The sequence below is a fragment of the Hyla sarda genome, chromosome 1, assembly GCF_029499605.1.
Source record: "Hyla sarda isolate aHylSar1 chromosome 1, aHylSar1.hap1, whole genome shotgun sequence".
In the NCBI taxonomy this organism is placed as follows: domain Eukaryota; kingdom Metazoa; phylum Chordata; class Amphibia; order Anura; family Hylidae; genus Hyla; species Hyla sarda.
Window position 1 is genome coordinate 16,330,352 of NC_079189.1, and position 288,358 is coordinate 16,618,709.

The 288,358-nt window shown below is 43.1% G+C and overlaps 1 protein-coding gene across 3 annotated transcripts; it reads left to right on the top strand.

Moving 5' to 3' along the window:
- The first annotated feature begins 6,958 nt into the window (after window positions 1–6,958).
- LOC130315155 (cytochrome P450 26B1) lies at window positions 6,959–138,557 on the top strand. Of its 3 annotated transcripts, none has more exons than XM_056552751.1 (7): window positions 6,959–7,086; window positions 58,240–58,465; window positions 122,697–122,921; window positions 130,347–130,622; window positions 131,753–131,908; window positions 133,650–133,931; window positions 135,022–138,557. In XM_056552751.1, the coding sequence occupies exons 2-7, from the start codon at window positions 58,277–58,279 to the stop codon at window positions 135,412–135,414; spliced, it is 1,521 nt and encodes a 506-aa protein (XP_056408726.1). In that variant the 5' UTR covers window positions 6,959–7,086; window positions 58,240–58,276; the 3' UTR covers window positions 135,415–138,557. The 3 variants fall into 3 exon arrangements, with proteins under 3 accessions (XP_056408726.1, XP_056408728.1, XP_056408734.1); XM_056552753.1 differs by lacking the exon at window positions 6,959–7,086 and adding an exon at window positions 12,598–12,721; XM_056552759.1 differs by lacking the exons at window positions 6,959–7,086; window positions 58,240–58,465 and adding an exon at window positions 101,037–101,168.
- Window positions 138,558–288,358: the final 149,801 nt, after the last annotated feature.

The following is a 288,358-nucleotide window of genomic DNA, read 5'->3' on the forward strand; positions in this document are numbered from 1 at the left end:
TCAGATATACATGACATATACATAGTCCTCAGATATACAGGAATAGTCCTCAGATATACATGACATATACATAGTCCTCAGATATACATGAATAGTCCTCAGATATACATGAATAGTCCTCAGATATACATAAATAGTCCTCAGATATACATGAATAGTCCTCAGACATACATGAATAGTCCTCAGATATACATAAATAGTCCTCAGATTCAGATATACATGAATAGTCCTCAGATATACATGAATAGTCCTCAGATATACATGACATATACATACTCCTCAGATATACATGACGTAGACATAGTCCTCAGATATACATGACATATACATAGTCCTCAGATATACACGAATAGTCCTCAGATATACAGGAATAGTCCTCAGATATACATGAATAGTCCTCAGATATAGATGAGTAGTCCTCAGATATACATGAATAGTCCTCAGATATACATGAATAGTCCTCAGATATACATGACATATACATAGTCCTCAGATATACATGACATATACATACTCCTCAGATATACACGAATAGTCCTCAGATATACGTGAATAGTCCTCAGATATACATGAATAGTCCTCAGATATACATGAGTTGTCCTCAGATATACATGAATAGTCCTCAGATATACATGAGTAGTCCTCAGATATACATGAATAGTCCTCAGATATGCATAAATAGTCCTCAGATATACATGACATATACATAGTCCTCAGATATACATGAATAATCCTCAGATATACATGAGTAGTCCTCAGATATACATGAATAGTCCTCAGATATACATGACATATACATAGTCCTCAGATATACAGGAATAGTCCTCAGATATACATGACATATACATAGTCCTCAGATATACATGAATAGTCCTCAGATATACATGAATAGTCCTCAGATATACATAAATAGTCCTCAGATATACATGAATAGTCCTCAGACATACATGAATAGTCCTCAGATATACATAAATAGTCCTCAGATTCAGATATACATGAATAGTCTTCAGATATACATGACATATACATAGTCCTCAGATATTCAGGATTAGTCCTCAGATATACATGACATATACATAGTCCTCAGATATACATGAATAGTCCTCAGATATACATGAATAGTCCTCAGATATACATAAATAGTCCTCAGATATACATGAATAGTCCTCAGATATACATGACATATACATAGTCCTCAGATATACAGGAATAGTCCTCAGATATACATGACATATACATAGTCCTCACATATACATGAATAGTCCTCAGATATACATGAATAGTCCTCAGATATACATAAATAGTCCTCAGATATACATGAATAGTCCTCAGATATACATGAATAGTCCTCAGATATACATGAATAGTCCTCAGATATACATGAATAGTCCTCAGATATACATGAATAGTCCTCAGATATACATAAATAGTCCTCAGTATTACATGAATAGTCCTCAGATATACATGAATAGTCCTCAGATATACATAGTCCTCAGATATACATGAATAGTCCTCAGATATACATGAATAGTCCTCAGATATACATGACATATACATAGTCCTCAGATATACATGAATAGTCCTCAGATATACATGAATAGTCCTCAGATATACATGAGTAGTCCTCAGATATACATGAGTAGTCCTCAGATATACAGTGCACATGGCATAGTCATATTGGGGGAGATTTATCAAAACCTGTCCAGAGGAGAAGTTGCTGAGTTGCCCATAGCAACCAATCAGATCGCTTCTTTCATTTTTCAGAAGTCTTTTAAAAAATGAAAGAAGCGATCTGATTGGTTGCTATGGGCAACTCAGCAACTTCTCCTCTGGACAGGTTTTGATACATTTCCCCCATAGTCCTGGATAGCACCATATAGATTCCTATGAGACTATTCTTATCGAAGGATGTATAAAACATGGGACTGATAATCCGGTCCTGGTAAGGGGGTTGTTCTTTTAGAGAGGGTTTCCTCTATTAAATAGAATAAATATTTGCAGGGGTGAGTGTAATGTAGGGTCCCTGCAAAATGACCATATAATGGAGGCAGAACACTCTCATCATCCGCACAGAACCCCCATCATCAATACATCTTGGATTGGCCACCAACAGGACCTACCTTGTAGCTGACGTCACATGTGGAGTCTTATGAAGAGTTAAATTGAGTGATGCCAGTGCTGGCATAAGAGATGTGCCACCCCTAGGACGGGCATGTGGTATCAGTCATGGTCATTGTGGTGAGGAGGAGGATGGTGCCAGCTCAGGGGCCATAGATATTGGATTTATGTAAGAAAACTTACCAATAATAAGACATGGTAAGTGCCCCCAGTCCCTGTGTAAGTCACCAATGCCCTCGGAAGTGAAGCAGTCCCTGCCATGGCCATACAGAGTGGTCCTGGGCACAGATACTTTATAAACACATTCCTGTAAAGTGTCACCTACTGCAAAATACCCTGGAGTCCTGTAATACTGGCACAATGAGCCCCCTGGCAGAAATAGGGAGACAGGGGGTATTAACCCTCCCGGGACTGTCAGCATACAGAGTCCCTGCCCGGCAGATCGTGCAGAAGCTTATAAACACCAGTAGTCATGAAAACAGCTGTAATAGTAAGTACACAGTGACTACATGCCAAGTCCTGACTACAGGCTCCAGAACTCCTCTGCCCCTGTACCCCCTGCCTCCAGCTCTCTTTACCCCTGTACCCCCTGCCTCCAGCTCTCTTTACCCCTGAACCCCCTGCCTCCAGCTCTCTTTACCCCTGAACCCTCTGCCTCCATCACCCCTGTGCCCCTGTACCAAGTGCCTCCATCACCCCTGTGCCCCTGTACCAAGTGCCTCCAGCACCCCTGTGCCCCTGAACCCCCTGCCTCCATCACCCCTGTGCATCTGTACCACCTGCCTCCATCACCCCTGTGCTCCTGAACCCCCTGCCTCCATCACCCCTGTGCTCATGAACCCCCTGCCTCCATCACCCCTGTGCATCTGTACCACCTGCCTCCATCACCCCTGTGCATCTGTACCACCTGCCTCCATCACCCATGTGCCCCTGAACACCCTGCCTCCATCACCCCTGTGCTCCTGAACCCCCTGCCTCCATCACCCCTGTGCTCATGAACCCCCTGCCTCCATCACCCCTGTGCATCTGTACCACCTGCCTCCATCACCCATGTGCCCCTGAACCCCCTGCCTCCATCACCCCTGTGCATCTGTACCACCTGCCTCCATCACCCCTGTGCCCCTGAACCACCTGCCTCCATCACCCCTGTGCTCCTGAACCACCTGCCTCCAGCACCCCTGTGCTCCTGAACCCCCTGCTTCCAGCACCCCTGTGCTTCTGAACCCCCTGCCTCCATCACCCCTGTGCCCCTGAACCCCCTGCCTCCATCACCCCTGTGCCCCTGAACCCCCTGCCTCCATCACCCCTGTGCTCCTAAACCCCCTGCCTCCAGCACCCCTGTGCTCATGAACCCCCTGCCTCCATCACCCCTGTGCATCTGTACCACCTGCCTCCATCACCCATGTGCCCCTGAACCCCCTGCCTCCATCACCCCTGTGCATCTGTACCACCTGCCTCCATCACCCCTGTGCCCCTGAACCACCTGCCTCCATCACCCCTGTGCTCCTGAACCACCTGCCTCCATCACCCCTGTGCTCCTAAACCCCCTGCCTCCAGCACCCCTGTGCTCCTGAACTCCCTGCCTCCATCATCCCTGTGCCCCTGAACCCCCTGCCTCCAGCACCCCTGTGCTCCTGAACCCCCTGCCTCCAGCACCCCTGTGCTCCTGAACTCCCTGCCTCCATCATCCCTGTGCCCCTGAACCCCCTGCCTCCAGCACCCCTGTGCTCCTGAACCCCCTGCCTCCAGCACCCCTGTGCTCCTGAACCCCCTGCCTCCAGCACCCCTGTGCTCCTGAACCCCCTGCCTCCATCACTCCTGTGCTCCTGAACCCCCTGCCTCCATCACCCCTGTGCCCCTGAACCCTCTGCCTCCATCACCCCTGTGCCCCTGAACCCTCTGCCTCCATCACCCCTGTGCCCCTGAACCCTCTGCCTCCATCACCCCTGTGCTCCTGAACCCCCTGCCTCCATCACCCCTGTGCCCCTTAACCCTCTGCCTCCATCACCCCTGTGCCCCTGAACCCTCTGCCTCCATCACCCCTGTGCCCCTGTACCAAGTGCCTCCAGCACCCCTGTGCCCCTGAACCCCCTGCCTCCAGCTCTCTTTACCCCTGAACCCCCTGCCTCCAGCACCCCTGTGCTCCTGAACCCCCTGCCTCCATCACTCCTGTGCTCCTGAACCCCCTGCCTCCATCACCCTGTGCCCCTAAACCCTCTGCCTTCATCACCCCTGTGCCCCTGAACCCTCTGCCTCCATCACCCCTGTGCCCCTGAACCCCCTGCCTCCATCACCCCTGTGCCCCTGAACCCCCTGCCTCCATCACCCCTGTGCATCTGTACCACCTGCCTCCATCACCCCTGTGCCCCTGAACCACCTGCCTCCATCACCCCTGTGCTCCTGAACCACCTGCCTCCAGCACCCCTGTGCCCCTGAACCCCCTGCCTCCATCACCCCTGTGCTCCTAAACCCCCTGCCTCCAGCACCCCTGTGCTCCTGAACTCCCTGCCTCCATCATCCCTGTGCCCCTGAACCCCCTGCCTCCAGCACCCCTGTGCTCCTGAACCCCCTGCCTCCAGCACCCCTGTGCTCCTGAACTCCCTGCCTCCATCATCCCTGTGCCCCTGAACCCCCTGCCTCCAGCACCCCTGTGCTCCTGAACCCCCTGCCTCCAGCACCCCTGTGCTCCTGAACCCCCTGCCTCCAGCACCCCTGTGCTCCTGAACCCCCTGCCTCCATCACTCCTGTGCTCCTGAACCCCCTGCCTCCATCACCCCTGTGCCCCTGAACCCTCTGCCTCCATCACCCCTGTGCCCCTGAACCCTCTGCCTCCATCACCCCTGTGCCCCTGAACCCTCTGCCTCCATCACCCCTGTGCTCCTGAACCCCCTGCCTCCATCACCCCTGTGCCCCTTAACCCTCTGCCTCCATCACCCCTGTGCCCCTGAACCCTCTGCCTCCATCACCCCTGTGCCCCTGTACCAAGTGCCTCCAGCACCCCTGTGCCCCTGAACCCCCTGCCTCCAGCTCTCTTTACCCCTGAACCCCCTGCCTCCAGCACCCCTGTGCTCCTGAACCCCCTGCCTCCATCACTCCTGTGCTCCTGAACCCCCTGCCTCCATCACCCTGTGCCCCTAAACCCTCTGCCTTCATCACCCCTGTGCCCCTGAACCCTCTGCCTCCATCACCCCTGTGCCCCTGAACCCTCTGCCTCCATCACCCCTGTGCTCCTGAACCCCCTGCCTCCATCACCCCTGTGCTCCTGAACCCCCTGCCTCCATCATCCCTGTGCCCCTGAACCCCCTGCCTCCATCACCCCTGTGCCCCTGAACCCCCTGCCTCCATCACCCCTGTGCTCCTGAACCCCCTGCCTCCATCACCCCTGTGCCCCTGAACCCTCTGCCTCCATCACCCCTGTGCCCCTGAACCCCCTGCCTCCATCACCCCTGTGCCCTAGGACCACCTGCCTCCATCACCCCTGTGCCCCAGGACCACCTGCCTCCATCACCCCTGTGCCCCTGTACCACCTGCCTCCATCACCCCTGTGTCCTAGGACCACCTGCCTCCATCACCCCTGTGCCCCAGGACCACCTGCCTCCATCACCCCTGTGCCCCTGTACCACCTGCCTCCATCACCCCTGTGTCCTAGGACCACCTGCCTCCATCACCCCTGTGCCCCTGTACCACCTGCCTCCATCACCCCTGTGCCCCTGTACCACCTGCCTCCATCACCCCTGTGTCCTAGGACCACCTGCCTCCATCACCCCTGTGCCCCAGGACCACCTGCCTCCATCACCCCTGTGCCCCAGGACCACCTGCCTCCATCACCCCTGTGCCCCAGGACCACCTGCCTCCATCACCCCTATGCCCCTGGACCACCTGTTTTCAGAACCCCTGTCCCCCTGTACCACCTGCCTCCAGCCCCCCTGTGCCCCAGGACCACCTGCCTCCATCACCCCTGTGCCCCAGGACCACCTGCCTCCATCACCCCTGTGCCCCAGGACCACCTGCCTCCAGCCCCCCTGTGCCCCAGGACCACCTGCCTCCATCACCCCTGTGCCCCTGTACCACCTGCTTCCAGTACTTTTCTGCACCTGAACCCCCTGCCTCCATCACATCTGCCCCTGCATCACCTATCTTCAGCACCCCTCTGTCCTTGTCCCCAGCACCCCTCTGTCCTTGTCCCCAGCACCACTCTGTCCTTGTCCCCAGCACCCCTCTGTCCTTGTCCCCAGCACCCCTCTGTCCTTGTCCCCAGCACCCCTCTGTCCTAGTCCCCAGCACCCCTCTGTCCTTGTCCCCAGCACCCCTCTGTCCTTGTCCCCAGCACCCCTCTGTCCTAGTCCCCAGCACCCCTCTGTCCTAGTCCCCAGCACCCCTCTGTCCTTGTCCCCAGCACCCCTCTGTCCTTGTCCCCAGCACCCCTCTGTCCTAGTCCCCAGCACCCCTCTTTGCCCCTGCACCACTTGCCCATCTACCAATGTATCCCTCCTCTCTTCTTGATACCCCCTTCCCAATTCTAAGGAGCCTGGAGAGGAGGCTCTGAGGATCTCCCGTAGTCGCAGGGTGTAACCTGATCAACCTTGTCTTCTCCTTACACTCAGCTCTGTCTCCCTATTCACAGTCCCTGCATGTCCTGGACCTGGGGGAGGGGGGGTATCTGAGAACTTACACTGGACTCTTCTGTAAAAAGAAAAAATGATAAGAAGCAGAAGAAGCAAAAAGTCCCTTATACACTGAGTGCAACCTCTTCATGGGGGAGGGGGCATTTTTTGTTGGAGGAGCCCCCCCCCCCCCCACCACCACCTTTTTTAAATAGTTCTGAATATTCATTAGGGACAGCTCACTGTGGGTGGGGACCAAGCCAAGTTTTCATTCTATAAAATGCAGGATTGTTTGCATTGTCAGGGACTGCTTTGAAAAATTGCCACAATTTGATTCCCTGCACAAGCCAAGTGCTGCTGTAAGGTAAGTGCCCGTCTACCGACTGCTACCTGCTGCTTTATGGCTGCCTACTGGCACTGCTGCATTGTATCTGTCTCTGTGGATCACAGTGGGGACGTCTGATTTCCAGTTGGTAGAATCTAATTTAGATTAATGGAGAAATAGTCCAAATATTTAGAAGGAAAAAAAGTAATTAATCATTTTTTTATTTTTTTTTAGAATAAAATTTTAAAAAAAAACTTAATATTTTGGTGGCAGTTAAATTTAAAATATAAATTTATAAAAAAGAAAAAAAACACACCAAGTGATACAATTTGCTCCTTTTCTGTTGTGTCTTGTGTGGGTGGCGTGCGTGCGATGGGGCGTCGCGTGATGTACGCAGCTCCAGTGTAAAGTCATTAGCTGTGATCCTATCATTACACCGGGGGGGCACAATGAGCAGATAATGGAATTACATCTGGGTGCAGCGCGGTCACTTGGCTGACGGTTTCTGCGCTCATTTACACAGAGCGATTGCCAATAAGCGATTTCCGGATCACATAAAAAAAAAACGTTCCGTTGGTTAAGGCTTCAATGAGCGGAACGAAACGCGGCCCCTGAGACTGCGCCGATCTTTTACGTGTGAACGATCGATTTCATCCACAAATCTGTCTTTATTTACCGTATATATGTTTGTGAATTGTCGCTTTTAAACCGTCGCAAAAAAGCGTAAAAAAAATTTAATATGTGCGCATTTTTTTAAATAGAACTTTTAAATTTAAACAAGAAATGTAAAAAAAAAATTCAAATATGTGCGCATTTTTTTCAATACAATTTTTTAAAATAAAAAGTGTAAATAAATTTAAATATGTACAATTTTTTTTAAATAGAATTAAAAAATTTGAACAAGAAATAAAAATAATTTTTTTTATATGGAAACGGAATTTTTCAAAAATATACTAAAAAGTAAATAAAAAAATTTGAACAAGAAATGTAAAAAAAAAATTTAATAAAATATGGAAACAGAATAAAAAAATTGAATTTAAAAATGTGAACAGGAATTTTGTTGTATTTTTTGTTTGCTTTGTTTTTTTTGTTTAAATGTTTTTTTGTTTAAATGTTTATTTTTGTTTAAATGTTTTTTTGTTTTTTTTAAATGTTTTGTTTGTTTTTTGTTTAAATGTTTTTTTTTGTTTAAATGTTTTTTTTTGTTTAAATGTTTTGTTTGTTTGTTTTTTGTTTAAATGTGATTTTAAATAGATTTATAATTATAAAGGGTTAGGTTTAAAGTTTAGGACACTTTTGTCTCGTCTCTGCTACGCTGACAGGCTCAGCTCTGCTACATCTGTATAAGGGGGTTCATGGCCTGTGTGTATATATATATATATATATCTCTGGGTAGGAAGTGATGGTGATACATTGTATCCGTGTCACATTCCTGAGAATAACTGTGCTGCTGCGGCTGCGGCTGGGGAGGGTGATGTCATTTATTTAGTTTTTATTATGAGATTTTTCTTAAATTTTTTTTAGAGGAGAATTTTTGGGTGAAAAGTGAAAAAGAAAAGTATAAATTGGATGATTTGTCTCGTGGTTTTGTAACGTGATCCCTGGATGGGTCGATCCGTACACGAAGCGTAATAACGGAATTAGTCACGGCGACGCCATCCGATGATTATTACGTATCGGATGTGACTGAGAAAAGGTTCTTACTTGTCTGTGTCGTGTAGCGGAGCTGAGTTTGTGATCTGATGTAGCAGAGCTGAATGTGCATTTTCTGTGCCATCGAATATTTTTTCTAAAATACATGGAATCAAAAGCAGTCCTATGTAAAACTAGACTTGTGTTACAGAAATGTTGTCGTAACAAGCGTCACACTCGGCTCTGCACATCCGTAGCAGAGCTGAGATTGTCATGTGGAAAGCAAAAGTGAAATCAGGATATGATATTAATGCTTTTATATTGAACTGCTGCTATCTTACATGATACAAGTAACAGATAAAGGACCAATTCAGCTCTGCTACATCGATATATATATATAAATATATATATGTGTGTGTGTGTGTATATATATATGTGTGTGTATATATGTGTGTGTATATATATGTATATATATATATACATATACTGTATTTATATATATACACACAAATATATATATATATATAAATATATATATATATATATATATATATATATATATATCGATGTAGCAGAGCTGAATTGGTCCTTTATCTGTTACTTGTATCATGTAACTATATATATATATATATATATATATATATATATATCGATGTAGCAGAGCTGAATTGGTCCTTTATCTGTTACTTGTATCATGTAACTATATATATATATATATATATATATATATATATATATATATATATATACTGTGCTTATAATATGCAAGCTCACCAGGTCATTTATATGTTGCCTCTAATTTTAAAGACATTACATGCAGTCCTATGTAAAATAACGTATGATATAACGTGATAACTTTCTAAGTGCAGGTAATTTAGTAGATGTTACCTGCAGTCCTATGTAACACCACAGATAACACAGTGATAACTCTCTGAGTACAGATAATGTAGGAGATGTTACCTGCAGTCCTATGTAACCCGACAGATAACACAGTGATAACTCTCTGAGTACAGATAATGTAGTAGATGTGACCTGCAGTCCTATGTAACCCGACAGATAACACAGTGATTACTTCCTGAGTACAGATAATATAGGAGATGTTACCTGCAGTCCTATGTAACACTACAGATAACACTGTGACAACTCACTAAGTACAGATTATAAGTAGATGCTTCCTGCAGTCCTATGTAACACCACAGATAACACTGTGACAACTCACTAAGTACAGATTATAAGTAGATGCTTCCTGCAGTCCTATGTAACACTACAGATAACACTGTGACAACTCACTAAGTACAGATTATAAGTAGATGCTTCCTGCAGTCCTATGTAACACTACAGATAACACTGTGACAACTCACTAAGTACAGATTATAAGTAGATGCTTCCTGCAGTCCTATGTAACACTACAGATAACACTGTGACAACTCACTAAGTACAGATTATAAGTAGATGCTTCCTGCAGTCCTATGTAACACTACAGATAACACTGTGACAACTCACTAAGTGCAGATTATAAGTAGATGCTTCATGCAGTCCTATGTAACTCCACAGATAACACACAGTGATAACTTTCTGCGTACAGATAATGTAGTAGATGTTCCCTGCAGTCCTATGTAACACCATAGATAACACACAGTGATAACTTTCTGCGTACAGATAATGTAGTAGATGTTCCCTGCAGTCCTATGTAACACCATAGATAACACACAGTGATGACTCTCTTAGTACAGGTGATGTAATAGATGTCCCCTGCAGTCCTATGTAACACCATAGATAACACACAGTGATAACTCTCTTAGTACAGGTAATGTAATAGATGTCCCCTGCAGTCCTATGTAACACCACAGATAACACACAGTGATAACTCTCTGAATTTCAGATAATGCGGTAAATATTGCCTGCAGTCCTATGTAACACCACAGACAACAGTGATAACCGATTATATACCTGTCACCTGCAGTCCTATGTAAAATGACAGTTAAAACAGTGCAATACCACAAATTTTGCCAATTGACAAATTCCTCACCGCTACACAGACACGCTGAGCTCTGCTACATCTGCACACTTCCCTTCCCTATAATTCACACCAGTATAGGCCAGTGTCCTAATGTGTACAAGCCAGTGTTTCCCAACCAGGGTGCCTCCAGCTGTTGCAAAACAACAACTCCCAGCATGCCCGGACAGCCGAAGGCTGTCCGGGCATGCTGGGAGTTGTTGATTTGCAACAGCTGGAGGCACACTGGTTGGAAAACACTGCCGTACAGTGACATATGGCACATATATATATATATATATAAAATAAAATAAACACTTAAATTGTATAAAAAATAAATAGATAAAAAATAAATAAATAAGTACATAAATAATGAATAAACATAAATTAATAAATGGATAAATAAATAAACAAATATACAAATAAACGTATCTGTTTATTGTAGACTATTGTACTAAATGACCACTACACTACAGTGTTCCATACCTAACGCTACGCACATGTTCATCTTATGCGCAAAACATACGGAAAAAACGTTTAGGAAAAAAACGTATACGGAGTCCCATTGAATTACTATAAATAAATAAATATATATATATAACATTCTTCTGTTGCTATATATATTAATATGAATTAATTAATTAATTAAACATTACACATATAAATTAATTTTATATTAATATATATATATATATATTTATATATACATACACACACTTAAATGGACTGTAATGTATACATTTATTTTGGCGTATACAAAAGCGCATTTGCATACATAAAAAATACGGAAAAAACGCGGTGTGAACACACCCTTACAGGTAGATGCCAATAAGTAAGTTAATGTTTCCAGTGATATTGAAAACGGCGAGGAATCAGAAACGATTGTTTTTAAAAGTCGCCATTTTCGTGGTACAGCGGTTCGCATTAAACCTCTATAGGACCTGTGTATCGCCAAGACGTCAGCGTTACCAGAAGTGACCCGTCCTATGTCTCCGCCATTATTTATGACCCGTCCTATGTCTCCGCCATTATGTAGACCCATCTATGGGATACGTATTTTATTTAATGGCGCCATAGGGTGAGTCTTCTGGCAGCCATCTTATCTGACACGTACACGGATGGCGGAATATAGACAATTCCGTTCTGCGCCGATCCTGGGGCGAGGGAGTCACAGAGGAGGATGATAATATTTTCACAATTGTTCCGAAACACGTACTCTGCGTTGATAAAAAAAAAAAACGGTAGAACGAAATATTCTAGAATATTATATATATTTTTTGTACACATAGACAATGTATGAATTGCGAACCAATATGGCGGAACAATATGGCGTCTATATAAAGAGCTGGGGGCTCGTGGCGTCCTATGGCGGTTTATAGCAGGAGGAGTCATGTGATTGATGATGATGATGGGATTAGGTGGATGTCCCTTTAAGGACCCCGGTGGCGGTGGCTCAGGTCGGGTGTTGGGCGGCATCCATGCAGACAGAGATGATTCGGAGGAGTCCTGGCCCTGGAGATGAATGCGCAGCAGACGGGAATTCTTGGCCGCGATACAAAGGAGCCGGTGATCAGGCAGATGTTTGCTTAGAAAGTTTGTTTTAATTTGTCCGTGCGGTTTAACCCTCGCCGGTCAGGTTACTTTTTATTTTTAGCGTAATATATCCGATTGCGGCGATCGGTACTAAGGCTGATAGGATGAGATCTTTGGGGGTAAAAATAATCTGAGCTGCTAAATAAATAAAAAATAAATCCCCATTATTACTGTGATGAGCCGCCGCCATCAGGACGGTAACCGCTGCCTCGGAAAATGGCTGCCGCTCCAGGACTGATCTCCTCGGTGACTCCCATGTAGATGGTCATCGCCAGGGAATTTATTTGGGGGGTCTCATCTGACTAAAACATTCGTCCACTTGGCTTGGGGGGTTGGGGGGGGGGGGGTTCACCTTCACAGCCCAGGAGCGGAGCCCAATACCATGTTCTGTAAAATATGTCCAACCTCTCTACTGGGGAAAAAGGACGAAACATGGACCCCAAAAATCATAGTGTAAGTGGTATGGAATACTCTCTGTTTACTATATATATGTCCTATATCGTCTCCTGATACACTCAATACTCTCTGTTTACTATATATATATATATATATATATATCCTATATAGTCTCCTGATACACTCAATACTCTCTGTTTACTATATATATATATATATATATATATCCTATATAGTCTCCTGATACACTCAATACTCTCTGTTTACTATATATATGTCCTATATCGTCTCCTGATACACTCAATACTCTCTGTTTACTATATATATATATATATATATATATATCCTATATAGTCTCCTGATATACTCAATACTCTCTGTTTACTATATATATATATATATATATATATATATATCCCCTATATAGTCTCCTGATACTCTCAATACTCTCTGTTTACTATATATATATATATATATATATCCCCTATATAGTCTCCTGATACTCTCAATACTCTCTGTTTACTATATATATATCCTATATGGTCTCCTGATATACTCAATACTCTCTGTTTACTATATATATATATATATATATATATATATATATATAGTCTCCTGATACACTCAATACTCTCTGTTTACTATATATATATATATATATATCCTATATAGTCTCCTGATACACTCAATACTCTCTGTTTACTCTCTATATATATATGTCCTATATAGTCTCCTGATACACTCAATACTCTGTTTACTATATATATATGTCCTATATAGTCTCCTGATACACTCAATACTCTCTGTTTACTCTCTCTCTCTCTCTCTCTCTATATATATATATATATATATATATATATATATATATATGTCCTATATAGTCTCCTGATACACTCAATACTCTCTGTTTACTCTCTCTCTCTCTCTCTCTCTCTCTCTATATATATATATATGTCCTATATAGTCTACTGATACACTCAATACTCTGTTTACTATATATATATATATATATATATATATATATATATAGTCTCCTGATACAGTCAATGCTCTCTGTTTACTATATATATATATGTCCTATATAGTCTTCTGATACACTCAATACTCTCTGTTTACTATATATATATATGTCCTATATAGTCTCCTGATACACTCAATACTCTCTGTTTACTATATATATGTCCTATATAGTCTACTGATACAATCAATACTCTGTTTACTATATATATATATAAATGTCCTATATAGTCTCCTGATACAGCCAATACTCTCTGTTTACTATATATATGTCCTATATAGTCTACTGATACAATCAATACTCTGTTTACTATATATATATATATATATATATATACATCCTATATAGTCTCCTGATACAGCCAATACTCTCTGTTTACTATATATATATATATGTCCTATATAGTCTACTGATACAATCAATACTCTGTTTACTATATATATATATATATATATGTCCTATATAGTCTCCTGATGCACTCAATACTCTCTGTTTACTATATATATATATATGTCCTATATAGTCTCCTGATACACTCAATGCTCTCTGTTTACTATATATATATGTCCTATATAGTCTCCTGATACACTCAATACTCTCTGTTTACTATATATATATGTCCTATATAGTCTCCTGATACACTCAATACTCTCTGTTTACTATATATATATATATATGTCCTATATAGTCTCCTGATACACTCAATACTCTCTGTTTACTATATATATGTCCTATATAGTCTACTGATACAATCAATACTCTGTTTACTATATATATATATAAATGTCCTATATAGTCTCCTGATACAGCCAATACTCTCTGTTTACTATATATATGTCCTATATAGTCTACTGATACAATCAATACTCTGTTTACTATATATATATATAAATGTCCTATATAGTCTCCTGATACAGCCAATACTCTCTGTTTACTATATATATGTCCTATATAGTCTACTGATACAATCAATACTCTGTTTACTATATATATATATATAAATGTCCTATATAGTTTCCTGATACAGCCAATACTCTCTGTTTACTATATATATGTCCTATATAGTCTACTGATACAATCAATACTCTGTTTACTATATATATATATATATATATATATATATATATATGTCCTATATAGTCTACTGATACAATCAATACTCTGTTTACTATATATATATATATATATATATATATATATATATATGTCCTATATAGTCTCCTGATAAAGCTAATACTCTCTGTTTACTATATATATATGTCCTATATAGTCTACTGATACAATCAATACTCTGTTTACTATATATATATATATATATATATATATATGTCCTATATAGTCTCCTGATGCACTCAATACTCTCTGTTTACTATATATATATATATGTCCTATATAGTCTCCTGATACACTCAATACTCTCTGTTTACTCTCTACTTACCATTTATGTAATGTGTATACTCTCTATAATCTCTATATACACATTTTGTATTTCATATAGACCCTATGTACTTTTTATTTACTGTCTATACTGTGTATATACTCTTGCTATACTCTTTATATATCTTTGTACGCTCTTTATGTTTTCTATACCCTCTATATACTTCTATACTCTTTATATACTTTCTATTCATCTCTCTATACTTTAGATACTTTGTACACTTTTTATATGCTCCCTTTATACTCTCTATACCTTCCATATACTCTTTATACTTTAGATACTATCTATACTTATATACACTTTATATGTTCTCCACATACTTTCTATACCTCCTATATAGTCTTTATACTTTAGATACTACGGTATCTATACTTATATACACTTTATATGTTCTCCACATACTTTCTATACCTCCTATATAGTCTTTATACTTTAGATACTCTCTATACTTCTATACTCTTTATTTACACTATTTGTACACTCTACAGCCTTAAAATTCTCTCTATTCTCTTTATATATATATATATTAAGATTTTTAAATAGAAGTAATTTACAAATCTGTTTAACTTTCTGGCACCAGTTGATTTTTTTTCCAGTGTAGTACCCCTTTAACAGTAAAATATATCAGATTTTTTTTCCTGTGTTTTTGAATTGTGAAAGGCAATTTTACGGTACAAAATACAGGAAAAACAAACATTTCAACATAATAAAGATGTGTGAAGACTTACAAGCCAAAACAGCTCTCACACCACCTTTCCCTTCAAGTCAGTGTTTAAATCCAATCAGGAGTCTTAGAACATGACTGGGAATCTATACCAAGTCAGAAATCTCTCCAGAAGGAAACAGTACTCATCTGTAAAAAGGGGTTTTGGGGTTATTGGTCCATTGTTCTCATAGGAGATAAGCTACTGCCAGAGACGTCTGTTAGGAAAATGAGGTTTCTGGCTTATTTTCCATTCAGAACACACATACACTTGGTGAAACTGATCACGTATGTGTATGAGGAAGACAAGAGGAAGAAGTACTGGCCAAACAGTGGGGTCAACAGTATGGCCATAGCAACGATCCCCCAGGTATCCTGAGCTGTCCGTCAGCCCATGGTTATTAGATTGTTAGTACTGGTGGCAACGTACACTCATGGTACTTGTAGTCTAAAGGTGCCCATTCACCTTTGAAAGTTGTTGGCCAAACTCTCGTTTAGCTGGCAGATATTATCAATATCCAACCATTAAATTTTTTAACAGAAGTAATTTACAAATCTGTTTAACTTACTGGAGCCAGTTGATCTAAAAAAAATAAAGTTTTTCCTGGAATACCCCTTTAAGTCTGGACCATTTGGTTGATGAAATAAGTCAGAGTTATCATGAGTGGTCAGGAAACACCATTCTGATGCATTGTATTTTTTATTGCTACATTGATGGCCAGTAAAGGCGTCTGTGTAGGGGTTAATTCCTCCTAATGGGCCTATGAGGATCTCTGCTCAATATATCAGATAGAACCCACCAGGTCTTCTTCCATACCACTGCTTCACTACAACAATGAGAGGTGATGAGGAACCTTACGGCTCTGCTCCATGGGAACGTCTAAACATAACCCTCTCTACAAGAGGACGAGAGCCTGTGGGATGATGGCTTCTTGAGTCATACCATTGACTTTCCTAAGTGAAACTTCTTTCTATGGGCGAATCTATGTCACATTTGCTTGGCTTGTTCCCCTCTTCAAACATTTTGGTATTCTGTCCCTGACTTTTTGCCCCTTGTGGTTGGCAGGTAAATTCATAGGACGACACCATCAGGCTCTGTTGTTGTCGCTGGATACAAGGAGACATGGGTTTCCATCTGGCAGCTTGTAAAAAAAGGAATCCAATGCAAGGCTCAACAGTAGTGCCAGTGTGATGGTTGCGTGCTGCACTATGGCATGGCTGCATAGGGAGGGACCACTGGGAGGCCATATAAGGTGGAGCTTGTAGGCGGCAGGATGAAGTGCAGCTGTGACCATATGTATTGTGGGGCATCAGGCTTGGGTACGACTACCACAAAACAAGTCAATGGGCTATTTGCAAGTGATAGACATTGGTAGCCACTCCCCGAGTAATGTGGGTTGAGAGAGAACCTGCCCGGAACTGGAGTGAATGGAGAACGGAGTGTCTGGCTGTCTTGATTCATACTGTAGGTCATATATAATTTCAAAGTTATAGTGGCACTATTGTTAGGGACGTTCAGACGAACGGATTTACAGCGTATTTTACGCTGCCGATCCGCCGCTGAAGGACCTCTGTATGGGGCCTTTACATGTGCCTGCTTGGAGCGGCAAAAGGCAGCTACTTGCAGACACACTGAAACGATGTGCGAGTCACCATGCGCATGTGCGGTGTACTCGCACGCATCGCGGCCGCTCCTCCTGCTCAATGAGCCAGGCCGAGAGCTGCCGCAATGTGCGAGTATACTGCGCATGCGCATGGCGAATCGCACATCTCAGTGTGTCTGCTCGTAGCAGCATATTGCCGCTCCGAGCAGGCGCATGTAAAGGCAGCAAATAGAGGTCCTTCAGCGGTGGATCTGCAGCGAAATACGCACGGAAAATCCGCTCGTCTGATTGTACCCTTATAAAGTAGTCAGGGTCACTGGGCCGCGGTACCTCTGGGCCACGAATTAAATCAAGTAAGCCACTGGATCCTCAACAGTGTAGAGTATTTCAGGAGAAGAGTGACTTAATCATGTGAGGGGTCACATATTAAGAATTACATAGTACAAAGATCAAAATAGCACAGAAAACTAATGAGGGGTTTCCATCTTATTCCCTATGGGAGGTTTTGATGTCAGACTATGAAGGTCATATGTCCAGTAAATATCAAGCTAAGGTCAGCAGCATTCCTTCTTGTTCCCTGCTACTTAAGTTAAGGAAAGCTTTTAAGAAGGCGTTAAAGGGGTACTCCACCGGCCGGCGTTTGTAAGTAAATGTTGCGAACGCTGATTTCGTGCTGTGGGGGTTGGCCACGCCCCTTGTGACATCATGGTCATGCCCCCTCAGTGCAAGTCTATGGGAGGGGGTGTGACGTAATATTGGGTATATAGGAGAGGGTATGAGTTATATTGGGTGTATAGGAGATGGTATGGGTAATATTGGGTGTATAGCACAGGGTATAAGTAATATTGGGTGTAGAGGAGAGGGTATGAGTAATATTGGGTGTATTGGAGAAGGTATGAGTAATATTGGGTGTATATGAGAGGGTATGAGTAATATTGGGTGTATAGTAGGGGGTTTGGGTAATATTGGGTGTAAAGGAGAGGGTATGAGTAAGATTGGGTGTATATGAGAAGGTATGGGTAATATTGGATTTATAGGAGAGGGTATGAGTAATATTGGGTGTATATGAGAGGGTAGGAGTAATATTGGGTGTACAGGAGAGGGTATGGGTAATATTGGGTGTATAGGAGAGGGTATGAGTAATATTGGGTGTAAAGGAGAGGGTATGAGTAATATTGGGTGTATATGAGAGGGTATGAGTAATATTGGGTGTATAGGAGAGGGCACGGGTAATATTGGGTGTATTTGAGAGGGTATGAGTAATATTGGGTGTATAGTAGGGGGTTTGGGTAATATTGGGTGTATAGGAGAGGGTATGAGTTATATTGGGTGTATAGGAGAGGGTATGAGTAATATTGGGTGTATATGAGAGGGTATGGGTAATATTGGGTGTATAGGTGAGGGTATGAGTAATATTGGGTGTATAGGAGAGGGTATGAGTAATATTGGGTGTATATGAGAGGGTATGGGTAATATTGGGTGTATAGGTGAGGGTATGAGTAATATTGGGTGTATATGAGAGGGTATGGGTAATATTGGGTGTATATGAGAGGGTATGAGTAATATTGGGTGTATAGGAGAGGGCACGGGTAATATTGGGTGTATTTGAGAGGGTATGAGTATTATTGGGTGTATAGTAGGGGGTTTGGGTAATATTGGGTGTATAGGAGAGGGTATGAGTTATATTGGGTGTATAGGAGAGGGTATGAGTAATATTGGGTGTATATGAGAGGGTATGAGTAATATTGGGTATATAGGAGAGGGTATGAGTAATATTGGGTGTATATGAGAGGTTATGAGTAATTTTGGGTGTATAGGAGAGAGTACAGGTAATATTGGGTGTATATGAGAGGGTATGAGTAATATTGGGTGTATATGAGAGGGTATGGATAATATTGGGTGTATATGAGAGGGTAGGAGTAAAATTGGGTGTATAGGAAAGGGTATGGGCAATATTGGGTGTATAGGAGAGGGTATAAGTAATATTGGGTGTATAGGAGAGAGTATGACTAATATTGGGTGTATAGGAAAGGGTATGAGTAATATTGGGTGCATATGAGAGGGTATGGGTAATATTGGGTGTATAGGAGAGGGTATGGGTAATATTGGGTGTATAGGAGAGGGTATGAGTAATACTGGGTGTATAGGAGAGGGTATGAATAATATTGGGTGTATAGGAGAGGGTATGAGTAATATTGGGTGTATAGGAGAGGGCATGAATAATATTGGGTGTATAGGAGAGGGTATGAGTAATATTGGGTGTATAGGAGAGGGTATGAGTAATATTGGGTGTATATTTGAGGGTATGAGTAATATTGGGTGTATAGGAGTGGGTATGATTAATATTGGGTGTATATTAGAGGGTATGAGCAATAGTGGGTGTATAGGAGAGGGTATGATTAATATTGGGTGTATATTAGAGGGTATGAGTAATATTGGGTGTATATGAGAGGGTATGAGTTATATTGGGTGTATAGGAGAGGGTATGGGTAATATTGGGTGTATAGGAGAGGGTATGAGTAATATTGGGTGTATATTTGAGGGTATGAGTAATATTGGATGTTTAGGAGAGGGTATGGGTAATATTGGGTGTATATGAGAGGGTATGGGTAATATTGGGTGTCTATGAGAGGGTATGAGTAATATTGGGTGTATTGGAGAGGGTATGAGTAATATTGGGTGTATTGGAGAGGGTATGAGTAATATTGGGTGTATAGGAGAGGGTATGGGTAATATTAGGTGTATATGAGAGGGTATGGGTAATATTGGGTAAATAGGATAGGGTATAAGTAATATTGGGTGTATATTAGAGGATAGGAGTATTATTGTGTGTATAGGAGAGGGTATGAGTAATATTGGGTGTATAGGAGAGGGTATGAGTAATATTGGGTGTATAGGAGAGGGTATGAGTAAGGTTGGGTGTATAGGAGAGGGTATGAGTAATACTGGGTGTATATGAGAGGGTATGGGTAATATTGGGTGTATAGGAGAGGGTATGAGTAATATTGGGTATATAGGAGAGGATTTGAGTAATAATGGGTATATATTAGAGGGTATGAGTATTATTGGGTGTATATGAGAGGGTTTGAGTAATATTGGGTGTATAGGAGAGGGTTTGAGTAATATTGGGTGTATAGGAGAGGGTATGAGTAATATTGGGTGTATAGGAGAGGGTATGGGTAATATCGGGTGTATAGTAAAGGATATGAGCGATATTGGGTGTATAGGAGAGGGTATGGGTAATATTTGGTGTATAGGAGAGGGTTTGAGTAATACTGGGTGTATAGGAGAGGGTATGAGTAATATTAGGTGTATAGGAGAGGGTATGAGTAATATTAGGTGTATAGGAGAGGGTATAATTAATATTGGGTGTACAGGAGAGGGTATGAGTAATATTGGGTGTATAGGAGAAGGTATGAGTAATATTGGGTGTATAGGAGAGGGTTTGGGTAATATTAGGTGTATAGGAGAGGGTTTGAGTAATATTGGGTGTATATGAGAGATTATGAGTAATATTGGGTGTATATGAGAGGATATGGGTAATATTGAGTGTATATGAGAGGGTAGGAGTATTATTGGGTGTATAGGAGAGGGTATGGGTAATATTGGGTCTATAGGAGAGGGTATAAGTAATATTGGGTGAATAGGAGAGAGTATGAGTAATATTGGGTGTATATGAGAGAGTATGAGTAATATTGGGTGTATAGAAGAGAGTATAAGTAATTTTGGGTGTTTAGGAGAGGTATGAGTAATATTGGGTGTATAGGAGAGGGTATGGGTAATATTGGGTGTATAGGAGAGGGTATACGTAACATTTGGTGTATATTAGAGGGTATGGGTAATATCGGGTGTCTAGAAGATGGTATGGGTAATATTGGGTGTATATGAGAGGATAGGAGTAATATTGGGTGTATAGGAGAGAGCATGAGTAATATTGGGTGTATAGGAGAGGGTATGAGTAAAATTGGGTGTATAGAATAGGGTATGAGTAATATTGGGTGTATAGGAGAGGGTATGAGTAATATTGGGTGTATAGGAGAGGGTATGAGTACTATTGGGTGTATAGGAGAGGGTATGATTAATATTGGGTGTATATTAGAGGGTATGAGTAATATTGGGTGTATATGAGAGATTATGAGTAATATTGGGTGTATATGAGAGGATATGGGTAATATTGAGTGTATATGAGAGGGTAGGAGTATTATTGGGTGTATAGGAGAGGGTATGGGTAATATTGGGTCTATAGGAGAGGGTATAAGTAATATTGGGTGAATAGGAGAGAGTATGAGTAATATTGGGTGTATATGAGAGAGTATGAGTAATATTGGGTGTATAGAAGAGAGTATAAGTAATTTTGGGTGTTTAGGAGAGGTATGAGTAATATTGGGTGTATAGGAGAGGGTATGGGTAATATTGGGTGTATAGGAGAGGGTATACGTAACATTTGGTGTATATTAGAGGGTATGGGTAATATCGGGTGTCTAGAAGATGGTATGGGTAATATTGGGTGTATATGAGAGGATAGGAGTAATATTGGGTGTATAGGAGAGAGCATGAGTAATATTGGGTGTATAGGAGAGGGTATGAGTAAAATTGGGTGTATAGAATAGGGTATGAGTAATATTGGGTGTATAGGAGAGGGTATGAGTAATATTGGGTGTATAGGAGAGGGTATGAGTACTATTGGGTGTATAGGAGAGGGTATGATTAATATTGGGTGTATATTAGAGGGTATGAGTAATATTGGGTGTATATGAGAGGGTATGAGCTATATTGGTTGTATAGGAGAGGGTATGAGTAATATTGGGTGTATAGGAGAGGGCCTGAGTAATATTGGGTGCATAGGAGAGGGTATGGGTAATATTGGGTGTATAGGAGAGGGTATGAGTAATATTGGGTGTATATTTGAGGGTATGAGTAATAATGGATGTATAGGAGAGGGTATGGGTAATATTGGGTGTATAGGAGAGGGTATGGGTAATATTGGGTGTATAGGAGAGGGTATGGATAATATTGGGTGTATATGAGAGGGTATGGGTAATATTGGGTATATAGGATAGGTTATAAGTAATATTGGGTGTATATTAGAGGGTATGAGTAATATTGGGTGTATAGGAGAGGTTATGAGTAATATTGGGTGTATAGGAGAGGGTATGAGTAATATTGGGTGTATAGGAGAGGGTATGAGTAATTTTGGGTGTATAGGAGAGGGTATGTGTAATATTGGGTGTATATGAGAGGGTATGAGTGATATTGGATGTATAGGAGAGAGGGAATGAGTAATATTGGGTGTATAGGAGAGGGTATGAGTAATATTGGGTGTATAGGAGAGGGTATGAGTAATATTGGGTGTATAGGAGAGGGTATGAGTAATATTGGGTGTATAGGAGAGGGTATGGGTAATATTGGGTGTATAGGAGAGGGTATGAGTAATATTGGGTGTATATTTGAGAGTATGAGTAATAATGGATGTATAGGAGAGGGTATGGGTAATATTGGGTGTATATGAGAGGGTATGGGTAATATTGGGTGTATATGAGAGGGTAGGAGTAATATTGGGTGTATTGGAGAGGGTATGAGTAATATTGGGTGTATAGGAGAGGGTATGGGTTATATTGGGTGTATATGAGAGGGTATGGGTAATATTGGGTGTATATGAGAGGGTATGAGTAATATTGGGTGTATAGGAGAGGGTATGGGTAGTATTGGGTGTATAGGAGAGGGTATGGGTAGTATTGGGTGTATAGGAGAGGGTATGGATAATAGTGGGTGTATATGAGAGGGTATGGGTAATATTAGGTATATAGGATAGGTTATAAGTAATATTGGGTGTATATTAGAGGGTATGAGTAATACTGGGTGTATAGGAGAGGTTATGAGTAATATTGGGTGTATAGGAGAGGGTATGAGTAATATTGGGTGTATAGGAGAGGGTATGAGTAATATTGGGTGTATAGGAGAGGGTATGAGTAATTTTGGGTGTATAGGAGAGGGTATGAGTAATATTGGGTGTATATGAGAGGGTATGAGTAATATTGGGTGTATAGGAGAGAGGGTATGAGTAATATTGGGTGTATAGGAGAGGGTATGAGTAATATTGGGTGTATAGGAGAGGGTATGAGTAATATTGAGTGTATAGGAGAGGGTATGAGTAATTTTGGGTGTATAGGAGAGGGTATGAGTAATATTGGGTGTATATGAGAGGGTATGAGTAATATTGGATGTATAGGAGAGGGTATGAGTAATATTGGGTGTATATTTGAGGGTATGAGTAATAATGGATGTATAGGAGAGGGTATGGGTAATATTGGGTGTATATGAGAGGGTATGGGTAATATTGGGTATATAGAATAGGGTATAAGTAATATTGGGTGTATATTAGAGGGTAGGAGTAATATTGGGTGTATAGGAGAGGGTATGAGTAATATTGGGTGTATATGAGAGGGTAGGAGTATTATTGGGTGTATTGGAGAGGGTATGAGTAATATTGGGTGTATAGGAGAGGGTATGGGTAGTATTGGGTGTACAGGAGAGGGTATGGATAATATTGGGTGTATATGAGAGGGTATGGGTAATATTGGGTATATAGGATAGGGTATAAGTAATATTGGGTGTATATTAGAGGGTAGGAGTAATATTGGGTGTATAGGAGAGGTTATGAGTAATATTGGGTGTATAGAAGAGGGTATGAGTAATATTGGGTGTATAGGAGAGGGTATGGGTAATATTGGGTGTATAGTAAAGGATATGAGCGATATTGGGTGTATATGAGAGGGCATGGGTAATATTGGGTGTATACGAGAGGGTTTGAGTAATACTGGGTGTATAGGAGAGGGTATGAGTAATATTAGGTGTATAAGAGAGGGTATGAGTATTAGGTGTATAGGATAGGGTATAATTAATATTGGGTGTACAGGAGAGGGTATGAGTAATATTAGGTGTATAGGAGAGGGTATGATTAATATTGTGTGTATATGAGAGGGTTTGAGTAATATTAGGTGTATAGGAGAGGGTATAATTAATATTGGGTGTATAGGAGAGGGTATGAGTAATATTAGGTGTATAGGAGAAGGTATGATTAATATTGGGTGTATAGGAGACGGTATGAGTAATATTAGGTGTATAGGAGAGGGTATGATTAATATTGGGTGTATATGAGAGGGTTTGAGTAATATTGGGTGTATATGAGAGGGTATGAGTAATATTAGGTGTATATTAGAGGGTATAATTAATATTGGGTGTACAGGAGAGGGTGTGAGTAATATTAGGTGTATAGGAGAGGGTATGATTAATATTGGGTGTATATGAGAGGGTTTGAGTAATATTAGGTGTATAGGAGAGGGTATAATTAATATTGGGTGTATAGGAGAGGGTATGAGTAATATTAGGTGTATAGGAGAAGGTATGATTAATATTGGGTGTATAGGAGACGGTATGAGTAATATTAGGTGTATAGGAGAGGGTATTATTAATATTGGGTGCATATGAGAGGGTAGGAGTAATATTGGGTGTATAGGAGAGGGTATGAGTAATATTTGGTGTATAGGAGAGGGTTTGAGTAATATTGGGTGTATATGAGAGGGTATGAGTAATATTGGGTGTATAGGAGAGGGTATGAGTAATATTTGGTGTATAGGAGAGGGTATGAGTAATATTGGGTGTATATGAGAGGGTATGAGTAATATTGGGTGTATAGGAGAGGGTATGAGTAATATTGGGTGTATAGGAGAGGGTATGAGTAATATTTGGTGTATAGGAGAGGGTTTGAGTAATATTGGGTGTATATGAGAGGGTATGAGTAATATTGGGTGTATAGGAGAGGGTATGAGTAATATTTGGTGTATAGGAGAGGGTATGAGTAATATTGGGTGTATATGAGAGGGTATGAGTAATATTGGGTGTATAGGAGAGGGTATGAGTAATATTGGGTGTATAGGAGAGGGTATGAGTAATATTTGGTCTATAGGAGAGGGTTTGAGTAATATTGGGTGTATAGGAGAGGGTATGAGTAATATTTGGTGTATAGGAGAGGGTTTGAGTAATATTGGGTGTATAGGAGAGGGTATGAGTAATATTGGGTGTACAGGAAAGGGTTTGAGTAATATTGGGTGTATATGAGAGGGTATGAGTAATATTTGGTGTAAAGGAGAGGGTTTGAGTAATATTGGGTGTATAGGAGAGGGTATGAGTAATATTTGGTGTATAGGAGAGGGTATGAGTAATATTGGGTGTATATGAGAGGGTAGGAGTAATATCCGATGTATGGTAAAACATGTGGGTAATATTTGGTGACACAGACTGGTATCTTCTATGTACGGACAGAGATAAATGGATGTAGTGAGGTCCTCCGACTTCATCCCTCCATCTTGGTCTGAGTGACAGAACCGGAGTTACATGGAGAAGGATCTCAGACCTGAGGGTTGGGCTCTTGTTTATATACATGTTCCTGGGCATCCACATCACCCCTCAATTCTGAACCCTCTTCCTTCTATTGTTGGGTATATGATGGCACATTAAGACATTGGAGAGGATGGTGCCCCTCACTCCTGTACTTCTCTGCCCTTTGATCAGGGATGTCCAGTCAATGACAGCTTATATATAAGAGGCAGGAAATAATTGTAAGCTGGTAAAGAAGAGAGAGGATTATTGGTCCCCAGCGCCAGCCTTCTCCTCTGATGGTGATTGACAATAAATAAGTGAACCCTGTGCTGTGACATCACCTCTGTCCACAGCCACCATACCTGGGGTTTTCTTTTTGTCTTAACATTGTAACATTAATATAAAATATTAAACATTGTGTGATTCTTAATTAGTGGCAGCTCCCTTCTATGCATGGTGGAATATTGGGCAGCTTGGTGGCACAGGGTGAGAGGAGTCCTGACTGGTAGCATCTCCTCTACTCATTGTGGGTGACAATTGGGCAGCTAGGTGGCACAGGAAGAGAGATTCCTGTGTAATGGCATAGTCTCTTCTCTTTGTGGGTATGAATTGGGAAGCTAGATGGCACAGGGCAGGAGAATTCTTTCTGTTGGCAACTCCTCTACTCTTTGTGGTGAGAATTGAGCAGTAAGGTGGCACAGGGTAAGCAATTCTGGGGACAGCTCCTCTCCTCTTTGTAGGTAAGAATTTGGCAGCTAGGTGGCACAAGAAGAGAGAATCCTGTGTAATGGCATTGTCTCTCTTTTTTGTGGGTAATAATTGGGCAGCTAGGTGTCACAGGGTGAAAGAATGCTCTCTAACAGCAGTTCCTCTCCTTGTGGGTGAGAATTGGGCAACTATGTGGTGGCAGCTCCTGGTGGCATCTGGTGGCAGCTCCTCTCCTCTTTGTGGGTAAATAATGAGTAGTAAGGTGGCACAGATTCTGGTCTAATGGCGGCTCCTCTCCTCTTTGTAGGTTAGAATTGAGGAGCTAGGTGGCACATGGGGAGAGATACCTGTCTAATGGTGGCTCCTCTCCTTTACTCATTTGGGGTGAGAATTGGGCAACTAGGTGGCACAGGCCGAGATATTTTAGTCTAATGGCAGCTTCTCTACTTTTTGTGGATCAGAATTGGGAAGCTAGGTGGCACAGGGTGGGGATTCCAATCTGGTGGCAGCTTTTTTACTCTTTGTGGGTAAAAACTGGGCAGCTATATGGCACAAGGTAAGAGATTCTGGTGGAAGCTCCTCTCCTTTTTGTGGGTGAGCATTGGGCAGCAAGGTGGCACAGGGTGAGAGATTCTTTTCTGGTAAGAGCTTTTCTCTTTGTGGGTAAGATTTGGGCAGCTAGGTTGTACAGGTTTAGAGAATCCTGTCTGGTGGCAGCTCCTCTCCTTTTTTTCGGGTGAGAATTGGTTAGTTAGGAGGCACATGGAGAGAGATTTCGATTCCTGTCTGTTGGCAGCTTCTCTTCTCTACTCTTTGTGGGTAAGAATTGGGCAGCTAAGTGTCACAGGACGAGATAAGCCCTGTCTGGTGGCAGCTCCTCTACTCTTTGTAGGTGAGACTTGGGCAGATAGGTGGCACAGGGCGAGGAATTCCTTTCTGATGGCATCTCCTCTTCTCTTTGATGGCGACAGATTCCTATCTGGTGGTAGATCCTCTCCTCTTTCTGGGTGAGAATTGGGCAGCTAGGTGGCACAAGAAGAGAGAATCCTGTGTGATGGCATTGTCTCTCTTTTTTGGGGGTAAAAATCTTTGAAGCTAGGTGGCACAGGGTGAAAGAATCCTCTCTATCAGCAGTTCCTCTCCTCCTTGTGGGTGAGAATTGGGCAACTATGTGGCACAGGGTAAGATATTCCCATCTGGTGGCAATTCCTCTCCTCTTTGTGGGTAAATAATGAGTAGTAAGGTGGCACAGGGTGAGAGATTCTGGTCTAATGGCGGCTCCTCTCCTCTTTGAAGGTTAGAATTGGGCAGCTAGGTGGCACATGGGGAGAGATTCCTGTCTAATGGCTCCTCTACTCTACTTTTTGTGGATCAGAATTGGGAAGCTAGGTGGCACAGGGTGGGAGATTCCGATCTGGTGGCAGCTTTTTTTTTTACACTTTGTGGGTAAAAACTGGGCAGCTATATGGCACAAGAGAAGAGATTCTGGTGGCAGCTCCTTTTTTGTGGGTGAGCATTGGGCAGCTAGATGGCACAGGGTGAGAGATTCTTTTCTGGTAAGAGCTTTTCTCTTTGTGGGTAAGATTTGGGCAGCTAGGTGGTACAGGATTAGAGAATCCTGTCTGGTGGCAGCTCCTGTCCTTTTTTTTGGATGAGAATTGGTTAGTTAGGTGGCACATGGCACTCTACTCTTTGTGGGTAAGAATTGGGCAGCTAAGTGTTACAGGACGAGATAAGCCGTGACACGAGATAAGCCCTGTCTGATGGCAGCTCCTCTACTCTTTGTAGGTGAGAATTGGGCAGATAGGTGGCACAGGGCGAGGGATTCCTTCCTGATGGCATCTCCTCTTCTCTTTGATGGTGACAGATTCCTATCTGGTGGCAGCTCCTCTCCTCTTTGTGGGTGAGATTTGGGCAGCTAGGTGGCACAGAGAGAGGGAATACCTTAACATTGCTAAGAATTGGGCGCCTATGGGGCAATCCATGTGCATTGGCGACTCCTACATCAGTAATCTCCAAACTACACACCTCCAGTTGTTGCAAAACTACAACTCCCAGCATGCCCGACAGCCGTTGGCTGTCCGGGCATGCTGGGAGTTGTAGTTTTGCAACAGCTGGAGGTCCACAGTTTGGAGACCACTGTCCTTCACAAAGCCATATTGCCTTTTAACCTCTAAGAGTCCAGACTGGAAGGCGAAGAATGGAATGCGGCTGTTCCACCTGTCACCACTAGGTGGAGATACAGGGCAAAAAGTGAGAATAAATGGAGTGTAGTTGACTTCTAGCAGCCAAGACCTGTGGTTCAACTTTGCAAAATAGTGGGACAGAAAGGGAGGAGGAAGAGGAGGAGGAGGAGGGGGTAGGGAAAGGCACACAGAGGTCTATTCTCACTCCAAGCTCTTCCATATAAGTGGTTTTTGGGGAGGGAAATTAGATCCAGTTCACCCAAACACATATTTTGCGCACACACACACAGAGCGCTCACATACACGCGGTGCGGTCCCCGCAGCAGAACAATGCGACAGGCACGAGAGATTCCCATTCCGCACTTACATCCCATAGACTTAAAACAGCTGGAGAAGGTGAAGCGGCGAATCAATGAACTTTTGTTTTGCCTGAAATATGGAAAAAAAAAAAGAAAAAACGAACGCGACGGTGAATCGGCTCTCTGTGGCACGCCGTCCGCCTTCCCAACAGGAACATAAGCAGGCGTGCACGGGGTTAATCCATACCTACACGGCCGGACGCCATCCGTCCAAAAAACGCCCTGGGTCGTCAAATAACTTGAAAGGCGGGCAAAAGGAGCGAGGCCGCGCTTTTGTTTCCATTTAGCGTCCATATTCCGTACATTAATACGAATGCGAAACACGGTCGTACAGCAGAATCTGTTTCCCATTGACTTGTATTATTATTATTTAAAAAAATTATATTTTTGTACACCATAGCGTAATTGACGACATTTTTAAATGCGAGTTAAACTTACTGTATATTATACTTTTTATATGTAAATACTATATATAATATAATAATAATAATAATATAATAGATAATAATGACATAAATGATAATAAAATTAATATAATAATAATATTAATAAAAAATTATAATAACAATAAAATAATAATATTAATATCATAATGATAAAAATAGTGTTTACACTAATTAAAAGTTATAATAATAATAAAAAATGATATTAAAATGATATTAATATAATAATAACAATAAAATAATAATAAAATAAATGATAATAAAATTAAAATAATAATAATATTAATAAAAATAGTAATAACAATAAAATAATAATATAAATATAATAATAATAAAAAATAGCGTTTACACTAATTAAAAGTTATAATAAAAAAAATGATATTAAAATAATATTAATATCATAATAACAATAAAATAATAATAAAATAAATGATAATAAAAAAATGATAATAAAATTTATATATTACTAATATTAATACAAATAATAATAACAATAAAATAATAATTTTAATATCATAATAATAAAAAATAGCGTTTACACTAATTAAAAGTTCCCGTTAAAGTCCACAGTTGTCATTTGTTATTCTTGCGTTTGTCATGGCCCGTCCCATTCTACTCGGATCACCAAACAGTAATGTGATCCTGGTCATCCCCGGCAGCTCAGGCATTCTTCTCTGCTCAGTTACTAGTGATAGCTGCAGAGCTGGAGTGTGGCCGCTGGCCATGGTACTGATGGTGACGGAGCCAATAGCCTCTCCTCACATGTGCGCAGGATCTTATGTACAAAAAGATGTATAACTTATACCAGCATGGTGCATATCACTATATACAGGAGATATATAACTTAAACCAGCTGTACATATATAATTATATACAGTATATACCCAGGTTATACCAGCATGGTGCATATCACTATATACAGGAGATATATAACTTATACCAGCTGTACATATATAATTATACACAGTATATACCAGGTTATACCAGCATGGTCCATATCACTATATACAGGAGATATATAACTTATACCAGCTGTACACATATAATTATATACAGTATATACCCAGGTTATACCAGCATGGTCCTTATCACTATATACAGGAGATATATAACTTATACCAGCTGTACATATATATTATATACAGTATATACCCAGGTTATACCAGCATGGTCCATATCACTATATACAGGAGATATATAACTTATACCAGCTGTACATATATAATTATATACAGTATATACCCAGGTTATACCAGCATGGTGCATATCACTATATACAGGAGATATATAACTTATACCAGCTGTACATATATCATTATATACAGTATATATACTCAGGTTATACCAGCATGGTCCATATCACTATATACAGGAGATATATAACTTATACCAGCTGTACATATATAATTATACACAGTATATACCCAGTTTATACCAGCATGGTCCATATCACTATATACAGGAGATATCTAACTTATACCAGCTGTACATATATAATTATACACAGTATATACCCAGGTTATACCAGCATGGTCCATATCACTATATACAGGAGATATATAACTTATACCAGCTGTACATATATAATTATACACAGTATATACCCAGGTTATGCCGGCATGGTCCATATCACTATATACAGGAGATATATAACTTATACCAGCTGTATATATATAACTATATACAGTATATACCCAGGTTATACCAGCATGGTCCATATCACTACATACAGGAGATATATAACTTATACCAGCTGTGCATATATATTACATACAGTACATACCCAGGTTATACCAGCATGGTGCATATCACTATATACAGGAGATATATAACTTATACCAGCTGTACATATATAATTATATACAGTATATACCCAGGTTATACCAGCATGGTCCATATCACTATACACAGGAGATATATAACTTATACCAGCTGTACATATATATTATATACAGTATATACCCAGGTTATACCAGCATGGTCCATATCACTAAATATAGGAGATATATAACTTATACCAGCTGTACATATATAATTATACACAGTATATATACCCAGGTTATACCAGCATGGTCCATATCACTATATACAGGAGATATATAACTTATACCAGCTGTACATATATAATTATATACACTATATACCCAGGTTATACCAGCATGGTCCATATCACTATATACAGGAGATATATAACTTATACCAGCTGTACATATATAATTATATACAGTATATACTCAGGTTATACCAGCATGGTCCATATCACTATATACAGTATATATAACTTATACCAGCTGTACATATATAATTATACACAGTATATATACTCAGGTTATACCAGCATGGTCCATATCACTATATACAGGAGATATATAACTTATACCAGCTGTACATATATAATTATACACAGTATATATACTCAGGTTATACAAGCATGGTCCATATCACTATATACAGGAGATATATAACATTTACCAGCTGTACATATATAACTATATACAGTATATATACCCAGGTTATACCAGCATAGTCCATATCACTATACACAGGAGATATATAACCTATACCAGCTGTTACATATATAACTATAACCCATGCATATACAGTATATACCCCCCCCCCTGTAACACAGACCACAGACTGTTCCCTAGGTCCCATTGTTTTACAGACCAACCTCACTCCTCGTACTCTCTCACAGACCTCTCTGCATAGTCTCCCTTTCACAATGATTTCCTCTCAGTCCCTCATCTGTCTCTAAGACTGATTCATTTGATCCCTCTTCCTATGCATACTGCTCCCCTTTGACACCACATTTTACACACACACTGCTCACCATTCCCCTAGATGTAGAGCTGATGCCCCCCTTGTAACACAGACTGCTCCACATGTCTGTGTGTCTCTCACATCACTGCTCCCCAGCCCCCCAACAGACTTCTCTCCATCCCCCTATTTCTCACATAGACTGCTCCCAATAAACCCCTCTCACATAGACTGTTTCCAATAGACCCCTCTCACATAGACTGCTTCCTATAAACCCTTCTCACATAGACTGCTTCCTATGAACCCTTCTCACATAGATTGCCCCAATAAACCCCTCTCACATAGATTGCCCCCAATAAACCCCTCTCACATAGATTGCCCCCAATAAACCCCTCTCATATATTCTGCTTCCTATAAACCCTTCTCTCATAGACTGCTCCCTATAAACCCCTCTCATATAGACAGCTTCCTATAAACCCTTCTCACATAGACTGCCCCCAATAAACACCTCTCACATAGACTGCTTCCTATAAACCCTTCTCACATAGACTGCTCCCAATGAACCCCTCTCACATAGACTGCTTCCTATAAACCCTTCTCACATAGACTGCCACCAATAACCCCTCTCACATAGACTGCTTCCTATAAACCCTTCTCACATAGACTGCTCCCTATAAACCCCTCTCACATAGACTGCTTCCTATAAACCCTTCTCACATAGACTGCTCCCTATAAACCCCTCTCACATAGACTGCTTCCTATAAACCCTTCTCACATACACTGCTCACTTTATTATAGTCTCCACACCCTGGTGTTCCTGTAGGATAGTCTCAACTCCCTGGTGTCCCTGTAGGATAGCCTCCACTCCCTGGAGTCCCTGTAGGATAATCTCTACTCCCTGGAGTCCCTGTAGGATAGTCCCCACTCCCTGGTGTCCCTTTAGGATAATCTCCACTCCCTGGTGTCCCTGTAGGATAGTCTCCACTCCCTGGTGTCCCTGTGGGATAGTCTCCACTCCCTGGTGTCCCTGTTGGATAGTCTCCACTCCCTGGTGTCCCTTTATGATAGTCTCCACTCTCTGATGTCCCTGTAGGATAGTCTCCACTCCTTGGTGTCCCTGTAGGATAGCCTCCACTCCCAGGTGTCCCTGTAGGATAGCCTCCACTCCCTGGAGTCCCTGAAGGATAATATCCACTCCCTGGAGTCCCTGTAGGATAGTCTCCACTCCCTGGTGTCCCTGTAGGATAGTCTCCACTCCCTGGTGTCCCTGTAAGATAGTACCACTCCCTGGTGTCCCTGTAGGATAGTCTCCACTCCCTGGTGTCCCTGTAGGATAGTCTCCACTCCCTGGTGTCCCTGTAGGATAGCCTCATCTCCCTGGTGTCCCTGTAGGATAGTCTCCACTCCCTGGTGTCCCTGTAGGATAGTCTCCACTCCCTGGTGTCCCTGTAAGATAGTACCACTCCCTGGTGTCCCTGTAGGATAGTCTACACTCCCTGGTGTCCCTGTAGGATAATCTCCACTCCCTGGAGTCCATGTAGGATAATCTCCACTACGGGGTGTCCCTGTAGGATAGTCTCCATTCCCTGGAGTCCCTGCGGGATAGTCTCCACTCCATGGAGTCCATTTAGGACAGTCTACACTCCCTTGAGTCCCTGCAGGATAGTCTCCACTCCCTGGTATCCCTGTGGGATAGTCTCTACTCCCTGGAGTCCCTGTAGGATATTCTCCAATCCCTGGAGTCCCTGTAGGATAGCCTCCACTCCCTGGAGTCCCTGTAGGATAATCTCTACTCCCTGGAGTCCCTGTAGGATAGTCCCCACTCCCTGGTGTCCCTTAAGGATAGTCTCCACTCCCTGGTGTCCCTGTAGGATAGTCTCCACTCACTGGTGTCCCTGTGGGATAGTCTCCACTCCCTGGTGTCCCTGTGGGATAGTCTCCACTCCCTGTTGTCCCTTTATGATAGTCTCCACTCCCTGGTGTCCCTGTAGGATAGTCTCCACTCCCTGGTGTCCCTGTGGGATAGTCTGCACTCCCTGGTGTCCCTGTGGGATAGTCTCTACTGCCTGGAGTTCCTGTAGGATAATCTCCACTCCCTGGAGTCCCTGTAGGATAGTCCCCACTCCCTGGTGTCCCTTTAGGATAGTCTCCACTCCCTGGTGTCCCTGTAAGATAGCATCCACTCCCTGGTGTCCCTGTAGAATAGTCTCCATTCCCTGGAGTCCCTGTGGGATAGTCTCCACTCCATGGAGTCCCTTTAGGATAATCTCCACTCCCTGGAGTCCCTGCAGGATAGTCTCCACTCCCTGGTATCCCTGTGGGATAGTCTCTACTCCCTGGAGTCCCTGTAGGATATTCTCCACTCCCTGGAGTACCTGTGGTATAGTCTCCACTCCCTGGTGTCCCTTTTTGATAGTCTCCACTCCCTGGTGTCCCTGTAGGATAGTCTCCACTCCTTTGTGTCCCTGTAGGATAGCCTCCACTCCCAGGTGTCCCTTTATGATAGTCTCCACTGCCTGGTGTCCCTGTAGGATAGTATCCACTTCCTGGTGTCCCTGTAGGATAGCCTCCACGCCCTGGTGTCCCTGTAGGATAGTCTCCACTCCCATGTGTCCCTGTAGGATAGTCTCCACTCCCTGGTGTCCCTGTAGGATAGTCTCCACTCCTTGGTGTCCCTGTGAGATAGTCTCCACTCCCTGGTGTCCCTGTGGGATAGTCTCCACTCCCTGGTGTCCCTGTGGGATAGTCTCCACTCCCTGGTGTCCCTGTGGGATAGTCTCCACTCCCTGGTGTCCCTTTATGATAGTCTCCACTCCCTGGTGTCCCTGTAGGATAGTCTCCACTCCCTGGTGTCCATGTGGGATAGTCCCCACTCCCTGGTGTCCCTTTATGATAGTCTCCACTCTCTGGTGTCCCTGTAGGATAGTCTCCACTCCCTGGTGTCCCTGTAGGATAGTCTCCACTCCCTGGTGTCCCTGTAGGATAGCCTCCACTCCCTGGAGTCCCTGTAGGATAATATCCACTCCCTGGAGTCCCTGTAGGATAGTCTCCACTCCCTGGTGTCCCTGTAAGATAGTACCACTCCCTGGTGTCCCTGTAGGATAGTCTACACTCCCTGGTGTCCCTGTAGGATAATCTCCACTCCCTGGAGTCCCTGTAGGATAGTCTCCACTCCCTGGTGTCCCTTTATGATAGTCTACACTCCCTGGAGTCCACGTAGGATAATCTCCACTACGGGGTGTCCCTGTAGGATAGTCTCCATTCCCTGGAGTCCCTGCGGGATAGTCTCCACTCCATGGAGTCCATTTAGGACAGTCTCCACTCCCTTGAGTCCCTGCAGGATAGTCTCCACTCCCTGGTATCCCTGTGGTATAGTCTCTACTTCCTGGAGTCCCTGTAGGATATTCTCCAATCCCTGGAGTCCCTGTAGGATAGCCTCCACTCCCTGGAGTCCCTGTAGGATAATCTCTACTCCCTGGAGTCCCTGTAGGATAATCCCCACTCCCTGGTGTCCCTTTAGGATAGTCTCCACTCCCTGGTGTCCCTGTAGGATAGTCTCCACTCACTGGTGTCCCTGTGGGATAGTCTCCACTCCGTGGTGTCCCTGTAGGATAGTCTCCATTCCCTGGAGTCCCTGTGGGATAGTCTCCACTCCATGGAGTCCCTTTAGGACAGTATACACTCCCTGGAGTCCCTGTAGGATAATCTCCACTCCCTGGTGTCCCTGTAGGATAGTCTCCACTCCCTGGTGTCCCTGTAGGATAGTCTCCTTTCCCTGGTGTCCCTTTATGATAGTCTCCACTCCCTGGTGTCCCTGTAGGATAGTCTCCACTCCCTGGTGTCCCAGTAGGATAGCCTCCACGCCCTGGAGTCCCTGTAGGATATTCTCCACTCCCTGGAGTCCCTGTAGGATAGTCTCTACTCCCTGGTGTCCCTTTATGATAGTCTCCACTCCCTGGTGTCCCTGTATGATAGTCTCCACTCCCTGGTGTCCCTGTAGGATAGTCTCCACTCCCAGGTGTCCCTTTATGATAGTCTCCACTAACTGGTGTCCCTGTAGGATAGTCTCCACTTCCTGGTGTCCCTGTAGGATAGCCTCCATGCCCTGGAGTCCCTGTAGGATAGTCTCCACTCCCTGGTGTCCCTTTATGATAGTCTCCACTCCCTGGTGTCCCTGAAGGATAGTCTCCACTCCCAGGTGTCCCTTTATGATAGTCTCCACTCCCTGGTGTCCCTGTAGGATAGTCTCCACTCCCTGGTGTCCCTGTAGGATAGCCTCCACGCCCTGGAGTCCCTGTAGGATATTCTCCACTCCCTGGAGTCCCTGTAGGATAGTCTCCACTCCCTGGTGTCCCTGTAGGATAGTCTCCACTCCCAGGTGTTACTTTATGATAGTCTCCATTCCCTGGTGTCCCTGTAGGATAGCCTCCACTCCCTGGAGTCCCTGTAGGATAATCTCTACTCCCTGGAGTCCCTTTAGGATAGTCCCCACTCCCTGGTGTCCCTTTAGGATTGTCTCCACTCCCTGGTGTCCCTGTGGGATAGTCTCCACTCCCTGGTGTCGCTGTGGGATTGTCTCCACTCGCTGGTGTCCCTTTATGAAAGTCTCCACTCCCTGGTGTCCCTGTAGGATAATCGTCACTGCCTGGTGTCCCTGTAGAATAGTCTCCACTCCCTGGTGTCCCTGTAGGATAATTGTCACTCCCTTGTGTCCCTGTAGGATAGTCTCCACTCCCGGGTGTCCCTGTAGGATAGCCTCCACTCCCTGGTGTCCCTGTGGGATAGTTTCCACTCCCTGGTGTCCCTGTAGGATAGTCTCCACTCCCTGGTGTCCCTGTGGGATATTCTCTACTCCCTGAAGTCCCTGTAGGATAATCTACACTCCCTGGAGTCCCTGTGGGATAGTCTCCACTCACTGGTGTCCCTTTATGATAGTCTACACTCCCTGGAGTCCATGTAGGATAATCTCCACTCCGTGGTGTCCCTGTAGGATAGTCTCCATTCCCTGGAGTCCCTGTGGGATAGTCTCCACTCCATGGAGTCCCTTTAGGACAGTATACACTCCCTGGAGTCCCTGTAGGATAATCTCCACTCCCTGGAGTCCCTGTAGGATAGTCTCCACTCCCTGGTGTCCCTGTAGGATAGTCTCCCTTCCCAGGTGTCCCTTTATGATAGTCTCCACTCCCTGGTGTCCCTGTAGGATAGTCTCCACTCCCTGGTGTCCCAGTAGGATAGCCTCCACGCCCTGGAGTCCCTGTAGGATATTCTCCACTCCCTGGAGTCCCTGTAGGATAGTCTCCACTCCCTGGTGTCCCTTTATGATAGTCTCCACTCCCTGGTGTCCCTGTATGATAGTCTCCACTTCCTGGTGTCCCTGTAGGATAGTCTCCACTCCCAGGTGTCCCTTTATGATAGTCTCCACTCCCTGGTGTCCCTGTAGGATAGTCTCCACTTCCTGGTGTCCCTTTAGGATAGCCTCCACGCCCTGGAGTTCCTGTAGGATAGTCTCCACTCCCTGGTGTCCCTTTATGATAGTCTCCACTCCCTGGTGTCCCTGTAGGATAGTCTCCACTCCCAGGTGTCCCTTTATGATAGTCTCCACTCCCTGGTGTCCCTGTAGGATAGTCTCCACTCCATGGTGTCCCTGTAGGACAGCCTCCACGCCCTGGAGTCCCTGTAGGATATTCTCCACTCCCTGGAGTCCCTGTAGGATAGTCTCCACTCCCTGGTGTCCCTGTAGGATAGTCTCCACTCCCTGGTGTCCCTGTAGGATAGTCTCCACTCCCTGGAGTCCCTGTAGGATAATCTCCACTCCCTGGAGTCCCTGTAGGATAGTCTCCAATCCCTGGTGTCCCTATATGATAGTCTCCACTCCCTGGTGTCCCTGTAGGATAGTCGCCACTCCCTGGTTTTCCAGTAGGATAGTCTCCACTCCCAGGTGTCACTTTATGATAGTCTCCACTCCCTGGTGCCCCTGTAGGATAGTCTCCACTCCCTGGTGTCCCTGTAGGATAGCCTTCACTCCCTGGAGTCCCTGTAGGATAATCTCTACTCCTTGGAGTCCCTGTAGGATAGTCACCATTCCCCGGTGTCCCTTTAGGATAGTATCCCCTCCCTGGTGTCCCTGTAGGATAGTCTCCACTCCCTGGTGTCCCTGAGGGATAGTCTCCACTCCTTGGTGTCCCTGTTGGATAGTCTCCACTCCCTGGTGTCCCTTTATGATAGTCTCCACTCCCTGGTGTCCCTGTAGGATAGCCTCCACGCCCTGGAGTCCCTGTAGGATAGTCTCCACTCCCTGGTGTCCCTTTATGATAGTCTCCACTCCCTGGTGTCCCTGTAGGATAGTCTCCACTCCCAGGTGTCCCTTTATGATAGTCTCCACTCCCTGGTGTCCCTGTAGGATAGTCTCCACTCCCTGGTGTCCCTGTAGGATAGCCTCCACGCCCTGGAGTCCCTGTAGGATATTCTCCACTCCCTGGAGTCCCTGTAGGATATTCTCCACTCCCTGGTGTCCCTGTAGGATAGTCTCCACTTCCTGGTGTCCCTGTAGGATAGTCTCCACTCCCTGGAGTCCCTGTAGGATAATCTCCACTCCCTGGAGTCCCTGTAGGATAGTCTCCACTCCCTGGTGTCCCTATATGATAGTCTCCACTCCCTGGTGTCCCTGTAGGATAGTCGCCACTCCCTGGTTTTCCAGTAGGATAGTCTCCACTCCCAGGTGTCACTTTATGATAGTCTCCACTCCCTGGTGTCCCTGTAGGATAGTCTCCACTCCCTGGTGTCCCTGTAGGATAGCCTTCACTCCCTGGAGTCCCTGTAGGATAATCTCTACTCCCTGGAGTCCCTGTAGGATAGTCACCATTCCCTGGTGTCCCTTTAGGATAGTATCCCCTCCCTGGTGTCCCTGTAGGGTAGTCTCCACTCCCTGGTGTCCCTGTGGGATAGTCTCCACTCCTTGGTGTCCCTGTTGGATAGTCTCCACTCCCTGGTGTCCCTTTATGATAGTCTCCACTCCCTGGTGTCCCTGTAGGATAGTCTCCACTCCCTGGTGTCCCTGTAGGATAATCTCCACTCCCTGGTGTCCCTGTAGGATAGTCCCCACTCCCTGGTGTCCCTGTAGGATAGTCTCCACTCCCAGGTGTCACTTTATGATAGTCTCCACTCCCTGGTGTCCCTGTAGGATAGTCTCCACTCCCTGGAGTCCCTGTAGGATAGCCTCCACTCCCAGGTTTCACTTTATGATAGTCTCCACTCTCTGGTGTCCCTGTAGGATAGTCTCCACTCCCTGGTGTCTCTGTAGGATAATCTCCACTCCCTGGAGTCCCTGTAGGATAGTTTCCACTCCCTGGTGTCTCTGTAGGATAGTATCCACTCCCTGGTGTCCCTGTAGGATAGTCTCCACTCCCTAATGTCCCTGTGGGATAGTCTCCACTCCCTGGTGTCCCTGTGGGATAGTCTCCACTCCCTGGTGTACCTGTGGGATAGTCTGTACTCCCTGGAGTCCCTGTAGGATAATCTCCACTCCCTGGAGTCCCTGTAGGATAGTCTCCACTCCCTGGTGTCACTTTATGATAGTCTCCACTCCCTGGTGTCCCTGTAGGATAGTCTCCACTCCCTGGAGTCCCTGTGGAATAGTCTCCACTCCCTGGTGTACCTGTGGGATAGTCTGTACTCCCTGGAGTCCCTGTAGGATAATCTCCACTCCCTGGAGTCCCTGTAGGATAGTCTCCACTCCCTGGTGTCCCTTTATGATAGTCTCCACTCTCTGGTGTCCCTGTAGGGTAGTCGCCACTCCCTGGTGTCCCTGTGGGATAGTCTCCACTCCTTGGTGTCCCTGTAGGATATTCTCCACTCCCTGGTGTCCCTGTAGTATAATCTCCACTCTCTGGTGTCCCTGTGGGATAGTCTCCACTCCCTGGTGTCCCTGTAGGATAGTATCCACTCCCTGGTGTCCCTGTAGGATAATCTCCACTCCCTGGTGTCCCTGTAGGACAGTCTCCACTCCCTGGTGTCCCTGTAGGACAGTCTCCACTCCCTGGTGTCCCTGTGGGATAGTCTCCACTCCCTGGTGTCCGTGTAGGATAGTCTCTAGTCCCTGGAGTCCCTGTGGGATAGTCCCCACTCCCTGGTGTCCCGGTAGGATAGTCTCCACTCCCAGGTGTCCCTTTATGATAGTCTCCACTCCCTGGAGTCCCTGTGGGATAGTCTCCACTTCCTGGTTTCCCTATAGGATAATCTCTACTCCCTGGTGTCCCTGTAGGATAGTCTCCACTCCCTGGTGTCCTTGTAGGATAGTCTCCACTCCCTGGTGTCCCTGTAGGATAGTCGCCACTCCCTGGTGTCCCTGTAGGATAGTCGCCACTCCCTGGTGTCCCTGTAGGGCAGTCTCCACTCCCTGGTGTCCCTGTAGGATAGTCGCCACTCCCTGGTGTCCCTGTAGGGCAGTCTCCACTCCCTGGTGTCCCTGTAGGATAGTCGCCACTCCCTGGTGTCCCTGTAGGACAGTCTCCACTCCCTGGTGTCCCTGTAGGATAGTCTCCACTCCCTGGTGTCCCTGTAGGATAGTCGCCACTCCCTGGTGTCCCTGTAGGACAGTCTCCACTCCCTGGTGTCCCTGTAGGATAGTCGCCACTCCCTGGTGTCCCTGTAGGACAGTCTCCACTCCCTGGTGTCCCTGTAGGATAGTCTCCACTCCCTGGTGTCCCTGTGGGATAGTCTCCACTTCCTGCTTTCCCTGTAGGATAGTCTCTAGTCCCTGGAGTCCCTGTGGGATAGACATATGTGTGCATACAGATAACTGTCAGGACATGGACCCTACATAGGTAGTATGCTGTAGGAACCCTGCAGGTGGTCCTCCGCACATCTCCCCTTTACTAAGCTTCTCCTCCCCTCCTGTCTGCAGCTCAAATGTTATGTGTGTGCGTGAGAGAGGGGTTACCTGTCTATTACCCCATTATTTAGCTATTAGGTACAGAATTAACCCTTTTTCTGCCTGTTGTGTGTCTGGTGAGATAGAGGATCCCACTAAACACACAACAGGCTTACGAAGAGTTAAGCAAATTCCTCTTGGGCAGAGGACCACAACAGGCAGATGAAGGGTTAAGACCGCTCGTGCCCATAAACCGAAGTCTTCCCATAAGAAATCGGTATCCAAGTCAGGAAGGCGAAAGACATTAATAAAAAGCTGTTTATGGGTTAATGTTTAATTTATTTATGACACAAATGTGTATTTGGAAATGTTGAGTTGATTGTTTAGTATTCGCACAAGTAAACCTGCCAGATGGGAAAAATATATCATCACTACAACACGTGTAAAGGAGGCTGCAGTATACAGTAGTAGAGGATCAGCCTCCATCCTGTATATAAGAGGCTGCAGTATACAGTAGTAGAGGATCAGCCTCCATCCTGTATATAAGAGGCTGCAGTATACAGTAGTAGAGGATCAGCCTCCACTCCTGTATATAAGAGGCTGCAGTATACAGTAGTAGAGGATCAGCCTCCACTCCTGTATATAAGAGGCTGCAGTGTACAGGAGGAGTAGGTGTAGTGGAGGATCAGCCTCCACTCCTGTATATAAGAGGCTGCAGTGTACAGGAGGAGTAGGTGTAGTAGTCTCCCCTCCTGTATACTCTCCTCCTGTAAACTGCAGCCTCTTATATACAGGAGTTGAGGCTGATCCTCCACCACACCTACTCCTTCTGTACACTGCAGCCTCTTATATACAGGATGGAGGCTGATCCTCCACTACACCTACTCCTCCTGTACACTGCAGCCTCTTATATACAGGAGGGGAGACTGATCCTCCACTACACCTACTCCTCCTGTACACTGCAGCCTCTTATATACAGGAGAGGAGACTGATCCTCCACTACACCTACTCCTCCTGTACACTGCAGCCTCTTATATACAGGAGAGGAGACTGATCCTCCACTACACCTACTCCTCCTGTACACTGCAGCCTCTTATATACAGGAGAGGAGACTGATCCTCCACTACACCTACTCCTCCTGTACACTGCAGCCTCTTATATACAGGAGTGGAGACTGATCCTCCACTACACCTACTCCTCCTGTACACTGCAGCCTCTTATATACAGGAGGGGAGACTGATCCTCCACTACACCTACTCCTCCTGTACACTGCAGCCTCTTATATACAGGAGAGGAGACTGATCCTCCACTACACCTACTCCTCCTGTACACTGCAGCCTCTTATATACAGGAGTGGAGACTGATCCTCCACTACACCTACTCCTCCTGTACACTGCAGCCTCTTATATACAGGAGAGGAGACTGATCCTCCACTACACCTACTCCTCCTGTACACTGCAGCCTCTTATATACAGGAGGGGAGACTGATCCTCCACTACACCTACTCCTCCTGTACACTGCAGCCTCTTATATACAGGAGAGGAGACTGATCCTCTACTACACCTACTCCTCCTGTACACTGCAGCCTCTTATATACAGGAGAGGAGACTGATCCTCCACTACACCTACTCCTCCTGTACACTGCAGCCTCTTATATACAGGAGGGGAGACTGATCCTCCACTACACCTACTCCTCCTGTACACTGCAGCCTCTTATATACAGGAGGGGAGACTGATCCTCCACTACACCTACTCCTCCTGTACACTGCAGCCTCTTATATACAGGAGAGGAGACTGATCCTCCACTACACCTACTCCTCCTGTACACTGCAGCCTCTTATATACAGGAGAGGAGACTGATCCTCCACTACACCTACTCCTCCTGTACACTGCAGCCTCTTATATACAGGAGAGGAGACTGATCCTCCACTACACCTACTCCTCCTGTACACTGCAGCCTCTTATATACAGGAGAGGAGACTGATCCTCCACTACACCTACTCCTCCTGTACACTGCAGCCTCTTATATACAGGAGTGGAGACTGATCCTCCACTACACCTACTCCTCCTGTACACTGCAGCCTCTTATATACAGGAGGGGAGACTGATCCTCCACTACACCTACTCCTCCTGTACACTGCAGCCTCTTATATACAGGAGTGGAGACTGATCCTCTACTACACCTACTCCTCCTGTACACTGCAGCTTCCAATATACAGGAGTGGAGGCTGATCCTCTACTACACCTACTCCTCCTGTACACTGCAGCCTCTTATATACAGGAGTGGAGGCTGATCCTCCACTACACCTACTCCTCCTGTACACTGCAGCCTCTTATATACAGGAGTGGAGACTGATCCTCCACTACACCTACTCCTCCTGTACACTGCAGCCTCTTATATACAGGAGTGGAGACTGATCCTCCACTACACCTACTCCTACTGTACACTGCAGCCTCTTATATACAGGAGTGGATACTGATCCTCCACTACACCTACTCCTCCTGTACACTGCAGCCTCTTATATACAGGAGGGGAGGCTGATCCTCCACTACACCTCCTCCTCCTGTACACTGCAGCCTCTTATATACAGGAGGGGAGACTGATCCTCTACTACACCTACTCCTCCTGTACACTGAAGCCTCTTATATACAGGAGTGGAGGCTGATCCTCCACTACACCTACTCCTCCTGTACACTGCAGCCTCTTATAAACAGGAGTGGAGACTGATCCTACAGTACACCTACTCCTCCTGTACACTGCAGCCTCTTATATACAGGAGTGGAGACTGATCCTCCACTACACCTACTCCTCCTGTACACTGCAGCCTCTTATATACAGGAGTGGAGGCTCCTGTACACTGCAGCCTCTTATATACAGGAGTGGAGACTGATCCTCCACTACACCTACTCCTCCTGTACACTGCAGCCTCTTATATACAGGAGTGGAGGCTGATCCTCCACTACACCTACTCCTCCTGTACACTGCAGCCTCTTATATACAGGAGTGGAGGCTGATCCTCTACTACACCTACTCCTCCTGTACACTGCAGCCTCTTATATACAGGAGTGGAGACTGATCCTCTACTACACCTACTCCTCCTGTACACTGCAGCCTCTTATATACAGGAGTGGAGACTGATCCTCTACTACACCTACTCCTCCTGTACACTGCAGCTTCCAATATACAGGAGTGCAGGCTGATCCTCTACTACACCTACTCCTCCTGTACACTGCAGCCTCTTATATACAGGAGAGGAGACTGATCCTCCACTACACCTACTCCTCCTGTACACTGCAGCCTCTTATATACAGGAGGGGAGGCTGATCCTCTACTACACCTACTCCTCCTGTACACTGCAGCCTCTTATATACAGGAGTGGAGGCTGATCCTCTACTACACCTACTCCTCCTGTACACTGCAGCCTCTTATATACAGGAGGGGAGACTGATCCTCTACTACACCTACTCCTCCTGTACACTGCAGCCTCTTATATACAGGAGTGGAGACTGATCCTCCACTACACCTACTCCTCCTGTACACTGCAGCCTCTTATATACAGGAGGGGAGACTGATCCTCCACTACACCTACTCCTTCTGTACACAGTCAGCCTCTTATATACAGGAGTGGAGACTGATCCTCTACTACACCTACTCCTCCTGTACACTGCAGCCTCTTATATACAGGAGAGGAGACTGATCCTCCACTACACCTACTCCTCCTGTACACTGCAGCCTCTTATATACAGGAGTGGAGACTGATCCTCCACTACACCTACTCCTCCTGTACACTGCAGCCTCTTATATACAGGAGGGGAGGCTGATCCTCTACTACACCTACTCCTCCTGTATACTGCATCCTCTTATATACAGGAGTGGAGACTGATCCTCTACTACACCTACTCCTCCTGTACACTGCAGCCTCTTATATACAGGAGTGGAGACTGATCCTCTACTACACCTATTCCTCCTGTACACTGCAGCCTCTTATATACAGGAGTGGAGACTGATCCTCCACTACACCTACTCCTCCTGTACACTGCAGCCTCTTATATACAGGAGGGGAGGCTGATCCTCCACTACACCTCCTCCTCCTGTACACTGCAGCCTCTTATATACATGAGTGGAGACTGATCCTCCACTACACCTACTCCTCCTGTACACTGCAGCCTCTTATATACAGGAGTGGAGACTGATCCTCCACTACACCTACTCCTCCTGTACACTGCAGCCTCTTATATACAGGAGTGGAGGCTGATCCTTCACTACACCTCCTCCTCCTGTACACTGCAGCCTCTTATATACAGGAGTGGAGACTGATCCTCTACTACACCTCCTCCTCCTGTACACTGCAGCCTCTTATATACAGGAGGGGAGACTGATCCTCTACTACACCTACTCCTCCTGTACACTGCAGCCTCTTATATACAGGAGTGGAGACTGATCCCCTACTACACCTACTCCTCCTGTACACTGCAGCCTCTTATATACAGGAGTGGAGACTGATCCACTACTACACCTACTCCTCCTGTACACTGCAGCCTCTTATATACAGGAGTGGAGACTGATCCTCCACTACACCTACTCCTCCTGTACACTGCAGCCTCTTATATACAGGAGTGGAGGCTGATCCTCTACTACACCTACTCCTCCTGCACACTGCAGCCTCTTATATACAGGAGTGGATGCTGATCCTCCACTACACCTACTCCTCCTGTACACTGCAGCCTCTTATATACAGGAGGGGAGGCTGATCCTCTACTACACCTACTCCTCCTGCACACTGCAGCCTCTTATATACAAGAGTGGAGACTGATCCTCTACTACACCTACTCCTCCTGTACACTGCAGCCTCTTATATACAGGAGTGGAGGCTGATCCTCTACTACACCTACTCCTCCTGTACACTGCAGCCTCTTATATACAGGAGTGGAGACTGATCCTCCACTACACCTACTCCTCCTGTACACTGCAGCCTCTTATATACAGGAGTGGAGACTGATCCTCTACTCCACCTACTCCTCCTGTACACTGCAGCCTCTTATATACAGGAGTGGATGCTGATCCTCTACTACACCTACTCCTCCTGTACACTGCAGCCTCTAACATACAGGAGTGGAGGCTGTTCCTCTACTACACCTACTCCTCCTGTACACTGCAGCCTCTTATATACAGGAGTGGAGACTGATCCTCCACTACACCTACTCCTCCTGTACACTGCAGCCTCTTATATACAGGAGAGGAGACTGATCCTCCACTACACCTACTCCTCCTGTACACTGCAGCCTCTTATATACAGGAGAGGAGGCTGATCCTCTTCTACACCTACTCCTCCTGTACACTGCAGCCTCTTATATACAGGAGGGGAGACTGATCCTCTACTACACCTACTCCTCCTGTAAACTGCAGCCTCTTATATACAGGAGTGGAGACTGATCCTCCACTACACCTACTCCTCCTGTACACTGCAGCCTCTTATATACAGGAGTGGAGGCTGATCCTCCACTACACCTACTCCTCCTGTACACTGCAGCCTCTTATATACAGGAGTGGAGGCTGATCCTCCACTACACCTACTTCTCCTGTACACTGCAGCCTCTTATATACAGGAGGGGAGACTGATCCTCTACTACACCTACTCCTCCTGTACACTGCAGCCTCTTATATACAGGAGAGGAGACTGATCCTCCACTACTCCTACTCCTCCTGTACACTGCAGCCTCTTATATACAGGAGAGGAGACTGATCCTCCACTACTCCTACTCCTCCTGTACACTGCAGCCTCTTATATACAGGAGTGGAGACTGATCCTCCACTACACCTACTCCTCCTGTACACTGCAGCCTCTTATATACAGGAGTGGAGGCTGATCCTCCACTACACCTACTCCTCCTGTACACTGCAGCCTCTTATATACAGGAGGGGAGGCTGATCCTCTACTACACCTACTCCTCCTGTACACTGCAGCCTCTTATATACAGGAGTGGAGACTGATCCTCTACTGCTGTACACTGAAGCCTCTTATATACAGGATGGAGGCTGATCCTCTACTACTGTATACTGCAGCCTCTTATATACTGGAGTGGAGGCTGATCCTCTACTACACCTACTCCTCCTGTACACTGCAGCCTCTTATATACAGGAGTGGAGACTGATCCTCCACTACACCTACTCCTCCTGTACACTGCAGCCTCTTATATACAGGAGTGGAGACTGACCCTCCACTACACCTACTCCTCCTGTACACTGCAGCCTCTTATATACAGGAGTGGAGGCTGATCCTCTACTACACCTACTCCTCCTGTACACTGCAGCCTCTTATATACAGGAGGGGAGACTGATCCTCTACTACACCTACTCCTCCTGTTCACTGCAGCCTCTTATATACAGGAGTGGAGGCTGATCCTCTACTACACCTACTCCTCCTGTACACTGCAGCCTCTTATATACAGGAGTGGAGACTGATCCTCTACTACACCTACTCCTCCTGTACACTGCAGCCTCTTATATCAGCCTCCACTCCTGTATATAAGAGGCTGCAGTGTACAGGAGAAGTAGGTGTAGTGGAGGATCAGTCTCCCCTCCTGTATATAAGAGGCTGCAGTGTACAGGAGGAGTAGGTGTAGTGGAGGATCAGTCTCCCCTCCTGTATATAAGAGGCTGCAGTGTACAGGAGGAGTAGGTGTAGTAGAGGATCAGTCTCCTCTCCTGTATATAAGAGGCTGCAGTGTACAGGAGGAGTAGGTGTAGTGGAGGATCAGTCTCCCCTCCTGTATATAAGAGGCTGCAGTGTACAGGAGGAGTAGGTGTAGTGGAGGATCAGTCTCCCCTCCTGTATATAAGAGGCTGCAGTGTACAGGAGGAGTAGGTGTAGTGGAGGATCAGTCTCCCCTCCTGTATATAAGAGGCTGCAGTGTACAGGAGGAGTAGGTGTAGTAGAGGATCAGTCTCCTCTCCTGTATATAAGAGGCTGCAGTGTACAGGAGGAGTAGGTGTAGTGGAGGATCAGTCTCCCCTCCTGTATATAAGAGGCTGCAGTGTACAGGAGGAGTAGGTGTAGTGGAGGATCAGTCTCCCCTCCTGTATATAAGAGGCTGCAGTGTAAAGTAGAAGTAGGTGTAGTGGAGGATCAGTCTCCCCTCCTGTATATAAGAGGCTGCAGTGTACAGGAGGAGTAGGTGTAGTGGAGGATCAGTCTCCCCTCCTGTATATAAGAGGCTGCAGTGTACAGGAGGAGTAGGTGTAGTAGAGGATCAGTCTCCCCTCCTGTATATAAGAGGCTGCAGTGTACAGGAGGAGTAGGTGTAGTGGAGGATCAGTCTCCACTCCTGTATATAAGAGGCTGCAGTGTACAGGAGGAGTAGGTGTAGTGGAGGATCAGTCTCCCCTCCTGTATATAAGAGGCTGCAGTGTACAGGAGGAGTAGGTGTAGTGGAGGATCAGTCTCCCCTCCTGTATATAAGAGGCTGCAGTGTACAGGAGGAGTAGGTGTAGTGGAGGATCAGTCTCCTCTCCTGTATATAAGAGGCTGCAGTGTACAGGAGGAGTAGGTGTAGTGGAGGATCAGTCTCCTCTCCTGTATATAAGAGGCTGCAGTGTACAGGAGGAGTAGGTGTAGTAGAGGATCAGTCTCCACTCCTGTATATAAGAGGCTGCAGTGTACAGGAGGAGTAGGTGTAGTGGAGGATCAGTCTCCCCTCCTGTATATAAGAGGCTGCAGTGTACAGGAGGAGTAGGTGTAGTGGAGGATCAGTCTCCTCTCCTGTATATAAGAGGCTGCAGTGTACAGGAGGAGTAGGTGTAGTAGAGGATCAGTCTCCTCTCCTGTATATAAGAGGCTGCAGTGTACAGGAGGAGTAGGTGTAGTAGAGGATCAGCCTCCACTCCTGTATATAAGAGGCTGCAGTGTACAGGAGGAGTAGGTGTAGTAGAGGATCAGCCTCCCCTCCTGTATATAAGAGGCTGCAGTGTACAGGAGGAGTAGGTGTAGTGGAGGATCAGTCTCCTCTCCTGTATATAAGAGGCTGCAGTGTACAGGAGGAGTAGGTGTAGTAGAGGATCAGTCTCCTCTCCTGTATATAAGAGGCTGCAGTGTACAGGAGGAGTAGGTGTAGTAGAGGATCAGTCTCCCCTCCTGTATATAAGAGGCTGCAGTGTACAGGAGGAAGGGGTGTAGTAGAGGATCAGTCTCCTCTCCTGTATATAAGAGGCTGCAGTGTACAGGAGGAGTAGGTGTAGTGGAGGATCAGTCTCCACTCCTGTATATAAGAGGCTGCAGTGTACAGGAGGAGTAGGTGTAGTGGAGGATCAGTCTCCACTCCTGTATATAAGAGGCTGCAGTGTACAGGAGGAGTAGGTGTAGTGGAGGATCAGTCTCCCCTCCTGTATATAAGAGGCTGCAGTGTACAGGAGGAGTAGGTGTAGTGGAGGATCAGTCTCCCCTCCTGTATATAAGAGGCTGCAGTGTACAGGAGGAGTAGGTGTAGTGGAGGATCAGTCTCCACTCCTGTATATAAGAGGCTGCAGTGTACAGGAGGAGTAGGTGTAGTAGAGGATCAGTCTCCCCTCCTGTATATAAGAGGCTGCAGTGTACAGGAGGAGTAGGTGTAGTAGAGGATCAGTCTCCCCTCCTGTATATAAGAGGCTGCAGTGTACAGGAGGAGTAGGTGTAGTGGAGGATCAGTCTCCACTCCTGTATATAAGAGGCTGCAGTGTACAGGAGGAGTAGGTGTAGTGGAGGATCAGTCTCCTCTCCTGTATATAAGAGGCTGCAGTGTACAGGAGGAGTATGTGTAGTGGAGGATCAGTCTCCCCTCCTGTATATAAGAGGCTGCAGTGTACAGGAGGAGTAGGTGTAGTGGAGGATCAGTCTCCACTCCTGTATATAAGAGGCTGCAGTGTACAGGAGGAGTAGGTGTAGTAGAGGATCAGTCTCCTCTCCTGTATATAAGAGGCTGCAGTGTACAGGAGGAGTAGGTGTAGTAGAGGATCAGTCTCCCCTCCTGTATATAAGAGGCTGCAGTGTTCAGGAGGAGTAGGTGTAGTAGAGGATCAGTCTCCACTCCTGTATATAAGAGGCTGCAGTGTACATGAGGAGTAGGTGTAGTGGAGGATCAGTCTCCTCTCCTGTATATAAGAGGCTGCAGTGTACAGGAGGAGTAGGTGTAGTAGAGGATCAGTCTCCTCTCCTGTATATAAGAGGCTGCAGTGTACAGGAGGAGTAGGTGTAGTGGAGGATCAGTCTCCTCTCCTGTATATAAGAGGCTGCAGTGTACAGGAGGAGTAGGTGTAGTGGAGGATCAGTCTCCTCTCCTGTATATAAGAGGCTGCAGTGTACAGGAGGAGTAGGTGTAGTGGAGGATCAGTCTCCTCTCCTGTATATAAGAGGCTGCAGTGTACAGGAGGAGTAGGTGTAGTGGAGGATCAGTCTCCCCTCCTGTATATAAGAGGCTGCAGTGTACAGGAGGAGTAGGTGTAGTTGAGGATCAGTCTCCCCTCCTGTATATAAGAGGCTGCAGTGTACAGGAGGAGTAGGTGTAGTGGAGGATCAGTCTCCTCTCCTGTATATAAGAGGCTGCAGTGTACAGGAGGAGTAGGTGTAGTGGAGGATCAGTCTCCCCTCCTGTATATAAGAGGCTGCAGTGTACAGGAGGAGTAGGTGTAGTGGAGGATCAGTCTCCCCTCCTGTATATAAGAGGCTGCAGTGTACAGGAGGAGTAGGTGTAGTGGAGGATCAGTCTCCCCTCCTGTATATAAGAGGCTGCAGTGTACAGGAGGAGTAGGTGTAGTGGAGGATCAGTCTCCTCTCCTGTATATAAGAGGCTGCAGTGTACAGGAGGAGTAGGTGTAGTGGAGGATCAGTCTCCTCTCCTGTATATAAGAGGCTGCAGTGTACAGGAGGAGTAGGTGTAGTAGAGGATCAGTCTCCACTCCTGTATATAAGAGGCTGCAGTGTACAGGAGGAGTAGGTGTAGTGGAGGATCAGTCTCCACTCCTGTATATAAGAGGCTGCAGTGTACAGGAGGAGTAGGTGTAGTGGAGGATCAGTCTCCCCTCCTGTATATAAGAGGCTGCAGTGTACAGGAGGAGTAGGTGTAGTGGAGGATCAGTCTCCTCTCCTGTATATAAGAGGCTGCAGTGTACAGGAGGAGTAGGTGTAGTAGAGGATCAGTCTCCTCTCCTGTATATAAGAGGCTGCAGTGTACAGGAGGAGTAGGTGTAGTAGAGGATCAGCCTCCACTCCTGTATATAAGAGGCTGCAGTGTACAGGAGGAGTAGGTGTAGTAGAGGATCAGCCTCCCCTCCTGTATATAAGAGGCTGCAGTGTACAGGAGGAGTAGGTGTAGTGGAGGATCAGTCTCCTCTCCTGTATATAAGAGGCTGCAGTGTACAGGAGGAGTAGGTGTAGTAGAGGATCAGTCTCCTCTCCTGTATATAAGAGGCTGCAGTGTACAGGAGGAGTAGGTGTAGTAGAGGATCAGTCTCCCCTCCTGTATATAAGAGGCTGCAGTGTACAGGAGGAAGGGGTGTAGTAGAGGATCAGTCTCCTCTCCTGTATATAAGAGGCTGCAGTGTACAGGAGGAGTAGGTGTAGTGGAGGATCAGTCTCCACTCCTGTATATAAGAGGCTGCAGTGTACAGGAGGAGTAGGTGTAGTGGAGGATCAGTCTCCACTCCTGTATATAAGAGGCTGCAGTGTACAGGAGGAGTAGGTGTAGTGGAGGATCAGTCTCCCCTCCTGTATATAAGAGGCTGCAGTGTACAGGAGGAGTAGGTGTAGTGGAGGATCAGTCTCCCCTCCTGTATATAAGAGGCTGCAGTGTACAGGAGGAGTAGGTGTAGTGGAGGATCAGTCTCCACTCCTGTATATAAGAGGCTGCAGTGTACAGGAGGAGTAGGTGTAGTAGAGGATCAGTCTCCCCTCCTGTATATAAGAGGCTGCAGTGTACAGGAGGAGTAGGTGTAGTAGAGGATCAGTCTCCCCTCCTGTATATAAGAGGCTGCAGTGTACAGGAGGAGTAGGTGTAGTGGAGGATCAGTCTCCACTCCTGTATATAAGAGGCTGCAGTGTACAGGAGGAGTAGGTGTAGTGGAGGATCAGTCTCCTCTCCTGTATATAAGAGGCTGCAGTGTACAGGAGGAGTATGTGTAGTGGAGGATCAGTCTCCCCTCCTGTATATAAGAGGCTGCAGTGTACAGGAGGAGTAGGTGTAGTGGAGGATCAGTCTCCACTCCTGTATATAAGAGGCTGCAGTGTACAGGAGGAGTAGGTGTAGTAGAGGATCAGTCTCCTCTCCTGTATATAAGAGGCTGCAGTGTACAGGAGGAGTAGGTGTAGTAGAGGATCAGTCTCCCCTCCTGTATATAAGAGGCTGCAGTGTTCAGGAGGAGTAGGTGTAGTAGAGGATCAGTCTCCTCTCCTGTATATAAGAGGCTGCAGTGTACAGGAGGAGTAGGTGTAGTGGAGGATCAGTCTCCACTCCTGTATATAAGAGGCTGCAGTGTACAGGAGGAGTAGGTGTAGTAGAGGATCAGTCTCCTCTCCTGTATATAAGAGGCTGCAGTGTACAGGAGGAGTAGGTGTAGTGGAGGATCAGTCTCCACTCCTGTATATAAGAGGCTGCAGTGTACAGGAGGAGTAGGTGTAGTGGAGGATCAGTCTCCCCTCCTGTATATAAGAGGCTGCAGTGTACAGGAGGAGGAGGTGTAGTGGAGGATCAGTCTCCCCTCCTGTATATAAGAGGCTGCAGTGTACAGGAGGAGTAGGTGTAGTGGAGGATCAGTCTCCACTCCTGTATATAAGAGGCTGCAGTGTACAGGAGGAGTAGGTGTAGTGGAGGATCAGTCTCCCCTCCTGTATATAAGAGGCTGCAGTGTACAGGAGGAGTAGGTGTAGTGGAGGATCAGTCTCCTCTCCTGTATATAAGAGGCTGCAGTGTACAGGAGGAGTAGGTGTAGTGGAGGATCAGTCTCCACTCCTGTATATAAGAGGCTGCAGTGTACAGGAGGAGTAGGTGTAGTGGAGGATCAGTCTCCACTCCTGTATATAAGAGGCTGCAGTGTACAGGAGGAGTAGGTGTAGTAGAGGATCAGTCTCCACTCCTGTATATAAGAGGCTGTAGTGTACATGAGGAGTAGGTGTAGTGGAGGATCAGTCTCCTCTCCTGTATATAAGAGGCTGCAGTGTACAGGAGGAGTAGGTGTAGTAGAGGATCAGTCTCCTCTCCTGTATATAAGAGGCTGCAGTGTACAGGAGGAGTAGGAGTAGTGGAGGATCAGTCTCCACTCCTGTATATAAGAGGCTGCAGTGTACAGGAGGAGTAGGTGTAGTGGAGGATCAGTCTCCTCTCCTGTATATAAGAGGCTGCAGTGTACAGGAGGAGTAGGTGTAGTAGAGGATCAGTCTCCACTCCTGTATATAAGAGGCTGCAGTGTACAGGAGGAGTAGGTGTAGTGGAGGATCAGTCTCCCCTCCTGTATATAAGAGGCTGCAGTGTACAGGAGGAGTAGGTGTAGTGGAGGATCAGTCTCCACTCCTGTATATAAGAGGCTGCAGTGTACAGGAGGAAGGGGTGTAGTAGAGGATCAGTCTCCTCTCCTGTATATAAGAGGCTGCAGTGTACAGGAGGAGTAGGTGTAGTGGAGGATCAGTCTCCTCTCCTGTATATAAGAGGCTGCAGTGTACAGGAGGAGTAGGTGTAGTGGAGGATCAGTCTCCCCTCCTGTATATAAGAGGCTGCAGTGTACAGGAGGAGTAGGTGTAGTAGAGGATCAGTCTCCCCTCCTGTATATAAGAGGCTGCAGTGTACAGGAGGAGTAGGTGTAGTGGAGGATCAGTCTCCACTCCTGTATATAAGAAGCTGCAGTGTACAGGAGGAGTAGGTGTAGTAGAGGATCAGTCTCCCCTCCTGTATATAAGAGGCTGCAGTGTACAGGAGGAGTAGGTGTAGTGGAGGATCAGTCTCCACTCCTGTATATAAGAGGCTGCAGTGTACAGGAGGAGTAGGTGTAGTGGAGGATCAGTCTCCTCTCCTGTATATAAGAGGCTGCAGTGTACAGGAGGAGTATGTGTAGTGGAGGATCAGTCTCCCCTCCTGTATATAAGAGGCTGCAGTGTACAGGAGGAGTAGGTGTAGTGGAGGATCAGTCTCCACTCCTGTATATAAGAGGCTGCAGTGTACAGGAGGAGTAGGTGTAGTAGAGGATCAGTCTCCTCTCCTGTATATAAGAGGCTGCAGTGTACAGGAGGAGTAGGTGTAGTAGAGGATCAGTCTCCCCTCCTGTATATAAGAGGCTGCAGTGTTCAGGAGGAGTAGGTGTAGTAGAGGATCAGTCTCCTCTCCTGTATATAAGAGGCTGCAGTGTACAGGAGGAGTAGGTGTAGTGGAGGATCAGTCTCCACTCCTGTATATAAGAGGCTGCAGTGTACAGGAGGAGTAGGTGTAGTAGAGGATCAGTCTCCTCTCCTGTATATAAGAGGCTGCAGTGTACAGGAGGAGTAGGTGTAGTGGAGGATCAGTCTCCACTCCTGTATATAAGAGGCTGCAGTGTACAGGAGGAGTAGGTGTAGTGGAGGATCAGTCTCCCCTCCTGTATATAAGAGGCTGCAGTGTACAGGAGGAGGAGGTGTAGTGGAGGATCAGTCTCCCCTCCTGTATATAAGAGGCTGCAGTGTACAGGAGGAGTAGGTGTAGTGGAGGATCAGTCTCCACTCCTGTATATAAGAGGCTGCAGTGTACAGGAGGAGTAGGTGTAGTGGAGGATCAGTCTCCCCTCCTGTATATAAGAGGCTGCAGTGTACAGGAGGAGTAGGTGTAGTGGAGGATCAGTCTCCTCTCCTGTATATAAGAGGCTGCAGTGTACAGGAGGAGTAGGTGTAGTGGAGGATCAGTCTCCACTCCTGTATATAAGAGGCTGCAGTGTACAGGAGGAGTAGGTGTAGTGGAGGATCAGTCTCCACTCCTGTATATAAGAGGCTGCAGTGTACAGGAGGAGTAGGTGTAGTAGAGGATCAGTCTCCACTCCTGTATATAAGAGGCTGTAGTGTACATGAGGAGTAGGTGTAGTGGAGGATCAGTCTCCTCTCCTGTATATAAGAGGCTGCAGTGTACAGGAGGAGTAGGTGTAGTAGAGGATCAGTCTCCTCTCCTGTATATAAGAGGCTGCAGTGTACAGGAGGAGTAGGAGTAGTGGAGGATCAGTCTCCACTCCTGTATATAAGAGGCTGCAGTGTACAGGAGGAGTAGGTGTAGTGGAGGATCAGTCTCCTCTCCTGTATATAAGAGGCTGCAGTGTACAGGAGGAGTAGGTGTAGTAGAGGATCAGTCTCCACTCCTGTATATAAGAGGCTGCAGTGTACAGGAGGAGTAGGTGTAGTGGAGGATCAGTCTCCCCTCCTGTATATAAGAGGCTGCAGTGTACAGGAGGAGTAGGTGTAGTGGAGGATCAGTCTCCACTCCTGTATATAAGAGGCTGCAGTGTACAGGAGGAAGGGGTGTAGTAGAGGATCAGTCTCCTCTCCTGTATATAAGAGGCTGCAGTGTACAGGAGGAGTAGGTGTAGTGGAGGATCAGTCTCCTCTCCTGTATATAAGAGGCTGCAGTGTACAGGAGGAGTAGGTGTAGTGGAGGATCAGTCTCCCCTCCTGTATATAAGAGGCTGCAGTGTACAGGAGGAGTAGGTGTAGTAGAGGATCAGTCTCCCCTCCTGTATATAAGAGGCTGCAGTGTACAGGAGGAGTAGGTGTAGTGGAGGATCAGTCTCCACTCCTGTATATAAGAAGCTGCAGTGTACAGGAGGAGTAGGTGTAGTAGAGGATCAGTCTCCCCTCCTGTATATAAGAGGCTGCAGTGTACAGGAGGAGTAGGTGTACTGGAGGATCAGCCTCCACTCCTGTATATAAGAGGCTGCAGTGTACAGGAGGAGTAGGTGTAGTGGAGGATCAGTCTCCCCTCCTGTATATAAGAGGCTGCAGTGTACAGGAGGAGTAGGTGTAGTGGAGGATCAGTCTCCTCTCCTGTATATAAGAGGCTGCAGTGTACAGGAGGAGTAGGTGTAGTGGAGGATCAGTCTCCTCTCCTGTATATAAGAGGCTGCAGTGTACAGGAGGAGTAGGTGTAGTGGAGGATCAGTCTCCTCTCCTGTATATAAGAGGCTGCAGTGTACAGGAGGAGTAGGTGTAGTGGAGGATCAGTCTCCTCTCCTGTATATAAGAGGCTGCAGTGTACAGGAGGAGTAGGTGTAGTGGAGGATCAGTCTCCCCTCCTGTATATAAGAGGCTGCAGTGTACAGGAGGAGTAGGTGTAGTGGAGGATCAGTCTCCACTCCTGTATATAAGAGGCTGCAGTGTACAGGAGGAGTAGGTGTAGTGGAGGATCAGTCTCCCCTCCTGTATATAAGAGGCTGCAGTGTACAGGAGGAGTAGGTGTAGTAGAGGATCAGTCTCCCCTCCTGTATATAAGAGGCTGCAGTGTACAGGAGGAGTAGGTGTAGTAGAGGATCAGTCTCCTCTCCTGTATATAAGAGGCTGCAGTGTACAGGAGGAGTAGGTGTAGTAGAGGATCAGTCTCCTCTCCTGTATATAAGAGGCTGCAGTGTACAGGAGGAGTAGGTGTAGTGGAGGATCAGTCTCCCCTCCTGTATATAAGAGGCTGCAGTGTACAGGAGGAGTAGGTGTAGTAGAGGATCAGTCTCCTCTCCTGTATATAAGAGGCTGCAGTGTACAGGAGGAGTAGGTGTAGTGGAGGATCAGTCTCCCCTCCTGTATATAAGAGGCTGCAGTGTACAGGAGGAGTAGGTGTAGTGGAGGATCAGTCTCCTCTCCTGTATATAAGAGGCTGCAGTGTACAGGAGGAGTAGGTGTAGTGGAGGATCAGTCTCCTCTCCTGTATATAAGAGGCTGCAGTGTACAGGAGGAGTAGGTGTAGTGGAGGATCAGTCTCCCCTCCTGTATATAAGAGGCTGCAGTGTACAGGAGGAGTAGGTGTAGTGGAGGATCAGTCTCCTCTCCTGTATATAAGAGGCTGCAGTGTACAGGAGGAGTAGGTGTAGTGGAGGATCAGTCTCCCCTCCTGTATATAAGAGGCTGCAGTGTACAGGAGGAGTAGGTGTAGTAGAGGATCAGTCTCCTCTCCTGTATATAAGAGGCTGCAGTGTACAGGAGGAGTAGGTGTAGTAGAGGATCAGTCTCCTCTCCTGTATATAAGAGGCTGCAGTGTACAGGAGGAGTAGGTGTAGTGGAGGATCAGTCTCCTCTCCTGTATATAAGAGGCTGCAGTGTACAGGAGGAGTAGGTGTAGTGGAGGATCAGTCTCCCCTCCTGTATATAAGAGGCTGCAGTGTACAGGAGGAGTAGGTGTACTGGAGGATCAGCCTCCACTCCTGTATATAAGAGGCTGCAGTGTACAGGAGGAGTAGGTGTAGTGGAGGATCAGTCTCCCCTCCTGTATATAAGAGGCTGCAGTGTACAGGAGGAGTAGGTGTAGTGGAGGATCAGTCTCCTCTCCTGTATATAAGAGGCTGCAGTGTACAGGAGGAGTAGGTGTAGTGGAGGATCAGTCTCCTCTCCTGTATATAAGAGGCTGCAGTGTACAGGAGGAGTAGGTGTAGTGGAGGATCAGTCTCCTCTCCTGTATATAAGAGGCTGCAGTGTACAGGAGGAGTAGGTGTAGTAGAGGATCAGTCTCCCCGCCCTTGTCAGTACATCAGCCAGCCGGCAGCCTCCCCTCCTGTATATAAGAGGCTGCAGTGTACAGGAGGAGTAGGTGTAGTGGAGGATCAGTCTCCCCTCCTGTATATAAGAGGCTGCAGTGTACAGGAGGAGTAGGTGTAGTAGAGGATCAGTCTCCTCTCCTGTATATAAGAGGCTGCAGTGTACAGGAGGAGTAGGTGTAGTAGAGGATCAGTCTCCTCTCCTGTATATAAGAGGCTGCAGTGTACAGGAGGAGTAGGTGTAGTAGAGGATCAGTCTCCCCGCCCTTGTCAGTACATCAGCCAGCCGGCAGCCTCCCCTCCTGTATATAAGAGGCTGCAGTGTACAGGAGCTGTAGTGTGTGCTGTGGCCGCCGGCTGTGGATTGCCTCCTGGTTATGAGTGTCGCTCTCTCCCTCCTCAGGTGCTGAGCTCTGTCCTGTCCCGGTTCCCCGGTTCCCATGATGGTTGTGTGGTGTTTGGCCGCTCTGGCCGCCTGTCTGGTCTCCCTGGCTCTGCTCCTCGCGGTGTCCCAGCAGCTTTGGCAATTGCGCTGGGCGGCCACCCGGGACAAGTCGTGCAAGCTGCCCATGCCCAGGGGCTCCATGGGATTTCCACTGGTGGGCGAAACTTTCCACTGGATCTTACAGGTAAGGAACCCTTCCGTGACTTGGCACTAGTGATGGCACCTGCGCTGTGTCACCTGTCTGGGACACGAGAAAGTTATGTTATCTGTTACTTGTGATGTTATGTTACCTGTGTCACTTGTGATGTTATGTTACCTATCTGTGACACTAGTGATATTATGTTATCTGTGACACTAGTGATATTATGTTATCTGTGACACTAGTGATGTTATGTTATCTGTGACACTTGTGATGTTATGTTATCTGTGACACTTGTGATGTTATGTTATCTGTCACTTGTGATGTTATGTTATCTGTGACACTTGTGATGTTATGTTACCTATCTGTGACACTTGTGATGTTATGTTATCTGTGACACTTGTGATGTTATGTTATCTGTCACTAGTGATATTATGTTATCTGTGACACTTGTGATATTATGTTATCTGTGACACTAGTGATGTTATGTTATCTGTCACTTGTGATGTTATGTTATCTGTGACACTTGTGATGTTATGTTATCTGTGACACTTGTGATGTTATGTTACCTATCTGTGACACTTGTGATGTTATGTTACCTATCTGTGACACTTGTGATGTTATGTTATCTGTCACTAGTGATATTATGTTATCTGTGACACTTGTGATATTATGTTATCTGTGACACTAGTGATGTTATGTTATCTGTCACTTGTGATGTTATGTTATCTGTGACACTTGTGATGTTATGTTATCTGTGACACTTGTGATGTTATGTTACCTATCTGTGACACTTGTGATGTTATGTTACCTATATGTGTCACTTGTGATATTATGTTATCTGTCACTAGTGATATTATGTTATCTGTGACACTTGTGATATTATGTTATCTGTGACACTAGTGATGTTATGTTATCTGTCACTTGTGATGTTATGTTACCTATATGTGTCACTTGTGATATTATGTTATCTGTCACTAGTGATATTATGTTATCTGTGACACTTGTGATATTATGTTATCTGTGACACTAGTGATGTTATGTTATCTGTCACTTGTGATGTTATGTTATCTGTGACACTTGTGATGTTATGTTATCTGTGACACTTGTGATGTTATGTTACCTAACTGTGACACTTGTGATGTTATGTTACCTATATGTGTCACTTGTGATATTATGTTATCTGTCACTAGTGATATTATGTTATCTGTGACACTTGTGATATTATGTTATCTGTGACACTAGTGATGTTATGTTATCTGTGACACTAGTGATGTTATGTTATCTGTGACACTAGTGATGTTATGTTATCTGTGACACACGTGTTATTATGTTACCTATCTGTGTCACTAGTGATATTATGTTATCTGTGACACTAGTGATGTTATGTTATCTGTGACACTTGTGATATTATGTTATCTGTGTCACTAGTGATATTATGTTATCTGTGACACTAGTGATGTTATGTTATCTGTGACACTTGTGATATTATGTTATCTGTGTCACTAGTGATATTATGTTATCTGTGTCACTAGTGATATTATGTTATCTGTGACACTAGTGATGTTATGTTATCTGTGACACACGTGTTATTATGTTACCTATCTGTGTCACTAGTGATATTATGTTATCTGTGACACTTGTGATGTTGTTACCTATAAGTGTCACTAGTGATTTAATGTTATCTGTGACACTTGTGATGTTATGTTATCTGTGACACTAGTGATGTTATGTTATCTGTGACACTAGTGATGTCAAGCTACCTGTATATGACCCTAGTGATGTTTTGTTATCTGTGATACAAGTAATGCTATGTTATTTGTCTGGGACACAAGTGATGTTACCTGTGTGTGACACTTGTGACATCATGTTACTTGCATGTGATTCTAGTAAACTTATATTACCTGCATGTTATACTAGTGATATTATGTTATCTGCCTGTTATACTAGTGATATTATGTTACCTGCCTGTTATACTAGTGATATTATGTTATCTGCCTGTTATACTAGTGATATTATGTTACCTGCCTGTTATACTAGTGATATTATGTTACCTGCCTGTTATACTAGTGATATTATGTTACCTGTCTGTGATACTAGTGATATTATGTTACCTGCCTGTTATACTAGTGATATTATGTTACCTGCCTGTTATACTAGTGATATTATGTTATCTGCCTGTGATACTAGTGATATTATGTTACCTGCCTGTTATACTAGTGATATTATGTTACCTGCCTGTTATACTAGTGATATTATGTTACCTGCCTGTTATACTAGTGATATTATGTTACCTGTCTGTGATACTAGTGATATTATGTTACCTGCCTGTTATACTAGTGATATTATGTTACCTGCCTGTTATACTAGTGATATTATGTTACCTGCCTGTGATACTAGTGATATTATGTTACCTGCCTGTTATACTAGTGATATTATGTTACCTGCCTGTTATACTAGTGATATTATGTTACCTGTCTGTGATACTAGTGATATTATGTTACCTGCCTGTGATACTAGTGATATTATGTTACCTGCCTGTTATACTAGTGATATTATGTTACCTGCCTGTGATACTAGTGATATTATGTTACCTGCCTGTTATACTAGTGATATTATGTTACCTGCCTGTGATACTAGTGATATTATGTTACCTGCCTGTTATACTAGTGATATTATGTTACCTGCCTGTTATACTAGTGATATTATGTTACCTGCCTGTTATACTAGTGATATTATGTTACCTGCCTGTGGTACTAGTGATATTATGTTACCTGCCTGTGATACTAGTGATATTATGTTACCTGCCTGTGATACTAGTGATATTATGTTACCTGCCTGTGATACTAGTGATATTATGTTATCTGCCTGTTATACTAGTGATATTATGTTACCTGCCTGTTATACTAGTGATATTATGTTACCTGCCTGTTATACTAGTGATATTATGTTACCTGCCTGTTATACTAGTGATATTATGTTACCTGCCTGTTATACTAGTGATATTATGTTACCTGCCTGTTATACTAGTGATATTGTTACCTGCCTGTTATACTAGTGATATTATGTTACCTGCCTGTTATACTAGTGATATTATGTTACCTGCCTGTTATACTAGTGATATTATGTTACCTGCCTGTGATACTAGTGATGTTATGTTACCTGCCTGTTATACTAGTGATATTATGTTACCTGTATGTGATTTAAGTGAAGCTATTCAACCTGTCAGTGACAATAGTGATGTTTTGTTATCTATATGTCACACTAGTGGATATGTTATCTGTGACACTAGTGGTTATGTTATCTGTGTCACTAGTGGTTATGTTATCTGTGTCACTAGTGGTTATGTTATCTGTGTCACTAGTGGTTATGTTATCTGTGGCACTAGTGGTTATGTTATCTGTGGCACTAGTGGTTATGTTATCCGTGTCACTAGTGGTTATGTTATCTGTGTCACTAGTGGTTATGTTATCTGTGTCACTAGTGGTTATGTTATCTGTGTCACTAGTGGTTATGTTATCTGTGTCACTAGTGGTTATGTTATCTGTGTCACTAGTGGTTATGTTATCTGTGTCACTAGTGGTTATGTTATCTGTGTCACTAGTGGTTGTGTTATCTGTGTCACTAGTGGTTATGTTATCTGTGTCACTAGTGGTTATGTTATCTGTGTTACTAGTGGTTATGTTATCTGTGTCACTAGTGGTTGTGTTATATGTGTCACTAGTGGTTATGTTATCTGTGTCACTAGTGGTTATGTTATCTGTGTCACTAGTGGTTATGTTATCTGTGTCACTAGTGGTTATGTTATCTGTGTCACTAGTGGTTATGTTATCTGTGTCACTAGTGGTTGTGTTATATGTGTCACTAGTGGTTATGTTATCTGTGTCACTAGTGGTTATGTTATCTGTGTCACTAGTGGTTATGTTATCTGTGTCACTAGTGGTTATGTTATCTGTGTCACTAGTGGTTATGTTATCTGTGTCACTCGTGGTTATGTTATCTGTGTCACTAGTGGTTGTGTTATATGTGTCACTAGTGGTATTATGTTATCTGTGTCACTCGTGGTTTTGTTATCTGTGACTCTTGCGATGTTGTTACCTATATGTAATCCTAGTGATGTTATGTTATTTTTTTGTGGCACTATTGATGTTAAGTTACTTGTGTGACACATCATAAAATGTTCTTACATATGTTACATATTCTAGTGAAGTTATATTACCTGCTTGTGATACTAGTGATACAATGTTACCTGCATGGGATTTAAGTGATGCTAATCTGTCAGTGACAATAGTGAAGTTTTGTTATCTATCTGTAACACTAGTGAAGTAATGTTATCTATCTGTGACACTAGTGGCATTATATTACCTGCCTTTGACTTTGGCAAAGTTGTGTTACCTTTCTGTGACACTAGTGACATTATGCATGTCATTTAAGTGATGTTATGCAAGCTGTCAGGGACAATTATAATCATATTATGTATCAAAGTATAATTGATGATAGTGATGTAATGTTACATGCCTTTTGTCACTAGTGGTGTTATGCTACCTGTCTATGTTACTAGTGCAGTTACATTACCTGTCTGACATAAGTGATGGCATATTGACAGTGATGTAATGTTACATGCCTTTTGTCACTAGTGAAGTTATGAGACCTGTCTATGACACTATTTATAGAATGTCACCTGTAATATACTTGAGTGTGACTCTAGTGATGTCACAGTACCTGTAGGTGATACTGGTGACATCGTGTTACCTGCCTGAGACACAAATGCCAGTATATGACAGGTGTAGTGATGCTATATTAGCTGCCTGTGGTAGTAGTGATAATATATTACTAGTCCGTCACACTAATGACATTGTATTATTACTTGTGTGTAACATGAGTTTCATTATATTACTAGCCTGTAAAACTATAGATATTAAATTATCTGCTTGTGATACTAGTGAAGTAATGTTACCTGTTCGTGCCTCTAATTACATAATATTATGTCAGTGATCCTAGTGACATTGTGTTGTCTGCATGTGGAAGTAGTGATATACATTTTTTGGTCACACTAATGGCATTATATTACCTGTTTGTAACACTAGTGTTGTTATATTACATGTTAGTGATAGTAGTGGAATTATGTCACCTGCTTCTGACACCAGGGACATTATATTAGCTGTCTGTAAGACTAGTGACATTATATTACTGCTTTTGACACTAGGCTGAATATTCTAACTTGCCTGCGGCACTAATGACATTATATTACCTGTGTGTGACACTTGTATGTTATGTTACCTGTCTATGACACTAAACCCATTACACTACCTGTTTGTGACACTAGAGACTTAATATTACCTGCTTGTGACACTAGTGACGTTATTTTACATACCTTAACACTATTGACGTACATGTAACACTAGAAACATTATTTTACAGACCTGTGACATTAGTGATGTACGTGACACCAGTAATGTTATTTTACAGACCTGTGACACTAGTGATGTACGTGACACCAGTGATGTTATTTTACAGACCTGTGACACTAGTGAAGTATGTGACACCAGTGATGTTACTTTACAGACCTGTGACACTAGTGAAGTATGTGACACCAGTGATGTTACCTTACAGACCTGTGACACTAGTGATGTACGTGACACCAGTGATGTTATTTTACAGACCTGTGACACTAGTGAAGTATGTGACACCAGTGATGTTACTTTACAGACCTGTGACACTAGTGAAGTATGTGACACCAGTGATGTTACCTTACAGACCTGTGACACTAGTGATGTACGTGACACCAGTGATGTTATTTTACAGACCTGTGACACTAGTGAAGTATGTGACACCAGTGATGTTATTTTACAGACCTGTGACACTAGTGATGTACGTGACACCGGTGATGTTACTTTACAGACCTGTGACACTAGTGATGTACGTGACACCAGTGATGTTATTTTACAGACCTGTGACACTAGTGATGTACGTTACACCAGTGATGTTATTTTACAGACCTGTGACACTAGTGATGTACGTGACACTGGTGATGTTATTTTACAGACCTGTGACACTAGTGATGTACGTGACACCAGTGATGTTACCTTACAGACCTGTGACACTAGTGAAGTATGTGACACCAGTGATGTTATTTTACAGACCTGTGACACTAGTGATGTACGTGACACTGGTGATGTTATTTTACAGACCTGTGACACTAGTGATGTACGTGACACCAGTGATGTTACCTTACAGACCTGTGACACTAGTGAAGTATGTGACACCAGTGATGTTATTTTACAGACCTGTGACACTAGTGATGTACGTGACACCAGTGATGTTATTTTACAGACCTGTGACACTAGTGATGTACGTGACACCAGTGATGTTACCTTACAGACCTGTGACACTAGTGATGTATGTGACACCAGTGATGTTATTTTACAGACCTGTGACACTAGTGATGTACGTGACACCAGTGATGTTACCTTACAGACCTGTGACACTAGTGATGTATGTGACACCGGTGATGTTATTTCACAGACCTGTGACACTAGTGAAGTACGTGACATCAGTGATGTTATTTTACAGACCTGTGACACTAGTGATGTACGTGACACCAGTGATGTTATTTTACAGACCTGTGACACTAGTGATGTATGTGACACCAGTGATGTTATTTTACAGACCTGTGACACTAGTGATGTACGTGACACCAGTGATGTTATTTTACAGACCTGTGACACTAGTGATGTACGTGACACCAGTGATGTTATTTTACAGACCTGTGACACTAGTGATGTACGTGACACCAGTGATGTTATTTTACAGACCTGTGACACTAGTGATGTACGTGACATCAGTGATGTTATTTTACAGACCTGTGACACTAGTGATGTATGTGACACCAGTAATGTTATTTTACAGACCTGTGACACTAGTGATGTACGTGACACCAGTGATGTTATTTTACAGACCTGTGACACTAGTGATGTACGTGACACCAGTGATGTTATTTTACAGACCTGTGACACTAGTGAAGTATGTGACACCAGTGATGTTACCTTACAGACCTGTGACACTAGTGATGTACGTGACACCAGTGATGTTATTTTACAGACCTGTGACACTAGTGAAGTATGTGACACCAGTGATGTTACTTTACAGACCTGTGACACTAGTGAAGTATGTGACACCAGTGATGTTACCTTACAGACCTGTGACACTAGTGATGTACGTGACACCAGTGATGTTATTTTACAGACCTGTGACACTAGTGAAGTATGTGACACCAGTGATGTTACTTTACAGACCTGTTACACTAGTGATGTACGTGACACCAGTGATGTTATTTTACAGACCTGTGACACTAGTGATGTATGTGACACCAGTGATGTTATTTTACAGACCTGTGACACTAGTGATGTACGTGAGACCAGTGATGTTATTTTACAGACCTGTGACACTAGTGATGTACGTGACACCAGTGATGTTATTTTACAGACCTGTGACACTAGTGAAGTATGTGACACCAGTGATGTTATTTTACAGACCTGTGACACTAGTGATGTACGTGACACCAGTGATGTTACCTTACAGACCTGTGACACTAGTGAAGTATGTGACACCAGTGATGTTATTTTACAGACCTGTGACACTAGTGATGTACGTGACACCAGTGATGTTATTTTACAGACCTGTGACACTAGTGATGTACGTGACACCAGTGATGTTACCTTACAGACCTGTGACACTAGTGATGTATGTGACACCAGTGATGTTATTTTACAGACCTGTGACACTAGTGATGTACGTGACACCAGTGATGTTACCTTACAGACCTGTGACACTAGTGATGTATGTGACACCGGTGATGTTATTTCACAGACCTGTGACACTAGTGAAGTACGTGACATCAGTGATGTTATTTTACAGACCTGTGACACTAGTGATGTACGTGACACCAGTGATGTTATTTTACAGACCTGTGACACTAGTGATGTATGTGACACCAGTGATGTTATTTTACAGACCTGTGACACTAGTGATGTACGTGACACCAGTGATGTTATTTTACAGACCTGTGACACTAGTGATGTACGTGACACCAGTGATGTTATTTTACAGACCTGTGACACTAGTGATGTACGTGACACCAGTGATGTTATTTTACAGACCTGTGACACTAGTGATGTACGTGACATCAGTGATGTTATTTTACAGACCTGTGACACTAGTGATGTATGTGACACCAGTAATGTTATTTTACAGACCTGTGACACTAGTGATGTACGTGACACCAGTGATGTTATTTTACAGACCTGTGACACTAGTGATGTACGTGACACCAGTGATGTTATTTTACAGACCTGTGACACTAGTGAAGTATGTGACACCAGTGATGTTACCTTACAGACCTGTGACACTAGTGATGTACGTGACACCAGTGATGTTATTTTACAGACCTGTGACACTAGTGAAGTATGTGACACCAGTGATGTTACTTTACAGACCTGTGACACTAGTGAAGTATGTGACACCAGTGATGTTACCTTACAGACCTGTGACACTAGTGATGTACGTGACACCAGTGATGTTATTTTACAGACCTGTGACACTAGTGAAGTATGTGACACCAGTGATGTTACTTTACAGACCTGTTACACTAGTGATGTACGTGACACCAGTGATGTTATTTTACAGACCTGTGACACTAGTGATGTATGTGACACCAGTGATGTTATTTTACAGACCTGTGACACTAGTGATGTACGTGAGACCAGTGATGTTATTTTACAGACCTGTGACACTAGTGATGTACGTGACACCAGTGATGTTATTTTACAGACCTGTGACACTAGTGATGTACGTGACACCAGTGATGTTATTTTACAGACCTGTGACACTAGTGATGTACGTGACACCAGTGATGTTACCTTATAGACCTGTGACACTAGTGATGTACGTGACACCAGTGATGTTATTTTACAGACCTGTGACACTAGTGATGTATGTGACACCAGTGATGTTATTTTACAGACCTGTGACACTAGTGATGTACGTGACACCAGTGATGTTATTTTACAGACCAGTGACACTAGTGATGTACGTGACACCAGTGATGTTACCTTACAGACCTGTGACACTAGTGAAGTATGTGACACCAGTGATGTTACTTTACAGACCTGTTACACTAGTGATGTACGTGACACCAGTGATGTTATTTTACAGACCTGTGACACTAGTGATGTACGTGACACCAGTGATGTTATTTTACAGACCTGTGACACTAGTGATGTACGTGACACCAGTGATGTTATTTTACAGACCTGTGACACTAGTGATGTACGTGACACCAGTGATGTTATTTTTCAGACCTGTGACACTAGTGAAGTACGTGACATCAGTGATGTTATTTTACAGACCTGTGACACTAGTGATGTACGTGACACCAGTGATGTTATTTTACAGACCTGTGACACTAGTGATGTACGTGACACCAGTGATGTTATTTTACAGACCTGTGACACTAGTGATGTTATTTTACAGACCTGTGACACTAGTGATGTACGTGACACCAGTGATGTTATTTTACAGACCTGTGACACTAGTGATGTACGTGACACCAGTGATGTTATTTTACAGACCTGTGACACTAGTGATGTATGTGACACCAGTGATGTTATTTTACAGACATGTGACACTAGTGATGTACGTGACACCAGTGATGTTACCTTACAGACCTGTTACACTAGTGATGTACGTGACACCAGTGATGTTATTTTACAGACCTGTGACACTAGTGAAGTACGTGACATCAGTGATGTTACCTTACAGACCTGTGACACTAGTGATGTATGTGACACCAGTAATGTTATTTTACAGACCTGTGACACTAGTGATGTATGTGACACCAGTAATGTTATTTTACAGACCTGTGACACTAGTGAAGTACGTGACACCAGTGATGTTATTTTACAGACCTGTGACACTAGTGATGTACGTGACACCAGTGATGTTATTTTACAGACCTGTGACACTAGTGATGTACGTGACACCAGTGACGTTTGACACTAGTCCTGTTATTTTATTTACCAGTTTTGGTATTCTGTCACCTGCCTTTTACACTAGTGACAATGATTTACTTGGCAGTGACACAACTGGTGGTTTGCATGTGCCTGTGACACCAGTGACTGTTTGTCTTCTGAAAAACTCAAAATTAATGATCACAAGGATCAATGACCCTAGTGAGGGGTGGACTAAACATATGTTTATTTAATACCTCAACTCAGCCCAAAAATGACTGATCAAAAAGTCCACTTTTTATCCCTCACTTAATTAAAACTTAACTTTTAATTAAACAAACAATAAGGTGAATATTCAGAGCTATAGGTGATTTTAAAAGATCCAGCATTTTAGCACCACATGTATTATTGTACTTGTTGTCCCTAGGGACCAACTGGATTTAGGAATCTACTCAGCGCATCTGCAGAATGCTAGCCATTGTTCCCTAACCTCTGAAGACGTCACTTTGGATGCGAAACATGTTAGGAGGGACAGTGTATTAGCATTTTAAATATCAGCATAAGCACCCTCAAATCAGCTCATTCTGCAGATGCGCTGAGTAGATTCCTAAATCCAGTTGGTCCCTAGGGACAACAAGTACAATAATACATGTGGTGCTAAAATGCTGGATCTTTTAAAATCACCTAGAGCTCTGAATATTCACCTTATTGTTTGTTTAATTAAAAGTTAAGTTTTAATTAAGTGAGGGATAAAAAGTGGACTTTTTGCTCAGTCCTTTTTGGGCTGAGTTGAGGTATTAAATAAATGTTTGTCTTCTGAGACACTAGTAGCATTCCTTATGGTGACATCATCACCAGATCTCACTGTCCTGTCCAAAACTTCTATGACTTTGGGCTCCTGACAGCGTTTCTCTTCCCTTACTTCCCAAATGGCATAGTGCTCCCCGCCTTCTGGCGTTCTCCCTGTTCCCATGGAATGTTGACACTTTGTCACCTTTGTGGAGTCACCAGTCTCTGTTGGTGATCTGTGTGTTTGTCATCTTTATATGACTTTAGGTGATGTCTATATGCCTCTGCTGTTAGTGTTGGCGGTGGCATAGGTCACCCCCTCCATACACTCAGGGCACGAGCTGACATTGCACACTTGTGCCACTCTCACCCCTTGAACTGTCTGTGACCTTCTATGAGTTTGTGTGGATCAGCCGTGTACACCGCTCCTGTCACTATCACCTTACCGCCATCTTGTCTTATAGTCACCCTCTGTCACCCCTCCATGCTTTTATTATTCAGGGCTAAAGTTTCCTTTTAGTTACATCATCGTCTTTTCACCTGTTGCTATCAGTGACATCACCAGCGTTGTACCTGTGCCTGGTGCGAAACACGTTATTGCTGTCACCTGTCACTGATCTGTAATACCTGTCACCGATCTGATCTGTAATGCCTGTCACCGATCTGTAATAGCTGTCACTGATCTCTAATGCCTGTCACTGATCTGTAATACCTGTCACTGATCTGCAATGCCTGTCACTTGTCTGTAATGCCTGTCACTTGTCTGTAATACCTGTCACTGATCTGCAATACCTGTCACTTGTCTGTAATGCCTGTCACTTGTCTGTAATGCCTGTCACTTGTCTGTAATGCCTGTCACTGGTCTGTAATGCCTGTCACTGGTCTGATATTTAATACCTGTCACCGATCTGTAATAGCTGTCACTGATCTCTAATAAAGTTCACTGATCTGTAATACCTGTCACCGATCTGTAATGCCTGTCACTTGTCTGTAATGCCTGTCACTTGTCTGTAATGCCTGTCACTGGTCTGTAATATCTGTCACTGATCTGCAATACCTGTCACTTGGCTGTAATGCCTGTCACTTGTCTGTAATGCCTGTCACTTGTCTGTAATGCATATCACTGGTCTGTAATGCCTGTCACTGGTCTGTAATGCCTGTCACTGGTCTGTAATGCCTGTCACTGGTCTGTAATAGCTGTCACTGGTCTGTAATACCTGTCACTGATCTGCAATAGCTGTCACTGATCTGCAATAGCTGTCACTGATCTGCAATAGCTGTCACTGATCTGTAATACCTGTCACTTGTCTGTAATAGCTGTCACTGGTCTGTAATACCTGTCACTTGTCCATAATACCTGTCACTGATCTGTAATACCTGTCACTTGTCCGTAATACCTGTCACTGATCTGTAATACCTGTCACTGATCTGTAATACCTGTCACTGGTCTGTAATGCCTGTCACTGGTCTGTAATAGCTGTCACTGGTCTGTAATACCTGTCACTTGTCCGTAATTCCTGTGACTGATCTGTAATACCTGTCACTGATCTGTACTGCCTGTCACTGGTCTGTACTGCCTGTCACTGGTCTGTAATGCCTGTCACTGGTCTGAAATGCCTGTCACTTGTCTGTAATGCCTGTCACTGATCTGCAATAACTGTCACTTGTCTGTAATGCCTGTCACTGGTTTGTAATACCTGTCACTTGTCTGTAATGCCTGTCACTGGTCTGAAATGCCTGTCACTGGTCTGTAATAGCTGTCACTGGTCTGTAATAGCTGTCACTGGTCTGTAATAGCTGTCACTGATCTGTAATACCTGTCCCTTGTCTCTAATACCTATCACTGATCACCTGTCACTTTTCTGTAATGCCTGTCACTGATCTCTAATACCTGTCACTGATTTGTAATGCTTGTCATTTGTCTGTAATGCCTGTCACTGGTCTGTAATGCCTGTCACTGGTCTGTAATACCTGTCACTGATCTGTAATACCTGTCACTGGTCTGTAATACCTGTCACTGGTCTGTAATGCCTGTCACTGGTCTGTAATACCTGTCACTGGTCTGTAATGCCTGTCACTGGTCTGTAATATCTATAATACTTGTCACTGGTTCATAATACGTCTGTACTGACTGTGACTGGTTCTTTAATACATGTGCATTGTCCCTGACTGATTTATAATACCTGTGACTGTCTTAAATAATCAGTCACTGATCTATTATACTTGTGACTGATCTGTAATATCTATAATATTTGTTACTGATCTGTAATATCTATAATACCTGTTACTGGTCTGTAATAGTCACTGATCTATAATACTCATCTGGTCTGTAATAGTCACTGATCTATAATACTCATCTGGTCTGTAATAGTCACTGATCTATAATACTTGTCTGGTCTGTAATAGTCACTGATCTATAATACTCATCTGGTCTGTAATAGTCACTGATCTATAATACTTGTCTGGTCTGTAATAGTCACTGATCTATAATACTCATCTGGTCTGAAATAGTCACTGATCTATAATACTTGGCTGGTCTGTAATAGTCACTGATCTATAAAACTCATCTGGTCTGTAATAGTCACTGATCTATAATACTTGTCTGGTCTGTAATAGTCACTGATCTATAATACTTGTCTCAGGTCTGTAATTGTCACTGATCTATAATACTCATCTGGTCTGTAATAGTCACTGATCTAAAATACTTGTCTGGTCTGTAATAGTCACTGATCTATAATACTCATCTGGTCTGTAATAGTCATTGATCTATAATACTTGTCTCAGGTCTGTAATTGTCACTGATCTATAATACTCATCTGGTCTGTAATAGTCACTGATCTATAATACTCATCTGTTCTGTAATAGTCACTGGTCTATAATACTCATCTGGTCTGTTATTGTCACTGATCTATAATACTTGTCTCTGGTCTGTAATTGTCACTGATCTATAATACTTGTCTCTGGTCTGTAATAGTCACTGATTTATAATACTCATCTGGTCTGTAATAGTCACTGATCTATAATACTTGTCTCAGGTCTGTAATTGTCACTGATCTATAATACTCATCTGGTCTGTAATAGTCTCTGATCTATAATACTCATCTGGTCTGTAATAGTCACTGGTCTATAATACTCATCTGGTCTGTTATAGTCACTGATCTATAATACTTGTCTCTGGTCTGTAATAGTCACTGATCTATAATACTCATCTGGTCTGTAATAGTCACTGATCTATAATACTTGTCTGGTCTGTAATAGTCACTGATCTATAATACTTGTCTCAGGTCTGTAATTGTCACTGATCTATAATACTCATCTGGTCTGTAATAGTCACTGATCTAAAATACTTGTCTGGTCTGTAATAGTCACTGATCTATAATACTCATCTGGTCTGTAATAGTCATTGATCTATAATACTTGTCTCAGGTCTGTAATTGTCACTGATCTATAATACTCATCTGGTCTGTAATAGTCACTGATCTATAATACTCATCTGTTCTGTAATAGTCATTGGTCTATAATACTCATCTGGTCTGTTATAGTCACTGATCTATAATACTTGTCTCAGGTCTGTAATTGTCACTGATCTATAATACTTGTCTCTGGTCTGTAATAGTCACTGATTTATAATACTCATCTGGTCTGTAATAGTCACTGCTCTATAATACTTGTCTGGTCTGTAATTGTCACTGATCTATAATACTTGTCTCAGATCTGTAATTGTCACTGATCTATAATACTCATCTGGTCTGTAATAGTCACTGGTCTATAATACTCATCTGGTCTGTTATAGTCACTGATCTATAATACTTGTCTCAGGTCTGTAATTGTCACTGATCTATAATACTTGTCTCTGGTCTGTAATTGTCACTGATCTATAATACTCATCTGGTCTGTAATAGTCACTGCTCTATAATACTTGTCTGGTCTGTAATTGTCACTGATCTATAATACTTGTCTCAGGTCTGTAATTGTCACTGATCTATAATACTCATCTGGTCTGTAATAGTCACTGATCTATAATACTCATCTGGTCTGTAATAGTCACTGATCTATAATACTTGTCTGGTCTGCAATTGTCACTGATCTATAATACTCATCTGGTCTGTAATAGTCACTGATCTATAATACTTGTCTTATGACCTATAAGACCTTGTCTTATAGTCTGTCATACCAGTCTATAATGGATGATGTACAGTATATATATATATATATATATATATATATATATATATATATATTCTATAATACTGTACCTGTCACTAGTCTATAATACTGTACCTGTCACTAGTCTATAATACTGTACCTGTCACTAGTCTATAATACTGTATCTGTCACTAGCCTATAATACTGTACCTGTCACTAGTCTATAATACTGTACCTGTCACTAGTATATAATACTGTACCTGTCACTAGTCTATAATACTGTATCTGTCACTAGCCTATAATACTGTACCTGTCACTAGTATATAATACTGTACCTGTCACTAGTCTATAATACTGTACCTGTCACTAGTATATAATACTGTATCTGTCACTAGTCTATAATACTGTACCTGTCACTAGTATATAATACTGTACCTGTCACTAGTCTATAATACTGTACCTGTCACTAGTCTATAATACTGTACCTGTCACTAGTCTATAATACTGTACCTGTCACTAGTCTATAATACTGTACCTGTCACTAGTCTATAATACTGTACCTGTCACTAGTCTATAATACTGTACCTGTCACTAGTCTATAATACTGTACCTGTCACTAGTCTATAATACTGTACCTGTCACTAGTCTATAATACTGTACCTGTCACTAGTATATAATACCGTACCTGTCACTAGCCTATAATAATGTACCTGTCACTAGTATATAATACCGTACCTGTCACTAGCCTATAATACTGTACCTGTCACTAGTCTATAATACCGTACCTGTCACTAGCCTATAATACTGTACCTGTCACTAGTCTATAATACTGTACCTGTCACTAGTATATAATACTGTACCTGTCACTAGTCTATAATACTGTACCTGTCACTAGTCTATAATACTGTACCTGTCACTAGTCTATAATACTGTACCTGTCACTAGTCTATAATACTGTACCTGTCACTAGTCTATAATACTGTACCTGTCACTAGTATATAATACCGTACCTGTCACTAGCCTATAATAATGTACCTGTCACTAGTATATAATACCGTACCTGTCACTAGCCTATAATACCGTACCTGTCACTAGTATATAATACCGTACCTGTCACTAGCCTATAATACCGTACCTGTCACTAGCCTATAATAATGTACCTGTCACTAGTATATAATACCGTACCTGTCACTAGCCTATAATACTGTACCTGTCACTAGTCTATAATATTGTACCTGTCACTAGTATATAATACTGTACCTGTCACTAGTCTATAATACTGTACCTGTCACTAGTCTATAATACTGTACCTGTCACTAGTCTATAATACTGTACCTGTCACTAGTCTATAATACTGTACCTGTCACTAGTCTATAATACTGTACCTGTCACTAGTCTATAATACTGTACCTGTCACTAGTATATAATACCGTACCTGTCACTAGCCTATAATAATGTACCTGTCACTAGTATATAATACCGTACCTGTCACTAGCCTATAATACCGTACCTGTCACTAGTATATAATACCGTACCTGTCACTAGCCTATAATACCGTACCTGTCACTAGCCTATAATACTGTACCTGTCACTAGTATATAATACCGTACCTGTCACTAGTATATAATACCGTACCTGTCACTAGTATATAATACCGTACCTGTCACTAGTATATAATACTGTACCTGTCACTAGTATATAATACCGTACCTGTCACTAGCCTATAATACAGCTCACTTCTCTATAAGGACACATTTCAGACTGGTAAATTTGTGGCAGAAATTCCGGAATGAAGTTAACATAAATACACGTGTTTGCTCCTAAAATAACCCCATTCAGAGGAATGAAATAGAGTTTCAGTCTCCTGAGTGTGAATGCACCCTTTCACTACCATAGCAGTTTCTGGTCTCTAATCCCTGTCTGGTCTATGGTACCTGTGCAGACATGACAGGGGTCACCTGTCCTCATGGTATATCCAATGTTCTATTATGGAGACTATTATCACTATTACCCTGGTGATCTGACACTTTGCTCTGTCATCCTTATCACTATCTATCATCCCAGTCACCTTTACTCCAGTCAGTGCAGTCATCTAAGTCCTCACCGTTCCCCTTGTACTGTGACCCCAACCTGTCTTACCTGTGTGACCAAGTGACTGAGGGGACGTCCATAGACTGACACTATATCACACTGACACTACTGACAAGGCTGAAATATTAGAGCAGCAAGTACTTACATAGAGTGTAATATCACTAGCAGTGCTCTATTGTATGATACAGTGTAATATCACTAGCAGTGCTCTACTGTATTATACAATGTAATATCACTAGCAGTGCTCTACTGTATTATATAATGTAATATCACTAGCAGTGCTCTACTGTATTATACAATGTAATATCACTAGCAGTGCTCTACTGTATTATACAATGTAATATCACTAGCAGTGCTCTACTGTATTATACAGTGTAATATCACTAGCAGTGCTCTACTGTATTATATAATGTAATATCACTAGCAGTGCTCTACTGTATTATATAATGTAATATCACTAGCAGTGCTCTATTGTATTATACAATGTAATATCACTAGCAGTGCTCTACTTTATTATACAATATAATATCACTAGCAGTTGCTCTACTGTATTATATAATGTAATATCACTAGCAGTGCTCTACTGTATTATACAGTGTAATATCACTAGCAGTGCTCTACTGTATTATACAATGTAATATCACTAGCAGTGCCTCTACTGTATTAGACAGTGTAATATCACTAGCAGTTCTCTACTGTATTATATAATGTAATATCACTAGCAGTTGCTCTACTGTATTATATAATGTAATATCACTAGCAGTGCTCTGTTGTATTATACTGTGTAATATCACTAGCAGTGCTCTATTGTATTATATAATGTAATATCACTAGCAGTGCTCTACTGTATTATACAGTGTAATATCACTAGCAGTGCTCTACTGTATTATATAATGTAATATCACTAGCAGTGCTCTATTGTATTATACAGTGTAATATCACTAGCAGTGCTCTACTGTATTATATAATGTAATATCACTAGCAGTGCTCTACTATATTATATAATGTAATATCACTAGCAGTGTTCTACTATATTATATAATGTAATATCACTAGCAGTGCTCTACTGTATTATATAATGTAATATCACTAGCAGTGCTCTACTGTATTATATAATGTAATATCACTAGCAGTGCTCTACTGTATTATATAATGTAATATCACTAGCAGTGGTCTACTGTATTATACTGTGTAATATTACTAGCAGTGCTCTACTGTATTATACAGTGTAATATAACTAGCAGTGCTCTACTGTATTATACAATGTAATATCACTAGCAGTGCTCTACTGTATTATACAATGTAATATCACTAGCAGTGCTCTACTGTATTATATAATGTAATATCACTAGCAGTGCTCTACTGTATTATATAATGTAATATCACTAGCAGTGCTCTACTGTATTATACTGTGTAATATCACTAGCAGTGCTCTATTGTATTATATAATGTAATATCACTAGCAGTGCTCTACTGTATTATACAGTGTAATATCACTAGCAGTTCTCTACTGTATTATATAATGTAATATCACTAGCAGTGCTCTATTGTATTATACAGTGTAATATCACTAGCAGTGCTCTACTGTATTATATAATGTAATATCACTAGCAGTGCTCTACTGTATTATATAATGTAATATCACTAGCAGTGCTCTACTGTATTATACTGTGTAATATCACTAGCAGTGCTCTACTGTATTATACAGTGTAATATCACTAGCAGTGCTCTACTATATTATATAATGTAATATCACTAGCAGTGCTCTACTGTATTATACAATGTAATATCACTAGCAGTGTTCTATTGTATTATACAATGTAATATCACTAGCAGTGCTCTACTGTATTATACAGTGTAATATCACTAGCAGTGCTCTACTGTATTATACAGTGTAATATCACTAGCAGTGCTCTACTGTATTATACAATGTAATATCACTAGCAGTGCTCTACTGTATTATATAATGTAATATCACTAGCAGTGCTCTACTATATTATATAATGTAATATCACTAGCAGTGCTCTACTGTATTATATAATGTAATATCACTAGCAGTGCTCTACTGTATTATACTGTGTAATATCACTAGCAGTGCTCTATTGTATTATATAATGTAATATCACTAGCAGTGCTCTACTGTATTATACTGTGTAATATCACTAGCAGTGCTCTACTGTATTATACAGTGTAATATCACTAGCAGTGCTCTACTGTATTATACAATGTAATATCACTAGCAGTGCTCTACTGTATTATATAATGTAATATCACTGGCAGTGCTCTACTGTATTATACTGTGTAATATCACTAGCAGTGCTCTATTGTATTATATAATGTAATATCACTAGCAGTGCTCTACTGTATTATACAATGTAATATCACTAGCAGTGCTCTACTGTATTATATAATGTAATATCACTAGCAGTGCTCTATTGTATTATACAGTGTAATATCACTAGCAGTGCTCTACTGTATTATATGATGTAATATCACTAGCAGTACTCTATTGTATTATATAATGTAATATCACTAGCAGTGCTCTACTGTATTATACAGTGTAATATCACTAGCAGTGCTCTATTGTATTATACAGTGTAATATCACTAGCAGTGCTCTACTGTATTATATAATGTAATATCACTAGCAGTGCTCTACTGTATTATACTGTGTAATATCACTAGCAGTGCTCTACTGTATTATACAATGTAATATCACTAGCAGTGCTCTACTGTATTATATAATGTAATATCACTAGCAGTGCTCTACTGTATTATACTGTGTAATATCACTAGCAGTGCTCTACTGTATTATATAATGTAATATCACTAGCAGTGCTCTATTGTATTATACAATGTAATATCACTAGCAGTGCTCTACTATATTATATAATGTAATATCACTAGCAGTGCTCTACTGTATTATACAGTGTAATATCACTAGCAGTGCTCTATTGTATTATATAATGTAATATCACTAGCAGTGCTCTACTGTATTATACAATGTAATATCACTAGCAGTGTTCTATTGTATTATACAATGTAATATCACTAGCAGTGCTCTACTGTATTATACAGTGTAATATCACTAGCAGTGCTCTACTGTATTATACAGTGTAATATCACTAGCAGTGCTCTACTGTATTATACAATGTAATATCACTAGCAGTGCTCTACTGTATTATATAATGTAATATCACTAGCAGTGCTCTACTATATTATATAATGTAATATCACTAGCAGTGCTCTACTGTATTATACAATGTAATATCACTAGCAGTGCTCTACTGTATTATATAATGTACTATCACTAGCAGTGCTCTACTGTATTATATAATGTAATATCACTAGCAGTGCTCTACTGTATTATACTGTGTAATATCACTAGCAGTGCTCTATTGTATTATATAATGTAATATCACTAGCAGTGCTCTACTGTATTATACAGTGTAATATCACTAGCAGTTCTCTATTGTATTATATAATGTAATATCACTAGCAGTGCTCTATTGTATTATACAGTGTAATATCACTAGCAGTGCTCTACTGTATTATATAATGTAATATCACTAGCAGTGCTCTACTGTATTATAAAATGTAATATCACTAGCAGTGCTCTACTGTATTATATGATGTAATATCACTAGCAGTACTCTATTGTATTATATAATGTAATATCACTAGCAGTGCTCTACTGTATTATACAGTGTAATATCACTAGCAGTGCTCTATTGTATTATACAGTGTAATATCACTAGCAGTGCTCTACTGTATTATATAATGTAATATCACTAGCAGTGCTCTACTGTATTATACTGTGTAATATCACTAGCAGTGCTCTACTGTATTATACAGTGTAATATCACTAGCAGTGCTCTACTGTATTATACAATGTAATATCACTAGCAGTGCTCTACTGTATTATATAATGTAATATCACTAGCAGTGCTCTACTGTATTATACTGTGTAATATCACTAGCAGTGCTCTACTGTATTATATAATGCAATATCACAAGCAGTGCTCTATTGTATTATACAATGTAATATCACTAGCAGTGCTCTACTGTATTATACAATGTAATATCACTAGCAGTGCTCTACTGTATTATATAATGTAATATCACTAGCAGGGCTCTATTGTATTATACTGTGTAATATCACTAGCAGTGCTCTACTGTATTATATAATGTAATATCACTAGCAGTGCTCTACTGTATTATATAATGTAATATCACTAGCAGTGTTCTATTGTATTATATAATGTAATATCACTAGCAGTGCTCTATTGTATTATACAGTGTAATATCACTAGCAGTGCTCTACTGTATTATATAATGTAATATCACTAGCAGTGCTCTACTGTATTATATAATGTAATATCACTAGCAGTGCTCTACTGTATTATATAATGTAATATCACTAGCAGTGCTCTACTGTATTATATAATGTAATATCACTAGCAGTGCTCTACTGTATTATATAATGTAATATCACTAGCAGTACTCTATTGTATTATATAATGTAATATCACTAGCAGTGCTCTATTGTATTATACAATGTAATATCACTAGCAGTGCTCTACTGTATTATACAATGTAATATCACTAGCAGTGCTCTACTGTATTATATAATGTAATATCACTAGCAGTGTTCTACTATATTATACAATGTAATATCACTAGCAGTGCTCTATTGTATTATACTGTGTAATATCACTAGCAGTGCTCTACTGTATTATATAATGTAATATCACTAGCAGTGCTCTACTGTATTATATAATGTAATATCACTAGCAGTGCTCTACTGTATTATATAATGTAATATCACTAGCAGTGCTCTACTGTATTATATAATGTAATATCACTAGCAGTGCTCTACTGTATTAGACAGTGTAATATCACTAGCAGTTCTCTACTGTATTATATAATGTAATATCACTAGCAGTGCTCTACTGTATTATATAATGTAATATCACTAGCAGTGCTCTGTAGTATTATACTGTGTAATATCACTAGCAGTGCTCTATTGTATTATATAATGTAATATCACTAGCAGTGCTCTACTGTATTATACAGTGTAATATCACTAGCAGTTCTCTACTGTATTATATAATGTAATATCACTAGCAGTGCTCTACTGTATTATATAATGTAATATCACTAGCAGTGCTCTGTAGTATTATACTGTGTAATATCACTAGCAGTGCTCTACTGTATTATATAATGTAATATCACTAGCAGTGCTCTATTGTATTATTCAGTGTAATATCACTAGCAGTGCTCTACTGTATTATATAATGTAATATCACTAGCAGTGCTCTATTGTATTATATAATGTAATATCACTAGCAGTGCTCTACTGTATTATATAATGTAATATCACTAGCAGTGCTCTACTGTATTATACAATGTAATATCACTAGCAGTGCTCTACTGTATTATATAATGTAATATCACTAGCAGTGCTCTACTATATTATATAATGTAATATCACTAGCAGTGTTCTACTATATTATATAATGTAATATCACTAGCAGTGCTCTACTGTATTATATAATGTAATATCACTAGCAGTGCTCTACTGTATTATATAATGTAATATCACTAGCAGTGCTCTACTGTATTATACAGTGTAATATTACTAGCAGTGCTCTACTGTATTATACAGTGTAATATAACTAGCAGTGCTCTACTGTATTATACAATGTAATATCACTAGCAGTGCTCTACTGTATTATATAATGTAATATCACTAGCAGTGCTCTACTGTATTATATAATGTAATATCACTAGCAGTGCTCTACTGTATTATACTGTGTAATATCACTAGCAGTGCTCTATTGTATTATATAATGTAATATCACTAGCAGTGCTCTACTGTATTATATAATGTAATATCACTAGCAGTGCTCTATTGTATTATACAGTGTAATATCACTAGCAGTGCTCTACTGTATTATATAATGTAATATCACTAGCAGTGCTCTACTGTATTATATAATGTAATATCACTAGCAGTGCTCTACTGTATTATACAATGTAATATCACTAGCAGTGCTCTACTGTATGATATAATGTAATATCACTAACAGTGCTCTACTATATTATATAATGTAACATCACTAGCAGTGTTCTACTATATTATATAATGTAATATCACTAGCAGTGCTCTACTGTATTATATAATGTAATATCACTAGCAGTGCTCTACTGTATTATATAATGTAATATCACTAGCAGTGCTCTACTGTATTATACTGTGTAATATCACTAGCAGTGCTCTACTGTATTATATAGTGTAATATAACTAGCAGTGCTCTACTGTATTATACAATGTAATATCACTAGCAGTGCTCTACTGTATTATATAATGTAATATTACTAGCAGTGCTCTACTGTATTATATAATGTAATATCACTAGCAGTGCTCTACTGTATTATACTATGTAATATCACTAGCAGTGCTCTATTGTATTATATAATGTAATATCACTAGCAGTGCTCTACTGTATTATACTGTGTAATATCACTAGCAGTGCTCTACTGTATTATACAGTGTAATATCACTAGCAGTGCTCTACTGTATTATACAATGTAATATCACTAGCAGTGCTCTACTGTATTATATAATGTAATATCACTAGCAGTGCTCTACTGTATTATACTGTGTAATATCACTAGCAGTGCTCTATTGTATTATATAATGTAATATCACTAGCAGTGCTCTACTGTATTATACAATGTAATATCACTAGCAGTGCTCTACTGTATTATATAATGTAATATCACTAGCAGTGCTCTATTGTATTATACAGTGTAATATCACTAGCAGTGCTCTACTGTATCATATGATGTAATATCACTAGCAGTACTCTATTGTATTATATAATGTAATATCACTAGCAGTGCTCTACTGTATTATACAGTGTAATATCACTAGCAGTGCTCTATTGTATTATACAGTGTAATATCACTAGCAGTGCTCTACTGTATTATATAATGCAATATCACTAGCAGTGCTCTACTGTATTATACTGTGTAATATCACTAGCAGTGCTCTACTGTATTATACAATGTAATATCACTAGCAGTGCTCTACTGTATTATATAATGTAATATCACTAGCAGTGCTCTACTGTATTATATAATGTAATATCACTAGCAGTGCTCTACTGTATTATACTGTGTAATATCACTAGCAGTGCTCTACTGTATTATACAATGTAATATCACTAGCAGTGCTCTACTGTATTATATAATGTAATATCACTAGCAGTGCTCTACTGTATTATACTGTGTAATATCACTAGCAGTGCTCTACTGTATTATATAATGTAATATCACTAGCAGTGCTCTATTGTATTATACAATGTAATATCACTAGCAGTGCTCTACTATATTATATAATGTAATATCACTAGCAGTGCTCTACTGTATTATACAGTGTAATATCACTAGCAGTGCTCTATTGTATTATATAATGTAATATCACTAGCAGTGCTCTACTGTATTATACAATGTAATATCACTAGCAGTGTTCTATTGTATTATACAATGTAATATCACTAGCAGTGCTCTACTGTATTATACAGTGTAATATCACTAGCAGTACTCTACTGTATTATACAGTGTAATATCACTAGCAGTGCTCTACTGTATTATACAATGTAATATCACTAGCAGTGCTCTACTGTATTATATAATGTAATATCACTAGCAGTGCTCTACTGTATGATATAATGTAATATCACTAGCAGTGCTCTACTGTATTATACAATGTAATATCACTAGCAGTGGTCTACTGTATTATATAATGTAATATCACTAGCAGTGCTCTACTGTATTATACTGTGTAATATCACTAGCAGTGCTCTATTGTATTATATAATGTAATATCACTAGCAGTGCTCTACTGTATTATACAGTGTAATATCACTAGCAGTGCTCTACTGTATTATACAATGTAATATCACTAGCAGTGCTCTACTGTATTATATAATGTACTATCACTAGCAGTGCTCTACTGTATTATATAATGTAATATCACTAGCAGTGCTCTACTGTATTATACTGTGTAATATCACTAGCAGTGCTCTATTGTATTATATAATGTAATATCACTAGCAGTGCTCTACTGTATTATACAGTGTAATATCACTAGCAGTTCTCTACTGTATTATATAATGTAATATCACTAGCAGTGCTCTATTGTATTATACAGTGTAATATCACTAGCAGTGCTCTACTGTATTATATAATGTAATATCACTAGCAGTGCTCCACTGTATTATAAAATGTAATATCACTAGCAGTGCTCTACTGTATTATATGATGTAATATCACTAGCAGTACTCTATTGTATTATATAATGTAATATCACTAGCAGTGCTCTACTGTATTATACAGTGTAATATCACTAGCAGTGCTCTATTGTATTATACAGTGTAATATCACTAGCAGTGCTCTACTGTATTATATAATGTAATATCACTAGCAGTGCTCTACTGTATTATACAGTGTAATATCACTAGCAGTGCTCTACTGTATTATACAATGTAATATCACTAGCAGTGCTCTACTGTATTATATAATGTAATATCACTAGCAGTGCTCTACTGTATTATACTGTGTAATATCACTAGCAGTGCTCTACTGTATTATATAATGTAATATCACAAGCAGTGCTCTATTGTATTATACAATGTAATATCACTAGCAGTGCTCTACTGTATTATACAATGTAATATCACTAGCAGTGCTCTACTGTATTATATAATGTAATATCACTAGCAGTGCTCTATTGTATTATACTGTGTAATATCACTAGCAGTGCTCTACTGTATTATATAATGTAATATCACTAGCAGTGCTCTACTGTATTATACTGTGTAATATCACTAGCAGTGCTCTATTGTATTATACAATGTAATATCACTAGCAGTGCTCTACTGTATTATACAATGTAATATCACTAGCAGTGCTCTACTGTATTATATAATGTAATATCACTAGCAGTGTTCTACTATATTATACAATGTAATATCACTAGCAGTGCTCTATTGTATTATATTGTGTAATATCACTAGCAGTGCTCTACTGTATTATATAGTGTAATATCACTAGCAGTGCTCTACTGTATTATATAATGTAATATCACTAGCAGTGCTCTACTGTATTATACAATGTAATATCACTAGCAGTGCTCTACTGTATTATATAATGTAATATCACTAGCAGTGTTCTATTGTATTATATAATGTAATATCACTAGCAGTGCTCTACTGTATTATATAATGTAATATCACTAGCAGTGCTCTATTGTATTATATAATGTAATATCACTAGCAGTGCTCTACTGTATTATATAATGTAATATCACTAGCAGTGCTCTATTGTATTATATAATGTAATATCACTAGCAGTGCTCTACTGTATTATATAATGTAATATCACTAGCAGTGTTCTACTATATTATATAATGTAATATCACTAGCAGTGCTCCACTGTATTATACTGTGTAATATCACTAGCAGTGCTCTACTGTATTATACAGTGTAATATCACTAGCAGTGCTCTACTGTACTATACAATGTAATATCACTAGCAGTGCTCTACTGTATTATACAGTGTAATATCACTAGCAGTGCTCTACTGTATTATACAATGTAATATCACTAGCAGTGCTCTACTGTATTATATAATGTGCTATCACTAGCAGTGCTCTATTGTATTATACAGTGTAATATCACTAGCAGTGCTCTATTGTATTATATAATGTAATATCACTAGCAGTGCTCTACTGTATTATATAATGTAATATCACTAGCAGTGCTCTACTGTATTATATAATGTAATATCACTAGCAGTGCTCTATTGTATTATACTGTGTAATATCACTAGCAGTGCTCTACTGTATTATATAATGTAATATCACTAGCAGTGCTCTACTGTATTATATAATGTAATATCACTAGCAGTGCTCTACTGTATTATACAATGTAATATCACTAGCAGTGCTCTACTGTATTATATAATGTAATATCACTAGCAGTGTTCTATTGTATTATATAATGTAATATCACTAGCAGTGCTCTACTGTATTATATAATGTAATATCACTAGCAGTGCTCTATTGTATTATATAATGTAATATCACTAGCAGTGCTCTACTGTATTATATAATGTAATATCACTAGCAGTGCTCTATTGTATTATATAATGTAATATCACTAGCAGTGCTCTACTGTATTATATAATGTAATATCACTAGCAGTGTTCTACTATATTATATAATGTAATATCACTAGCAGTGCTCCACTGTATTATACTGTGTAATATCACTAGCAGTGCTCTACTGTATTATACAGTGTAATATCACTAGCAGTGCTCTACTGTACTATACAATGTAATATCACTAGCAGTGCTCTACTGTATTATACAGTGTAATATCACTAGCAGTGCTCTACTGTATTATACAATGTAATATCACTAGCAGTGCTCTACTGTATTATATAATGTGCTATCACTAGCAGTGCTCTATTGTATTATACAGTGTAATATCACTAGCAGTGCTCTATTGTATTATATAATGTAATATCACTAGCAGTGCTCTACTGTATTATATAATGTAATATCACTAGCAGTGCTCTACTGTATTATATAATGTAATATCACTAGCAGTGCTCTATTGTATTATACTGTGTAATATCACTAGCAGTGCTCTACTGTATTATATAATGTAATATCACTAGCAGTGCTCTACTGTATTATATAATGTAATATCACTAGCAGTGCTCTACTGTATTATATAATGTAATATCACTAGCAGTGCTCTACTGTATTATATAATGTAATATCACTAGCAGTGCTCTATTGTATTATATAATGTAATATCACTAGCAGTGCTCTATTGTATTATACAATGTAATATCACTAGCAGTGCTCTACTGTATTATACAATGTAATATCACTAGCAGTGCTCTACTGTATTATATAATGTAATATCACTAGCAGTGTTCTACTATATTATACAATGTAATATCACTAGCAGTGCTCTATTGTATTATACTGTGTAATATCACTAGCAGTGCTCTACTGTATTATATAATGTAATATCACTAGCAGTGCTCTACTGTATTATATAATGTAATATCACTAGCAGTGCTCTACTGTATTATACAATGTAATATCACTAGCAGTGCTCTACTGTATTATATAATGTAATATCACTAGCAGTGTTCTATTGTATTATATAATGTAATATCACTAGCAGTGCTCTACTGTATTATATAATGTAATATCACTAGCAGTGCTCTATTGTATTATATAATGTAATATCACTAGCAGTGCTCTACTGTATTATATAATGTAATATCACTAGCAGTGCTCTATTGTATTATATAATGTAATATCACTAGCAGTGCTCTACTGTATTATACAGTGTAATATCACTAGCAGTGCTCTATTGTATTATACAATGTAATATCACTAGCAGTGCTCTACTGTATTATATAATGTACTATCACTAGCAGTGCTCTATTGTATTATACAGTGTAATATCACTAGCAGTGCTCTACTGTATTATATAATGTAATATCACTAGCAGTGCTCTATTGTATTATACAGTGTAATATCACTAGCAGTGCTCTATTGTATTATACAATGTAATATCACTAGCAGTGTTCTACTATATTATATAATGTAATATCACTAGCAGTGCTCCACTGTATTATACTGTGTAATATCACTAGCAGTGCTCTACTGTATTATACAGTGTAATATCACTAGCAGTGCTCTACTGTATTATATAATGTACTATCACTAGCAGTGCTCTATTGTATTATACAGTGTAATATCACTAGCAGTGCTCTACTGTATTATACAATGTAATATCACTAGCAGTGCTCTATTGTATTATACAGTGTAATATCACTAGCAGTGCTCTACTGTATTATACAATGTAATATCACTAGCAGTGCTCTATTGTATTATACAGTGTAATATCACTAGCAGTGCTCTACTGTAATATACAGTGTAATATCACTAGCAGTGCTCTACTGTATTATACAATGTAATATCACTAGCAGTGCTCTACTGTATTATATAATGTAATATCACTAGCAGTGCTCTACTGTATTATATAATGTAATATCACTAGCAGTGCTCTACTGTATTATACAATGTAATATCACTAGCAGTGCTCTATTGTATTATACAGTGTAATATCACTAGCAGTGCTCTACTGTATTATATAATGTAATATCACTAGCAGTGCTCTACTGTATTATATAATGTAATATCACTAGCAGTGCTCTACTGTATTATACTGTGTAATATCACTAGCAGTGCTCTACTGTATTATACTGTGTAATATCACTAGCAGTGCTCTATTGTATTATACAATGTAATATCACTAGCAGTGTTCTATTGTATTATATAATGTAATATCACTAGCAGTACTCTATTGTATTATATAATGTAATATCACTAGCAGTGCTCTACTGTATTATACAGTGTAATATCACTAGCAGTGCTCTACTGTATTATACTGTGTAATATCACTAGCAGTGCTCTATTGTATTATACAATGTAATATCACTAGCAGTGTTCTATTGTATTATATAATGTAATATCACTAGCAGTACTCTATTGTATTATATAATGTAATATCACTAGCAGTGCTCTATTGTATTATACAATGTAATATCACTAGCAGTGCTCTATTGTATTATACTGTGTAATATCACTAGCAGTGCTCTACTGTATTATATAATGTAATATCACTAGCAGTGCTCTACTGTATTATATAATGTAATATCACTAGCAGTGCTCTACTGTATTATACAATGTAATATCACTAGCAGTGCTCTACTGTATTATATAATGTAATATCACTAGCAGTGTTCTATTGTATTATATAATGTAATATCACTAGCAGTGCTCTACTGTATTATATAATGTAATATCACTAGCAGTGCTCTATTGTATTATATAATGTAATATCACTAGCAGTGCTCTACTGTATTATATAATGTAATATCACTAGCAGTGCTCTATTGTATTATATAATGTAATATCACTAGCAGTGCTCTACTGTATTATATAATGTAATATCACTAGCAGTGTTCTACTATATTATATAATGTAATATCACTAGCAGTGCTCCACTGTATTATACTGTGTAATATCACTAGCAGTGCTCTACTGTATTATACAGTGTAATATCACTAGCAGTGCTCTACTGTACTATACAATGTAATATCACTAGCAGTGCTCTACTGTATTATACAGTGTAATATCACTAGCAGTGCTCTACTGTATTATACAATGTAATATCACTAGCAGTGCTCTACTGTATTATATAATGTACTATCACTAGCAGTGCTCTACTGTATTATATAATGTAATATCACTAGCAGTGCTCTACTGTATTATATAATGTAATATCACTAGCAGTGCTCTACTGTATTATACTGTGTAATATCACTAGCAGTGCTCTATTGTATTATATAATGTAATATCACTAGCAGTGCTCTACTGTATTATATAATGTAATATCACTAGCAGTGCTCTACTGTATTATATAATGTAATATCACTAGCAGTGCTCTACTGTATTATATAATGTAATATCACTAGCAGTGCTCTACTGTATTATATAATGTAATATCACTAGCAGTGCTCTACTGTATTATATAATGTAATATCACTAGCAGTGCTCTATTGTATTATATAATGTAATATCACTAGCAGTGCTCTATTGTATTATACAATGTAATATCACTAGCAGTGCTCTACTGTATTATACAATGTAATATCACTAGCAGTGCTCTACTGTATTATATAATGTAATATCACTAGCAGTGTTCTACTATATTATACAATGTATTATCACTAGCAGTGCTCTATTGTATTATACTGTGTAATATCACTAGCAGTGCTCTACTGTATTATATAATGTAATATCACTAGCAGTGCTCTACTGTATTATATAATGTAATATCACTAGCAGTGCTCTACTGTATTATATAATGTAATATCACTAGCAGTGCTCTACTGTATTATATAATGTAATATCACTAGCAGTGCTCTACTGTATTATACAATGTAATATCACTAGCAGTGCTCTACTGTATTATATAATGTGCTATCACTAGCAGTGCTCTATTGTATTATACAGTGTAATATCACTAGCAGTGCTCTATTGTATTATATAATGTAATATCACTAGCAGTGCTCTACTGTATTATATAATGTAATATCACTAGCAGTGCTCTACTGTATTATATAATGTAATATCACTAGCAGTGCTCTATTGTATTATACTGTGTAATATCACTAGCAGTGCTCTACTGTATTATATAATGTAATATCACTAGCAGTGCTCTACTGTATTATACTGTGTAATATCACTAGCAGTGCTCTATTGTATTATATAATGTAATATCACTAGCAGTGCTCTACTGTATTATATAATGTAATATCACTAGCAGTGCTCTACTGTATTATATAATGTAATATCACTAGCAGTGCTCTACTGTATTATATAATGTAATATCACTAGCAGTGCTCTACTGTATTATATAATGTAATATCACTAGCAGTGCTCTACTGTATTATATAATGTAATATCACTAGCAGTGCTCTACTGTATTATATAATGTAATATCACTAGCAGTGCTCTATTGTATTATATAATGTAATATCACTAGCAGTGCTCTATTGTATTATATAATGTAATATCACTAGCAGTGCTCTACTGTATTATACAATGTAATATCACTAGCAGTGCTCTACTGTATTATATAATGTAATATCACTAGCAGTGTTCTACTATATTATACAATGTAATATCACTAGCAGTGCTCTATTGTATTATACTGTGTAATATCACTAGCAGTGCTCTACTGTATTATATAATGTAATATCACTAGCAGTGCTCTACTGTATTATATAATGTAATATCACTAGCAGTGCTCTACTGTATTATACAATGTAATATCACTAGCAGTGCTCTACTGTATTATATAATGTAATATCACTAGCAGTGTTCTATTGTATTATATAATGTAATATCACTAGCAGTGCTCTACTGTATTATATAATGTAATATCACTAGCAGTGCTCTATTGTATTATATAATGTAATATCACTAGCAGTGCTCTACTGTATTGTATAATGTAATATCACTAGCAGTGCTCTATTGTATTATATAATGTAATATCACTAGCAGTGCTCTACTGTATTATACAGTGTAATATCACTAGCAGTGCTCTATTGTATTATACAATGTAATATCACTAGCAGTGCTCTACTGTATTATATAATGTACTATCACTAGCATTGCTCTATTGTATTATACAGTGTAATATCACTAGCAGTGCTCTACTGTATTATATAATGTAATATCACTAGCAGTGCTCTATTGTATTATATAATGTAATATCACTAGCAGTGCTCTATTGTATTATACAATGTAATATCACTAGCAGTGTTCTACTATATTATATAATGTAATATCACTAGCAGTGCTCCACTGTATTATACTGTGTAATATCACTAGCAGTGCTCTATTGTATTATACAATGTAATATCACTAGCAGTGCTCTATTGTATTATACAGTGTAATATCACTAGCAGTGCTCTATTGTATTATACAATGTAATATCACTAGCAGTGTTCTACTATATTATATAATGTAATATCACTAGCAGTGCTCCACTGTATTATACTGTGTAATATCACTAGCAGTGCTCTACTGTATTATACAGTGTAATATCACTAGCAGTGCTCTACTGTATTATACAATGTAATATCACTAGCAGTGCTCTACTGTATTATATAATGTACTATCACTAGCAGTGCTCTATTGTATTATACAGTGTAATATCACTAGCAGTGCTCTACTGTATTATACAATGTAATATCACTAGCAGTGCTCTATTGTATTATACAGTGTAATATCACTAGCAGTGCTCTACTGTATTATACAATGTAATATCACTAGCAGTGCTCTATTGTATTATACAGTGTAATATCACTAGCAGTGCTCTACTGTAATATACAGTGTAATATCACTAGCAGTGCTCTACTGTATTATACAATGTAATATCACTAGCAGTGCTCTACTGTATTATATAATGTAATATCACTAGCAGTGCTCTACTGTATTATATAATGTAATATCACTAGCAGTGCTCTACTGTATTATACAATGTAATATCACTAGCAGTGCTCTACTGTATTATACAGTGTAATATCACTAGCAGTGCTCTACTGTATTATATAATGTAATATCACTAGCAGTGCTCTATTGTATTATATAATGTAATATCACTAGCAGTGCTCTACTGTATTATACTGTGTAATATCACTAGCAGTGCTCTACTGTATTATACTGTGTAATATCACTAGCAGTGCTCTATTGTATTATACAATGTAATATCACTAGCAGTGCTCTATTGTATTATACAAAGTAATATCACTAGCAGTGCTCTATTGTATTATACAATGTAATATCACTAGCAGTGCTCTACTGTATTATACAGTGTAATATCACTAGCAGTGCTCTACTGTATTATACAGTGTAATATCACTAGCAGTGCTCTATTGTATTATACAATGTAATATCACTAGCAGTGCTCTATTGTATTATACAAAGTAATATCACTAGCAGTGCTCTACTGTATTATACAATGTAATATCACTAGCAGTGCTCTACTGTATTATATAATGTAATATCACTAGCAGTGCTCTATTGTATTATACAATGTAATATCACTAGCAGTGCTCTATTGTATTATATAATGTAATATCACTAGCAGTGCTCTACTGTATTATATAATGTAATATCACTAGCAGTGCTCTATTGTATTATACAATGTAATATCACTAGCAGTGCTCTACTGTATTATATAATGTAATATCACTAGCAGTGCTCTACTGTATTATATAATGTAATATCACTAGCAGTGCTCTATTGTATTATACTGTGTAATATCACTAGCAGTGCTCTATTGTATTATACAGTGTAATATCACTAGCAGTGCTCTACTGTATTATATAATGTAATATCACTAGCAGTGCTCTATTGTATTATACAGTGTAATATCACTAGCAGTGCTCTATTGTATTATACAATGTAATATCACTAGCAGTGCTCTACTGTATTATATAATGTAATATCACTAGCAGTGCTCTACTGTATTATACTGTGTAATATCACTAGCAGTGCTCTACTGTATTATATAATATAATATCAATAGCAGTGCTCTACTGTATTATACAATGTAATATCACTAGCAGTGCTCTACTGTATTATATAATGTAATATCACTAGCAGTGCTCTACTGTATTATACAGTGTAATATCACTAGCAGTGCTCTATTGTATTATACAATGTAATATCACTAGCAGTGCTCTACTGTATTATATGATGTAATATCACTAGCAGTACTCTACTGTATTATATAATGTAATATCACTAGCAGTGCTCTACTGTATTATATAATGTAATATCACTAGCAGTGCTCTACTGTATTATATAATGTAATATCACTAGCAGTGTTCTACTATATTATATAATGTAATATCACTAGGAGTGCTCTACTGTATTATACAGTGTAATATCACTAGCAGTGCTCTACTGTATTATACAATGTAATATCACTAGCAGTGCTCTACTGTATTATATAATGTAATATCACTAGCAGTGCTCTACTGTATTATATAATATATAATGTAATAATTATAGTGATATCAGTGACAGTGCTGTGTATTATAGTGATATCAGTGACAGTGCTGTGTATTATAGTGATATCAATGACAATGCTGTGTATTATAGTGATATCAGTGACAGTGCTGTGTATTATAGTGATATCAGTGACAGTGCTGTGTATTATAGTGATATCAGTGACAATGCTGTGTATTATAGTGATATCAGTGACAGTGCTGTGTATTATAGTGATATCAGTGACAATGCTGTGTATTATAGTGATATCAGTGACAGTGCTGTGTATTATAGTGATATCAGTGACAGTGCTGTGTATTATAGTGATATCAGTGACAGTGCTGTGTATTATAGTGATATCAGTGACAATGTTGTGTATTATAGTGATATCAGTGACAATGCTGTGTATTATAGTGATATCAGTGACAGTGCTGTGTATTATAGTGATATCAGTGACAATGCTGTGTATTATAGTGATATCAGTGACAGTGCTGTGTATTATGGTGATATTATTGACAATGCTGTGTATTATAGTGATATCAGTGACAGTGCTGTGTATTATAGTGATATCAGTGACAGTGCTGTGTATTATAGTGATATCAGTGACAGTGCTGTGTATTATAGTGATATCAGTGACAATGCTGTATATTATAGGGATATCAGTGACAGTGCTGTGTATTATAGTGATATCAGTGACAATGCTGTGTATTATAGTGATATCATTGACAATGCTGTGTATTATAGTGATATCCGTGACAATGCTGTGTATTATAGTGATATCAGTGACAATGCTGTGTATTATAGTGATATCAGTGACAGTGCTGTGTATTATAGTGATATCAGTGACAGTGCTGTGTATTATAGTGATACCAGTGACAATGCTGTGTATTATAGTGATATCCGTGACAATGCTGTGTATTATAGTGATATCAGTGACAATGCTGTGTATTATAGTGATATCATTGACAATGCTGTGTATTATAGTGATATCAGTGACAATGCTGTGTATTATAGTGATATCAGTGACAATGCTGTGTATTATAGTGATATCATTGACAATGCTGTGTATTATAGTGATATCCGTGACAATGCTGTGTATTATAGTGATATCAGTGACAATGCTGTGTATTATAGTGATATCAGTGACAGTGCTGTGTATTATAGTGATATCAGTGACAGTGCTGTGTATTATAGTGATACCAGTGACAATGCTGTGTATTATAGTGATATCAGTGACAATGCTGTGTATTATAGTGATATCATTGACAATGCTGTGTATTATAGTGATATCAGTGACAATGCTGTGTATTATAGTGATATCAGTGACAATGCTGTGTATTATAGTGATATCATTGACAATGCTGTGTATTATAGTGATATCAGTGACAGTGCTGTGTATTATAGTGATATCAGTGACAGTGCTGTGTATTATAGTGATATCAGTGACAGTGCTGTGTATTATAGTGATATCAGTGACAATGCTGTGTATTATAGTGATATCAGTGACAGTGCTGTGTATTATAGTGATATCAGTGACAGTGCTGTGTATTATAGTGATATCAGTGACAGTGCTGTGTATTACAGTGATATCAGTGACAATGCTGTGTATTATAGTGATATCAGTGACAATGCTGTGTATTATAGTGATATAAGTGACAATGCTGTGTATTATAGTGATATCAGTGACAATGCTGTGTATTATAGTGATATCAGTGACAGTGCTGTGTATTATAGTGATATCAGTGACATTGCTGTGTATTATAGTGATATCAGTGACAGTGCTGTGTACTATAGTGATATCAGTGACAATGCTGTGTATTATAGTGATATCAGTGACAATGCTGTGTATTATAGTGATATCAGTGGCAATGCTGTGTATTATAGTGATATCAGTGACAATGCTGTGTATTATAGTGATATCAGTGACAGTGCTGTGTATTATAGTGATATCAGTGACAGTGCTGTGTATTATAGTGATATCAGTGACAGTGCTGTGTATTATAGTGATATCAGTGACAGTGCTGTGTATTATAGTGATATCAGTGACAATGCTGTGTATTATAGTGATATCAGTGACAGTGCTGTGTATTATAGTGATATCAGTGACAATGCTCTGTATTATAGTGATATCAGTGACAGTGCTGTGTATTATAGTGATATCAGTGACAGTGCTGTGTATTATAGTGATATCAGTGACAGTGCTGTGCATTATAGTGATATCAGTGACAATGCTGTGTATTATAGTGATATCAGTGACAGTGCTGTGTATTATAGTGATATCAGTGACAGTGCTGTGTATTATAGTGATATCAATGACAATGCTGTGTATTATAGTGATATCAGTGACAATGCTGTGTATTATAGTGATATCAGTGACAATGCTGTGTATTATAGTGATATTAGTGACAATGCTGTGTATTATAGTGATATCAGTGACAATGCTGTGTATTATAGTGATATCAGTGACAATGCTGTGTATTATAGTGATATTAGTGACAGTGCTGTGTATTATAGTGATATCAGTGACAGTGCTGTGTATTATAGTGATATCAGTGACAGTGCTGTGTATTATAGTGATATCAGTGACAGTGCTGTGTATTATAGTGATATCAATGACAATGCTGTGTATTATAGTGATATCAGTGACAATGCTGTGTATTATAGTGATATCAGTGACAATGCTGTGTATTATAGTGATATTAGTGACAATGCTGTGTATTATAGTGATATCAGTGACAATGCTGTGTATTATAGTGATATCAGTGACAATGCTGTGTATTATAGTGATATTAGTGACAGTGCTGTGTATTATAGTGATATCAGTGACAGTGCTGTGTATTATAGTGATATCAGTGACAGTGCTGTGTATTATAGTGATATCAGTGACAATGCTGTGTATTATAGTGATATCAGTGACAATGCTGTGTATTATAGTGATATCAGTGACAGTGCTGTGTATTATAGTGATATCAGTGACAATGCTGTGTATTATAGTGATATCAGTGACAATGCTGTGTATTATAGTGATATCAGTGACAATGTTGTGTATTACAGTGATATCAGTGACAGTGCTGTGTATTACAGTGATATCAGTGACAATGCTGTGTATTATAGTGATATCAGTGACAATGCTGTGTATTATAGTGATATCAGTGACAGTGCTGTGTATTATAGTGATATCAGTGACAGTGCTGTGTATTATAGTGATATCAGTGACAGTACTGTGTATTATAGTGATATCAGTGACAATGCTGTGTATTATAGTGATATCAGTGACAATGCTGTGTATTATAGTGATATCAGTGACAGTGCTGTGTATTATAGTGATATCAGTGACAGTGCTGTGTATTATAGTGATATCAGTGACAGTGCTGTGTATTATAGTGATATCAGTGACAATGCTGTGTATTATAGTGATATCAGTGACAGTGCTGTGTATTATAGTGATATCAGTGACAATGTTGTGTATTACAGTGATATCAGTGACAGTGCTGTGTATTACAGTGATATCAGTGACAGTGCTGTGTATTATAGTGATATCAGTGACAATGCTGTGTATTATAGTGATATCAGTGACAGTGCTGTGTATTATAGTGATATCAGTGACAGTGCTGTGTATTATAGTGATATCAGTGACAATGCTGTGTATTATAGTGATATCAGTGACAGTGCTGTGTATTACAGTGATATCAGTGACAGTGCTGTGTATTATAGTGATATCAGTGACAATGCTGTGTATTATAGTGATATCAGTGACAGTGCTGTGTATTATAGTGATATCAGTGACAGTGCTGTGTATTATAGTGATGTCAGTGACAGTACTGTGTATTATAGTGATATCAGTGACACTGCTGTGTATTATAGTGATATCAGTGACAATGTTGTGTATTACAGTGATATCAGTGACAGTGCTGTGTATTATAGTGATATCAGTGACAATGCTGTGTATTATAGTGATATCAGTGACAATGTTGTGTATTACAGTGATATCAGTGACAGTGCTGTGTATCATAGTGATATCAGTGACAATGCTGTGTATTATAGTGATATCAGTGACAATGTTGTGTATTACAGTGATATCAGTGACAGTGCTGTGTATTACAGTGATATCAGTGACACTGCTGTGTATTATAGTGATATCAGTGACAATGTTGTGTATTACAGTGATATCAGTGACAGTACTGTGTATTATAGTGATATCAGTGACAATGCTGTGTATTATAGTGATATCAGTGACAATGTTGTGTATTACAGTGATATCAGTGACAGTGCTGTGTATTATAGTGATATCAGTGACAATGCTGTGTATTATAGTGATATCAGTGACAGTGCTGTGTATTATAGTGATATCAGTGACAGTGCTGTGTATTATAGTGATATCAGTGACAATGCTGTGTATTATAGTGATATCAGTGACAATGCTGTGTATTATAGTGATATCAGTGACAGTGCTGTGTATTATAGTGATATCAGTGACAATGCTGTGTATTATAGTGATATCAGTGACAGTGCTGTGTATTATAGTGATATCAGTGACAATGCTGTGTATTATAGTGATATCAGTGACAATGCTGTGTATTATAGTGATATCAGTGACAATGCTGTGTATTATAGTGATATCAGTGACAATGCTGTGTATTATAGTGATATCAGTGACAGTGCTGTGTATTATAGTGATATCAGTGACAGTGCTGTGTATTATAGTGATATCAGTGACAGTGCTGTGTATTATAGTGATATCAGTGACAATGCTGTGTATTATAGTGATATCAGTGACAGTGCTGTGTATTATAGTGATATCAGTGACAATGCTGTGTATTATAGTGATATCAGTGACAGTGCTGTGTATTATAGTGATATCAGTGACAGTGCTGTGTATTATAGTGATATCAGTGACAATGCTGTGTATTATAGTGATATCAGTGACAGTGCTGTGTATTATAGTGATATCAGTGACAATGCTGTGTATTACAGTGATATCAGTGACAGTGCTGTGTATTATAGTGATATCAGTGACAGTGCTGTGTATTATAGTGATATCAGTGACAGTGCTGTGTATTATAGTGATATCAGTGACAATGCTGTGTATTATAGTGATATCAGTGACAATGCTGTGTATTATAGTGATATCAGTGACAGTGCTGTGTATTATAGTGATATCAGTGACAATGCTGTGTATTATAGTGATATCAGTGACAATGCTGTGTATTATAGTGATATCAGTGACAGTGCTGTGTATTATAGTGATATCAGTGACAATGCTGTGTATTACAGTGATATCAGTGACAGTGCTGTGTATTATAGTGATATCAGTGACAGTGCTGTGTATTATAGTGATATCAGTGACAGTGCTGTGTATTATAGTGATATCAGTGACAATGCTGTGTATTATAGTGATATCAGTGACAATGCTGTGTATTATAGTGATATCAGTGACAGTGCTGTGTATTATAGTGATATCAGTGACAATGCTGTGTATTACAGTGATATCAGTGACAGTGCTGTGTATTATAGTGATATCAGTGACAGTGCTGTGTATTATAGTGATACCAGTGACAATGCTGTGTATTATAGTGATATCAGTGACAATGCTGTGTATTATAGTGATATCAGTGACAGTGCTGTGTATTATAGTGATATCAGTGACAATGCTGTGTATTATAGTGATATCAGTGACAGTGCTGTGTATTATAGTGATATCAGTGACAGTGCTGTGTATTATAGTGATATCAGTGACAGTGCTGTGTATTATAGTGATATCAGTGACAGTGCTGTGTATTATAGTGATATCAGTGACAGTGCTGTGTATTATAGTGATATCAGTGACAGTGCTGTGTATTATAGTGATATCAGTGACAGTGCTGTGTATTATAGTGATATCAGTGACAATGCTGTGTATTATAGTGATATCAGTGACAATGCTGTGTATTATAGTGATATCAGTGACAATAATGTGTCTATATATCTATCTATTTATCTCATATCTATCTATCTATCTCATATCTATCTATCTCATATATATCTATCTCTTATATATCTAATCTATCTATCTATCTATCTCCTATGTAATCTATCTATCTGCTATCTATCTCATTTCTATCTATCTATCTCCTATGTAATCTATCTATCTGTCTATCTATCTCATTTCTATCTATCTATCTCCTATGTAATCTATCTATCTATCTCTATGTAATCTATCTATCTCTATGTAATCTATCTATCTATCTCATATCTATCTGTCTATCTCCTATGTAATCTATCTATCTCATATATATATCTATCTCTTATATATCTAATCTATCTATATATCTATCTCCTAAGTAATCTATCTATATATCTCCTATGTAATCTATCTATCTGTCTATCTATCTCATATCTATCTATCTATCTCTATGTAATCTATCTATCTCTATGTATCCTTCCATCTTTATCCATGGTGCCGGCAGTGACGGGGTTACATACAGGGTGAGGTGTGGCTCATTATCGCCTCCTCCCGGTGGTCCCGCTCACCTCTCCTGACATCGCCGCTTTAAGGCGGAGGGAGCTGAGCGGAGGATCGCGAGCGCTTCATAGTCTCCGTTCACATTGTATCCGTTCGGCACCGCGCAGTACAGTAATGGATTACAATGGGTTATTACCGTCTTATAACACGGACGGCCCGGGATCTGTAGGGTTAATACCGTCTTATAACACGGACGGCCCGGGATCTGTAGGGTTAATACCGTCTTATAACACGGACGGCCCGGGATCTGTAGGGTTAATACCGTCTTATAACACGGACGGCCCGGGATCTGTAGGGTTAATACCGTCTTATAACACGGACGGCCCGGGATCTGTAGGGTTAATACCGTCTTATAACACGGACGGCCCGGGATCTGTAGGGTTAATACCGTCTTATAACACGGACGGCCCGGGATCTGTAGGGTTAATACCGTCTTATAACACGGACGGCCCGGGATCTGTAGGGTTAATACCGTCTTATAACACGGACGGCCCGGGATCTGTAGGGTTAATACCGTCTTATAACACGGACGGCCCGGGATCTGTAGGGTTAATACCGTCTTATAACACGGACGGCCCGGGATCTGTAGGGTTAATACCGTCTTATAACACGGACGGCCCGGGATCTGTAGGGTTAATACCGTCTTATAACACGGACGGCCCGGGATCTGTAGGGTTAATACCGTCTTATAACACGGACGGCCCGGGATCTCTAGGGTTAATACCGTCTTATAACACGGACGGCCCGGGATCTGTAGGGTTAATACCGTCTTATAACACGGACGGCCCGGGATCTGTAGGGTTAATACCGTCTTATAACACGGACGGCCCGGGATCTGTAGGGTTAATGCCGTCTTATAACACGGACGGCCCGGGATCTGTAGGGTTAATGCCGTCTTATAACACGGACGGCCCGGGATCTGTAGGGTTAATGCCGTCTTATAACACGGACGGCCCGGGATCTGTAGGGTTAATACCGTCTCATAACACGGACGGCCCGGGATCTGTAGGGTTAATACCGTCTTATAACACGGACGGCCCGGGATCTATAGGGTTAATACCGTCTCATAACACGGACGGCCCGGGATCTATAGGGTTATTTTGTGTCACTGTCGCTTTAAGAGGCGAATATTCTAGGAATGCGCTGTGCTACTGACATACATTATAGACGTGACGTCACGGCGGCTGCTCACGGAAGGGGTTAACAGAGAGCGGGACGGCCTCGAGTTTAACCCATTCCTCCCCAGGCCAGCTCTCCACACAACATACGGATTATCACAGTGTGCCCCCCTAGCCGCTGCAAAACTACAACTCCCAGCATGCCCGGACAGCCGAAGGCTGTCCGGGCATGCTGGGAGTTGTAGTTTTGTTACTTTATGCGGTCGGACTTTCAGAACATTAACTCTTTAGTGCAGTAAATGCCCCCAGTCTGCACCGCGGTGTGTGATGAAGAGCTCATTGTGGAGACGTGACGTCATCCTTCCCAGGGTACCTGTGACGTCATCAGACAGGATTGCATGCCGTTTTTTGTTTAGCCAACCCCCCCCCCCCTCCCCCAACACCCTTTCCATGCGGAATAATAATGGAAAAACCATAAGATATAGAATATATAGGGGAATGTCATCCAGACCTGTGCTGAGGAGAAGTTCTCCAGTTGCCTATGGCAACCAATCAGCTCGCTTCTTTCACTCTTCAGTGGGCTTTTTTAAAAATGAAAGCAGCGATCTGATTGGTTGCTATGGGCAACAGGGAAATGTTTTGATAAATCTCCCCGTATGAGATTACACCATATACCAGGGATATATAATATGATAATATAACAAGTCTCTATATTACAGTATATACCAGGGATATATAATATGATAATATAACAAGTCTCTATATTACAGTATATACCAGGGATATATAATATGATAATATAACAAGTCTCTATATTACAGTATATACCAGGTCTATATAATATGATAATATAACAAGTCTCTATATTACAGTATATACCAGGGATATATAATATGATGATATAACAAGTCTCTATATTACAGTATATACCAGGGATATATAATATGATAATATAACAAGTCTCTATATTACAGTATATACCAGTTTTATATAATATGATGATATAAAAAGTCTCTATATTACAGTATATACCAGTTCTATATAATATGATGATATAACAAGTCTCTATATTACAGTATATACCAGGGATATATGATATGATGATATAACAAGTTTCTATATTACAGTATATACCAGGGATATATAATATGATGATATACCAAGTCTCTATATTACAGTATATACCAGGTCTATATAATATGATGATATAACAAGTCTCTATATTACAGTATATACCAGTTCTATATAATATGATAATATAACAAGTCTCTATATTACAGTATATACCAGGGATATATAATATGAGGATATAACAAGTCTCTATATTACTGTATATACCAGGGATATATAATATGATAATATAACAAGTCTCTATATTACTGTATATACCAGTTCTATATAATATGATAATATAGCAAGTCTCTATATTACAGTATATACCAGGGATATATAATATGATGATATAACAAGTCTCTATATTACAGTATATACCAGGTCTATATAATATGATAATATAACAAGTCTCTATATTACAGTATATAACAGGGATATATAATATGATAATATAACAAGTCTCTATATTACAGTATATACCAGGGATATATAATATGATGATATAACAAGTCTCTATATTACAGTATATACCAGGTCTATATAATATGATGATATAACACGTCTATATATTACAGTATATACCAGGGATATATAATATGATAATATAACAAGTCTCTATATTACAGTTTATACCAGGGATATATAATAACAAGTCTCTATATTACAGTATCTACCAGGGATATATAATATGATGATATAACAAGTCTCTATATTACAGTATATACCAGGGCTATATAATATGATGATATAACAAGTCTCTATACTACAGTATATACCAGGTCTATATGATAATATAACAAGTCTCTATATTACAGTATATGCCAGGGATATATGATATGATGATATAACATCTCTATATTACAGTATATACCAGGGATATATAATATGATGATATAACAAGTCTCAATATTACAGTATATACCAGGGATATATAATATGAGGATATAACAAGTCTCTATTACAGTATATACCAGGGATATATAATATGAGGATATAACAAGTCTCTATATTACAGTATATACCAGGTCTATATGATAATATAACAAGTCTCTATATTACAGTATATACCAGGGATATATAATATGATGATATAACAAGTCTCTATATTACAGTATATACCAGGGATATATAATATGATGATATAACAAGTCTCTATATTACAGTATATACCAGGGATATATAATATGATGATATAACAAGTCTCTATATTACAGTATATACCAGGGATATATAATATGATGATATAACAAGTCTCTATATTACAGTATATAACAGGGATATATAATATGATGATATAACAAGTCTCTATATTACAGGATATACCAGGGATATATAATATGATAACATAACAAGTCTCTATATTACAGTATATACTAGGGTTATATAATATGATAATATAACAAGTCTCTATATTACAGTATATACCAGGGTTATATAATATGATAATATAACAAGTCTCTATATTACAGTATATACCAGGGATATATAATATGATGATATAACAAGTCTCTATATTACAGTATATACCAGGTCTATATAATATGATAATATAACAAGTCTCTATATTACAGTATATACCAGGGATATATAATATGATAATATAACAAGTCTCTATATTACAGTATATACCAGGGATATATAATATGATAATATAACAAGTCTGTATATTACAGTATATAAAAGTGATATATAATATGATGATATAACAAGTCTCTATATTACAGTATATACCAGGGTTATATAATATGATAATATAACAAGTCTCTATATTACAGTATATACCAGGGACATATAATATGATAATATAACAAGTCTCTATATTACAGTATATACCAGGGATATATAATATGATGATATAACAAGTCTCTATATTACAGTATATACCAGGGATATATAATATGATGATATAACAAGTCTCTATATTACAGTATATACCAGGGATATATAATATGATGATATAACAAGTCTATATTACAGTATATACCAGGGATATATAATATGAGGATATAACAAGTCTCTATATTACAGTATATAACAGGGATATATAATATGATGATATAACAAGTCTCTATATTACAGGATATACCAGGGATATATAATATGATAATATAACAAGTCTCTATATTACAGTATATACTAGGGTTATATAATATGATAATATAACAAGTCTCTATATTACAGTATATACCAGGGTTATATAATATGATAATATAACAAGTCTCTATATTACAGTATATACCAGGGATATATAATATGATGATATAACAAGTCTCTATATTACAGTATATACCAGGTCTATATAATATGATAATATAACAAGTCTCTATATTACAGTATATACCAGGGATATATAATATGATAATATAACAAGTCTCTATATTACAGTATATACCAGGGATATATAATATGATAATATAACAAGTCTGTATATTACAGTATATAAAAGGGATATATAATATGATGATATAACAAGTCTCTATATTACAGTATATACCAGGGTTATATAATATGATAATATAACAAGTCTCTATATTACAGTATATACCAGGGACATATAATATGATAATATAACAAGTCTCTATATTACAGTATATACCAGGGATATATAATATGATGATATAACAAGTCTCTATATTACAGTATATACCAGGGATATATAATATGATGATATAACAAGTCTCTATATTACAGTATATACCAGGGATATATAATATGATGATATAACAAGTCTATATTACAGTATATACCAGGGATATATAATATGAGGATATAACAAGTCTCTATATTACTGTATATACCAGGTCTATATAATATGATGATATAACACGTCTATATATTACAGTATATACCAGGGATATATAATATGATGATATAACAAGTCTCTATATTACAGTATATAAAAGGGATATATATATATATATATATATATATATATATATATATATTTATAACAAGTCTCTATATTACAGTATATACCAGGGATATATAATATGATGATATAACAAGTCTCTATATTACAGTATGTACCAGGTCTATATAATATGATGATATAACAAGTCTCTATATTACAGTATATACCAGGGATATATAATATGATAATATAACAAGTCTCTATATTACAGTATGTACCAGGGATATATAATATGATGATATAACAAGTCTCTATATTACAGTATATACCAGGGATATATAATATGATGATATAACAAGTCTATATTACAGTATATACCAGGGATATATAATATGAGGATATAACAAGTCTCTATATTACTGTATATACCAGGTCTATATAATATGATGATATAACACGTCTATATATTACAGTATATACCAGGGATATATAATATGATGATATAACAAGTCTCTATATTACAGTATATAAAAGGGATATATATATATATATATATATATATATATATATATATATATATTTATAACAAGTCTCTATATTACAGTATATACCAGGGATATATAATATGATGATATAACAAGTCTCTATATTACAGTATGTACCAGGTCTATATAATATGATGATATAACAAGTCTCTATATTACAGTATATACCAGGGATATATAATATGATAATATAACAAGTCTCTATATTACAGTATGTACCAGGGATATATAATATGATGATATAACAAGTCTCTATATTACAGTATATACCAGGTCTATATAATATGATAATATAACAAGTCTCTATATTACAGTATATACCAGGGATATATAATATGATGATATAACAAGTCTCTATATTACAGTATATACCAGGGATATATAATATGAGGATATAACAAGTCTATATATTACAGTATATACCAGGAATATATAATATGATGATATAACAAGTCTCTATATTACAGTATATACCAGGGATATATAATATGATGATATAACAAGTCTCTATATTACAGTATAAACCGGAGATATATAATATGATAATATAACACGTCTCTATATTACAGTATATACCAGGGATATATAATATGATAATATAACAAGTCTCTATATTACTGTATATACCAGGGATATATAATATGATAATATAACAAGTCTCTATATTACAGTATATACCAGGGATATATAATATGATAATATACCAATTCTCTATATTACAGTATATACCAGTTCTATATAATATGATAATATAACAAGTCTCTATATTACAGTATATACCAGGGATATATAATATGATAATATAACAAGTCTATATTACAGTATATAACAGGGATATATAATATGATGATATAACAAGTCTCTATATTACAGTATATACCAGGGATATATAATATGATAATATAACAAGTCTCTATATTACAGTATATACCAGGGATATATAATATGATAATATAACAAGTCTCTATATTACAGTATATACCAGGGATATATAATATGATAATATAACAAGTCTCTATATTACAGTATATACCAGGTCTATATAATATGATAATATAACAAGTCTCTATATTACAGTATATACCAGGGATATATAATATGATGATATAACAAGTCTCTATATTACAGTATATACCAGGGATATATAATATGATAATATAACAAGTCTCTATATTACAGTATATACCAGTTTTATATAATATGATGATATAAAAAGTCTCTATATTACAGTATATACCAGTTCTATATAATATGATGATATAACAAGTCTCTATATTACAGTATATACCAGGGATATATGATATGATGATATAACAAGTTTCTATATTACAGTATATACCAGGGATATATAATATGATGATATACCAAGTCTCTATATTACAGTATATACCAGGTCTATATAATATGATGATATAACAAGTCTCTATATTACAGTATATACCAGTTCTATATAATATGATAATATAACAAGTCTCTATATTACAGTATATACCAGGGATATATAATATGAGGATATAACAAGTCTCTATATTACTGTATATACCAGGGATATATAATATGATAATATAACAAGTCTCTATATTACTGTATATACCAGTTCTATATAATATGATAATATAGCAAGTCTCTATATTACAGTATATACCAGGGATATATAATATGATGATATAACAAGTCTCTATATTACAGTATATACCAGGTCTATATAATATGATAATATAACAAGTCTCTATATTACAGTATATAACAGGGATATATAATATGATAATATAACAAGTCTCTATATTACAGTATATACCAGGGATATATAATATGATGATATAACAAGTCTCTATATTACAGTATATACCAGGTCTATATAATATGATGATATAACACGTCTATATATTACAGTATATACCAGGGATATATAATATGATAATATAACAAGTCTCTATATTACAGTTTATACCAGGGATATATAATAACAAGTCTCTATATTACAGTATCTACCAGGGATATATAATATGATGATATAACAAGTCTCTATATTACAGTATATACCAGGGCTATATAATATGATGATATAACAAGTCTCTATACTACAGTATATACCAGGTCTATATGATAATATAACAAGTCTCTATATTACAGTATATGCCAGGGATATATGATATGATGATATAACATCTCTATATTACAGTATATACCAGGGATATATAATATGATGATATAACAAGTCTCAATATTACAGTATATACCAGGGATATATAATATGAGGATATAACAAGTCTCTATTACAGTATATACCAGGGATATATAATATGAGGATATAACAAGTCTCTATATTACAGTATATACCAGGTCTATATGATAATATAACAAGTCTCTATATTACAGTATATACCAGGGATATATAATATGATGATATAACAAGTCTCTATATTACAGTATATACCAGGGATATATAATATGATGATATAACAAGTCTCTATATTACAGTATATACCAGGGATATATAATATGATGATATAACAAGTCTCTATATTACAGTATATACCAGGGATATATAATATGATGATATAACAAGTCTCTATATTACAGTATATAACAGGGATATATAATATGATGATATAACAAGTCTCTATATTACAGGATATACCAGGGATATATAATATGATAATATAACAAGTCTCTATATTACAGTATATACTAGGGTTATATAATATGATAATATAACAAGTCTCTATATTACAGTATATACCAGGGTTATATAATATGATAATATAACAAGTCTCTATATTACAGTATATACCAGGGATATATAATATGATGATATAACAAGTCTCTATATTACAGTATATACCAGGTCTATATAATATGATAATATAACAAGTCTCTATATTACAGTATATACCAGGGATATATAATATGATAATATAACAAGTCTCTATATTACAGTATATACCAGGGATATATAATATGATAATATAACAAGTCTGTATATTACAGTATATAAAAGTGATATATAATATGATGATATAACAAGTCTCTATATTACAGTATATACCAGGGTTATATAATATGATAATATAACAAGTCTCTATATTACAGTATATACCAGGGACATATAATATGATAATATAACAAGTCTCTATATTACAGTATATACCAGGGATATATAATATGATGATATAACAAGTCTCTATATTACAGTATATACCAGGGATATATAATATGATGATATAACAAGTCTCTATATTACAGTATATACCAGGGATATATAATATGATGATATAACAAGTCTATATTACAGTATATACCAGGGATATATAATATGAGGATATAACAAGTCTCTATATTACAGTATATAACAGGGATATATAATATGATGATATAACAAGTCTCTATATTACAGGATATACCAGGGATATATAATATGATAATATAACAAGTCTCTATATTACAGTATATACTAGGGTTATATAATATGATAATATAACAAGTCTCTATATTACAGTATATACCAGGGTTATATAATATGATAATATAACAAGTCTCTATATTACAGTATATACCAGGGATATATAATATGATGATATAACAAGTCTCTATATTACAGTATATACCAGGTCTATATAATATGATAATATAACAAGTCTCTATATTACAGTATATACCAGGGATATATAATATGATAATATAACAAGTCTCTATATTACAGTATATACCAGGGATATATAATATGATAATATAACAAGTCTGTATATTACAGTATATAAAAGGGATATATAATATGATGATATAACAAGTCTCTATATTACAGTATATACCAGGGTTATATAATATGATAATATAACAAGTCTCTATATTACAGTATATACCAGGGACATATAATATGATAATATAACAAGTCTCTATATTACAGTATATACCAGGGATATATAATATGATGATATAACAAGTCTCTATATTACAGTATATACCAGGGATATATAATATGATGATATAACAAGTCTCTATATTACAGTATATACCAGGGATATATAATATGATGATATAACAAGTCTATATTACAGTATATACCAGGGATATATAATATGAGGATATAACAAGTCTCTATATTACTGTATATACCAGGTCTATATAATATGATGATATAACACGTCTATATATTACAGTATATACCAGGGATATATAATATGATGATATAACAAGTCTCTATATTACAGTATATAAAAGGGATATATATATATATATATATATATATATATATATATATTTATAACAAGTCTCTATATTACAGTATATACCAGGGATATATAATATGATGATATAACAAGTCTCTATATTACAGTATGTACCAGGTCTATATAATATGATGATATAACAAGTCTCTATATTACAGTATATACCAGGGATATATAATATGATAATATAACAAGTCTCTATATTACAGTATGTACCAGGGATATATAATATGATGATATAACAAGTCTCTATATTACAGTATATACCAGGGATATATAATATGATGATATAACAAGTCTATATTACAGTATATACCAGGGATATATAATATGAGGATATAACAAGTCTCTATATTACTGTATATACCAGGTCTATATAATATGATGATATAACACGTCTATATATTACAGTATATACCAGGGATATATAATATGATGATATAACAAGTCTCTATATTACAGTATATAAAAGGGATATATATATATATATATATATATATATATATATATATATATATATTTATAACAAGTCTCTATATTACAGTATATACCAGGGATATATAATATGATGATATAACAAGTCTCTATATTACAGTATGTACCAGGTCTATATAATATGATGATATAACAAGTCTCTATATTACAGTATATACCAGGGATATATAATATGATAATATAACAAGTCTCTATATTACAGTATGTACCAGGGATATATAATATGATGATATAACAAGTCTCTATATTACAGTATATACCAGGTCTATATAATATGATAATATAACAAGTCTCTATATTACAGTATATACCAGGGATATATAATATGATGATATAACAAGTCTCTATATTACAGTATATACCAGGGATATATAATATGAGGATATAACAAGTCTATATATTACAGTATATACCAGGAATATATAATATGATGATATAACAAGTCTCTATATTACAGTATATACCAGGGATATATAATATGATGATATAACAAGTCTCTATATTACAGTATAAACCGGAGATATATAATATGATAATATAACACGTCTCTATATTACAGTATATACCAGGGATATATAATATGATAATATAACAAGTCTCTATATTACTGTATATACCAGGGATATATAATATGATAATATAACAAGTCTCTATATTACAGTATATACCAGGGATATATAATATGATAATATACCAATTCTCTATATTACAGTATATACCAGTTCTATATAATATGATAATATAACAAGTCTCTATATTACAGTATATACCAGGGATATATAATATGATAATATAACAAGTCTATATTACAGTATATAACAGGGATATATAATATGATGATATAACAAGTCTCTATATTACAGTATATACCAGGGATATATAATATGATAATATAACAAGTCTCTATATTACAGTATATACCAGGGATATATAATATGATAATATAACAAGTCTCTATATTACAGTATAAACCGGAGATATATAATATGATAATATAACACGTCTCTATATTACAGTATATACCAGTTCTATATAATATGATAATATACCAATTCTCTATATTACAGTATATACCAGTTCTATATAATATGATAATATAACAAGTCTCTATATTACAGTATATACCAGGGATATATAATATGATAATATAACAAGTCTCTATATTACAGTATATACCAGGTCTATATAATATGATAATATAACAAGTCTCTATATTACAGTATATACCAGGGATATATAATATGATAATATAACAAGTCTCTATATTACAGTATATACCAGGGATATATAATATGATAATATAACAAGTCTCTATATTACAGTATATACCAGGTCTATATAATATGATGATATAACAAGTCTCTATATTACAGTATATACCAGGGATATATAATATGATAATATAACAAGTCTCTATATTACAGTATATACCAGGGATATATAATAACAAGTCTCTATATTACAGTATCTACCAGGGATATATAATATGATGATATAACAAGTCTCTATATTACAGTATATATCAGGTCTATATAATATGATGATATAACAAGTCTCTATATTACAGTATATACCAGGGATATATAATATGATAATATAACAAGTCTGTATATTACAGTATATAAAGGGGATATATAATATGATAATATAACAAGTCTCTATATTACAGTATATACCAGGTCTATATGATAATATCACAAGTCTCTATATTACAGTATATGCCAGGGATATATGATATGATGATATAACATCTCTATATTACAGTATATACCAGGGATATATAATATGATGATATAACAAGTCTCTATATTACAGTATATACCAGGGATATATAATATGATAATATAACAAGTCTCTATATTACAGTATATACCAGGGATATATAATATGATGATATAACAAGTCTCTATATTACAGTATATACCAGGTCTATATGATAATATAACAAGTCTCTATATTACAGTATATACCAGGTATATATAATATGATGATATAACAAGTCTCTATATTACAGTATATACCAGGGATATATAATATGATGATATAACAAGTCTCTATATTACAGTATATACCAGGGATATATAATATGATGATATAACAAGTCTCTATATTACAGTATATACCAGGGATATATAATATGATAGTATACCAAGTCTATATATTACAGTATATACTAGAGAAATGTTTCCCAACCAGTGTGCCTCCAGCTGTTGCTACATTACAACTCCCAGCATGCCCGGACAGCCAAAGGCTGTCCGGGCATGCTGGGAGTTGCAATGTAGCAACAGCTGGAGGCACACTAGTTGGGAAACACTGTTATTAGAGTATTTTAACATTATTGTATATAGCGCTAGCAGAGTACTCCTTTAAGTAAATGCAGAGTGACATCACATGACTTGTAAGTTGTTACTATCTCCTACAGGGCTGCAATACTTCATGTGACCAATAGGTGTCACCGATCATCTGTTTTCACAAGCAGCCAAAAACAAATTGTTCAGAACAGAAAGAGCGGAAGAGTAAAAATCCAACTCACATAAAAAAAATAATAATAATAATAATAATCATTTTTTAAATTTTTTTTTAATGGAATATCGGCCTTAACTTCTGACACGTTCCTTTAAGAAATGCAAATGAGCCATAGCCCCCTATTAAAAAAATGTGTTGCCTTGTTCGGATAGGGATGAATGGCCCTCCTGTCTATGACCCGACACATTCACTTAGTCCTGGGAGGGATTCTTTACACACTGTGACTATTGAGGAGACCATCGTCGTTCACATTCGGGACGTTGACCTTTCACACGGTGAAGGAAACCATCAGCAGGGCGACGGCGAAATTTTAAAAAAAAATAATAATGGTGCCAGCTTGTATGCTCTACGGTGATCGAAGCTTCACGTCAATCAAAGATGTTCTGCAGAAGTTGCTGACATGCTCAATGGCGGCGTTTTATTTTTTTTAATTTTTTTTTTGCAACCAACTGCTTGCCTCCAGCTGTTGCAAAACTACAACTCCCAGCATGCCCGGACAGCAAAACTACAACTCCCAGCATGCCTAGACAGCCATTGGCTGTCCGGGCATGCTGGGAGTTGTAGTTTTGCAACAGTTGGAGGTCCACACTTTGAAGACCTAGGCTACAGAGTGGTGGTTTGCAGCCAAAGGCTGTCTGGGCATGCTGGGAGTTGTAGTTTTGGAACAGTTGGAGGTCCACAGTTGGAAGAACTCAGTTATAGAGCAGTCTGGGCATGCTGTGAGTTGTAGTTTTGATGTCTGGGCATGCTGTGAGTTGTAGTTTTGCAACATCTGGAGGAACGCTGGTTGGGAAACACTGCTTTATAGCTTAGCTCTCCAAACTATGGACCTCTAGCTGTTGCAAAACTACAACTTCCAGCATGCCCGGACAGCAAAACTACAACTCCCAGCATGCCCGGACAGCAAAACTACAACTCCCAGCATGCCTGGACAGCCATCGGCTGTCCGGGCATGCTGGGAGTTGTAGTTTTGCATCAGTTGGAGGTCCACAGTTTGAAGACCTAAGCTACAGAGCGGTGGATTGCAGCCAAAGGCTGTCTGGACATGCTGGGAGTTGTAGTTTTGATGTTCAGGCATGCTGGGAGTTGTAGTTTTGCAACATCTGGCGGAACACTGGTTGGGAAACACTGCTCTATAGCTTAGCTCTCCCAACTATGGACCTGTAGCTGTTGCAAAACTACAACTCCCAGCATGCATGAACATCAAAACTACAACTCCCAGCATGCCCAGACAGCCTTTGGCTGCAAACCACCGCTCTGTAGCCTAGGTCTTCAAACTGTGGACCTCCAACTGTTGCAAAACTACATATCCCAGCATGCCTGGACAGCCGATGGCTGTCCAGGCATGCTGGGAGTTGTAGTTTTGCTGTCCGGGCATGCTAGGAGTTGTAGTTTTGCAACAGCTGGAAGTCCACAGTGTGGAGACCTAGGCTATAGAGCAGTGTTTCCCAATCACTGTGCCTCCAGCTGTTGCAAAACCACAACTCCCAGCATGCCCGGACAGCCAGTGGCTGTCCGGGCATGCTAGGAGTTGTAGTTTTGCAACAGCTGTACGGACGCTGGCTGGGAAGCACTGCTCTAGAGCCTAGGTACTTCTGGGGTACACATGACAATGCCGATCTTCTGCGCAGTATATAGTACACGGCCCATGCAGATCATCTATGGGACCCTTTACAGGGGGGGACGGCAGAGGGTATATTCCTTTTTCCACAGGCTCCATCCAAAAACAGTCGAAGGCTAAAAATACGAATTTTTTTTTTTTTTTGTATAAATTGGACTCCGGTCGAAGCTGCTACCACATAAAGGTGGTCTTTGTGCGGCTGTGGAAATGTTGTACAAATATCTCTTTATTAATGGCACAAAAACGACTTTAATTATATTTACGTAGATCAGAAACACGGTCACCTGAACTTTGAAAGCTTCACAACCGCACTTCTGTTTGCCTGCAGGACCCTGGAGGATTTCTTTCTCTCGTACAAGCAACAGAGGCGCTTAGATTACGGCCATATTTATATTATATTAACGCTTATTTGTTTTTAGGATGCCGTGCGTTAGAGCAAGGGGGAGGGGGGTTGAGGCGACATAATGGTATGGCCCACAGAGCTCGCAGTCATCCTCCTCCGTTATTTATCCTGGGCTAGCGTAAAATAACAAATAAAATACCGCTGGAACTGTATGGACCCCTGTATATAGGGTTCACAGAGTATATATATATTATTCGAAACGTGTTGAATAGTGTATTAACAGTCCATTGGGTTTTATTCAGCAGCCTGCAATGCTTCATTTCTCCTGTGGTGGCACTGCAGGGGAATCGAAGGCTTGTTCTCTGCATGGGTGATCGCTGTGATCACATTAAAGTGTACCTGTCGTCAACAAAAACTTTTTATATAATGTAGATGATATCATTATATGTATATTTGTTAGAAACATTGGTTAAAAATTGTGGATATTTTTGGGTGCATGTTTGTCTCTATGATGAGTCCAAATACAGGAAGTGAGGGTAGGACATGCAGGGCTCTGTGCAGGGTCCTGGCTTGTCAATCATCCTGATGTATGAGTTAGGAGCATGTTATAGAGTCTCAGTGCACACTGTACTTCTTTTTCTTACTGCACAGAGCCCTGCTTGTCCTCAGTGTACAGAGCCCTGCTTGTCCTCAGTGTACAGAGCCCTGCTTGTCCTCAGTGTACAGAGCCCTGCTTGTCCTCAGTGTAGAGAGCCCTGCTTGTCCTCAGTGTACAGAGCCCTGCTTGTCCTCAGTGTACAGAGCCCTGCTTGTCCTCAGTGTACAGAGCCCTGCTTGTCCTCAGTGTACGGAGCCCTGCTTGTCCTCAGTGTACAGAGCCCTGCTTGTCCTCAGTGTACAGAGCCCTGCTTGTCCTCAGTGTACAGAGCCCTGTTTGTCTTCAGTGTACAGAGCCCTGCTTGTCCTCAGTGTACAGAGCCCTGCTTGTCCTCAGTGTACAGAGCCCTGCTTGTCCTCAGTGTACAGAGCCCCGCTTGTCCTCAGTGTACAGAGCCCCGCTTGTCCTGGCCTCACTTCCTGTATTTGGACTCCTCATAGAGACACACAGGCAATAGCTGCAGGGACAAAAATATGCATATTTTTTAACCAATGTATATTACAAATATACATATAATGGTCCAAGCACTCGACAACAGATAATACCCAGCACAGCTGCTTCACTACGGTAAATCCTGCTAAGCTTTACTGGTACAATAACCTTTCCGGTGCTCACATATAACAGTCCATGACATGTTCCACAAAAGAAATCAAAAGAATGGAGCACTCACCAGGTTTCAAGGAACGGCAAGCTTCTTTATTTCATATTTGCTCGATAACGTTCCAACATGTGCGGGAGAGCGGACGGATGCAGAGGGGTGGGGCAGTGGGTTGGGCGACGATCCGTATTGTTACGCCTAGCGCTCCGGGTCCCCGCTCCTCCCCGGAGCGCTCACGGCGTCTCTCTCCCCGCAGCGCCCCGGTCAGTCCCGCTGACCGGGAGCGCTGCACTGTCATGGCCGTCGGGGATGCGATTCGCACAGCGGGACGCGCCCGCTCGCGAATCGCATCCCAGGTCACTTACCCGTCCCGGTCCCCTGCTGTCATCTGCTGGCGCGCGCGGCTCCGCTCTCTAGGGCGCGCGCGCGCCAGCTCTCTGCGACTTAAAGGGCCAGCGCACCAATGATTGGTGCCTGGCCCAATTAGCTTAATTGGCTCCCATCTGCTCCCTGCCTTTATCTGACCTCCTCCCATGCACTCCCTTGCCGGATCTTGTTGCCTTGTGCCAGTGAAAGCGTTTAGTGTGTCCAAAGCCTGTGTACCTGAACTTCTGCTACCCATCCTGACTACGAACCTTGCCGCCTGCCCCCGACCTTCTGCTACGTCTGACCCTGCCTCTGCCTAGTCCTTCTGTCCCACGCCTTCTCAGCAGTCAGCGAGGTAGAGCCGTTGCTAGTGGATACGACCTGGTTGCTACTGCCGCAGCAAGACCATCCCGCTTTGCGGCGGGCTCTGGTGAAAACCAGTAGCCTCTTAGAACCGGTCCACTAGCACGGTCCACGCCAATCCCTCGCTGACACAGAGGATCCACTACCTGGAAGCCGAATCGTGACAGTAGATCCGGCCATGGATCCCGCTGAGGTGCCGCTGCCAAGTCTCGCTGATCTTCCCACGGTGGTCGCTCAGCAATCGCAGCAGATTGCCCAACAAGGACAGCAGCTGTCGCAGTTGACCGCCATGTTACAGCAAATTCTGCCTCTGCTACAGCAGCAACCATCTCCTCCGCCAGCTCCTGCACCTCCTCCGCAGCGAGTGGCCGCTCCTAACCTCCGCTTGTCCCTGCCGGACAAATTTGATGGGGACTCCAGACTCTGCCGTGGATTTTTGTCTCAGTGTTCCCTGCATATGGAGATGTTGTCAGACTTGTTTCCTACAGAACGGTCTAAGGTGGCGTTCGTAGTGAGCCTTCTTTCAGGAAAGGCCTTGTCTTGGGCCACACCGCTCTGGGACCGCAATGATCCTGCCACAGCCACAGTCCAGTCCTTCTTTGCTGAAGTCCGAAGTGTCTTTGAGGAACCTGCCCGAGCCTCTTCTGCTGAGACTGCCTTGCTGAACCTGGTCCAGGGTAATTCTTCCGTTGGCGAGTACGCCATACAATTCCGTACTTTTGCTTCTGAACTATCCTGGAATAATGAGGCTCTCTGCGCGACCTTTAAAAAAGGCCTATCCAGTCGCATCAAGGATGTGCTGGCCGCACGAGAGATTCCTGCCAACCTCCAAGAACTCATCCATCTAGCTACCCGCATTGACATGCGTTTTTCTGAGCGACACCAAGAGCTCCGCCAGGAAAAAGACTTAGATCTCTGGGCACCTCTCCCACAGCATCCTTTGCAGTCTATGCCTGGGCCTCCCGCCGAGGAGGCCATGCAAGTGGATCGGTCTCGCCTGACCCAGGAAGAGAGGAATCGCCGTAGAGAAGAAAATCTCTGTCTGTACTGTGCCAGTACCGAGCATTTCTTGGTGGATTGCCCTATCCGTCCTCCACGCCTGGGAAACGCACGCACGCACCCAGCTCACGTGGGTGTGGCATCTCTTGGTTCTAAGTCTTCTTCTCCACGTCTCACGGTGCCCGTGCGGATTTCTCCTACAGCCAACTCCTCCCTCTCAGCCGTGGCCTGCTTGGACTCTGGTGCCTCCGGGAATTTTATTGTGGAGTCCTTTGTTAATAAATTCAGCATCCCGGTGACCCGTCTCGCCAAACCGCTCTACATTTCCGCGGTCAACGGAGCCAGATTGGACTGCACCGTGCGTTACCGCACAGAACCCCTCCTGATGTCTATCGGACCCCACCACGAAAGGATTGAGTTCTTCATTCTCCCCAGTTGTACCTCTGAGGTCCTCCTCGGTCTGCCATGGCTCCGGCTTCATTCCCCCACCCTTGATTGGACCACCGGGGAGATAAAGAACTGGGACTCTGCCTGCCATAGGAAGTGCCTCTCCCCCCCTCCCAGTCCCGTCAGGCAAACCTCTGTGCCTCCTCATGGCCCCCGTCCTGGTGTCACACTGCCCCGTGCCAGGCTTCGCCCTCTGCCCTCCCTCCCCATTCCCACTCCTGCTGTACTGCCTGCCGCTGAGGAAACCCTCCATTTTTTCCCGGTGTCCTCATCCCAGGGGAGGCAGTTGCCGGTCAAAGAAAAGGGGAGACCTAAGGGGGGGGGTACTGTTACGCCTAGCGCTCCGGGTCCCCGCTCCTCCCCGGAGCGCTCACGGCGTCTCTCTCCCCGCAGCGCCCCGGTCAGTCCCGCTGACCGGGAGCGCTGCACTGTCATGGCCGTCGGGGATGCGATTCGCACAGCGGGACGCGCCCGCTCGCGAATCGCATCCCAGGTCACTTACCCGTCCCGGTCCCCTGCTGTCATCTGCTGGCGCGCGCGGCTCTGCTCTCTAGGGCGCGCGCGCGCCAGCTCTCTGCGACTTAAAGGGCCAGCGCACCAATGATTGGTGCCTGGCCCAATTAGCTTAATTGGCTCCCATCTGCTCCCTGCCTTTATCTGACCTCCTCCCATGCACTCCCTTGCCGGATCTTGTTGCCTTGTGCCAGTGAAAGCGTTTAGTGTGTCCAAAGCCTGTGTACCTGAACTTCTGCTACCCATCCTGACTACGAACCTTGCCGCCTGCCCCCGACCTTCTGCTACGTCTGACCCTGCCTCTGCCTAGTCCTTCTGTCCCACGCCTTCTCAGCAGTCAGCGAGGTAGAGCCGTTGCTAGTGGATACGACCTGGTTGCTACTGCCGCAGCAAGACCATCCCGCTTTGCGGCGGGCTCTGGTGAAAACCAGTAGCCTCTTAGAACCGGTCCACTAGCACGGTCCACGCCAATCCCTCGCTGACACAGAGGATCCACTACCTGGAAGCCCAATCGTGACACGTATCGTGCAATCAGCGCTTCGTCAGGCCCCTGCCATGGTATTATCTACATTATATAAACTGTTTTTGTTGACAACAGGTACACTTTAAGATCAGTTCCCCAAAGCAGTGTTGTATATAGATGAAAGGGGGCCCCATAACAAAGATTCAAATGATCACCCCAATTATGGTGTCTTTTTTAGACATGACATGTCTAATATGATAGACATTGCCAGTATGTACACTCTGGTTCTTGGTTGAGTAGGTCGATACAATCAATGTGATAGACCTTAAGAGTATGTACATGCTATTTCTTGGTTAGGTAGGTCACTACAATCAATATATTAAGACATTGCCAGTAGGTAATAGCAATAGAAGGTAGAATCAGCTCACCCTGTTGCTGAGATATTGAGCACGGAGAAGGTGTGGACTGCACCTGAAGACAATATGAAAAGGCACGAACACTCCAGCTAGGTTACAGATCCATTGGTCAACTTTATTCACATATAGCTACATGAATCTCAGGTATGTGGCAGGATGTGACGTGTTTTGGCCAGGTGCTGGCCTTTCTCATACCTGAGTAAGGCCAGCACCTGGCCAAAACGCGTCACATCCTTCCATGTACCTGAGATTCATGTAGCTATATGTCAATAAAGTTGACCATTGGATCTGCAACCGAGCTGGAGTGTTCGTGCTTTTTCCTATTGCCAGTATGTACACTCTGGTTCTTGGTTGAGTAGGTAATTACTGTACAATCAATATGATAGACTTTTAGAGTATGTACATACTGGTTCTTGGTTGAGTAGGTCGATACAATCAATATGAGAGTTGTTTGATGTTTGTTTAGGATGGAAGGTCCTCTTGGACGGTCTCGTCCTCTCCTAGAAATTGGTTTCCATAAGTATGGCAAACGCATAAGGATTGGATTTTAAAGTCTGGCTCTAATATTCTCAAAGGACATGTAGTTGTTTAGAGTTGGCTGACCTATATCACCCGCAGTCCCATAGAATAGTGGAAGGAGCAGCCATCATGCAGTTGCACCATAACCCCATTCACGAAGGGGACTAAGGGAGCGATCAGACCCCCAGCGATCACACAATGATCACCAAACTTTTGTAGGTCACAACTGTCACTAGTGGGAAAATGTCTCAAGGCTAAGACCACACGTAGCAGAATCACCACTCGTCTACAAGTGATGGAGTGAGGGGAGAACACTTTTGATGCCCTCTAATCTTAGATGAAGAAGAGGACCAAGGGGGCTGTTGTGGCCCAGAATCCAGCTTCTATCCCTGTTTTCTCCAAGTTGGACATATTGTTTATGAGGTTGTGTTTTTCTGATGTGTTGACGTGGGCAGCTCGGGTCTGTTTGTGTATTTTGTCACATTACGAGCCATGTGCCGGGGCTGCCTAATAACCACAACCTCAAAGGAACACTTTCCATCATTCCAGTCTGAGCTCCCCTCACTGGAGCCCTCTGCAGAGCATCTCCACTAGAGTACAGAAAGATGTGTATCAGGGATGGAGACTAGAGGGACCTGGACAATAAGGGTTTAAGGGCCCTTGTTCTCAGATGTTCCATGTAGAGCCCCCCAGGTTTCCCAGGAACAGAATCCGGTTACTGTGCCCATTCTATTTAGGTTAGAATTACACATTGAGCTTTTCATACAGTTTTTGGTGTTTTTGAGCTGTTTTGATGTAGTTTTTTTTATGTAGGCTTAATGCATTTTTTACAGTTTTGATGCAGTTCTGTTGCAGCTTGTAATGCATTTCATGCAGCTTTTAGTTCAGTTTTTGACACATGTCAAATGTCACATTTTATGTAGTTTTTGATGCATGTTTTGGTTGCGTTCTTGATGCATGTTTTTAATTCATTTTGGGGGAGATTTATCAAAACCTGTCCAGAGGAAACATTTCTGAGTTGCCCATAGCAACCAATCAGATCGCTTCTTTCATTTTTCAGAGGCCTTTTCGAAAAAATGAAAGAAGCGATCCGATTGGTTAATATGGGCAACTGGTCAACTTCTCCTTTGGATGGGTTTTGATAAATCTCCCCTAAAGGCTTTGTTTTTACATCGTTTTTCGCTCAGTATTTTTAACCAAAATAAGGAGTGGATCCAGCACAGAGGAAATATTTGCACATTTTCCTGTGCCGGTTTTGGTTTAAAATACTAACATAAATACTGTGTGTAAACATAGTCTTATGAGGGAGATTTGTCAAAACCTGTGCAGAGGAAGAGCGGTGCAGTTGCCCATAGCAACCAATCAGATTGCTTCTTACATTTTTAAAGAGACCTGGGAAAAATGAAAGAAGCGATCTGATTGGTTGCTATGGGCAACTGCACCACTCTTCCTCTACACAGCTTTTCATAAATCTTCCCCTTGAGGTTCAGTTTTATTTTTTTTTGTACACAGTTTCTGATTCAAGTTTTTGATGCTTTTTAATGTAGGTTTTTGGTGCTTTCTTTTCTTTTTTTTTACTGAAAATTTCTCAAAAAGGGATCTATGGGGGGAGATGTAACAAAAGCCGTCCAGAGGAAAAGATACTGAGTTGCCCATAGCAACCAATCAGATGGCTTCTTTCCTTTTTATCAAGGCCTTTGCAAAACGAAACAAGTGATCTGATTGGTTGCTATGGGCAACTCAGTATCTTTTCCTCTGGACAGGTTTTAAAGGGGTAGTCCAGTGGTGAAAAACCGATATCTGCTTGACAGCAACAAAAACAAAACATTTTTTTATTTAAAGCGTTTAGTAAATGCTCTTCAAGGTAACCCCAGCCCTTAGTTTTCCTCATTCCTGTGCTCCTCGGGATGGTGACCGAGGCGAAGACTAACTCAGGGTTCAGAGGGAAAGCCTTGTAATCATGGAGATTGCTGCTCTGTAACCTTTCACACCCTGACTGCAGCTCCGTATGTGACCCCAGACAATGCACCTTTCACTATTCCGCCTGCCAGTCTGCAGAGCCAGACACATCTGTTTCTCGCAGTCCAGACCCTTTCGCAGCCAAACACCTCCAGTAATTACACCGCGCCGGCGCAACCCCACTTGGAGAGGCCAGCTGGCTGGTAGCACCATGCCCGGTCATCGTGGTTGGGCACAGTGCTGCCACTCTGGAAGGGCATTGTGGGATACAGTGATCCCTCAACTTACAATGGCCTCAACATACAATAATGTCAACATACAATGATCTTTTCTGGACCATTGTAACTTGAAACCAGACTCAACATACAATGTCCGGACAGTCCAGATCTGTGAAACGTGTCAATGGCCAGAAGAACCGACCAATCAGAATGGAGATTTACTGGTAAAACACCTGTACACTGACTGGTGTCTGGTTGCGCCCCATACAGTACAGGGAGGTATTACATGTTCTGTACTACACTTTGCCTGTATTACTGAAGTGTATGCACTGACTGGTGTCTGGTAGTGCTCCCTACAGTACAGGGAGGTATTACATGTTCTGTACTACACTTTGCCTCTATTACTGAAGTGTATGCACTGACTGGTGTCTGGTAGTGCTCCCTACAGTACAGGGAGATATTACTTGTTCTGTACTCTTTACCTGTATTACTGAAGTGCATGCACTGACTGGTAGCACCCCCTATAGTACAGGGAGTTGTAGTTTTGCAATAGCTGGTGACCACTGCTCTCTATAAACCCAGTAAAATATTGGGTATTTGACAATTTTCCCCAGCATTCTAATAAAGAAACACTTTCTCCTTCTCTCCTCCAAAGGGTTCAAATTTCCAGTCGTCCAGAAGAGAGAAATATGGCAGCGTCTACAAGACCCACATGCTGGGCCGTCCGCTCATCAGGGTGACCGGAGCTGACAACGTAAGAAAGATCCTGATGGGGGAGCACCACCTGGTGAGCGCGGAGTGGCCCCGCAGTACGCGGATGTTACTGGGGCCAAACAGCCTGACCAATTCGATTGGGGACATCCATCGACACAAGAGGAAGGTAGGTTGGCATAATGGATTCTCATTTGATCCTTAGTGTAACTGGAGGTGCCACTTGGCCATGGTACCAGGCTATGGCAGCGAAATGAACCATCGTTCTTGGTGATGGAAATCCTCTCTGGTGAAATGTACTGTAATATTCCATGGCCTCCATTTTAATGGGCATTGCATGGCAGTGCTCTCCAAACTACGGACCTCCAGCTGCTGGAAGTTCTAGTTTTACAACATCTTATGGGTCAACAGTTCAGAGACCACTGTTGTATGGGATGTGGTCTTTGTAGGGGACAGAGGTAAATGTACATCTCACGTAGGATGGGGTAGTGTCAGGCAGCAGCTGCAAAGCCCTACTTTTCTAAGTGCCGTCCTTACTGTCCACTGACATAGTAACATTCCCCATGGACTCTTTTAGCATTTCACTACATAAGCAGAGAGAAGTCTACGAAGATATAACTCTTCACACTCTTCAGCCGTGGCATCGCTGGTGACCATACCACCCATGGGCATACATACCATTGTGGCAGGCCATACTATAGGGCACTTGGAGAGCGGGGGGTGATTTTTACTTGGGGCTGCCCCTCATGCTACAGAACTCTGACTTGTTACCAAGCAAGAGCTCATGAAAGTCTCTTAAGGACCACAATGGGGGCCTCATTATGATTTTTGTCATGGGGGCCCTTTTTCTATGTATAAATCCCATCCAAGCATTGTCAATGGATAGACAACCAACACGTCGCAGGTTCTCAATAGTACTGAGGTCTTCTTGACTTTGTTAGGCCCCTTTCACACTGCCATTGTGCCCTGTTGAAGATCTTCCGTCAGACACTTTTTTTGTGTGAGCCTTTAACGGCTGTTAAGCTGGACGGGGCACAATGGGCAACTACGGCTCCCGACGCCTCCAATTTCTATTGTGGGGTTCCGTCGGGCGCCATTGTTTTTTGACAGGAGTAGCAGGAGAAAAAGACGTTGCATTATGCATTTTTCCTCCTGCTATTCTCCCCGGGTTTCCCAATGGACATCACACTAAAAATGGTAGGGAGGACTATTTTCTATTCCTGTGTGTGTCCCAACCATGCTTTATCCAGCACTGCTTTATCCAGATGCTGCTTAACCTCTTGTAGAACTATTCGTTTCGAACCTGCTGTGTGATTCCTGCATTGTTTACTAATAAGTGAGATCTAATAAACAAATACAATCCAGCTGCAGTAACAACACACTGTTCATATCTTTTATTGATCACATTGAGTAAACATCCACAGTGCAGGGAGAAAAGTTAGTAAAGCCAAAAATTGAAAGTGTACCTGTTATATGGAAAAAAATAATAATAATTTCATATACCTTAGTCCATGCTTAGCACGTTCCCTGTGTCTTGTGATCTGGACAGACTGGCCATCCGGGTCTCACAAACACAGAACGGAGGGAGGAGCGCTGCCCATCTGTCTCCCCATAAAAACCTTTCAACATACCAAAAGTTTTTGGGAATTGCTCTGTATGAATCATAACATTGGTGTGAATGGGCCTTCCGCCGACCCATTCACACTGCGAAATTTCAGCGGTGGAAAATTCTGCCAAAAGAAGAAATTCGGCAGCGGCTGCTCGGACGGAATCTCCGGGAAGAATTCTGCATGCAGATTAAGGGTGCATTCCCACACGGCGTATACGCAGCGTATTTCACGCTGCGCAAAATTTACGGCAGCAGCGGGAAATACGCTGCGTATTCCTTGCTCGCTATACACGCAGGGCTTTCCGGCGGCAGCCCTATGTGAGCAGTGAGTTTTGGAGGCGGAGCCGCGCGTCACAGTCACGCCGGCGCACGGCCCCGCCTCTAAAACTCACTGCACACACAGGGCTGCCGCCGGAAAGCCCTGCGTGTATAGCGAGCAAGGGATACGCAGCGTATTTCCCGCTGCTGCCGTAAATTTTGCGCAGCGTCAAATACGCTGCGTATACGCTGTGTGGGAACGCACCCTCATAGTGTGAACTTACCCTAAAGGCAAAGGCCTATTTGTTTTGTTTGTTTTTTGTTGTTTTTGTTTTACCTGCTGTGTACATGCGTCATATTTGTAAAAAACATAAAAAACAGAACATAAACATCTCATACATGTGAATAGGGTTGTTTTCTCCCCGTGAATGGGACAAGTCATTTAAACGTCTGCAACAAACCTCCCTCATGTGAACACGCCCTTTAAACATATAAACAAGCATATGAGTGAATGCAGGGAGAGGGGTGTGTGAGGGGTTAACAGTAAAGGTTCCCCACCCCCCTTTTGGTGGTCCCACCATTGACTTTTTCAGACTCTCAGCGCCCTCGCTGGAAGCAGCCAAACAATAGCAGCCCCTCTTAAGGGATCCCTGGCGGTGTCTGCTGCTGTGTGTATGCTACTTCTGGCACGTGCAGGATGAACTGCAATAACCCAGGAGCGGACCCCTCCTTTACCAGCCTCTTAAAGCGGCAACCCCTTCCTAGAGCCCGGGCTGCCTCTGAGGCTTCGAATAACTGTGTGAGCTCCTATTTATATCACAGCGTTATCCTCAGCCGTTCTGGGGGAAAAGAAGTGTCTCTCTATTTTTATGATGCAACTTTGGCGGAGATTTGTAATATGTGCGAGGATTTCTTCCTGTGGGGAGAGCGGGAATTTGCTACCTTTATAATAAAAGCTTTCTTAAAGGGGTATTCCAGGAAAAAACTTTATATATATATATATATATCAACTGGCTCCAGAAAATTAAACAGATTTGTAAATGACTTCTATTAAAAAATCTTAATCCTTTCAGTACTTATGAGCTTCTGAAGTTAAGGTTGTTCTTTTCTGTCTAAATCCTCTCTGATGACACCTGTCTCGGGAACCGCCCAGTTTAGAAGCAAATCCTCATAGCAAACCTCTTCTAAACTGGGCGTTTCCCGACACAGGTGTCATCGGAGAGGATTTAGACAGAAAAGAACAACCTTAACTTCAGAAGCTCATAAGTACTGAAAGGATTAAGGTTGTTCTTTTCTGTCTAAATCCTCTCCGATGACACCTGTCTCGGGAAACGCCCAGTTTAGAAGAGGTTTGCTATGGGGATTTGCTTCTAAACTGGGCGGTTCCCGAGAGACGTGTCATCAGAGAGGATTTAGACAGAAAAGAACAACCTTAACTTCAGAAGCTCATAAGTACTGAAAGGATTAAGATTTTTTAATAGAAGTCATTTACAAATCTGTTTAACTTTCTGGAGCGAGTTGATGTATAAAAAAAAGGTTTTTCCTGGAATACCCCTTTAATGCGGAGCAGAGGAGACACTTCACATTAGACTGCGATTAGCCGACGGGAATTTCGTCTAGACAAATGGGATGAGATCAGTGGTTGCAACTGTATACAGTGATCCCTCAACTTACAATGGCCTCAACATACAATAGTTTCAACATACAATGGTCTTTTCTGGACCATTGTAACTTGAAACCAGACTCAACATACAATGCTAATGGAATCTGCAAAACATGCCAATGGCTGGAAGAACTGACCAATCAGAATGGGCATTTCACTGGTAAAACCCCTGTATTCCTAAAGTGCATGCACTGACTGGTGTCTAGTAGCGCCCCCTACAGTACAGAGAGGTATTACATGTTCTGTACTACTTTTAACCTATACCATGGTTAGCTGCTTGGACACCAAGTAAGGGCGGCTCCATTTTACTTTTTTAGGACATTGCGTGTACTGTACAAGGACCCTGAAGAAGCTTCTTTCCTCTACATAGACCAGTGTTTCCCAACGAGAGTGCCTCCAGCTGTTGCAAAACTACAACTCCCAGCATGCCCGGACAGCCAAAGGCTGTCCGGGCATGCTGGGAGTTGTAGTTTTGCAACAGCTGAAGGTACTCTTTTTGGAAAACACTGAAATAGACAGTGATTACAGCTCCCAGCAGATCTTTCTTACTTTTATATGTAAGGATTTGCTTTATCTATATTAGTTATCTGCTTATTTTTCTTTAATCCTCACTTTTTCCTACTTTTGGACGACATTTTGGTGGCTTCAGAACCAATAACCAGATTTCCATAGAGTTATGGTCTCAACATACAATGGTTTCAACATACAATGGTCGTCCTGGAACCAATTCATATTGTAACTAGAGATGAGCGAACTTACAGTAACTTCGATTCGTCACGAACTTCTCGGCTCGGCAGTTGATGACTTATCCTGCATAAATTAGTTCAGCTTTCAGGTGCGCCGGTGGGCTGGAAAAGGTGGATACAGTCCTAGGAGACTCTTTCCTAGGACTGTATCCACCTTTTCCAGCCCACGGGAGCACCTGAAAGCTGAACTAACTTATGCAGGATAAGTGATCAACTGCCGAGCCGAGAAGTTTGTGATGAATCGAATTTACTGTAAGTTCGCTCATCTCTAATTGTAACTTGAGGAACCACTGTGCATATAAAGTACACACCACGCGTTTCAATGGAATACACGGTGCTATATTGGGTGTAAAAGTAGAGACGACTAAAGTACAGAATTCTATTATGGTCTCGTCCAGTGAGCGGATCCTGTTGGGGGTTGTAGTGCCCTATGTATAGGTTTGTAATATGGTCATGTTAGGGATTGTAGCGTTCTTTGTAAGGAGTATAATAGGATTGAATTCTGGTCGTCTCCAGAATATAGGGAGTTGTAGCCTTATATGTATAGAATATAATAAAATGATAACTGTGTCTCCATTCGCCTTGCGCCTATACAGTGAAAAATAAAAATTATTGGACCCCCTGCTGACTTTGTACATTTGCCCCCTGACAAAGAAATGATCAGTCTATAATTTTAATGGTCGGTTTATTCGAACAGTGAGAGACAAAATAACAACAAAATCCATAAAAGCACATTTCAAATTAGTTATGAATTTATTTGCAGTGAAATAGGTATTGGATCTCCTATCAATCAGCAAGATTTCGGGCTCCCAGGTGTCTTTTATACAGGTAACAAGCTGAGATTAGGAGCACTCTCAGATGTAGACACAATAGACACCTGTCCACAAAAGCAATCAATCAGATTCCAAACTGTCCACCATGGCCGAGAATAATGGCACCAACTGTTGTAGACTTCTCCCTAAGCTGCTTGGCGATGGTTTTATAGCCCATTCCGGCCTTGTGTAGATCTACAATCCTGTCTCGGACATCCTTGGACAGCTCTTTGGTTTTGGCCATGGTGGAGAGTTTGGAATCATATAGATTTCTGGCTCACAGAAGTCTTTTATACAGGTAAAAAGCTGAGATTAGTAATGTTCCCTTTAAGAGAGTGCTCCTAATCTCAGCTCGTTACCTGTTTAAAAGACACCTGGGAGCCAGAAATCTTACTGATTGATGTAAGTCAATTCATAACTTAAAGGGGTAATCCGGGAAAAAACATTTTATCCCCTATTCAAAGGATAGGGAATAAGATGTCCGATCGTGGGGGGGGGGCCCGCTGCTGGGACCCCCCGCGATATCCCTGCAGCACCCGCATTCTAAGCAGGGACTGTGTCTCTTGTTTTGGAAACCTCCGGGTTTCTGGGACTGGGGACGTGACGTCACACCACGTCCCCTCCATTCATGTCTATGGGAGGGGGCGTGACTACCGTCACGCCCCCTCCCATAGACATGAATAGAGGGGGCGTGGTGTAATCAGACATCTTATCCCCTATCCTTTGGATAGGGAATAAAATGTTTTTGCCCGGAATACCCCTTTAAATGAAATGCATTTTTTTCTGGATTTTTTTATTTTTATATTCTGTCTCTCGTACTGATCATTTCTTTGTCAATGGGCAAACGTACTAAATCAGCAGGTTGTACTAGTGAGTATAAGAAGCTTTTCAGTTCTTGTTCATGTGTTTGTCCCAGAAATATAAGTGACTCTGAGTTACTGTGGCATATAAATCACATGTCTCATAATCTGTCGGTTTAGAGAATTCTAGGTAATAATATGTATAGAAGATCTAATCTGCCTCCAGTCCTTCCATCAGTGAACCCTCTGAGATTGTAAGGGGGGTCAATTCCTGGGAAAAAAAGGGTGGGAACTCACCCTAGATTTCCACTTAAAGGGGCACTAGACATCTTATACCCTATCCAAAGGATAAGGGATAAGATGTCTGATCCCGGGGGTCCTGCCGCTGGGGACCCCCATGTTCTCCCGGCGTTCGTCTAGAGCGTTGAGTGCAGTGACAGAGACTCATGACTCACTGTCATAGCCCCTCAATGCAAGTCTATGGGAGGAGGCGTGACGGTCGTCACGCCCCCTCCCATAGACTTGCATTGAGGGGGCATTACTGTGATATCACGAGCCTCTGCCCTACGTCACCAGTCATCCGGCATGGAGCAAAGTTTGCTCCGTGCACCGGTTGTCTGAGGTGCCGTAGCCGAGACCCTCACGATCAGGCCTCTTATCCCCTATCCTTTGGATAGGGGATAACATTTCTAGGGGCGGAGTAACCTCCTAGACATAGGAACTGCGTTCCTGCTGTGAAAAAATTGCAGGAACTCCGTTCCCATGAGTTCCTGCAGGACTTGACCCCTGGGAAGACGTCTTACATAACAAGAGATTGCGGTTCACCCAATATTCCATGTAATTTGCCATAGTGTGCCGGGGGGCTCCAGCGGTTTCCTTGCGCCGTGTAAGAATTCCTTGTGAAGGGTGCAGGTTCTTTATATCAAAGCTGTAGACAAGGTGTTTACATGGAGAGCACATACTTCACATCTAAATGTCTTCTGTACTTCGTGGCAACGCATGCAAGGAAGGGAATCAGAGCATCACACACTGGAGAAAAAAACCAAGATAAGGTGTACTACTTTATTGGAGGAGTACACTAGGGGGAGCACAACCTGTATCTTACACCTTGCTGGACACAATCTCGTGGACATATAACATATATACTACTAATAGAAGGCTTTTTCTGACCTAAGTTTTATTGCACAGTTTTACCCGTAGTTTATTTTGCTACCTTTACGGTGTATGCAGAAGACACTCTTGGAAAGGTTTAGTCATTGACCACTGGGATGTCTCTATTATGGATGAAAAAGACAGGCATGATACCTTACCGAACGCAAACCTCGGTAAACAGGAGCATTGTAAAAATAGGATTGGAGCCAGGAAAGTATTACATTCACTGACTGCTGCTGACTTGTGGGGAAATTCTTCCCTTCATACATTGCTTGTGTTTCTTGAGTTCAGACTGACAAATATCCTGCCGTATTTTGGTCTTCTACTCTCGGCCAATCGTGTTTTAAGAAGCTGAACTTTACTTTGGCACGAGGACTTCCACGCTTATGTTAGATTCTAGCTCAGCGGTCGCCAAGCAACCGTGTAGGAACGCTACGCCCGTGTTAGAACTTGGCAGCCTCGCGGTGCAGTAGGCGTCGCAGGCCTCTTGTATCCTTTCTGTTGTAAAGCACATAAAATGTAACTAATTGTATCATTTATTTTCTATTTTAAAGGTGTTCTCAAAAATCTTCAGCCATGAGGCTTTGGAGACCTACCTTCCGAAAATACAGCTGGTGATCCAAGACACCTTGAGGGTGTGGAGTAGTCATCCTGGGTCTATCAATGTCTACTGTGAGGCACAAAAGTTGACCTTCCGGCTGGCAATCCGTGTCCTGCTAGGGTTCAGACTTTCCGATGAAGAACTCAACCATCTGTTTCGAGTGTTTCAGCAATTTGTTGAGAATGTGTTCTCTTTGCCGGTGGATCTTCCATTCAGTGGCTACCGAAGGGTAAGTGCTCCCTGTAGACCAATGACTTCTTTATAACTCATGCACCATGTCCATCATTTTATTTAGATCTCATCTCACCCATTTTGATGCAAAGTTCTAAAGGATATCAGTCTTTGGCAATGGAAGATTGATAGAAAATGGTGGAACTAGCTAAGACCTTGAGTAGTGATATTGACCTATTTTCAATGCATAACTTGGCTCTGATGCAGTGATAATCAACCTATGGCACATTGAGATGTTGTAGCCAAAGGTTGAGGACCACCGCTCTGTTGTCTCCTCGTCCTGGAAACTCATAATCTTTTACTGCTACACCCAAGTGACAGCGATCTCATTCCACACTCATGACTAACACGTGAGGCCCATTATTTTATTTATTTATTTAGGATTAACGTAAATACCTCATAAGTCATGAAATTTGGATGCATTTTTGTGCTTTATCCTTTGAAGTACCTGCATTTTAATAGGTTTTGGGGCAGTGCGAGACGTGCAAGGAATAGGCTGCATAATTTGTTATGCCTCGTAAATAGCTTCCCGAGACAATTCATAGGCATTGTGTCAGACGGTAGGTCACCCCCAGCCTGTTGCATCATGTTAGTTGGCACAAAGAAGTATCATGACATAGTTACCTAGTTGTTAAGGTAACATAATTGGTCCATAAAGTCCAACTTTTATGCTATGTTATTTATCCAGCGAAGGCAAAAATTCCTACAACTAATCTGGCCCATATTAGGGTAAAAACTCTTTCCTTGCTCCAAAATTAATCCCTGGACTCTCTAGAACCTGCTTTTCTCTAGCAAATGCCCTCTTGTCATGGTTAGAGGCTTAGTAGTTTGCCGTTTGACCATGGCAAAGTATCTAGTTGACATCCCACCCAGCCACCTACCCCAGCTACACCCCAGTGCACTCTTGGGTTGGTTTACTTGGCATTCTAATAACTTCCTATGTGTTTTTTGACATTTTGGAGCACAGAGGGAACATTCAAAATCCATACCTACAGCTGGTCATAATAATACATGGTGCCATTGTCAACCTGTGACACCTACTTCAATAGAAGAGAAATGGTAGTTCTGTGTTGTTTATATTTACCCTGATAGGTTGCATAGACTTTCATGTGGTTTTCTCTTCAACAGGGTATTCGAGCTCGAGAAACTCTGCTGAAGGGCCTGGAGAAAGCAATCCAGGAAAAGTTGCAAAACACGCAAGGAAAAGACTATACTGATGCTCTAGATGTATTGATCGAGAGTGGGAAGGAGCATGGCAATGAGTTGACTATGCAGGAACTAAAGGTGAGAAGCCGTCAATGAAAACGAGTGTCCTATTGGTCTTTTTGATTTAACCTAAGTAATTCTGAAGGGGTAATGTTTCTCCTTGTAGACCAGATAACGCTCCCTGTAGACTATGCAAATTAGTTCACCTTCAGAAGGAAGAAAGCTGGATGTCTAATACAACCTATTGGAAAACAGCTACCCTATATAGCCAGAATATCTTCCTAAAGGAAGAGTTACTAATCTATAGACAGCTTTTTCTTTTGGGCTTGCCCTTCCATGGTGGTACAGGGCAGTGTGCTGGTTGACTGAGTGAGAGGCCTTTCAAATGGGTTTAAGGTGTAATGTTTCTCCTTGCCGAGACTGCCAGCTGTAAATGGCATCTTATATGCCAGGCAATGCTCCCTGGGGAAAAAAGGTATTGAATTTAGCTTTACGAGTCTTCTAAGATATGAATGTAGAACATGGTATCATGAATCTGTATCGGATTACACATTAGAAACACCAAACAGAAGTTGTTCTAAATCTTTGATTTATCTTGTAAGATATCTTGTTAGAGGTCAAAATATCTCTTGATGTCTAAGGGGGGGGTTCAGAGATATTCCTAAATATTCCTTACATTAGTATATATTTCCATCATTGAATACTGCTGGATGGTGATATGTCTTTGTTATATTGACAGTAGCCTTTATTTTCCACCAGATAGTTATTCAGTACCCGGTGTTTATCCTGAATCTGGCACCAAGCATGGTACTATAGTAATATTCCGATAATTGTTGGTTCTAAAGAAGTTGGCATTATCGATGAATGGTAGATTGTTTAGGTTCTAGCATGAGGTTTACAAGGCTGATGTGCTTGTGGTGAATATACATTTAGAAACTGTGTAAATGTTCCCTAATTACTTTAGATTATGCCGGTAATCCTTACAAGATTTCCTACCGCTCTCCTCCTTGTCAGGCACATAGGCTGGAGGAGAAGGTAAACCTGTTTGTTCTTGCCTGAGAGTCATCTGCTTCTCAAGAATGGCAGGAGATTAGTTAACTCACAATGCTGGATTCAGATCTGGTTACATCATGTGGCGGTAATGGCAGACACCGTAAATCAATTACATGTTGTGGAATCATACTCGGACAATTTGGCTGTTGCCCAAATGGATTTCCGTGCCAAGTATCTAGAGTGTTTGTTGTATGCCAGACACCGAAGAAAGACTGAGCACGCTGGTGATTTCTTTGAAAGCATGTTTCCATCACTCGAACAATGGATTCAGTCTTATGTCCAAACAGATATATTAAACAAAAAGAGAGTCCAGCGCTGTCGCCAAAATCACTGCCGCTTCCTGTAGATCACGAGCACGTGAATGCACCCTGGGATCCGAGGGCATGTAGAACATTGAAACAGACAGACCTCCTGCTACAAGATTAATAAAATTCTCAAACATATTTCTGTACACAACCGATGGGGTTCAGACAGTTAACTGTCTAGAAGTTCCCAAAAGGGACAAACACTGTGGGCAACCACATATAAGTAATTTCTAACCCTCTGGTCTGTGCAGCTGAATTTGCCAAAACAATGTAAACCGCTCAGCATGAGCTAGGGCCTCCTAAACTGTCTAATCTGTGGCTATAAGAAAAGAAGAAGTATGGATTCAGTAGAATGTCCAAATAATTGAGCGGGCATCCAAAAACTTTTTTTTTTTATATCATTGTTGATAAACAACCAGTGAGATGTTTTTCTTGACACTTTTCTTTTTTTCTATCGACAGGATGCTACGTTGGAACTGATATTTGCGGCTTATGCCACCACGGCAAGTGCCAGCACCTCACTTATTATGCAACTGCTCAAGCACCCGGCAGTCTTGGAAAAGCTGAGGGAGGAGCTTAGAGGGAACGGTATCCTCCACAATGGCTGTGTCTGTGAGGGTGCTTTACGCGTAGATACCATCAGCAGTCTGCATTACCTTGACTGTGTCATTAAGGAGCTACTAAGGCTCTTCAGCCCCATCTCGGGAGGATATCGAACAGTACTGCAGACCTTCGAATTGGATGTAAGTAGCGAGCACTACATTTCACATAGACATGTCCACTAACTGGATAGTTTTAGGAGGTCCTAAATAACATCATTTGTGTTGGTTTATTTACATGTCAATATCATCTTCTTACCATACTCTATGTTACATCTGCGTTGGAGCTCCAATCGGGAGCAACAAGATTATGCAAGCTTTGATTTTTATTTTTTTTGTCTGGTCCGATTCTGCTAAATCAGTGTTTCCGAAGCTCAGTCCTCAGGTACCCCTAACAGGCCACATTTTTAAGATTGCAAAAAAAAAAAACAAAAGATGATCCAGCAGTTCAAAAGAACAAACGGCTTTATTGGAGAATCTTGAATAAAATCTTGCAACGACTTTACATCACAATAGACCACATCTTGACGCGTCAAGATGTGGTCTATTGTGATGTAAAGTTGTTGCAAGAGATTTTATTCCAGATTCTCCAATTAAGCCGTTTGTTCTTTTGAACTGCTGGATCATCTTTCGTTTTTTGCTGTTACAAGACACCTGAGTCTGAGTGCCGGATGCGTGCAGAAAACACAGGGGAGGTGAGCTGGACTTTGTTACATTTTCAAGATTCACTAAGTCTTTTTTAGGTGATATAATTATGGTCAGTGCGTCAGGCATCACCACAATGTCACCTATCACCTGTAAAAAACTAAGGAAATCCTGAAAACATGACTTATTGAGGGAACTTGAGGAGTAGGCTTGGGAAACACTGTGCTAAATAAATAAACACCAGACAGAAACCAGACAAACTCCATTAAAGTCAATGGGATCCATTGGTGTCCATTGTGCATTACACAATGCTCATGTAAATGAATGGATGGTCCACATAACACAGGAAAGGCAGAACCTTCAGAGGGAGAGATACTCTTTATAGTCCACTCTTCATTCTGGTCATGAGATGAGGATCCTCTTTTAACTTGGAATTCCCTCATACAGTATTTGATTTTTTTTCTACTGGACAACCCAGTTCTTCTAGGTATAAAAGATTTCATACATAGTTTTGTATGTGAAAACTAGTATCCTAGTGATTATATATGGGACTATTCTAACAAAAACATTTTTTTGTCCCAATTTATAGGGCTTCCAAATCCCAAAAGGATGGAGTGTTTTGTACAGCATCAGAGATACACACGACACAGCTCCAGTCTTCAAGGATGTTGATGTCTTCGACCCCGATCGCTTCGGACAAGACCGTACAGAAGACAAAGACGGCAGGTTCCATTATTTGCCATTTGGCGGCGGAGTACGGAACTGCTTGGGCAAACAGTTGGCCAAACTTTTCTTGAAGACCTTGGCAATAGAACTGGCTAGCATGAGCAGGTTTGAACTGGCAACCAGAACTTTTCCAAAAGTCATGCCAGTCCCTGTGGTCCATCCAGTTGGTGAACTAAAAGTCAGATTTTATGGACTCGATTCCAACCAAAATGAAATTGTGACGGAGACAGAAGCCATGTTGGGAGCAACAGTGTAGCCTTCAGTATCCTAATTTCTTATTTTTTTGGGTGAACCATCAAGGAGAAGGCAAGAAAAGGGGAATAAGCACACGATGAACAATCCGAGCTACACAGTAAAGACCAAGAAAAATATATTCATAATACTAACTTAAGTATACCGAGCCACCAAACCATAACTATATCTCTGTGGAAAGCTTAACTTAAATATATTAACATATATAGTTTAAGTGACAAAAAATGGATCCAGGTCCGATATTTATGAATCCTGCTGCAGAGAAGGACACTCAGAGAACACCAGCCAGAGATGGACTTGTTAAAGGATTATTGTGAAGCTGGCTGGTCTCAGTATTGAGGGATTCTTGAATGGTCTTCAGCTGTTTACAAGACTTCCCTTAAAGTTGCTTTTTCATCTTTATTCCAAAAGCTTGTTTCAGTGTTACACACATCAGGGATACCAGGGTTTTCCTACTGTTGTTTCTAGACCTGCCTTATTGTATTGTGTATGAGAAAAAATGCTTGTTATGATGGGTCGACATACTGAGTGTCCTATCGCGATAGGCTGTCAGCGGTTATTGAGTTTACATTACAACCATGGTGGTCAAGATCTGGAATGCAGGACCCCACCTCAATCACTGGAAGCACAGAATGTTTTTTTTTTTTTCCAATAAGATGAAGCTAAAGGTGGACACCACTGATAGATCTTCTCCCCGTTCCGTAATAGCACTTTGGCGATTCAAATGGTTGGGCCAAGTGGTCTCCAATCTCAGCTAGCTTTTTATTTTTATATTAATACTTCATGACTTCTTAAATATCATAGTTCCGATAGGGGACACGTGAGGTCCATGCTGCCGGGAGTGATGAAGATATAAATATACATCTAGCACATGAGGATTTATATATTTGAGAAAAAATTGTAGTCTTTTATTTTAAAGCTCTCTAAATTTAGAGGCCAGTGCCTTAACTCAACAAAGTCTTATTTACTTGCTTTACTGGTAGGCCCCTCCCCAACAGAGCTGTCGAACCAGTCAAAAACCAGGACCCATTGATCTCTTACCTCTACAACATTCCTATTACTGGTTAGTTCAGTGGCCTTTCCTTTTTAATGGCTTGACAAGATTTTGTAAGAAAATTTAGTTTAACTTTGCTGGTGGCTTAATCAACCAATCAGTTGGACCAAGCTGTAGATACATCACTTGCTCTTACGTGTGCAGCCCAAAATTTTTGGAACACATAGCTTAATGTGGCAATAAACTTTAATAGCAGTATGTCAAACACTTGTCAATGGTGACAGGGGAATGAGTCCTTGCCAGACACCTTTGTCTCCTCTAGGTTCCTCCGTCCTTCTCCAGACACCTTTGTCTCCTCCAGGTTCCTCTGTCCTTCTCCAGACACCTTTGTCTCCTCCAGGTTCCTCTGTCCTTCTCCAGACAGCTTTGTCTGCTCTAGGTTCCTCCGTCCTTCTCCAGACACCTTTGTCTCCTCTAGGTTCCTCTGTCCTTCTCCAGACACCTTTGTCTCCTCCAGGTTCCTCTGTCCCTCTCCAGACACCTTTGTCTCCTCCAGGTTCCTCTGTCCTTCTCCAGACATCTTTTTCTCCTCCAGGTTCCTCTGTCCTTCTCCAGACACCTTTGTCTCCTCCAGGTTCCTCTGTCCTTCTCCAGACACCTTTGTCTCCTCCAGGTTCCTCTGTCCTTCTCCAGACACCTTTGTCTCCTCTAGGTTTCTCTGTCCCTCTCCAGACACATCTGTCTCCTCCAGGTTCCTCTGTCCCTCTCCAGATACCTTTGCCTGCTCTGTACACCTCCAACCTCAGCTTATCTCCCTTAAGAACAAAGGATTGGTATGTTGAGATTCAACATTTCTATCCTATTTGGTGGATTCAGTTGACCTATGTCTGTTGTGTGTTGCCAGGTTATCTACATCTATCTAACTTTTTACAAGTTAAGTCATACACTCAATGACTATGTTACAGATGACAATACAAAGCATTTTATTTTCCATATAATACTCCAATACATTCTTTTGAAAAATGTTAAAAAGAAATGTTCTACCCTTTTCTTTACTGGCAACAATTTTTAATATTTTACATGTTTACTTCATCATCAAAGCATTGAGTATTGAAACAATAAGCCTGTATATATACATATATATATATATATATATATATATATATATATATATATTTGGTAATATGTAAGCTAGACAAATCTCATGTTAATGGGGTTGACGTAAGATGGAAGAATAGCAGTCACTGGAGTGCAACCTTTATGCTACCCTGTGTATTATTTATATACTATTTATTCACTCTATAGAAACATAAAAGCTGGTGGGGGTTATATATGTCAGCCCCAATGGCTTTCAGTTGTGTCACAGAAATTGTCTCTTCTTTTCAGCCACCTGATTTTATTTCCAAAGAGAAAATGCCCCCGATCTGACCAGCCTTACACAAAACAATAATTGGTAATGGGTTGTTTCTGGTCATGTCTACTGTAGACTGAGATACGTTGACTTATGTTCCATTTGTAAACTCTAGTTATTGTGGTTACAACGTCCACCCATTATATTTCACATGGCTAATAGGCTATCTGTAAGATGATCAACAACCATGTTCAACTTCAGAGTAGACCAAAGGGGTAATGTGTCCTTGAGGGAGAGCATCATGAAGATGTGAGGTGACTTATAGGCCATTCATGCTTCTGGGAAGAAAGGATATGCAAAGCAGTTCTCATGCCACCTTTTTCAGGTAGCTTTTCTTTAAAATCAGTGTTAAACTACAACGAGCAGTCTTAAAACATGACTGGGAATGTATGCCAAGCGAGGAATCTCTCCAGAAAGAAAGAATACCGATCTTTAAATAGCCGTTTTGGTGAGGAGCAATAACCCTGAAACAGCTGTCTATGAATAGGTATTGTTTCCCTATGGAGAGATTTCTAGCTCGGCCTACATTCTAAGTGATGTTCTGAGACTCCTAGTTGAAGTGAAACACTGACTTTAAAGGGGTACTCCAGCCCTAAGACATCTTATCCCCTATCCAAAGGATAGAGGATAAGATGTCTGATCGCGGGGGTCCCGCCGCTGGGGACCCCTGCAATCTTGCATTTGGCACCTACCTCTTTGAGCTGTACTCCGTGTTGCCAGCTCACAAACTGCCGGGGCCTACCACGGGGCCGGAGTATCGTGACGTCACGACTCCACCCCCATGTGACATCACGCCCTGCCCCCGCTATGCAAGTCTATGGGAGGGGCGTGGCGGTCGCCACGCCCCCTCCCATAGACTTGCATAGCGGGGGCAGGGTGTGACGTCACACGGGGGTGGAGTCGTGACATCACGATACTCCGGCCTCGTGGTCGGCACCCAGCAGTTTGTGAGCTGGCAGTGCGGCGTACAGCTCAAAGAGGTGGGTGCCCAATGCAAGATTGCGGGGGTCCCCTGCTGTCAGGCATCTTATCCTCTATCCTTTGGAAAGGGAAAGCTACCTAAAAAATGTGTCAAGAGAGCTGTTAATACTTTCTTTCCAGATTCAGTAGACATGGTTGGTAGGCCTCATGGGCCCAGTTACCATGGCAGACATTGGACTCACCAGTGGATTTTTAGGTCTTCTGATGGTCCAGTCCAGTCACGGCCTTATCAATAATCATTCTTATGTGTCTGAGTTTGAGCATAATTTGGATTACATTTTTTGCCACAATGTTCAGTCTGTCTCCGTTACATCAATGAACTTGGGGACTATTTTGTGTTCTGTGGCTGAACCACATGTATCTCTACATTGATTTACATCTACATCTGATTAGACTCATCTACTTCGTTTTCCATAATGCAGAGATGTAATGAGATCATTTTTTGCGCAATTTTTCAATATCCTACAGCTCAGTCTACTACCGCCATCGACATCATGCCACAACGTGATGGCTTTTTAATGCTTCTTTAAGAACACCATTCCCTTTTCCCACAGCTTGACTAGAGCGTCAACATTCAACCATGGTCCTGCAATAGATTTTGCAGATTAAGCACCTTGAATATCAGATTTATTTTTCACGCGTCCAGTCCCATAGACAAATTCACTAGAAATATTTTCTACGCAACGTTCATTGACATTGACCCCCCCCCTCCTCATCCTATAAACTATTATAAGTGCTATTTTTGCTATATTTCAGGTAGATGTTTAGTATAAAGTTTTTGCCCCCTCCTGTTGTTAAATAATTGTTATTTAGTAAAGTATGGTTCGCCCTTTATTTGTACACATTGTTTAGATATTAATATGTTTATATAGCTGTCATTTTTAATATTAAAAGAAGCACTTGTGTTTTTATTATTATTATTTTTATTATTATTTCTTTTTTTGTTATTATAAATTGATGCCCAATGAACGTGTGTGTCTCTTGTTTTATATGTCATGTGTTTTTTTTTTTTTTCAATGTATGTATATAATATTATGTGTCATATATTAAAATTTAATGTGTATTTTGGGGATCTTAAAATAATCAGTACAATTTTATAGAGTTCAATAATAAAAAGATGAAAAGAAATGAAAATTGTGAGGGTTTTTTTTTCGGGTCAAATGTCTGTGTCAAATGTCTTTTTACGTGTCTGATGTCTGTAGAATATATTTCAAATTTTGGAAATCCTCTACCCTTTCCGGACCCCTCTGTCCCTACAGACTCTTTTACCCACTCCAGACTCCTCTGTTCTTTTCAGATTCCTCTGTCCCCCTCCAGACTCCTCTATCCTCCTCAGATTCTTCTATTCACTACACACTACTATTTCCAGACTTCTCTTTTGGCTTAACTTTCTTGAATACAAAAGGATCTAGCATGTTAAAATCCAATAGTCTGAACATTGTTTTCCCCCAATATAAGATGTTAGGGAGGAGTAGGGATTTTCCTCAGGCCCCACCCACTAGACTCCTCTATGTTGTCCAGACTCCTGTCTACTCCAGATACCTCAGTCTCTTCTAGAATTCTCTGTCTTCTCCAGACTGCTCTGCCCTATTCAGACTCCTTTGTCCACTTCAGACTCCTCTGTCTTCTCCAGATTCCTTTGTCTCTTCTAGACTTCTCTGTTTCTTCCAGACTCCTCTGTCCCCTTCCAGAGTCCTCTGGCCCCTTCCAGAGTCCTCTGGCCTCACACACTTCTCCACCCACTCCAGACTCCCATGTCCCTCTCCAGACTCCTCTGTTGGCTTATCTCCTTTTAATACACTCCTCAAAAAAATTAAGGGAATACAGTGGTCCCTCAACATACAATGGTAATTCGTTCCAAACTACCCATCGTTTGTCGAATCCATCGTATGTTGAGGGATCCGTGCAATGTAAAGTATAGGAAGTAACACTCACATGTCCCTGCCGCTCCGGACCGCATCCTCACCGCTCCCGATGCTGTCCCAGGGGCTCCCGATGCTGTCCCGCTGCTCCAGTGTCTTCTTCAGGATCCTCTGGCTTCTTCCGCATCTTCTCCAGGTTCCGGGCCTCGCTTTCTGGTGACGTTATTACGCTGCTGCTCCGGCACGGCGTGCGTAGTGACGTAATAACGACGCCGGAAAGTGAGGCCCCGACCCTGGAGAAGATACAGAAGACGCCGGAGGATCGCGAAGTGGACCCAGAGCAGTGGGGATATGTAAGTGAACCTGTCCGGGATGCTTAAACTGCTATCCGACAGCAGCTTACGCATTTTGCGTTGTCGGATAGCAGTTAATGCGATGGCCCCGACATATAAAAGTATCGTATGTTGATGCTGACATCGACATGCGATGGCCTCTGAGAGGCCATCGTATGTCGATTTTATCATATGTCGGGGCCATCGCATGTCGGGGGGTTACTGTACTTAAACAACATAACGTAACTCCAAGTCACTCACACTTCTGTGAAATCCCACTGTCCACTCAGGAAGCAACACTGATTGACAATCAATTTCACATGCTGTTGTGCAAATGGAACAGACAACAGGTGGAAATTATTGGCAATTAGCAAGACACCCCAATAAAGGAGTGGTTCTGCAGGGGGTGACCACAGACCACTTCTCAGTTCCTATGCTTCCTGGCTTATGTTTTGGTCACTTTTGAATGCTGGCAGTGCTTTCACTCTAGCGGTAGCATGAGACGGAGTCTACAACCCACACAATTGGCTCAGGTAGTGCAGCTCATCCAGGATGGCACATCAATGCAAGCTGTTACAAGAAGGTTTGCTGTGTCTGTCAGCGTAGTATCCAGAGCATGGAGGCGCTACCAGGAGACAGGCCAGTACATCAGGAGACGTGAAGGAGGCCGTAGGAGGGCAACAACCCAGCAGCAGGACCGCTACCTCCGTGGGTTGATAAGTTTGATTTCCATTGATAATTTTTGTGATTTTCTTGTCAGCACATTCAACTATGTAAAGACAAAAGTATTTCATATTATTAGTTGATTCATTCAGATCTAGGATGTGTTATCTTAGTGTTCCCTTTATTTTTTTGAGCAGTGTACTTAAGGACCTAACATGTTAAAATCCAACAATTTGAACCTCATTCCTCCCCCCTTCCAATATCAGATACTAAGGAAGAGTTGGGATACCCCCATGCACATTAAATGGTTCCACTAGCATTCACCTAATGTACATAGCTACCATAACACTCTTTTGTCTTTTGATATCCTCACATTATACCTACTTTCTGATGAAAACTACTTTTGTGTGGCAAAAATGTGTTCCGGACAGTTGTCACTTCGCTTCTACCACTCTTCTTGGTAACAAACTGAACCTGCTCCTTGGGACACAAAGGAAGCTGGTGGTGTCATTGTTCATTATCTTTCAATATTTCCCAACTTTGGTTGCAGAAACTGACTAGAAATCCCTGAACTCCTATGTCAAGATGTGGCCATGACACGTTTCTTTATTGCCCAAATTTTCCATAGAAATTCGGTTGAAATGCAAGAATGAATTGACCTCAAGCTTGTAGGTCATGAAAACGAAAGGGAAAAGCCTTATATATAGGTAATGCCTTCCCAGCCCAGCCGTGACGTTTGCCAGATATTTGTGATCTAAATATTTCTGTTACTTAGGAGACACCAAGCCTGAGACACTGTAACGCCCCGGGCAAGATGTACGGTGTCAGGAAAATTCCATCGTGCAAGCTGAAATGTCATACGGTAATGTCATCGAGAGGTTAGAAATAGCAGTCATAGCATTTCTTTAGCTGCGAGTCCTTTTATTGTTCTTTCCCATATAGGTCAATGATATACATAGGGTCATACTCGATTAATCATGAAGGACAAGTTCTCCACCTTATAGCCACCTAGGGAGGTCTCTTGTGTAGATCAACTTTAGTTGATCATACTAAATGCATATTATAGGCCACAAACCTTCTTCAGGATCTCAAAGGACACCGGCTGTTGGCGGCCTGGGCATGCTAAGGGTTGTAGGTTTGGAACATATGGACATCCACAGTTTGGAGACCACTGGCATAGGATAAGAGTGGCATCTAAAAGGGGTTATCTCATCCTAGATACAAGAGTGGCATCTAAAAGGGGATATCTCATCCTAGATGCAAGAGTGGCATCTAAAAGGGGTTATCTCCTTCTAGATACAAAATTGGCATCTAAATGGGGTTATCTCATCCTAGATATAAGAGTGGCATCTAAAAGGGGTTATCTCATCCTAGATGCAAGAGTGGCATCTAAAAGGGGTTATCTCCTTCTAGATACAAAATTGGCATCTAAAAGGGGTTATCTCATCCTAGATGCAAGGGTGGCATCTAAAAGGGGTTGTCTCATCCTAGATGCAAGTGTGCCATCTAAAAGGGGTTAGCTCATCCTAGATGCAATAGTGGCATCTAAAAGGGATTGGCTCATCCTAGATGCAAGAGTGGCATCTAAAAGGGGTTATCTCCTCCTAGATACAAAATTGGCATCTAAAAGGGGTTATCTCATCCTAGATGCAAGAGTGGCATCTATAAGGGGTTATCTCATCCTAGATGCAATAGTGGCATCTAAAAGGGTTAAGCTCATCCTAGATACAAAAGTGGCATCTAAAAGGGGTTATTTCATCCTAGATGCAAGAGTGGCATCTAGAAGGGGTTATCCCATCCTAGATGCAAGAGTGGCATCTAAAAGGGGTTATCTCATCCTAGATGCAAGAGTGGCATCTAAAAGGGGTTAGCTCATCCGAGATGCAAGAGTGGCATCTAAAAGGGGTTAGCTCATCCTAGATGTGAGAGTGGCAACTAAAAGGGGTTAGCTTATCCTAAATACAAGAGAGGCATCTAAAAGGGGTTATCTCATCCTAGATGCAAGAGTGGCATCTAAAAGGGGTTGTCTCATCCTAGATGCAAGTGTGCCATCTAAAAGGGGTTAGCTCATCCTAGATGCAATAGTGGCATCTAAAAGGGTTGGCTCATCCTAGATGCAAGAGTGGCATCTAAAAGGGGTTATCTCATCCTAGATGCAAGAGTGGCATGTAAAAGGGGTTATCTCATCCTAGGTGCAAGAGTGGCATCTAAAAGGGTTTAGCTCATCCTAGATACAAAAGTGGCATCTAAAAGGGGTTATTTCATCCTAGATGCAAGAGTGGCATCTAGAAGGGGTTATCCCATCCTAGATGCAAGAGTGGCATCTAAAAGGGGTTATCTCATCCTAGATGCAAGAGTGGCATCTAAAAGGGGTTAGCTCATCCGAGATGCAAGAGTGGCATCTAAAAGGGGTTAGCTCATCCTAGATGTGAGAGTGGCAACTAAAAGGGGTTAACTTATCCTAAATACAAGAGAGGCGTCTAAAAGGGGTTATCTCATCCTAGATGCAAGAGTGGCATCTAAATGGGGTTAGCTCATCCTAGATACAAGAGTGGCATCTAAAAGGGGTTATCTCATCCTAGAGGCAAGAGTGGCATCTAAACGGGGTTATCTCATCCTAGATACAAGAGTGGCATCTAAACGGGGTTTTCTCATCCTAGAGGCAAGAGTGGCATCTAAACGGGGTTATCTCATCCTAGATACAAGAGTGGCATCTAAAAGGGGTTAGCTCATCCTAAATACAAGAGTGGCATCTAAAAGGGGTTAGCTCATCCGAAATGCAAGAGTGGCATCTAAAAGGGGTTATCTCATCCCAAATGCTAGAGGGGCATCTAAAATGGGTTATCCCATCCTAGATGTAAGAGTGGCATCTAAAAGGGGTTATCCCATCCTAGATGCAAGAGTGGCATCTAAAAGGGGTTAGCTCATCCTAGCCACCTTTGTTTTTTTTGGCCCATAAGAACAAAATGGTCCTGCCTCACACCCAAAACCTCTCTCCTTTCTGTTATTCTCCTTAGCAGAGAAATGCTCTATAAAATGTATTTTGATTAGACATAATAGGGCCCATACCAGTATTATATGGTATTATATGGCTGTTCAAAGGAAAAACCATCATGTAATGGCTATATGGTTGACTGCTAAAGCCTGACTGCTGAAGCCAACCCTTTAAGACACTGGATAATTTATCCCCATGAGCAAAGGCCACCATACACATAAGACAAAAGCTGGAGGAACCTCATGTTTTTGGTTTCCAACTCATCCTGTTTGGAAAGGACTGGGCATGTTAAATTTCAACAGAGATCTCTGGAGGCAACTCCACAAGCTCCAGGCAAAGACTTATCCCCTATTCTGTGGATAGGGTGGAGAACCCTAGCTGACTAGTGGGGGGTCAAACTACTGGGACTTCCCCTGATCAAAAGAATTGTCTCCCACATGCTCAACCACTGCTCCATTCACATTTAAACACAGCTGAAGAGTTTGCGTAGACATTGCTATCGTCAGCTAAAGACAAATGTTGACCACCACAAAGAGATGTTGAACAATATGGATGATATTAGTGGAGGGAAATACTTCATATCATAGGGGAACACTGGCTCATAAGCATCATGTGAAGTTCTCTCCACCTTTGCTTTACTTGGCGTTGCAAGATCCTCACGCTAGGTAGGAGATGTTTTAATCGTGACTCAATAGAGATATGTGTCCGGCACTAGCGTCACTAAGTACAAAGCCGTCACCATCCTGGATAAAGTCCAATATGACCTGTGGTTGACTGGTAGCGGTGGTGCTCAGCCCAAGGGAGAGAAAGGATATGGAAAACAAAGAAGACTTAGGAGACGGCACTCACCATCCAGAAAGGTGCATTATCCAATCAGTATAAGCAACACAGGTACAGGCGGGTATGGCGATGCGAGGCAGGTGCCTCGCATCGCCATACTCGCCTGTACCTGTGATGCTTATACTGAAGTTTTAATCTGGTGCCCGCATCCTTAGCAGGATGGACCACATAATGGACATCGAGGGGAAATATATATCTGCCAAAATTGAGTACATCCATGTATAAGTATAATGAATTAGTCTTTATACACTTCGTAAAAAAAAATAAAAAATAGCCAACTCCTGACAATTTCAGATAAAGGCTTTGGTAGATGTATCCCCTTAAAGGGGTACTCCACTGTAAAATATTTTTTTTTAAATCAACTGGTGCCAGAAAGTTAAACAGATTTGTAAATTACTCCTATTTAAACATCTTAACCCTTCCAGTACTTATAAGCTGCTGTATGTTCTTTATTTTTGGAATTTCCTTTCTGTCTGACCACAGTGCTCTCTGCTGACACCTCTGTCCATTTTAGGAACTGTCCAGAGTAGGAGCAGATCCCCATAGCAAACCTCTCCTGCTCTGGACAGTTCCTGACATGGACAGAGGTGTCCGCAGAGAGCACTGTGGTCAGACGGAAAGGAAATTCAAAAAGAAAAGAACTTCCTGTGGATCATACAGCAGATTATAAGTACTGGAAGGATTAACGGGGTATTCCAGGAAAAAACTTTTTTTTATATATCAACTGGCTCCAGAAAGTTAAACAGATTTGTAAATGACTTCTATTAAAAAAAATCTTAATCCTTTCAATAATTATCAGCTGCTGAAGTTGAGTTGTTGTTTTCTGTCTGGCAACAGTGCTCTCTGCTGACGTCTCTGCTTGTCTCGGGAACTGCACAGAGTAGAAGAGGTTTGCTGTGGGGATTTGCTTCTAAACTGGGCGGTTCCTGAGACACTACGTGTCATCAGTGAGCACTTAGACAGAAAAGAACAACTCAACTTCATCAGCTCATAAGTACTGAAAGGATTACGATTTTTTGATATAAGTATTTACAAATCTCTTTAACTTTCTGGAGCCAGTTGATATATATATATATATATATATATATATATATATATATATATATATATAAAGTTTTTTTTCCTGGATAACCCCTTTAAGATTGTTTAATAGACATCATTTACAAATCTGTTTAACTTTCTGGCACCAGTCTGGTAAAAAAAAAAAAAGTTTTCCAGTGGAGTACCCCTTTAAGGAGATCTAAGCGATGGTGGATGGTGGATACAGGACGACGCGGTATAAGACATGAGGGAGTCACTAACACATTTAGTCATTAGTCGTCTATTGTACTCCTCCCCAAAGACATTCCTGATACTGACTCTCTCCCGCTCTCCCATCTCCGAGATGTGAAGTGCCTATTGAACCGGCCCCAAAAAAACCCTTGTCTATCCTTCTACAAACAGACGGCTGTTTACCCTCTTATAGTTTGCATCTTAATTACTATAACAGAAATGTTCCAAAGATTTCTGAGGGAGCGAGTACAAAGTGCCTGTTGTTTGGAGTGAGTGCACGGGCTGACAGCGCAGACCGAGGGGCTCTTGACTTGAGGTTCTCTGGTGCCTGACCGCAGGCTCTGAATCCATTTCCCATTTTTTATGCTGCAAAGATATGGAAAAGAAGCCACATCTGGGGTATATTCCAGGAGCAACAAAAATCCCAGCAGGTGTTCCCCTCTGCATGCTATTCTTGGACTTTTTATAACCTCTATGATTTTCAATTTAAAATAATAAATGACATTTTTCTCCTGCAGAAACTCAATGCCGAGGATGGGGCGTGTGTGTGTGGGTGGGTGAGTGAACTGGGCGATTCTGGCCCGCCAATGACTTTTTTCTTCATTTTAGACCTGAACATGGTGGAAGTGTCACCCACAACCATCATTCACAAAGTCCTGCTACAAATATCATGGTATATAGTGTTACCGGAGCTGGAAATCCATAACGTTCAACTATAATCCTATAGTGTTGATCCAGAAGAAATTCAAACAAATTCCAACTGATCTTATTCCACTTCCGTCGATTCCAACTATACGTGTGTATTCACATCCGGAATTTCTGAGCAGAATTCCGATGCAGCAGCGTCCCATTGTTTTCAATAAGATTCTGCTGCACTCTGCACACTACTGAATCTGCTGCGAAAAATCCCGCATGTGCATTCTATTGACTGATCCGCTGATATCTGAGCGGTCCTAGCACCGACTTGCTGCTGTGCACGGAATGCCTGACATGAATTTTCACGAGCGGATATACCGTAGTGTCAATTACAGTTAGGGACAATTTACAATATGGAACTTCCAAGAGGAAAAATTCCCCCTCAGAAATCCTGGTGCAACAGCCTTCCATTGTTTTTACTGGGATTCCACACTGTGCATACTGCAGAATTTCCACATGGGATTCTTTACTGTTAGAGCAGCGAGGCTATGAAGAATTTATGGTTTTATGTTTATCATAGAAAGGCATTATTTACTGTAAGAGCAATGAGACTATAAAGAAATTATGGTTTCATGTTTTTTATTGTAAAATATTCTAGTGCAGCAAGAGACTATGGATGAAAGAAGGTTTTATAAATATTATAGATGGGGATTCTTTACTGTAAAAGCAGTGAGACTATGGCAATCTTTGCGTACCTGTCAGATCCTACAAAAAAATAAAAAAATTTTTATATGCTACTCAGTACCTCATCTTGTTAATATACGTGTCATTTATGTCTCTATCATCAATATTTCACAAAAAAATAGCATATTACAGCTGCTTAATGTCTTTTCCATCTTGTCATATGGAGGGGGTGTATCCTCTCTTGCCTGCACTGTTGTCACGATTCGGCTTACAGGTTGTAGATCCACTGTGTCAGCGAGGGATTGGCGTGGACCGTGCTGGTGGACCGGTTCTAAGAGGCTACTGGTGTTCACCAGAGCCCGCCGCAAAGCGGGATGGTCTTGCTGCGGCAGTAGCAACCAGGTCGTATCCACTAGCAACGGCTCAACCTCGCTGACTGCTGAGAAGGCATGGGACAGAAGGACTAGGCAGAGGCAAGGTCAGACGTAGCAGAAGGTCGGGGCAGGCGGCAAGGTTCGTAGTCAAGATGGATAGCAAGAGTTCAGGTAACACAGGCTTGGACAACACTAAACGCTTTCACTGGCACAAGGCAACAAGATCCGGCAAGGGAGTGCAGGGGCAGAGAGCAGATATAGCCAGGGAGAAGGTGGAAGCCAATTAAGCTAATTGGGCCAGGCACCAATCATTGGTGCACTGGCCCTTTAAGTCTCAGAGAGCTAGCATGCGCGCGCCCTAGAGAGCGGAGCCGTGCGCGCCAGCACATGACAGCAGGGGACCGGGACGGGTAAGTGACTTGGGATGCGATTTGCGAGCGGGCGCGTCCCGCTGTGCGAATCGCATCCCCGACGGCCATGTCAGTGCAGCGCTCCCGGTCAGCGGGGGTGACCGGGGCGCTGCAGGGAGAGAGACGCTGTGAGCGCTCCGGGGAGGAGCAGGGACCCGGAGCGCTCGGCGTAACAGTACCCCCCCCCTTAGGTCTCCCCCTTTTTTTGTCCGACAACTGCTTTACCTGGGACGAGGACACCGGGAGTGAATGGAGGGTTTCCTCAAAGGCAGGCAGTACAGCAGGAGTGGGAATGGGGAGGGAGGGCAGAGGGAGAAGCTTGGCACGGGGCAGGGTGACACAAGGACGGGGGCCATGAGGAGGCACTGAGGCTTGCCTGACGGGACTGGGAGGGGGGGAGAGGCATCTCTTGTGGCAAGCAGAGTCCCAGTTCTTGATCTCCACGGTGGTCCAGTCAAGGGTGGGAGAATGAAGCTGGAGCCATGGCAGACCGAGGAGGACCTCAGAGGTGCAGTTGGGGAGGACGAAAAATTCAATCCTTTCGTGGTGGGGTCCAATGCACATTAAGAGGGGTTTTGTGCGGTAACGCACGGTGCAATCCAATCTAACTCCGTTGACCGCGGAAATGTAGAGCGGCTTGACGAGACGGGTCACCGGGATGCAGAACTTATTCACCAAAGACTCCAAAATGAAATTCCCAGAGGCACCAGAGTCCAAGCAGGCCACGGCTGAGAGGGAGGAGTTGGCTGAAGGAGAAATCCGCACGGGCACCGTGAGACGTGGAGAAGCAGACTTTGAAACAAGAGACGCCACACCCACGTGAGCTGGGTGCGTGCGTGCGTTTCCCAGACGTGGAGGACGAATAGGGCAATCCACCAAGAAATGCTCGGTACTGGCACAGTACAGACAAAGATTTTCTTCCCTACGGCGATTCCTCTCTTCCTGGGTCAGGCGAGACCGATCCACTTGCATGGCCTCCTCGGCGGGAGGCCCAGGCGTAGATTGCAAAGGATGCTGTGGGAGAGGTGTCCAGAGATCTAAGTCTTTTTCCTGGCGGAGCTCCTGATGTCTCTCAGAAAAACGCATGTCAATGCGGGTGGCCAAATGGATAAGTTCTTGCAGGTTGGCAGGAATCTCTCGTGCGGCCAGCACATCCTTGATGCAACTGGATAGGCCTTTTTTAAAGGTCGCGCAGAGAGCCTCGTTATTCCATGATAATTCGGAAGCAAAAGTACGAAATTGGATGGCGTACTCGCCCACTGAAGAATTACCCTGGACCAGGTTCAGCAGGGCAGTCTCGGCAGAAGAAGCTCGGGCTGGTTCCTCGAAGACACTACGGACTTCAGCGAAGAAGGACTGGACTGTGGCTGTGGCAGGATCATTGCGGTCCCAGAGCAGTGTGGCCCAAGACAAGGCCTTTCCTGAAAGAAGGCTCACTACGAACGCCACCTTAGACCGTTCTGTAGGAAACAAGTCCGACAACATCTCCATATGCAGGGAACATTGAGACAAAAATCCACGGCAGAGTCTAGAGTCCCCATCAAATTTGTCCGGCAGGGACAAGCGGAGGCTAGGAGCGGCCACTCGCTGCGGAGGAGGTGCAGGAGCTGGCGGAGGAGATGGTTGCTGCTGTAGCAGAGGCAGAAGTTGCTGTAACATGGCGGTCAACTGCGACAGCTGCTGTCCTTGTTGGGCAATCTGCTGCGATTGCTGAGCGACCACCGTGGGAAGGTCAGCGAGACTTGGCAGCCGCACCTCAGCGGGATCCATGGCCGGATCTACTGTCACGATTCGGCTTACGGGTTGTGGATCCGCTGTGTCAGCGAGGGATTGGCGTGGACCGTGCTGGTGGACCGGTTCTAAGAGGCTACTGGTGTTCACCAGAGCCCGCCGCAAAGCGGTATGGTCTTGCTGCGGCAGTAGCAACCAGGTCGTATCCACTAGCAACGGCTCAACCTCGCTGACTGCTGAGAAGGCGTGGGACAGAAGGACTAGGCAGAGGCAAGGTCAGACGTAGCAGAAGGTCGGGGCAGGCGGCAAGGTTCGTAGTCAAGATGGATAGCAAGAGTTCAGGTAACACAGGCTTGGACAACACTAAACGCTTTCACTGGCACAAGGCAACAAGATCCGGCAAGGGAGTGCAGGGGCAGAGAGCAGATATAGCCAGGGAGAAGGTGGAAGCCAATTAAGCTAATTGGGCCAGGCACCAATCATTGGTGCACTGGCCCTTTAAGTCTCAGAGAGCTGGCGCGCGCGCGCCCTAGAGAGCGGAGCCGCGCGCGCCAGCACATGACAGCAGGGGACTGGGACGGGTAAGTGACTTGGGATGCGATTCGCGAGCGGGCGCGTCCCGCTGTGTGAATCGCATCCCCGACGGCCATGTCAGTGCAGCGCTCCCGGTCAGCGGGAGTGACCGGGGCGCTGCAGGGAGAGAGACGCTGTGAGCGCTCCGGGGAGGAGCAGGGACCCGGAGCGCTCGGCGTAACAACTGTGATGACTCCTCCTCCTCCCTCACTCTGCTGACTCACTGCTCTTGGAGGAGCCTGGCAGCCCTGCTCTGTAACCCTTTCCTCTCTGGTTCCATGTTGTACACACAACACACACACACAATGATTATTGGAGACTGCCTGTACTCTACCACCAAAGACAATATGGTGAGTGTATAACTTAGATCTTTATGTGTCATTCATGTGTGTCATCCTTAGGAAGTCCTGTAATGCTGGGACTTGTAGTTTTGGAATAGTTGGAGGTACAGTCTTTAGATAACTCTTTTTTTTTACAGCAGTGTTGCCTTCAGCTATGTGCCTATAGCTTTAGCAAAATTGCAACTCCCAGCATGCCGAGACATATTGTGACTGTCCGGGCATGCTTGGGGTTGTAGTTTTGCAACAGCTCTAGGCTCATGATTGGTAAAACTCTGTGTTACAGCAGTGTTGCTGCAGGCTGTGTTCCTCCTGCAGCCTTGTCAATCAGCCATCTCCTGTCCATGACCCTTGGACAAACTAATGTCCCAGGTGGTATGCGGAACCCCTAGTGGTGGGATTTGCAAAGGCAGTTTTCTTTAATAAAATGTGAAAATTTTACAAAGAAGTATAAAAGAAAACTATTGTTTTGTCAAGATTTACAACATATAAAAAGGTTTCATATCTGGCAGTGCACATTTAAGGTTTTGATGGTGAACTTATTAATGCCATTTTGAAAAATATCTAAATACTATAACTAAAAATAAAAATAAGGGTCCATCCGTGCTATGGAGGTTCCGCATGCAGTGGACGCCGGCGTAACCAAACTGCGCCTTGACCACGCGGACATGTGCCCCATTGAAGGAAACAATAGGCATGTTCACTTTTTCTGAATATTTTGGTGCTCATTTTGGTTTGTTTTCAATGGGAACGAGTCCCTAAATTGTGGCACATACTTTTTAAAAGCTTATTCTCAAGACGCTGGGGCATACTGTGCTCAGGTAAGTGCCAGCCTCCATAACAATATCAAAAATGTTTCGTGGCCGGAGTGTTCAGACCCAGATCATTTGCGAGAACGTGGCGGGAGAAGTGTACACTTCTCTCGCGTTCTCTCCCGACTCTGTGTCACATGCACATGCTCGCCCCTCACCCTTCTAATTCTCGTTATTGGTCGGGGTCTGAACATTCTTAGGACAAAAGTTTATTTTTCAGTGACAGGTAAACTTTAACAAATTGAATTTGCCAGATTCTCCAATGATTTTTCTAAAGAGGGGATCTCCTCTTGCCTTTTCATTTCACTATATTCACAGGTCCATATGGTTCTCCACTCACAAGTAAAGAAACAACTTTTTGGAGACTTTCCCCATCTACAAGAACATATCAAGGTGACAGAAGTGATGTCAGTCTATAAGGTCCGTCCACCTCCCTCCACGTTCTGCCACACACGTTGTGTTATTTGTAATATGATTTAAAGGGATTTCGGCAGGAAATTGTCTGTCATAGAATATAAACATATGAAAACATGTTTTATTGTCCTCCAGGGACATATTAGTTAATAAGGATTGAGGAACGTTGTATGGCCGGACCATGTGAACAGTGAGATCAGGGTTATGATTCAGGAGGGGGCTCCTTGGTTACAGTACAACAACCATCAACAGTGATGAGCGGCCAACAGTATATGAAGATGGATATAGCATCTAAATGTCACGTAATGTAACCCAACAAATAATCCATACGATGAGGTGATTCCTCTGACGCATAGGCGTGTGCAAAATGTTATGGGGTGGGAAATACAAGACAGCAAGGGAACAGTCAGCGCCTGAAGTGTATGTGTTGGAAGAAAAGGATGGGGAGTGTAGAGAAACCAGGAAAACTTTGTACTTGGGGGTACCTGGATACCAGTGAGGCCTAGTCCCTGTGGTTACCTCGATACCAGTAAGAACTAGTACCATTGGTTGCCTGGATACCAGTGAGGCCTTAGTACCTGTGGTTACCTGGATACCAGTGAGGCCTGGTACCTGTGGTTGCCTAGGTTACAGCAAGGCCCTATTACCAGTGGTTTCCTGGATACCAGTGAGGCCTAGTAACTGTGGTTACCTGGATGCCAGAGAGGCCTAATATCTGTGGTTGCCTGGATACCAGTAAGGCCTAGTACCTGTGGTTTCCTTGATACCAGTGAGGCCTAGTACCTGTGGTGTCCTAGGTTACAGTGAGGCCCTAGTACCTGTGGTTTCCTGGATACCACTGCCTAGTACCTACTGCTGCCTGGATATCAGTTAGGGATAGTTTTTGTGGTTGTCTTGCTACCAGTGAGGCCAGTACCTATAGTTGTCTGGAATCTGTGAGGCCTAGTAACTGTGGTTGCCTGGATACCAGTGAGGCCTAGCACCTATGGTTGCCTGGATAACCATGATGCCTAGTACCTGTGGCTTCCTGGATACCAGTGAGGCCTAGTAACTATAGTTGCCTGGATAACCGTGAGGCCTAGTACCTGTGGTTGCCTGGATACCAGTGAGGCCTAGTAACTGTAGTTGCCTGGATACTGTGAGGCCTAGTTCCTATGGTTGCCTGGATAACAGTGAGGGCTAGTACCTGTAGTTGCCTGGATACCAGTGAGGCCTAGTGCCTATGGTTGCCTTTATAACAGTGAGGCCAAGTACCTGTGGTTTCCTGGATACCAGTGAAGATTCTTCTGCCATTTCACCTTTGGACTAAAGAGAGACCTGGAGGCCCCTCCATTTTTTATCATATTTATTTGTGGATTATCTGCGAGTCAATGAGGATGCTTACTTATCTCTCTATTTGAAGATTTATTCAAGGTTCAAGATGGCGCCAAGGTGAATCGTGACTATAAAGGTTATATCTCTATACACAGATATATTGCATTTCCTTTTAATTTGGACTATTGATATATATTTATTTATATAGATAGTGATACAATTATAGAGGGAGCTTTTTTATTGTCTTGGATTTCTGACATATTTAGAATAAGATATATAGGACGACATTAAGCATTGTCATTTGACTGTTTTTTGTGTCTACAAAAGGCGCAAAAACGGCGCAAGCAGGGTTTATTTGCGCCTTTTTTTGACAAGGGTCAAAACTATGTTATCATGTGCGGAGTCCTTGGTATGGAGAGGTTAGCACCAAAAGTGCTCTAAGGATGAATAACTTAGAAGAGTCCAAATTGGGTATTACACTTGTGGTAAGAGGTGTGATGCAGGGCAGATTGAATTACCCTAGGGGTAGATGGCATTAACCCCTTGTATTCTTGACGCCAGGGCGTGGTTTATCCTTAATACCACCCGAAGGTATACCGCTGGATCCTGGGCTAGGCACGGAGGAAATAATGACTCAGAGGCCAAATTACGGACAACGGTAGCTTTACTGAGTGACAGATGGAACAGTCTATACAGTGTAGCCGGGCCCACGGAGGTGACCAGTGACTTCAGAGACCTTAAGGGCTTGCTGGGACTTGCAGTGATTTTGGACAATTTAGTGCAGGCCACGTTGTCTTGACAATATATGACAGTGACTGAGTTGACTGGAGACCGACTAAGCTGTGACTTTATCTTACTTGTAGACTTGTAGCTTGTGGCTGCAGACTTGACTTGACTCCAGACACACTCCTAGACTGCACCTCAGCAAAGACTCAGGAAGAGAGAAGAGACTCCTCCCAGGGCTTTTATGGGGGAGACTCTGGTGGGGTCCCATTGGTCACCCTTAAGTCACCTGGTCACTGATACCTCCTGGGTAACAATCACATGACAACTCACATGACAACTGGTGATCACATGTTATCCTTTCTTAACCCCTTAACGACGCAGGACGTATATTTACGTCCTGCGCCGGCTCCCGCGATATGAAGCGGGATCGCGCTGCGATCCCGCATCATATCGCGTGGGTCCCGGCACTAATCAACGGCCGGGACCCGCGGCTAATGCCACACATCGCTGATCGCGGCGATGTGCGGTATTAACCCTTTAGAAGCGGCGGTCAAAGCTGACCACCGCTTCTAAAGTGAAACTGAAAGTATCCCGGCTGCTCAGTCGGGCTGTTCGGGACCGCCGCGGTGAAATCGCGGCGTCCCGAACAGCTGATCGGACACCGGGAGGGCTCTTACCTGCCTCCTCGGTGTCCGATCGACGAATGACTGCTCCGTGCCTGAGATCCAGGCAGGAGCAGTCAAGCGCCGATAATGCTGATCACAGGCGTGTTAATACACGCCTGTGATCAGGATGAGAGATCAGTGTGTGCAGTGTTATAGGTCCCTATGGGACCTATAACACTGCAAAAAAAAAGTAAAAAAAAAGTGTTAATAAAGGTCATTTAACCCCTTCCCTAATTAAAGTTTGAATCACCCCCCTTTTCCCATAAAAAAAATAAAACAGTGTAAAAAAAAAAAAAAAAACATATGTGGTATCGCCGCGTGCGTAAATGTCCGAACTATAAAAATATATCATTAATTAAGCCGTACGGTCAAAGGCGTACGCGCAAAAAAATTCCAAAGTCCAAAAAAGCGTATTTTGGTAACTTTTTATAACATTAAAAAATGAATAAAAAGTGATCAAAAAGTCAGATCAAAACAAAAATCATACCAATAAAAACTTCAGATCACGGCGCAAAAAATGAGTCCTCATACCGCCCCGTACGTGGAAAAATAAAAAAGTTATAGGGGTCAGAAGATGACATTTTTAAACGTATAAATTTTCCTGCATGTAGTTATGATTTTTTCCAGAAGTGCGTCAAAATCAAACCTATATAAGTAGGGTATCATTTTAACCGTATGGACCTACAGAATAATGATAAGGTGTAATTTTTACCGAAATATGCACTGTGTAGAAACGGAAGCCCCCAAAATTTACAAAATGGCGTTTTTTTTTCGATTTTGTCGCACAATGATTTTTTGTTCCGTTTCGCCGTGCATTTTTGGGTAAAATGACTAATGTCACTGCAAAGTAGAATTGGTGACGCAAAAAATAAGCCATAATATGGATTTTTAGGTGGAAAATTGAAAGGGTTATGATTTTTAAAAGGTAAGGAGGAAAAAACGAAAGTGCAAAAACGGAAAAACCCTGAGTCCTTAAGGGGTTAAAGATACAACATTCTTATATACATAACATAGGGGATAATATACAATTACAGTACAACAGATGCAGGGGGGCCCAGGGGACACTGCAGGGAGGCTGCCTGACAGGGCAGCAAGTGTATGGGGTAACAACTTCCATACTGGGCCACCACACACTGTTGGCTTATGTTATGCCTAAAACCTTAGACCACTTGGGTTCGACTGGGCTCCTGCAAAGCATCTGTCCTGGTGAACCTACCCAGTTCAATCCTGGGGAGGAAAAAGAACAATGAAAAGAGTGGACCTTATGGAGTCTGTTTAGATAAAGTATGCTCACGCTTCATAGCATCAGCTTAGGACCTTTTGATGCTTCCGGTAAGGCCTAGAGACCATTCTTAAGAGGATTTTCGGGGGATTGACATGGAGCTATTCAGTCACGTTACCTTCTATTCAAGGAAAAGAACTAAAGAATAGTAACCACATACACATTCAAGAAAAGAGAACTACAAGTTTTAGAAACCCTTCTAAAATGTTCCTTTTCCATCAAGAGGGTAACTTCTGCCACCTTGCCTTATTATGGGTTAAAGAGATTGTCTCTCCACTTTGTGAAATAATAACTTGTCAAGTAAAGACTGTTGCCTTGTTTAGTGACCTCCAGAGTTTGGCCTCTTTTCTAGTCCTGCCTTTCACCATCACAGGCACCCCACACACCTCCATAATTCCAGACACCATATAGGGTGCGCTCCAGGGGAATCTTTACCACCTACATCCCCTGTGCAGCCCACACAGAACAGACAAACCCTGTGGAAGCCATCATGCCAGTATGACCACAACCGTGACCAGAATCAACCTGCAAGTCTTAGCCATCCCATGGTTGCGGCTCCCCCCAGCTGCATTTTTGCTCCCTCTGGGCTTTTGCATTAGGCTCACTAATGTGTATGGGGAGTAAACACTAGCCCTTCTGGTCCAATCCCATAGAAGCAGAAAATCCCAACACTCGATGTAGATGAAAGAAATTCCTGTCTTTTTTTATTTATGCATACAGCACTTATGCCGGAACGCATGCTGCGTTGTTTGTTAAAGTGCCGTATGCATTAATACAAAGACAAGAATTTCTTTCATCTACATTGAGTGCTGTGATTTTCTGTTTGTATACTATCTACTGTCCACGGGCACCGGACTTATCTACAGTGCCGACCATTCATTCATTTCAATCCCATAGAAGAGCTGTAGAGCAAAATGTTGAAAAAGTTCCTGCTGGATATGTGATATAAAGGTGTTGTTTGCATGTATGGGCCCTGCAGACTGTCTAGAGGTCCTATGCTGACCCCTCTCCACCACCGAAAACGTGTGGACATCAGAACTGGAGCAAGGTAAAACGGAAGAAGGTTGTCCTGGTTTGATGAATCACCGTTTTACATCATATCGACGGACTGGGGTAGAGATAGCACCAGGATGCTCTATGACAAGAAGACAAGCCATTGGAGGGAGCGTGATGGGCAATGTTCTGCTGGGACACTTGGGTCCTGACATGCTTGTGGAAGGAGACGTGTCCTCCGAAACGTCACAACAACTGGCAAAAGCTCATTTTGAGTCTCCCTCTTTCGTAGAGTAACTCCAAGGCCGGCATGCTCCTGTGAGAGTGAAAGGAACTGAGCCGGTGGGGAAGAGAACTGTTTTGTGCACTTTGGGCACCGGATAATACACACATTTTTGCTTTCTCTTACAATGCTTGATGAACTTGTTTTGTCTGAAATGATTTCTGAATTACCTAAAGAAAGTTGTGTTTGAAACTATTGAAGCCTGAGTGTGAGTCTCGAAATGTGAATACTGGCAATGGGGTTTGGGCGCAGAGCCTCCTCCCTAGTCAAGCCAAGCCACCCCTGTGTGCTGCAGTTCATCTATGTTGTATAAGGTACTGTGATATGTACCATTTACCTAAATATTGAACAGTCCAAGTTCCTTCCTTCATGGCAGTGGCCGTTTTCAGCAGTATAATGCCCCAGCTACGCTGCAAACATTGTTCAGGGATGAGGAACATGACGAATTGTTGGTGACTCAGCTTCCAAATTCCCCAGATCTCAATCTGTCGGATCCTCTGTGGGATGTGTTGAAGAATAAAGTCCCAAGGTAGATAACATCGGATACCTTCAAAGGTTTTGAGGAGTCCAGACCTCAATGGGCCACAGCTATTTGGGTGGCACAAGGTGACTGGTTTTATTGTTATTTCTGATGGGTGTGATGACGATATAGAGATTATATGATGACTATATAATAGTTACCTTCTGACGACCGTGATGACAATATAATGGTAAATCTGATAAAAATCTCCAATCTAACTCTGATCAAACCAGTTCCTGAACATTCAGTAAGAAGTCAGCCCTAGGGTGACTGCGGTCCATATACTGTAATTTGTGTGAAAGTAACGTTAATAATATGGAGCGATCACATTTACATCCGGGCTAATTCCATGAGGATAGATTTATTGGTCGGAACAGGACACAATGGGAGCGACAAGGAGAACTGTCATTTCTTGTAATGAATTCTACCTCGGAGCAGGTAAGAAGAGGTCACTGGGACACACAGGGAAACAGGAGAATAAGTCAATAAAATCCAGATGTCAGGAAGCTGCAGAGAGTTCATAAAAGCACGAAAAGTCCTTACGGGCATTCTGACGCGGCCAGGAACACTGGGGCAATTCACCCAGCAATTAGCCGGCTTCCTGAAGACTTCACTTTCCCTCCGACAACAATTGTTCCAGTTTTTTTTTTTCCAGGCTCCAGCGCTCGTATAATTGTAGGCCGAGAGGTGACTGCAATTTTAAGGTCAGGTGCAGTTAGACTGACGCGCTGGAGGCTACTGGTTGGGCCTACTGTGCTCCATGTTCAAAGGGCAAATGTGAACCTGGATGAGAACTCAGCATGTACACCCGTCTCCTTCCGTGTCACGGAAATGAGGCCGCCGGCTTGTAAATGTCTGGATATTCCATGTCAGGGTGTGGGGGCTGGAGACAAGTGTTAAGGAATAATGAGTAGGTGTAGCAGTATACAGTATAACCAATGTATAGCCAACTATGTATAACCAGTGCATGATAACACTAGTCTATATGAAAAGAGAATTAGCTATTAAAGTAAATGTAAACGCCAAGACTAAAAATACCGGCATAGATAGGTATATCAGGAGGCTGACCATGAACGGTGGTGGTCGCGCGATCACCCACCTCATTGCGTTTTGCTTTTTGTCTTTTCATAGACCAGCAAGGAAGAGGATCAGATCTTTTTATGGCACCACCATAATGTCAGTGTACAGTCAACATCGTTTCTATTCGGTTATACTTTAAATGTGGGGAAAACCATCATTGGGGACAACCCACAAAAATAAACACCTTCTTACCCAGTTGAAGGTCTTATCTCTTCAGTTACTGTTTTCAGGGGAGTCCCACTTTAAAGGGGTACTCTGCCCCTAGACATCTTATGGCCTATCCAAAGGATAGGGGATAGGAGGCTTGATCGCGGGAGTCCCGCCACTGGGGACCCCAGCAATCTCGGCTGCGGCACCCCAGACATCCGGTGCATGGAGCGAACTTCGCTCTGTGACAGATGACTGGCAATACTTGTGACATTAAGGCCACGCCCCCTCAATGCAAGTCTATGGCCGGAGGCTCGTGACGTCAAGGCCACGCCCCCTCAATGCAAGTCTATGGCCGGAGGCTCGTGACGTCAAGGCCACTCCCCCTCAATGCAAGTCTATGGCTGGAGGCTCGTGACGTCAAGGCCACTCCCCCTCAAAGCAAGTTTATGGCCGGAGGCTCGTGACATCAAGGCCACTCCCCCTTAATGCAAGTCTATGGGAGGGGGCGTGACGGACGCCACGCCCCCTCCCTTAGACTTGCATTAAGGAGGCGTGACCGTGACATCACGAGCCTCCAGCACTGCAACCGATGCTGTAAACGAATGCCGGGTGCAGCAGGGAGATCGCAGGGGTCCCCCGCGATCGGGGATAAGATGTCTGGGGGCGGAGTACCCCTTTAAGTTAATGTGCAACATGTAATAGTTTGCAACAAGTAAATAAGTTAACATTTTCGCACTTGCAAAGTACAAACCTAGATCAAACCAATGTAAACACTGTAGAGGCACTCTCCAAGTCTTCGGAGGAGGGGATGGGACTTGGACCACCACTGGTAGGCTATCAATTTTAAAAGGTTGGGGAACCCCTTTAATAAAACTCTCTCAGACCCTATAGCCACTGGTAAAGAGTTCAGAGAACTTTTCGAATCTTTCCCTGGTGGTCAAACAAACCGTGAATATTCTGATGTGATTGATCTATGTGTGAAACGTTTTACATTTGGTGTCTTGTGGTGAACTGTACAGTCACTGTTCAGGATTTATTTTTAAAGGGGTATTCCAGGCAAAACCTTTTTATATATACATCAACTGGCTCCGGAAAGTTAAACAGATTTGTAAATTACTTCTATAAAAAAATCCTAATCCTTCCAATAGTTATTAGCTTCTGAAGTTTTCTGTCTAACTGCTCTATGATGATGTCAGGTCCCGGGAGCTGTGCATGATGGGAGAATATCCCTATGGGAACTGCACAGCTCCCGGGACGTGAGTCATCAGAGAGCAGTTAGACAGAAAACGACAACTCAACTTCAGAAGCTAATAACTATTGGAAGGATTAAGATTTTTTAATAGAAGTAATTTACAAATCTGTTTAACTTTCCGGAGCCAGTTGATATATAAAAAAAAAGTTTTGGCCTGAAATACCCCTTTAAGTACCAGTCATTGGGCTTTGCTTTAAGATTATTGTAAAATGACCACCTTTGAGAAGACCACCCCCTTATCCTCACTAGATCTGCCTAACAGGTTTTCGTTGAGAAGATCACCCCATAGAAGACCACTTTTTAATGCAATTATTGGGTGGTCTTCCCAAAGAGATTTCACCATACTTCGGTTGCCAGTCCCTAAAGCTCTATTGCCTTTATCCTATTGGTCCAGTATTTTACTTCTTGTGGATTCATCTAAAGTAAGGCTGGGTTCACACTACGTTTTCTCCCATACGGGAGCGCATACGGCAGGGGGGAGCTAAAAGCTCGCGCTCCCGTATGTGACCGTATGCGCTCCCGTATGTCATTCATTTCAATGAGCCGACCGGAGTGAAACGTTCGGTCCGGTCGGCTCATTTTTGCGCCGTATGCGCTTTTACAACCGGACCTAAAACTGTGGTCAACCACGGTTTTAGGTCCGGTTGTAAAAGCGCATACGGCGCAAAAATGAGCCGACCGGACCGAACGTTTCACTCCGGTCGGCTCATTGAAATGAATGACATACGGGAGCGCATACGGTAACATACGGGAGCGCGAGCTTTTAGCTCCCCCCTGCCGTATGCGCTCCCGTATGGGACAAAACGTAGTGTGGACCCAGCCTAAGAATGTGATCCTTCAATGAATATTCATGCTAAAGTGTGATGTGGGCCTTTACTTCTATTTCTTCACTTTGTTGTCAGGTTTTAACCCACAAGTCACAGCCTTTATGACTAAACTGGTTTGACCCTGTAATTTGCGACATTTTATCATAGAGATTCCTTTAGAGTGATGGGTTGAAGAGTTGTGACATGGTTAAGGCATAAGTTCCGAAGAAACACCTGAGGCGTGTCTACGTTCCGTCATACGGTCATGTTAGGAATTCCCTTTGACATATGATATGCATTTCTTTCAGGAGGAATGCCGTTATGATCTTAATCCTCTTGATATGTAATTAGTCATTTTTACTGGAAATCTTTGTGATATCTACTATACAGATATTTATAGATCTGTTGTGTAACAGTAGTGTGATGTCCCAGTACGGGATATGCATCTCACAGTCCTATCAGCTTGGGTCCCTGCACGTCCCCAGGGCTCACCTGCACTGTACCCCTATAATCTGTATAATTGTATATTATGTGTGAAGGACCTTTGATATGGTCACATGGTTATTGATCACATGATAATGGTTGTCACATGTTAAAGTCATATGTTTTGTTACCCAGAGAGCACCAGGTGACCAGATGACCCGCAGCTAGCCAATGGGCTCCTTGCATAGCCCCCCTTTATAAGAGGGGGAGGTACTACAATTTTTATATTTCAATCTCTCACACTTGCTGCTGAGGTCAAGTCCATTCCAGACGTCTCAGAGCCAGTGTCCGGCACATCTGGAGGCCTCGTGCCTAAATTACAGCCATAAGTCAGTAAGTCAAGTCATCTCTGTCTGCTGTCATTATCTTCAGTCAAGTCTATTATAGTCAGCGTGGCTGTCCTAAAGTCTGTCAAAGTCACTGCAGGTCCCAGCAAGCTGCGAGGTCCTCTGTGTTACTGGTCACCTCTCTGGGATCCTGGCCTAGCTGTAAAGATTGTTACCATCTGTCTACCTCAATAAAGCTACCATTAACCCTAAACTGGCCTTGGGCTCTTATTTGCCCTGCCTAACTGGGACTAGCGGTGCTACTGTTCGGGTGGTTCTCAGTAAAACCACACCCTGGCGTCACGAACATTTAGGGGTTATCACCATCTGTCCCATACACCTCACATCGCACCAATGTGGCTCACCACAGTAGTGAATCTTTACAAAGTGATCTGCATTCATTAGCGATGCTATAAAATACCTTCTCGATTCAGTTGAGGTGTTCCTGACACAATCACAGGCATCCGTCTTCAAGACGGGGATCCCGTCCGCTTTGCATATATTGATGCTAATGTTTCTTATCATCGTTCTTTCCAAAACTGTGTATTTTTTGCCAAATTGCAATGGGACTGGGAAAGAATGGCCAAGTTGAAGTCCAGCTGGGCATCTTCTGTGGAGTGTGCATGAGTGAAAGGAAGGGACAAAGCCTTGGGGAAGCACCTCAAACAGTATCTTATCTCTCCTGAGAACAAAGGGATAGGCCATAGTGATATCTCTCACCCCATCTGCTCTCAGGAGAGAGTCAGGAGGCCCCCCATACACATTGGGTGATTGCCGATCCTGCAGATGTGCAGATGACATTATTCTATAGTAAGGCTTGGAATAAGCAGGGCCGGATCATCATTGGCACTCATGGAGCGCCTGCTCCGGGCCCCGTGCCCGGAGGGGGCCTCCATCACATTCGGGACATCCCTGTGTCCCGAAAAATCTTTTCAGGACACAAGGATGCCCCGGTTACCTCACTGCGGCCCCGCATTAACTTTAAAAACACTGGGGCTGCCGGGAGGGAGAGGGTACACACAGGGACGCCACTGATGTCACCAGCGGCACTTCATCTTCAGTGTTCCGACCAATGCTCCTCTCCGGTCCCGGGAACTACTGCTATGGCCCATAGGCCATAGCAGTAGATCGTGACCCCGGACCGGAGGAGCGGTGGTCGGAACACTGAAGTGGGGCAGTAAACAGGCATACAGCCTCCAGCCATACACTGTATATGGCTGAAGGCTGTATGTCTGTGGGGGAACTGTACTGCACCTAATGTGGGGAACTATACTGCACCTAATGTGGAGGAACTATACTGCACCTAATGTGCGGGAACTGTACTGCACCTAATGTGGGGGAACTATATTGCACCTAATGTGGGGGAACTATACTGCACCTAATGTGGGGAGCTATACTGCACCTAATGTGGGGAACTGTACTGCACCTAATGTGGGGAACTATACTGCACCTAATGTGGAGGAACTATACTGCACCTAATGTGCGGGAACTGTACTGCACCTAATGTGGGGGAACTATATTGCACCTAATGTGGGGGAACTATACTGCACCTAATGTGGGGAGCTATACTGCACCTAATGTGGGGAACTGTACTGCTCCTAATGTGGGGGAACTGTACTGCACCTAATGTGGGGGAACTATACTGCACCTAATGTGGGGGAACTGTACTGCACCTAATGTGGGGGAACTGTACTGCACCTAATGTGGGGGAACTATACTGTGCCTAATGTGGGGGAACTATACTGCACCTAATGTGGGGGAACTATACTGCACCTAATGTGGGGAACTATACTGCACCTAATGTGGGGGAACTATACTGCACCTAATGTGGGGGAACTATACTGCACCTAATGTGAGGGAACTATACTGCACCTAATGTGGGGAACTGTACTGCACCTAATATGGGGGAACTGTACTGCACCTAATGTGGGGAACTCTACTGCACACCTTATGTGGGGGAACTGTACTGCACACCTAATGTGGGGGAACTATACTGCACACCTAATGTGGGGAACTATACTGCACCTAATGTGGGGAACTATACTGCACCTAATGTGGGGGAACTATACTGCACCTAATGTGGGGAAACTATACTGCACCCAATGTGGGGGGGACTATACTGCACCTAATGTGGGGGAACTATACTGCACCTAATGTGGGGGAACTATACTGCACCTAATGTGGGAGAACTGTACTGCACCTAATGTGGGAGAACTGTACTGCACCTAATGTGGGGGGGACTATACTGCACCTAATGTGGGGGAACTATACTGCACCTAATGTGGGGGAGCTATACTGCTCCTAATGTGGGGAACTATACTGCACCTAATGTGGGGAACTATACTGCACCTAATGTGGGGAACTATACTGCACCTAATGTGGGGAACTATACTGCAGCTAAGGTGAGGGAACTATACTGCACCTAATGTGGGGAACTATACTGCACCTAATGTGAGGGAACTATACTGCACCTAATGTGGGGGAGCTATACTGCTCCTAATGTGGGGGAACTGTGGGGGGGGGGGGGGTCATCATAATGAAGTGCTCCGTCTTCCAGGCAGCCTTAATCTGGCCCTGGGGATCAGACATCTAATGAAGAGGGAAAACTTCTTGTTTCACAATGCTTCAAAAGCTATCAGATCCATGCAGATATCAATAAAATATTTGTTCTATCTCCGTTAGAAGAAAGTGAAAACCATATCAGGCTTTGAGAGAATTTATGGAAGCCTCATGGGAGTACTCCAACCAGGGGTCTTAAAGGGGTACTCCACTTCCTCAGCATTCGGAACATTTAGTTCAGAACGCTTTGTGCGGGCTGCAGGGGGCTGCTACGCTCCCTTCAAAAGACTTGCATTGAGGGGGCGTGGCAGCCGCTGCTCCCCCTCCCATAGACGTGCAACCTTTATTTATTTTTTAATAACACTTTTAATTTAGCTCACTAGTCTGAATTCCTCTAAAAGGGAGGGGGCGTGGCCTCACTGTGCCGGTCTCCGCCCCCTCCCTCAGTATGCTGTCTGCTCACATCTTCCCTAGCATTAGCAAAATTACAACTCCCAGCTTGTCCTCACTGACAGTAACCGGACACAAGATGACAGTGGGAGGATTTTTCCTCCAGCACTGAGTCCTGCCCTCACAGCTGTCAATCAAGGAAGTGTGTCCATGACATAGGTGATGACACATGGACACAGCAGGACTAGTATGTATCCAAGCAGGCAGAGGGGGGGACCAGTTGTTTGACTGGCTTTTTATGTATGAAATACTGAAAATTTTCTAATGAAAGCAATTGCAAAACATATTGGTTATACATTCTTTACAACATATCAAAAGTGTTTGTATCTGACAGTGCCCATTTAAGTTTTATTCCTGCTTTTGTCAACATTTCTAGAGTGGGAAGACTGGTGTCCAGACATGTATTATGGTGTGGTTTGTGGTCCTCCGGGACCTGTCCAATTACCACAATGAAGGGGTCCCCATAAGTACTTGCTTCTTCAAGGCTATGAAGAAACAACCTAGAAATGATCCAGCAGATGAACATATATCTGTATCATCTTAATCAGTTGATTTTGTTTGTCCTATGTTGCAATATTACATAAATTTCTCCCCGTCATTATATTTTGCAATAACTTGACTTATATATATAGTCTGGAAGCTGAGTATCTGTAAATGTGCAACCGCCACATTGAAACTTGCAGGTTTTGTAAACAACGCAGTTAAATCCCATTTTTCACAATAATATACAACCGTCACTTCTTCTTGGAAGTGGATACAATGGAATAGAGCCTGAGGCGTTATGGGGTCATTCCTTACGAGAAATAAAATCAAATATGGTGGAACTAGGCCCCAGAGCAAACTATGGACTAGACCCTCCTTCCCCATAGTGCACAGATAGCTAGTGGTGACTAGGGCTGCCGTTTTTCTTGCAAACAAATAGCGGCCATGCAAATATGCATAATTAATTATATATGCGTGACATCACAAGATACACATATACGGGGGAAATGTTGTCCTATTCTGACCTCTATAACGTTTTTATTTCTCCGATTTGTAGTTTTTGCACCTATCCTATGTTTGTTGTTGACATATAAGTAACATGTGACCAAGTTTCATGTTAATATCTTTAGCCGTTTGGACGTTATTGTGGAACATACATACACATACACATACATACATACATACACACACATACATACATACATACACACACATACATACATACACACACATACATACATACATACACACACACACGTTGAGTTTTATATATATAGATATATATATATACATAGATACACACATACATACACACATACATACACACACACATACACAAATACACACATACATACACACATACATACATACACATACATACACATACACACATATACACATTTGTACACACATACATACACACATACATACACACACCTACACACATACATACACACACACATACATACATACACACATACACATACAAACACACACATACATACATACACACACCTACACATATACATACACACACACATACATACACACATACATACACACACATACATACAAATACGTACACACATACATACACACACATACATACACACATACATACACACACCTACACACATACATACACACACACATACATACATACACACATACACATACATACACACACATACATACATACATACACACACCTACACATATACATACACATACACACACATACATACATACATACACACACACACGTTGAGTTTTATATATATAGATATATATATACATAGATACACACATACATACATTCACACATACACACATACATACACACATACATACACACACACATACACAAATACACACATACATACACACATACATACATACACATACATACACATACACACATATACACATTTGTACACACATACATACACACATACATACACACACCTACACACATACATACACACACACATACATACATACATACACACATACACATACATACACACACATACATACATACACCTACACATATACATACACACATACATACATACACACATACATACACACACATACATACAAATACGTACACACATACATACACACACATACACAAATACACACATACATACACACATACATACATACACATACATACACATACACACATATACACATTTGTACACACATAAATACACACATACATACACACACATACATACACACACCTACACACATACATACACACACATACATACACACATACACACATACACACACATACATACACACACATACATACACACATACATACACATACATACACACATACACATACATACATACACACATACACACACATACACACATACATACACACAAACATACATACACACACCTACATACATACACACACACACATACAAATACAAACACATACACACATACATACATACACACACATACATACACACGCATACATGCACACATACATACATACATACACACACATACATACACACACATATACACACATACAAACATACACACATACACACACATACATACACACATACATACACACACATACATACACACATACACACACATACACACATACATACATACACACACATACATACACATACATACACACACCTACATACATACATACATACACACACATACACACACACATACATACACACATACATACACAGACACACACATACATACACATACATACATACACACACATACACACATACATACACACACACACATACACACACACACACACACACACACACATACATGCAGTACAGACCCAAAGTTTGGACACCTTCTCATTCAGAGTTTTCTTTATTTTCATGACTATGAATATTGTAGATTCACACTGAAGGCATCAAAACTATGAATTAACACATGTGGAATTACATACATAACAAAAAAGTGTGAAACAACTGAAAATATGTCATATTCTAGGTGGAAAGTGTCCCCAAGTGCAGTCACAAAAACCATCAAGAGCCACAAAGAAACTGGCTGACATGTGGAGCGTCCCAGGAAAGGAAGACCAAGAGTCACCTCTGCTGCGGAGGATAAGTTCATCCGAGTCCCCAGCAATCTCAGAAATCGCAGATAACAGCAGCTCAGATAAGAGACCAGGTCAATGCCGCACAGAGTTCTAGAGCAGACACATCTCTAGAACAACAGAGGAGACTGTGTGAGGCCTTCATGGTAGAATATCTGCTAGGAAACCACTGCTAAGGACAGGCAACAAGCAGAAGAGACTTGTTTGGTCTAAAGAACACAAGGGATGGACATTAGACCAGTGGAAATCTGTGCTTTGGTCTGATGAGTCCAAATTTGAGATCTTTGGTTCCAATCACCGTGTCTTTGTGCAACGCAGAAAAGGTGAACGGATGGACTCTACATGCCGGGTTCCCACCGTGAAGCATGGAGGAGGAGGTGTGATGGTGTGGGGGGGGGGGGCTTTGCTGGTGACACTGTTGGGGATTTATTTAAAATTGAAGGCATACTAATTTTTTTTTACATAATTTTGCAAAATATTCATATATCTGCTTCTATGCAACCACTAAATGCACTTCAATACAGCGTCACCAGTTCGGGGCCGGCCCGGAGCGGAGAAGAGGGCCTCCCGGTGAAGATGGACAGCCCGGAGCGGCTAACCCTCCCCACCGGACGGTCCCTGCATCCTAAGTGGTCGAATATGGACGGCCCGGACCAGCTCACCCTTCCTTCCCACCGAGGGGAGGTGAGTAGAAAACAAAAGGGGGGACTGGATGATGACGAAGACCACTGAGAAGGGATTAACATTCGGAGATGGACGGCCGGGACCATCCCCTCACAGCTAAAGCCCGAAACGTTTTTTTGTTTACTCGAGTATAAGCCGAGGGGGGGGGGGTCAATTGGTCAATTGGTCACATGGTTTAGCCACCATATTGGATTGCGCAATATTTTACAAACATCTTCCTTTCGGAAACCAATTGTTAGAATCATTCACAATTTGGCACACATGTTCATGGTCACCCCCTGTACCATTTTCATTAAAGCTGGTGGCATAATCAATATGGCCACTGCTAGCCAATCACTGCAAGTCAATAAGCCCCTGTACTTAAATATCTGTAATATGCATACTGCTGACCAAAAACTTACAAAAAAAACTTAGCACAATGGTAGAGTGCTGTTATGTGCTTAATCTTTTCTACATAAAAGCCTTAGGTCACATGACCAGGCAGCCATCTTTGTTTTATGGCAAATTGCTGTTCAAAATTCAAACATCTGCTTCTTTGTAACTGCTAAAGCTACAGATGTATAAAATATTGATTATGGTTAGGCTGTAATGGAGACTTATGTATGTTTATTACAAGTCTATTGATCACATGGTGTGTCCGCCATATTGGATTGCACAATATTTTTTAAACATCTTCTTCTTTTGAACCAATTGTTAGAATAATTGACAATTTGGCACACATGTCTAGGCCAACCTCCTGTATGATGTATGTCTAAACTTGGATAATTTGCAAATGTCACCAAGGTCGGCGGCCATTTTGAATTTTATACATTTTAATATATTCATAAAATCAGTTGCAGTTTTAAAGGTCTATAGTGAGATACTGACTCAGACATGGTTTTATGAGTTCAATTGATCGCATCATTTGGCAGCCATATTGGATTGGGTAATATTCTGCAAACATAGTTTTCTCTGAAAATTCGGGTCGGAACAGCGTGAAAATTAGTGTACATGTTAGTGATCACTTTCTGCACCAGAATTTAATCACATGTTCTTGCAGCCATATTGGATTGCGCAATTTCCTGCATACATAGTTTTCTCTCAAAATACTGGTCAGATCAATGTGAAAATAAGTACGTCCACGGTCACCTTCTCCACCACGCGGAGCCCAGGCAATCGTGTCCTATACCCCAACTCTGCAGCTTGGCCACCTGTATCGCTACTTGCAGCTATATTATTTATTTTGAGTTCATTATTTTTATTTTGGAATCCAACTTTTGAAAAGTTGGTCATATTCCAATTTGTTCACATGGCACAGGAGGATGCTGGGAAGACAAAATATGGGCCTCACCTGCATTCCCCGTATAGAGGTGACTGATAAAGCAAGCATCCACATACAGTCATGGCCGTAAATGTTGGCACCCCTGAAATTTTTCTAGAAAATGAAGTATTTCTCACAGAAAAGGATTGCAGTAACACATGTTTCACTATACACATGTTTATTCCCTTTGTGTGTATTGGAACTAAACCAAAAAAAGGGAGGAAATAAAGCAAATTGGACATAATGTCACCAAAAATGGTCTGGACAAACTTATTGCCACCCTTTCAAAATTGGGGAAAAATAAGATTGTTTCAAGCATGTGATGCTACTTTAAACTCACCTGGGGCAAGTAACAGGTGTGGGCAATATAAAAATCACACCTGAAAGCAGCTAAAAAGGAGAGAAGTTCACTTAATATTTGCATTGTGTGTCTGTGTGTGTGCTACACTAAGCATGGACAACAGAAAGAGGAGAAGAGAACTGTCTGAGGACCTGAGAACCAAAATTGTGGAAAAATATCAACAATCTCAAGGTTACAAGTCCAGGTTACAAGTTTTTAAAGTTTACACTGGGCCACAGAAAGGTAACCGGGATGTCCCTAATGTGACGGGGCCCCCTGGATCCACCACTGAGCAGCCCCAGGGGGCCTCCTGGGGGATGGGGGCCCCAGGCAATTGCCTGGATTGCCCCACCCTAATGCCGGCTCTGCTCCTAGGCATGGCTCAAGGCTAATATATGGGTCAGACATTGGCTTACAGGGTAGTTACTTATAGGTGACACTAAAGAGACAGTATTCTTCCTTCTGCAGAGCTAATTTACATACTTTTCCCCATGGTCTATATACATCAGCTTTGTTTTGTATTATCTTTGCTTACATTTAAAAGGATGGTCTACTTTGTACAGTCCCCTTGTGTTCGAATGGTTCCCCAAAAAGTATGATAAACTACTCATAGGGTGTTCTGTGGTTTTGACCTCCAGTAATTAGCTGTAATGTAGGAAGGGTAGCCTTGTGGACAGTAAGTGTTGAGTTCTTCTGCAGCTCCCCTGCAGGTTACACAAAGTATTACAAGATTCCAATTGAAATGGGTTGTTCATAGAATGCAAAGAGGTGCTGGTTCCCCAGTACAATACACGCTTCTTGTACATGGAATGGGCAACCACAGGAAATCCATGTACAAAGGAGGTCAATGTGTAAAGATAAGTATCAATTCATTCTACCACTAAGGGTTAAACCAATGCAGTTGTCACCCTGTATTATATGTGAATTAAGAGAAGAACATTGGCTTGTTGTTTTTGGTCTCTGTAAACCCCTGATCCCTAGCGATAAGTGTGTAAGACTTTGATTCTAGTGAATTCAATGTGTGCAGGATTAAGTGTGCTTCCCATCACAGCTTCCATGGACACAAGTATCTGAACTACGAAAAGAACCACTGATCCGTGGCTTTCCTGCCATAAACACAGAATCTATTTACAGCCGCCCCACCTCGCCTGCTATAATTTCCATAATACGTGCGATTAATTTATCTCAATGCACCACAATAGTTATGACTCTAAAAGGATTTGTTTGAGGAAGGACATAATTTCTGAGAAAATATCTGAAGGAACATTCCCAGATTCCCACCCGTGCCAATGATTTTCAGGATGCATGGAGCTTGAGACATCTTTCATGTCTGAAAACCACAAGTTCGTCAGGCTGAGAGGACACAAGGAATGTAGACATCAATGGACCCTCGGAAGACGCTACTTGTTGGGTGTCCACGTTGGATGGATCTTGGGTTTTAAGCCACATATAACCATGATTATATTTTGTAGGGAATAAATGCATTCTACCATGTCCAATAAGGTTCACAATTCGATACAAACCCAGAAACCACACGGAGATTAGTTTAAAAAAAACTACAAATCGCTTAAAGGGGTACTCCACCCCTAGACATGGGGACTCCTGCGATCTCGGCTGTGGCACCCCAGACATCCGGTGCCAGATGACTAGCGATGCGGGGTGGAGTTTTGTGATGTCACAGTCACACCCTGCTCGAGATGTCATGACCGTGGCCCCTCAATGCAAGTCTCCCATAGATTTAAATTGAGGGGGAGTGGCTGTGACATCACGAGCGGCGCGTGGCCGTGATGTCACGAGCCTCTGGCGCTGCACCTGATGCTCTAAACGAACGCCGGGTGCAGCAAGGAGATCGTGGTTAACCGTGTCTTATGTTATTTATTAATTTGTCTTCCTAATGTTCATATGCCTTTAAATGTTGTTACCAAGTCCTTTGTAACCAGGGAAGGTGTCAGTGACCAGGTGACTTGTGTGGTGACCTAAAGGACCCCTCCAAATTGCTCCCTTATAATCCCAGGGAGGAGCTAGTTCAGTCTTAGTGCATGCTAAGGAGCAGTACATTCAAGACCTGAGAGTGTCTGGTGTCCTGAGAGAGACCTAGGCCTAACCATGCAGCCACGCTTCAATCACCAAGTGCCCCTTCAGGTGAATGTCAAAGCCTGGTAAGCAACCACAGGGGTGAAGCCTAGTCAGTCATTGTCAAGTCAGTCAAGTCTGCTAAAGTCAGCGTGGGTCTGCATAATTCAGTCCAAGCCCACTACAAGTCCTAGCGAGCCCTCAAGTCTCCTAAAGTCCACTGGTCATCTGCTTGGGCCTAACTGAGCTGTGAAGACTATTTCATCTGCCTCAGTAAAGCTGCCGTTGTTCCGTAACTTTGCATCAGAGTGATTATTTGCCCCACGCCTAGCCCAGGAACCAGCGGACATACCTCGGGTGGTGTAGAGGATAACCACGCCCTGGCCTCACAAACACAAGGAGTTAATGCCATCTGCCCCTAGGGTGATAACATCTTCCCTTTCATCCAACACCCTTACCGCAACTTTTGGCTTCACGAACAGGGTACTGGTGTGCGCCTTATGCAAAAAGTACCCCTTCAGTCTGAACTGTTTCCAGTATTGCAGAGAAAAATGCACGAGCGTGCGACAGAAATTGTGCCAGAAAGTGTACGGGACTTTGTAAGTGAAACATGTATCTTGCGAGGCGCTTGTGAAAGTGTACGGGACTTTGTCAGTGAAACTTGTATGTTGCGAGGCGCTTGTGAAATAGAGGGGGAGGTGAAGAAACGTTGTCTTCCAATGTGAACTGTATAAAAGTTGTGCCTGCCATGTGTAAAGTATGTGCCGAATCTATGCTGCATAGCAAAATGCTGGTTGTACCTCAAAGAGTTAAAGATGTGGAGAAGAAGTGTGCGAAAAAGTCCCATGCTGGTCAGCGTTACGTCCCGGTGGCCATATTGCCTAAGCCCACTAAAGGAAACAGCGCAGCTGGACCTCTTCCATCTGCCGGAAGTTAGTGGAGAGAGCGGAAGCACAAGAGAGCACGAGATCCGAGAGTCCTAAGATGGCACCCAGCGCCCGCAAAGCCAAATTTTATTGTAATAAAATCAAAAGGTGCTTCAATAAAGTATTAGGGGTGTGCAGTGCACACTTATGCAACCAGGCTATATAAGGGCTTGTTTTTTGTGTCACCAATTGTAATTTGTAATGACATCACTTATTTTATAACATAATTTTGAGGTGGAACAAAAAAAGAAAATGTATTTTTTGGGGGTAATTAAAAATAAACCACCATTTTGTAACTTTTGGGGGCTTCCGTTTCTACTCAGTGCACTTTTCGGTAAAAATTACACCTTATCTTTATTCTGTAGATCCATACGATTACAAGGATACCCTACTTATATAGGTTTTACTTTATTCTACTACTTCAACAAATTCTAACTACATGCACCAAAATGTCCGTATACGGGGCACTATGAGGGCTCATTTTTTGCACTGTGGTCTGTAGTTTTTATTAGGACAATTTTGTTTTGATGGGACTTTTGATCGCTTTTTATTAGTTTGTTTTAAAGGGTACCTCTCATCAAAAAAACTTTTGATATATTATAGATTAATGTATGCAGAATAACTTTACAATTGCATGTTATTAAAAAATATGCTTCTTTCTATTTAATTTTCCACTTTGAAGAAATGACCACTAGGGGTCTCCCTACCAGTCCTGGCAGCAAGCATTTCAGACTCATGCTGGAGTCCTAAACACTACGAGCTGCCAGTCTGCTTTGTTCACAAAGGAGAACACTCAGAGCTGCCAGCCTGCTTTGTTCACAGCCTGTTTGGCTGTGAACAAAGCAGGCTGGCAGCTCTGAGTGTTTAGGACTCCAGCATGAGTCAGAAACGCTTGCTGACAGGACTGATCAGGAAAAATACAATAGAAAGAAGCATATTTTTCATTAACATGCTATTGGAAAGTTATTCAACATTCATTAATCTAAAATATATCAAAAGTTTATTTGATGAGAGGTCCCCTTTAATGGTACAAGAAATGCACAATTTTGGACTTTGGTATTTTTTTTTCCCGTGTACGCCACCAACTGTACAGTTTAACTACCCTTACATTTTAATTGTTTGGACATTTATGCACACGGCGGTACCACATACGATTATTTCTATTTTTTATTTTATTATTTTATTAAAAAAACGTGAAAAGGGGGGGGGATTCAAACTTTTATTAGGAAGGGCTTAATTCACTTTTATAAACTTTTTTTTCAACACTTAATTCTTTTTTGTTAGCCCCCATAGGCTATAACATGCAATCTTCAGATTGCATGTACTGATCAATGCTATGCCATATCAGGCTGGGAGCTGCAGATCACCGGTCAGACATCTAGGAGGCAGGTACAGGCCCGTCCCTCCGTCCTCTCAGCTGATCGGGACACCGCGATGGTCCCGATCAACTCCGCTGAGCTGCCGGGATACTTTTACTTTCTATTTTACTTTCAACATTGATCGTGGTATCCAAAGGGTTAATGCTGGGCATCGGCCCAATCGGGTATGCCCGGCATTAACCCTTGATCCTGGCTGCTGATAACAGTCAGGACCCACCGGGTTTGATGCGTGCTGAGCTCGTAATCACGCTTCAAACCTCGGGAACGGGATGAGGGCGTACAGGTACGCCCTCCGTCCTTAAGTACCGGGACGCGAGGGCGTACCTGTACTCCCTTCGCCCCCAACAGGTTAAAGATTTCTGTTGCTATAGGTCACATTAAAGGTGGGAAAAGTTCTGACAGGATTTACCTTTGCTTCTTTCTTTAACATATCAAGAACCTTGCACTTTACAAGGGTGAGTATACATTTTATATTCACTGTATGACCGCCTTTATAAGGTATGGTTATTTAATGTGCCTTCAATTTATCATTGATATTATAGACAGGAAGGGCACTAGTTGTGTGATTTCCAGCACCATCACATGTTGAACTACATAGATGGACTTTTTAACCTTACTATTCTACTTGTACAACATGTTAGCAGGCTACTTTAACTTATCCTGATACCATCCTTTGAGTATATCTGTTTCAAGCTTCGACGGTAAAGAGCTTCAATGAGTTATTTCTCTCAGTCAAGGAGGTGAAAACACATCGGGACAGACCGAAAGTCAGGCTTATCTTGATATTTGAACTGGAAAAAAAAATCTTAATTAAAGGGGTACTCCGCCCCTAGACATCTTATCCCCTATCCAAAGGATAGGGGATAAGATGTCTGATCACTGGGGTCCTGCCCCGATCTCGGCTGCGGCACCCCAGACATCCGATGCACGGAGTGAACTTTGCTCCTTGCCGGATGACTGGCAATGCGGGGCGGAGGCTTGTGAAGTCACAGTCATGGGCGCTCTTGATGTCACGGCCACACCCCCTCAATGCAAGTCTATGGGAGGGGGCGTGACGGCCGTCACGCCCCCTCCCATAGACTTGCATTGAAGGGGCGTGGCGGTGATGTCACAAGCAGGGCATGGCCGTACCATCTCGAGCCTCTGGCGCTGCATTCGATGCTCTAAACGAACGCTGCCCCGATGCTAAAATCCTTTTGATAGGGGATAAGATGTCTAGCAGCGGAGAACCCCTTTAAAGGTATAACCGTAATCTAGAAGAGCTTAATATTTTGCAACAAAGGGAAGGAAACAGTTGACATTTCTAGTAGTCATATTGGAGGCAAAATACATAAAAGGACAGGGCAGATGTCTGCAGCAAATGATGTTCCAAATGGTTTAGAGAAGTCCGATGAACCTGGAACTAATACTGGGACAAGAGTCATGAAAGTCATCAAGAAGTGATGAAATCAGTTGACCTTGTTATGGAAAACGGGGCTTGGCACACATGTTCTTGGTATCCCAATCCATTATGACCAGGTTGACACATGTTGTCCATGAACGTAGTTATCCCAGAGGTCAATACGTTCCCCACTTCCACTCCTGCTTCTCCATATTGGATTGATAACCCATAAACTAGAAGCAGACAATCTATTTATACAGATAGTGGTCTATGTAGGATTCAGCTACTTGAAGTCATCTGCTATGAGCCATCTCAAAGATGCCGATGAAGCCTGGAGTCATAAACAGATCCATAAACCTCATGTGTGTTTTATATCATCCGTATCTCCTGTACATAACATGATGTCCTCTTCACAGATGTCTGACCTGGTTAAGGCTATTTTTACATCAAACACATTGCTTTACCACATAGTCAAAAGAAGGTCTTCCCATTAAGGGGCATCGGGTTCTACTTTGCTCCTGAGACATCTGCCCCCTTTCGTAAAAGAAAATTTAGACAAATGTGGAAGTGATCCTTAATTCGGTAAAAAACAAGGATAAAGCAATATATTGCAGAACAGCTATGAAGATGCCTTTTGTATGTGCGGGAATCATTCTCTTAGGATCCATTAAGTAGGTGAAATAGTAACATAGTTTGTATATTTGAATCCAACCTTTAATCCTACAGTATTAATATAAGGGAAGGAAACAAATCCCTATAATGCAGATGATAACAGCCTAATAATATACCATTATACTCTAGAAAGGCATCCATGTCAATGAACTTATTGATTCATTTCATCACCACCACTTCTTGAGTTCCATAGTCTCACTGCTCTTACAGTAAAGAACCCCAGTCTGTGCTGCTATAGAAATCTTCTTTCCTCTAGACGTAGAGGATGCCCCCTTGTTATAGATACAGTCCTGGGTATAAATAGATCATGGGAGAGATCTCTGTACGGCCCCCTGATATATTTATACATAGTTATTAGGTCTCCCCTAAGCCTTCTTTTTTCTAAATTAAATAACCCTAATTCTGATGATCTTTCTGGGTACTGTAGTCCTTCTATTCCCCGTATGACTCTGGTTGCCCGTCTTTCAACCCTCTCCAGTTCCACTATATCTTTCGTGTACACTGGTGCCCAGTACTGTACACAGTATTCTATGTGTGGTCTGACTAGTGATTTGTGTAGCTGTAGAATTATTTCCTTGTTGTGCCCATCTATGCCCCTTTTGATGTCCCGAAATTATTTTATTTGCCATGGCACCATTTAATACATATTATCAGCCCAGATTTTTCCTCCACATGTGCATAACCTTACATTTATTAGTATTGAACCTCATCTTCCCCTTCTCAGACCAAACCTCCAACCTAACCAGATCCATTTGTAACAGTGCACTGTCCTCTATTATGTTATCTACTATACACAGTGCACTGTCCTCTTTTGTGTTATCTACTATACACAGTCCTCTGTCCTTTATTGTATTATCTACTATATACAGTGCACTGTTATCTATTGTGTTATCTACTATACACAGTGCTGCACTGTTATCTATTGTGTTATCTACTATACACAGTGCACTGTTATCTATTGTGTTGTCTACTATATACAGTGCACTGTTATCTATTGTGTTAACTACTATACACAGTGCTGCACTGTTATCTATTGTGTTATCTACTATACACAGTGCACTGTTATCTATTGTGCTATCTACAGTGCACTGTTATCTATTGTGTTATCTACTATACACAGTGCTGCCTGCACTGTTAGCTATTGTGTTATCTAGTATACACTGTTATCTATTGTGTTATCTACTATAGACAGTGCACTGTTATATATTGTGTTATCTACTTTACACAGTGCACGGTCCTCTTTTGTGTTATTGCCCAATGGGAACCCCAAAATTACCCTGTATATAGTGTAGGTGGGAGGAGCTATTCAGTTGAGTCTTTAGTCTAAGTACAGTTTAGTCAAAGTCTAGCTCTGTGTAGAGTTAGTAGCTGCTGTGTGCAGAGCTCAATGTGAGCTGCAGTGTGGAAAGGAGTCAGAAGAATTGTAGTTGATCTAGGGAAGCCTGAAGAAAAACCCTCTTATTAAATTATCCCCACCATTTTGCAAGTGTTCCCCGCAGTGTCTAACAGTGTCAATGAAGTTGGACCTAATAGTCTAGTCTAGTCTGCAAGGGATCTCTTAATCTCGAGTCTTGAGTATGTTCAATTCAAGTGGGTGAAAATCTACAATAGTCCCATCAAGGCCACAGGGCTCCCACAGATTACACTGCATGCCTTCTACTCTGCTCTGTACTATGAGTTTTGTACCATCTGCTCCTGTAAAAAAGACAGTTATCCGTAACCTGGCATCAGTGTGTTTATTGCCCCGCGCCTGGTCCAGGAGAAGCTGTCTCCACCTCAGACCGTGTAGGTTGACGGCTACCTGGCATCACGATTTGACAAGTATATCCTGCACCCCCATGTCAACCACAATATACGTTACACAGTGCTCTATCCTCAGTTGTGTTATCTGCTATACACAGTGCAGTGTCCTCTATTGTGTTATCCACTATTTACAGTTTATTTTCCTCTATTCTGTAATCTACTATACACAGTGCTCTGTTCTCTATTGTGCTATCTACTATACACAGTGCACTGTCCTCTATTGTGTTATGTACTATCCACAGTGGACTGTCCTCTATTGTGTTATCTACTATACACAGTGCACTGTCCTCTATTGTCTTATCTACTATACACAGTGCACTGTTCTCTATTGTGTTATCTACTATACACAGTGCAGCGTCCTCTATTGTGTTATCTATTATACACAGTGCACTTTCCTCTATTGTGTTATCTACTATACACGGTGCACTGTCCTCTATTGTGTTATCTATTGTGTTATCTACTATACACTGTCCACTGTTCTTTATTGTGTTATCTACTATACACAGAGCACTGTCATTTATTGTGTTATCTATTATATACAGTGTACTTTCCTCTATTGTGTTATCTACTATACACAGAGCACTGTCCTTTATTGTGTTGTCTACTATACACAGAGCACTGACCTCTATTGTCTTATCTACTATACACAGTGCACTGTTCTCTATTGTGTTATCTACTATACACAGTGCAGCATCCTCTATTGTGTTATCTATTATATACAGTGCACTTTCCTCTATTGTGTTATCTACTATACACAGTGTACTATCCTCTATTGTGTTATCTACTATACACGGTGCACTGTCCTCTATTGTGTTATCTATTGTGTTATCTACTATACACAGTGCACTGTCCTTTATTGTGTTATCTACTATACACAGAGCACTGTCCTTTATTGTGTTATCTATTGTGTTATCTATTATATACAGTGCACTTTCCTCTATTGTGTTATCTACTATACACAGAGCACTGTCCTTTATTGTGTTGTCTACTATCCACAGAGCACTGACCTCTATTATGTTATCTTCTATACACAGTGCACTGTCCTCTATTGGGTTATCTTCTATACACAGTGCACTGTCCTCTATTGTGTTAGTCTCTCTATATAATTTGGTATTATCTGCAAAGATTGACACTTCACTTTATAATCTCTTTACAAGGTCGTCAATAAATATATTAATACTGCCCAATACTGCCCCCTGTGTTCTCCTCTAGTAACAGTCACCCAAGCACAGTATTTACTAACCTGTCTTCTATCACTGAGCCAATTACTTACACATATTTTCCCTTAGTCCCATCATTCTTATTTTATGTACCAGCCTTTTATGCAGCAAATTATCAATTACTTTGGAATTACCGTATTTATCGGCGTATAACACACACTTTTTAGGCTAAAATTTTTAGCCTAAAGTCTACCTGCGTGTTATACGCCGATAAGCCGCTGCAGTTCAATGATTTAAAGCGGGCGCTTTAAATCAATGAACTGCAGCGGCTTTGCAGGTGCAGAGACCTGCCGTCGCTGCCGGCTTCTCTGCCCATGCCTGTCCTGGGGTCTAGAGCCCTGCTGACGGCCCTTCTCTCCCCCTGACTATCGGTGCCGCTGCCCGTTCTCTCCCCCTGGCTATCGGTGCCGCTGCCCCATTGCCGGCGCCGATAGCCAGGGGGAGAGAAGCGGCGCCGGCAATGGGGCAGCGGCGCCGACAGACAGGGGGAGAGAAGGGGCAGTCGCACCCATTGCCGGCGCCGCTGCCCCGTTGCCTCCCCCATCCCCGGTTGTATAATTACATGTTGCCGGGGTCGGGTCCGCGCTGCTTCAGGCCTCCGGTGTGTGTCCCCTACGTCATTGCTATGCGCTGCGAGACGCAATGACGTCACTCGTCATTGCGCCGCGCCGTGCAGCACATAGCAAAGACGCAGGGGACGCACACCGGAGGCCTGAAGCAGCGCGGACCCGACCCCGGCAACAGGTAATTATACAACCGGGGATGGGGGAGGCAACGGGGCAGCGGCGCCGGCAATGGGTGCCACTGCCCCTTCTCTCTCCCTGTCTGTCGGCGCCGCTGCTCCATTGCCGCGCCGCTTCTCTCCCCCTGGCTATCGGCACCGGCAATGGGGCAGCAGCACCGATAGCCAGGGGGAGAGAACGGGCAGCGGCGCAGACAGCCAGCGGGAGAGAAGCGGCGGCAGTAGGGCTCTAGACCCCAGGAAAGGCAGGGGTAGAGAAGCGAGCAGCGACGGCCTCTCTCCCCTTGCCTTTTCTGGGGGCTTCTGCGGGGTCAGAAACAGTGTATCGGGGTATACACATGTACACACACGCACCCTCATTTTATCAAGGATATTTGGGTAAAAAACTTTTTTTACCCAAATATCCTTGGTAAAATGAAGGTGCGTGTTATAGGCCGGTGCGTGGTATACCCCGATAAATACGGTAGCCAGGTATGTGACATCCAATGACTCACCCTGGTCCACTCTAGAGCTCACCTCCTCAAAGAAGCTGATCCCATTAGTTTGTCAGGACTGATCCCTCAAAACCCAGCTGAAATGCAGTTATATATTTATTTTCATTGAGATGCTCCATTATAGCACAATTGTCCCCCTTATTTCTAAAACTTAACTTTTATTGATTCACTTAAAACCCCAATTCCTAAATTACAAAGCAGCCATGAAGGATAATACAGTCTATTCGGAAAGTCTTCAGATTCCTTTAACTTTTTTAAAAATGTTGTTATGTTGTAACTTAAATAAAAATAATCAAGCCCCCCCCCCCCCCCCCCATCATTCAAAAAGTAAGTGGTCAGGTTTGAGGGAAAGCTGAATACGGAAAAGTACTGAGTTATTCTTAAAGGGGTACTCCACCCATAGACATCTTATACCCTATACTACAGAGGAAATTATTTTCTTTTGGGATCTCTTTTTTGTCACGACCACAGTGCTCTCTGCTGACACCTCTGTCCATTTTAGGAACTGTCCAGAACAGCTTATGTTTGCTTTGGGGATTTTCTCCTGCTCTGGACAGTTTCTGACATGGACAGAGGTGTCGGCAGAGAGCACTGTTGTCGTGACAGAAAAAAAAATCCCAAAAGAAAAGAATTTCCTCTGTGGTATACAGCCACTAATAAGTACTGGAATGATTAAGAATTTTTAATAGAAGTAATTCACAGATATGTTAAACTTTATGGCATCAGTTGATTTAAAAAAAAAAAAAAAAACAAACATTTTTTTTTCCACCGGAGTACCCCTTTAGGGGAAAGCAGCCTGGAAAAGGTGGTGTGAGAGAGCTGTTTGCATCTCTCTTCTTCCTAGGTACCATTGTCTCGTCAGTGCAGTAAGGGGGTGTACCCCAACACCTACAGCTTTATTAGACACAACACCCAGTTGGTTGTACTTTTTCACAAGTCATCTTTTCCATCATTGGCATTGCTCATAGAGTTCTAGGGGTGCACTTACTTTTCCTGTAGAAGGAATGGCATTGCTTTGTTTTGAACTTCTATCAAATTTTTGGTGTTTTTGTTTCCAACACTTTAGAATCAATCATATACTATTATATCCACATATATTAACAAAAAAAAGCTTTTAATGTGAGGGGGTCCTTAAAGGGGTACTCCATTTTATCCCATTTACAAATGGCCACCATGCCCCCTCCCATGGACTTGCATTGAGTGGGCATGGCCGTGGCGTCACGAGCGGGGCATGACTGTGACATCACGAGCCTCTGCCCCGCATCGCCAGTCATCCCTTTGCCCCGCATCTTCGCGTACCGGATGTCTGGAGTGCCGCATCCACTGGGAATGCTGGGACCCCCCCGCGTTCAGACATCTTTTCCCCTATCATTTGGATAGCGTATAAGATGTCTAAGGGTGGAGTAGCCCTTTAAGAATATCTCAGTACTTTTCCGTATTCAGCTTTCCCTCAAACCTGACCACTCAATTTTTTAATGACCCCCAACGATCTCGTATACGGCACTCCAGACATCTGGTGCACGGAGATGCGGGGCAGAGGGATGACTGGCGATGCGAGGCAGAGGTTCGTGATGTCACGGTCATGCCCCGCTCGTGACGCCACGGCCATGCCCCCTCAATGCAAGTCTATGGGAGGGGGCGTGACGGCCGTCACGCCCCCTCCCATAGACTTGCATTGAGGGGGCATGGCCATGACGTCACAAGCGGGTCACGGACGGGACATCACGAGCCTCGGGCACGGGAACCGGACGCGCTAAATGAACAGCAGGGACATCGCCAGGGTCTCGCCGATGGGATAGGGGATAAGATGTCTAGGGGCAGAGTACCCATCTAGATAGGGGATAAAATGTCTAGGGGCGGAGTACCCTAGACCCGCATGACCAAATTTAGATTAAGTTTGGATACTCCGTTGCATCTTCTGGCATGAAGTGATATAAAACGATGGACATTATCATGGAAACCAATAGACCCTATTGTAAGTTAGTCAGGTCCGAAAGTCACATGATTGATAAAACTCTAGAATGGAACCGAAAACCCTAAATGACAACCCAGATGAGAAGGCGGCGTAGGAATGTTCTACTGTATAAACCAAGATCTAATGGCCTAATGTAATGTAGCATAATGTAAGCAGTGTAGGTTCTTCCATAATGCGGAATGTATGGTGTCTGTATAAACACATTAGACGTTGATAGGAGATCTGCAGATCTAGACCTATGGTCAGCACAGCGGGAATCCAGCGTTGGCGACATATGATTCATCTTACTGCAAATTCTTTTATTTATGGAGAATAATGGTTAAACTGTTTTCAGATGACATTCCTGCCGAAAATGAAGCACAAATGTATCAAACTTGTACGATTCGGGATGGGAATTATAACCTTGATACGTGACCTTTCGGGTTGTTATTGAAAACGCTATATTGCTCTATGTTCCACAGATGGGTCTTTCGACATCTCTTGACTCTTCAAGGCAGAATTTATCCGTCTTACCCAACTTGGCGATGGCTTTTTGATCATGTCAAATATTTTAAACGCTGGGATCTCTTTGAATTCTTAGTAGGTGAACAAAGGGTCATGTCAGATTACCATATTGTAACCCGGTCTTGTTAAAGGGGTTATCTGGGAAAAACTTATATATATATATATATATATATATATATATATATATATATCAACTGGTTCCAGAAAGTTAAACAAATTTGTATATTACTTCTATTAAAAAATCTTAATCCTTTCAGTACTTATGAGCTTCTGAAGTTAAAGGGGTATTCCAGGCAAAACCTTTTTTTAAATATATATCAACTGGCTCCGGAAAGTTAAACAGATTTGTAAATTACTTCTATTAAAAAATCTTAATCCTTCCAATAGTTATTAGCTTCTGAAGTTTTCTGTCTAACTGCTCAATGATGATGTCACGTCCCGGGAGCTGGGCATGATGGGAGAATATCCCCATAGGAACTGCACAGCTCCCGGGACGTGAGTCATCAGAGAGCAGTTAGACAGAAAATAACAACTCAACTTCAGAAGCTAATAACTATTGGAAGGATTAAGATTTTTTAATAGAAGTAATTCACAAATCTGTTTAACTTTCCGGAGCCAGTTCATATATAAAAAAAAGTTTTGGCCTGGAATACCCCTTTAAGGTTGTTCTTTTCTGTCTAAATCCTCTCTGATGACATGTGTCTCGGGAACGCCCAGTTTAGAAGCAAATCCCCATAGCAAACCTCTTCTAAACTGGGCGGTTCCCGAGACACGTGTCATCAGAGAGGATTTAGACAGAAAAGAACAACCTTAAAGGGGTATTCCAGGCCAAAACTTTTTTTTTCTATCTCAACTGGCTCCGGAAAGTTAAACAGATTTGTAAATTACTTCTATTAAAAAATCTTAATCCTTTCAATAGTTTTTAGCTTCTGAAGTTGAGTTGTTGTTTTCTGTCTAACTGCTCTCTGATGACTCACGTCTCGGGAGCTGTGCAGTTCCTATGGGGATATTCTCCCATCATGCACAGCTCCCGGGACGTGACATCATGGATTTTCAAGGCTTGGAGGGGTACTCTGCTCCTAGACATCTTATCCCCTATCCAAAAGATAGGGGATGAGATGTCTGATCACGGGGGTCTCGCCGCTGGGGATCCCTGCGATCTCCCTGCTGCATCCGGCGTTTGTTTAGAGCGTCGGGTGCAGCGCCAGAGGCTCATGACGTCACGGCCACGCCCCCTCTCAATGCAAGTCTATGATTTTGTGGTGACTGGGCTGTTGCAGTATGTAACAGGGTCTGGTGGTATTAACCCTGGGGGCAAGATGTTGTTAACCCCTTAGTGTCCGTGACGCCAGGATGTGGTTATTCCGGTATGGTAACTGCCGTCAACCAACCCAAAAATGGTTTTGTAATAAAGGAATGTCCACAGCAAGGATTCTGAATAAACCGGAACTTTTACTTGAAATGCTTAGGAAACAGTCTTTACAATTATGCAGTTCCTTCAGAGGCAACCGGGACACAGGATACCTTGCAGGCTTGCTTGGACTTGTAGTTATTGAGATATTTAGGCAGGCCACTGCGCTACTTATATATTCCTTAGCTGAGTAGTAGTCACTGGATTTGTACAGAGAATTGTAACTCACGGTTTGGAAGTGGCTGCTCTTCCTTAGGCTTTGGCCTAGATGCAATTGTGCAGGAATTGATGCTGCTTTAGTGTACAGGATGAGAAGTAGGAACAAGAGAGTGCAGGAACAAGAGAGCTAACTGAGAGACTACAGCCCCTTATCTACTAGGGGGCTGGACTAAAGCCCATTGGTTGCTAATGCCTGGGGTTCCTGTGCCAAGGAACTCTGGGTATATCACATGACAGGAGGTCACGTGACCAAGGAAGGTCCTACACATGGTATACAAACTAAACAACTTTATACATACAGACAATTTGTACACAATGCAAATACATTACATTTATATGAGGCAACAAGGGGGGAGCCCTGCAGGAGAGCCCTATGGACTCAAGGGACTCTTCCTGAGGGGACTTGAGGAGGGGACAGGGCAAGGTCCTGTAACGGGACACCACAAACCCCCTTACTTAATAAAAGTCATCCTTGACTTCTGTCCCCTTAGGTAGAGGAGCGACGTGGCCATTGGGCCGGATGCAGTCCTGAAGCATTTAATCACAATGTCCCATTTCAGGCTGAAGAGCAGTAGAATATTGATGAAAATTATAAAGAGTCTCTGTGCATTTGATAATGTCCATACATGCTCTGTAACCTTTACAAACAGGGTTGAACAAGAGGATAAGGGACAAGTTTCTTAAGACTCACAGAATAATAACATTCCTCAATAACATGACCATAATGTTTTACTTTATCTCAATACCTTTTTCTTTAGCATAGGCATGTTTACTTTATTATGCATCTCTAACGACTATGCATAGGAGTAGCTATCACATCTGACTATAGATAGCAATTTTATTGACATTAAGAGACTATGACTGATATTTGATATTTGACTAAAGTATGTATGATGACTACAATGCTTCTACACATTTGAAATGATCTCACTGTTATTATTTATTATTTTTATTGATAGACATTTAATATAATACCACTTCTGATTTCCATTGTTATACACTGGTTGCGGATTGGGTTGCCTGAGGCTTTCTGCCGAATGCCTTGACTGCTAGGGTCTATCGGTACTACACACTTACCCCTAGAACACTTTACCTCTGATAACATTTACACATTCTGTTACCTTTTCTGTTTACGTGCGTTTTAGTTAGCTACAGGTATACCTTCTGGCCAGTAAAGTACCCTGGACACGCAAACACAAGAAGAACACATTAGTTGCATGACACTTGGTGAATAACAGTGGTATGGACTGATATAGAACAGGTTAGAACATGAAATAAACTGATATAGAACATGTAATTAACCTCCTCCTCATGTAATCACCTTACTACTGGGGTGACACACTGTAACAAATCCCCTCCTCATGTAATCTCATTACTACTGGGGTGACACACTGTAACAAACCTCCTCCTCATGTAATCTCCTTACTACTGGGGTGACACACTGTAATAAACCTCCTCCTCATATAATCACTAGTGTTGCTCGCGAATATTCGCAATTCGAATATTATTCGCGAATATCGCATATTCGCGAATTCGCGAATTTTGCGAATATAGCGCTATATATTCGTAATTACGAATATTCGTTTTTTATTTTATTTTTCTTCACAGTACACATCACAGTGATCACCCCTCTCTGCTTCCAGCTTGTGTGGTGTAAAGAAGGCTGTAATACTACTGTGTGAGACTGGCGTGCGAAAATACGCATATGCGAAAATTAGCATATGCTAATTTTCGCATATGCGAATTTTCACATATGTTAATTTTTGCATACGCGTATTTTCGCATACGCAAAAATAAAACGAGAATATAACGATTATGCGAATATTCGCGAATATATGACGAATATTCGTCCATATATTCGTGAATATTCGCGAATTCGAATATGGCCTATGCCGCTCAACACTAGTAATCACCTTACTACTGGGGTGACACACTGTAACAAACCTCCTCCTCCTGTAATCTCCTTACTACTGGGGTGACACACTGTAACAAACCTCCTTGTCATGTAATCTCCTTACTACTGGGGTGACACACTGTAACAAACCTCCTTGTCATGTAATCTCCTTACTACTGTGGTGACATATTGTAACAACCCCCCTCCCCATGTAATTACCTTACTACTGGGGTGACACACAGTAACAAACCTCCTCCTCATGTAATCACCTTACTACTGGATGCTGGCTGAGTGTGGGTAGAGCGGCATCCCCATCTGCCTACATCTGCCTACAGGCAGAGCTGGCCCTGGAGGTGGTCCAACGAAGTGCATTATGGGCATGAAACAGCTGTCAGAACCATTTGCTCCTACGTGTTGTCCCTCCCTGCAATACCTTGTTACCTGTGTTTCTATATTGGAATAATAGAAAAAAGTGTTTTGGATACTACATACCCGAGTTGCCGCGCTACATTCTTCTCCAAAGAAGGTATTGAACTGTAGCTGGAGAGGCCCTAAGCGTTCAAATATGGACAGTTTGATGGATCAGCGCTCCTCTAGGCTCCTTGTAGTAGTGGGCAGCTTCCCGTCACATTGCTGCCTTCCATCGTGGGTATACATCAAGAGTCTTCCTAATGTTTACCAAACATGATATGATCATACTCTACATCTCATTTAGGCCCAGACTAAACGTCCAGATACTTGGAAGACTAAAATGAAAAGATTAGAATGTAAAAGACCTGTAGAAAGTAAGAAGAGAAAAAGCAGAACATATAAGCTTAAAGGGGTACTCCGGCCCCAAGACATCTTATCCCCTATCCAAAAGATAGGGGATAAGATGTCTGATCGCGGCGGTCCTGCCGCTGGGGACCCCCGCAATCTATCATGCAGCACCCACCTGTAAGTACTGCCGTAAGCGCTGGAGGCTCTCAGTCTTATGCCTCCCGACCACAGGGACGGAGTATTGTGACGTCATAACTCAGCCCCCGTTTGAGGTCCCCGACTCCGCCCCCGTGTGACGTCACGTCCGCCCCCTCAATGCAAGTCTATGGGAGGGGGCGTGACTGCAGTCACATCCCCTCCCATAGACTTGCATTGAGGGGGCAGGGCGTGATGTCACACAGGGCGGAGTCGTGACGTCACGATACCCCATTCCCGTGGTTGGGAGGCATAAGGGTATGTTCCCACTACGTAATTTCCGCGGAATTCCGCTCACGGAATTCAGCGGAAATTACATAGTGTGAACATACCCTTATGCCTCCCGACCACGGGGACGGAGTATCGTTACGTCACGACTCTGCTCCCGAGTGATGTCACGCCCCGCCCCTCAACGGAATTATGTGCTGTGAACATAAACATCAGTGGGAATGGGTTTCCGTGAGACCCGTTCACACTGCGGAATTTCACACTGCGAAATTGTTCCTCACAAAGAAAGAACATCACTGCATAGCCGTCAACGATGACGCCGCAGTGCCGCGCGGTCCTACCGCCGAAGTATTGCGGCGGCGGCCGCCACAATGGAATCTCCGCTCGCGGAATTCTGCAAGCGGAGATTCCGTTCACAATCCGTAGTGTGAACATACCCGAAGACTGAGAGCGTCCAGCAGTTCCGGCAGTACTTACAGGTGGGTGCTGCATGCTAGATTGCGGGGGGTCCCCAGCGGCAGGACCCCCGCGATCAGACATCTTATCCCCTCTCCTTTGGATAGGGGATAAGATGTCTTGGGGCCGGAGTGCCCCTTTAAGTTCCCTCCATTGCATCACTAAGTTGCTCAATTTAGAGTGCAGTTTCATAGCCAAGCAGTGCTGCCATGACACCACCCATTGATGTATGCCAAGCCTGCTGCTCCTTTTACCAGCCATTACTAGTGTGTGCCAGCACCAGCACGGCTGACGCACCTTGGACCGTGTTCTCCATCCAGATAATACTTGTTCTGTGGGAAAAGCCTCAGTACTTTATTTTCCTTCATTTAAGTGATGACTTCTCAAAAATATAAAACAAAAACAAAAAAAAACGACCAAAAGTCTTTGGCCCCACTCGCACATAGGAGTATATTATATTGGAAAGCATTGCCTGGCACTCGCCTACTTCAGCCAATACCACTCTTGCCAATCTTTGCCGGCCAAAAAGAACACTGTGTTTCTCATTTGTATACCCAAGGATTCACCAATGACCACTAAGTCTTGGGTTTCTGCAAGAAAGAGAAAAGGACGACTTAATCTTAAAATATCTCAATAAAACGACTGTTTGTCCAGGGAAATTACTTTTTTTGGAACTTCTCAGGTGCCAATTTATAGTTCTCCATTAAATCGGTGAGTGGTGACCAGTGCCGACACCACCATACTCCTCAACGACTGGGAGGCCATGATACATCTATCGTTTGTTCATAACTTTTTCCTTATTCCATTATAAAGACCACATCCCTGTTCATATGCCTGGGGTAGTGGCTTAAAGGGGTACTCCGGCCCTAAGACATCTTATCCCCTATCTAAAGGATAGGGGATAAGATATCTGACTGCGGGTGTCCCGCCGCTGGGGACCCCCGCAATCTTGCATTCGGCACCCACCTCTTTGAGCCTGCACGCCGCGCTGCCAGCTCACAAACTGCCGTGTGCCGACCACGGGGCCGGAGTATCGTGACGTCCCGACTCCGCCCCCGTGTGACGTCACATCCCGCCCCCACTATGGGAGGGGGCATGATGGTCCCCCCGCTATGCAAGTCTATGGGAGGGTGTGTGACAGCCCCCCCGCTATGCAAGTCTATGGGAGGGGGAGTGACGGCCCCCCGCTATGCAAGTCTATGGGAGGGGGCGTGACGGCCCCCCCGCTATGCAAGTCTATGGGCGGTGGCGTGACAGTCCCCCCGCTATGCAAGTCTATGAGAGGGGCATGATGGCCTACCCCCTGCTATGCAAGTCTATGGGAGGGGGCATGACTTCACACGGGGGCGGAGTCGTGACATCACGATACTCCAGCCCCGTGGTCGTGCAGCTCAAAGAGTTGGGTGCCGAATGCAAGATTGTGGGGGTCCCCAGCAACGGGACCCCCGCAGAAAGACATCTTATCCCCTATCCTTTGGATAGGGGATAAGATGTCTTAGGGCCGGAGTACCACTTTAACTATAGGGGGTGCCGAGGGTGCGGAGGTCCAGGAGGATATCTTTTTCCTATAGGAGTAGACCAGTGCTGTAAATAAAACATTATATTATTATTATAGCTGATATATATATAGTTGAGTGCCCTGTATCAGTTTTTGCACTAGGGTCCAGCAAGTTATGCCACTGGCTAGAGGCATGGCAAATCATGTTAAAAATACCAATTGGTCATTATGTCCATTGGTGTCCTGTCCGACCCTTAATGCTCTAATGAACTATTGCTTTAATTGCTAGGATCAGAGGAACCTCATTTCCCAGCCACCTAACTCCTTTAGTGATGCCATCGAAAAAGACAAAAAAGGGGCCCCTTTGATTGGGTCAATTGTTTTCTGGGTGACAGGATTGGAGACCCCTATATGGTTAACCCAGGGGACCACATGCTGTCCGTACAATGAGCCTGCAGCACCAAAAAATGCAAAAACATTCATACATTTTCTTGTACATACATTACATGAAAACTAAAACCCTCTAACAAAATATCCGCATGACTGTGAACATATAACAGGTTATTTAGTATAAAACATAAACAGTATCAATAAAGAAATAAACAATGGTAAAAAAAAATGTAATCTATGGGAAAGAAGGACCTTCCAAAGAAGACTATCACCCCAAAATATATTACTTACTAATATAGTATTATCATAAATTGTATTATACTGCCTTCAGTATGCTTTTGCTTGAATTATCACTGACAGGAAGTCATGTAGTCCTCTCATTGTCAGTGTGGTGTTGTCTCAGCAGTTCCCCAGCTTTTCTCTATCTCCTGACAGGAAGTAGTGTAGCTGTCTCATTGTCAGTGTGGTGTTGTCTCAGCAGTTCCCCAGCTTTTCCAGATCTCCTGACAGGAAGTAGTGTAGCTGTCTTATTGTCAGTGTGGTGTTGTCTTAGCAACTCCCTAGCTCCTCTCTCTCTCTCCTGGGACAACGTATCATCCTCTGCGGTCTTAGGAGGTGTGGATGTTCTTGTCCCTGAGCTTTAACCCCACCCCCTGAGTGATGTCATCCCCTCGGACCAGCCCCTACAGCCTACACCATGATCCTGCTCTAATATACATAAATATTTGTAGGAAGCATGAGGTGTGCTTACAACATGCTGCCTGTGCTAAACAACTCCACAAGCAGAGGAGCAGACAGGCAATGAATACAGAAGGTGCCGCAACCTCACTGATTGTGTGATAGTTTGCTGTGAAATGAGATGTTCTGCAACAACTCTGGATGGTGAACTGGCAGGAGTGATGAGGGAGGGGAGTAGGCACAATGGGAGGGCTGTGAGTGGAGGGAAAGCAGTGCATTCTGGACATTGTAGACAGGTAAACAATGTTATATGTTTCATGTTTTTTGCCTGGCATTGGAGTACCCCGATTAGCAGTAATGAATGCCAACACTATGTGGGAAGTAGATTAGACATTTGGGACATGGCGAGCAGTATCAGTTCCCCTGGGATTTGGTAACAAATTACTTTCTTCTGCTGAATTTCTGCCTCTTCTGAGTCAAGACTTTGTATTTCCAGACATGGTTTATGATCAGGAATATTCTCACGAAAGTGCCCTTGAAGACTAAAATAGCATTGAACGTGTGTCCTCCTTTCCAAAAATTCTGTAACAGTCTTGGAAAAAGAAAGTGTGAAAGCTTATACTGGGCATGGTCATAAAGTTCAGAAATGAGTAAGCGCCCATGTATCCAGCTGGAGTCACCAGCTCCCTGTCAAGTTTGTATTAGGGCCAGTTTCTTGGACACAACAGGGTACACTCACCACTTGCTTACGCACATGTTTCTGTGCCTGCCCGATGACCATAGACTGTGCACATGCTTCATAGATATTAATCTATGATACTATCCTAAAGAAACCAATAATAACAAATACCTATCACAACGGCATCAAATAAAATGTAAGTCAAGGACCAACCCATTGAGTTGAAGGCACTCTAGGGCCTGAGAACAAAAGAGGTCTCTCCCATTCAGTTAAAGGAACCCTAGGACACGAGAGAAAGAAAGGTCTCACCCATACAGTTGAAGGCACCCTAGGGCCCAAGAACAAGAGAAGTCTCACCCATTGAGTTGAAGGCACCCTAGGCCCCAAGAACAAGAGAAGTCTCACCCATTGAGTTGAATGCACCCAAGGGCCCAAGAACAAGAGAAGTCTAACCCATTGAGTTGAAGGCACCCAAGGGCCCAAGAACAAGAGAAGTCTCACCCACTGAGTTGAATGCACCCAAGGGCCCAAGAACAATAGAAGTCTCACTTATTGAGTTGAAGGCACCCAAGGGATGAAGAACAAGAGAAGTCTTTCCCATTCACGTGAAGGCACCCTAGGGTCTGAAAACAAGAGAGGTCTCACCCATTGAATTGAAGGCACCCTAGTGCCTGAGAACAAGAGAAGTCTTATCCATTGAGTTGAAGGCACCCTAGTGCCTGAGAACAAGAGAAGTCTTATCCATTGAGTTGAAGGCACCCTAGTGCCCAAGAACAAGAGAAGTCTCACCCATTGAGTTGAAGGCACCCTAGGGCCCGAGAACAAGTGAGGTCTTTCCCATTCAAGTGAAGGCACCCTAGGGCCTGAAAACAAGAGAGGTCTCGCCCATTGAGTTGAAGGCACCCTAGTGCCTGAGAACAAGAGAGGTCCTTCCCATTTAGTTTAAGGCACCCTAGGGTCCGAGAACAAGAAAGGTCTCACCTATTCAGTTAAACATACCGAAGGGACCGAGATCAAGAGAGGTCTCACCCATTCTGTTGAAGGCACCCTAGGGCCCGAGAACAAGAGAGGTCTCACCAATTATGGGTGTCGGTGAAAATGAATTCAGGTCAAAATCTTGATTGATACTGGACAAAGACAAAAACAAAGGAAATCCATCTTATTCCCCCAAAAAATCATTGTTCATTAAAACAAAATAACTGATCACTGATCTCAAATGCACATTTGCTCAAATGCAGAAAGGTTGAAAAAAAAAAAAACAGGTAAAAATTAGGAATATTCTAGAGAATCAGTCAAGAAGAAGGAAGAAAGTTTCCATAGACGACAACTAATATATTTCCCACCGGTGGAAAACCCATGTGAAATCTCTACTGGCATCTCTATAGGTTGTCTCCCAGGTTCTTCAGAAACTATGGAAAAGACTAAAGTGGTCCTGAAGACGTTGTCCTGGTATTTGGTTTTTGCCCTCTCACACCCATACACGTGGCTCCTTTCACAACCTTTTTAACTTGTTCTCCACAGAAGGAGAATTTCTTTCAGTTTTGCTAAAATAGACCAAAGTCAAACCTCGACTCTCGAATACTTCTGCTTACGTCTATATCTGAAGAGAAATTGGCAGAGCTGTCACACATGAGCTCACAAGAGTTGATCCGACTTGGCAGCGCACATGTGGACACTTCACTGTACAAGCAAGGGCCCAGCCTTAGAGTAACTGAGACAAGCTACTTCATTCTTAATGATCCATATGACATGTCACATTCATCTCTGCCCGGTGCATGTTTGTGATGGGACAGTAACCAGCGGGAGATGGGATTAGAGGCTCTTAGCAGTACTTTTTTCCAGGCGCTGATGCATGCGTGCAACACGGTCTGGGAGGAGCACTGTTGAGGGTTTGTGGGTGTTCTTACGCTATGGTTGAATCACCTCTCTACTAAATGACAATTGAAAAGGCTGGATTGTGTTCAAGAAATACAATTCATCCAAAGCAGAAAGATCCTTATAGTCCATGGTGAAAGAGAACACATAGATGGGGTAATATAAATAATTGACACTACATGCCTTTGACATTCACCTGATGAGTGGCTTTATTGCCGCCAAAACCTAAATGACAGATTTCTCGCTGAAGTCAATGGTTGGTCGTTGATCTCAGTGCTGGTCTTCTAGTGCAGGGACATTTATCACACCTTTAGTTAAAAGGGTCACCTAATGTTTTCTAAAAAATAATATGATGCTGGGGTGGGGGTGAGGAAATAGAAAAAAAATACATACTTACCTAGCCCTGGTCCTCCACTAGTCCTTCCCCACTGCCATTTAGTTCTGTCCAGTCCCCTGATCTCCTATCTCCTTCATGCATCAGAGGTGAGCACTTGTTGAAGGACCTACCTGTTCTTACCCAGCCAATCACTGGCAGAGACAAGAGACTGCTGTGGCTAGTGATTGGCTGAGCCGCCAGGTCCTGCACCGAGTACTCAGCCAGGAGTCAGGAGGAAGCGCAAAAAATGGGGCGGACTGGACGGAGCTGAATGGGAGCTGCAGAGGACAGGTCTGAGCATGCTGTTTTGTGCTAAACAATGCCGCAGGCAGAGGAGCAGACAGGGCATGAGTACATAAAGTTCTGCCACCTCACTTATTGTGCTCTAGTCTGCAAGGAAATTAGATGTTCTGCAACAGCTCTGGATAGGGAACTAGCAGGAGTGCTGTGGGAGGGGAGTAGACAGAGTAGGAGGACTGTAAGGTAGAGTGTAGGGAAAGCAAAGGAAAAAAGAAGTGCCCCACACTGCCTTTTGGAGATAATAGTGCCTCACATTGTGCCTCCTGGATATAATAGAATCATACACTGTTCTACTAAGTTATAATAGTGCCACAAGGATATACAGTAATAGTTCCATACACTGTGCCACTAGGATATATAATAGTGCTACACACTGTGCTGTTTCACACACTGCTGCCTGGATATACTAGTGCAATACACTGTCCTCTCAGTACACAAGTGACAGCAGTGGGGTACTTAGTAGATCTATCACAGTAAATACTTTTTTCCTGTAACCTGTCTGACCTCCTCACTACAACTACATGACAGGACTGATCACAGTGCATCCTCGGGAGCCAGAGGAGAAGAAGAGAAAACAGCAGGGTCGGAGGGAGTGGAGCCAAAACTCTGCTCCGTACAGCTCTCTGCTCCATACACACCGAGGTTAGGACTAGATGCTGGTGGCCGGGAGTCTCAGGACCAAGTGATGATGGCCAGCAATGCAGACAGCAAGGCAGACATGCTACTCAGCATAATGTGCTTACGCTAGGGTAGTCCATGACTTTATACTGACATTGTGGGACAGTGGAACAAAATGGTTGTTCCACTGTCCCCCCCAGTGACTCTATTGATCGGGGGGCTGAGTGGATCCCTACGCTAAGTCAGGTATTTGTTGATTATTGTGAATAATTGTGGTAAACAGGGGTGCAACGAATTCCTAATCACTTCGTGATGCCAGGGCACCATTAGCCTATACACGGTCCGAGGTTGGAGACAGGTTCTCCTGGGCCAGACACAGGGAGTAAAGAAACACACCGATGTCGGGTTAAGGATAACTGTCTTTACTGAGCTGAGTGCAGATGTTATTACACACAGTCTGGAGCAGAGTAAAAGGCATGCAGTGTAACCCTTTGGGAGCCTTGTTGCCTTGCTGGGACTTATTAAAAAACAAAAAACAGGGCGAACAATCACCCGTCCTGCTGGGTGGCATCAGCGGGTGATCGGCAGTGGAGAGAGGGGGTGATCGGCGGTCGGGGGTGTGGGGAAGCTCACCCGGGGTCCGGTGGGGTGGCGGTCCCGAGGGGTGGCGGTGGTCTCCTGAGGCTGCGGTCCCGGCAGTCTGTGGCAAAGGGATCCAACAGCAGGAGGTAAGCACTGTTTGCCTCCTGCTGTTGCTTAGCAATCAACAACTCACAGCCAAAGGGCATGCTGGAAGTTGTAGTAGTATGCCTCCAGCTGTTGCATAACTACAAGTCCCAGCATGCCCTTCAGGTGTCACTGCATGCTGAGAGTTGTAGTTTTTGCAACAGCTGAAGGCACACTGGTTGCGAAACACTGAGGGTTTTTTACCTAACCTAGTGTTTCGCAACAAGTGTGCCTCCAGCTGTTGCATAACTACAACCCCCAGCATGCACGGACAGCCAAGGGGCATGCTGGGAGTTGTAGTTTTGCAACAGCTGGGGGTTTACAGCGAGTTTCTCGCTGCAAGTTCGAGATGCAACAAATTTTCCACTGCAGCTCAAACTCACAGTGGAAAAGTCTCTGTCATCCCCCGCCTGTGTGAATGTACCCTAAAAACACTACACTACACCTACACAAAATAAAAAGTAAAACACTACATATACACACCCCTACACCGATACCCCCCCCAATAAAGATGATAAAAACGTCTGGTACGGCAGTGTTTCAAAAACGGAGCCTCCAGCTGTTGCTACTCCCAGTATTGCTGGACAGCCATTGACTGTCCAGGCATGCTGGGAGTTTTGCAACAGCTAGAGGCTCCCTGTTTGGAAAACACTGCCGTAGGGTAATTTTGGTATTGGAGGCAAATGTAATTCTTGTACCCGGGTCCATCATTATGCAAATCTCAAATTTCGGCCTCAAATGCGCATGGTGCTCTCTCACTACGTAGCCCTGTTGTATTTCAAGGCAACAGTTTAGGGCCACATATGGGGTATTTCCGTACTCGGGAGAAATAGCTTTACAAATTTTGGGGGGCTTTTTCTACTTTTACCCCTTATGAAAAGGTAAAGTTGGGGTCTACTCCAGCATGTTATTGTAAAAAAAAAAAATGTTTTACACTAACATACTTTTCATTTTCACAAGAGATAAAAGGAAAAAACGAAAACAAAATTTGTAACGCAATTTCTCCTGAGTATGGAAATACCCATTATGTGGGCGTAAAATGCTCTGCGGGTGCACAACAATGCTCAGGAGTGAGAGTGCCATGTACATATGAGGTGATTTGCACAGAGGTGGCTGATTTTACAGCGGTTCTGACATAAACACAAAAAAAATAAAACACCCACATGTGACCCCATTTTGGAAACTACACCCCTCACGGAACGTAACAAGGGGTATAGTGAGCCTTAAGACCCCACAGGTGTTTGAAGAATTTACGTTAAAGTTGGATGTGAAAATGAAAAATGTTTATTTTTTCACTAAAATTCTTCTTCATTTTCACAAGGGGTATTAGGAAAAAAGCCCCCCCAAAATTTGTAACCCCATGTGTGGACGTAAAGTGCTCTGCTGGCGCACTTCAGGGCTCAGAAGAGAAGAAGCGCCCCCCCCACATGTGACCCCATTTTGGAAACTACACTCCTCACGGAATGTAATAAGGGGTGCAGTGAGCATTTACACCCCACAGGTGTCTAACAGATTTTTTGAAAAGTGGTCCATGGTATTTAAGAAATGTAATTTTTCATTTGCACAGCCCAAAAGTCTGTCAAATGTCTGTGGGGTGTAAATGCTCACTGGCGGGCCCCTGCGATCAGGGATAAGATGTCTAGGGCGGAGTACCCCTTTAAAGAAGGTGCAGGCAGAGTCGTTGTCTGTGAGCTATTCTTTAACGGGGATCCTGGGCCATCTCTCCCGGAACCCCCAATTATCATTGGTCTCATCGAGGGCAGAATCCATTTGGGAACCTTGAACAATGAGAAAGGAGTATGACATTGGCTTGAGATAGTTGGGTGATCTCGGTACCGATTTTGCATCGAGACCGGGAGCTTCCATCTTTGCCTTCGTATCCAACCTAAACCACTATGAAATCCACGAGAAACAATAGTATAACTGAAATGGCTTCCTCATCCCCTCTCCAATGTCAGCGGTTACACTGGGAACTGTAAAACAGATCAGCCATTTCCCACAATTCCTAATCCATTTGACATGTATTTACCTTTTTTGCCGGATTTGCTCCTTGGCATTAGCAGAGCTTTAGGGCATTTACTATAATGTCATGTGGTTTGATATATAAACAGTCATTAACGCCCCTGTGTCAAAAGTCTATTTTCTTAGCGCTAATTGAAGAGGAAAACGCCCGGAAGTGCAATGAAAATAAAGCGATATGTAAATAGAGTGCACCGAATGCTAATCCTCTGTTAATCACACATTACTGCATGTACCAGACACTTACAACCAGTGAGTCTGCCTGGGGGAGGTAAGTTTTCAATTTGGGTAATTGGTCCAGGCTGAGGTTTAAATCACGGCTGATGAGCCGCTCCGGGTGATGACAGCTTTTTTAGATCTCAAGCCATGCCTTGTCATGGGATTGTGCAAGCTGAAAGATGCTCCGGGTGACATCTCTTGCTCGTCTGCTGTGTAAACTTTAGCAGCCAAACAACACAGCCCCTTGAATGCTGCTACATGTCATATCACGGGGATGGGAACATGTCGCCACCCTCAAAATAATGTCCAACGATAGAGCAGTCATATCACATTATCTGGTTTTCTTTTTACCTTCTTCTGGATCAACACTGTTGAATACTGGGTTAAAGCAGATGGACCTACTAACGTTGATACCTGATTAAAGGGGTACCCCGCCCCTAGACATCTTATTCCCTATGCAAAAGATTGGGGATAAGATGTCTGGCGGGACCCCCGCAATCTCAGCTGCGGCACCCCAGACATCCGGTGCACAGAGCGAACTTCACTCCATGCCGGATGACTGGCGATGCGGGGCGGATGCTCGTGACATCACGGCCACACACCCTCAATGTAAGTCTATGGGAGGGGGCGTGACATCCGTCACGCCCCCTCCCATAGACTTGCATTGAGGGGGCGTGACCATGACATCACAAGTGGGGCGTGGCCATGACGTCATGAGCCTTTGGCGCTGCACCCGACACTCTAAACAAATGCCGGGTGCTGCAGGGGGATCACAGGATCAGACATCTTGTCCCCTATCTTTTGGATAGGGGATAAAATGTCTAGGGGCAGAGGACCCCATTACTGTTTCTCAGTGGTTAGCACTGTTGCTTTACAACACTGGGGTCTTGGGTTCAAATCTCATCAAGGACAACATCAGCAAAGAGTGGCGAGCAAGGGCCCATCAACCCGCTAGTCATCCAGTGCCTCATTATTTGAACATAATAAATTATCCTCATATTTATAACTAAACCAGTTCACAGTGTGCCTCAGTTATCCGTGACCCAGAGCTCCAGAATTCTTAGTATTATTTGTGGCCACTTTTTTTTGTCACCTAGGGTATAGGTGACTATCTGGCTAGCTTGGGCTTTATTGGCATCCAACCGTCTAGAGCAGGGGTCTGCAACCTTTACGACAAAAAGAGCCACTTGGACCCGTTTCCGAAGGAAAAAAAAAACTGGGAGCCGCAAAACCATTGTGACATTTAAAACAAATATAACACTGCATATATTGTTTCTTACCTTAATGCTATATATACAGTATCGTGCAGTCAGCTGTCAATCTGAAGAAAAAAAGGACTTTGACTTAACAATGGAAAATATGTTTTTGCAAATTAATAGCTAATTAAAATATTTAATTTACCTGGTTAATGGGACTTTTGCTCCTGAACCTCAGTGCTCAGTGTCTGCACATCAGGGCTGTAAGAAGCCACCTTCATTTTCACTCAGGCTAGCTAGCAGTACCACCCTCATCATCCACCAGAAACACCCTCCATGTGGTAATAGCACCCCTCATCATCCACCAGAAACACCCTCCATGTGGTAATAGCACCCCTCATCATCCACCAGAAACACCCTCCATGTGGTAATAGCACCCCTCATCATCCACCAGAAACACCCTCCATGTGGTAATAGCACCCCTCATCATCCACCAGAAACACCCTCCATGTGGTAATAGCACCCCTCATCATCCACCAGAAACACCCTCCATGTGGTAATAGCACCCCTCATCATCCACCAGAAACACCCTCCATGTGGTAATAGCACCCCTCATCATCCACCAGAAACACCCTCCATGTAGTAATAGCACCCCTCATCATCCATCAGCAGGATTTGCTGGTGTATAATGGGGGTGCTACTGCTGCGGGAAGGGTGTTGCTGGTGGATGATGAGGGTCCTACTCAGGCCTGTCTTTAATGTGGGGCAAAAGGGGCAGCTGCAACAGCTTGAGGCACCCTGATTGGGAAACAGAGCACTTCCCCCTACCCTGGGGCTTTTCAGCTGTTGCAAAACTACAACTCCCAGCATGCCCGGATAGCCAAAGGCTGTTCGGGCATACTGGGAGTTGTAGTTTTGCAACAGCTAGAGGCAGTCTGATTACTCCCGGTGGCTCTCCCGCCCACAGCCACTCATTAAATTCTCTCCCCCCCGAGTCCCCCGGCCCCTCATGATAACCCGGCCATTCATTTTGTCACCCGCTCGCTGCTCCCTTACCCGCCGGCCGCCATGCTGCCCAGACTGGGTACCGCTATCCACAGCCTCTGTGGCGCCAGCAGTGGAGGGCCGCCCCTTCAGTGACGTAAGATGTTCTCCTGCGCGGAGGAGGACGTCGTCACTGACATCAGGCCCGGACCCAGGGGCGGCCAGCGGAGTCTCAGACCGGAGCGGAGCCGCGGCAAAGGTTTGAAAGAGCCGCATGCGGCTCCGGAGTCGCGGGTTGCCTACCCCTGGTCTAGAGCCTCTCCTCCACCTTCTACTGTTTAACATCTGCAAAGAGTTTGTATGTTTTCTCTCAGTGTTTGCATGTGTTTCCTCTGGGTACTCTGGTTCCCTCCCACACTTCAAAACATACTGATAGAATTACACTGTGAGCCCCAATGGGGACAGGGACCAATGTGAGTGTACAGAGCTGCGGAACCTGTGTGCCCTATATGAATAAGGAATTATTATTATGATAAGAAGAGTCTCGTTTATAGGTTCCTACCCTCCTCTGTGAGGGCCCCTCGCCCACGCTTGACTGTGGCAAAGGTTTGGTCTATGGCACATAAACTTAGCACAGTCCAGAGTGGACGAAGGGTCCTATTTGAGGAGGGTAGGAACCTATAAACGAGACTCACATTGATTTTTTTCTTAACATGATCATTAAAACATTAATCAAGTATCAAAGTTAGTAGGTCCATCTGGTTCAACTCATTATTCCACAGTGTTGATCCAGAAGAAGGTCAAAAACACAATCATTGACAGTCAGTAGGTCAACTCTCCTCCCCCAGGAGGCTTAATAGACAAGTGTCAGCACAGCTGCGATGGTGATGGTGCATGTAATGGTGTCATAGCCAATATTAATAATAAAACAATAATAACACCCAACTTGGTGAGTGCTGGGATCTTCTTAGTACCATTATAGCTCAGTCCACAACAAAAAACGTGCAGGTTCCAGCTCCCCAAAAAATTATAAAAGTCCAAAATTTATTTCACACACCAATGTGTTTCTAACCATCATGGTTCTTAGTCATGCCATGACTAAGAACCATGATGCTTCGAAACACGTTGGCATTTCTGCTATGCTTTTAAAACCCCCTTATTTTGCTTTTCATCATTTTAACCATGTGAAATACACTTTGGACTTTTATAATTTTTTGGGGAGCTGGAACCTGCACGTTATTATAGCTCAGTCCGCATCTTCAAAACTTGTGGAATTTGCATTCTTTGGGTGGGGCACCTCCTCTTGTAAGGTAAGTAATTCTGAGCTTTGATCAGTTATGTGAAAAGTATCAGATTGGTCCTTGCTTGTCAAACTTTCACTACTAAAAATTCAGCTGTACTTTTGTGGTGTCCCAGTACAGGTACATTGTGTCAAGGTATTTTAGGCCCTGTCAGATTGAGACCTCCAGTGTCCTGGGGGGTCCCCCGCAGGGACTCAACCATTTCTAATGTGTATTTGCACTGTTATAATTTAGCAATCCGTTATTAGGTGTATGTAGCTTTAAGTATGTTACCTAGCAACCTCATGCTTAGTCAGGGTATGTGAGAGTGAAGGACTGAGGGCTAGACTAAACTTTTGTGTAAGGTGTTATATTATGTTATTACTTGTATGTAACTTTATTGTAAATCCTAAAGGGGATACAGACAACTCTATGATCCACAGCTGCCTGGCCAATGGGCTTTAGTTTAGCCTTCCCTTATAAGGGGTGGCATTTCCTGTGAGTGGAGGAGAGTAGGAGTAGAGGAGTTGAGAGGAGTTGTGTGGAGTTCAGAGTACAGAGTGGAGGTCCGAGCAAGTTCAGAGGAGGTGAAGCTCCGGAGTAGCAGAGAGAATCCGCAGAGGAGTGAGAGCAAAGATGAGAGGGAGATAAGAAAAGCATGAAGTAACCCCAACTAATATCAAGCCTTTACTTCAGCCTTGATCAGAGAATTCCTAAAGGACAATTCATTATCTTCCGGCGAAAAGCCGCAAATCTACCGACACTTCAGTAAGTGACTTTAATCTCAAGCCTAATATAGCGCAGACCTAAAACTCCTAGTCCGGCCGTAGAAGCCAAACTCATATGCAATATCAAGTCCAGGCACTGCAAGCTGTGTGGTCCTCTAGAGACTGTCTGTTAACCCTTTGGGAGACTTTGGTAGAGTGCTGTGGAGATTGTACCATCTATATTCAAGCTAGTAAAGCCTCCGTTAAACTGCAACCTAGTGTGGAGTCAATTCTTTCCTTGCTAGCCTGTGGGGAGACGGAGTTCCCCGGACCTGTAGTAACCCGGGAGCTACCAAGACTACAGTGGCGTCACGTGACATTAAGGGTTAATACCATCCGACCCTGGGTTCATAACCCCCTCAAGAACCAAGTAGCTAACCCCAGCGTAGTGGCGGTCGCGGGTTTCACTCGTGGTTACCACACTTTTAGGGCCCGATTTGGTTCTTTTACTCCCCCTATTGGGAACCTAATTGGAAACCTCAGATTTGGCAAGACCTAGATCTAGGCCTTATTTTTGGACCCTTTGAGAGGGCATAAATTATTTGTCCCAAGATGACTGGATGGAGGTTGAAGTGTCCTATCTTGATTCTGTGGTTAGTGCCTGGGATCTTCTATACAGTACATTCGGAAAGTTTTCAGACCCTTTTACTTTTTTTTACATTTTGTTGTGTTGCTCTTATGTTGCTAAAATAAAAATAAAATACTTCCCATCATTCTGCACTCAATACCCCATAACAAGTGAGCACGACAAGTGAAAAACTAATTTATTTAAAAGGAAAAAGGAAATCTTGCAGTGACAAAAGTATTCAACCGTTGGCTGTCCGGGCATGCTGGGAGTTGTAGTTTTGCAACATCTGGAGGTCCGCAGGTTGTAGACCACTGTCCTATACTTTACATTGCGCGGATCCCTCAACATACGATGGTTTCAACAAACGATGGTCCATTTGGAACGGATTACCATCGTATGTTGAGGGACCACTGTATCTCTGTCCTTTGCTCTATTCAGCTTTTCCTCAACCCTGACCAGTCTACCTGTCCCCGCAGCATGATGCTGGCCCCAACATGCTTCACCCCAGAACTAAATTTCAAGTGCAATCTCAAAGCGTCTGAAAACTTATGTCCACGTAAAATTTTTGTTTTTACATCAATTAACTAAAATTTCTAAAATTCTCCTTTCACATTCTTATTATGGGGTATTGAGTGCTGAATGATGGAAGGAAAACCTATTTTTTTTTCTTTTAGCACAAGGCTCCAACACAACAAAATGGGAAAAAGTGAAAGGGTCTGAAAACTTTCCAAAATGCATTGTATTTACCCCGATTAGACTCAGGAGGCTGGGAATGAGGGACTCGGTCATGTGCTTTCAATGTGGCTCAGAAGGTGGGACCTTTCTTCACTCCACCAGGTCCTGTCTGATTCCTTTTTGGACAGGGGTTCTGTTCTTTATGCATATCGATTTTGCATTCTCAATGGTGTTTAGCCCCCAAGTTTGCCAATTGGGTACCATTATCGATCTAAATTTTTTAATGACATTTCTGACATTTTTAACAAGACATTTTTACCTTCTAGTAGAAAAAATATGTACAAATATTTAAAACCCAAAGTGTCCATGCAAATTTGATGAAGTTTGTCCAGCTTGGATACGGTCACCTGGTATGGCAGAATAGCCCACATCTACCCTGTTTCCCCAAAAATAAACCCTACCCCGAAAGTAAGCCCTAGCAGGATTATCAGGGTGGGTTGCAATATAAGCCCTACCCCGAAAATAAGACCTAGGCCAGGGGTAATCAACTGGCGGACCACGGTCTGGACCGCGGCCGCCAGTAATGCCGGCAGACCCCACTCCCCCCCACCCCCTCCTTTGGCTGGTCCCATGGCAAGTTACCGTAATTGAGCCGGGGCAGGGACGCTGTCGCTTTAAAATGTCCTTGCGTATGCACGGCCGATGTCACGGACGTGTCCCTGCCCCCGGCTGCTAAGCAACAGAAGGAGATCCCGTATGAAGGTAGGGAAGTGCTGGTCTCCGCTTGGGATGAAATGTGTACCGTAGTTTATTATGGCAGAGGGGTGGGGGGCACTGTAGGAGTGTGGAGGATGACGGGGGAATGGGAGGATGGGGGGCTTTACTAGTGTGGAGGATGGGGGGGCTGCAGGAGTGTGGAGGATGGGGGGCTGTAGCAGTGTGGAGGATGGGGGCTGAAGGAGTGTGGAGGATGGGGGGCTGTGGAGGATGGGGGGTTGTAGCAGTGTGGAAGATGGGGGGGGGGGTGCGGCATCCTCCACACTGCTACAGCCCCCATCCCCCACACTGCTACAGCCCCCCCATCCCCCACACTGCTACAGCCCCCCCATCCCCCACACTGCTACAGCCCCCATCCTCCACACTGCTACAGCCCCCCATGTTGTTCAAGGTACATACCGTAAATAAATAAGCCCTACCCTGAAAATAAGCCCTAGTGTGTTTTTTGTGACTAAAATTAATATAAGACCCGGTCTTATTTTTGGAGAAACACGTAATATATCTTTACTACTAACTGGGCTCCTAAGGGGGAGGGGGCAGTGGTGTGATTACTTGTGTGATTCAGTACACTGCCCCTTGCCTCCTTAGTCATATCATTATACTTGTTATATATACAGTACAGACCAAAAGTTTGGACACCTTCTCATTCAGAGTTTTCTTTATTTTCATGACTATGATAATTGTAGATTCACACTGAAGGCATCAAAACTATGAATTATCACATGTGGAATTATATACATAACAAAAAAGTGTGAAAATATGTCATATTCTGGGTTCTTCAAAGTAGCCACCTTTTGCTTTGCACACTCTTGGCATTCTCTTGTTGAGCTTCAAGAGGTAGTCACCTGAAATGGTTTTCACTTCATAGGTGTGCTGGTGTGGGGGAGGAGGTGTGATGGTGTGGGGGAGGAGGTGTGCTGGTGTGGGGGAGGAGGTGTGCTGGTGTGGAGGAGGAGGTGTGATGGTGTGGGGGGGCTTTGCTGGTGACACTGTTGGGGATTTAGTCAAAATTGAAGGCCTACTGACCCAGCATGGCTACCACAGCATCTTGCAGCGGCTGCTATTCCATCCGGTTTGCGTTTAGTTGGACCATCATTTATTTTTCAACAGGACAATGACCCCAAACACCTCCAGGCTGTGTAAGGGCTATTTGACCAAGAAGGAGAGTGATGGGGGGCTGCGCCAGATGACCTGGCCTCCACAGTCACCAGACCTGAACCCAATCGAGATGGTTTGGGGTGAGCTGGACCGCAGAGTGAAGGCAAAAAGGGCCAACAAGTGCTAAGCATCATGGGAACTCCTTCAAGACTGTTGGAAGACCATTTCAGGTGACTACCTCTTGAATCTCATCAAGAGAATGCCAAGAGTGTGCAAAGCAGTAATCATAGAAAAAGGAAGAACCTAGAATATGACAGATTTTCACACTTTTTTGTTATGTCTATAATTCCACATGTGATAATTCATAGTTTTGATGCCTTCAGTGTGAATCTACAATTTTTATAGTCATGAAAATAAAGAAAACTTTGAATGAGAAAGTGTGTCCAAACTTTTGGTATGTACTGTACATGACCACACTTATTGGTAAGTTGTCCACAGTTACATGATATGCAGTTGTAACAAAAGGTACCTGATGAAGTGGATTTGCGAAAAGCACGTCGGGTGTTGAGGGTGGGTGGGGGGGGGGGGTTGATCTTCACATGGTCTGACAGTAATGTCAACCCCAGTTTATATGATCTAAACACTGTTTATATTGGTTTCAATATTATGATGGCACTTTGTTGCTACTGGGTTGGTATGTACTGACACACAAGTGATGCTACATGTATACTGTGATAAATTTATGCATTTTTTTAACATCTGTGCATGTGAACTACCGCATTTTTCGCCCTATAGGACGCACCGGCGTATAAGACGCACCCTATTTTTAGGTGCAAAATCTAAAAAATTAAAGATTTTGAACCCAATAGTGGTCTTCAACCTGCGGACCTCCAGATGTTGCAAAACTACAACTCCCAGCATGTCCGGACAGCCGTTGGCTGTCCGGGCATGCTGGGAGTTATAGTTTTGCAACATCTGGAGGTCCGCAGATTGAAGACCACTGTATAGGAGGTAATACTCACGTGTCCCCGCCGCTCCGGACCCGTCACCGCTGCCCTGGATGTCGCTCCATCGCTGTCGCCGTGTCCCCGTCGCTCCGGAACGTCTCTGCTGCCGACCGTGTATCCTCGCTCTCCGTCGCCGCCATCACGTCGTTACGCACGTATGCGACGACGTGATGACGAGGAAGGAGAGCGCCGGCCATACAGGGGATCCCTGAACGGAGAAGACACCGAGGAGGCAGGTAAGGTCCCTCCCGGTGTCCTGTAAGCACTAACCCGGCTATTCAGTCGGGCTGTTCGGGACGCCACGGTGAAATCGCGAAAATCCTGAACAGCCGGGTTAGTGTCACTTTCCCTTCAGACGTGGCGGTCAGCTTTGATCGCCGCGTCTGAAGGGTTAATACAGGGCATTAACGCGATCGGTGATGTCCTGTATTAGCCGCGGGTCCCGGCCGTTGATGGCCGCAGGGACCGCCGCGATAGGGGTGTATTCGCCGTATAAGACGCACCGACTTTTTCCCCCCAGTTTTGGGGAAGAAAAAGTGCGTCTTATACGGCGAAAAATACGGAAATACGGAATTTGTGGAATTCCTAACTTTCTGGGGATACCGGTATTTGATATATATATATAGGCTCAGCTCATCCTGCTCTATAACGTAGTGACTGCAGAATAGACCAAACATCCTACATCTCAAAACAATAACAGGATCTCTTGTTACTCACTGGGGAATACAGAGACCAAATCCAAAATGTAAGCGTATTCAAAAGACACATTATAATAAAAACACATTGCCCCTCCCCATCCCAAAAATCACTCTATTAACCCCTTAAGGACCAGGCCGATTTTATTTTTACGTTTTCGTTTTATAAAATCCATAACTCTTTTATATTTCCATCTACAGACCCATATAAGGGCTTGTTTTTTGTGTGACCAATTTTACTTTTTAATGAAACCTCTCATGTTACCATAAAATGGACGGCGAACCCAAAAAAGTTTATTTTTTTTTAGGGAGGAAATTTAAATGAAAACCACAATTTTGCACATTTTGGAGGGTTTTGTTTTCACACTGTACACTTTACGGTAAAAAAATTACGTGTTCTTTATTCTGTGGGTCAATACGATTAAACGATGCTGGGAGTTGTAGTTTTGAAACATTTGGCGGTCCGCAGGTTGAAGACCACTGCGGCCTTCATCATCATCCAGACCCCCCCTTTAGTTTTCTTCTCACCTCCCCTTGTTGGGAAGGAAGGGTGAGCTGGTCCGGGCCATCTATGCTGCAGGGACCGTCCGGTGGGGAGGGTTAGTCGTTCCGGCCCGGAGGGAGGCCCTCTTCTCCCCTCCGGGCCGGCCGCGGACTAGTGACATTGCCTTGACGACGACGCACAGGGACGTCCGTGCGCATCAGCATGAAGTCCCTGCGCACGGACGTCCCTGTGCGTCGTCGTCAAGGCAATGTCACTAGTCCGGGGCCAGCCTGGAGCGGAGAAGAGGGCCTCCCGGTGAAGATGGACAGCCCGGAACGACTAACCCTCCCCACCGGACGGTCCCTGCAGCATAGATGGCCCAGACCAGCTCACCCTTCCTTCCCACCTAGGGGAGGTGAGTAGAAAACTAAAGGGGGGTCTGGATGATGACGAAGGCCGCAGTGGTCTTCAACCTGCGGACCTCCAAATGTTTCAAATTTACAACTCCCAGCATGCCCGGACAGCCGATGGCTGTCCGGGCATGCTGGGAGTTGTAATTTTGCAACATATGTTGGTCCGCAGGTTGAAGACTACAGAGAAGGTATTGACAGGCGGAGAGTTCACTCGAGTATAAGCCGGGGGGGCATTTTCAGCACAAAACATCGTGCGGAAAAACTCGGCTTATACTCGAGTATATACGGTATATAATAATAATCCATAACATTCATTGAGAGATGTTATTTCCGCACTCACTCTTTTCCTATCCTCTCGTTTTTTTATTCAATTGGCAACATTTTTAAAATTAAATTTTTTATTGTGAAATGCAAACTGAAAAAATGTCATGCTGTGTGTGATCTCCCAAAATATGTTGTCTTCTGCTTCGATTTTCTTTTAATATTCTCTTGCTTAATAATTTTATAAATAGTGCTTTGAAGAAAAACCATGAGAAAGTCCAAGGAAGAACTCCTTTCCCACTAACACGTCAAGAGTTCCCACAAAACGACGCATTCCCGTACATATAATGGACTGACAACACTGAGCATGAGCGGCCATGGGGGGATATGGAAAAACCCACAACTCCAGCCACAGAAACTCTATTTGCTTCTACTTCTCCTTTGAACAAAATATGTCTGTTCCCCTGTAATAAGGAACCAATTTTCAGCTCTGTATGGGAACATTTTCATGCTACATACTTATCGGAGGTCACTCCCAGTTCAAACTGGAGATGATTTCCTCATCTTTTTCATGTCTTGCTGTACAGAAATCCGAGGCCTACTTTCCTGTAATAAGGAGCCAGATATGTGATCAGTGACAACAATGTCATCTTTGGTAAGCTAGCCGGATGGGTTCTTTTATCATGAATGACTCTACTAAGTATTAGCAACGACTACATCTGACAACAATGCAAAATTCCAGTGTGGAAGATCGACTTTTTGTCAGAAATCTGACTTCAGCCAGTAACAATGACGCTCTAGTGCTCACATCCCGATCTCATATATCTGTTCATATATCCCTTTCCTCATATCCCAACTTCTTAACATGTCCTCACATCCTGTCCTCCCATCCATACCTTATATCCCATCTTCCTATCCTAACCTCATATTCCCGTCTTATATCTGGTTCCTCGTATCCCATTCTTACATCCTGTCCTCCTATTCCAACCTCATATCCCGCCCTAATATCGATCCTCCTATCCCAACCTCATGTCTCAGCCTCATATCCTGACTTCATATCCCGTCCTCATATCGATCCTCCTATCCCATCCTTACATCCCAATTTCATATCCTTTCCTCATATCCATCCTGACATTGCAACCTCATATCCCATCATCATATCCCATTCTCATATCCTGACTTCATATCCCATCCACATATCGATCCTCATATCCCATCCTTATATCCCATCCTCATAACCCGTCCTCATATCCCTTCCTCATATCCTGTCCTCATAACCCATCCTCATATCCCATCCTCATATCCTGTCCTCATAACCCGTCCTCATATCCCACCCTCATATCCTGTCCTCATATCCCATCCTCATATCCCATCCTCATATCCCGTCCTCATATCCAGTCCTCATATCCCATCCTCATATCCCGTCCTCATATCCCGTCCTCATATCCCATCATCATATCTCATCCTCATATCCCGTCCTCATATCCCGTCCTCATATCCCGTCCTCATATCCCATCCTCATATCCCATCCTCATATCCCACCCTCATATCCTGTCCTCATATCCCGTCCTCATATCCCATCCTCATATCCCATCATCATATCCCATCCTCATATCCCATCCTCATATCCCATCCTCATATCCTGACTTCATATCCTGTCCTCATATCGATCCTCATATCCCATCCTTATATCCCAATTTCATATCCTGTCCTCATATCCATCCTGACATCGCAACCTCATATCCCATCATCATATCCCATTCTCATATCCTGTCCTCATATCCATCCTGACATCGCAACCTCATATCCCATCCTCATTTCCCGTCCTTATATCCCGCCCTAATATCGATCCTCATATCCCAACCTCATGTCTCATCCTCATATCCTGACTTCATATCCTGTCCTCATTTCGATCCTCATAGCCCATCCTCATATCCCACCCTCATATCGATCCTCATATCGAGGGATGAGCGAATCGAATCTGACGAATCCGAATTCGTTATGAATTTCAGGAAAAATTTGATTCATAACGAATGCAAATATCGTCGCAAATCGCTTCATTAAACTCCATTTAGTGTGGTCCAGGCTCCAGGGGCCGGGCATCTAAAAATGGCCGATCCACATGTAAGGATATGGGGAAAGGAATCCTGGGAAGGCGGGAACAAAGGTCGGCGGGATGACCCTGAATCACATGCATCATGCAGCCTATCAGCAGCCAGTCACCCCTGTCACAGCTCTATATAATCAGCAGCCATCTTGCGGCCAGTCACATCAGGGTTCTATTACAGAGAGAGGGAGAGACAGCAGTGTGAATTGCACAGAAAAGCATTTTTACAGCAGCGATTTACCTCCCAGTCACATCAGCGTTCTATTGCAGAGAGAGAGGGACAAACAGCAGCGTGTTGCACAGAAAAGCATTTTTACAGCAGCGATTAACCTCAAGCCCAAATCCAGCCTAGAAGCACAGATAGGGAAGGGAGTGAGATTGAGAGAGAGAGTGCAATTTGGGGTGTAGTACACAGCGACTGCATGATGCAGCACTGGTGCGTACAACAACTGAAAAGCTCATAGTAGCCAGCCAGTTAGGGTGAGCAGCGCACTAAAAGCGTATTGTCCTCTATTAAGTGTAACCTGTGCGTACATCTAAGTGGTGTACCATTTTGTTCCTGGAGCGTACTGGAGCGCATTGTCCTCCCCTCATAAGTGCATACCACATGCGTACATCTAAGTGGTGTACCATTTTGTTCTTGTTGAAGTCTTAAAAGCCTAGATACTGTGAAAGGCCAGCCAAAAGTACACACCTGTTGGTGTTGTGGACAAATACTGTTTTAAGCGTAGTGGAGCGTATTGTACTCGCCTCATAAACGCAGTAAGTATGTCAGGCAGTGAAGTGCCAGTATGTGCACAGAAGAGTGTCAGAAGCCTAAATTCATCAAGCAGAGGTCTCAGCAGACTAGGGGCAAGTGGAAGCAGGAGTCGCAGCGAGAGGCCTGAGCTCCCGGTATCAGCTAGCGGTCGTCTCTCGACCAGCAACCCATCTGCCATCATCGATTGGTTAACACGGTCATCCACTTCATCACAAGTGACATTCGACACCCCCAGTCAACACTTGGTTGGTTCCTCAGACACAATTCTCAGTTGGCATGGCCCGGGAGCAGTCCCTGTCCTCCCATTGCCTTTGTCCTATGCTGTTCCCTCCCCCACAGAAGTATATTATGCTTTGGGTTCAGTTTCACTATTTAGTGAGGACGAACTAAAGGACAGTCAGCAGCTACTGCCCAGCCAAGAAGTGGAAGAGACAACCGCCACTTTCTCCCCTAGGGGGCAAGTAGTGATGAGGAGAGTGGAGTGGGAGGTGGTTTTGCGAGCGTTCAGGCTCCTGAAGCAGACATTGTTGAGGAACCTGTGGAGGACATTAGTGATGTGCAGACACAACTCGATGATGATGAAGCCGATTGCACTTGGGAGCCGGGTGCAGAAGGGGTTTCATCATCATCAGGAGAAGAGGGTTGCAGGTTGCCCGTGAGGCAGCTGCTGAGCCAGCAAGGTACCAGCTCCATTAGCAGCAGCCTGAATCTACAGTCGCTGATGAGTATCTTTCTTCACCCGCATAGTGAAGCAACTCATCAGCAGCAGGTAGACCTGGAGCAGGACCTGAACCAGCAGGTGGTGGCAGGTCTTGATATGACCATGCCAACACACCAAAAAGATCTGCTGGATTTCTGGGCAGCTAAACTTGATTTGGGCCGCAACTAGCAGAGTTTGCCCTGGAAAAGTTGTCCTGCCCGGCCAGTAGTGTGCCATCAGAGCAGGTGTTTAGTCATAGTCACCCCAAGGAGAACTCGTCTGTCCACAAAAAATGTGGAGAGACTGACCTTTGTGAAGATCAGGCATGGATCAGCCAGGATTTCCACCCACCAATGCCTGATGCATCAGAGTAGATTGACCATTGTGCCACACCAACACTTCACAAATATGGTAGTGCCAAACAGATTTAAGGGGCTGCTCTCCAATTATAGACATTCCTCACAAACCACAAGTATTGAGGATATACATTAGTTAAAACTTTTCTTAGGATAAAATATATGTACCCCAAAATTTTTTGAAATCAAACAAAAGGAAAGGTGTGCAAAAAACACCATGTGCCACGTACACCACCAAGTATTGATGTAATGCAAAGACCTCTAAAAGGTGGAAGGGAACAGCGTATGGTCCATTGTAACCGGTGGGGGTAAAAACTTCCCCTCTAAGGCCCTTCTCTCGCATTATTAATTCCCTTCTTGGCAAGTGTTACTTGTCCTAAAAAGGGGTGGCCCGACAAAGGAACCTCTCCCTATTTGCCTCTACAAGCACTGCCATTTCACAGGGCTTTTAGGTGGAAATAGGGAGCGGCTCCTGTGTGGGGCCACCCTTGTTGGGGCGAGTAACACTTGCCAAGAAGGGAATTAATAATGCAAGAGTAGGGCTTTACAGGGGAAGTTTTTATCCCCACCGGTTACAATGGCCCAATATGTTGTTCCCTTCCACCTTTTAGAGGTCTTTGCATCACATCAATACTTGGTGGTGTAGGTGGCATATGGTGTTTTTTGCACACCGTTCCTTTTGTTTGATGTAAAAAAAAATTTGGGTACACATATTTTATCCTAAGAATATTATTAAAAGTTAAGTTTTACGTAATGCAGACCCTCAATACTTACTTGTGCACACTAACACTTTTACAAAAGAGACCGTTTTCTTCTGCCTACCTTCCTCAGCTACTATTCTGATCCTGCCACCCACCTGATGCCACACATCTGATGCCAAGTTCTCCTTTTTTTCACCCACCTTCGTCAATGGGTACTGGTATTGCCACCCACCACCCCACTATGTCACCGGGTAACCTTCAGGACTCCTGATGCTGCTGATGCCACCTCCAGGCTGTTTCATACTGCCACCATATGTTCGCCTCATGCTGATGCCAGCACCAGGCTGTCTCATTCTGCCACCATATTTTCTCCTCATGCTGCTGCCACCTCCAGGCTGTCTCATTCTGCAACTATATGGTATCCTCATGCTTCTGCCACCTCCAGGCTGTGTCACTGTACAGCCAGGTGGTCTCCTCATGCTGCTGGCACATTAAATAAAACTTTTTAGGTTCATCTATTTGAAATCTTCAATTTAAATGTTAAAAAATATCTCTAATCTTTTCAATTGTGAGGCCCTATGGTCTTGTCAGGCTGTTGCCACCTCCAGGCTGGGTCATTCAGCAACTATATGGTCTCCTCATACTAATGACAAATCCAGACTCTGTCATTGTGCCGCTCTGTGACAGTGATTCTAATAGTGACTCCTCTAATCTACATGTCATACTGAATAACAGTATAACATTATTTCACTAACCCAGCGCTTACCCTATGTGTGTTACAGCAAGGAAAAGTGTTCTACACCACTATTGAGGCTCTCTGTAGGCCAGAAATAGCCATTTTTAATACAGATTCACCGCAAATAAATTGGGACCGAACCGAAAAAATGTAAAATGTGTTTATCTCTACTCATATCCCGTCCTCATATCCCATCCTCATATCCCGTCCTCATATCGATCCTCATATCCTATCCTTATATCCCAACCATATCCTATCCTTATATCCCTCATATTTTATACTCATATCCCGACCTCTTATCATGTCCTCATATCCCATCATTATATCCCGCCCTTATAATCCATCCTTATATCCATCCTCATATCCCATCTATATATCCCGACCTTATATCCCCACCTCATATCCCGTCTTATCCCTTTCTCAGGTAGGGCTGAGCTGTAATGAAGAGATTGTAGTCTGAAAATAGAAGAGAAGTAGCTTGTGGAAGGAAGGTTGGCTCGTAAAGCCAGACCAACACATTCACCCATAGATGCGGAGCTTGTAGAGTAAGGTGGGGCTGAGCTGCGATGAAGAGATTGTTTTTTTTTTTTTTTTTTATAAAGGGGCACCTATCATATTTATAAAACCTAGTGGGATGGAATGGTGGGGGTATTCATTAAGATTTGTGAAAATGTTGTGACCCCTAACCTTAGCTGTCACGATGCCGGCTGGCAGGTAGTGGATCCTCTGTGCCAGAGAGGGATTGGCGTGGACCGTGCTAGTGGATCGGTTCTAAGTCACTACTGGTTTTCACCAGAACCCGCCGCAAAGCGGGATGGTCTTGCTGCGGCGGTAGTGACCAGGTCGTATCCACTAGCAACGGCTCAACCTCTCTGGCTGCTGAAGATAGGCGCGGTACAAGGGAGTAGACAGAAGCAAGGTCGGACGTAGCAGAAGGTCGGGGCAGGCAGCAAGGATCGTAGTCAGGGGCAACGGCAGGAGGTCTGGAACACAGGCTAGGAACATACAAGGAACGCTTTCACTGGCACAATGGCAACAAGATCCGGCAGGGAAGTGCAGGGGAAGTGAGGTGATATAGGGAAGTGCACAGGTGAAGACACTAATTGGAATCACTGCGCCAATCAGCGGCGCAGTGGCCCTTTAAATCGCAAAGACCCGGCGCGCGCGCGCCCTAGGGAGCGGGGCCGCGCGCGCCGGGACAGGACCGAGGGAGAGCGAGTCAGGTACGGGAGCCGGGGTGCGCATCGCGAGCGGGCGCTACCCGCATCGCGAATCGCATCCCGGCTGGCAGCAGAATCGCAGCGCCCCGGGTCAGTGGATCTGACCGGAGCGCTGCAGCGGAGAGAGTGTAGCGAGCGCTCCGGGGAGGAGCGGGGACCCGGAGCGCTCGGCGTAACAGTACCCCCCCCCTTGGGTCTCCCCCTCTTTTTAGGGCCTGAGAACCTGAGGAGCAGACTTTTATCTAGGATGTTGTCCTCAGGTTCCCAGGATCTCTCTTCAGGACCACAACCCTCCCAGTCCACTAAAAAAAAAGTTTTCCCTCTGACCTTTTTAGAGGCTAAGATCTCTTTGACAGAGAAGATGTCCGAGGAGCCGGAGACAGGAGTGGGAGGAACAGATTTGGGAGAAAAACGGTTGAGGATGAGTGGTTTAAGAAGAGAGACGTGAAAGGCATTAGGGATACGAAGAGAAGGAGGAAGAAGAAGTTTGTAAGAGACAGGATTAATTTGACACAAAATTTTGAAAGGACCAAGATAGCGTGGTCCCAACTTGTAGCTAGGGACACGGAAGCGGACATATTTAGCGGAGAGCCATACCTTGTCTCCAGGGGAAAAAACGGGAGGAGCTCTTCTTTTCTTATCCGCGAACTTCTTCATGCATGATGAAGCCTGTAAGAGAGAATTTTGGGTCTCTCTCCATATGATGGAAAGGTCACGAGAAATTTCATCCACAGCGGGCAGACCAGAGGGCAAGGGGGTAGGGAGGGGGGGAAGAGGGTGACGGCCGTACACCACGAAAAATGGGGATTTGGAGGAAGATTCAGAGACTCTGAAGTTATACGAGAATTCGGCCCATGGAAGGAGATCTGCCCAGTCATCCTGGCGGGAGGAAACAAAATGTCGCAAATAATCACCCAAGACTTGGTTAATTCTTTCTACTTGTCCATTGGACTGGGGATGATATGCAGAAGAAAAATTTAATTTAATCTTAAGTTGTTTACAGAGAGCCCTCCAGAATTTAGACACGAACTGGACGCCTCTATCCGAGACGATCTGCGTAGGCAACCCGTGAAGACGAAAAATGTGTACAAAAAATTGTTTAGCCAACTGAGGCGCTGAAGGAAGACCAGGAAGAGGGATGAAATGTGCCATTTTGGAGAATCGATCAACGACCACCCAAATAACAGTGTTGCCACGGGAAGGGGGTAAATCAGTAATAAAATCCATACCAATCAGAGACCAAGGCTGTTCGGGGACAGGCAGGGGATGAAGAAAACCAGCGGGCTTCTGGCGAGGAGTCTTATCCCGGGCACAGATAGTGCAGGCTCGCACAAAGTCCACAACATCCGTCTCCAGAGTCGGCCACCAATAGAAGCGGGAGATGAGTTGCACAGATTTCTTGATGCCCCCATGACCAGCGAGATGGGAGGAGTGACCCCATTTGAGGATTCCGAGGCGTTGGCGTGGAGAAACAAAGGTCTTTCCTGGAGGAGTTTGCCTGATGGAGGCAGGAGAAGTGGAGATCAGGCAGTCAGGTGGAATGATGTGTTACGGAGAGAGTTCAACTTCTGAGGCATCCGAGGAACGAGAGAGAGCATCGGCCCTAATGTTCTTATCGGCAGGACGAAAGTGAATCTCAAAATTAAATCGGGCAAAGAACAGAGACCACCGGGCCTGGCGAGGATTCAGCCGTTGGGCAGACTGGAGGTAGGAGAGGTTCTTGTGGTCGGTGTAAATAATAACTGGAAATCTTGATCCCTCCAGCAGATGCCTCCATTCCTCAAGTGCTAATTTAATGGCTAGAAGCTCTCGATCCCCGATGGAGTAGTTCCTCTCCGCCGGAGAGAAGGTCCTAGAAAAAAAACCACAAGTGACAGCATGCCCGGAAGAATTTTTTTGTAAAAGAACAGCTCCAGCTCCCACTGAGGAGGCATCAACCTCCAATAGGAAGGGTTTGGAAGGGTCAGGTCTGGAGAGCACGGGAGCCGAAGAAAAGGCAGACTTGAGTCGTTTAAAGGCGTCTTCCGCTTGAGGAGGCCACGACTTGGGATCGGCATTTTTTTTGGTTAAAGCCACGATAGGAGCCACAACGGTAGAAAAATGTGGAATAAATTGCCTGTAATAATTGGCGAACCCCAAAAAGCGTTGGATAGCACGGAGTCCGGAGGGGCGTGGCCAATCTAAGACGGCAGAGAGTTTGTCTGGATCCATTTGTAGTCCCTGGCCAGAGACCAAATATCCTAGAAAAGGAAGAGATTGGCATTCAAACAGACATTTCTCAATTTTGGCATAGAGTTGATTGTCACGAAGTCTCTGAAGAACCATACGGACATGCTGGCGGTGTTCTTCTAGATTGGCAGAAAAAATTAGGATATCGTCCAGATATACAACAACACAGGAGTATAACAGATCACGAAAAATTTCATTGACAAAGTCTTGGAAGACAGCAGGGGCGTTGCACAGGCCAAAGGGCATGACCAGATACTCAAAGTGTCCATCTCTGGTGTTAAACGCCGTTTTCCACTCATCCCCCTCTCTGATGCGGATGAGGTTATAGGCGCCTCTTAAGTCCAATTTAGTAAAGATGTGGGCACCTTGGAGGCGATCAAAGAGTTCAGAGATGAGGGGTAGGGGGTAGCGGTTCTTAACCGTGATTTTATTAAGACCGCGGTAGTCAATGCAAGGACGTAGGGAGCCATCTTTTTTGGACACAAAGAAAAATCCAGCTCCGGCAGGAGAGGAGGATTTACGGATAAAGCCCTTTTTTAAATTTTCCTGGACATACTCAGACATGGCAAGAGTCTCTGGGGCAGAGAGAGGATAAATTCTGCCCCGGGGTGGAGTAGTACCCGGGAGGAGGTCGATAGGGCAATCATAAGGCCTGTGAGGAGGTAGAGTCTCAGCTTGTTTTTTGCAGAAAACATCCGCGAAGTCCATATAGGCCTTAGGGAGACCGGTTACTGAGGGAACCACAGAGTCACGGCAAGGGTTACTGGGAACCGGTCTTAGACAGTCCTTGGAACAAGAGGGCCCCCAACTCTTGATCTCCCCAGTGGACCAATCCAGGGTTGGGGAATGAAGTTGAAGCCAGGGAAGTCCAAGGAGAATTTCCGAGGTGCAATTGGGGAGGACCAAAAGTTCAATCCTCTCGTGATGAGATCCGATGCTCATTAGAAGGGGCTCCGTGCGGAAGCGTATGGTACAGTCCAATCTTTCATTGTTTACACAATTGATGTAAAGGGGTCTGGCGAGACTGGTCACTGGGATGTTGAACCTGTTGACGAGAGAGGCCAAAATAAAATTTCCTGCAGATCCAGAGTCCAAGAAGGCCACGGTAGAGAAGGAGAAGGCAGAGGCAGACATCCGCACAGGCACAGTAAGACGTGGAGAAGCAGAGTAGACATCAAGGACTGTCTCTCCTTTGTGCGGAGTCAGCGGACGTCTTTCCAGGCGGGGAGGACGGATAGGACAATCCCTCAGGAAGTGTTCGGTACTAGCACAGTACAGGCAGAGGTTCTCCATGCGGCGTCGTGTCCTCTCTTGAGGTGTCAGGCGAGACCGGTCGACCTGCATAGCCTCCACGGCGGGAGGCACAGGAACAGATTGCAGGGGACCAGAGGAGAGAGGAGCCGAGGAGAAGAAACGCCTCGTGCGAACAGAGTCCATATCTTGGCGGAGCTCCTGACGCCTTTCGGAAAAACGCATGTCAATGCGAGTGGCTAGGTGAATAAGTTCATGTAGATTAGCAGGAATTTCTCGTGCGGCCAGAACATCTTTAATGTTGCTGGATAGGCCTTTTTTAAAGGTCGCGCAGAGGGCCTCATTATTCCAGGACAATTCTGAAGCAAGAGTACGGAATTGTACGGCATACTCGCCAACGGAAGAATTACCCTGGACCAGGTTCAACAGGGCAGTCTCAGCAGAAGAGGCTCGGGCAGGTTCCTCAAAGACACTTCGAACTTCCGAGAAGAAGGAGTGTACAGAGGCAGTGACAGGATCATTGCGGTCCCAGAGCGGTGTGGCCCATGACAGGGCTTTTCCGGACAGAAGGCTGACTACGAAAGCCACCTTAGACCTTTCAGTGGGAAACAGGTCCGACATCATCTCCAGATGCAGGGAACATTGGGAAAGAAAGCCACGGCAAAACTTAGAGTCCCCATCAAATTTATCCGGCAAGGATAGGCGTAGCCCAGGAGCGGCCACTCGCTGCGGAGGAGGTGCAGGAGCTGGCGGAGGAGATGACTGCTGAAGCTGTGGTAGTAACTGTTGTAGCATAACGGTCAGTTGAGACAGCTGTTGGCCTTGTTGCGCTATCTGTTGTGACTGCTGGGCGACCACCGTGGGGAGGTCAGCGACAACTGGCAGAGGAACTTCAGCGGGATCCATGGCCGGATCTACTGTCACGATGCCGGCTGGCAGGTAGTGGATCCTCTGTGCCAGAGAGGGATTGGCGTGGACCGTGCTAGTGGATCGGTTCTAAGTCACTACTGGTTTTCACCAGAACCCGCCGCAAAGCGGGATGGTCTTGCTGCGGCGGTAGTGACCAGGTCGTATCCACTAGCAACGGCTCAACCTCTCTGGCTGCTGAAGATAGGCGCGGTACAAGGGAGTAAACAGAAGCAAGGTCGGACGTAGCAGAAGGTCGGGGCAGGCAGCAAGGATCGTAGTCAGGGGCAACGGCAGGAGGTCTGGAACACAGGCTAGGAACATACAAGGAACGCTTTCACTGGCACAATGGCAACAAGATCCGGCAGGGAAGTGCAGGGGAAGTGAGGTGATATAGGGAAGTGCACAGGTGAAGACACTAATTGGAATCACTGCGCCAATCAGCGGCGCAGTGGCCCTTTAAATCGCAAAGACCCGGCGCGCGCGCGCCCTAGGGAGCGGGGCCGCGCGCGCCGGGACAGGACCGAGGGAGAGCGAGTCAGGTACGGGAGCCGGGGTGCGCATCGCGAGCGGGCGCTACCCGCATCGCGAATCGCATCCCGGCTGGCAGCAGAATCGCAGCGCCCCGGGTCAGTGGATCTGACCGGAGCGCTGCAGCGGAGAGAGTGTAGCGAGCGCTCCGGGGAGGAGCGGGGACCCGGAGCGCTCGGCGTAACATTAGCCACATACACCAAACCTTTTACATCTACCTATTTGCGTTATTTGGACCTCTGCACTTTTTTTTTATTTTTTATTTATTTTTTTACTAATATTATGGGACTGGGGCAGGGGGAGAATAGAAAAAAAAAATACTTACCTAGCACCCGTCTTCCACAACTCCGGTTCACTGGTCCCCAGATTTCTCTACTTCCTGCTTCCAAGACAGGAAGAAGAGAGAAGACCCCAGCACAGAATTATTATTTTATTTTTTAAAGGCTAGCATACCCCTTCAAATTACAACTGACTGCACCAAAACAGCAACCCCCTGGCTGAAATGAACTGCACCAAATGGGGACAGGGTATGTTAAAGCAGGAGCTTTCCCTGCAAGTCTCCCGTGGCTGGATTTCCTTAGCTGAAAATCATCAGACTCCATTGAGGTCAGTGTAATCTACTGCAGATTTTCAGCTGCGGAGATTCCACTGTGGTTAAATCTGCACCAGGAAACTGCAGCAGGGGGAAAGATGTCTGATCGCGGGGGTCCAGCTGCTGGGGACGCCGTGATCTTGGCTGCAGCACCCCAGACATCGCTCCATGCCAGATGACTGGCGATGCGGGGCCGAGGCTCGTGACGTCACGGTAACGCCCTGCTTATGACATCACAGCCATGCCCCCTCAATGCAAGTCCATGGGAGTGATGCATTGATGGGGTGTGGCCGTGATGTCATGAGCCTCCGGTGCTGCACCCGATGCTCTAAACGAATGCCGGGTGCAGCAGGGAGATCGCGGGGGTCCCCAGTGGCAGGACCTCCGTGATCACACATGTTATCTGGATAGGGAATAAGATGTGTAGGGGCGGAGTACCCCTTTAAAAGCATTGTACACAGGATGAATATTGCGTGATAACCAAGCAGATGTTCCTGCAGTGTAAACCTATTCAGCGATAGCAAGATCAGCAAGAAATATGGACAAGGAGACAGTAAGGGTGTTCTTCTCCGAAGGTCAATGAATAAGCTGAAGATAGCTGGAGAGCAGATGACTAAGGATTAGTCTGTGTAAGTAAGACATTATAAATGGAATGTGCCAGACAAGGTGGACAAGATCCGGGATTGCTCAACAACATGTTACAATTTATGTGCGTATTACCAGGTGTTAGGCCGCGATTCATTGATCTCTTAAAATATGATCTTTTTACTACAACCAGTGTACCATAAAACCACACGTCTTCAACTTTAATGGTTATACATACCGTAATAAGCGCCAGACCTGCTCTGTAGGGAAAAAAAAAAGAAACCATGAAACCTAGAACAAGGTATTACAGGTAGTTTGCTGAGAACGTTCATGGTCCATTATCCAGTCGCGTATAACCTTACTAAGTAGAAAATGTCATCCTTTAAGAAACCTCTTTGAGTTGACCACCAAAATTTGCACAAAGTGGTCTTTTATGGTGATGGTCCTCTCAAAGGAAAAGTATACAAAATGCTGGTTCAAGTGTCTAATGGAGTCGGCAAGTGTGTACAGCACCCAAATAACCACAAATAGTGATGGCAGAGCCAAATCAAATTATTTTTCCTTCAGTATGGTACACCCTCTCATTTCTTGTCCCCAGCATGGCTTCCCATAAGATTTATAGTCCGCCTATTACATTCCCAGTACCCAGTCTGATTCACTAACATTCCTAGTCCCCAGCATGGCTCCCCATCTCATTCCTAGTCCCCAGCATGACTCCCCATCTCAATCCTAGTCCACAACATGGCTCTCCATCTCATTCCTAGTCCCCAGCATGGCTCCCCATCTCATTCCTAGTCCACAGCATGGCTCTCCATTGTCACGATTCGGCTTCCAGGTAGTGGATCCTCTGTGTCAGCGAGGGATTGGCGTGGACCGTGCTAGTGGACCGGTTCTAAGAGGCTACTGGTTTTCACCAGAGCCCGCCGCAAAGCGGGATGGTCTTGCTGCGGCAGTAGCAACCAGGTCGTATCCACTAGCAACGGCTCTACCTCGCTGACTGCTGAGAAGGCGTGGGACAGAAGGACTAGGCAAAGGCAAGGTCAGACGTAGCAGAAGGTCGGGGGCAGGCGGCAAGGTTCGTAGTCAGGATGGGTAGCAGAAGTTCAGGTACACAGGCTTTGGACACACTAAACGCTTTCACTGGCACAAGGCAACAAGATCCGGCAAGGGAGTGCATGGGAGGAGGTCAGATATAGTCAGGGACCAGGTGGAAGCCAATTAAGCTAATTGGGCCAGGCACCAATCATTGGTGCACTGGCCCTTTAAGTCTCAGAGAGCTGGCGCGCGCGCGCCCTAGAGAGCGGAGCCGCGCGCGCCAGCACATGACAGCAGGGGACCGGGACGGGTAAGTGACCTGGGATGCGATTCGCGAGCGGGCGCGTCCCGCTGTGCGAATCGCATCCCCAACGGCCAAGACAGTGCAGCGCTCCCGGTCAGCGGGACTGACCGGGGCGCTGCAGGGAGAAAGACGCCGTGAGCGCTCCGGGGAGGAGCGGGGACCCGGAGCGCTAGGCGTAACAGTACCCCCCCCCCCCCTTAGGTCTCCCCTTCTCTTTGTCCGGTAACTGCCTCCCCTGGGATGAGGACACCGGGAAAGAATGGAGGGTTTCCTCAACGGCAGGCAGTACAGCAGGAGTGGGAATGGGGAGGGAGGGCAGAGGGCGAGGCCTGGCACGGGGCAGTGTGACACCAGGACGGGGGCCATGGGGAGGCACAGAGGCTTGCCTGACGGGACTGGGAGGGGGGGAGAGGCACTTCCTGTGGCAGGCAGAGTCCCAGTTCCTGATCTCCCCGGTGGTCCAATCAATGGTGGGGGAATGAAGCCGGAGCCAAGGCAGACCGAGGAGGACCTCAGAGGTACAGTTGGGGAGAATGAAGAACTCAATCCTCTCAAGGTGGGGTCCAATAGACATGAGGAGGGGCTCTGTGCGGTAACGCACGGTGCAGTCAAATCTGGCTCCGTTGACCGCGGAAATGTAGAGCGGCTTGACGAGACGGGTCACCGGGATGCTGAATTTATTAACAAACGACTCCAAAATAAAATTTCCAGAGGCACCAGAGTCCAAGCAGGCCACGGCTGAGAGGGAGGAGTTGGCTGTAGAAGAAATCCGCACGGGCACCGTGAGACGTGGAGAAGAAGACTTAGAACCAAAAGAAGCAACACCCACGTGAGCTGGGTGCGTGCGTGCGTTTCCCAGGCGTGGAGGACGGATAGGGCAATCCACCAAGAAATGCTCAGTACTGGCACAGTACAGACAGAGATTTTCTTCTCTACGGCGATTCCTCTCTTCCTGGGTCAGGCGAGACCGATCCACTTGCATGGCCTCCTCGGCGGGAGGCCCAGGCGAAGACTGCAAAGGATGCTGTGGGAGAGGTGCCCAGAGATCTAAGTCTTTTTCCTGGCGGTGCTCTTGGTGTCGCTCAGAAAAACGCATGTCAATGCGGGTAGCCAAATGGATGAGTTCTTGGAGGTTGGCAGGAATCTCTCGTGCGGCCAGCACATCCTTGATGCGACTGGATAGGCCTTTTTTAAAGGTCGCGCAGAGAGCCTCATTATTCCAGGATAGTTCAGAAGCAAGAGTACGGAATTGTATGGCGTACTCGCCAACGGAAGAATTACCCTGGACCAGGTTCAGCAAGGCAGTCTCAGCAGAAGAGGCTCGGGCAGGTTCCTCGAAGACACTTCGGACTTCAGCGAAGAAGGACTGGACTGTGGCTGTGGCAGGATCATTGCGGTCCCAGAGCGGTGTGGCCCAAGACAAGGCCTTTCCTGAAAGAAGGCTTACTACGAACGCCACCTTAGACCGTTCTGTAGGAAACAAGTCCGACAACATCTCCATATGCAGGGAACACTGAGACAAAAATCCACGGCAGAGTTTAGAGTCCCCATCAAATTTGTCCGGCAGGGACAAGCGTAGGTTAGGAGCGGCCACTCGCTGCGGAGGAGGTGCAGGAGCTGGCGGAGGAGATGGTTGCTGCTGTAGCAGAGGCAGAAGTTGCTGTAACATGGCGGTCAACTGCGACAGCTGCTGTCCTTGTTGGGCAATCTGCTGCGATTGCTGAGCGACCACCGTGGGAAGATCAGCGAGACTTGGCAGCGGCACCTCAGCGGGATCCATGGCCGGATCTACTGTCACGATTCGGCTTCCAGGTAGTGGATCCTCTGTGTCAGCGAGGGATTGGCGTGGACCGTGCTAGTGGACCGGTTCTAAGAGGCTACTGGTTTTCACCAGAGCCCGCCGCAAAGCGGGATGGTCTTGCTGCGGCAGTAGCAACCAGGTCGTATCCACTAGCAACGGCTCTACCTCGCTGACTGCTGAGAAGGCGTGGGACAGAAGGACTAGGCAAAGGCAAGGTCAGACGTAGCAGAAGGTCGGGGGCAGGCGGCAAGGTTCGTAGTCAGGATGGGTAGCAGAAGTTCAGGTACACAGGCTTTGGACACACTAAACGCTTTCACTGGCACAAGGCAACAAGATCCGGCAAGGGAGTGCATGGGAGGAGGTCAGATATAGTCAGGGACCAGGTGGAAGCCAATTAAGCTAATTGGGCCAGGCACCAATCATTGGTGCACTGGCCCTTTAAGTCTCAGAGAGCTGGCGCGCGCGCGCCCTAGAGAGCGGAGCCGCGCGCGCCAGCACATGACAGCAGGGGACCGGGACGGGTAAGTGACCTGGGATGCGATTCGCGAGCGGGCGCGTCCCGCTGTGCGAATCGCATCCCCAACGGCCAAGACAGTGCAGCGCTCCCGGTCAGCGGGACTGACCGGGGCGCTGCAGGGAGAAATACGCCGTGAGCGCTCCGGGGAGGAGCGGGGACCCGGAGCGCTAGGCGTAACATCCATCTCATTCCTAGTACCCAGCATGACTCTCCATCTCATTCCTAGTACCCAGCATGGCTCTCCATCTCATTCCTAGTACCCAGCATGGCTCTCCATCTCATTCCCAGTACCCAGCATGGCTCTCCATCTCATTCCTAGTACCCAGCATGGCTCTCCATCTCATTCCTAGTACCCAGCATGGCTCTCCATCTCATTCCTAGTCCACAACATGGCTCTCCATCTCATTCCTAGTCCCCAGCATGGCTCTTCATCTCATTCCTATTCCCCAGCATGGCTCTCCATCTCATTCCTAGTACCCAGCAAGGCTCTCCATCCCATTCCTAGTCCCCAGCATGGCTCTCCATCTCATTCCTAGTGCACAGCATGGCTCTCCATCTCATTCCTAGTGCACAGCATGGCTCTCCATCTCATTCCATGTCCCCAGCATGAATCTCCATTTCATTCCTAGTCCACAGCATGGCTCTCCATGTCCTTCCTAGTGCACAGCATGGCTCTCCATCTCATTCCTAGTCCACAGCATAGCTCTCCATCTCATTCCTAGTGCACAGCATGGCTCTCCATCTAATTCCTAGTCCCCAGCATGGCTCTCCATCTCATTCCTAGTACCCAGCATGGCTCTCCATCTCATTCCTAGTACCCAGCATGGCTCTCCATCTCATTCCTAGTACCCAGCATGGCTCTCCATCTCATTCCTAGTACCCAGCATGGTTCTCCATCTCATTCCTAGTACCCAGCATGGCTCTCCATCTCATTCCTAGTACCCAGCATGGCTCTCCATCTCATTCCTAGTCCACAGCATGGCTCTCCATCTCATTCCTAGTCCACAGCATGGCTCTCCATCTCATTCCTAGTCCACAGCATGGCTCTCCATCTAATTCCTAGTCCACAACATGGCTCTCCATCTCATTCCTAGTCCCCAGCATGGCTCTTCATCTCATTCCTATTCCCCAGCATGGCTCCCCATCTAATTCCTAGTCCCCAGCAAGGCTCTCCATCCCATTCCTAGTCCCCAGCATGGCTCTCCATCTCATTCCTAGTCCACAGCATGGCTCTCCATCTCATTCCTAGTGCACAGCATGGCTCTCCATCTCATTCTAGTCCACAGCATGGCTCTCCATCTCATTCTAGTCCACAGCATGGCTCTCCATCTCATTCCATGTCCCCAACATGAATCTCCATTTCATTCCTAGTCCACAGCATGGCTCTCCATGTCCTTCCTAGTGCACAGCATGGCTCTCCATCTAATTCCTAGTCCCCAGCATGGCTCCCTATCTCATTCCTAATACCCAGTCTGTTTTACTATGTGGTGACCCACAGTGATGGTGGGACCATGGGGTGTAGCGGTGTAGGTGGAGGGGGCAAGATGGTTTTAACCCCAGGGGCAAGGTGTTGTTAACCCCTAATGTTCGTGATGCCAAAGTGGTTTTTGGGTACCGGAACCACGCGAACGGTATCTCCGCTGTTCCAATGGCTAGGCAGTGAAAGAAGAGTCCACAACCAAGTTATGCTTTAACGGAGGCTTTACTGATTTAAGGTGTTATTATCTTCATAGCTAGGCTAGAATCCCAGAGAGGTGGCCAGGAACACAGAAGAACCTTGCAGCTTGCTGGGACCACTTAGACTTGTAATAGACCTTAGAATCTTAACTTTAGGCAGGACTTGACTATAGGTAGTAGTGATAGCAGACATAGACTGGAATGACTGTAGATTTGAGGCCTTCCAGGTGCTGGACACTAGAACTGAGATCTCTGATGTTTGCTGTTCTTAGTAAAGTGAGGAAAAAAAATTGTAATGGCCGCCCCCTTATGTAGAGGGGGGCTGTGCCAAAGCCCATTGGTCAAGTTGCGGGTCATGTGTTAAGCTGCTGCCCTCTGGGTAACGTGATAACATAAACATAACATGTGACCTCTCAGAGGTCGTTTAGATGACCTCTCACAGGTCCTTTAGATGACCTCTCACTGGTCCTTTATACTAACCATACATTAATACACTGACTACAATTCTATGACAATAAATGACAGTATAGTAACTGCAGGAGACACTGCAGGAGAGCCCTAGGTCACTGAGGGACTCAAGCTGACAGGGCCTAAGTGTAGTGCAGGACCATGTCCTCTACTGGGACATCACACACGACCCTACTTAACACAAGTCGCCCTCGACGCAGGTTCTGTTAGAGTTGGGGGTTGAGGTGGCCCTGGGGCCGGATGCAGTCTTGAGGCATTTTATGCAAACAACATCCATTCCAGGCTGATAAATTTCCTTTGGTAAAAACTGATGTATTGTCCATACATGCTCTGATTTTTGGTGTTCAACCGAGAACAGGATTAATAATGACTAGGACCAATACATATAACTTTACTTTAAGGACCTTTGACTATGCATTTGATGACTTGACTATGCAAAACAGTGGATTAAACACAACATGACATTTGGACTATGCATATAACATAATACTCATGACTAGACTTAATACTTTATACTAGACATTCGCGGATTGGGTTGCCTGGGGCTCTCTGCCCAATGCCTTGGCTACTGGGGTCCCTTGGCATTTAAGGCACTTTTATGCTAGACAACTGATATAGATAACATTTTGACATTTCTGTTACCTCACATTGACTACGTGCATTACCAAGTATCAGGAATACCTTCTGGCCAGTAAAGCACCCTGTGCACGGACACAAGGACATATGACATTAAAGTGGACTGTGTAATTTTGAGTGCTACAGTACTACTGTATGTGACTTGAGGTGTACATTACTTATGGTGTACATAACTATGCGTACTTTTAGATGTACATTATCTGTACATTAGTGTACTACACATACTGTTTATGGCAGTGGTTCTCAACCTTTTTGGCGACTGTACCCCCAAAGACTGAAAGTATGTTTGCGGGTACCCCCCTCGCGCGGAATTTGCGCGTGAGGGGTACCCGCGGACAAAAGGCTTGTTCTTACCTTTATACTAATGCATTCCTCCCATCTTAATCTCCTTGTGTTATTATTCCCCCTCCCTCTTAATCCCCTTGTGCTATTATTCTCCCTCCATCTTAATCCCTTTGCTATTATTCCCCCTCCATATTAATCCCCTTGAGCTATTATCCCCCCTCCATTTTAACCCCTTGTGCTATTCCCCCCGCTCCCTCCCACAGGCTTGCATTGAGGGGCGGAGTGTGACGTCACACGGGGGTGGAGGCGTGAAGTCACACGCCGCCGGCCCCGTGGTCGCCGATAATCAGACCCGGAGCGTACATGCTCCGGGGGATGATTCTAACATGGTGCTGCGTGCAAGATCACGGGGTTCCCCAGCGGATAGGGGATAAGATGTCTAAGTGACGGAGTACCCCTTTAATCCCCTTGTGCTATTATCCCCCCTCCATCTTAATCCCCTTGTGCCATTATTATTCAATATGGCAAAAGGGGATCAGAGGGAGGGGGAAATAATAGCACGAGGGGATTAAGATTTAGGGAGAATAATGGCACAAGGGGATTAAGATGGAGGGGGGGGGGGGATAATCAACCCCCCTCCATATTAATCCCCTTGTGTCATTATTCCCCCCTCCCTCTGATCCCCTTTTGCCATTTTTGCCCCTCCCTCTTAATCCCCTTTTGCCATTATTATCTGATATGGCAATAGGGGATCAAAGGGAGGGGGGAATAATAGCACAAGGGGATTAAGATGGAGGGGGGGTGGGGTGGAATGGCGCAAGAGATTAAGATGGAAAAGGAGAGGGATAATGGCGGAGGAGGGGATGAGGGGGGATGGGGGGTAATAAAGCACAAGGCATTACATTTTAATGTATTGTGCTTTATTACTCCACATCCCCCCTCCGCCATTATCCCTCTCCCCCTCCATCTTAATGCCTTGCGCTCCGTCCCATACAGTCCCCCCTCCGTCCCATACAGTCCCCCTCCGTCCCATAGAGTCCCCCTCCGTCCCATACAGTCCCCCCTCCGTCCCATAGAGTCCCCCTCCGTCCCATACAGTCCCCCCTCCGTCCCATAGAGTCCTCCTCCGTCCCATACAGTCCCCCCTCCGTCCCATACAGTCCCCCCTCCGTCCCATACAGTCCCCCTCCGTCCCATAGAGTCCCCCTCCGTCCCATACAGTCCCCCCTCCGTCCCATACAGTCCCCCCTCCGTCCCATAGAGTCCCCCTCCGTCCCATACAGTCCCCCCTCCGTCCCATAGAGTCCTCCTCCGTCCCATACAGTCCCCCCTCCGTCCCATACAGTCCCCCCTCCGTCCCATACAGTCCCCCTCCGTCCCATAGAGTCCCCCTCCGTCCCATACAGTCCCCCCTCCGTCCCATACAGTCCCCCTCCGTCCCATACAGTCCCCCCTCTGGCCCATACAGTTGTTTTTAACTTTTTATTTTTATTTTTTTACCTGGCGTCCTGTGGTCCCGTTGCCTGCTCCTTCACGCAGCACGTCCTGTTCGGCAGGGCCGCACTGACATGTGACGTCCTCCGCGCAACATCAGGGGTGGTCACACGTCTCCCCGGCAACCACGCAGCTCGCTTACAGTAGCGGCTATGCGCTGACAAATACTGGCCAATGCATGGTCGGTATTTGTCAGCGCTTCGCGTACCCCCAAACAACCCCTGGTGTACCCCTAGGGGTATGCGTACCCCAGGTTGAGAACCCAGGGTTTATGGTATATGTATAAGATGCTGGTGGAGGGGTGACATGTGCTTCTTCCGAGTAGATCAGGACAAAACCCCCTGTAAAGATACATCCAGTCATCAGAAAAAGACTGAACACAGTGACCTTTTGGTGTACAATAACTTATATACATTTTATTGGACCTTGACAAACATATTACAGGACCATAACATTTTAGTGTACCTCCATAACCAATTTTATAGAACAGAATATATTACTTTAGGTATTTACACAACAGTTCATGTACTGCTCAGTAGTCCATGTACATAAAGGAGTCCATGGATGTGGCTCAAGTCAGGGTCCCCTCCTGACTTGTTTGGGCCTATGCAAAGCAAATAGTGAATCTCTTCTACCAAGGAGTCTCTCGGCTGAAGCCGGGCACATTACTTACTAATCTTGGTTGCAGTGAATTTATCTTGACAAATCTGTTAGGCGCAATGCTTGAACGTTGCAATAACCCTGTAACAACAAAAGTGCGCTACTGCACGACAGTCAGTTAGTCTGGCGACCAAGTCTGGTTAATTCACTGTACAGAAATCACTTAGATAGCTTGCTCTCCCAGTCTCGCATACCAGGCTGGGCCCCAGGTTGTGAGATGAACCTGGGGTTGCGAGACTGGGCCCCTTGCATGGGGTCAATGTGGGTGTTCCATGAGACATGTAGTCAGTAATGGTTGTACTGACTGTAAACACGACTTGCACTCCAGCAGCTTGCGCCACTGAGGGGTTACTTGTTGGTGCCTGCTGATTCGGCCAAACCTCCGCCACTGCAGGAGTAGGCCGAGGCACTGTTGTAGGTACCCGCTGGTTAGGCCAAGCCTCCTTTACAGCTGGAGTAGGCCTGGGTACATTAGTTGGTGCCCGATGGTCAGGCCAAACCTCCTCGCTCCTAGGAGTAGGCCTGGGCACATCTGTACTGGAACGCTGACATAGGTACTTGGGATCCATCGCTGGTGGATCAGGATACTCCTCCTGGACTACTGCTCCCTTAGCACTTGGAGGAAGAAGACCAATGGGATCTGCGTCCCAATCTTCAGAGGTGAAATTGGCGAACGGGATCTGGGTAGGATTCTTGGGTCTGGTGACAGCAGCTGCCCATTCCCCTTGCAAGCTTTGCACTGGAGTATATTCCACAATATCCCCATTCGTTAGAGAATGCTTTTCTGGGAGGAGATAGTCCCTCTGTATGGCCCTCCTGTTGACCAGGAGGATGCCTCCATGATTGGCAGTCCATGAAGGTGCCAAACCCCCGTAAATGGTCAAATTTCACTACGGTGGTGCATTGGCACTCCAGGGGTGGCTCACCCTCTCAGGGGTGCTCTAACCTGCGGATGTACAGGGCCTCGAATTGCTTAGTGTGAGATCTCTGGTGCTTGCTGGTCTCAGTAAAGTGATGGAAAAGAGAGAATTGTAATGTCCGCCCCCTTATATAGAGGGGGCTGAGCCAAAGCCCATTGGTCAAGCTGCGGGTCATGTGTTAAGATGGTGCCCTCTGGGTAACATGTGACATTTCACAGGTCCTTTAGATGACCTCTCACAGGTCCTTTAGATGACCTCTCACAGGTCCTTTATACTAACTCTACATTAAAGGGGCTATCCACAATAAGGTGGTTTTAGTACGTACCTGGCAGACAGTAATGGACATGCTTAGGAGGGATCTGCGCTTGTCTTGGGGCTAAATGGCTATGTTGTGATATTACCATAATACTGTGGCTAGCTTTTTGTGAACTGGTATTTCCTGTTTGACTTTTCTTTTTTTGACTACAAATCCCACAATTCCATTTTTCTCCCTCCCACACATCAGCCATTGAAACAAAAAGGAGCTGCCTCCATTCAAAAGACCTGTGGTTTTCAATCAGGGTGCCTACAGTGCTGTTGCATTAGTTCCAGATTGATCCCTCCACTCATTGAAGCAGACAGGCTCCCTGTCATCAGCTGACTAGTGAGTCAGGTCTCGGCCGCATTGCAACCTGGGAAAAATCTGAGACAACAGTCATTTTGTATGCTGTTAAAAATAAACGTTGGGATGAAAATCACAGAATAATCGTGAGAAAACCGTCACACACAGGTACAGGCACTATATTATGAACTACACTAACTTTACAGTCCCTGAAGCATAGTCACATAAAAACAATTCCTGGAATACCCCTTTAATACACTGATTGCAATTCTATGACAATAAATGACAGTATAGTAACAGCAGGGGAGACACTGCAGGAGAGCCCCAGTTCACTGAGGGACTCAACCTGACAGGGCCTAAGTGTAGTGCGGGACCATGTCCTGTACTGGGACATCACAATTATCATTCCTAGTCCCCAGCATGGCTCCCCATCTCATTCCTAGTCCCCAGCATGGCTCCCCATCTCATTCCTAGTCCCCAGCATGGCTCCCCATCTCATTCCTAGTCCCCAGCATGGCTCCCCATCTCATTCCTAGTCCCCAGCATGGCTCCCCATCTCATTCCTAGTCCCCAGCATGGCTCCCCATTTCATTCCTAGTCCCCAGCATGGCTCCCCATCTCATTCCTAGTCCCCAGCATGGCTCCCCATTTCATTCCTAGTCCCCAGCATGGCTCCCCATCTCATTCCTAGTCCACAGCATGGCTCCCCATCTCATTCCTAGTCCCCAGCATGGCTCCCCATCTCATTATTAGTCCGCAATATGGCTCTCCATCTAAATCCTGGTGCCCAGGAAAGCTTTCATCTCATTCACAGTCCACAGCATGGATTCCTATCTTATTACTGGTCCAAAGCATGGCTTTTCATCCCATTTCAGTCTTGGTCACCAACATGGCTTCTCATCTCATTCTTTTCTCTCTGCATGGCTCCCATCCTTATTCCCAGACCCTTGCATGGCTCCCCATTTAATTCTGATTCCTCAGCACAACTTCCCATTTCATTGACTGTCTCCAGCATGGACCCCACTTTGTCTTGGTCCCCAGCATGGTTCCCTCTTTCATTCCTGGTCCCCAACATAACTTCACCTTCTATTCCCGTCCCCCAGCATGGCTCCCCCTTTCATTTTTAGTTCCCAACATAGCCCCTCTCCCCATTGTATCATGATGTGAGCTGCACCCTTTGCATCTCTAAAAGTCTTCCTCCTCCTATCCAATTACTCTTGCTGGTGCTGGAATCCTTCTCCTACTCTCTTACTCTCTCCAATGAAGTGGCAAAATTCTGGAAGCATCTCTCTCATGACGTCACAAGTGATCTCCTTCTTGCTTCAGTTTGGTGATGCCACATAATGCAGGTCCGTGTCAAAGTTATTCAGGGCACACATAATTCCAGTGTGTGGTCTTATCAAGGGAGAACCTACTGAAAAATGTACTTATAAAGTAGTCTCTGGTTGGGTAAGAGGTTGGCCTGCTTATAGAGAGGCATTTTAAAGGGGTATTCCGGCTTTATACATCTTATGCCCTATCCAAAGGATGGGGGATAAGATGTATCATCGCAGGGGTCCCGCTGCTGGGGACCTCCGCAATCCCGGTGCAGCCCCCGACATTCTGTGCCGGAGGCTCTGTCTCCGAGACGAGGATGTGTTGTGACGACCACACCCCTAGTAACGTCACCCCACGCTCCTCCATTCATGTCTATGGGAGGGGGCGTGATGCCGGGGGCTGCACCAAGATCGCAGGGGTCTCCAATGGCGGGACCCTTGCGATCATACGTCTTATCCCTATCCTTTGGATAGGAGATAAGATGTATAAAGCTGGAATACCCTTTTAAGAGACTATAAGAGGAGGTAAATAGGTCACAGAAGAAAGTGGTCTAGATGAGAAGGGTCTTCTTGCGAGCTCCTCATTGTACTTCTTTTCTCTGTCATGCAGCAGTTTTAGGTGAAGGGCCTCACCAAAAAAGTTACCTTACTAAGTAAACCAAACACACAGAATTCCACATAGATTCCTAACCAAGAACATTGACATTTACATTTTTCATAGAGACAATAAAGCTCCAGCTCCAACCCATGATTGACCTCTACTCGTTCTCGAAAGTCTAAATTAAGAACCCACAAAACTAAAATAAAAGTCTACCCTTGCTCGAGTGAAAATAGTAGGTCCCAAAAATGACACAACAAGTCAATTTTCCCATAGCAATGCTCGACCACGTAGCGCAGAACAATGCTGTAGGATTCCGCCATGCCACAATGTGGTTAACCTCTAAATTCAAGTTGTGACTGAAAGAAAAATCTGTGCAATTCTTTATAGTCAAATATAACAAGAAAAGGTTCTTGCTCCATCCATCAGGAGCCATGAATAGAAGGAAACATTCTTTCTTGGGGGTATCACTTAGTTTGTGGCAATGTAAAAAAATTTCTGCCTCAGAAATCACCAAAAGATCCACAATTCAGTAAAGTATATGTAGTAACCGTAAAAAAGAACGAAAAAGAGAAAAGGTTACTCTGTGTAGGTTTTATTGTTCACGTGGTCTGGTGGTAGGTAGCTAGTATAAGGAGATATGAGGACGATTGGAATCAATGACAACTTAGCAGGAAAATGCAGGGTTAAAAAAGAAAGATATATACCTTGGTCACCAGCACCACCAGACCCACCATCAGGGCAGCACAGCTGGTACTCCTGTATGGGGTCCTATGTTTAGAAATAAAATAAAGAGCCTTTAGAGATATGCTTCACATTAAGCCCCATGGACAAAGGCAACAATAGACAGGAGATTTCCCATTGACATTAATGGGAAAGGCTACTGGGAGTGCTTTGTGTCCTCTCTATATTTTACCTGTTTAGATGCCACTGCCAAAACGGACATGTAAACAGTAGGACGCCGCATCATTAGTGTTCAGGGGGTTGGATTGGTTCCCCCCCTTGCTTATTTAATTGAAACAGAAGTACCGTAGTCCATCTCTTTCATATCATCCACATCCTTCTACACAAAAACTAGGTTGGATATACAATACATAAAGGGCACCTTCCATTGGGAATTGCAAGCTTAAAGGGGTACTCTGCTCATAGACATCTTATCCCCATCCAAAGGATAGGGGATAAGATGTCTGATCGCGGGGATCCTGCTGCTGGGGACCGCTGCAATCTCCCTGCTGCACCCGGCATTTGAGTCAGGTGGAGTGCGGAAGGCTTGTGACGTCACGGTCACGCCCCCTCAATTCAAGTCTATGAGAGGGGGCATGACAGCTGTTACGCCCCCTCCCCTAGACTTGCATTGAGGGGGCATGACCGCCACGTCACGAGCCTCCGCCCCGCATCGCCAGTCATCTGTCACGGAGCAAAGTTCCGTGTTCCCCCCCCCCAGCGGCGGGATCCTTGCGATCAGACATCTTATCCCCTATTACGTAATATTCTGAGATGGGTCACTCCTACTCTGGACAGTTCCTAAAATTGACAGAGGTGTCAGCAGAGAGCACTGTGGTCAGGCAGAAAGTAAATTCAAAAAGGAAAAGAACTTCCTGTGGATCATAGCAGCAGCTGATAAGTACTGGAAGGAGTAAGATTTTTCATAGAAGAATAAACCTAATCTTAGAATTATAGGGGTATTCCAGTAAAAAAATTATAATAATAATTTAAGTTTTTTTTCATATCAACTGGCTCCAGAAAGTTAAACAGATTTGTAAATTGTTTTATTAAAAAAATACTAATCTTTCCAGTACTTATCAGCTGCTGAAGCTGCTGAACAGTGCTATCTGCTGACATCTCTGTCTGTATCAGGAACTGTCCAGGCAAATCCCCATAACAAACCTCTCCTGCTCTGGACAGTTCCTGATACAGACAGAGGTGTCAGCAGAGAGCACTGTTATCAGACAGAAAATAACAACTCAACTTCAGCAGCTGATAAGTACTGGAAAGATTAGGATTTTTTTAATAAAACAATTTACAAATCTGTTTAACTTTCTGGAGCCAGTTGATATGAAAAAAAAACTTTAAACATTTTTTGTTTTTTACTGGAATACCCCTATAATTCTAAGATTAGGTTGATTCTTGTCTGTTGTCTACGTGAGATATTGTGAATAAATGTAATAGATGATCCGCACTATATTATCTGATGTCCTTCCTTTACACTGACGTTACCCTCCTCCTGGAGTTCTACAAGGAGACACATCTACAGAAGATTTGGCGGCTCAGACCGAAACTTAGCATTGCCGGGACATGTTTACTTACAGCCTGAAGGCACCGTCCATTGGCAGAAGAACATACCCAAAGATGGTGAGAGACAGGGAGATGTACAGCGACTAGGGAATGTATATAGATGGAGCAGGAGGGGAGTAGTACAAGATAAACAAAAAAAGCTATTTAGGCTTAGTCCACTTGACTCAAAAGTGCAGAATGACTGTGGCACTTCAGAGGTGTCAACTCAATACAGTGATTGATCGACTCACAAAGCGAGAACCTATTGTGCTATCATCTCACAACTCACACACACATATATATATATATATATATAGATAGATAGATAGATAGATAGATAGGTCCACAGTGCAAAGCAATAGCAGTTATGTCCCTAAAGTGAATGTGTGACCCAGATGTGTTTTCATATAATAAAACATGTATTTGTTCTTAATGTTTCTATTTTTAATGTTTTTATTATATTTCATTTTTAGTATATTACTAGCTGAGTACCCGGCGTTGTCCGGTGGAGGAGAATCAACAGAGGAAGCTTTTGACTTCATATCCCGTCCTCATATATTGTTGTCATATCCCAACCCCATATCCCGACCTCCTATCTCGCCTCCTATCTCGACCTCCTATCTCGACCTCATATCCCGTCCTCATATCCCGTCCTCATATCAAGTCCTCATATCCTGTCCTCATATCCAGTCCTCATATCCCGTCCTCATATCCAGTCCTCATATCTCGTCCTCATATCCCGTCCTCATATCTCGACCTCCTATCTCGACCTCCTATCAGAAGCCCCCTCCTTATCATCACATGCAGAACAGGAATTCTCAGCTTAGCTTTAAAGAGGTACTTCACTGGCCAACATTCAGAACATTTAGTACTGAATGATGTGTGCGCGCTGCGGGGGTTGGCCACACCCCCTCATGATGTCATGCCATGCCCCCTCAATGCAAGTCTATGGGAGGGGCGTGATGGCCGTAACCCCGCTCACATAGACTTGCATTGAGGGGGCAGGATGTGATGTCACGAGGGGTGTGTGGTCAACCCCCGCAGCACGCACACATCGTTCGGAATGCTGGCAAGTGGAGTACCCCTTTAAGACCTAGTGGCCAGAATGAAAATTACAAGATTTCAGGATTGGTTTTATAATATAGATAGTAAAATGGAAAAGTAGGGAAAAATACTGAAAAAACTTTAGATACTTCTAAACATTATCCTAACATAAAAACTTGTTTTAAACAATGGGCCAGTAAGGTCTCTTTTTTAAGTTTCAATCTCTCCCTTTAACAGAGAAATTTTATGTAATTTTTTCTGGGACAAGAAGAGACCGAAATAAGGACAATTCTGTTTATGGTGTTCACCATGCAAGATTACTAATTATGGAACTTTTTGGTGATTACATTATTTATTTATTTATTTATTCATTCATTCATTCTATTTTATTTATTTATTTTCAAAATGGCAAAGGGGGAGGGGAAATTTTTATTTTTTGCTAACAGGTATTATAACAAAAATTTTAATTGCCCCTCCTATAGACATAAATGGAGGGGGCGTGGCCGTGAAGGCACGATAACAGCCTCTGGCTCTGAGCGTTCTAAGCAAAATGTTTAGAACGGCGGAGCACTCGAGAACCCCTTTAAGAAGAAAAGAACATGTTATCCATGATGCGATTGCCCCAGTCAGGGTGGTGCAGTGAGCAAAAAGTCAACTTCTATTGGGATGGGAGAGGGGATGTAAATAGGCACTGACATTCCAACAAAGTTGACACAGCTGTCACTAGTAATGTAAACACATAGATAAGGGGATCCCCAGAGCCCCAGCAATCTACCAGCATGCCTGTGTGCAGAGAGAAGGAATGATGTCACCGCCATCTCATTCCCTGCCCGTAGAGCACAGACTTGGTCTGTAACATAGACAATGAGCTGTCGACAGGGGAAGGTGAAAAAGCCCATATCTTTGAAAGAATGCAAGAAAGGTAATTATTACTATGTACAAAAATGTGTATTTTGACATGAACTACAAGGCTAAATAAGATTTTTCAGGATCTGCTATATGCTCCAGAGGAAGTTGTGTAGTCCTTTCCAGTCTGACCACATTGCTATCTGCTGCTACCTCTGTCCTTGTCAGGAACTGTCCAGAGCAGGATGGGTTTGCTATGGGGATTTGCTTCAACTCAACAGAAGTGGCAGCAGAGAGCACTGTGATCAGACTGGAAAGAACTACACAACTTCCTCTGGAGCATACAGCAGCTGTTAGATACTAGAAAGATTAAGATTTTTAAATAGAAGTAATTTACAATTTTCTGGCACCAGTTGATTTGAAAACATTTGTTTCCCAAAAGATTTATACCTTTACGTTCAATCTACCAGATCTGGGAGAACTGAAAATTAGAGATGGAGACTGCAGAGCACTGCTGAAAAATGCCATATATTCATGTTATACAATGGGCAGAAATAGTGCTGCTCCTCGGGTACAGGGACGCTCATGCTGAAAAGTCACCGGAAAAGATGGTTACTTCTAATGATATTGGATATGGGACGTGGTTAAAAAAAAAAAGGGAATTATCACTATTCAGTACTGTTGTGAGATCAATAGTTCTTTTGAATCATAAAAAAGTCAATGGAAAAAATGGTGTACTTATGCTCTATGCCATGTTGGCATCACCAACCTCCTCAGAACTCTTTTTAGAATATCATCCTGTCTGTTATTGTTACTAGAGTCTAATGCTCTGTCTACAATGGAGTTTAATGCTTATCTTTGTATCAGCCATAAGATTGCTGCTCTATGGTCTCTGCTATGAACCGTAGAATTGCTGCTGTGAAGAAATCAGAATAAATACAGGAGAAGGATCAATTCTACATAAGTATTCATACCCTGTACTCAGGACTTGAAGCCCCTTTAGTAGTGATTACAGCCTTCAATCTTCTTGGGGATGAGGGCCTGGTTTCCTCCAGACATGATGCTGCCCCCACCATAATTTTTTGTAGGGATGGTATTGGGCCGATGGTGGGCAGTACCTGGTTTCCTCCAGACATGATTCTGCCCCCACCATGATCACTGTAGGGATGGTATTTGGCAGGTGATGGGCAGTACCTGGTTTCCTCCACACATGATGCTATCCCAACTATACTTCACTGTAGGGATGGTATTGGGCAGGTGATGGGCAGTGTCTGGTTTCCTCCAGGCATGATGCTGCCCCCACCATACTTCACTGTAGGGATGGTATTGGGCAGGTGATGAGCAGTGCCTGGTTTCGTCCAGACATGATGCTGCCCCCACCATAATTTATTGTAGGGATGGTATTGGGCAGGTGGTGGGCAGTACCTGGTTTCCTCTAGACATGATGCTTCCCCCACCATGATCACTGTAGGGATGGTATTGGGCAGGTGATGGGCAGTGCCTGGTTTCCTCCAGACATGATGCTGCCCCCACAATACTTCACTGTAGGGATGGTATTGTGCAGGTGATGGGCAGTGCCTGGTTTCCTCCAGACATGATGCTGCCCCCACCATGATCACTGTAGGGATGATATTGGGCAGGTGAGGGGCAGTGCCTGGTTTCCCCCAGACATGATGCTGCCCCCGCCATGATCACTGTAGGGATGGTATTGGGCAGGTGATGGGCAGTGCCTGGTTTCCTCCAGACATGATGCTGTCCCCACCATGATCACTGTAGGGATGGTATTGGGCAGGTGATGGGCAGTGCCTGGTTTCCTCCACACATGATGCTGCCCCCACCATGATCACTGTAGGGATGGTATTGGGCAGGTGATGGGCAGTGCCAGGTTTCCTCCAGACATGATGCTGCCCCCACAATACTTCACTGTAGGGATGTTATTGTGCAGGTGATGGCCAGTGCCTGGTGTCCTCCAGACACGATGCTGCCCACCATGCTTCACTGTAGGGATGGTATTGGACAGGTGATGGGCAGTGCCTGGTTTCCTCCAGATATGATGCTGCCCCCACCATACTTCACTGTAGGGATGGTATTGAGCAGGTCATGGGCAGTGCCTGGTTTCCTCCAGACATGATGCTGCTCCAACATACTTCACTGTAGAGATGATATTGGGCAAGTGATGGGTAGTACCTGGTTTCCTCCAGACATAATGCTGCCCCCACCATACTTCACTGTAGGGATGGTATTGGGCAGGTGATGGGCAGTGCCTGGTTTCCTCCAGACATGATGCTGCCCCCACCATGATCACTGTAGGGATGGTATTGGGCAGGTGATGGGCAGTGCCTGGTTTCCTCCAGACATGATGCTGCCCACACCATGATCACTGTAAGAATGGTTTTGGGGAGGAAATTGAGTGCAGATCGATGGGGAAAAACTTAGTAGCTCCACGTCTGATATCATTATTGCAGTGATCACTTCATTGTGAGGTCAAGTCTGGAGTAGAACTAAGATACTATTTGTGAAGGTCAGAAAGAGCTGTGGCCATTTGAGATCTGGTGGAAACCACTTTGTATGAATAGAGCATTAAAATAACAGTATCCTATCAGTTTTACGTTGTTAATGTTTTTATTGTTCTTATACAGCATGTTACTATGGAGAAAACAGTGATTGGACCTGAGAAACATAAATGGTAGCTACATTGGTTGTCATCCCAAAAAAAAAAAAAAAAAGGAACTAAATATAACAAATAAAAGATTTTAATCCAATCTTCACACCTTACGCACCATAATATTTTATCTAAGTTGAAAGATGTAATTGTGAAATATGGAATGTACTCACCTGATCCTTTATAAGCAAATCCCAAATCCTCACATTCATAGGTTGGCATCACAAATATATTCCATTGACTAAGGACCCAAATCATGCCAAAGAGGAGCAGCAATTTATCTCCTAATCCCTCTTCTGAGTATCACCCTGTGTTTGCTATAATCTCCTTTAAACCACCAGAGACAGCGTGGACGCTCTCTCCGACATGTGCTCACCTACTTTGAGGAATCTTAAAATCCCTGTGATGAAATTACAACAAAAACTGTTCAACAATGAGGGATCCGAATTGGACAATGGTGGTTAATTCGGTAAATAAAGATAATAGAAGATGTCATATCTTATCTTAATAGGGCTTCTTTATTTATCCAACAATGACGGCATCTCTAGACAGAAAACAAGCCTAAAATCCTCCGTCATTATCAACAATCCCATAAAGAAAATATCTATTTCCAGATGGGATCAACACTGGTGTAAGAAGAAGATCATTGCCTATAGAGCAGTAATTTCTATGATGTCACTTCAGATCTCAGATCATTCATGTAGTGCTTGTTCTGTTTGGATATTGTGAAAACATTAAATAATGCTTGTACTGTGGTATATGCAGGAGCATAAATGGGAACTATGGAACCCAACCCTAAAGGTGCCTATAAACCAGTTGAACCCAGTGATTTCGGGGGGATCGGCTATTTAATGTTATTTGGGGTACCTAAGGGTCAGGTGGGGCAGGGGTATTGGATATGTGCAGCCCTGAACTCATTCACAGCCACTATCCCTGCCTAAATGAGTACATGCTCTAAGGGACGGTTCCTCAACTGGACTGCAGTCCCTGTTCTCAGTAAGTGTAGGGGCTTACAAGGTCCAAAACAATACCAACACTGTACGACAGATGAAACAAGTATGGCTGATGAGACTGAAATCCAGATAGACTATGAGGGCGAAAAAACTAACAGGACACAGAACAAGCGGTTCTACGGAAGACGTCAACAATCTGAAATCACAAGCGCCATTCAACTCTATGTCGAAAAATATATATTTCAGTTTTATACATGTTAATATGTCTAGAGCTGCTTTCAGGGAACCAGATGAAAAGATGAGTAATCCCCGGAATCACACAAATTATATAATAAAAAATTCCCTTGGCAGATTCTCAACCTAAATTGTATGTTTCTTAAAATGAATGGCTTAGAAACCAAAGGTGAAACAGAGGTGGACTGTCTTTTCTGTCTCCAACCTTTAAGACTAAGAGATTCTACTAAGGAATGGACATGGTTGTTGACAATTATGATGATTCCAAGTTTGTAAAATGTATCTTTAAAAGATTATATGTAGAGATGGTTCGATTCATAACCCACAGAGGAATGGATTTTGGAAATCACATCTATTGGACCCATCATATCTGACCATTACTTGACCCTATTGAATGATATTAGCATGCCTAATGATCAGATGCACTTATTTTAATCGAACATGACCAAGTTTTAAGCCCTACTTATCATCTACGCTATGTTAACATTCTGGAGAAACCCCCAAAAAACATGAATAAAACTTTGGTTAGGCTGGGTAGGAGGGAGTTGCGTATGCGGTCCCGTATGTAATTCATTTCAATGAGCCAACCGGAGTGACCCGGTCAGCTCATTTTTCCCCGTATGCGGTTTTCTACCGCACCTAAAACCGTAGTCAACCACCGTTTTAGGTTCGGTAGAAAACCGCATATGGGGAATAAATGAGCCGACCTGTTCACTCAGGTCGGCTCATTGAAATGAATTACATACGGGACTGCATACGCAGGGATACGGGAGCACAAGTTTTTAGCCGTATGCGCTCCCCTGCCGTATGCGCTCCCGTATGGGGAAAATTGGGATGTGAACCCAGCCTTATGGAGAGGCAACATCTACTTCCTGGCCAACTTTGATATAGACAATGATGATGCAGTGCTAGGTCCCAGTTTACCTCTTTGGCAGCTATCAGTACACACTATGCCGTCCATCTACTTAACAATGCATTTATTTTGGGGGTATGTAATCCTCTCCCCTACCAAGTTCTCTTGTTCCTTCCTGACTGGGCAATTCATCAGTACTACAAGTCTTAGAATTCAGTGCTTTCCCACCACTCTCTATTACAACCCTCCCACCCTACCTACTATTCCCTTCCCATAACACTCCTGCCAGTTCTCTGCCTAGAACTGTTTCAGAACATTCTGGTGCACAACATTTCAGCCTATTGCTCTGCAGTCATCTAATTGTCAGCACCTGTTGTATTCATTCCCTGTCTGCTCCTCTGCCTGTGGCACTGCTCAGCACAAGGCAACATGCTGTACCCCCACCTTATTCTTCCCTTAATGACCTAATAAAGATGCAAATGTACTGTATATGTGTACATGATGGGAGGATGGTGATGTAGCTGTAGTGGCTGGTTAGAGGTGAAGATATCTCTCTGGGAGAGGGGCATGAGCTTAGAGACAAGATCCAGGCATCACTTCTAAGACAGCAGGATGATTTGTCTTTTTGGGAGAGAGGGAATGGCTGAAGTGCTGCCAAGAAATCACCACACTGCCAGGTACAAACTGAGATAGCAGCAAAGGTACCAAATCAATAAGCAGAGAATAAATGTGTAACAAGTCGAGGTCAGAATACACAAAATAGAACAAGCTAGGAGCGGTATTAGAGCTAGTGCAGTAGATTTTAACACCTGCAAGGACTGAACAGACTTGCTGGGTTTAAATCCACCTGTGAAGGGTGTTAAGGCTGAGACCAGATGGGATTGGCTCAGGTATCATCACAGCAAAGCATGATGCTTTAGCCAAATACCAGAAAACGTATCCCTTCTGTCAGAACCAGGTGGAATCATGGCACTTGTGTCCAAACATACTGCACAGTCACCAACTGATTGTTCATGACTTTCTCAATCTCCACAGTGATCTCTGCACAGGTTACAGAGCATGCCCACAACATTCTCCCATATATCAAAGAGCATGCTTGGCACACCCTTGACACACACACAAAAAAAGAATGAGTCATTTCCATAGTACAGGTTTCTATAGTCCATGTAGCTGCTGTAAAGCATATCTCCAAATGCTGTTAACAGCAGCTCAGATAAGATGGACACCCCATAAGCTGCTCTTAACAGCATTCAGGGAAAAATGTGATACAAGCTTTCTAAGCACATCTGTCAATTGAGTAAAATAATAAAGCTATACTTCCATAGGCCTAGTAGCCAAAATGGCACTACAAATTAGTAGTGTTTGGATATTAGGATGAATATAGCGGATAAATAGTTATGTTATCCTGAGGAGACCGCTCTCTCTGGTGACTTATGGGCTACAGGGAATGTATGTATATAGGTCTGTAGCTGTAAGATTCTACTGTTAGATCAATTAGCACATTCTAGAGACAGTACTGCTTAAAAACCATTGCTTCCCCTTTTTAGGTGAAATTCTAACTTGATATTTTGAACAAGATCATTTTTCCATCAATATATTTTGTGATGTTGTAATAGGTCTCATAGTCCAAGTATTATTTCCTATATTCGGCTTCACTTTTGGAAATAATGACAATTCCTCCTGGTTTATTAAGAGATTTACTGCCGTCTCTGAAGGTTCAGAAGGTCATCGTCCTACCAGCAGACACTTGCATCAGATTTTAGGCACAACGAAACTTCCATTAGGGAATCTGGCTGTGACTCGTTGCTTGTACACGGTTAAGAAATTTTCCACGAAATCCAAATGCACGGGTAACACCCAAGTCTTCACTGTAAAAAAAGAAATCTCCAGCTGTGGAGTAATATGGTCTTTCCTGGTTCCAGACGAGAAAATCCTAATTAGGACACATGACACAGGAAAGTTTGAGTTTTTACGAAGAAATTCTTTCGTAACCTATAATTAAGTGAAATTGCACGGTAGGTCTCTTGTAAAAAGATATTTTGCACTCAAATGTTGTGTTAAACCCTTTCTGGCATGGCCGTGACCTGCTTCTGATGAGCTTTGACCATCGGGGCAAATTCATGAGATATGAATAAAAGCTGCTTTGTTCATATTGCAAATATTTTCAAGGATTGCATCATGTTACTACAGAAAAAAATAAATGTACTGTGCATCTCCGGTGATGATACGTAGACGACGTACTAAATCTGGAACACTCAAAAAAATATTAAAGACTTGTGAGTTACAGATCTGTAAAATTAGGTCCCATAAGTATTCTGACACATCTAAACATGAAGGTCCTTAAACATAGTAAAGGATTTTGGGCAAGTTTATACATATTACAAAGCACAACAAACCAAAAGCAATAGTTTAGACTTAAAGAAAAATCAACATTTAAAGATCTGTTGCCCTATTATAGCAGATATGTAGGTACTTGGTAATAGGCTTTGTACAATAGTGTGGGTGAAATGTACAAAGCCCACCAGAGGGTATACCAGAGTGTATATACCAGAGTACATATACCAGAATGCTGCCTTGACACCATATTTATGTTTGTAGGAGAGGTCAACATGGTCCAAGTAGGGGGAGATTCATCATCAATGATGTTTTGGTAGCTGGTTTTCCTAAAAAGGTGCACGCCTCTTAGTAAATCCAGAGGCTCTGTGGCTGCCGTTGCACTCTGCATGGAAATGTACACCATTGTATATTTCTGCAACTTTAGGTTTTGCAAGTTGGCACACAATGAATTTACTTTAAAACAAGATCTATCTCATACTCAGAGATTCACTCTTGACTCATTTCAACAAATAACCTGTGAGGCGCTATCGTTGGTGACTATGGTCCCAGCTGCCCTGAGATCATTGACAAAATCCTGCCGTGTAGTTCGGGTTTGATTCCTCACCGTTCTCATGATCAATGAACCCACACAAGGTGGGATCTTACATGGTTCTGCGACTGAGGGAGATTGATGGTTGTTTTGATGGTTTCTTCCATTTGTGAATAATGGCGCCAACTGTTGTAAACTTCTCCCTAAGCTGCTTGGAAATGGTCTTGTAGCCCATTCCAGCCTTGTGTAGGTCTACAATCTTTTCCCTGACACCCTTGGACAGCTCTTTGGTCTTGGCCATGGTGGAGAGTTTGGAATCTGATGATGGCTTCTTTGGACAGGTCTCTATTATACTGGTAATAAACTGAGATTAGGAGTGTTCCCTTTAAGAGAGTTCTCCTAGTCTCAGCTCATTACCTGTATAAAAGACATCTGGGAGCCAGAAATCTTACTGATTGATAGGGGATCAAATACCTAAAGGGGTACTCTGCCACTAGACATCTTATCCCCTACCCAAAGGATAGGGGATAAGTTGTCTGATTGCAGGGGTCCTGCCAATGGGACCCTCGTGATCTCCGCACAGCATCTGGTGTTCTGAGCGAATGCTCTGTTCCGGCGGCAGTGGTCGTGATGCCATCACGCCCCCTGCAATAGACATGCATGGAGGTGGCATGGCATGTCACGACCATTGCTGCCAGAACCAATAGTTCATTCAGAACGCCATGTGCTGTGCAGAGATCGCGGGGGTCCCAGCGATCAGACATCTTATCCCCTATCCTTCGGCACGGCGGTGTACCCCTTAAAATGAAAATCAAATTATCACTTATCTGAACTGGTTTTTCCAGGATTTTTCTTGTTATTCTGCGTCTCACTGTTCAAATAAACCGACCATTAAAATTATAGACGGATAATTTCTTTGCCAGTGGCAGGGGCACACTGAATCAGCAGGGGATGAAATATTTTTTTCCTTCACTGTACTATTTATCCCCCTTGGCTTCCTTCACTGTACTATTTATCCATCTTGGCTATAGCTTGCCATTTTTTATTTATTTTTTATAGTTCTTCGACAATGTTTCGTTTTTTTCTGTGAGCTTTTGCTATTCCCTTAAGGCCGCAGTAGATATTTATTCCCATGGTTTATCACTGAATTATCCTGGCAGATGTGTTTTCATCATCTCACCAACAAGAATAATGGTAGGATGTGTACTAACTGGATCAGACCTGGCACCACCCTCGAAATTTTCGACATCAACAAGCCTTCAAGAGTATTTTTGTTAAATTATGTAGGTTCAAAAAGTCAGCGACTCTGCAGAAGGTGGAGAAACTGCTTTCCTGACATCTCCGACTAACTCTGGCACTGATTGTTATGCGGCGTTTAGGTATGTTACGAAATTTTTTAAGAAAACCCCAAAACGTGCAGCGCCAAATGAGCCTCCGGCTATGACACAACGCACCAGCTGCCGACCGTTCCTGGTGAAAGTGAGGAAGGTTGAACTTTCGACACATCATCCCTCTTGGAAGTAAACATGTTATACGAACAAGGTATTTTGCAACTAAGTTGGTGCCTGTATTTATTTATTTTTTCACAATTAAAGATGAAGCAATAGGATGGAGGCAATTATTTATTTCCAATTATAATGTATTATGCATGTCAGACAAGACCAGCGGTGTTCCAAGGTCTGGAATTATGCCTGGCTACTATCATTAGTGTTTTAAGCAAGAATTAATCAGATTTTTATCCTTGAGCAACTTACATAGTCTTTCATCATGTTGGTTATGAAATGTGTTTTTTTTCAATCTCATGGCCCAACAGATATGGCGGCTTCTTATAAGATAAAAACTAAGTTGGCTTTACGCCGGGGTCACGGCTGAATGCTACATGCAGACTATTCATATCCAATTCATTATATAGATTTAGAATTTTTTAAACAATGTTCCATAGACTTAGCGCAAGAAGGTGATGGTGGTCTTAGTCAAGGAGGTGATGGGTCTATGGGAATATAGAGACTATGAGGGGAATTTATCATTGTATATAGAGCTTTTTTGTGTATCTTTTAAAGGGTACCTCTCATCAAAAAAAACTTTTGATATATTATAGATTAATGTATGCAGAATAACTTTACAATTGCATGTTATTAAAAAATATGCTTCTTTCTATTTAATTTTCCACTTTGAAGAAATGACCACTAGGGGTCTCCCTACCAGTCTTGGCAGCAAGCATTTCAGACTCATGCTGGAGTCCTAAACACTACGAGCTGCCAGTCTGCTTTGTTCACAAAGAAGAACACTCAGAGCTGCCAACCTGCTTTGTTCACAGCCTGTTTGGCTGTGAACAAAGCAGGCTGGCAGCTCTGAGTGTTTAGGACTCCAGCATGAGTCAGAAATGCTTGCTGACAGGTCTGATCGGGAAAAATACAATAGAAAGAAGCATATTTTTCATTAACATGCTATTGGAAAGTTATTCAACATTCATTAATATAAAATATATCAAAAGTTTATTTGAAAAGAGGTACCCTTTAATGCAAACATTTGCCCAAGAGTTTTTTTTGCATTTTTTTGGGCACAAAATCTGATAGAATTCTTCATAGCCATGTCTACGTTTAAGTTTACCATAGATCACGTTCCTCTTTAGAATTGAATTTATTAACTGCATTTTTATTAACAAAAAACAATGTGCAAAAGCCCTTTTCTTGCGCAAATATACACCACCTCGGAGGACACCTATCAAAGTGTCAGAAAGCATCTGAGAATGTGAAACTTGTGTTCCCCTTTGTATTTTTGAAAGATTTTTTTCTCATGATATACAACACAATAAGAAGCGTAGCTGGCATTATAGAGGTCCCATTTTCAAAAAAGTACTAAACTGAACATGCAAAATCACTACAACTCATGCACACTGGCGTACACACACACCCAAAACACGTTTGCAGTCCGATAACAGTAGCCCTGACAAAAACACGCATGCCCTACCCCACACACAATGGTTATAATTAGGGATGAGCGAATCGAATCTGACAAATCCGAATTCATTACGAATTTCAGGAAAAATTTGATTCGCAATGAATCAAAAAAATTTGGTTTGGTCTGAATTTATTTGCGGTGAATCTGTATTAAAAACAGCTATTTCTGGCCTACAGAGAGCCTCAATAGGGGTGTAGAACACTTTGCTTTGTTCTAACACGCATGGGGAGTGTGCTGTGTTCGTGAAATAATACTGTTATTCAGTATGACATGCAGATTACAGGCATTGCTATTAGAATCACTGCCGCAGAGCATCTGGATGTGGCAGATTTTTTATGTAATTTTTATTTAATTTAATTTGAATTTAATTTATTATTATGTTTTTAATTACCCATTCTGGTGAGCATCAAGCTGGCGGTCCGCCGCGAGACGAGCTACAACTTGTTCCAGCCCCTGCCTCTCAGTGTTCCACCCAATCATCTTGACAGGAGGAAACAAAATGTTGCAGGTAGTCACCAAGGATCTGGTTCACTCTCTCCACTTGTCCATTGGACTGTGGGTGGTAGGAGGACGAGAAATTTTATTTGATTGATTGCAGAGAGCTCTCCAAAATTTAGACACAAATTGAACACCTCTATCCGAGACGATATGCGTGGGAAGCCCGCGAAGACGAAAGATCTGCAAAAAAAATTGCTTCGCCAACTGTGGCGCAGAAGGAAGGCCTGGAAGCGGAGTAAAGTGAGCCATTTTGGAAAAACGATCAACGACCACCCAGATGACCGTGTTGCCATGGGATACAGGAAGATCAGTGATGAAGTCCATGGCTTTGTGGGACCAAGGCTGTTCAGGCACCGGCAGCAGATGGAGAAGACCTGAAGGTTTCTGACGAGGGGTCTTGTCCCCTTGAAAAGGGAGGGACTGCAATACCAGCAACTTGGACAGTAGCCCATTCAGCTTCTGTGCCATTGGATAAGTGGGCACATAAATCTAGAAGTGGCTGCAGTGAAAAAGCTCATACTTGTATCTTAAAATCGATCTGGCGATCCTCTGCCAGGCAAGATACCATCTGTTCAAGCCCCTGCCTCTCAGCGCCCCCCTGACTGTGAAAGTGCAATTGTTTCATTTAATCAGTTATGGTTTATTGTTATTGCTCCAAGCTGTTTTATTGGAATCTTGTGATAATTTCACAAGTAATATGACGGTGACAACATAGGGCCTCAGTCTTGAAAAGATTACATCCATTTTTAAAAATTTAAATTTAAGATTTATTTTAGATTCCCAAGTTTAATGTCCCGGTGTTTACTTTTAACTAATACTGTATGAAAACAAAAACCCAATCTAACAAGGAGTCACATGGCGGCACAATGACAGAGCCTAGAGCCTGTCAACATGAGGAGACCATAATCTGGCAGAATGACACAGCCTGGAATGGGCGGCAGCAAGAGGAGACCATATAGTGGCTGAATGACACCATAGGGCCTCACAATCCCTAAGATTTAAAGATGAATTTTAAAATTTAAATTGAAGATTTATGGTAGCTAGCGCTACCATAAAAATTTGTAGGTAATGTGCCAGGCCCAGCAGCAACAGTAAACCATATATTGGCTGAATGACACAGCCTGCAGCTTGCGGCAGCATGAGGAGACCATACGGTCTCACAATCCCTAAGATTTAAAGATGAATTTTAGCGACTGTAGACTCGCTGCTGATGGAGCTGGTACTGCTCCGGCCACCCCTCCCCAGCTGCAATGGCAGTGGAAAGTGAACGCAGAGGGGCCCCCGAGTCAGACCCGCGAGAGGATGGACGATGGCACAGATAGGCATCGGCCAACTGACTACGTAGGGTTTCTCTGTAGTAGGTCAGTTTGTCCTCCCTCTCAGTGGGTGTAAAAAAGGCCCCCATTTTGTGGTGGTAGCAAGGGTCCAATAAGGTGGAGAGCCAGAAATCATCCCGCTGCCGAATGGTGACAATTCGGCGGTCACTACGCAAGCAACTGAGCATGCATCGTGCTGTTTGTGCAAGTGACTCAGAGGGACTAGCTGCCTCCATCTCCACTGCATACTGCCACGGTGTGTCTGGGTCCTCTGTCTCACCTTCCTCATAACCCTCCAGCTCCTCTGGCTGCTCCTGCTCCTCCTCTCCTGTCAGATGACTAGAAAAACCACCCATTTCGTGAAACCTAAACTGTGCTCCACTGTCCCCCTCCCCGTCCTCTTCCAGTTCAGCCCCCCCCACAGGGCTCATGTGGCCTTGAGATGTAGGCGCCACATCTCCAGTGCCCAACACGTGTTGTAGGAAATGAAGTAGTGAAATGATATCGTTCATCCCATAATCCTGGTGACTGACTAATAACGTGGCTTCCTCAAAGGGCCTGAGAAAACAGCAGGTGTCACGTATGAGCTGCAACATTGAAGTTACACAGGGGAGTCCCCCTAACCACTTGGATCATCAAGAAATTGGTGTTGGCTTTTCTCTGTTCGTATAGTCGGTGAATCGACTGCTGTAAAAATGCTTTTCTGTGCAACACACATGCTCTCTGTTTCTCTCTCTGTGCAATAAAATGCTGAAGTGACTGGCCGCAAGATGGCTGCCGATTATATAGGGGTGGCTGTCTGCTGATAGACTGCATGCTGCATGTGATTCAGGGTCATCCCGCCTACCTGTCTTACCACCTTCCCAGAGTTCCTTGCCCCATGTCCTGACATGTGGAGCCACCATCTTAGATGCCCTGGAGCCTTGACGGCACTAAATGGAATTTAATGAAGCAATTTGTGCGATCGAATTGCGGCGATATTCGGATTCGAAGTGAAGTGAATTTTTCCTGAAATTCCTAACTAATTTGGATTCCTCAGATTCAATTCGCTCATCCCTATATATAATGTGAGGGGTGGACTCACTTATGGGAGATACTGTATATAATGTGAGGGGTGGAGTCACTTATGGGATATACTGTATATATAATGTGAGGGGTGGACTCACTTATGGGAGATACTGTATATAATGTGAGGGGTGGAGTCACTTATGGGAGATACTGTATATATAATGTGAGGGGTGGAGTCACTTATGGGAGATACTATATATAATGTGAGGGATGGACTCACTTATGGGAGATACTGTATATAATGTGAGGGGTGGAGTCACTTATGGGAGATACTATATATAATGTGCAGGGTGGACTCACTTATGGGAGATACTGTATATAATGTGAGGAGTGGACTCACTTATGGGAGATACTGTATATATAATGTGAGGGGTGGACTCACTTATGGGAGATACTATATATAATGTGAGGGATGGACTCACTTATGGGAGATACTGTATATATAATGTGAGGGGTGGACTCACTTATGTGAGATACTGTATATATAATGTGAGGGGTGGACTCACTTATGGGAGATACTGTATATATAATGTGAGGGGTGGACTCACTTATGGGATATACTGTATATAATGTGAGGAGTGGACTCACTTATGGGAGATACTGTATATAATGTGAGGGTTGGACTCACTTATGGGAGATACTGTATATATAATGTGAGGGGTGGAGTCACTTATGGGAGATACTGTATATATAATGTGAGGGTTGGACTCACTTATGGGAGATACTGTATATAATGTGAGGGGTGGAGTCACTTATGGGATATACTGTATATATAATGTGAGGGGTGGACTCACTTATGGGATATATTGTATATAATGTGAGGGGTGGACTCACTTATGGGAGATACTGTATATATAATGTGAGGGGTGGAGTCACTTATGGGAGATACTGTATATAATGTGAGGGGTGGACTCACTTATGGGATATACTATATATATATATATATATATATATATATATATATATATATAATGTGAGGGGTGGAGTCACTTATGGGAGATACTGTATATAATGTGAGGGGTTGAGTCACTTATGGTATATACTGTATATAATGTGAGGGGTGGACTCACTTATGGGATATACTGTATATAATGTGAGGGGTGGACTCACTTATGGGATATACTGTATATAATGTGAGGGGTGGACTCACTTATGGGATATACTGTATATATATAATGTGAGGGGTGGACTCACTTATGGGATATACTGTATATAATGTGAGGGGTGGACTCACTTATGGGATATACTGTATATAATGTGAGGGGTGGACTCACTTATGGGAGATACTGTATATATAATGTGAGGGGTGGAGTCACTTATGGGATATACTGTATATATAACATGAGGGGTGGACTCACTTATGGGATATACTGTATATATCTAATGTGAGGGGTGGAGTCACTTATGGGATATACTGTATATATAATGTGAGGGGTGGAGTCACTTATGGGATATACTGTATATATAATGTGAGGGGTGGACTCACTTATGGGATATACTGTATATATAATGTGAGGGGTGGACTCACTTATGGGATATACTGTATATATAATGTGAGGGGTGGACTCACTTATGGCATATACTATATATAATGTGAGGGGTGGACTCACTTATGGGAGATACTGTATATATAATGTGAGGGGTGGACTCACTTATGGGATATACTGTATATATAATGTGAGGGGTGGAGTCACTTATGGGATATACTATATATAATGTGAGGGGTGGACTCACTTATGGGATATACTGTATATATAATGTGAGGGGTGGAGTCATTTATGGGATATACTGTATATATAATGTGAGGGGTGGAGTCACTTATGGCATATACTGTATATAATGTGAGGGGTGGAGTCACTTATGGGATATACTGTATATATAATGTGAGGGGAGGAGTCACTTATGGGATATACTGTATATATAATGTGAGGGGTGGACTCACTTATGGGATATACTGTATATAATGTGAGGGGTGGACTCACTTATGGGAGATACTATATATATAATGTGAGGGTGAAGTCACTTATGGGAGATACTGTATATAATGTGAGGGGTGGAGTCACTTATGGGAGATACTGTATATATAATGTGAGGGGTGGAGTCACTTATGGGATATACTGTATATAATGTGGGGGGTGGACTCTCTTATGGGATATACTGTATATATAATGTGAGGGGTGGAGTCACTTATGGGAGATACTGTATATATAATGTGGGGGGTGGAGTCACTTATGGGAGATACTGTATATATAATGTGAGGGGTGGAGTCACTTATGGAAGATACTGTATATATAATGTGAGGGGTGGACTCACTTATGGGATATACTGTATATATAATGTGAGGGGTGGACTCACTTATGGGATATACTGTATATATAATGTGAGGGGTGGACTCACTTATGGGATATACTGTATATATAATGTGAGGGGTGGAGTCACTTATGGGAGATACTGTATATATAATGTGAGGGGTGGACTCACTTATGGGATATACTGTGTATATAATGTGAGGGGTGGAGTCACTTATGGGATATACTGTATATATAATGTGAGGGGTGGAGTCTCTTATGGGATATACTGTATATATAACGTGAGGGGTGGACTCACTTATGGGATATACTGTATATATAATGTGAGGGGTGGAGTCACTTATGGGATATACTGTATATATAATGTGAGGGGTGGACTCACTTATGGGAGATACTGTATATATAATGTGAGGGGTGGACTCACTTATGGGATATACTGTTTATAATGTGAGGGGTGGAGTCACTTATGGGAGATACTGTATATAATGTGAGGGGTGGACTCACTTATGGGATATACTGTATATAATGTGAGGGGTGGACTCACTTATGGGAGATACTGTATATATAATGTGAGGGGTGAAGTCACTTATGGGAGATACTGTATATAATGTGAGGGGTGGAGTCACTTATGGGAGATACTGTATATATAATGTGAGGGGTGGAGTCACTTATGGGATATACTGTATATAATGTGAGGGGTGGACTCACTTATGGGAGATACTGTATATATAATGTGAGGGGTGGACTCACTTATGGGATATACTGTATATATAATGTGAGGGGTGGAGTCACTTATGGGATATACTGTATATATAATGTGAGGGGTGGAGTCACTTATGGGAGATACTGTATATATAATGTGAGGGGTGGAGTCACTTATGGGAGATACTGTATATATAATGTGAGGGGTGGACTCACTTATGTGAGGTACAGTATATAATGTGAGGGGTGGACTCACTTATGGGAGATACTGTATATATAATGTGAGGGGTGGAGTCACTTATGGGAGATACTGTATATATAATGTGAGGGGTGGAGTCACTTATGGGATATACTGTATATATAATGTGAGGGGTGGAGTCACTTATGGCATATACTGTATATAATGTGAGGAGTGGACTCTCTTATGGGATATACTGTATATATAATGTGAGGAGTGGACTCTCTTATGGGATATACTGTATATATAATGTGAGGGGTGGAGTCACTTATGGGAGATACTGTATATATAATGTGGGGGGTGGAGTCACTTATGGGATATACTGTATATATAATGTGAGGGGTGGACTCACTTATGGGATATACTGTATATATAATGTGAGGGGTGGACTCACTTATGGGAGATACTGTATATATAATGTAAGGGGTGGACTCACTTATGGGATATACTGTATATATAATGTGAGGGGTGGACTCACTTATGGGATATACTGTATATATAATGTGAGGGGTGGACTCACTTATGGGATATACTGTATATATAATGTGAGGGGTGGACTCACTTATGGGATATACTGTATATATAATGTGAGGGGTGGAGTCACTTATGGGAGATACTGTATATATAATGTGAGGGGTGGAGTCACTTATGGGAGATACTGTATATATAATGTGAGGGGTGGAGTCACTTATGGGATATACTGTATATATAATGTGAGGGGTGGACTCACTTATGGGATATACTGTATATATAATGTGAGGGGTGGACTCACTTATGGGATATACTGTATATATAATGTGAGGGGTGGAGTCACTTATGGGAGATACTGTATATATAATGTGAGGGGTGGACTCACTTATGGGATATACTGTGTATATAATGTGAGGGGTGGAGTCACTTATGGGATATACTGTATATATAATGTGAGGGGTGGAGTCACTTATGGGATATACTGTATATATAATGTGAGGGGTGGAGTCACTTATGGGATATACTGTATATAATGTGAGGGGTGGACTCACTTATGGGAGATACTGTATATATAATGTGAGGGGTGGACTCACTTATGGGATATATTGTATATATAATGTGAGGGGTGGAGTCACTTATGGGATATACTGTATATATAATGTGAGGGGTGGAGTCACTTATGAGATATACTGTATATAATGTGAGGGGTGGACTCACTTATGGGAGATACTGTATATATAATGTGAGGGGTGGACTCACTTATGGGATATACTGTGTATAATGTGAGGGGTGGAGTCACTTATGGTATATACTGTATATATAATGTGAGGGGTGGAGTCACTTATGGGATATACTGTATATATAATGTGAGGGGTGGAGTCACTTATGGGATATACTGTATATAATGTGAGGGGTGGACTCACTTATGGGAGATACTGTATATATAATGTGAGGGGTGGACTCACTTATGGGATATATTGTATATATAATGTGAGGGGTGGAGTCACTTATGGGATATACTGTATATATAATGTGAGGGGTGGAGTCACTTATGAGATATACTGTATATAATGTGAGGGGTGGACTCACTTATGGGAGATACTGTATATATAATGTGAGGGGTGGACTCACTTATGGGATATACTGTGTATAATGTGAGGGGTGGAGTCACTTATGGTATATACTGTATATATAATGTGAGGGGTGGAGTCACTTATGGGATATACTGTATATAATGTGAGGGGTGGACTCACTTATGGGAGATACTGTATATAAAATGTGAGGGGTGGACTCACTTATGGGATATACTGTATATATAATGTGAGGGGTGGAGTCACTTATGGGATATACTGTATATATAATGTGAGGGGTGGACTCACTTATGGGAGATACTGTATATATAATGTGAGGGGTGGACTCACTTATGGGATATACTGTATATAATGTGAGGGGTGGACTCACTTATGGTATATACTGTATATATAATGTGAGGGGTGGACTCACTTATGGGATATACTGTATATATAATGTGAGGGTGGAGTCACTTATGGGATATACTGTATATATAATGTGAGGGGTGGACTCACTTATGGGATATACTGTATATATAATGTGAGGGGTGGAGTCACTTATGGGATATACTGTATATATAATGTGAGGGGTGGAGTCACTTATGGGATATACTGTATATATAATGTGAGGGGTGGACTCACTTATGGGATATACTGTATATAATGTGAGGGGTGGAGTCACTTATGGGAGATACTGTATATATAATGTGAGGGGTGGACTCACTTATGGGATATACTGTATATATAATGTGAGGGGTGGAGTCACGTTCCCAGAAAGATTATCAGAATTAGGGTTATTTAGTTTAGAAAAATGAATGCTTAGGGGCGACCTAATAACTATGTATAAATATATCAGGGGGCAGTACAGAGATCTCTCCCAGGATCTATTTATACCCAGGACTGTATATATAACAAGGGGGCATCCTCTACGTCTAGAGGAAAGAAGGTTTTTACATCAGCACAGACGAGGGTTCTTTACTGTAAGAGCAGTGAGACTGTGGAATCCTCTGCCTGAGGAGGTGGCCATGGTGAACTCTGTAAAAGAGTTCAAAACAGGTCTAGATGTATTCTTGGAGAATAACAACATTGCTGATTATGTATATTAGACTTATAGGAACAGAACGTTGATCCAGGGATTTATTCTGATGCCATATTTGGAGTCGGGAAGGAAATTTTACCTCTAGTATGAGGTTTTTTTTTGCCTTCCTCTGGATCAACTCAGTAGGGACTCATTAGGGAAATAGGTTGATGGACTCTGGTCTTTTTTCAACCTCATGAACTATGTTGCTATGTTATTATCATCTGAGAAGACCAGGTGATGTCAATCTCAAAGGTTTTAAATGCCCAGACTCATCTGACCTTGCCCCAACAATCAGCAACATGGGTTCTTCTAAGCAGTTGTCTAGAAATCTGAAACTGAAAATAGTTGACGCTCACAAAGCTGGAGAAGGCTATAAGAAGATAGCAAAACGTTTTCAGATGTCAATTATCCTCTGTTCGGAATGTAATTAAGAAATGGCAGTCATCAGGAACAGTGGAAGTTAAACAAGATCTGGAAGACTAAGAAAAATATCAGACAGAACAGCTCGCAGGATTGTGAGAAAAACAATTCAAAACCCATGTTTGGCTGCACAATCCCTCCAGAAAGATCTGGCAGACACTGGAGTTGTGGTACACTATTCCACTATAAAGAGATACTTGTACAAATATGGTCTTCATGGAAGAGTCATCAGAAGAAAACCTCTTCTACGTCCTCACCACAAAAATCAACGTTTGAACTTTGCAAATTAAGATATAGAAAAGCCTGATGCATTTTGGAAAGAAGTTCTGTGGACCAATGAGGTTAAAATTTAACTTTTTGGCCGGAATGAGCAAAGGTACGTTTGGAGAAGGGGAACAGAATTTAATGAAAAGAACCTCTGTCCAACTGTTAAGCATGGGGGGTGGATCAATCATGCTTTGGGGTTGTATTGCAGCCAGTGGCACAGGGAACATCTCACGAGTAGAAAGGAAAAATGGATTCAATAAAATTTCAGCAAATTTTGGATGCTAACTTGATGCCATCTATGAAAAAGCTGAAGTTAAAGAGAGGATGGCTTCTACAAATGGATAATGATCCTAAACACACCTCAAAATCCACGGGGGATTACAAAACTGAAGGTTTTGCCATGGCCTTCACAATCTCCTGACCTCAACATAATTGAAAATCTATGGAAAATCTATGGACCTTAAAAGAGCAGTGCGTGACAGACAGCCCAGAAATCTCAAAGAACTGGAAGACTTTTGTAAGGAATAATGGGCAAAGATACCTCAAACAAGAATTGAAAGACTCTTGGCTGGCTACAAAAAGGGGTTTACAAGCTGTGATACTTGCCAAAGGGGGCAGTACAAGATATTAACTCTGCAGGGTGCCCAAACTTTTACAGACGCCATTTTTTCTGTTTTCTGTTATTTTGAAAGTGTAAATGATGGAAATAAAATCTAACTTTTGTTGACATATTATAAGAATGTCTAATCTGTAATTTGATGCCTTTTTGGAGACTTTTTCCATCTTTCCTTGGCTTCTTTATGCACATTAATACAAATTTTTACCAGGGGTGCCCAAACTTTTGATTCCCACTGGTATATAATGTGAGGGGTGGACTCACTTATGGGGGACTTACTTATGTGATGTACTGTATGTTTATCACTAGTCCCATCTACACTTCACTATATTTCTTTTCCATTGAAGAGTGAGACATTTATATGGCAGTAATGAATACGTCTCTTGGGTGTGTATAAATATAACTTGGGGGGCACCAGTGCGTGCCCTTTGCCCTTTTAAAACACTATTCACACTATTTATGGTGTCAGATAGAATTAGTGACAGTGTTTAAAGTCAATGTTTAAAGGGAAAAGGCATCTGGTGAAATTCTATTCTCCCAAACTCAACACCATAAATGTCCTAAAATGTCACTCTTTGGAGACTGCCTTAGTCAAAATATAGGGCTTCCCAATGAACTATAGGAAATCTTTAGTAAAACTGAATTAGGAATTCATGGCGGAGGGGGAAGTTGTACAGGGAGTGAGAGTTTTCGTGTGTGAAATCGTGTGCGGAGTTTCACCTGTGAAGTCAACAGGAAGTCGCTGGGGACCCCCCACAATCTCTCTGCTGCACCCTGCATTCATTTAGAGCGTCGGGTGCAGTGACGTAGGCTTGTGACGTCATGGCCACACCCGGCTCGTGACAGCGCGGCCATGCCCCCTCAATGCAAGTCTATGGGAGGGGGCGTATTGTCCGTCACGCCCCCTCCCATAGACTTGCATTGAGGAGGCGTGGTCGTGATGTCATGAGCCTCCGCTCCGCATCGCCACACATCCAGCACGGAGCAAAGTGTTCTCCGTGCACCGGATGTCTGGGGTGACCACCAGTGGTGGGACCCCCGCGATCAGACATCTTATCCCCTATCCTTTGGATGGGAGATAAGATGTCTAGGGGCAAAGTACCCCTTTAAAGGGTAGCTCCCACCATCCTATTTTTTTTTCTGTCCCTGCCTATTGCCCATCTATCCCTAACCCCCTCCCTGCCTTTAATTTTTTTTTTACATATTAAAAATGCCTTTTGTCTGCCTGGCAGTGTGCTCACTACCAGACAGACTTCCCCAGCAGGCACCATGTCACTGATGCCTGCTGGGGCTGACACTTCCGCCCTTAGTTCATCTACACAGGGTGCCTCCAGCTGTTTCACCACTACAACTCCCAGCTTGTCCTGACATCTAATGGCTGTCAGGGCATGCTGGGAGTTGTAGTATTGAAACAGAATGTCTGAATTGACATGCAATTTTCTGCGATTGCCGACATGGACCCCCCTGGGCGATGTGCCTGCTGAATGATTCCAGCAGGCATCCCGGTCCAGTCCCCAACCGGCTAGCGGCGGGGACCGGAATTCCCACAGGCGTATGCATACGCCCCACGTCCTTAAGGACTCGGGATTCAGGGCGTATGCATACGCCCGGCGTCCTGAAGAGGTTAAAGGGGTACACCGGTGGAAGAATGTTTTTTTTTTCATATCATCTAGCTCCAGAAAGCTAAACAGATTTGTCAATTACTTCTAGTAAAAATTCTTACTCCTTCCAGTACTTATTAGCTGCTGTATACTCCACAGGAATTTGAGTTCTTTTTTTCTGTCTGACCACAGTGCTCTCTGCTGACACCTCTGTCCATGCCAGGAACTGTCCAGAGTAGAATCAAATCCCCATAGCGAACCTATCCTGCTCTGGACAGTTCCTGATATGGACAGAGGTAGCAGCAGAGAGCACTGTGGTCAGACAGAAAGGAACTATACAACTTCCTTTTGGAGCATAAAGCAGCTGATAAGTACTGGTAAGATAAAGAATTTTAAATAGAAGTAATTTACAAATCTGTTTAACTTACTGGCACCAGTTGATTTGAAAAAAAGAAATAAGTAAATGTTTTCCAATAGAGTACCCCTTTAAGTCTTTAGCTCAAAGAAGTTTAGTCATAGTCAGAGGAGGAAAAGACTAAACAAGGGTCCCACTGCATACACTAATCTCTTCAGTAACTTATATTCAGAGATAGTGCTGGGTGACTATCATGTCATCAAAATTTTCCAGTGTTGGTGCCTCTGGGTGCCGCAACCAGAGTGTGTGAGCAAAAGTACAAGTATTCCACCACGGTAAGCCAACTTGTGTAGATCCTCAATAGTAGATAACAAGCTTATTGGGCTGTGTATTATCTGTACCTGCATCTGCATTAGTCACAACACTTACATGTGCTAACAGCACCTTTCAGTAAAGCTGCTACAAAAGAAACTTTTAAAAGAACAGAGACCAAATATTCATTTATCTGCACTAAAAGCTGTAACATTCTATGCCGTGCCAAAGGACCTGTATTGTATTTCCAACAGCCTGAAGCCACCAAGTCCCTGGCCTGTCTACAAGTCCCTATCCTGTCTACAAGTCCCTGACCTGTCTACAAGTCCCTGATTCTGTCTACAAGTCTCTGTCCTGTCTATAAGTCCCTGGCCTGTCTACAAGTCCCTGATTCTGTCTACAAGTCTCTTTCCTGTCTATAAGTCCCTGGCCTGTCTACAAGTCCCTGATTCTGTCTAAAAGTCTCTGTCCTGTCTATAAGTCCCTGGCCTGTCTACAAGTCCCTGATTCTGTCTAAAAGTCTCTGTCCTGTCTACAATTCTTTAGTCCTGTCTACCAGTCCCTGACCTTCCTACAATTCCCTAATCTTGTCTACAAGTCCCTAGTCCTGTCTGCAAGTCCCTGATTCTGTCTACAAGTCTCTGTCCTGTCTACAAGTCCCTGGCCTACCTACAACTCCCTAGTCCTGTCTACAACTCCCTAGTCCTGTCTACAATTCCCTAGTCGTGTCTACAATTCGCTAGTCCTGTCTACAATTCCCTAGTCCTGTCTACAATTCCCTAGTCCTGTCTACAATTCCCTAGTCCTGTCTACAATTCGCTAGTCCTGTCTACAATTCCCTAGTCCTGTCTACAATTCCCTAGTCCTGTCTACAATTCCCTAGTCCTGCCTACAAGTCCCTGGCTTGTCTTTAAGTCCCTGGCCTGTCTTTAAGTCCCTGTCTTGTCTTTAAGTAAGTCCCTGGCCTGTCTTTAAGTCCCTGGCCTGTCTTTAAGTAAGTCCCTGGCCTGTCTTTAAGTAAGTCCCTGGCCTGTCTTTAAGTAAGTCCCTGGCCTGTCTTTAAGTAAGTCCCTGGCCTGTCTTTAAGTCCCTGGCCTGTCTTTAAGTTCCTGGCCTGTCTTTAAGTTGCTGGCCTGTCTTCAAGTCCCTGGCTTGTCTTCAAGTCCCGGTTCTGTCTGCCTATGCCTACCCTAGCTCCACCCTAGCCCATTAGACAGCCCTCCCCCCACAGCCTAGGTCAGCAGGGAACCTTAATACTCCACTATGTATCCCCCCTGTGTCTGCAGAGCGGCGCTCTACCTATTACTACCACTCCTGCCTGCACCATCTGTCGATCTTTGAGTCATTGCCGTTGGCTTCTCACAGTCACACTCAGGACCTATTTCTGTCATATTTTCTTCTTCTATTGGCCATGACTCACTGAGTCCCTGTCATCATTACTGAGCCTTGTCCTCACTCTCACTCAGCTGTTCCTACACACCTGTATTTACGGTCACTCATCACATCACTCTCATTAAAGGGATTTCCCAGGACTATAAAATTGTTGGCCTATCTTTAGTATAGAGCAGCGGTCTTTCCAAACTGTGGCCCTCCGAATGTTGCAAAACTACTAATACCTATACTCCCCCAGCGATATCTTAAATCATTGTTTACCAGACACAGCTCCACCCTTATTTTATTGTCCGTGTCTGGTATTGCAGCTGACCACAGCTCAGCCCCTTTCAACTGCCTACACAGCCATCATGGCTCTGCGAACGGTTGCCTGTGGTTGAACTTCCTCCAATCTGATATTGATGACTTATCCTAAGTTATCTCCATCACTCAGTATTTCACTGTAATTAAAGGGATTGTCCAGGAGTGTCCACTGCTCCGTACTGGTAGTGGCTGTGAAGGGTATTGCAGCTTGGAACAACTCAGATCAAAGCAATTGAATTAAACTCAACTGCAGTTCCAGGAACAGCCACTACAAAGTATGTGGCGCTATGGCGGGTGATCATGGCCCTTCAATCAGTTGAATGGTGGGGGTACCAGGAGTATAGATGGGAATATTTACAATGAAAGAAAAAAAGTATTTGACCCCCTGTTGATTTAGTATGTTTGCTCACTGACAAAGAAATGATCAGAATAACAATAAAAGCAAAGAAAATCCAAAAAAACACATTTTACTAAGTGATATAAGTATTTGATCCCCTATCAATTGAGTAAGATTTCTGGCTCCCAAGTGTATTTAAAGGGTTACTCCGCTCCCCAGCGTCCGGAACATTGAGTTCCGAACGCTGGGTACAGGCTTCCGTGTTCACGGCTGCCCCCTCGCCACGCCCCGCTCCACCCCCTCAATGAAAGTGTATGGGAAAGGGGCGCGACAGCCGTCGCGCCCCTTTCCCATACACTTTCATTGAGGGGGTGGGGTGTGACATCAAAGGGCGGGGCGTGACGTCACAAGGGGGCAGGCGTTAATACGGAAGCCCGCACACAGCGTTCGGAACTCAATATTCTGGACGCTGGGGAGTGGAATAACCCTTTAATACAGGTAATTAGCTGAGATTAGGAGCACTCTCTTAAAGGAAACACTCCTAATCTCAGCTTGTTACCTGTATAATAGACAACTGTCCACAGAAGCCATCATCAGATTCCAAACTCTCCACCATGGCCGAGACCAAAGAGCTGTCCAAGGATGTCAGGGACAAGATTGTAGACCTACACAAGGCCAGAATGGGCTACAAGACCATGGCCAAGCAGCTGAGGGAGAAGTTTACAACAGTTGGTGCCATTATTTGTAAATGGAAGGAACACAAATAACCATCAATCTTCCTCGATCGGGGGCTTCATATAAGATCTCACCTTGTGGAGTCATTGGGGGAGATTTATGAAAACCTGTCCAGAGGAAAAGTGGCTGAGTTTCCCATAGCAACCAATCACATCGCTTCTTTCATTTCTGAAAAGGCCTGTGAAAAATGAAAGAAGCGATCTGATTGGTTGCTATGGGCAACTGGGCAACTTTTCCTATGGACAGGTTTTGATAAATCTCCCCCTCAATGATCATGAGAATGATGAGAATCAGGCCAGAACTACACAGGAGGATCTTGTCAATGACCTCAAGGCAGCTGGGACCATAGTGTGATGTCCCAATATGGGATATGGTCCTGTACAGTACTTAGACCCTGTCAGGTTGAGTCCTTCTGTGTCCTAGGGGCTCTCCTGCAGCTTCTTCCCCATAGTGTTATATGTATTATGTATAAAGGACCTTTGAGGACCTTGGAGTTAGTCACATGATAATGGTTGTCACATGTTCAATTGACATGTTTGTTACCCAGAGAACACCAGCTAACCAGGTGACCTGCAGCTTGACCTATGCTCAGCCCCCCTTTATAAGAAGGGGAGGTACTACAATCTCTCTTTTAGATGCTGAGGTCAAGTCCAGTAGCCAGTGTCCAGCACATCTGGAGGCCTCAAGCCTAACTACAGCCACATGTCAGTAAGTCAAGTCATCTCTGTCTGCTGTCACTACCTTCAGTCAAGTCAAGTCTATTATAGTCAGCACGGCTGTCCTAAAGTCTGTCAAGTCACTGCAAGTCCCCGCAATCTGCAAGGTCCCCTCCGTGTTATCGGCCACCTATCTGGGATCCTGGCCTATCTGTAAAGACTGTACCATCTGTCTACCTCAGTAAATCTACTGTTAACCCTGACCTGGCCTTGGACTCTTCGTTGCCCTGCCTAACTAGGACTAGCGGTACTACCTTTCGGGTGGTTACCGGGAAAACCACGCCCTGGCATCACAAACATTTAGGGGTGAATACCATCTGCCCCTGGGCTATAACATCTGCCCCATACACCTCACCTTCACACCCCGTGGCTCACCACAATAGTCATCAAAAAGACAATTGGTAACACACCACACCATGAAGGACTGAAATCCACAAGGTCCCCCTGCTCAAGAAAGCCCATGCACAGGCCCATTTGAAGTCTGACAATGAACACTTGAATCAGAGGTTTTATGACAAACTATGACCTATGGAAGTGGAGAAGAAAAGCTGTGGGGGTACATTAAATGGTGCAGAGAATGAGGTAACGGTTGTTCTTATTCCCTCAATGATGTATACAGAAAATAATCTACCGCAGCTTCAAAATAGTTAAGAAGTCAGAATATCCCTGGATGAGCCAAGTTTGGTCACCCATGATTTGTGATTGGTCGATTTACGGCCAGAATCCATGGAGGCCTCTTGGTTGAAAGATGACATCATCAACCCTTAGAGATGACATCAGGACTCCATATACACCTGTCCCGACCACACTCAAGGAGTGCTGCGCTCTACGGAGGGGGATTCAGCCAGAGCTGGAGAGCTGCCATTGCTTAGAAAAGGCAAATAAAACAATTCTTACAAGCGTCCTAATGCCAAAGAAAAGCCCAAAACTGTAGGCATTTTCATGTCCTAAAAAACATCATCAGATTGTGCCGTAAATATAGCAGACCTGAATTCTAAACCCATGTAAGAGCACCCCTAGTGGCCGAAAGAATATTACACATAAAAAATACAAGAAAATATCTACGTGAACCAAGAGAGCTGATTAAAGGGGTATTCCAGTTAAAAAAAACATTTTTTTTTCATATCAATTGGCTCCAGAAAGCGAAAAAGATTTGTAAAGGACATCTATTAAAAAAAATCTTAATCCTTCCAGTACTTATCAGCTGCTGAAGTTGAGTTGTTCTTTTCTGTCTGACAACAGTGCTCTCTGCTGACACCTCCGTCTCAGGAACTGTCCAGAGCATTAGAGGTTTGCTATGGGGATTTGCTCCTACTCTGGACAGTTCCTGAGACAAGCAGAGGTGTCAGCAGAGAGCACTGTTGTCAGACAGGAAAAAAACAACTCAACTTCAGCAGCCGATAAGTGCTGGAAGGATTAAGATTTTTTTTTTAATAGAAGTTGATATGGAAAAAAAAATTTTTCCACTGGAGTACCCCTTTAAGAACAATATACTGGACATGTGCTCCTTAGTAACTAGTTGGACTCTCATTTTGGCTCTACAAAACCCATGCTGCACCATGTCAAGTATCCTAGGTACATAATGTTCTGCCGACAGTCTGTTCTACCTCACCCTAATGATATTGGATGGGGTTGAGATCTGTGTATTCTACGTTAATAGGATCTCATTTGGGCCACCAACCATGCTGAATGTTCTGAATGATGCAATCCAGACCGTCTACTTCTGAGGTCCTAGAATTTTCCAGGGCATAATCCCAGGACAAACCCACACCTTGCCACTTGGGCACCACAGTGGTTCATTAGACAAGGTTCTACCCTTAAATGCCAATCGTCCTGATGTGGAATGTATTTTCCCATGAGAAGTCAATGGGAACTGACGGTGGTTAACCAAAGAAAAACATCAGAAAAGAACATTTTAGAAAACTGTAGTTTTTGGACAGGATCTGAGCTCCAGTATATATCCAGTATATTTATAAGGTATCACTTTAATTTGATTACCTGTTATTTGTCGACTACCATAGAGGAAAGACTGAAATGGCCCAATATGTTATTGCATCACTGAAATGCGCAAAATCCAGATCAGGACTATAAGGAGCCAGAAGCATCGGAATGAGGCACTGCTGCGATTCACGTGTGCACAGCCGACATACTGGAGTCTACGTGATCTGCGCCAATACGTTATCAAGGGTCCATCTTATTGTGCATGAGATATAGGCAATGTACAGGGAGCGCCATTTATATGGATACACCTTCATACAATGGGAATGGTTGGTGATAACTTCCTGTTTGTGGCCCATTAGTATATGTGAGGGGGGAAACTTTTCAAGATGGGTGGTGACCATGGCGGCCATTTTGAAGTCGGCCATTTTGAATCCAACTTTTGTTTTTTTCAATAGGAAGAGGGTCATGTGACACATCAAACTTATTGGGAATTCCACAAGAAAAACAATGATGTGCTTGGTTTTAAAGTAACTTTATTCTTTCATGAGTTATTTCCAAGATCCTGACCACTTATAAATTGTGTTCAATGTGCTGCCCATTGTGTTGGATTGTCAATGCAACCCTCTTCTCTATATACTACTATATACTACTATATACACCGCAGGAGAAATGCTAGCACAGGCTTCCAGTATACATATACACTGCTATATACTACTATATACACCGCAGGAGAAATGCTAGCACATGCTTCCAGTATCCGTATACACTGCTATATACTACTATATACACCGCAGGAGAAATGCTAGCACAGGCTTCCAGTATCCGTATACACTGCTATATACTACTATGTACACTGCAGGAGAAATGCTAGCACAGGCTTCCAGTATCCGTATACACTGCTATATACTACTATATACACCGCAGGAGAAATGCTAGCATAGGCTTCCAGTATCCGTATACACTGCTATATACTACTATATACACCGCAGGAGAAATGCTAGCAGAGGTTTCCAGTATCCGTATACACTGCTATATACTACTATATACACTGCAGGAGAAATGCTAGCATAGGCTTCCAGTATCCGTATACACTGCTATATACTACTATATACACCGCAGGAGAAATGCTAGCACAGGCTTCCAGTATCCGTATATACTGCTACATACTACTATATACACCGCAGGAGAAATGCTAGCACAGGCTTCCAGTATCCGTATACACTGCTATTTACTACTATATACACCGCAGGAGAAATGCTAGCACAGGCTTCCAGTATCCGTATACACTGCTATATACTACTATATACACCGCAGGAGAAATGCTAGCACATGCTTCCAGTATCCTTATACACTGCTATATACTACTATATACACCGCAGGAGAAATGCTAGCACAGGCTTCCAGTATCCGTATACACTGCTATATACTACTATGTACACTGCAGGAGAAATGCTAGCACAGGCTTCCAGTATCCGTATATACTGCTATATACTACTATATACACCGCAGGAGAAATGCTAGCACAGGCTTCCAGTATCCGTATACACTGCTATTTACTACTATATACACCGCAGGAGAAATGCTAGCACAGGCTTCCAGTATCCGTATACACTGCTATATACTACTATATACACCGCAGGAGAAATTCTAGCACATGCTTCCAGTATCCGTATACACTGCTATATACTACTATATACACCGCAGGAGAAATGCTAGCACAGGCTTCCAGTATCCGAATACACTGCTATATACACCGCAGGAGAAATGCTAGCACAGGCTTCCAGTATCCGTATACACTGCTATATACTACTATATACACCGCAGGAGAAATGCTAGCACAGGCTTCCAGTATCCGTATACACTGCTATATACTACTATATACACCGCAGGAGAAATGCTAGCATAGGCTTCCAGTATCCGTATACACTGCTATATACTACTATATACACCGCAGGAGAAATGCTAGCACAGGTTTCCAGTATCCGTATACACTGCTATATACTACTATATACACTGCAGGAGAAATGCTAGCATAGGCTTCCAGTATCCGTATACACTGCTATATACTACTATATACACCGCAGGAGAAATGCTAGCACAGGCTTCCAGTATCCGTATATACTGCTACATACTACTATATACACCGCAGGAGAAATGCTAGCACAGGCTTCCAGTATCCGTATACACTGCTATTTACTACTATATACACCGCAGGAGAAATGCTAGCACAGGCTTCCAGTATCCGTATACACTGCTATATACTACTATATACACCGCAGGAGAAATGCTAGCGCAGGCTTCCAGTATTCGTAGTTTCAGGTGCTGCACATCTCGTATCTTCCCAGCATAGACAATTGCCTTAAAATGACCCCAAAGATAAAAGTCTAAGGGGGTCAGATCGGGAGATCTTGGGGCCATTCAACGGGCCCACGACGACCAATCCACTTCCCAGGAAACTGTTCATCTAGGAATGCTCGGACCTGACACCCATAATGTGGTGGTCACCATCTTGCTGGAAAAACTCAGGGAACAAGCAGCTTCAGTGCATAAAGAGGGAAACACATCATCATGTAGCAATTTCACATATCCAGTGGCCTTGAGGTTTCCATTAATGAAGAATGGCCCCACTATCTTTGTACCCCATATACCACACCAGACCATCAATTTTTGTGTTCCAACAGTCTTGGAGGGATCTATCCAATGTGGGTTAGTGTCAGACCAATAGCGGTGGTTTTGTTTGTTAACTTCACCATTCACATAAAAGTTTCCTCATCACTGAACAAAATCTTCTGCGTAAACTGAGGGTCCTGTTCCAATTTTTGTTTTGCCCATTCTGCAAATTCAGTGCGCCAATCTGGGTCATCCTCGTTGAGATGCTGCAGTAGCTGGAGTTTGTAAGGGTGCCATTTGTGAGTAGCTAATATCCGCCGAAGGGATGTTCGACTAATGACCCTCTCCAGTGACATGCGGCGAGTGCTACGCTGTGGGCTCTTGCTGAATGAAGCTAGGACAGCCACTGATGTTTCTTCATTAGTGACAGATTTCCTGCGTCCACATCCCATGTCAATGGGATTTTTTTGATCATCCTTTAGCATCAGTTACGTCCATTACGTAACGACTGACGTCCGTTATTTTTGATGGCGCAAATAATGGTGCATGCACTCATTTTTGTCCCGTGAAAAATAACGGTGGAATAACGGACATTACAATTTTAACATTGAAGTCCATGGCTGACCGAGGTTCCCAAAGAACATCCTCTATCGGCCATTATTTTCACCTTCCGTTATTGCTACTGCGCATGCTCAGTACAGCATCACAACCAGAAGGGGTAAAAACTGCAACCAGAAGGGGTTAAAACTGACGTAAAATAACAGACTATAACACTGCATGACGGATAAAATATCGGGTGATAACAGATAGAACATGTACGTTATTGTGACAGAATGCCCGTTAAAAGAACAGACATTGGTCATCCGTTATCATCTGTTATGTTTTCAGCAAAAAAGCGGCTGTTAAAATGCAGGAACAAGATGGTAGTGTGAGTGAAGCCTAAAGTGGAAGTAATCCTGGAACACACACAAAGATGAATAATAATAATAATAAAAATAATAATAATAATAATAATAATGATATATATGTATGTGATGTCCCAGTACAGGACATGGTCCTGTACTACCCTTAGGCCCTGTCAGGTTGAGACCTTCAGTGACCTGGGGGCTCCCCTGCAAGGTCTCCCCCTGTTGTTCCAGAATGTTGTGTATATGGCTTTAATGCCTAGACAGTCTACTAATTTATAGATAAAGCAGAGTTGCTGTGGGAGGTCATAAGGACCTGTGACATTGTCACATGTTATGTTATGTAGTCTCATGATTTGTTGTCACATGTTCTCCCAGAGAGCACCAGCTTAACCTATGACCCGCAGCTTGACCAATGGGCTTTAGTCCAGCCCAACACTATATAAAGGGGCGGCCATTACAATTTCTCTTTGAGGTCAGTCTTTACTGAGAACCAGCAAGCACAGACATCTCAGTGCAAGTGATCAGCATCTGGAAGACCCCAAAAGCTACAGTCATTCCAGTAAGTCTTAAAGGGGTTATCCAGGAAAAAAAAAAAATTTTTATACATCAACTGGCTCCAGAAAATTAAACAGATCTGTAAATTACTTATATTAAAAAATCTTAATCCTTTCAGTACTTATGAGCTTCTGAAGTTAAGGTTGTTCTTTTCTGTCTAAGTGCTCTTTGATGACACGTGTCTCGGGAACCGCCCAGTTTTGAAGCAAATCCCCATAGCAAACCTCTTTTAAACTGAGCGGTTCCCGAGACACGTGTCATCAGAGAGCACTTAGACAGAAAAGAACAACCTTAACTTCAGAAGCTCATGAGTACTGAAAGGATTAAGAATTTTTAATAGAAGTAATTTACAAATCTGTTTAACTTTCTGGAGCCAGTTGATATATAAAAAAAAAGTTGTTTCCTGAATAACCCCTTTAAGTCTATGTCTGCTGTGACTGAAACTAGTCAAGTCCTGCACATAGTCAAGTCCAATCTCAAGTCAAGTTAATTACAAGTATATTAATCCAGCAAGCTGCGAGGTCCTTCTCGGTCCTGGCCACCTTTCTGGGAAATCTGGCCTTAGCTGTGAAGACAATTCCATCTGTCTTTTTCCATCTGTCCCAAAAACCACACTGGCGTCACGAACACTAGGGACGAATACCATCCTGCCCCTGGGGTCAATACCATCTTAACCCACCACTCACACCGCTACACCCATGGTGCTGCCATACACTGGTGGTCCACCACATATATATGTCTACATATTGTTTCTGGTCCTCAGAACTCAAGTATGACCTACAAACTTCATGTAGACATTGCCCTGCAGAGTTGGTTTGTTGCCCTGCACCATCACCACCCCATCTCTGGTTGGAAAGAGTTGCGACAAAACTCCATCTTTTTCCACCACAGTTGGTCTCCATGGGCTTTCTCTGAGGTAGGTATACCCTGCTTGTACCCATTTCTGGTAGGATTTGGATTTCTCTGTGGTAGGTATACCCTGGTTGTACCTATTTTTTTTGGGTAGGACTTGTGACATAACTCCAGCTTTTTCCATCAGATTTGGTCCCCATGGGCTGTCTCTGTGGTAGGTATACCTTGGTTGTACCCATTTCTGAAGGACAAGAGTATCAACTAACAACCAAAAAAAGAGTTAGGTGTCTTACTTACAAAATACAATATACGGTTCAGGGTTTCAAGGACTAAAGAGGTACTCCGCCCCCAGACATCTTATCCCCTATCCAAAGAATAGGGGATAAGATGTCTGATCGTGGAGGTCCCACCATTGGTGACCCCCACGATCTCAGCTGTGGCACCCCAGACATCTGGTGCACAGATCGAACTTTGCTCTGTGCCCGATGACTGGCGATGCGGGGCGGAGGCTCGTGACGTCACGGTCACGCCCTGCTCGTGACTTCACGGCCATGCCTCCTCAATGCAAGTCTATGGGAGGGGGGCGTGACGGCCATAGAATTGCATTGAGGGTGTGTGGCCGTGACATCACAAGCGAGGCATGGCCATGATGTAACGAGTCTCGGTCGATGCATCCGACGCTGTAAACGAATGCTGGGTGCAGCAGGGAGATCGCGGGGTCCCTAGCGGCGGGGTCCCTAGCGGCGGACCCCCAGCAATCAGACATCTGATGGATAGGGGATAAGATGTCTAGGGGCAGAGTACCCCTTTAATGTTAATTCAGGAATCTCCCAATTGTCGGAAAGTTTTCTACCCTATGGCAAATTGACTCTTGGTGACTTACAGGAAATTTTTTTTTAAATTCTTCTGGATCAGTTGGGTTTTACGAGTATAAAAAGGTTGAATTTAATGGACTTTGCTTTAACCAAGCAACATAGAACAAGTACATTTCCATCGCAACCAAGGAAACTCCAGGTCACGGAATTTTAATATCCCAGTCTGCCCAATTGGCTCCCCGCTAAGTGCGCTTTTCGGATTATTATTCGTCTGCTATAACATAAGGTAAGGGCATTCTTTGTATGCCAGCCTCACCCACAGAAAGACTTGTCAATATTCCACCCTGTCGGCTGAAACTTGGAATTGAGACCATCTGACTCCCATTACACCGCCACATTGTGTGGAGCCGTGAAGGTATGATGTGGTGGTTCACATTGCTGAATTTTGAGTATGGCGGAAAAAAAAAAGAATAAAAAAAAGATTTATTTATCAGAAGTCTGTTTGTCATCTTTTTGGCGAGCGCGGTGCGTTTTTAGTAGAATCGAGTTCTTTTCAGATAATAAATGTCACGTGTGTTACATTGAGGCCCGCGCACAGTATCACCGCTTGTGCCAGTGAGAAGTAATCTCTGTGAAGGCTCTCTGCTTGGCGAGTCCATAAGTCAGCTCTACAAATGGAATTAGACGCAAGTGTTTTATATTATTTACATGTACTGTAATTCCAAGAGGTTTTCCTAAGACGTGTGGAATGGAAGAATTATTCTCAGGAAACCTTTTCAGGACAGGACCATACCATACCGTGCGCAGCGCGCTCCGAGGCGTGACGGAGGGATGTATATTGGGAGATTACTCTCTACATGATGGGGATAGGTGATAATTGCATATTTTTGGGGGGGAATTACTATAATGCATTTGGAAAACTTTCAGGACACTTGACTTATTTTACATTTTGCACTGTTTTTCCTTTTGTAATAAAATAAAATAAGGTCCACCCCTATCATTCTGCCCCCAATACCCCAAAATGACAAAGTGATAAAATGTTTGAAATCTTTGTTAATAAATTGAAGAGTTAACTAAAATCTTGCAGTGGAATAAGTATTCATACCCCATACTCAGCACTTAGTTGGAGCCCCTTTGGAAGTGATTTCAGCCTCCAGTCTTTTTGGGGATGAGGCCACAAGGTTTACACACCTGGATTTGGGGATTTTCTGCCATTCTTCTCTGTAGATCCACTCAAGATCTGTCAGGTTGGATGGGGGAAGCAAATTTCAGGTCTCTACAGAGATGTTCCATAGAGTTGAGGTTCTGGCCCGGTCACTCAAGGACATTCACAGAGTTGCCAATAAATCACTCTTGTGTCATCTAGTCTAAAGGTCCAGACTGAGGTTCCGAGCACTAAGGATCAAGTTCTCATTAAGAACATTTCTGTACTTTCCATCAACCCTGACCAGTTTTCCTGTCCCAGCCTTTGAAAAACACCCACACAGCATGATGCTGTCCCCACTATGATCACTGTAGGGATGGTATTGGGCAGGTGATGGGCAGTGCCTGGTTTCCTCCAGACATGATGCTGCCCCTACAATGATCACTGTAGGGATGGTATTGGGCAGGTGATGGGCAATGCCTGGTTTCCTCCAGACATGATGCTGCCCCTACCATACTTCGCTGTAGGGATGGTATTGGGCAGGTGATGGGCAGTGTCTGGTTTCCTCCAGACTTAATGCTGCCCCCCACCATGCTTCGCTGTAGGCATGGTATTGGGCAGGTGATGGGCAATGCCTGGTTTCCTCCTGACATGATGCTGCCACCACCATGCTTCACTATAGGGATGGTATTAGGCAGGTAATGGGCTGTGCCTGGTTTCCCCCAGAAATTATGCTGCCCCCACCATGATCACTATAGGGATGGTATTGGGCAGGTGATGGGCAGTGCCTTGTCCCCACCATACTTCACTGTAAGGATGGTATTGGGCAGGTGGGTAGTGCCAGGTTTCCTCCAGACATGATGCTGCCCCGACCATACTTCACTGTAGGGATGGTATTGGGCAGGAGATGGGCAGTCCCTTGTCCCCACCATGCTTCCCTGTAGAGATGGTATTGGGCAGGTGATGGGATGTGCCTGGTTTCCTCCAGACATGATGCTGCCCCCACCATGCTTCACTGTAGGGATGGTATTGGGCAGGTGATGGGCAGTGTCTGGTTTCCTCCACACATAATGCTGCCCCCACCATGATCACTGTAGGGATAGTATTGGGCAGGTGATGGGTAGTGCCAGGTTTCCTCCAGACATGATGCTGCCCCGACCATACTTCACTGTAGGGATGGTATTGGGCAGGTGATGGACAGTGCCTGGTTTCCCCAGACATGATGCTGCCCCCACCATGATCACTATAGGGATGGTATTGGGCAGGTAATGGGCAGTGCATGATTTCCTTCAGATATAATGCTGCCCCACCATGCTTCACTGTAGGAATGGTATTGGGCAGGTGATGGGCAGTGCCTGGTTTCCTCCAGACATGATGCTGCCCCCACCATGATCACTTTAGGGATGGTATCGGGCAGGTTATGGGCAGTGCCTGGTTTCCTCCAGACATGATGCTGCCCCCACCATGATCACTGTAGGGATGGTATTGGGCAGGTAATGGGCAGTACCTGGTTTCCTCCAGACATGATGCTGCCCCCACCATGATCACTGTAGGGATGGTATTGGGCAGGTGATGGGCAGTGCCTGGTTTCCCCCAGACATGATGCTGCCCCCACCATGATCACTGTAGGGATGGTATTGGGCAGGTGATTGTCAGTGCCTGGTTTCCTCCAGACATGATGCTGCCCCCACCATGATCACTTTAGGGATGGTATTGGGCAGGTGATGGGCAGTGCCTGGTTTCCTCCAGAAGTAACACTTAGAATAGAGGCCAAAAAGTTAAATGTTGGTTTCATTAGACTATAGAATCATATTTTCTCCAGTCTGATAGTCCTTTAGGTACTTTATTGCAAACCCCTGAAAGCTTTATTGCAAACACCTGAGAGGCTTTTTCCTGGTCACTTTTTCATAAAGCCCAGATTGTGGGGGCTGCAGTAATGGTTCTGGACCTTCCTAAGTTTCTCCCATCTGCACACAGGATCTTTGAAGCTCAGCCAGAGTAACTATTGGGTCCTTGTCATCTCTCTTACCAGGATCCTTCTCCCCCGATTACTTAGTTTGGTGATGCAGCAGCTCTAGAAAAAGTGCTGGTTGTTCCAAACTTCTTCCATACAGTATAAGAATTATGGAGGCCACTTAGCCTCCTTTTCCAGATTTGTGCCTCCACACAATCCTGTGTCTAAGCTTTACAAGCATGTCTTCACTCCTCATGGCTTGGTCTTTGCTCTAATATATATTGTCAGCTGTGAGACCTTATATAGACAGGGCTGTGTCTTTCCAAATCCTGTCCAATCATCTGAATTTACCACAAGTGACTCCAATCCAAGATAATCAAAAGAAATGGGAGGAGCCAGATCTATATATAAAGTGTCATATCAAAGGGTCGGAATACTTATGTCCATAGAACATTTTAGTTTTTCCCCGTTAAGAAACTTAAACTAAAAAAAATTCTAAAATTCTGTTTTCACATTCTCATTCTCTCAGGTTGAGGGGGAAACATCATTATAATTGTTTAGTGCTGTCACGCCTCCTCCCATAGACTTGCATTGAGAGGGAGGAGTGTGACGTCCTAAGGGGGCGGGGCTATGATGTAACGTTCCAAACGCTGAGCAGCGGAGTACCCCTTTAAGGGCCTGATAGTAATGGTCAGCCACTATGGTGCATATATATGCCTTTGCATCTTAAAGGGGTATTCCAGGATTTTTTTTTTTATTTGACTGTGCTACAGGGGCTGTAAAGTTAGTGTAGTTCATAATATAGTGTCTGTACCTGTGTTTCATGGTGGTCTCGCAACTCTTCAGTGATTTTTGCCCCAATGTTCATTTTTAACAGCATACAAAATGAGTGTTGTCTCAGGTTTTCACAGGTTGCAGTGCGGCCCAGGAAATTACATCACTATTAAGGTGTTCAGAGGGAGCCTTTCTGTGCTTCAATGGGTGGAGCGACCACTAGGTGGGAGTTCATTCTGCAAGAATCTGCAAGAGCTGGAGGCACCCTGGTCAGAAAACACAAGTCTATTGCATTGAAGGGAGCACAGGTGTGTTTCAGTGGCTGATGTGTGATGTGTGGGAGGGAGAAAAGCGACCGTATACTTAGAAACAAGGAATCATGGGACTTGTAATTTGAGGGAACAAACTCCAACAGGAAACAGCCAGTTCACAAAAAGATAGCCACAACATTATGGTTATCTCACTACATAGCCATTTAGCTCCAAGACCAGCGCAGATCCTTCCTAAGCATGTCCATTACTGTCTGGTAGGTACGTACTAAAATCACCTTAGGGTGGATAACCCCTTTAAAACTATTGAAAGTGTACGGTCAGCCTTACGATATGCAGACTCCACGTCTTCATTGGCTTTGCACCTTTGCCCTATATTTTTCATGCAGTAGATTGAATAGTTTTTACAGTTCCCGACCTCAATATTCACAATATTTGAGAAAATGTTAAGTATAGGGTACAATGTGATCTTCAAAGTAGGAATCTTCCTGTGATTTATGGTCTAAATGGTTTTAAAATAAATTTCAGGTGTAAATAGCTCAGAAATACGATGGCCCAGCAGTAGTCAGGACCATGAAAAGGTTTAGAGAGCTATAAATATCCCCCCTGATGAAACGCGAGGATCGCTCTCCTCTTTATGATTCCACATGGCTCAAGTATGTAGCAATTTGCCTTTTTATAGAATACTCATGCTGTGCTTTTCATATTTGAAAACATCTGCCCGAAAATATGTAATAATGAATATGGAGATGTTTAAAAAGAGAACTGTATTATGGGCAACGTACTCAAGTGGAACTTGTTAACATGCGATCCCTACTAGTAATTGTCCTGGCAGACCGGACTGGATTCTCAGGCCTCCTTATGATATGATCGGTGAGCCAAAGTGATAATTCCTCTGGTGAAAAGTACAAAAACATCATTGTTTTAGCCGACCAATGACAGTCCGCCATCGTCTGGAAAGATTTGACATTTCCATCCGATATTCAGATTAGATTTTTCTTTCAGGAAAAAAAGTTCCCCAGGATAATAAACTGCCTCCTATGTACAAAAATTTAGCTACCATAATACTGCCTACTATATATAAGAATATAACTACTATAATACCTCTCCTATATACAAGAATATAACTGCTATAATACTGCTCCTATATACAAGAATATAACTACTATAATACTGCTCCTATATACAAGAATATAACTACTATAATACTGATCCTATATACAAGAATATAACTACTATAATACTGCTCCTATATACAAGAATATAACTACTATAATACTGCTCCTATATACAAGAATATAACTACTATAATACTGCCCAATATATACAAGAATATAACTACTATAATACTGCTCCTATATACAAGAATATAACTACTATAATACTGCTCCTATATACAAGAATATAACTACTATAATACTGCCCCTATATACAAGAATATAACTACTACAATACTGCCTCCTATATACAAGAATATAACTACTATAATACTGCCTCCTAGCTGAGAGGTTGTGTGTGTGTTGCTCTCCTGATGTCTGGAGAAAGCCCGGGGCGGGGCCACCCTGGGTGGGGAAGCTCCCCAAGCAAGGCCCAGGCTTCTCGGCCTATTCTGGGAATTAATCCCCAGACACCACAAACCATGGATGAAAATCCTAAAGTTTCTCTGGATGTGAGAAATGTTCAGAATGTTGTCAGTTCTGGTGCAGCAAGAAGCACAGATGAGAAGAAAGCTGTGGAAGTGAGGAAAGAAACTTCATCAAGTAAGGTAATGGCTGCAGGTACAATCCACCCCTCCTGCAGTCAGACAGAGGAGAACATCCCTGGAGAAGCAGACCATGCAGGAGAATCTGCAGCAGCCTGTCCTGATACGTTCTGACCGCACACGATACGGGAGCGGGAGCAGCGCAAAAGTTACAAGCACGCCAGAGGGGACCAGAGGGAGTACACCAGGAAGGCTTCAGGGGACCACAAGTGCGGTCACTGGGAAGAACCAGGGGCCCAGTCCCCAGTCTGGAGATTGTGACCCTGCAGCAGTGACCACAGCAACACCGAGACAGATCCCACCTCAGAAGCAGAGTCCTGTGAGTACCCCACCAGCGCGGCCCCCCAATACTCAGCGGGCACCTGAACTATGTCTGGCCGAGCAGATCCCAGCTCTGGTAAAGAGACTTGAGACTTTAAAAAAGACTAAGTTACAGCTGCAGAAACAGATAGACTGTGTGTACAAACTAAAGGCAGCAAACCCCAATAACCAGGCTGTACATGATAAGAAGCTGAGCTCCCTCGCTGTGCAGCTCGCTGACACTGTGCAGGACATGGAGGACGTATTGGACCAGATGGGACCAGTCGCTGAGACCTTCAGAAACCAGCAGCGATTTGAGGGATATAAGGAAAGACCAGCGCCAAAGTCATCTACTGCTGCACCTAAGTCTTCAGCCTCACCAGGGGACACCCAGCAGTCCTGTACAAGACAAGAGGACATCCAGCAGTCCTGTGCAAGACCACTCCTCAGACCAGCCAGCTTCCCTTTTGAGAAAGGAAATTTGTACAGACAAGCAGAAGCAAGCGTCCAGCAACATCAGAGACCTGCAGAGACTCCTCCAGAGGTACCACAAGTCCCAGCAGTCAGCACGGTGAAGCAGGACTATGGACTCCTACCAGAAGGTAACTCTGTAACCGTTGTGCAGTCACCACAAGCCCCTGGGGGCAGTAGAGAGCAGCAGGACTGTGGACTCTTACCTGAAGGCAGCAGTGCAGCAGAGAGTTCACAGGACATGGCTCTGCAGGGCTTGCTGGGCTCTGTAGTGCAAGATCATTCTGCCAGTGACTGCAATGATATGAATGTATGTGATATTACTGATAATGTGTCTGCAGAGGGGGGCGCTTCACAGTCTGTGTGGGATCTGGGGTCATCTCTGGGGTCAGGTCCACCATTAGTTCAGCCTCCAGAGGCTTGTGACCCCCAGAGTATAGAGGTTGATGGTGGGGAGGGGGCTGTACAGTCTGATGCACAACACTTCCCCCCTTTAGTCACACAAGTGTCAGACCCCCCTAGTACGGTTGGTCAGCAGCCACCACAGCGCCCCCAAGTACAGCAGGAGGGTAGAAGTAGTGGCGCCTCCTCTGGTAATGCCTGGAGCCGCGGGTCACCATTCATGTCCAATGTGAATTATACAGGTCAGGCTTTCAAGAGGAGGAACGTGGTCAGGTTGAGACATAGAGGGGCCAAGGAGGAGCTGCCTGACAGGAGGTTTGTGGTCCGTGAACTTCTGTGCCACCAAATGGGCTTCCTGCCATCTAACATCCTGGCAGTGATAAACCTTCCTGACAGGCAGGGCTATGACGTCAGCTTCAAACTTATGTCTGACCTGGACCGCTTCTGGGCCCATGTCACCCGGGTGAGAGATGCTGATGGCTGGAATAAGTTCAGCTTTGTCCCCATCTCCAGACCAGACACAGCGAATGTCACCATTATATTCTGGAACGAGTCTGTCCCCCCCCAGGATATTGTTGTGTGGTTAAAGAGACACTGTGACCTAATGTCAGACCTGACTAAGACCAGGGATGAGGACGGCATATGGACGGGAGGGTGGAAGGTCCTGGTGAAGTTACGGCAGATAAACAACATAACCCAACATCTGCCCAATTCTTTCTTCATTGGTCGGGAGAAAGGGGTTTGCTTCTATGCAGGTCAGCCCAGAAAATGCTTCAAGTGTGGGAAGACCGGTCATATCGCGAGTGTGTGCACCCTAGTGAAGTGTAATTTATGTGGGGAGATCGGCCATGTCAGCGCCACCTGCCAGAATATCCGCTGCAACCTCTGTGGTAAGACCGGTCACTCCCACAGGGACTGTCCTGACGCCTGGCATAACATCTGTAAGGACTTCCCTGATGAGGACCTGCTGGAGGGGGCAGAGGACCTGGAGGAGGAGACGTTGGTGTCAGGGTCAGCAGTGACACAACCTGAGCCTCAGCATAACATGGGTGACACTAGAGGTGACGATATGGGTGACAATATTGGTGACACTAGCGGTGACAATATGGGTGACAATATTGGTGACACAGTGCCCGACCAGTCCCAGCCAGGAGCCACTGAGGGGAACAGGGAGGTCACTGAGCAGGTTGTGGCCATGTCTTCTTCTGCCCCAGCATCAATAAATCCGCAGAAGAGACGGAAGAAAGACAAAACCAGCCGTAAGCCTGAGGAGGGATGGACCACTGTCCAAAAACCTTGCAAAAAGAAAGTAGACCCCGGGTCAGGTGTCATGACCATCACAAATAGGTACAGTGTCCTATCAGAGTCAGACGTTGAGGAAGAGATGGAGAGGGAGCTAAAGAGAGTGATAGATGAATTTAATGAAGACCAAGAGGGTGATCCCCCCACAAAAAAGAGACCCCCATGAGCAAAACGTCTGTCCGAATCGGACATGGAAACAGGTGGTCAGCAGGAGGGCTCAGACTCAGATCTGTGATGATGGGGGTGACATCTCTGCACTTTCTTCTTTCCTTTGTTATGATGGCCGACTTTACCCTTAAAGTGTTCTCCAGTAATGTGAACAGTGTCAGAGTGAGGAGGACCAGACATGTCGTATATGACTATCTAAAGTCTATTGATGCTGACATCATCTTCTTACAGGAGACACGTTTAAATACTCAAGGACTGTTACGTGAGGCAGAGCGTGAATGGCGGTCTGGTCCATCCTTTTGGTCACTGGCTGTGGAACCAAGTGCCGGGGTCTCTATCCTCTTTACCACCAATGATGTAACTGTACATAGGCTGACAGAGGTATTGATGGGAAGGTGCCTAATGCTAGAAGTTACTATTCGGGGTAGAAGGCTCCGACTCATTAATATCTATGGTTCACAGACAGTGACTGAAAGGGTTAACCTTTATAATGAAGTGAAGCCATATCTCTTCACGTCTGTCCCCGTCATCTTGGCCGGAGATTTTAATGCCTCCAGAACAACTAGTGACAGATCCTCTAATAGACCTCTGACACGAGACTCCAAGGTCTTAAACAACATCATTCTACAGGCCGGGTTGTCAGATGTGTTTGTGCAGGGTGGTCGGAAACCAAAATTTACCTATTTCTGTGGTGGAAGAAGTAGTCGTATAGATTTAGCTCTGGTTAGTCCCACAGAGACCATTGGTGAGAAGGATGAGAAGATCGTCCCTTATTCTGACCATCTGGCCTTATATTTTTGTCTGGGTGTCACACAGGGTCCTGAGACAGGTAGAGGGTTGTGGAGACTGAATTCCAGTCTATTAGAGGATCCTTCTGTGCAGAGACAGGTTCACTCTCTTATACAGAGTCAGCTAGAGAGAGTGGACTTCTATGATGATATGGCCGCCTGGTGGGAGGATGTCAAGGATGAGATCAGAACCCTCTTAAAGAGACTGTCAGTTATAAAGGGGAAGAGTAAGTATGGCCAGTATCTCAAGCTGCGGAAAGAATTGGAGTCACTATATTCGGCGGGTGGGGACCAACAAAGGATAGACCGGCTGAAATCTGAGATAAGGCAGTATCAGTACAGCAGGTATACCTCCCTGGTTCTTGAAAGGGATTATGGGTCCTTAGGGTCTCCTGATCCCTTTGAGAATTGCCGGGAGCGGGTGGCAAATAAATCTGTCACCGGTCTCACTGACTCCCAGGGTGTTTTGCAGGAATCTCGGCAGGGTATCCTGGGGGTGGTGAGATCGTACTATGCTGACTTGTTTCAGAGGAAGGTTTTGGATAGAGACAAGATGACCCAATTCTTGGAGACAACTCCGCTCCCTGATACTAATGATTTGGACTTTTCTCCTTTGACAGCAGAATTGACGGTGGCAGAGGTCAAAGAGGCCATTGATAAGTTACATCTGAAGAAGGCACCAGGTCCAGATGGGATAACAGCAGAATTCTATAAGACATTCAGAGACCTCTTGGCCCCAATCCTCGTGGATGTTTATACAAATTGTCTAGAAAGTCACCTGATGCCTCCATCCATGAGAGTGTCCTCGCTGATTCTGCTGTCTAAAGGTAAAGAGCCGAGTGACATCAAGAACTGGAGGCCAATTGCCCTCTTGAATGTCGACAGGAAGATTCTGGCAAAAATCCTGTTTTCTAGGTTAGTTTGTCTGTCCCCGGCACTGTTGGCAGGCTGTCAGTATGGCACAGTAAAAGGGCGGAACATCTCTGGGGCAGTGATCTCCATAAGGGAGATGTTTGAGAGATGTAAAGCTCTGAGGTGTGGGAGATATGTTGTAAGTCTTGACCAGGCTAAAGCCTTTGACAGAGTAGATCATGAGTATCTATGGGCCACTTTGTCAAAGTACGGTATTCCGGGACAATTCATTGATTGGCTGAAGACTTTGTATTGTGAGGCCGAGAGCTTTCCTCTGATCAATGGTTGGCAGGGTGACACGTTCAGGGTTGAGGCGGGGGTGAGACAAGGTTGCCCACTGAGCCCGCTGCTGTATGTATTTGCCTTAGACCCGTTTCTGAGGTCACTGCAGGAGTGTGGTTTTCAGGGGGTGCCGGTCCCCCACTGCCTACCCCTGAGTGTTGTTGCCTACGCGGATGATGTGACTGTAGTGATATCTGAGCCTCGTGAGGTGGAGATGTTGTCTGCGGCCATCAAAAGTTACTCGGAGGCCTCAGGGTCTCTGGTCAACCTTGAGAAGAGTCAAGCTCTCTGGGTATCAGATACTGATCCAGATTTTGATCTGACCCAATTTGTGAGAGCCTCCTCCTATATTAAAATCCTAGGGGTCAAATTCGGGAGGGACGATAATGCCAAACTAAATTGGGAAGAGAAGTTGGAAGCCGGAAATGCAAAGGTTCAGCGATGGAAGAACTGGAGGCTGACCTATAGAGAAAGGGTTAAAATGTTGAAGACTTACCTGGTCCCCGTCTTTTTGTATGTCTCTGTTGTTTTTCCTTTGCCAGAATCTTTCTCTGCTCGGCTCTTTAGCCTGTTCTTCCAAATGTTCTGGGGGAACAGGTTGAACCTGATAAAAAGAGGGGTCACCTACCTACAGAGGAGAGAGGGTGGGTTGGATATGCTGAATCCAAGGGTGTTCTTTGACTCCATGTTTCTAAAAGTTAATTTTGGTTGCCTGGACTCAAACAACAGCTCCCTGTGGGCGAATAGTATCAGGGACTGGATATTGCCTTTTGCAGAGTCTTGGGTGCGAGGCGGCAGTCTCAAGAGGGGGAGATGGACGCGTGACTACCTCCCCCCGTACCTGGAATACTGGCTCAGATGTCTGAAGAGATGGCGCATTGAGAAGTCCTATATAGAGAGTAAGCCAAGGAAGGATCTATACGTAAGGGTTTGTAGGGCTTTCTTTTGTTCTCCACTTGCCTTGAGGGACTGTGTGACCAGCACTTTACAAGAAAGTCTAAAGTTCCTCAATGGGAAACGACTCCCCGCAAAATTCTTTGACATAGCTTGGCTGTCGCTCCATGGGAGGCTCTTTGTCAGGGGTAATCTAAAGTATCTAAGCGTTTCTGATAGGAACTGTCCTCTGGGTTGTCAGCAGGAGGAGACGATGGAGCATTTCATATCTGACTGCAGGGGCGGGAGGAGGATATGGGAAGAAGTGTCCAGTAAGCTGAACATCCCATTACTGCAGAACCTGACGTATCCTGACATCATCTATGCTGTACCATCCAGTAACAGGACTGTAGACAGGGGGACAATGTACATAATTATAACAATCATTAAATATTACCATTGGCACATGGGAACTAGAGTGTCCATACACAACGAGCCATTCCACCACATCACAGCAGTAAGACAGATCATGTCCGAGCTCCAGTGGGTAAAATCATTAGAAATGAGGAGAAACCAAAATAATGGGAAATTATGGAGGAATGTCTCTTTGGTTTAACACGGATGATTTATAAATTTTTTTTTGTGTTTTTCCTTTTCCAGCAAATGTGGACTTTCTAAGTTTAATATTACTCTGTGCATACTCTAGTTGAGTAGTCATTGTGTGTACAATGCTTGTTATTTTTGTTTTGCATTGTAAGAATTTATGTTACTTGTAATTTTGTTTGTTTTCACAATAAAAATTGCCTCCTATATACAAGAATATAACTACTATAATACTGTCCTATATACAAGAATATAACTACTATAATACTGCTCCCATATACAAGAATATAACTACTATAATACTGCCTCCTATGTACAAGAATGTAGCTACCATAATACTGCCTACTATATATAAGAATATGACTACTATAATACCTCTCCTATATACAAGAATATAACTACTATAATGGATGCGGAGAAAGAAATGCAAATCGGCACTCACCCGCACAGCTTCGGCTGTTGCGCATCTGTCTCTCCCGTCCCCACGAGGCCGGCTCTCTTGATTGTTTGATGGCTCAATAAAGACTACACTTTTGTACAGGTGAGTGCCGATTTGCATTTCTTTCTCCGCATCCATATCAGAATCCTTGTCTATTTATCGTGCACCCCTGTACCCCGGGATATTGCTTTCCCCCTCCCACGGACTTAACAGTCCCTCCATCCACTGCTGTGGACATCGGTTGTGCCACCATTTCTTTCCTCTCATGCCTGAGTATAACTACTATAATACTGCTCCTATATACAAGAATATAACTACTATAATACTGTCTCTTATATACAAGAATATAACTACTATAATACTGCTCCTATATACAAGAATATAACTACTATAATACTGTTCCTATATACAAGAATATAACTACTATAATTCTGCTCCTATATACAAGAATATAACTACTATAATACTGCTCCTATATACAAGAATATAACTACTATAATACTGCTCCTATATACAAGAATATAACTACTATAATACTGCTCCTATATACAATAATATAACTACTAGAATACTGCCCCCTATATATAAGAATATAACTACTATAATACTGCTCCTATGTAAAAGAATATAACTACTATAATATTGCCTCCTATATATAAGAATATAACTACTATAATACTGCTCCTATGTACAAGAATAACTACTATAATCCTGTCTCCTATATACAAGAATATAACTACTATAATACTGCTCCTACATACAAGAATATAACTACTATAATACTGCTCCTATATACAAGAATATAACTACTATAATACTGCTCCAATGTACAAGAATATAACTACTATAATACTGCCTCCTATATAACAGAATAAAACTACTATAATACTGCTCCTATGTACAAGAATATAACTACTACAATACTGCCTCCTATATACTAGAATATAACTACTATAATACTGCTCCTATATACAAGAACATAACTACCATAATGCTGCCTCCTATAAGAATATGACTACTATAATACTGCTCCTTTGTACAAGAATATAACTACCATAATACTGTCTCCTATATACAAGAATATAACTACTATAATACTGCTCCTATATACAAGAATATAACTACTATAATACTGATCCTATATACAAGAATATAACTACTATAATACTGCTTCTATATACAAGAATATAACTACTATAATACTGCCTCCTATATACAAGAATATAACTACTATAATACAGCTCCTATGTACAAGAATATAACTACTATAATACTGCTCCTATATACAAGAATATAACTACCATAATACTGCTCCTATATACAAGAATAAAACTACTATAATACTGCCTCCTATATACAAGAATATAACTACTATAATACTGCTCCTATGTACAAGAATATATCTACTATAATACTGCTCCTATATACAAGAATATAACTACTATAATACTGCCTCCTATATACAAGAATATGACTACTATAATACTGCTCATATATACAAGAATATAACTACTATAATACTGCTCCTATGTACAGGAATATATCTACTATAATACTGCTCCTATATACAAGAGTATAGCTACTATAATACTGCTCCTATATATAAGAATATAACTACTATAATACTGCTCCTATATACAAGAATATAACTACTATAATACTGCTCATATATACAAGAATATAACTACTATAATACTGCTCCTATATACAAGAATATATCTACTATAATACTGCTCCTATATACAAGAATATAACTACTATAATACTGCCTCCTATATACAAGAATATAACTACTATAATACTGCTCATATATACAAGAATATAACTACTATAATACTGCTCCTATGTACAAGAATATATCTACTATAATACTGCTCCTATATACAAGAGTATAGCTACTATAATACTGCTCCTATATATAAGAATATAACTACTATAATACTGCTCCTATATACAAGAATATAACTACTATAATACTGCTCCTATATACAAGAATATAACTACTATAATACTGCTCCTATATATAAGAATATAACTACTATAATACTGCCTCCTAGCTGAGAGGTTGTGTCTGTGTTGCTCTCCTGATGTCTGGAGAAAGCCCAGGGAGGGGCCACCCTGGGTGGGGAAGCTCCCCAAGCAAGGCCCAGGCTTCTCGGCCTATTCTGGGAATTAATCCCCAGACACCTCAAACCATGGATGAAAATCCTAAAGTTCCTCTGGATGTAAGAAATGTTCAGAATGTTGTCAGTTCTGGTGCAGCAAGAAGCACAGATGAGAAGAAAGCTGTGGAAGCTAAGAAGGAATCATCAAGTCAGGTAATGGCTGCAGGTACAATCCACCCCTCCTGCAGTCAGACAGAGGAGAACATCCCTGGAGAAGCAGACCATGCAGGAGAATCTGCAGCAGCCTGTCCTGATACGGTCTGACCGCACACGATACGGGAGCGGGAGCAGCGCAAAAGTTACAAGCACGCCAGAGGGGACCAGAGGGAGTACAGCAGGAAGGCTTCAGGGGGCCACAAGTGCGGTCACTGGGAAGAACCAGGGGCCCAGTCCCCAGTCTGGAGATTGTGACCCTGCAGCAGTGACCACAGCACCGAGACAGATCCCACCTCAGAAGCAGAGTCCTGTGAGTACCCCACCAGCACGGCCCCCCAATACTCAGCGGGCGCCTGAACTGTGTTTGGCCGAGCAGATCCCAGCTCTGGTAAAGAGACTTGAGACTTTAAAAAAGACAAAGTTACAGCTGCAGAAACAAATAGACTGTATATACAAGCTAAAGGCAGCAAACCCCAATAACCAGGCTGTACATGATAAGAAGCTGAGCTCCCTCGCTGTGCAGCTCGCTGACACTGTGCAGGACATGGAGGACGTATTGGACCAGATGGGACCAGTCGCTGAGACCTTCAGAAACCAGCAGCGATTTGAGGGATATAAGGAAAGACCAAAGTCATCTACATCTACTGCTGAACCCAAGTCTACAACCTCACCAGGGGACACCCAGCAGTCCTGTACAAGACAAGAGGACATCCAGCAGTCCTGTGCAAGACCAGTCCTCAGACCAGCCAGCTTCCCTTTTGAGAAAGGAAATTTGTACAGACAAGCAGAAGCAAGCGTCCAGCAACATCAGAGACCTGCAGAGACTCCTCCAGAGGTACCACAAGTCCCAGCAGTCAGCACGGTGAAGCAGGACAATGGACACATACCTGAAGGTAACTCTGTAACCGTTGTGCAGTCACCACAAGCCCTGGGGGGGCAGTAGAGAGCAGCAGGACTGTGGACTCTTACCTGAAGGCAGCAGTGCAGCAGAGAGTTCACAGGACATGGCTCTGCAGGGCTTGCTGGGCTCTGTAGTGCAAGATCATTCTGCCAGTGACTGCAATGATATGAATGTATGTGATATTACTGATAATGTGTCTGCAGAGGGGGGCGCTTCACAGTCTGTGTGGGATCTGGGGTCATCTCAGGGGTCAGGTCCACCATTAGTTCAGCCTTTAGAGGCTTGTGACCCCCAGAGTATAGAGGTTGATGGTGGGGAGGGGGCTGTACAGTCTGATGCACAACACTTCCCCCCTTTAGTCACACAAATATCAGACCCCCCTAGTACGGCTGGTCTGCAGCCACCACAGCGCCCCCAAGTACAGCAGGAGGGTAGAAGTAGTGGCGCCTCCTCTGGTAATGCCTGGAGTCGTGGATCACCATTCATGTCCAATGTAAATTACACGGGTCAGGCTTTCAAGAGGAGGAACATGGTCAGGTTCAGACATAGAGGGGCCAAGGAGGAGCTGCCTGA

Coding starts and splice junctions, on each gene's coding strand:
- LOC130315155 (XM_056552751.1), top strand. CDS start 58,277: ATGATGGTTGTGTGGTGTTTGGCCGCTCTGGCCGCCTGTCTGGTCTCC. Junction 58,466..122,696: donor CTTTCCACTGGATCTTACAG/GTAAGGAACCCT, acceptor TCTCCTCCAAAG/GGTTCAAATTTCCAGTCGTC. Junction 130,623..131,752: donor CATTCAGTGGCTACCGAAGG/GTAAGTGCTCCC, acceptor TCTCTTCAACAG/GGTATTCGAGCTCGAGAAAC.